At 33.7% G+C, this 269,220-nt stretch overlaps 27 protein-coding genes across 63 annotated transcripts; 16 read left to right on the top strand and 11 right to left on the bottom strand.

Moving 5' to 3' along the window:
* Positions 1-893: 893 nt before the first annotated feature.
* Smox (Smad on X) lies at positions 894-27,825 on the top strand. Of its 2 annotated transcripts, XM_072895635.1 has the most exons (7): positions 894-1,300; positions 21,463-21,671; positions 23,751-23,959; positions 24,084-24,307; positions 24,642-24,955; positions 25,357-25,673; positions 25,777-27,825. In XM_072895635.1, exons 1-6 carry the CDS (start codon positions 1,098-1,100, stop codon positions 25,623-25,625), a joined length of 1,428 nt encoding a protein of 475 aa, XP_072751736.1. In that variant the 5' UTR covers positions 894-1,097; the 3' UTR covers positions 25,626-25,673; positions 25,777-27,825. The 2 variants fall into 2 exon arrangements, with proteins under 2 accessions (XP_072751736.1, XP_072751735.1); XM_072895634.1 differs by having other exon boundaries at positions 895-1,300; positions 25,357-27,825.
* An 11,349-nt stretch (positions 27,826-39,174) lies between these two features.
* Positions 39,175-46,581, top strand: Pfrx (6-phosphofructo-2-kinase/fructose-2,6-biphosphatase). Of its 3 annotated transcripts, none has more exons than XM_072895638.1 (7): positions 39,175-39,471; positions 41,091-41,518; positions 42,581-42,952; positions 43,211-43,312; positions 43,387-43,621; positions 44,078-44,205; positions 45,870-46,581. In XM_072895638.1, the coding sequence occupies exons 1-7, from the start codon at positions 39,393-39,395 to the stop codon at positions 45,906-45,908; spliced, it is 1,383 nt and encodes a 460-aa protein (XP_072751739.1). In that variant the 5' UTR covers positions 39,175-39,392; the 3' UTR covers positions 45,909-46,581. The 3 variants fall into 3 exon arrangements, with proteins under 3 accessions (XP_072751739.1, XP_072751740.1, XP_072751737.1); XM_072895639.1 differs by lacking the exon at positions 45,870-46,581 and adding an exon at positions 44,454-44,772; XM_072895636.1 differs by having other exon boundaries at positions 39,176-39,471; positions 45,423-46,581.
* Positions 46,582-47,270: 689 nt separating this feature from the next.
* Gas41 (YEATS domain-containing protein 4 Gas41) lies at positions 47,271-48,685 on the top strand. The gene is made up of 4 exons (XM_072895642.1): positions 47,271-47,457; positions 47,569-47,850; positions 47,942-48,122; positions 48,204-48,685. Exons 1-4 carry the CDS (start codon positions 47,410-47,412, stop codon positions 48,374-48,376), a joined length of 684 nt encoding a protein of 227 aa, XP_072751743.1. The 5' UTR covers positions 47,271-47,409; the 3' UTR covers positions 48,377-48,685.
* A 646-nt stretch (positions 48,686-49,331) lies between these two features.
* LOC140667565 (solute carrier family 25 member 35) lies at positions 49,332-52,956 on the top strand. Its single transcript, XM_072895640.1, has 5 exons — positions 49,332-49,836; positions 50,760-51,141; positions 51,637-51,855; positions 52,126-52,240; positions 52,754-52,956. The coding sequence occupies exons 1-5, from the start codon at positions 49,805-49,807 to the stop codon at positions 52,954-52,956; spliced, it is 951 nt and encodes a 316-aa protein (XP_072751741.1). The 5' UTR covers positions 49,332-49,804.
* LOC140667560 (solute carrier family 2, facilitated glucose transporter member 4) lies at positions 51,506-61,496 on the bottom strand. Of its 5 annotated transcripts, none has more exons than XM_072895629.1 (8): positions 61,379-61,496; positions 58,262-58,332; positions 55,900-56,031; positions 55,539-55,812; positions 55,073-55,363; positions 54,511-54,917; positions 53,933-54,204; positions 51,506-53,631 (listed from the first exon to the last, which is right to left on the bottom strand). In XM_072895629.1, exons 1-8 carry the CDS (start codon positions 61,404-61,406, stop codon positions 53,529-53,531), a joined length of 1,578 nt encoding a protein of 525 aa, XP_072751730.1. In that variant the 5' UTR covers positions 61,407-61,496; the 3' UTR covers positions 51,506-53,528. The 5 variants fall into 5 exon arrangements, with proteins under 5 accessions (XP_072751730.1, XP_072751731.1, XP_072751733.1 ...); XM_072895630.1 differs by lacking the exon at positions 61,379-61,496 and adding an exon at positions 58,508-59,198; XM_072895632.1 differs by lacking the exon at positions 61,379-61,496 and adding an exon at positions 56,756-56,893.
* A 2,706-nt stretch (positions 61,497-64,202) lies between these two features.
* LOC140667554 (probable chitinase 10) lies at positions 64,203-85,947 on the bottom strand. 6 transcript variants are annotated; one of them, XM_072895618.1, is made up of 29 exons: positions 85,805-85,938; positions 84,415-84,722; positions 84,137-84,302; positions 83,079-83,483; positions 81,264-81,370; positions 80,860-81,156; positions 79,473-80,057; positions 78,017-78,342; positions 77,303-77,559; positions 77,173-77,211; positions 76,375-77,018; positions 76,112-76,297; positions 75,255-75,405; positions 74,780-75,160; positions 74,114-74,604; positions 73,811-74,039; positions 73,403-73,591; positions 72,681-73,143; positions 72,219-72,451; positions 71,050-71,429; positions 70,061-70,798; positions 68,407-69,948; positions 68,146-68,331; positions 67,718-68,006; positions 67,070-67,437; positions 65,979-66,431; positions 64,859-65,344; positions 64,647-64,772; positions 64,203-64,364 (listed from the first exon to the last, which is right to left on the bottom strand). In XM_072895618.1, exons 8-29 carry the CDS (start codon positions 78,334-78,336, stop codon positions 64,203-64,205), a joined length of 8,313 nt encoding a protein of 2,770 aa, XP_072751719.1. In that variant the 5' UTR covers positions 78,337-78,342; positions 79,473-80,057; positions 80,860-81,156; positions 81,264-81,370; positions 83,079-83,483; positions 84,137-84,302; positions 84,415-84,722; positions 85,805-85,938. The 6 variants fall into 6 exon arrangements, with proteins under 6 accessions (XP_072751719.1, XP_072751722.1, XP_072751723.1 ...); XM_072895621.1 differs by having other exon boundaries at positions 80,860-81,370; positions 85,810-85,947; XM_072895622.1 differs by having other exon boundaries at positions 79,743-80,057; positions 80,860-81,370.
* Pdf (Pigment-dispersing factor) lies at positions 85,848-86,346 on the top strand. Its single transcript, XM_072895645.1, has 2 exons — positions 85,848-85,973; positions 86,214-86,346. The coding sequence occupies exons 1-2, from the start codon at positions 85,851-85,853 to the stop codon at positions 86,337-86,339; spliced, it is 249 nt and encodes an 82-aa protein (XP_072751746.1). The 5' UTR covers positions 85,848-85,850; the 3' UTR covers positions 86,340-86,346.
* An 884-nt stretch (positions 86,347-87,230) lies between these two features.
* Pitslre (cyclin dependent kinase 11B pitslre) lies at positions 87,231-92,100 on the bottom strand. Of its 2 annotated transcripts, none has more exons than XM_072896236.1 (7): positions 91,786-92,100; positions 90,209-90,583; positions 89,061-90,064; positions 88,607-88,933; positions 88,077-88,341; positions 87,689-87,919; positions 87,231-87,600 (listed from the first exon to the last, which is right to left on the bottom strand). In XM_072896236.1, the coding sequence occupies exons 1-7, from the start codon at positions 91,866-91,868 to the stop codon at positions 87,306-87,308; spliced, it is 2,580 nt and encodes an 859-aa protein (XP_072752337.1). In that variant the 5' UTR covers positions 91,869-92,100; the 3' UTR covers positions 87,231-87,305. The 2 variants fall into 2 exon arrangements, with proteins under 2 accessions (XP_072752337.1, XP_072752338.1); XM_072896237.1 differs by lacking the exon at positions 91,786-92,100 and adding an exon at positions 90,855-91,033.
* Positions 92,101-92,995: 895 nt separating this feature from the next.
* Positions 92,996-94,038, top strand: LOC140667696 (uncharacterized). 2 transcript variants are annotated; one of them, XM_072895849.1, is made up of 3 exons: positions 92,996-93,296; positions 93,373-93,499; positions 93,623-94,038. In XM_072895849.1, the coding sequence occupies exons 1-3, from the start codon at positions 93,189-93,191 to the stop codon at positions 93,892-93,894; spliced, it is 507 nt and encodes a 168-aa protein (XP_072751950.1). In that variant the 5' UTR covers positions 92,996-93,188; the 3' UTR covers positions 93,895-94,038. The 2 variants fall into 2 exon arrangements, with proteins under 2 accessions (XP_072751950.1, XP_072751949.1); XM_072895848.1 differs by having other exon boundaries at positions 92,998-93,296; positions 93,620-94,029.
* Positions 94,039-95,839: 1,801 nt separating this feature from the next.
* Ube4b (Ubiquitination factor E4B) lies at positions 95,840-102,251 on the bottom strand. Of its 2 annotated transcripts, none has more exons than XM_072895287.1 (8): positions 101,906-102,251; positions 100,501-100,794; positions 99,941-100,366; positions 98,294-99,657; positions 98,053-98,200; positions 97,292-97,978; positions 96,796-97,117; positions 95,840-96,466 (listed from the first exon to the last, which is right to left on the bottom strand). In XM_072895287.1, exons 1-8 carry the CDS (start codon positions 101,927-101,929, stop codon positions 96,402-96,404), a joined length of 3,330 nt encoding a protein of 1,109 aa, XP_072751388.1. In that variant the 5' UTR covers positions 101,930-102,251; the 3' UTR covers positions 95,840-96,401. The 2 variants fall into 2 exon arrangements, with proteins under 2 accessions (XP_072751388.1, XP_072751390.1); XM_072895289.1 differs by lacking the exon at positions 101,906-102,251 and adding an exon at positions 101,052-101,424.
* A 1,001-nt stretch (positions 102,252-103,252) lies between these two features.
* Positions 103,253-105,628, top strand: LOC140667397 (cytidine deaminase). Its single transcript, XM_072895290.1, has 2 exons — positions 103,253-103,595; positions 105,216-105,628. Exons 1-2 carry the CDS (start codon positions 103,559-103,561, stop codon positions 105,626-105,628), a joined length of 450 nt encoding a protein of 149 aa, XP_072751391.1. The 5' UTR covers positions 103,253-103,558.
* On the bottom strand, positions 105,527-114,997 carry Tor (serine/threonine-protein kinase Tor). 2 transcript variants are annotated; one of them, XM_072895285.1, is made up of 8 exons: positions 114,602-114,997; positions 108,197-114,498; positions 107,926-108,068; positions 107,707-107,847; positions 107,001-107,631; positions 106,470-106,650; positions 106,172-106,226; positions 105,527-105,668 (listed from the first exon to the last, which is right to left on the bottom strand). In XM_072895285.1, the coding sequence occupies exons 2-7, from the start codon at positions 114,453-114,455 to the stop codon at positions 106,211-106,213; spliced, it is 7,371 nt and encodes a 2,456-aa protein (XP_072751386.1). In that variant the 5' UTR covers positions 114,456-114,498; positions 114,602-114,997; the 3' UTR covers positions 105,527-105,668; positions 106,172-106,210. The 2 variants fall into 2 exon arrangements, with proteins under 2 accessions (XP_072751386.1, XP_072751387.1); XM_072895286.1 differs by having other exon boundaries at positions 107,007-107,631.
* Positions 114,998-115,749: 752 nt separating this feature from the next.
* Positions 115,750-118,015, top strand: Unc-119 (unc-119 lipid binding chaperone). 2 transcript variants are annotated; one of them, XM_072896239.1, is made up of 4 exons: positions 115,750-116,178; positions 116,282-116,422; positions 116,815-117,114; positions 117,226-118,015. In XM_072896239.1, exons 1-4 carry the CDS (start codon positions 116,034-116,036, stop codon positions 117,351-117,353), a joined length of 714 nt encoding a protein of 237 aa, XP_072752340.1. In that variant the 5' UTR covers positions 115,750-116,033; the 3' UTR covers positions 117,354-118,015. The 2 variants fall into 2 exon arrangements, with proteins under 2 accessions (XP_072752340.1, XP_072752341.1); XM_072896240.1 differs by having other exon boundaries at positions 115,752-116,178; positions 116,309-116,422.
* A 37-nt stretch (positions 118,016-118,052) lies between these two features.
* On the bottom strand, positions 118,053-119,530 carry LOC140667898 (sn-1-specific diacylglycerol lipase ABHD11). Its single transcript, XM_072896238.1, has 4 exons — positions 119,152-119,530; positions 118,889-119,051; positions 118,441-118,806; positions 118,053-118,370 (listed from the first exon to the last, which is right to left on the bottom strand). The coding sequence occupies exons 1-4, from the start codon at positions 119,268-119,270 to the stop codon at positions 118,053-118,055; spliced, it is 966 nt and encodes a 321-aa protein (XP_072752339.1). The 5' UTR covers positions 119,271-119,530.
* A 1,049-nt stretch (positions 119,531-120,579) lies between these two features.
* On the top strand, positions 120,580-122,127 carry LOC140667573 (transmembrane emp24 domain-containing protein 2). Its single transcript, XM_072895646.1, has 3 exons — positions 120,580-120,837; positions 121,265-121,611; positions 121,683-122,127. The coding sequence occupies exons 1-3, from the start codon at positions 120,711-120,713 to the stop codon at positions 121,830-121,832; spliced, it is 624 nt and encodes a 207-aa protein (XP_072751747.1). The 5' UTR covers positions 120,580-120,710; the 3' UTR covers positions 121,833-122,127.
* Positions 122,128-125,851: 3,724 nt separating this feature from the next.
* Positions 125,852-146,217, top strand: LOC140667815 (protein Wnt-5b). Of its 2 annotated transcripts, XM_072896080.1 has the most exons (9): positions 125,852-127,210; positions 137,047-137,136; positions 138,031-138,134; positions 142,508-142,773; positions 142,882-143,062; positions 143,835-143,946; positions 144,107-144,209; positions 144,426-144,593; positions 144,728-146,217. In XM_072896080.1, the coding sequence occupies exons 2-9, from the start codon at positions 137,134-137,136 to the stop codon at positions 144,913-144,915; spliced, it is 1,125 nt and encodes a 374-aa protein (XP_072752181.1). In that variant the 5' UTR covers positions 125,852-127,210; positions 137,047-137,133; the 3' UTR covers positions 144,916-146,217. The 2 variants fall into 2 exon arrangements, with proteins under 2 accessions (XP_072752181.1, XP_072752182.1); XM_072896081.1 differs by lacking the exon at positions 137,047-137,136.
* Positions 146,218-146,389: 172 nt separating this feature from the next.
* Positions 146,390-147,456, bottom strand: Mrpl18 (mitochondrial ribosomal protein L18). Its single transcript, XM_072896082.1, has 3 exons — positions 147,093-147,456; positions 146,871-146,984; positions 146,390-146,722 (listed from the first exon to the last, which is right to left on the bottom strand). The coding sequence occupies exons 1-3, from the start codon at positions 147,293-147,295 to the stop codon at positions 146,491-146,493; spliced, it is 549 nt and encodes a 182-aa protein (XP_072752183.1). The 5' UTR covers positions 147,296-147,456; the 3' UTR covers positions 146,390-146,490.
* A 667-nt stretch (positions 147,457-148,123) lies between these two features.
* Positions 148,124-151,021, top strand: LOC140667813 (PHD finger protein 12). The gene is made up of 5 exons (XM_072896076.1): positions 148,124-148,519; positions 148,678-148,877; positions 149,000-149,274; positions 149,391-150,412; positions 150,540-151,021. Exons 1-5 carry the CDS (start codon positions 148,472-148,474, stop codon positions 150,921-150,923), a joined length of 1,929 nt encoding a protein of 642 aa, XP_072752177.1. The 5' UTR covers positions 148,124-148,471; the 3' UTR covers positions 150,924-151,021.
* On the bottom strand, positions 150,625-153,394 carry LOC140667814 (GPN-loop GTPase 3). 2 transcript variants are annotated; one of them, XM_072896079.1, is made up of 5 exons: positions 152,965-153,394; positions 152,375-152,550; positions 152,080-152,282; positions 151,811-152,004; positions 150,625-151,737 (listed from the first exon to the last, which is right to left on the bottom strand). In XM_072896079.1, exons 3-5 carry the CDS (start codon positions 152,122-152,124, stop codon positions 151,155-151,157), a joined length of 822 nt encoding a protein of 273 aa, XP_072752180.1. In that variant the 5' UTR covers positions 152,125-152,282; positions 152,375-152,550; positions 152,965-153,394; the 3' UTR covers positions 150,625-151,154. The 2 variants fall into 2 exon arrangements, with proteins under 2 accessions (XP_072752180.1, XP_072752179.1); XM_072896078.1 differs by lacking the exon at positions 152,965-153,394 and having other exon boundaries at positions 152,375-152,654.
* Positions 153,395-154,858: 1,464 nt separating this feature from the next.
* LOC140668011 (uncharacterized) lies at positions 154,859-157,396 on the bottom strand. 2 transcript variants are annotated; one of them, XM_072896523.1, is made up of 5 exons: positions 157,361-157,396; positions 156,729-156,978; positions 156,547-156,650; positions 156,092-156,429; positions 154,859-155,990 (listed from the first exon to the last, which is right to left on the bottom strand). In XM_072896523.1, the coding sequence occupies exons 2-5, from the start codon at positions 156,906-156,908 to the stop codon at positions 155,548-155,550; spliced, it is 1,065 nt and encodes a 354-aa protein (XP_072752624.1). In that variant the 5' UTR covers positions 156,909-156,978; positions 157,361-157,396; the 3' UTR covers positions 154,859-155,547. The 2 variants fall into 2 exon arrangements, with proteins under 2 accessions (XP_072752624.1, XP_072752623.1); XM_072896522.1 differs by lacking the exon at positions 157,361-157,396 and adding an exon at positions 157,199-157,354 and having other exon boundaries at positions 154,860-155,990.
* Positions 157,397-160,469: 3,073 nt separating this feature from the next.
* LOC140667584 (uncharacterized) lies at positions 160,470-170,286 on the top strand. Its single transcript, XM_072895667.1, is given in 8 exon segments — positions 160,470-160,739; positions 162,448-162,538; positions 164,512-164,715; positions 164,806-164,947; positions 165,722-165,921; positions 166,629-166,781; positions 167,568-167,844; positions 167,846-170,286. Coding segments are annotated over 8 exon segments (2,181 nt in total). The 5' UTR covers positions 160,470-160,705; the 3' UTR covers positions 168,926-170,286.
* Positions 170,287-174,237: 3,951 nt separating this feature from the next.
* LOC140667585 (U11/U12 small nuclear ribonucleoprotein 35 kDa protein) lies at positions 174,238-175,327 on the top strand. Its single transcript, XM_072895668.1, has 4 exons — positions 174,238-174,319; positions 174,603-174,821; positions 174,908-175,121; positions 175,192-175,327. Exons 1-4 carry the CDS (start codon positions 174,317-174,319, stop codon positions 175,296-175,298), a joined length of 543 nt encoding a protein of 180 aa, XP_072751769.1. The 5' UTR covers positions 174,238-174,316; the 3' UTR covers positions 175,299-175,327.
* Positions 175,328-177,466: 2,139 nt separating this feature from the next.
* Tpnt (troponin T, skeletal muscle) lies at positions 177,467-194,225 on the top strand. 11 transcript variants are annotated; one of them, XM_072896275.1, is made up of 16 exons: positions 177,467-177,686; positions 178,949-179,201; positions 179,896-179,941; positions 181,103-181,126; positions 181,848-181,868; positions 183,860-183,877; positions 186,905-186,935; positions 188,286-188,390; positions 188,484-188,580; positions 188,662-188,698; positions 189,112-189,217; positions 189,296-189,514; positions 190,329-190,421; positions 190,510-190,590; positions 190,867-190,945; positions 193,092-194,225. In XM_072896275.1, exons 3-16 carry the CDS (start codon positions 179,916-179,918, stop codon positions 193,340-193,342), a joined length of 1,188 nt encoding a protein of 395 aa, XP_072752376.1. In that variant the 5' UTR covers positions 177,467-177,686; positions 178,949-179,201; positions 179,896-179,915; the 3' UTR covers positions 193,343-194,225. The 11 variants fall into 11 exon arrangements, with proteins under 11 accessions (XP_072752376.1, XP_072752377.1, XP_072752382.1 ...); XM_072896276.1 differs by lacking the exons at positions 178,949-179,201; positions 190,867-190,945 and adding an exon at positions 191,643-191,721; XM_072896274.1 differs by lacking the exon at positions 178,949-179,201 and having other exon boundaries at positions 177,468-177,686.
* A 5,568-nt stretch (positions 194,226-199,793) lies between these two features.
* Positions 199,794-219,799, top strand: Rdga (retinal degeneration A). 4 transcript variants are annotated; one of them, XM_072896262.1, is made up of 12 exons: positions 199,794-201,482; positions 202,344-202,448; positions 209,092-209,248; positions 210,009-210,694; positions 210,832-211,226; positions 211,526-211,908; positions 212,808-213,123; positions 213,823-214,012; positions 214,094-214,429; positions 214,813-215,085; positions 215,538-215,701; positions 216,594-219,799. In XM_072896262.1, the coding sequence occupies exons 1-12, from the start codon at positions 201,262-201,264 to the stop codon at positions 216,641-216,643; spliced, it is 3,276 nt and encodes a 1,091-aa protein (XP_072752363.1). In that variant the 5' UTR covers positions 199,794-201,261; the 3' UTR covers positions 216,644-219,799. The 4 variants fall into 4 exon arrangements, with proteins under 4 accessions (XP_072752363.1, XP_072752362.1, XP_072752361.1 ...); XM_072896259.1 differs by lacking the exons at positions 199,794-201,482; positions 202,344-202,448 and adding an exon at positions 202,483-206,739; XM_072896261.1 differs by lacking the exons at positions 199,794-201,482; positions 202,344-202,448; positions 215,538-215,701; positions 216,594-219,799 and adding an exon at positions 202,479-206,739 and having other exon boundaries at positions 214,094-214,341; positions 214,813-214,971.
* Positions 219,800-220,340: 541 nt separating this feature from the next.
* On the bottom strand, positions 220,341-252,870 carry Btv (dynein cytoplasmic heavy chain beethoven). Its single transcript, XM_072896257.1, has 46 exons — positions 252,477-252,870; positions 251,807-252,135; positions 250,451-250,613; positions 248,741-248,922; positions 248,558-248,670; positions 248,210-248,446; positions 247,755-247,975; positions 247,107-247,505; positions 246,779-247,020; positions 245,150-245,473; positions 244,999-245,065; positions 244,426-244,762; positions 242,767-243,118; positions 242,235-242,577; positions 241,872-242,034; positions 241,575-241,794; positions 239,882-240,008; positions 239,188-239,793; positions 238,752-238,998; positions 237,878-238,385; positions 237,192-237,584; positions 236,922-237,101; positions 235,642-236,007; positions 235,417-235,535; positions 235,015-235,325; positions 234,309-234,457; positions 233,850-234,128; positions 232,692-232,921; positions 232,484-232,612; positions 232,154-232,402; positions 230,955-231,382; positions 230,722-230,856; positions 230,418-230,647; positions 230,084-230,293; positions 229,592-229,880; positions 228,874-229,383; positions 227,792-228,048; positions 227,504-227,698; positions 227,187-227,415; positions 226,913-227,066; positions 225,315-225,531; positions 224,736-225,166; positions 223,361-223,654; positions 223,022-223,266; positions 222,585-222,879; positions 220,341-222,357 (listed from the first exon to the last, which is right to left on the bottom strand). Exons 1-46 carry the CDS (start codon positions 252,714-252,716, stop codon positions 222,071-222,073), a joined length of 12,231 nt encoding a protein of 4,076 aa, XP_072752358.1. The 5' UTR covers positions 252,717-252,870; the 3' UTR covers positions 220,341-222,070.
* A 1,245-nt stretch (positions 252,871-254,115) lies between these two features.
* LOC140667914 (transmembrane reductase CYB561D2) lies at positions 254,116-258,970 on the top strand. Its single transcript, XM_072896286.1, has 3 exons — positions 254,116-254,333; positions 257,169-257,360; positions 257,681-258,970. Exons 2-3 carry the CDS (start codon positions 257,202-257,204, stop codon positions 258,200-258,202), a joined length of 681 nt encoding a protein of 226 aa, XP_072752387.1. The 5' UTR covers positions 254,116-254,333; positions 257,169-257,201; the 3' UTR covers positions 258,203-258,970.
* A 3,178-nt stretch (positions 258,971-262,148) lies between these two features.
* On the bottom strand, positions 262,149-268,094 carry LOC140667912 (sodium- and chloride-dependent glycine transporter 1). Of its 4 annotated transcripts, none has more exons than XM_072896272.1 (11): positions 267,994-268,094; positions 266,840-266,961; positions 265,814-266,063; positions 265,569-265,727; positions 264,748-264,955; positions 264,285-264,456; positions 263,839-264,195; positions 263,160-263,369; positions 262,698-263,039; positions 262,382-262,616; positions 262,149-262,306 (listed from the first exon to the last, which is right to left on the bottom strand). In XM_072896272.1, exons 2-11 carry the CDS (start codon positions 266,882-266,884, stop codon positions 262,149-262,151), a joined length of 2,136 nt encoding a protein of 711 aa, XP_072752373.1. In that variant the 5' UTR covers positions 266,885-266,961; positions 267,994-268,094. The 4 variants fall into 4 exon arrangements, with proteins under 4 accessions (XP_072752373.1, XP_072752371.1, XP_072752374.1 ...); XM_072896270.1 differs by lacking the exon at positions 267,994-268,094 and adding an exon at positions 267,632-267,986; XM_072896273.1 differs by lacking the exon at positions 267,994-268,094 and adding an exon at positions 267,019-267,037.
* Positions 268,095-269,220: the final 1,126 nt, after the last annotated feature.

Here is a 269,220-nt window from a genome sequence, read left to right as displayed (position 1 = left end):
GTAACCCATGGACAGACTCTATAATATATATTATAATGTATATTATATTGTATATATATCTGAAAATATTCGATATAAATATGTCATCAAGATCTGTATCTACAAGAATTCTAGTTTTAAGAAATGTGTAGCCAATCAGCTTGCAGCTTTTATAGAAAAGCTGCAATTTTATCTATAAGCTCTCTTATAATTATCATATTATAATTATATCATAATTATAGATAATATAATGTATTAGAGCTCTTTTTCATAAGAACAAAAGATTGATTGGCTACCGCATCGCTTTTTGCCGTGGGGCAAGTATTTCCGCGTTCTGAGAAGCCCTTATATATAATAATATATATATATAATATATAATTATATTATATAATATATATATAATATAAAATTATATATAATTATATATATATTATATATATATAATATATATATAATATAATATTATATTATCTCTAATTATAGTATAATTATAATATAATAATTATAAGTCCATATAGAGATGTAACCAATAAAATTGCAGCTTTTCCATAAAAGCTGCAAGCTGATTGGCTACACATTTCTTAAAACTAGAATTCTCGTGGATACAAGCCTTAAGGCACATTTAAAACAAAAAAATATCCAAATTCTGATTGGTCGAATTTGAATCTTCAATGCACAGTCCGCTACGACCGCGAGATACGCATGTCTAAAGACTTTGAATTTCGTGGGCATCGCGACGAAGATGGCCGATCTCGAACGAGTCTTGCCGAACTGCGTGCCGAGGGCGCACTATGGCGGCCGTGGCAAAATATTCGCCGTCTGCGTGAAACAGAGAGAGAGAGAGAGAGAGAGAGAAAGAGAAAGAGAAAGAGAAAGAGAAAGAGAGAGAGAGAGACAGAGAGAGAGAGAGAGTGATCCCGTAGCCGCGAGCCGCGAGTCGCGATCGGTATTCGGCGTGATTCGGCGCGGTCGCCAGTCCGTAAGACACCGTCTCCGGGAGCCGCGGAAAGGGAAAGACGGAACCGGGTCGTCGCGACGATATTAACGATACGAATTCGTCCGCGTTTCCGCGACAACAGCGGCCCCGATGCGGGTCGCGCGCGCTCGTCTCAGGGCAAATGATGACTTCGATGTTGCCCAGCTTTAACCCGCCTATCGTCAAGCGGCTGCTGGGCTGGAAGAAGGCCGAGAGCGAGGACAAATGGAGCGAGAAGGCCGTTAAGAGCCTGGTGAAGAAGCTGAAGAAATCGGCAGGCCTCGAGGAGCTCGAGAAGGCCATCACTACGCAAAGTTGCAACACCAAGTGCATCACTATACCAAGGTATGTGCCTACGCATAAATACACACACCTGACGAATCTCTATGAAATCGTAATCCGGTACGCGTGTATGTATGTACATATGTATATATATATATATGTGTGTGTGTGTGTGCGTGTTGGTTTGTGTGTTGGTTTGTGCTCGCGCGCGACAGCATGGCGCGACATTTTGTGCATTTCTCGAGAGAAAAGTGTACATACGAGGGGCCTAAAATCTAAAAGAGAGAAAAAGAGAGACAGCGAGAGAAGAAAGCTCGTGCGCGCGCGCGCCGTCCGTGTGTGCGTGCATCGCCCCGCATCTGTATACAGATGCACGTTCATCGTGCGTATGACGTTCCTCTTTCACCGTCGCGCCGAGAGCCGAGAGACGGCACTTGTCCGTTCTTATTAGAGAGAGATCTCGCCGTAACCTGTGCGAGCCAGGAATTCACATACATATATATATATATATATATACATATATATATATTATATATATATGTATATATATATATATATTCACGCGTTTGCTATTGAGATGATAAGCGGCTCGCCTGTCACTTGCTCGCCGCGAGAGGCGAGAGTACGTGACGCGCACGTGAGAGGAGTGTATGCGTCTCTTACATATATGTGTATATATATATATATATATATATTCCTTCCCTATATGTATCGCGGTTACAATGGGACAGATGCGCGTGAGACAACGTCACGTTTAGAACCTGGTGTCGGGGCGATAACGCGGGCACAGGTAAACACTACCGCTTGTAGACACGTGTAGAGAGTACAGAGCACGCGGATAAAGGAGATTTATGAGTTCTGTTCTCGTGAGTACACGGAAAGATACGGAGAATACAAATTCGGGAACGTTTTCAATCTACTCGGAGATTTCCAATTAATTTCCATAAATTTACCATTCATAAATGGAGCACAAATTCTAATTTTACTTTTAATTTCGATGTTGTATTCCGTAAAATACATTCAATTTGCCCTCTATTCATAATAATAATAATAATAATAATAATAATTTGTTCATTGTGTAAAAGACAATATTTCACAATAGTGCGTTTACAATAGATCTAGCACACTGATAAAATGTTCAATCTCAATAACAATAGCAATAATAATTTAATAACAATTTAATATAATGATAAAATATGCATGTTTTATATTTTATACATTTAAGAAGATATGTCATGAAAAAATTTAAGAAATTGAAATCTTACATCAATATGTCAATACGATCATTGTGTATATATGTACGTGCTTGCTGATAATCTCGATAAGGATTCGTTCTATTCAATTCGATAAAGAATCGTTCCAAGCAAGAAGCGACGATGACGCAAATGCGAGATCTCCTTAGTTCGTATTCAAAGGAACTCCAAATGCGTTCGTTGCTGCGTAAGCGGAAGAGCATTTATCAATCGCGAAATGTATAATCGCGTAGACGAGAATCGCGAAGTATAACACGAGGTATGTTTTCTTTTCCTCGTTCTCTGAAAATATTTTCGTAAAGTTGGAATAATAACGCGCGCCGAGTAATCTTAATTCACGATGAATAACTTTTAACGAACTCGATTGGATTTGCGCTCTTTCCCAGGATTCGATTAATATTATCCTTCATTAGTGCATTTGATTAGAAAACTCCAAAAACTACTGAAAAGCCGATAGATATTAAATTTTTGTTTTAATTTGGTTTTTTTCCAAATAATTTCTTATTTAAATGTATAAAATAATTATTATAAGTAATGATATTTTTTACTAGAAATTCTCTAGCTATTGAAAAGGCGATAGTTATTAATTTTTTTTTTTTTTTTTTTTTTTTTTTTTCAAATTATTTCTTATTTAAATGTTTAAAATAATTATTATAAGTAATAATTTTTTTTATTAGATATTCTCTGATATATGTTCGTATTTATTTGTCAAGCTTTTCCTACGCGAATGGGGAGAGAGATACTGTCCTGTGAAAGTAAGTGGGCGGTATATTGTTCGGAATGACGGAGCATGTAAATGATCAAGCTCTTCAACGTGCTTTTCCCAGTTCGTTTCACGTCACGGGATAAATAGCAATTAATTCACGTAACAGCCGTTTTAATTCCGCCAGGCCTCGTGTTACAGACGAACGAACATACGTGTGTTTCTTTTTTCTCGCAGCTTTTCGGCAAAAGAAATTATTAATAAAATAGACACATATTAACAAAAAAAAAAAAAAAGAAGAATTATTCACGAAATATTTTGTCACCTAAATCAACAATTAATAACCATCGATATTATCTCACAGTTGTAAAACACTTTTATTATGAATAAAATTTTATATTTAGTAAAAATAATTCTTTTAATAAAAAAAAAAAAAAAAAATGAAAAGTAAGTTTTGACGTAAATAAAATCAATGAAAAGTTTAGTAAATCTAGTTAATATTAATTTGAAATTCTTGGAAAAATAATAATTAAGCTAATAACTGTAACTTTTTTACATCGTGGACATGGATTTTAATTAATTAAAGAGAGTTATGAAACTGCCATATAGAGTAAAACGATGGACAGTTGAAATAAAAAAGATGGGTATCCAGGTGTAAAATGACCTGCAGCTTCTAACTGATCATGGAGTATGAAAAAAGGGAATCGTCACGAACTCAATTATCGAGATAAAGATCTTGATTAGTAGTGAACTTCGTTATTTTTTTACATTTGCGTGAAACAATGCATAAAAAAAAAGACAAGGAGAGATAATCATAATGATAGCGACAAGATATTTGACCGTGATCTTTTATCTCGTGAGGTACATTTCTTTGCAAATTGCGCCTTCTAAATATTCTCTAATAATGCGATTAAGGCTTTTATTAATTTCTAATCGATAAATTACAGAATATATTTTTTTATTTTATACGCGTAAGGGAATTATTTTAAGTTTAAATCAAATAAATATATCGGAGGAATCATATGTGCGTTCCAAAATTAAATGTGGCTTATCGTTTATCTCTGCGGGATATATTGTAAAATATGTCATGCACAGGGAATACAAAAAGCATAATAATACAAAATTAATATTGTATCTCACAGTAGTATTTAATTGTTGCAATTATACTTTGTATTATTTCTGATTACATATGAAATATTCACTGGTATATCCTGAGATTTAACGTTAAATTCATATAATTACGAAACGTGAATAATTACGAGCTTATGCCATTATAATTGTTGCTATTATATTGACGATTATAAAATATAATTTAATTTTCATTTACATTGATATGAAATCTCTATTACAAAAGATATCATTAAAAATTGATTTTGGTTGAAAAAATAATGTACATTTTACAACACATATATCGCTTCTAATCCTATCTAATCAAGATCCGAGGTTGAAAGAGCATCTATTTGAATTGTAATATAATCATTATTATTACAGAGTGCATATATCGCTAATATAAATAGAATTTCCTTGTTCTTCGATTATCTTTATGCGCATTGCATATAAATTACTACAGCAATGACACATCTATTCAAATAATTGTAACTGTGAATACATTAGATTATCGATACATTATGCCTTATTATAAATAAGGCATCTGTTCTGTCATGTCCTTACGTGAGCAAGCGTACAAAATAATTTAGATGTACTTAATTGCAAAAGCCAGAATGCTTGCTTCTTCTTTGATATTTCTAATCCTCGGATACACGAAAAAAAATGTCCTTCGAGAAAATTTATGATTATTTATTTAATACAAAGGCTCATAAAAAATTAAAGATAATAAACGGTGCGATACCAAGATGCGTGAATGAGCCAAATATGTACAATTTAAATTATATTCGAGTTATTTAATACAAAGTCAGTAAAGAATACAGTAAATTATTATTTATTTATTTATTTTATGATAGATTATTTATTTATTTTACGATATTTTCAATATCTATATGATCAAGATATTTCATTCTAGCTACTTGTAAGTCTCGATTTATCTTACAAGAGTAAATTTGAATTTACGATACGATTCATTTCTCAACTAGACATTTTTAAGCAATTTTCGTTGGTCGGAGGGTGACGTCCGGAAATTATAATACAGGCGATTATCCAGGCTCGTTTCCCTTGAAGGATCCTATATACATATATCGGAATGATGTATCACGTGGCGCTCCGCTCGCGCGCCGCGTATATATACCGTATATCTATACAGCCGAAGCCATTATACGGGAATCGATTGCGGCGTGCGTACCGTATGACAACTTTATTAATAGTAGTAGTCCTGCCCTGCCGTGTGGCGCGATGACGAGCCTCTCCTCGACCAAGGATATCCGGTAGCGGGAGAGGGGAAGCCGCGAGAAAGGCGCGAGTAGAGTATCCTTCTCGCCGAGGGCCGAGTCGCGCGGGAACGCGCGAGCGGAACGCGCGCGTTTTCGTCTGTCAGTTTCGGGCCGAGGATTTCGATCGCGAAGGACGAACGTGCGCGAAAAAGATTCGACGTACGAGAAAGAGAGAGAGAGGAAAAAAACAGATCCTCTCGCCCGCGAGGATCTTACGTGACATGTGACACGTGACACATCTTCGATGACGTCCCGTGAAAATGTTACGCTCGCGTAGATCGAAACGGGACGAGGGAGAGAAGAAGTGAAGTGTCAAATGAGGCGATCGAGTGATTTCGCAGCAATTTGCTCGCAGCCAACGGCGAGGTGTCATATGCACGTGCGTGAGTTGAAGTTTTATACGTTATTAGGTGTTAAGGGGATCCAAAAGTCTTCTATATTATCGACCAAAATTTAACCTAACATGACAATATATTTGCTTAATATAAAGTTTTGCAATTTATACACACAAAATAAGATAGGTTTCTGCTAGGAATTGCATGAAGGAATATTTGTCAACTTTTAAAAATGACGTCTGACGTGAGTTTGTGTTTCAATCTCTCGCACACTCCAAGATGCACGAGAGGAATTTTTTACAGATTTTGAAAATCTTTTTTACTAGGCTTCTAAAGCCATTTCCAAAAGTTTACTAATATTCTGCTATGTTATTCCAAACGCGGACGCTATATCTCTTGCACGAACATATCGTACAACTTTTTATATTAAATAAATATTGTTACGACGTAACTGTCATCTTTTAATTTTTTATCATTTTTATATGAATTTATTAGTCTCCCCCCCCCCGTGTTGTTTTTATAAGTACTTTAATTGTGGAGAAGGATTTATCAATCCTTGTAGCCAAAAGAGAGATTTTCAAAATCTGTAATTCGCGTTTTGTCGGTAATTTTGGATCCCCTTAAAGAGAGGCGAATTCTTCGAGTGCCAAGTCGAATCTATTAGGGCCGCAACGGTCTCGAGTTTGTAGATAAAATTCTTCTGTTTTCTTTGCGCGATTATTATATAGTTACTTTGTAACCATGTATTTGCGCGTCTATCGATCGCGCTCTTATTATGTTTTTTTTTCTTTTGCACGGTGTAAAAATATATATATACGTAACAGTGTATTTATTTCCTGTGGGAAAATTTTACGTTTTTTTTTTTTTTTTTTTTTACAACACTGGGTCATACAATGAGTTTAATAAAATAAACAATAAAATAATAGATAATAAATATGGAAATAATAAATATCTATTACTAGAGTACGTTTTGGTGAAACGTTGAGATAGCTTCAGGAGATAGGATTATAGTCTGTAGTCTATAGGAAGAAATGACTAACCACAGTTGGCTTATTTAGACTCTTGATGCAACTCGCAGAGACTTATTATTATTGTTAGAACCGCTATAAGCAATTTTCATTCTTTCGATCATTAACTCTTAACATATTTTTTCTCATACATTTTGCCAATCTCTTCATTACATCACATCAAGAAATGTTACTAAATCTCAGATTTCAATATATTCTCATCGATGTTTTTTTTCTCAAGACTTTGATCCTCAATTAATATCTGTCATTTCAAAAACCGTATACATTTCTTTTTTCATTATTTATATTTAATATCATGATTCGTGAAAACAATTTCAGTATAAAGTAGAAACGATTGATCGCGTTTGTGTTTTCAGGATAAATAGAAATAGATAGAAGGGCATTGAATCTCTTGTTATCTATGTGATTGATATGCGACGGCGCGAATTTAAAGCGGCACCAATTATTCGATACCCGCGACAATAGGATGGGGATCCATAAGGAAATGGAATTTCGTGTGCGATTGCATTGTGTGCGCGTATGTGATGTGTATTATACGCACGTTCTACCTTTCTAATGGGTCTCGTCCCATCGGACATACGTCCGGCGCGGCGCGGCGCTGACATGGGGCACGTGCGAGCGGAGCGCGCGTGCAGATAATGCGCCAAGTGCGTCAGCACGTCCCACGGATTTCGATATATTTGACTACCTGCACGTTGCAACAGCCTACGACACCGGCAGGTATTCTTCTCGGTTCAAACGTGCATGCTGCATTTCATCCTTGTTGCACTTTGCGAATTTATACACTCCATATTGATGCATAACGAGACGGAGCAATTGTTTGCATCTCTATTATAACACGTTGACCGCGTGAATTTTTAAGGGGATCCAAAATTACCGACAGAACACGAATTATAGATAAATCCTTCCCCACAATTAAATTACTTATAAAAACAACACGCGGAGGCTAATAATTTCATAGAAAAATGATAAAAAATTAAAAGATGACAGTTACGTCGTAACAATATTTATGTAATATAAAAAGTTGTACGGTATGTTCGTGCAAGAGATATAGCGTCCGCGTTTGGAATAATATAACAGAATATTAGTAATATTTTGAAAGTGACTTTAGAAGCCTAGTAAAAAAGATTTTCAAAATCTGTAAAAAATTCTTCTCGTGCATCTTGGAGTGTGCGAGAGATTGAAACACAAACTCACGTCAGACGTCATTTTTAAAAGTTGACAAATATTCCTTCATGCAATTCCTAGCAGAAACCTATCTTATTTTGTGTGTATAAATTGCAAAACTTATATTAATTAAATAAATTGTCACGTTAGGTTAAATTTTGGTTGATAATATAAAACAGCTTTTGGATCCCCTTAAGAGAGATAAAAAAGTCTCAAGTACACAGAAAAAAGTAAGTGTCAAATCAAAACTTATATAGGTACTCATATGAACGGGTTCATTGTTTCATATATACGCAACAATTTATAATCTCCTTGGAAGAATTTTTTAAAAATCTTAAATTTCAACAATATTATAATTTTATTTCAATACTACCATTGTCATTTCAAGAATAAAATAATTATTTTAACTGTAAAGAAATTATAATCTTAGATTTGAACATGTGTTATTTTCTATCCAACATTTTTTCCTCTACATTCAAGAAAATTATTCTTAAATAATAAGAATATATTTTTCTTGCTTGAACTATATAAAACGTCTTTATCCAAGCAAATTTTCTTTTGTTTAACGCGATATAATCTCATTTCAAGATTTCCATTTTGAAACTAAAGATATTGTCAAAGTAAGGATCCTTTTTTTCTGTGTATACACATATATGAATTAATAAGGATTAAAATAATTATATAAGTATTATAATGTAATATATATTATATAAATATAATTATATATTTATATAATATAATTACATAATATAAAATGCAAAATTATCTGAAGCGTAATTAACATTCTTTTAAATATTTCTAAGATGGCTTTAAGAAGATTGTGAAAATAAATCCTTCAATTGAAATAGAAATTAAAATATACTAAAGATTTTAAATTAAAATACAATATTAGATACTTATGTAATCTTTTAGAAATATATGTGTATTTTTTTAACATCATATCTTCTATAAAAATTATGTCTTGTTTTTTCGTTTTTTTTCTCATTTTCTTGTTGCCTCCAGTAAAAATTATGGAATTTTTTTAAAAATTTGATCTCAATTTCCCCAGAGTGTAAAACTGTACGTCAAATGAGATTCACGTATGTTATGTACTTGTGAGCACGCGCTTCTCTCGCAAAATCAACAAATGCAGCAGAGCACCGCAAATGTTTCGCTATCTCGAGGAAATTAAACTTTGTTCTACTTTCCGAATATGTTATGCACGTTATATTGTCTACTTAATAACACGCGTTATACACATATGCGAAATGCGCACAACGTCGATGTGCAGAGCATTATCGTATTTATTGTGTTCTCGTGTATGTACTTAGTGCATGAATGACGCGCAGGAGACGCTACGTTAATTTAATACCCGTTAGAAGGTAAATTAAGTCTTCTCCTCGCCCTGTCTCATATCCACGACATTATCCCCGAGATACGTCTCTAAATCGATTTCGATGTAATTGATAAAATTTCTTTTCTTTGAGCAATTTTAAAGTTTCTGATAAAAATATGTGTGATAAGCTCTCCTTAAACTTAAATTAAATTGGTAAAATGGCAATTATATAAGAGCAAATAATCTTCAATACATTTAATTAAATTATTAACATAGTCATTTAATGAAACGTTTGCGCATATATTTCATTTTATGATTTTGTCATATTTCCGTTAGATTTAAATACATTCTTGAGTTTTCTTATATAATTCATTAAATGACTATGTTAATAATTTAATTAAATGTATTGAAGATTATTTGTTCCTATACATTGTCATTTTACCAATTTAGTTTTTGATAAAGTTTCTGAAATAAGATCCACGTTGTATTTCTACACAGAAAAAAAGTAAGTGTCAAATCAAAATTTATTTATTCATATGAACGTGTTCATTGTTTCATATATACGCAACAATTTATAATAATCTTTTTACAAGAATTTAAAAATCTTAAATTTCAACGATGTTATAATCTTATTTCAATACTACAATTGTCGTTTCAAGAATAAAATAATTAATTTAACTCTGAGAAAATTATAATCCTCGATTTGAACATGTGTTATTTTCTATCCAACATTTTTTCCTCTCTATTCAAGCAAATTAATTCTTAAATAACAAGAATATATTTTTTTCGGTTGAACTATATAAAATGTTTTCGTGCAAGCAAATTTTTTTGTTTAACGCGATATAATCTCAAGATTTCAAGATTTCCATTTTGAAACTAAAGATATTGTCAAAGTAAGAATATTCTTTTTTCTCTGTGTACATACAATCAATTAATAAAACATTCAAATCTGTTTAATTGTTCATTGTATATTATTTGAGTGTCGTAAACTTAAAAAAATAGAAATAAAATACCGTATTAAACATATTATACTATTAGTAATTGTATGTAAAATTTATAGTCCGTCAGCATTATAGTTTTGTTTCACAGAAAAAAAAGTAAGTGTCAAATCAAAACTTATATACTCATATGAACGCGTTCATTGTTTCATATATACGCAACAATTTATAATAATCTTTTTACAAGAATTTAAAAATCTTAAATTTCAACGACGTTATAATCTTATTTCGATACTACAATTGTCATTTTAAGAATAAAATAATGATTTTAAATTTAAGAAAATTATAATCCTCGATTTGAACATGTGTTAGTTCCTATCCAACATTTTTTCCTCTCCATTCAAAAAAATTAATTTTTAAATAACAAGAATATATTTTTTTTCGGTTGAATCATATAAAATGTCTTAATTCAAGCAAATTTTTGTGTTTAACGCGATATAATCTCATTTTAAGATTTCTATTTTGAAACTAAAGATATTGTCAAAGTAAGAATTTCGTGCCACAAAATTGCGCGAAAAAGCATGGATTGTAAAATACATTTGTAAAAGACATCTTTTTTTTATTGTAGCTCTCATCTATTCTTGGATACGGTTCGAGATGAAATTATAGACATTTCTTAAGGTAGTATTTTCAAATTTTAGCATACTAGATATGGCTGTCTGATTCTCTCGCGTTGACATTGAACACGATTTTCACATTATCCGAATAAAACTTGGAATATCCGGTCGCTTGCATCCAATGCTGAAAGCACGCGTCGAAAATATCGATCTATATATCAGCGTCGGATGTCAAAGATGAATGAGAGATTCTGCGATGCATTCTTCAATTATATACAGTAAACGTTACTTCGACTAACAATAAATCCGCAAAAGTGGGACGCATGGAATTTCACGTTATTTAAATTTTTTCTTTATTTATAATTTATGTATAATAATTGACGAATTTACCTCTTCAATATTAAAATATTAAAATTTATTCAATATTAAAGTTTCATCCAGTCCAGCGTGTGGCTTAAAAAGAAATTAAAAAAAATATTATTGACGTACATTTCATATGTCGCAAAAAAATCTCGCAATTGAATTGGCTAATCGAGAAAGAAAAAGTGCACCTTGATTTATCTCTCGATTATATGTGTCAATGCTAAACTTTTTCTTTTATTTGACGCAAAAAGAGAAGTCGGCGAGAGACTAGGTAGAGCCGTTCGTTTGACTATTCTCGCATCTGTCGCAAAGTGAAATCTTATAGAAATAAATTGAAACATCTCCCTCCTTCCCCGACCTCTTCTTCAGACACTTTGCAAGTCGTCGTAGTGAGCCAAGTTTCAATCGACGGCGGATTTATCCGGTTTGTCACCCGAGCGGCTCTTCTTGCTCGTCTTAGATTCGCGACTCTTACTCGCTCTTATGGCATATAATTCCGTCTTTTACGTCACGACGACGCAGAAGCGATTTACGCGGACAATACAGAACGGGATACTCTATTGTCTTTCATTGTATCCGCACGTCACGTTTGTCACTTACATTTTTGAACACGTGTACAAACAATTTAACGAGGGAAGTATTAATATTTCTTAAATATATTTATTTTTTTTATAAGCAAAACTATCCAATATAACAAATCAATTTTCCCTAATATTAAATATGCATTTAGACATACAAAAATTAAATATATATATTTTTTAAATATCAGTTTAAATGTGTGTAAAAAATAGTTAAATTTTTAACGAATCGTTTTACAGCGTTAAAATTCGATTCGCTTAGTTTCTACGATACTCGAGGCTGGTCGATTGACGCAAGACAATTGACGCGAATAATAATTCGCGGGGAAAATTAATGGCACACCGATTTCGTCGAGTATATGGCATTTCGCCTGGTAGGAAGAGAAGGGTGTGATTTACAAAGGAGAGATAGAAATTACGTAAAGATCGTATCCTATTGTGCACAGTTGGTCGCGGTCGTGCTGTAATAACGGTATAAAACGCCCGCCACGTACGTAATAGCATTAGTGATTGTTAATGCATTATCCGTGTTAAAAGTTTATTTCGCACTTCGTTCACACTATGACTGATTATCACGATTAGTCTCACGTTCGTTTAATTTCAGTGAAAGGAATCGAGCACGCAGATAAATCGAATCGAACTGTCGGAACAAAAAAGAAATTGAATTTTAGAGATGAAATATTTTGCGGAAGAAAATAAAGGAATATAATTTCATTTTATTTCTTACATGGATTATATTTGGTATTATTTTTTGACAGAAAACAATTTTACTTACGCACTATATTGTGTAAACTTGTTCGCAAAAATTAAGCATATATTTTAAAAGTTTCATAATACTTTGCAATATGATAAAAAAGTAAGAAAGAAAAAAGAAGAAAAAGTACAATATAAAATAAACTTTATTTACATGTTATTAGATTTGTAAATGTAAAAAATTTATTTGCATGTGTTAGAAGGATATATGTATATACACATACACAAAAAAAAGAAAGAATATTCTTACTTTGACAATATCTTTAGTTTCAAAATGAAAATCTTGAAATGAGATTATATTGCGTTAAATAAAGAAAATTTGCTTGAATTAAGACATTTTATATAATTCAACCGAAAAACGCGTTTTTTCTATGAAAGAAAGGTATAATGCTGACGGACTATAAATTTTACGTACAATTACTAATAGTATAATATGTTTAATACGGTATTTTATTTCTATTTTTTTAAGATTACGACACTCAAATAACATACAATGAACAATTAAACAGATTTGAATGTTTTATTAATTGATTGTATGTACACAGAAAAAAATAATATTCTTACTTTGACAATATCTTTAGTTTCAAAATGAAAATCTTAAAATGAGATTATATTGCGTTAAATAAAGAAAATTTGCTTGAATTAAGACATTTTATATAATTCAACCGAAAAAAATATATTCTTGTTATTTAAAAATTAATTTTCTTGAATAGAGAGGAAAAAATGTTGGATAGAAAATAACACATGTCCAAATTTAAGATTATAATTTTCTTAAATTTAAAATCATTATTTTATTCTTGAAGCGACAATTGTAGTATTGAAATAAGATTATAATATTGTTGAAATTGAAGATTTTTAAATTCTTCCAAGAAGATTATAAATTGTTGCATATATGTGAAACAATAAACGCGTTTATATGAGTATACAAGTTTTGATTTGACACTTACTTTTTTCCGTGTATACAGAAAATATATCTTAAAATAATACATGTTTAGAACTTTTTAAAACTCTTTATTACAACGTCTCTTTCTTTTTATCTCTTTTAATTTCTTGAATACAAAATAATTGATTTCATGATATATGTATATGGCTTGAAGGTAAAAAGACAAATGTCCTATATCTGAACTACACGACATTTCCTTCCTTCTATTCGCGTGCCACAGAACGTTACATTGGTTGTTTTAAACTCAAGGTTGCATCGGTATATAGCCGTTTATTAAACGTAATGTCGGCAAACAATGCGCGGAAAAAAACCATGAACAAAGTTAAAAATGTTTTGCGTTACATCCTGACGGTAGAAATGAGTCTCTTTGAATTCGAGATAATGAATACGCCGAATTTTATTACGCATTGTAAATACAATAGTGTACTTTTTATTTTTTTCGTTTAATTACATATCGTAACGATAAATGAACGTTAACAATGAATCTCTGGAAATTGGAGGAAGAGGCGGACTGATCTGTTTTGCGTTTCAATTTTTCGGTATCTTTTGCATTCTCGATATTTTTTTTATTACCTATATAAAATTCGCGCACATCGAAAGTTATTTGGGAATTGAAAAGCAATACGGACGATTTTTATTAACGACAAAAAACGTTTTTCCTCGAACATTTTCCATTTGTAACTGTTCGCTATAATAGTTTCGGCCGATGGCGGAAAATAAATGAAAGAAATACAAAAACAAAACTTTTTCATTAGTCCCTCTTTGCAATATATATATACATGGTGTCCGGTAATAATCGCTCCACCTCTCTAGGACTGATAGAGCAAGTCAAACTGAACATAAAAGTCCTCTACCATTTTGCGATTTGCGCAATAATTATTAAAATATTAATTAAAAACGCTCAGCGTGTGAGCGCACGCTGTATATAGCACTCAGCATATGCTGAGCGTTTTTAATTAATATTTTAATTATTGCGAAAATCGCAAAATGATAGAGGACTTTTATGTTCAGTTTGACCTGCTCTATCTGCCCTTGAGCTATGGGGCGGTGGCGACCGGACACCCTGTATATATTATATATATATGTATGTATAATTGAGGCGCGTGTCAATATTTCATCGTGTGAAAGAAGCTATCTTTTTTCGGATGAATGCAACGGTTCGATTATATTCCGAGATATCGCTTTAATGAAGATACATACAGGTGTATCTTGTAGAATTCTGAGAAAGCGGGAAATAAAATTTTATTTATCGAGAATGGAATATATTAGACTATTATCAGGTTGTTGAAATAATAATTCCTCTACTTTGTTTGTTCTTTATTTCATTCAATTTTATTTAACAATAAAACGCTTGATACAGACAATTTAATAATAAATCTTGACGGTATTTTTAGTTATATTCACCATGAGAATGTGCATTTTAAAAATTTAAAAGTAACACTCAAGTAATTGATGTTTTCATGAATATGTAATCGTCACTTACAATTTCTAATAAAGCGTGAAAAGTACAAGAAACCGAGAAATTTACAGGAAAGTAGATATCGATTGAAATGACAATTGTAGTATGGAAATAAGATAATAATATTGTTGAAATTTAAGATTTTTAAATTCTTCCAAGATGATTATAAATTGTTGTGTATATATATGAAACAATGAACGCGTTTATATGAGTATATAAATTTTGATTTGACACTTATTTTTTTCTATGAAAGAAAGGTATGCCAACGGACTATAAATTTTACGTACAGTTACTAATAGTATAATATGTTTAATACGGTATTTTATTTTTATTTTTTTAAGTTTACGACACTCAAATAACATACAATGAACAATTAAACATATTTGAATGTTTTGTTAATTGATTGTATATACACAGAAAAAAGAATATTCTTACTTTGACAATATCTTTAGTTTCGAAATGGAAATCTTGAAATGAGATTATATCGCGTTAAACAAAGAAAATTTGCTTGGATGAAAACGTTTTATATAGTTCAAGCAAGAAAAATATATTCTTATTATATAAGAATAATTTTCTTGAATCGGGAGGAAAAAATGTTGGATAGAAAATAACACATGTTCAAATCGAGGATTATAATTTTTTAAAAATTAAAATAATTATTTTATTCTTGAAATTTTTTAAAAATTAAAATAATTATTTTATTCTTGAAACGACAATTATAGTATGGAAATTAGATTATAATATTGTTGAAATTGAAGATTTTTAAATTCTTCCAAGATGATTATAAATTGTTGCATATATATGAAACAATGAGAGAGAACATTGAAAAAAAAAGTAAGTGTCAAATCAAAATTTATATATTCATATGAACGCGTTCATATGAGTATATAAATTTTGATTTGACACTTTTTTTTATGTAGTACGATATAATACTAATTATAAGCGAGACGAGATAATAATTGTAGATTTAAATTGTCGGGCATTTTTTCGATCGGAAAACTCTCTTTACATGGCGTTTATAATGCGTAATAGAGAATAGAGACTATCGCACAGCCAGTAGCAACGGACCGATAAGAGAAGCAGAGGAAGAAAGAGGTCTTAGAAAAAAAGACTGAATCGATAAGACAAGCCACGTAACGTAATCGGCCCCGATAAGTTATATCTCCTCGAGGTCGCGAAGCGAGGAATTATACTATTTCGTTAGTTACAAGGGGAATATGCAAAACGTCTTTGTCAATTTTCATATTAAATATCGTTTTTAGCTCTGCCTTTTCGAAACGGTAGACAAATCGAGCGGATAAAAGTAAAGTTACGGATAATTTCTAAATGTCCATTACGTGTCTATGAAAATAAATGAAAATAAGAGGTGAAATAAAAATATCCAAATGGCTTTAATTTATATATTAAAATAGATGGATTTATTTCGGACGATCTCCGGTTATATGTTTGCGTGCAAAACTCATTCGGTAGCGACCTTTCGATCTCGTTATACGCGAAATATACGTGTATTTGGCGAACTTTTCTCTTGTGTTAACTGATGAGCTTCCGAAAAGCGGGATGAAAATAATCAAAGAGCGACGATAGTCTCCCATTTCATTCCACAGATCTGCTCGCGCGATCAATGTGCGAATGCGCCAAGTACATGTTGATAATTTTGTAATCGTTGCGGCGATGATGACCGAGAGTCTTGAGCGACCTGATAATTGATTCTTCAAATTTTCACGAGGCCGAGAAAATCGTTTTGCTATTTTTTGCTTTGCGTGAAAACGATCGAGCGAATGAAACTATCTTGATATATCTATTTACAATTTGTACGATCGCTAAATCGGTTTATCGCGTGTGCGGATAATGTAAGCTTGCATTTTTTATTTAATGGAAATTCATCATCATCTATTTATTTATTTATGAAAAACGAAAATCCATTATATAAAAGAGAAAAAAAAAAGAAAGACTGGTATATTAAAATATAGCACAGGAACATAAAAAGAAAATACAAATAAATGTAAAAAATAAAAGTAAATTAAATAACTTAAATACAAGTACAAATAAAAATTAGCAGCAATAAAATTAGTATCACGATTCTCGTGCATGATAACGAGCTTTGACAAGAGAAAAGCCTCTTGTATATTTTATTGTATGATAAAAATAGTAAGTGTGTATGCGAAAGAATACAAAAAATAAATATATAGAATTATATAAAAATACTTGGAAAGAAAGATTGATCGGTAATGATTGTGATTAAACTGATTAGTTGCAACGCGAAACTTGATGGTGAAGAAATTGTGATGCCAAACGACGCGCAATTACATCATCGAATGGATAGTTTAATACTAAGAATTCTTTTTATTCACCAATTCTTTTTATCTTTCTTAACCTTTAATTGCTTTTATCGCGTCACTCCATCTCTGTTGTTTCTTTCAGCCTTTTATTCGCCTGATATATCTTAACAAATAAAATATAGCTATGGAATGAAAAATTTTCGTCTTTGCTCTCTCGCAATATTTTTTTCCTTGTTCATAATTGTTAGAGTTTTTTTTTAATTGTCTTTCATATCTATATTTAATCTTAATTTTTATCTATATTTAAAAACTGGAAATTATACATATACATATACATATATGCGTAAACATGAGATGATCTTGTAAATATACATGTAATTTACATTTTCTAAATACGAGATTTAGAGAGAAAAATCAACTCTTTAATTACATTAATAGCCGCGATTATTATTTATCTTATCTCATGGACTATAATAAAATCTATATAGTCTATCTTGGCTTTATTATTTAGAATTAAAGAGAGCTAATTTTATTTATTTATTTATAATAGAATCCTCATGGAAGGTATCTCGCGTTTTGTTCTACGATCTTTTGTTTTACGATTAGACAGATAAGATATTGATAAAGAGAGACTGTCATATAAATCTCTCCCTAAATTATTATATAAGAAAGTGCAGTGTCATGCGGGGACGATAATTGAGAGTGTAACGCGAAATGAATGAGCGGCAAAGGGAGAGAGAGAGAAAGATGCGACAGGGAACGAACGATCGAGAGGTGACGCACACATAGACACACATATAGAAAACGAGATGAGCTCAAGGCTGTCGTGTATTATGCATCGACGGAAATGTTACACATCTAATGTTATCATAAATTTCATAAGCGCAATCTCAGCTGTGTTTTTTTACTTCTAGTGATCTTGGGGAGAGAAAACCGGATATATACAGAAAATTTCTCAACTCGTGTGATTATTTGGAATATAATTTCACTTTTTTTCATACACATGACACAAGCTGGAAATTATATATAGGGTAAACTCGGGTAAGATGGCCGTAGTTTTTTAAAATAAAAAGCAAAAAACATACTTTTATTTTTGTTATTTTTTAATAGTGTTTGACATATTATATCTTCACTGAAGCTTAGATTGCGTAATATTATTGAAATTAAAAGGCAAATATTTAATAGAAATTTTATATTATCAAAATAGTACAACATAAGCATTAGCCATCTTACCCAACTTTTAAGGAAAAGATGACCATAATGTTTATAGAAAAATAGTGAAAACGAAAAAAAAAATTATAGGTTGTATAACAATTTATCTTTATAATATGTCTAACGTCGATTACGATAGCTTAACTGTAATTTATTCGACGTTAAAACAGTTTTTAGGGGACAAATGAAAAACTTTGCAGATAATCAAAAGTAAAAATGTGATGTAAGACTCACAATATCGTTATTTCGAACAATGCATGCACATAAATTACTGTAAATATCGATTATCTTTGATAATGACCATAAAAGCGCATCATGTTACGATTATTAAAAAAATTACAGCCTGTGGCCATCATAGTTTATTCTAACTATGAAAAAAACAAATATTACGATTAGCGAAAATTGAGATTCGATTAGAGGTGAAACGATCCCATAGAAAAAAAAAATAAGTGTTAAATAAAAATTTATATACTCACATGAAGGTGTTTGTTGATACGCAACAATTTATAATCTTCTTAGAAGAAATTGAAAATGTTAAATTTTAACAATATTATATAGTTTTATTTCAATAATATAATTGTCATGTCAAGAATAAAATAATTATTTTAACTCTGAGAAAATTATAATCCTCGATTTGAACATGTGTTATTTTCTATCCAACATTTTTTCCTCTCCATTCAAGAAAATTATTCTTAAATACACAATAACAAGAATATATATTTTTCTTGGTTAAACTATATAAAATGTCTTTATTCAAATAAATTTTCTTTGTTTAAGGAAGTACAATCTTCATTTCAAGATTTCCATTTCGAAACTAAGGATATTCTCAAAATAAGAATTTTCTTTTCTTCTGCCGTATATTTTCATTCTTGTCGAACTGAAAATATTTATACAAAGATATCTCGTTAGGAATATTATCGATATTTCTTCTATCTTTATTCTCGATAATCCAGGCAATAACGGAATAAAAGAACACGTGTAGTTTGGCGCCAGCGAGTAATTCGCGATCCGGAAGTAACAATTTTTGCAGCGTTATCCCCCGAGGCCCCATAATGAAGTCGCAAGCGCGTTAAAGCTGTAATTACGTGAACGTAATTATGACGCAGCGCGATAGTCTCTCTTTCCGGAGAAAAGTTGCGTTGCTCCTTAGTTGTTGGAATTTCGCAAACAGAATGAGTGCAAGAATTAAATACCGTTTAATTCCACACGGTGGTGCGGAAGAGAATATCAACGATTATCCGTTCCACAAATATGTATACGGTCTTCATCCAGCTTGTCATTAATTTTATATGGCTTAAAAGATCTCGGAATCTCTTGCTCTATGATTCGCATAATAATAGTTTATTCTATTTTTATTAAATTCATTTAATTTTTGAATAAGTTAAAATATACCTTTCAAGTCTCTTATCAATAGGGAGTTTGCATGATTTTGAAAACCAATTGCACTTTATAATTTATATATAGTTTTAAATGTAATTATTTTTTTCATAATTTCTTAATGCAAATTAAGCGAGAAAATCAATAATAAAAATTACATTATTTGAAATTGTCGAATACGATCCGGAAACGACCTAATTTTCTTATAAATAAATTTATAATAATATATATTTAAATTACATATATGTATAAAAAAAATGTATTTTTTTTTTAATGCAAACTCCCTATTAAATCTGTCAAATGTTCTCTCTCTCTCTCTCTTTTTTTTTTTTTTTTTACGTTCTTACAGACGCTAGAAGAAGGACATACGCGTCCTCGTCTGAATGCACGACATTTCCTTTCTTGTCACACGAATTACAGAACACGAATAAGAACATTGATTATTGTGTGGTTGTAAGGCATTGATGTATTCGACGTACACCAGAATCGACTCGTACGTCCGCCGGATAATATTGACAAGCTGAATAGACTATTACAGTCGACTATGTGGTATATATACACGTCGTCTGTTTTGTCTGCGCGCTTTACAGCAGCGAAATATGCTGTACGTAATCTCGCGAAATTTCTCGGCCCTACCGACGGAAAGGCTTTACGCAGCGAATTCCAGCAGGATTCTTTTTCTTCGCAGACACTTCCGGTGTGTAGTTGCACGACATGACGAAATAGAAAGAGAGCCGGATTTTAGCACACACCCACACACCGAAAAATTTATCTCTCAAGCTTGAAGATTTACATCATTTAATAAAACGTGAATTATATACGGGGTGAGGAAAAAGTATGGAAACCCTGAAAAATCTCGGAGAATATAAGTTTTACAGTAAAATGTTTCCAACAAAAGTTGTATGGTTTCAAATTATAAATTTTTCGATTATATTAATATATTAATACTTTTTAGCACGTAATAATAATCATAAAGAAAATACATGGTGATTTCTTTTAAAAAAAATCGAAAGATTAATATTTTACGAGATATTTCGTACTTGATGTCAAAATATTGGAACGTTCAAGCTTCATAACTCGAAAAGTACTTAATCAAAAAATATTAAACTATAGTATCTTGGAAAGCTCTCGAGGTAAACTACAAGAATGTACAATCAAAAATAGAGTGTCCCATTTAAGAAATTAATTCAAGGTCAAACCAATGGCATCATCTTATAGCCCTTTCGAGACCATACAACTTTTGTTGGAAACATTTTTCTGTAAAACTTAATATTTTCCGAAATTTTTCAGGGTTTCCATACTTTTTCCTCACCCTGTATAAATTTGTTAAGAAAATTTAAGAATTTATATTTCATGTTTACTGATGTTTTGAAGTAAGAAGATCACTTTCAAAAAAAATCACATGTAACACGTGATTTGATTTTTGGAGTCCGAATATTTTGTCCTCGCCTTGTTTTGACAAAGTTTTTTCAAAAATTGCAGAAGTAATATATGTGACTTTCATCTGTAAATTGTTTACAGGCCTAGCCCGGGCGGTGTCGGCGACAACGGCGTTCAAGGTGTTCGCGGCAAGGGTCTCCCACACGTGATTTACTGTCGACTCTGGCGTTGGCCGGACTTGCAATCGCACCACGAACTGAGGGCGATCGAGCACTGCGAGTACGCCTTCACCCAGAAACGCGACGAGGTCTGCGTGAACCCTTATCATTATCAACGAATACAAACGCCAGGTGTGTAAAGACAGATATATATATATATATATATATATATATAAAAACATGTAGTATACGGGGGAGAGAGAGAGTCAGATATTTAAAGACAAATAGAAGCAATATATAATAAGAGATATAAGGTGGAATGGAGGCACAAATTGTCAAATATTTGAGGAAGAAAATTATAGATAGGTATATGTATGATGATGAGATGAGAGCTCTGGTAAAGATAAGGCGCGGAAATTTGGAAGAATATAATTAATATTGATTAGGTGATGAGAGTAAAGTTTGTAAATTTTGTAACATACGATGGGATAATATAGAACATTATGTGAACGGAATGTGTAGAGGCGAAGGAATTGTTCAAAGAATTAGCTGAAGATAATGACGATAGAATAGCAAGCGTATTTAGTGATGAATTGGATGGGAAGAAAAATAAAATATTAAAAAAGGTATGGAAAGAGAGAAGGACGGTGACACGGAGATTGTGAGTGAGACTGTGATTACTCTATGAATGAGATTAAATTAGATTATTTATTTATTTATTATATATAGCTATCTAATTATTTAATTATTTATTGTTTGGACAGAGGTAGGAGGTATGTGATGTTTGTTTGTAAATAAATGTAAGTATGGATGGATGAATGAGTAAGAATGTCTTTTGTAAATCAAGTCCCCTTTCTGGCTTCTATGCTTGAAGAGTAAATAAATGTATATATACAGAAAAAAAGTAAGTGTCAAATCAAAATTTATATACTCAAATGAACGCGTTCATTGTTTCCTATATACGCAACAATTTATAATCTTCTTGGAAGAATTTAAAAATCTTCAATTTCAACAATATTATAATCTTATTTCAATACTACAATTGTCGTTTCAAGAATAAAATAATTATTTTAACTCTGAGAAAATTATAATCCTCGATTTGAACATGTGTTATTTTCTATCCAACATTTTTTCCTCTCCATTCAAGAAAATTATTCTTAAATAACAAGAATATATTTTTCTCGGTTGAACTATATAAAATGTCTTCATCCAAGCAAATTTACTTTGTTTAACGCGATATAATCTCATTTCAAGATTTACATTTTGAAACTAAAGATATTGTCAAAGAAAGGATTTTTTTTTCGTGTATGTATACATATATACATACATATATTTATATATAGAAAGTTTCATCATGTATCATAGTAAACATTGCTCTCTTATACTCTAACATTTAATCTTTTTGTTACACGTCCGATAAATTTAGTCGCGCGAGAAACAATGTTATTACTAACAGGGTGTCTATTTTCTGGAAAAAACTTGGAATTCTCATCTTTTGTATCTAGAAAAATCATAAAATTCTCATGAGATTTTATTGGGTCTCAGACGGAATTTTTTAAACAATTCTCTCGGTAATTTCGCTATAATATTAATATTATAAAAAATCAGCGCGCCAAATAAATTACGGGTTTAAAATATCCTGTAAATATATATTATAAATGTATTATAAATATAGATCAATCTCTATTTACATATTCAGTATCTTAATAAAATTGAATGTGCGGTACATATTTTTTATCGTAATTTTTAATAATAAAAAATGAAAACGTTATGCGAATGAAAAATGTTTATCTTGCAAAAGCCATTTAGTTTTTTCAAAATTCATTTTTAAATCTATAGCGCTTGAAATTCAGTAACTATGTTTTTCTTTCGCATAAGTAAAACACATGAGAAACGCATAAAAAAATGTTGCACCAAAAAATCGTTCAAATATTTTCTTTATCTGTAATTTTGAAGGAAAATATCTGAAAAATCAGAGAATTTTTTTTACGATTTAAGTGGACACCCTGTATACTTATATTTATACCGAAGGTGAAATTTATACACTGATTTGTCTTTGTAAGAGATAAGTGACGATTATCGCTATATTACTCGGCTTGCTTGAATAATATCCTTTCTTTGTCTCTTTCTTTCTCTTCCCTCTCTCTCTCTCTCTCTTTCTATTTCCGTTCCTCTTTCCCTAGAAAGGGCTGTTAATCGGCCGTTACAATCATAAGCATAGCGAGGTTGGTAGAATCGCGTGACTTTATCGTGGTGCACGAAACTTTGCAGTTTTGCCGGCCATTCTCGTGCCGCGGCACAATCTAGGCAGCGACGAGAACACCGTCCTCTACAACACCTCCCTCGAGGAGCTGAGCGTCAGCGTGCCGGAGAACACGAGCTTCCACGCGACGTTAAATCATCAGCATAATCAACAGCAGAGCATACCGCAGTCCCCGCAACAGCAACAGCAACCAAATAATCCGTACCAAGGAATGCAGGTGAGTAGCTGGAGGAATTGTTTTTCTACGAATTAAATGTCAGACATTCGCGGTCCGAAGAGAATGATCTCTACTATAAATTCTGATAAATGACAATGTCACTGTGAATTATTTATGTTCACAGAGTATGCAGGCGACGAGTCCGGCGAGTGTCGGAAGTCTGGGAAGCGTGCAGGGTTCGCCCCATCCCGCCCCGGGTTCCATGGATCCACCGGCAGATACACCGCCGCCGGGCTATATCAGCGAAGATGGTGATAATATGGACCACAACGATAACATGTCTCTGTCACGCCTGTCGCCCAGTCCCGTGGACGCGCAGCCGGTTATGTATTGTGAGCCCGCGTTTTGGTGAGTGCCAGGGATGATTAATGAACAGCATTGCGTATCGCACCTTTCTTCGGACACAGAAACGGCGAAAGAATAACACCCTGCTATAAAATACGCGGGACAATATTAATGATAAAGATAAAAAAAAAAAAAAAAAAAAAAAAAACAAAGAGGATTCTTTTATAAATTGGATTGATATCGATTCAAGATAATTGCGGATAAGGTAAGAAAATATCAAGGAAGAGGAAATGGAAATTCATTTCCATTCATCATTTTTTTTTCTTTTTTCTTCCTAGTCTTCTTTCACGCCACATTTGCTGCTCATAATACTTCCTTCTTACCGTTCTTCCGTCAGGTGTTCAATTAGTTACTACGAGCTGAATACGAGAGTGGGCGAAACGTTTCATGCGTCGCAGCCGAGTATAACGGTGGACGGCTTCACCGACCCGAGCAACTCGGAGCGCTTCTGCCTCGGCTTGTTATCCAATGTGAATCGTAACACGGTGGTCGAGCAGACCAGGCGACACATCGGTAAAGGCGTCAGGCTCTACTACATCGGCGGCGAGGTGTTCGCCGAATGTTTATCCGATTCGAGTATCTTTGTGCAGAGTCCAAATTGCAATCAACGTTACGGCTGGCATCCGGCCACCGTTTGCAAAATACCACCAGGTAAATGAAGAAATCTTACTTTCGACTCGTGTGCTGGTTTTTTTTTTTTTTTATAGATATACTCCTTCTAAGGTACACACATTTTTTCCTTATTTTCTTTATTGTTGAAGATAATTTTTTTATAATTGTATCGAGTCTTTTTCGGTTTTGTTATCTATGTATTCTACTTTATTAAAAGATGGCTGAAAATTAATGAATCAAAAAATGCCTCTATTTTCTTTTCGTCATCTCCAAGTATATTTTTCAATCCCTCTTGGATGCAAATTAAAAATCAAATTTCTTTATAATATCCTGGTGTTCCAACGAAAATAACCGTATAAAGCAGTAATAATTACTCTTTATTTATTTGCCAGATTGTTCTCGGAACAACATTTAAATTTATTTTATCTATTCGCTCCCAGGATGTAATTTGAAGATCTTCAACAACCAGGAATTCGCGGCGTTGCTATCGCAGTCGGTGTCACAGGGCTTCGAGGCAGTGTACCAGCTGACGCGTATGTGCACGATCCGGATGAGCTTCGTGAAGGGCTGGGGTGCGGAATATCGCCGGCAGACGGTTACCTCGACCCCTTGTTGGATCGAGTTGCATTTAAACGGGCCGCTCCAGTGGCTCGATAGGGTACTCACGCAGATGGGCTCGCCTCGTTTACCCTGCTCCTCGATGTCCTAAGTCTTTGCATCCTCCTCATTTGTTTGGTTGTTTGTGATGGAAGAACACGTGAGAATATCATCTTTTGTGCGCTGTCGTCGTCGCCTTCGTCGATCGACTTGTCCCTTTGTCATGTACAAGTTTAAAATACGTGAAAATTTAATTTGTTCAGATTTCCTCGAACAAACACTGCACAGTGACGCATACGAGAAGAAAAAAAGGCATATACGATCTTGCCTATTCGAAGAAGCTAGCAGTTAGCAATTGGAAAAAAAGAAACGTTCGGGCACAACGATACCAAGTTTTCCGCGTCGTAGCGGTGGCTTTCTCTCAAATGTCGTGCAATTGAGTAACAACGGGGCGACCACGGCGTAAACGCGCAAATAAAAGATTGAAGAAATTGAAAAGCGACGATTCGTTTGCGCGCGACAGTATAAATATCATAGTAAATATATTGAAGCTTGTGTTTTACCACACGTAACAGACGTGCGCATATACACACACAGACACAGACACACACACACACATACCCACACACATACACGGTTTGTTGTGATCGAAAAGAGAGGAAATACGGAGACGTGAGGACGCGAAGAGACGCGGATCTTTGCCTCGACTCACTTATATCGCGCGCATGTGCACCGCAATTGGCGTACAAGATATATCCAGGGTGATCATAATCCGAGTTTAGTCGATTCGTATATAAGTAATAAAAAAAAAAAAAAACGAGAGTGATATTTATATATATAAATATATGTATATATGTACCGCGCTAATACAGAGCTCAGTCTTTTACATATTTTTATTGCTTATTAAAGCAGACACAACTATTACAGTCGTTGTATTACAGTATACGTCAGATCTTTACGAGATATAATATACATTAATATATTATGTATGTGCGATGTGTGTGTGTGTGTGTGTGTGGGTGTGGGTGTATGTCAAAATTTCACTAGCTCGTGCCAGTGACGTCTACTTGAATATTTTATAATATATTCAAATGTACACCCAAGTCATACGCGCGCGCGCGCACACACACACACACACACATACGCGCACACACGCAACACACACACACACACCATACACACATGTATATATATGTCTCATTTCATATTTGTTATGGAAGATCACGATAGTATATACCGGTAAGAATGGTTAAAATTCGTAGCGTTATCGCATAAGATTTTCCAGTGGCAACGTAACATATGTGTGTTTATAAATTTGACATATATATATCAATGATATATATTTTTTCTAGTGAATTACAAATGTATTCTATACGATTCAATCTCGAATGTATATTTAAAATGCGATTGGTTATGAAATTTTAGCACATTAAGTACATTCATTCGATTGTTATGTATGTTTTCTTTAATGACGAACGTAAACGTTTTAAAAAAAAATGCAAGATTTATATGCATGAAGAAACTTTTAATATATATTATTTAATATATTTAATTTATGTTGTATTTTTTTATATATATATATATATATATATATATATATACTCTCTTTTACATTTCTTTTCTGGACTCGAGAAATAAATTTTGCTTTCTTTAACGATAAAGGTAATTGTGTATCTAAATTGTTGAAAATACAGTAGGACTTCTCTAAGTTGGCCATCCATCTTTGTTATTTCTAACTGTACTCTTTCTACATGTATTTTTGTCAACATTAATATTGTGCGTCTTTATATTATAATAAGCAAAATCCATGACACGCATAGCCTCATTTAATTACATGCTTAAAATACAAGCGATTGGGCAGTTTTGTACATGATAGAAGTATCTTATAACTTTTTTTTCAGGAATTTTTGCTCAGCCCAGTCTCATGCTATGTTCATATCAAGTTATGAGAGTTCTACTGTACTGTATAAATTTGTCTTCTTATATTCTTTTTATCACTTCCAACAAAGTGAAATATTCGCAACATCTCTCATGTAAAGCTTATCCTTACATTGGTTTTATTATTGTGAACAAAAATCTACCATTTATGTATTTGTTTTAGATATTCTTATATTGAAAGATTTTCAATTCTCTTATATTGTAGTTGTCGATAGAACCTTCTATAAATTATCCTCACAGATACAGATATTTCGCCTTTTAAGATATAAATATTTTTGGGATAAAAGCTCGAGTTTTCAAATCTTCTTTTACGTCTGTCTTCTCATACTCCTATTGATGGATTCCCAGTGTTTCAAAAAAAAAAAAAAAATAAAGCACAGCTTCAGGAAGAAAAAAGGAAAATCTACGAAAGGAATTGACGACTAAATCAGCTAAACACAACCATGAAATTCTGTGTCATCCTGTGAAAAAATTCTGGAGGTGCTCTTGAAAATATGAAACCTATCAAAGAAACTGGAGTATGGAATGGCGAGTTGTTATATTTCAACAAATGGAACAAGAACCAAAAAAAGGCTAGGATAATAATAATATGTAATAATTTAAAGGTGATATCAACCATTAAAAATTAACTTTCAATAATGGTGCACATCTAGTGAAATTAATGCATTATTGTGACACAGGAATATCTTATGCGAAATACGTACGAGTTTTCTTATCAGCTATTAATCGATCATAATCTTTGATAAGAAATATAAAGCGTATAGCGATAAATCCTTAAATTGTCATGAGATAGAAATGTTTAAACAAACATTAAAAAAAAATTGTTTATATACAGCGTCGTTTATGTTTACTGCCGCGCTTCTTCTACATATATCAATATATTTATTGCGATTCTATTTACTGTATACTAATTATTTCAAATATTTCTATACTCTCACATTGATTTGAATTAAAATCGAAAGATTAAGCGTTGATTAAATGGAGCAATTTATAATAGAACAAGTAATTATTTATTTTAATTAATTGCTACTCTCCATTTAATAGTTAACTTGAATCTATAAAATAAAATTTAGATTATCGTGTTAATTTTGTCAAATTTTTACATTATAGCTTCCTATTTAATCAAAGATCTCAGTTATCCCGTTCGACTCCCGTATCTCTTTTATGGTAAATTTTAACTCGAGATTTTTTGTATGAATGTCATTTTACATGTAAGAAGCGATTCTTTTTTTTAGTCACAAAATGTGAATTCTGCGTCGCGAATTACCTTGTTTGCGAGTCATCATACTATGTGAATAATAATGCGAATATGTGTTGATGATCCTAGATATATTGCTGAAGTGACGACGACGATGCGTAAATTTATCCGTCGATCAAATCTTTCGGCGCGAGTGGGTGAAGAACGAGATAAATGTTAAAAAATAATTGCATTACGTTACCTATTGACGCCAGGGCTGGACGTAATATTTTAAACAAATACATGATATTTCGAATGCAAATAACTTTAACAATCATGTTAAATATCAGAGTGTATGAGATATTTATATTATGCTGAGTAACGAGATCACATGCACCTTCTAGTGTATTAAAAATACAGGATACGAAATACCAACAAGGTATTTTGTATCAAAGATATTCATGTCATTTGCATGTAGCATCGAGCTGTCCAGTCCTGCGCTCCAACAAGAATTTATATATATACACGAGAGGAAGAAAGGCGATTATGACTTGTAGTGAGATAAAAGAGGAGAATTGAAGGAAAGAAAAAGCATATACAGAATAAGTGAGAGAAAGAGAGAAAAAGAGGAAGAATGAAAGAGAAGAAAGAAGTAAGAGATGAGTGATTACCTAAATTGTATCGCGTACTTTGTAGTTTAATTCTTTAAATAAGCGTGCTGGGCTTTCACAGAACATCTTTCAATATTGCGAAATTAACATTTTATTAGATTGATAGCGCGAAAAATAATTATTAAAAATAGAATCAAAGTTTATTTTCTTACAATTTTATTCTCGCGTATGATCGATTTACTCCACCGTTTATAAATATTCGCTTGCTTATAGAATTTATAATCTCTTTAGATATTTCTATTGTAGGACCCTCAAGATTAATCAGTTGTTTTTATTTGTGTTGATCCGTCTATTTTATAGTAAAGAAAAAAAATAAAAATTGTTAATCTTTCGGAAAGGACGAAAAAAAATATTGATAGGCGAATATTAATGAGCGCTAATGTATTTTTTATACGAGAAAACAGCGATAGAAAGTGCACATCCGTGAAAGCCCATTACATATATCTCAATCGTTGGGCAGCTCGAATCATACCGATGCCTGATTGCGATATCCAACGTTATTTACTTTTTTATTAACGCGAAAAAATTAACATACACAGTCTCCTTCCTTGCGCTATCATTCGACGAGCCTTAGCCGGCTTCGACCTTGTGACACATATAAAGAACACTACGGAATTGATGTCACGTTTGTAACTGTCAATAGCTGACTTGACAGATACTTACCTCCTCGCACATATAGACTGCCATTAGAATATTGTTAAGAGAATAATTACAGATTTAGGAAAGCCGAGAAAGACTCGCTTATCCTTTCCCTACGACTGCTGTTCTATTCGATTATTCAGATATTCGACGGAACACGATTCCCGTGCTAAAGCGACCATATTATTCGATATTATCGCATTATAATCCCGCAATTTGTAATATCGCATCAATGTACTCAGGATGACTCGAAACTATTTATCCAATCACTTTTCATCCACGAAAATTCCTTTCTTCGTGCTTCTAAAATCTGAAAGGTGGCTTGTGATTAAGGAATACAATCTCGGACTGCATCTTCGATCTCGAGATTTCGGGATGTAAAATCATTTTCCGGGATCCCGGATTTACGTCGGGATTAAAAAAATTGTTATTAAAAATTTTTTTTTGTTTAAAATTTAGATGTCATTTATATCAGATTTTTCATATTATATAATAAAATTAAACACGTTTCTCTAAACTTTAGAAACTTAAATTAATCTTTGAAACAAAAACAAACTTAGAAATAAAAAATATGATTATATATAAATAGTTTTTATAACTGTTGTTAAACTAGCAATTATTACTTACATATATATTAATATTATTCAAGTTTCTTTTATAAATTATATAATTCATATAATTATATAACAAAACTAAACATTTGCATTTGTATCTTAAACTTTGGAAATTTAAATCTTTGAAACAAAAATAATCTTAAAAATAAAAAAATTTGCTTACGTTAATAATTAGTTCTCATAATTGCTAGTATTATATATAACTATTACTTATATATTATTTAGATTTTTGAAAATAAGATCGCAAAAATAGAAGAGCATCTAAAGTTAAGGATCTATGAATGAAAATTCTACAAATATTTATATGCGAAATATATTTAAAGAATTTTATTGCTAGTTTAGTTACGTTAGTGAAAATTATTCTAAATTCACAACTTGTAATTAGTGAAAATTGTTTTAAATTTATAAAAAAATATTTTAAATAGATGATTCTTAAAAATCCCGAAATTCCAGAATTAGTAGTTTACAATCCCGAGATGGTCGGAACTAGAAAAAATAGCCGGGATCCCGAGATTGTATTCCTTACTTGTGGTAAAAGTTGAATACACCCTGAGTATGTTTATAACATATCAATTACCTTCGCGCAATATTACAGATGGCAAGCGATCATTATGCAATTATATCGTTCGTTACATGAAGACCGTTTGAAAGAAAGATAACTGTGATAGAGAGCTGCGTCCAGTTTCCAAGAAGGAGTTATATACGCACGCTTGCGTTTATTCTTTTGATCTAACAATTCATATAATGATGATAAGAAGAAAGAGATACAACACAAAAGCATAATATCTCGAGAGAAACTTTTGTGTAGAGATTTATCTTTCGGTTAATCTATCAAGATAAGGGTGATTCGTTGCCAAAGGTATATCTCGTTTAAAAATAAAAAAAAACTTTTATACTGCTTTTGCTTGCGGAAGATAACGAACAGAATTGGTGAATAATCGAACTTTCTTGAGAAATTAAATTTTCAAATTCTAGTCCTTTCCTCCACCCCCCAAAAAGGTGCATCATCGCGAATAGAAACAGAGATATTTTAATAAATCCCCCATGGATATTTAATCTTTTTTTTTTTTGTTCGTTTTTCTATATATCTTTCGCAGGATCAATTATTCGAAAATGTATAACATTGTGGATCTACTTGATGCGCATACAAAGTTTCGAATCGAGCGGCCCGACGATCACGGGTTTTTAATTCTATATAAACATATATATATATATATATATATATATATATATATATATATATACATATAAATATATATATATAAAAACTACTTATATATATTTCGTGTGTGTGTATGAACAGTCGCGTCCGTGTCGTGAAAATGAATCAGGCGTGGAAAATTTTGTGTGACAAAAATATAAAAAGAGGAAATAATCCTATATTGTATTAGAGTTTCTTTTTCGATTTTTTTTTCTTTTTTTTTGCGACATGGACGTGACTTTTTATGAAAAACGAAAGAACGAGAGAGAAAGAGAAAATAAACAAGACGTTATAAAGAAATGGAATATCGAGCCTGAGACTGTATAATAATTATAAATAAATGTACACGTTAAGAGACCAAGAGAGAGACAGAGAGAGAGAAAGAGAGAGAGAGAGAGAGAGAAAGAGAGAGAGAAAGAAAGAGAGAGAAAGAGAGAGAGAAATTCCCAAATATTTTTTTTTTATATTATTTACATTATATTAATAACGCTGTCGTTGTATGATGTTACACATATGGTTTTGTTTTACTCTTATATGTATAATATCTTACATTTCTCCTTTTCTCTGCAAAGTGTAAACATAAATTTTGTATTTAAAGATAAGTCTTGGCTAATTTAATCAACGTTTTATTAAAAAAACAATGATTATTCTTACAAATGCTCTGAGATGGCACATAATATGATTATACAAATATAAATTTATATAACAATATACATGCATGTAATTCTGTAGTAATTATAGCACGGTAAGATTGTTACATGAAATCAAAAATAATATCAATCGGGATAATAAGAAGTTTTATTAGAATTTTTTAATTCATAAACATGCAGAAGTGTAAGAAAAAGAAGAAACAAACATTTTAAATTACTTTTTAGATAGTTGTGTGAAAATCTATGAACACAGTAATACGTGAGTAGTCTATAATATTTTGTTTTAAATTGCAATAATACTTCAGTGCGATTTGACAGTGATAACAAGAGGATAAGTATCAATGTTCGATCGATGAATTAAGTTGCAACTCGAGTCTATCTAATAACATTAAACCTTTAATCAATTAATACAAGCTAGTACGGATAGATGAATGTCTGTTCCATGAAATTCTTTGGATCGAGCTTGTTTGCCAACTCTCCGAGAACTTTCAATTAATCGGGATTGAATTCTAAAATTTTTTCAATATTATGAACGGTTGTAGATAAGCAATCTTATAAATGAAAAATAAAATTTATATAAATTAATAAAATATGGTTTAAATCAATTATCCATGCTTAATGGTGATCGACAAAAATCACGTTAAATAACGTTACATTTTTCGGCATAATTTTTTCTTGAATGGGTCCATTCGATATTATAATAAACGAAAGATCACGTACGATATACCACAAAACGAGGTACCATTGCATCAACAAATGCATCATCGTGCATCGAAAGGAACTATTTTCGAAAATGACTGACATAAACTAGAATGTATCGTGATGCAAAGTAACGCAATTTTCTGATATATCGGTTAGATTAGGAAAGTTCTCCCGAATTCAGAAAAGATTCATGTTTTTTTTTACAAAACTACATCGTCTCGTAAAAGCGACATTATTTACTCGCAAGACTAGAATATTGTCTCTTCCGTATGACGTGATGAATTACCCCCTAAAGGCTTGCACTTGATGCAAGCATCGGGCAGCTGCGCGCACGTGTACGTTACGCTTATCGTTCAAATTCGACGCACTTTCCGATAAAATCTCTGTCGCATTTACCATGTGCCTGTACCAAGTGCTGAGTTCAATATAACTAAAACGCGCAGTCTTGTACGCGTCTCTGTGAATTGAGGACATGATGATCTTTTTAAATTCGATTCTTGCGAGAGTCTGTCATTCACGTTTTAAGAGAAGACCGTGTCGCGAAATTTTTACAGACCTACAGTTTGCCCGACGTAGGTACATACATATATACATCCATCAAAAATTCAAGACCTCATATGTACGATTTCTCTCGTTTTACACGCAGAGGAATCGATTCGACGTACATTGTGTTGCTAATTTTAGAACGCTATCGTCTGTGATAAAGGGAGCTATATATTTTGTAATTGATAAACTTTGTTTTAAGTTGACCGTTGATTTTGATTCAGTCATCGGTGAATTATGATTACAATCGCAATTTTTAGCAGAGTCTTCGCAAACGGCGCTGGTGCGTCGATTGCATCTGCTTCAAGGAAAACATACTCAGAGACAGTCCAATGGTCGCGAGGAAGATTGCGGATGTCGCTGTGCCGCGATCAAAGCTTTTAGCCTTGTACAATGCTGGACCCGCCTGGAAACAAGAAACGTTTCATCAAAATATATTTTTTTTACGAGATATATATATATATATAATTTTTTTTAATAATATAATAATATACATATTTACAGGGATGGGTAAGTTACTTTTAAAAAGTAACGAGTTACCGCTACAGTTACAGAAAAAAATAGTAAGTCCGTTTTCACTTTGTTACAAAAAAAAAAAAAAAAGTAAGTGTAACGGTAACGGCGTTACTTCTCAATCCTGCATATTTATTTATACATACATATATACAATATATAAAATAAGATCACAAAATAAAACGAAAGTACGAAAAAAATGGTATAATAAAATAATATAATATAAAAAAATGTATCATAATATTATATAAAATTACATTCTATTATATAAAATAATATACTAATGTAAAAAATATAAATATAAAAAATATATATATATATATTGTATATACTATATATAATATATACTTTTTATTATACTACTAAAATTCTTATTATAAGGACTGCGTTCCGACTATTAAAATTTTTAATTTTTTAAGAAGTTTGCTAGAAATTTTAAAGAAAACTTTCCTATTTATAATATAGATGGTATTAAATTGATGTTAATTAATCCGAATTAACAAGTCTTACTTGGTTCAATGACAAGCGGAAAGCGTACAGCATGGAATAGGTCGGATGCATCTCGTTGATATAACTTTGTTTGTATATCCTAAAATAACAGATATTCATTCATTAATCCATTTGATTTTTCAGTAAATCATTCAAGAAATACTCCGCAATTTTATTAGAAATACTTGAAAATCAAGCTTCAGCCTAGATTTAATTTTTTTTTACGAAAATGAAAAATAAATTTCATGAAACACGCGCTACTTCTTCCTTGCCAACGTGCCACGTGGAAAAGCGCATTTAATTCAGTTTAATTGCGTAGAGATTTCGAATGATGCATATTACAACGAATACATAGGAAGTATATGACAAAGCAACGAGCGCAATATACATAAGAGCGAACGAAAAAATCTTTCGCGTAAAACATACTTTTATCAGCAACAAATTTATGACGCCGAAATACTCGTCTGAATGATAATGAAATATTTTGCAAATAAAGATGCTCGTGACATATATATTTTTGGATATAGCAATTTCTATGTACAATTTTAAATGTTATGTTGTATATTTATTATTTATATTAAGACAAAACTGATTATTTTATATCAATAATAGATATAAAAGAATAGTATCTTAAAATTATCTGATTAAAATCATTTCCTTTTAAATTTTTTAATTTTAATGATTTATTAAAAATAGGAGCTCATATATGATGTACTAAAAATTTGATAAAAATTTGATAACAACTGTTGCGAATATATGTACATTAAAATCAAATAAGTTATTATCTTATGAATATCTAAATTTATGTGTGAAATCAAAGGCATATAAAGATTAAAATGATACGTAAGACGACTAAGATGGTTTTTCCAGAATATTAACGAAAGAAGAGTATTCACTCTTACAATTACTTTTGTGTCTAAAAAAAATATTTTCTCGCGTCATAAGAGATATAAAAATTCAATTGAACTATTGAACTAGATTAATCGATCATTTGCTCCTTGTTTTTTTATTTGATATCATGTGTCAATGATTAATAAGTTGTTTAATAGTTCTTGCAAATAACGCGGAAAAAAATTATTTGCGACTGCTAAATTATTTTATAAAGACTTTAACAAGTGCGTTTTGGCGCCTTCTCAAATATACAATCCGTGTATTGTTCAGAATACCTCGCAAATTGGTCTTCTCATTCTTAAAACGACAACACGAAAGCGATATACGATTCGAAAGATATATAATAATCCCTCTCGCGAAGAACGTTATCAATATTAAACCGTTGTTAATTACGCATATATTCACTGATGTATCGTAAAGGATATTTAAAGTCACCCAAGAGTTTAATCACTGTATTCCGCAATAATAAGAATGATATGGCTATATTTAAACCCATATTTGATAGAGAGTTGCAAGAAGCGCGAAAGCGCTTTCTAGATATACTGAAGGCTTAAATTAGATTCATCCAATTCACCTTATTGTTAGACAAGATGGAATTCACATGTTATGCAATAATCGCCCGTTGATCAGAATCAAAATATTGATGAATCGGCGTAATTCTATCAGCTGTTCGTTATCACTCCAACACGCGGTCCTGTCATTCATTTATTATTCCCGAAACGAATGCGGGAAAAATATTATCATCTACGACGCAATCCACGTGTTGAATCGCGAAGGAGACGCGAAGGTTAAATAACGCGACGAATACACTGTATTTCTATTCTGTATAATATTTCGGAAGTTTGGCATCGAGCCTTCATTATAGACACCGTATCTATTTCCGATAAGTTTAACAGATCTTTTTACTAAGGCACGTTTAAAACGAACACTTAAGAAAAATTAAGTACTTTAGAAGAAATAAGCCTCCCAGAAATATAAGCGTACCAAAAACTGTAATTATTCTGATAACTAAATTTAAAATCAATAAAAACGAGAAGAAAGAACGATATTTCCCGCGATAAAGGTTTTTTTTTTTTTTTTTTTTTCAATGGACACGATTCCAATCATTGCAGAGCCCCATGGTGTAAAAAATACAAGGTGAAACATTGCGCATATCGTGGGCGGAGCCTAAATTTTTAATCAATCCCACACTGCCCCACAGATCAAAAAATTAGTATTAGATATTGAATTATGCTTTGGGGCCTCTAAATTGGTTGATTTCCCCCTTTTACTTTTTAGACTTGGACGATCCACCGGAATGTTTCACCCGAGGGGTGTCACTGAGGTAATTTTTGTACATGGGCTAGGTAATTCAGCGGCAATCCCAGCAAAATTCTGGGTAATCCAAGGTTATTTTTGGTAAATCTAAATAATTTTTAGCGTTAAAATAATTAAAGTAAAATTTCTTTTTCAAAATTTATTTTTAATTTGAGATACTATTAGGTAATCTTAAGTAATCCGACGTATAATTTAAGGGTAATCCGTCGTATCAAAGGGTAATTTTTGTACATTATAACTATTAGTGACCAACCCCTCGGTTTCACCTTGTCTTACAACATGGTGAGACCTGCACTGGAAAATTCGAGAATTAAATTTTAAATTAAAAAAAAAAAAAAAAAGAAGAGTATTGTACAATACTAATTGCCAAAAGAAAAAGATATCACTTCTGCAAAAAAAGACGGAACATAAACGCACGCATTTAATAGCAACTCTACCTCGCGTAACATAACCTATACGACTGCAAAGATAGGACATGTGGACCTTCATAAAGATTACATCGAATCGTTTTCGCATCTTTTTTCCGTGAAATTATTAATCTTAATTATTGATTCAACACCATTTTCTCATATCGGTACAATTGAAAATCCTTTTCTGCACTGCCTGCAGGAATAAAAACATGAAGGAATAAACTGTTCCTTCTTTTTTCGCGAATAGATTTTTCGCTAAATAAAAAGCGCGAATAGCACTCATTACATAATGCGATTACGTGACAAAGGGCGACTTGATTAAGTATATATATATATGTTCGTGTGTGTATATCTGTCATTGTGTTAATATTTAATTTATAATTAATATTTAGTACGTACATATTAAATGTATATTTTAACCTTCACTAATAAGAGATATATATAAATTTACCGATATATCTACACACGTGATCTTATTTGAAAAAATATTCATTAAAATAAAAGGAGAAATGTAAGAGAATAATTTTAATCGTCCTTTACGTTCAAGTGTACTTTTTATGTTGTGTGTGTATCGATATTATTACCTATTAGATTGCCGGTATTGCGTTGCTGAATTAAACAACTTATCCCCTCGTCACAATATTTTAACTTAATATGCAAAGAATACTATATATTTAATAACACGTTCCGCGAGTAATTAATTTTCCGACACGAGTTCTAGAACGGCATATTCCACTCACCTATCCTACCCGCCTCGAGAGCAGTCGACGAAGAGATGCAAAACGGAAATGCAGACTAGAAATCACTGAGCTCTATGCTCCATGACACACTGGAGCGAGCCTCAAGGAGTGGGGGTGTCCTATCAGCCGAAAAGGACAGATATATAATGGTGGGCTAGTTTTCCTTGTCGCAGCGATTCGCTGATTGGTTAGAATTATTATTATATCTTAGCTAAAAAGAGACAGAGATCCAACCGCCGACGTCACTAAAAGTGCGTTGTAAAATGTTTGTGGAACGTGCCGATTGGCTATTAAATTATCATTTCCCTAAGGTCTCTAGAATCTCTAGAAATCTTCTAACCAATCGTACACGTTCCATAAACTTTGTTGTATCATATGAACATAATCTTGTCTACAAGAAACTCCCTAGCCGTCAGCCAATCGGCGTATCCGATGACTATAGGTGACATCACTAGAGAGTACATTTTCTTATTGGATGCGTCAGAATGTCATAACTGGACTTTGCAATAGCACGGTGTCAATTTTTTATCGCGAAAGAAGATTTCAAAGCGGATAATTAGCCAATCGATCGATTATCTTTGTCATTTTCAAGAGAGAGAGATACCAGCAAAGTAAATAGAAAATAAAAGTTTGTCAATCGCGATTTATTTTCGATTTCTAAATCTTCTACATTTTTCTGTAATAATAGGACGCGTCCAGAGAGACGCTATCCATCTTTGTTGCTCATTAAAAATTGAACAAAGATAGAACGATGCTGTTAGCGCCAATAGCGTCTCCTCGAACGCGCCCGTAGTAAGTAAACGGAGTAAGCAAATCCTAACTAGAAAAAAATTCAAAAAAGATGACATTTCGAATAATGATGACAGGTCATCTTGTACACTTTACAAATTCAAATCCAAAATCATTAAGATAATATATCTCTTGGTCGCGACCTGGACTTGGACTCTGGAATCATCGCGACGACTACCTAGCATCGTCGACCGCTGTCGATGAATGACTGTTGCGAATCTGGAAATGTGAGTCGCGCGCGCGCAATAGCCCAGTATGACAGCTCCGATTATCGCGGACTTCACCCCAGCCCAGCCAGACGTCTGTCACCTTCCCCCCCCCCGCCCCTCTGCGCCGCCGCGCGCCTCTCGCTCTCCTCCGACAGATAGTGACGTATAACCGCGAGGGCGACGGCGGCGGGTGTCTCGCCACCGTGATCTCGAGCTTACGTCGTTCGTGCTCGTTCCTCGTCGGCCAGTACGTCGACACGGTCCGTGCGATTCGCGCATGGACGCACGTGAATCTCTAGCGTTCATCGTTCTTTCCTTCTCTCTTTCTCTCTCTTTTTTTCCCCTGATCGACGGCTACATCAATCGTGCGGAGTATCCCGCCTAGGATGACCGATTCCGAGATCGAGATGCATTACACGCCACCGACGTCGGACACCATTCAGACGAAGCCGTTCCCGATTCGAGGTAATATATTTTCAGTCTTTGGTGCGAATCCCAATTATGTACCCCTTTTCTTCCCCGCCCCCCCCCTCGCGCTCCCTCTGTCCTTCTCTCCCGCACTCGTGTGATCAAACACGTGCGACGAACGTGAGTTCGTGGTTGCGTTTCGGAGGAAGTTCAAGGTCTTGGATCGCGCGGTCAATGTACCGGGTGTCTTCTCCCTGACACCCGATTATTAAATGCACCTTCGCCGATCCCGTCGGCCAAAAGTTCCGGACAGGAAGCGCATGTCCGGCCCCTTCGCGCCTGCTGCTAATTAAACGCGAATCTTGGAAGCATCTTTTATTATTACGCTAAAGACAGTTTATTACATCTCTGATACTACGATGGTCTTATTATTGTTTACCTGTTATTTTTATTATATTATCGCGAGTAGGAAAATTTAAAGTTCAAGGATCAATCTATTCGTTTTCTCATCGGAATCCGTTCCTCTAAAATTATTCTCTTTCCTCTTTTTCTTTCTTCAATGTCTCGATGTATAATATTTACCTTCGAAATAATAAAATATTTATATAAACGGAGGGAAAAAATAAAAAACGAAAGAGGTAACATTAAATTATTTGCTTAGTTGCTGTCCTTCCGGAGGAAAAGTTTGAATCGGTCGCGAAGAAAACAGATTTGACACGCGCACGTAATAATTATCTCCGTTTGTTCCATCAGCCTTCAATAGTCGTTTAATAAAGAAAAAATCTTATTTTATTTCCGAGTATGACAGAGAGCCAAGCGCCGTTTCTTTTTGCTATTATAATATGCATGACGATAAATCATTTGATACGGACAGTGCATTTATACATATATATTATCGCGTTCAAGGAAATAAGAATTAACTAAATTCCAAAAGAGATAACATGTCAAACTCATTCAGCTAAATTGTTTTGTGGAAAAAAAAAAAAAAAATGAATATCCGATCAAGGAACAATGTCGTTAAAACGATGTTTTCCGAGTTGATAAGATTATGATTGTTCAAACACGAGAATTATTATCACTCTAGTCCGTTTTCGAGATCATAAAAAAGTACGGAAATATAAAACTCCGGATGCATCGCTGACTTGGATTCTTTCGATATGATTATTTATCAGTAGGTTTTACCATATATGATATTTTTTTTTTCAAGTAATAATTATTACAATATTTTTAGGTAAAAAAATAATTTGAACGAAGTACAACACTTGAGGCGAATCCTGGAATAATCTTATCATTATTATCGAAATGTATCTCAGCGTTAAATTTTCTTCGGCTAAAAAAAACACAGGATTGAAATAAATAAAAATAGCGGTGAAACATTATGCTCACGTCTCAAGTGCATGATTTATCGTGCAAAAGGTGTGAGATTTAACAAAAAATGGTTCTTCAAGTTTCGCTTGTTAGGATCTGATTAGATTCAGTTTCGTAAAAGACAGTTTTATAAAACCATTACACATTTATGCCATATTATTACCATTTTATAGCACGATGTATATATATATATATATATATAACGTCTGATAATTATTATAATTATTAATTAATAATTTATAATTATAAAATAATAGACATTGATTAATAGCGGACGTGTCTTGAATATTTCATTTTCCTTTTTGCAGGTGAACGTGCGAATTTTGTGAACAAGCCTCACGTGATCGCGATGGTCGGTCTGCCAGCTCGTGGCAAGACTTATATATCCAAGAAATTGTGCCGATACCTCAACTGGATCGGCATCAACACGAAGGTTTTTAATCTCGGAGAATACAGACGACACGCCACCACGGCCTATCAATGCCACGAGTTTTTCCGTCCCGATAATATAAAAGCCATGGCGATACGGACGCAGTGCGCGAAGGATGCTCTGAACGATGTCTGCCAGTGGTTGGAGAGCGGCGACGGTGAAGTGGCCGTTTTCGACGCCACCAACTCCACGGTTGAAAGACGCCAGCTCATACGCGATATCGTTGTCCATAAAATGGGCTTCAAGCTCTTCTTCGTCGAGTCAGTATGTAATGACCCGGAGATCGTCGAGCAGAACATTATGGAAGTATGTGTTTCAAAGATAACAGGGCTCGTACTCTTTCCCCTATCACCCTCTCCCCTTTTTGCCTCTAAAATCTATGATTTTCCTCTATTTCCTCTATAATTAACATGATCGGCATATTTGTCTTAAGAATCTGAATCGATGCAAACAATATTGAAAGATTCAGCTAAATCTATTACCAGCAAAATAGTTTTTCAAGTATTGATGTCGAGTCTAGAAAATCTCAGAAGTAAAGAAAAAGAACAAAGAATTAAAGTTGAGAAATTGAGAGAAAAAGTACAAAAAAGAAAATCTCAACTTATTGAGAAGTAAATAAAAGGCTTAAGATCTAAAAATAATTAAAGAATAAGTAATAAAAAGTAATTACTTTTAAAACGTGCCTCTACTTAATGCTAATACAATATAATATATGCCAAAGATAAAAAAAATAATTATAAAAAAATAAATTTATGTTTATCATATGTATTGAGTAATCATCTTTTAAATTACTTAATTAGTTATTTTATAAATATATAATTTTTTGCTTTTCGTTTATTTTTCTTGTCTCGTCTTCTTATTAAATAAATGTAATTTGAATAGAGAGAGCAAGCAGTGTACGTATAATTCTGTGATATGTAAAATGTAGCATTTCTAAGTACATATCTATTGCATTGTATATCATCAAAGTAAAGAATCATATTTTTATCAGTTTTATAAACAGTTATGTAAAACGTTAAAACGTTAACAAATCTAATATAGATTTTATTAAAGTTGCATAACTAAAATTCTGTTGTTTATTCCCAATAATAAATACTATTTCTAAAATAATACATCAATTTTATTATTTTAAAGTTCTTTGATTTATATATATGTGTGACTTTTTCATCAATTAAATCAATTTCCCTTTTTTTCATCAAAAAATTTCTCTTTTCCTCTATAATAAAAAAAATAGGGAGTACGAGCCCTGAGATAGCGGCGATTGACCGTTAATATTCCTCTTTGGGTTTTCAAATTACCAACATAAACAATTGATGATAAATGTAAACATCGCGTGTATATATCACACTTTTTCTATTGTATATTCAGGTGAAGGTCAGCAGTCCGGATTACGCGAATATGAAGAAGGAGGATGTGCTCGCGGATTTTATGCTGAGAATCGAGCACTACCAGGAGCGGTATCAGCCGTTGGACGAGGAGCGCGAGACCGACCTGTCATTCATGAAAATATACAACACTGGCGAGAAGGTGCTGGTCCATAAGCACGAAGGCCATATACAAAGTAGAATAGTTTACTATCTTATGAACATTCATATTGTGCCACGCACGATTTACTTGACCAGGCACGGTGAGAGCCTGATGAACCTCGAGGGCAGGATAGGCGGCGATTCGGACTTGACCGAGCGGGGACACGAATATGGCAAGGCACTGGGAGAGTACATCTGCAGTCAGAATATACAGGTAACTTGTTTGCAAACTTTTCAAAATATATTTCTTTTTAATTTACTACTATTATATTTTGTGTAAATAATATATTCTATAGCCATATTCCCTTTGTCATGCAAAAGTTTGTACTCTGACTTTTTCTTTTATATAATTTTTTTCAACAATACAAAGATAAATCACTTAGGAAAATTACAATTTGTTACATAAGCAATATATCTTTTACGATCAAGTATATGCATTATTCAAGTGTTTTGCTCGTGTGTTTGCATATAGGGTTTAAGAGTTTGGACTAGCTGGCTAAAGAGGACCATTCAGACTGCGGCTGATGTAGAGGCACCGCAAGAAAGGTGGAAAGCTCTCAACGAGATTGATGCTGTAAGTTAAAGCGCATCGAATAAATTAGCTCTAATCAATTTCTTATCTTTATGCATTTCCGCGAATCATCTCAGGGTATTTGCGAGGAAATGACTTACGAAGAAATCGCCGACAAGTATCCGACCGATTTTGCTGCCAGAGATCAAAACAAGTTTTCGTATCGCTATCCGAGGGGGGAGAGTTACGAGGATCTAGTTGCACGGCTGGAGCCTGTGATAATGGAACTGGAACGCCAGGGTAATGTTTTGGTTGTAAGTCATCAAGCTGTTCTACGATGTTTGCTCGCTTATTTCCTGGACAAAAGCGCAGGTCAGTATTATCTGGTGAGATATCTTGTGAAATTTGATCTTCTGATCAATACAAAGTTTATCCATACAAAGAAAACGATCCAGTATAATCGCCGATGCTCGTGTGATTCATAAATACTTGCTTCCGAGAATGTATTAAAATATCATTAACGTGGCATGCAACTTTTGACCTTCGTATTGAAACGTGTCGAGAAAATAAATGATAAACACTCGTGCATGCAAGAGCGGATTATAATGACGTAATGATTCGTGCTATCGTGTCGTCAAGCAGCTTGTCCTCGATCGCAAAATCTTGTTATCGGCGTTATGCGATTTCTCTTTCTAATACGAGACATTGACATTGATTCGCGCGAGAAACCTATGCGTTATAAATGTAAAATGTCTCCAATATTTTTTTTTCTTCTAAGGAAGGCTACTTTGTAAAACTGGTTATCAAGTTATTTTGCTTCGATTTCAGACGAGTTACCATATTTGGAAGTACCATTGCATACCATCATGAAATTAACACCGGTCGCTTATGGTTGTAAGGTGGAAAACATTCGGCTACCGATAGAAGCTGTAGACACTCATCGACCGAAACCAAAGGTAGAAATAATTATAATAAAATTGTAATAATTGTACCTTTCTCTCGCTTACTGAAAGAGATAGCGAAAGTAATAAATATACCTTCTCCTGTTTGCTTGCTAATCTCTCTCTTTCTCTCTCTCTCTCTCTCTCTCTCTCTCTCTCTCTCTCTCTCTCTCTCTCTCTCTCTCTCTCTCTTTCTCTCTGACACCCTATTTATCATATAATATTTTAATTCGTATGCGTTGCTTATGTTTTAATGTTTCCAGAATACCTGATACCGTTAGCTGTAATGGAAAAATGGACCATTTTCTTATGTTTAATCTAAACTTCATCTTAGAATCATCTATATTCGTCTAAATCGCTTTCACGAATTAAAAATCCACCGCATGCATTTTTTAATATAGAGAATCTAATTGTAAGACAAACATATTACACTCGTGTGCCTTATATTTTAAATTTTACATATTATATGAAACTATATTGTGCAAATTGTGCAATGTACTTTCTTTTTTAAATTGTAAAACATATTGTTTGTAATCACATGTTTTATAGGAAGTTGTTAATATATATTTCTAATTATCTATATATGCTATTTTTTTTAAAAAGAGCATAAACATCGATATTGTTAAATTATTGTAAAATCATTGGTACTAACATTATATGTATTAAACTTGTTCGTTCACAGCAATACAACAATAATTATTTAATTTGTACTTATCATTATGTAATAATTCCAGAATTATGCAGAGACTTAAATATACAATTTCAATTGAAAGCAAATTGTAATTACACATGATAAAATTAAACAATACATTCCTAAAATATTTTATCTTATAAGAGAGCTTATATAAGCAGATAAAATATCTTAAGAATGTTATTTAGTTTCATTATCTGCAATTTGCTCGTTTTTGTTTATAAAAAGAACAGTTTAAAATTATAGTTGTAAGAAACGTGCAATATTTTTAAATATACTTGCGCGAAAAATATTACATAATATAATGATATCACATCAAAAGATTATTTATTAAGGATTAAAGTTCAAAGCTGTAACACCAGTGTGATTCTAATTATTTTAGCTTACTAATAAAATCTTGCGATAAAGTTATACATTATACAGCGTGTGTATCTACGGTAGAATATCCTTTTCTGTGCCATGCATAGGTCATTTTCTCTTCTATATAGTACATTATATTGATAAACGCTAAACTGCCCGTTGTAAAACTTTTAATTTTCAGATCCCAGGATATCTAGAGGAACGATTCCGAGGGAAGGGAAAAGTACTATGCACGTGATAACGACAAGCTTTTGTGTAAGCACAAAAAAGGCGCAGCTATTTCCTATCTATCATCTACGTTGATATACCGGGACGTTGAAGCTGAAGCAGAACATAGATTCCGGCAGTTGGCTGCCACCTACCCTTTCGCGTACATCAAAAATCAGCGCGTACATCCAAAATCCTTTCTTCCTATATATGTGTCAGACTATCAACCTAGAGAGACGAGACACATTTAATCAACACAACTGACAATTGTATCTTCTTATGAGAAATGTTTAGACACAGATGGAAGATTCTGTGCGACGATACGAGTTCTGTGGAAAAAGAAAAAAGGAGAGAGAGAGAGAGAGAGAAAGTACGCGTGTATTTTGTGATTTTTATATTTTTTGATTGGCGCGTGTTTTAGGTAAAAGTAGCGAGACTACGTAATGTGATATCGAAGTAATCGTCGATGAAGAGTTTGACGTAATTATATACATTTGTAAACGTGCATCCCTCTTAAGTGATATTAGTTCAAATATTGAATTTTTTCTCAACTGTTTATTATTAGCATACAATCGTAACTCGTATGCGTACTTTGATCTTGCTTTGAAGTATTTGCCTCTTGCTGGAAGCGTATCGACGAGACAATATACATATTTCGTGTATATAAACACATACGAAATATGCTTCCGAGACATGATATCGTACTCTTGCGTTCGGTAAATATTTCAAAGCACTTGTTCGCGAATTTGAAACTAAAAAAAAAAATATGTTTTTATATGTATATAATATATTGTTTGAAACATGATTATTTCTTTAGAATTATTTTTGGATCAATCGAATAATCCATAGAACGATTCGAGCCAAATATCGTAAAACTGTGACGTTGATAATAATACTCGATTATTATTAAAAAAAACCATCAAGATATAGTACAATACGATTATAGATTGTGCGATAATACACTTCCAAATAAGCTACCGAATACGTACAATTCTCAGTCTGTTTTATCTAATATATATCTATACGTCGCAATCTCTCATATATTAAATAGCTGAATTATCAATTTCGATTACACCGATACATGTATCTTTCGATCGATGAGGAACTTATAATAAACAATACAATTTTATGAATTCATCTCTACTGATTTAAAACGACCTACTTGACAGATTATATTGTTTAGTTTATTAATTTTATCTCTATTTTTATATAAAAGTATATAAAGAGAATACATATATATATATATATATATATATATATATATATATAAAGTATATAAAAAGAATGTATATAGAGAATTATAAGAGAATTTTCACATAAATTTTACATAAGAATTTTTTTTATATTTAAATATATATTTTTATATCAAATATCTTAGCTTTGCCCAAGTTATAGTAAGAACATTTATGTAAAAAAAATAGTTTTACTACATATATGGTATATAAAGAGAATTTTTATACAATAAATTTAATATAAGATTTTTTATATTTAAATATATATTTTTATATTAGTATATATAAAATTATATATTTTATATATATAAAAAGAATTCTTTTCACAAAATTTCAAACATTTTTTTCTATACAAATGCTCTTACCATAACTTGGGGGGGGCAAAGATAAGATGTTTGATGATAAAATAAAAAAAAAATGTCAAACATTTTATACAATTTCAATTTTTTCCCTCGCAAAAGAATTTATTACATTTTCAAAGCGAATAGAGCGATTTTCTCTTCTCTCTCTGTTGATTTCTAGTAGTTTCGTCGTCCGTCAGATAGCGCTCAGGAATTTGAGGAAATAAAGTCACTATATTTAGTGACTTTATCAGGAAACAGTAAACATGTGTGCGAGAGAGAGAGCTTGAAGATACTCGAGAGAGAGTGTTATGCTGTTTGAATTGACTTTAAAAAGTATTAACTTTTAATATCTCAGAAATATGATTTCGAGTTTATCACGAGAATAATGGCGTCTACAAACGAATTCGGTCCGGATTCTGGCGGTAGAGTAAAGGTAAAATGTCACGCTTGAATGTTTCGGCGACATAACCTAAAACTATATTTTGGCGCTAAAAATGACAAATTAATTTGACATTATTTTATATCATTAGTTATTTTTCAACAGGGAGTTACGATTGTCAAGCCGATAGTTTACGGCAATGTGGCACGTTATTTTGACAAAAAGAGGGAGGAGGATGGTCATACGCATCAGTGGACTGTGTATGTCAAGCCGTATCACAATGAGGATATGTCCTCTTATGTGAAAAAGGTGCATTTTAAACTCCACGAGAGTTACAATAATCCTAATCGAATTGTTACCAAGCCGCCGTTTGAATTAACAGAAACTGGCTGGGGAGAATTCGAGATAGTCATTAAAATCTACTTTCACGATCCAAATGAACGTCCTGTAAGTGAAGAGTTTGCCGCATGATTAGAAAAATGTACTTTATAGACTTTATTATTATTTTATTGATTAAATGAAAATGTTATAATTTTAGGTAACAATGTATCATGTGCTAAAGTTATTCCAATCAACACCTGAGATACAATTAGGGAAAGAAAGTCTAGTTTCTGAATTTTACGAGGAAATAGTCTTTCAAGATCCAACAGCGTTGATGCAACATTTATTAAATTCCAGTAGACCAATAACTCTTGGTGTTTGGCGGCATAATACAGACTGTTAGTATAATTAATAGTACACACATTCTTTTCAATGATTTTTAATTATAATTTAATAAATTTCGGTATTTACTATTACAGTTGAAGCAAAGAAAGAATCTACAATGAAAGATATTCTGGAGGCACGCAACAAAATAAGAGTAGAAGTAATAGATCTCAAAGAAAAATTGACATTGGCAAAAGAAACTATTGCAAAATTCAAGGAAGAGATTGCAAAGATTTCTAAAGCTGGTGGAAGTTTATCTGTTACATAATAATAATGTTTTAAAATTAAAATCAAGTAAGATATAAATTTACATTGGTTATTCCAAAGAATGCGGAAATACTTTTTTTTCACATTTGTATAAAATGTATATAACTTTTAGTTATAATTGTAAATTTAATTCTAATTCAACTATAATTACATTTGTAAAGTTACATACAAATTTTAGAATCGTGAAAAACAATCCACTGACCATGACAAAATTTCAAGTCTAAAATTTGCATAATTCACAAATAAATTCAATTCAATATATTCTGATTCATGTTATATTAAAATATGCAATACAAGTTTTTCTTCAAAATATACCTATATCATTAATAAATTTAAAAAAAATAAAATTATTTATACATAATTTTTATCATTTTTTGCTCAATAAACATAAGTATGAAATAAACTTGAGAGCGAAAGAGAAATTTATTGTGACCTGATCTATTCTTATAATCAACAAATAGAAAGAGATAGTTTTATTCAATTATTTAGATATTATTAGAATATAGATTTATCTTGATATATACAGCCATTGACAAAATTATTAGATACCCTTAAATTTTCCGTATTTCTTATTTTGTAAATACTAAAAAGATTAAAAAATTGTAAAAAACTAGTAGTTCATGGAACTTGACTTAAATTTTTTGAGAGAAATTTTTTGACCGAGTTGCAGAGTGCAAAAATACAATAAAATTTTAAGAAACCAAACAATGTTCTTTTTTAAAGCACAGAACAAGGAAAATATAAAAATTTTTTAATGTCTGATAACGTATTAAAGTTGTTATCGGTAATTTATCGATACTGGGCGAAAAATTATCGCAAACGAAAAATTAAAAAAAAATTTTAAAGCTTGAAATTTCAGCTTTAAAGTGCTATCGATATAGTTTTTAAAAATTTTTTAATCTTTTTAGTACTTAGAAAATAAAAAATACGAAAAATTTAAGGGTGCCTAATAATTTTGTCAATCTAGCTTTACATACAGAGAAGCTCGATTTATATTAATTTTTTTCCTAATTTTACTTTTTGAATTACTCGTGTGTATATTTTTTGAGATAAAATACATAATGTAGTCAGAGATATGGATGATTTCTGTCTGCTTAGGTCAAAAATGATGAAATTTTGTATGGAAAATATTTTTCTGAAGACTGATAACCACGGCTTCTTCCTTAGTCCGAGCTGATAAAAATGTATGATAAACGTGATAGTAGTCATCGTCACGTGCACGCAAGTCATGTGGAATATGATGTAAAATTCTGTGGAATTAGTACATAGTTGATAGTTGTGACTTGATCTCGACACTCGGCACACGAGTTTGCGACACCGGCGCCGCGTCCGATATATGTGAATCGTAAATTGTGTTGACGGAATCGTGTTGCGTGGTGACACAGCGTAACACCAGAAAAACTGGATACTTATCCACTCTTTCCGAGAAATGAGCACCACGTCCAGCAGCGATAAAAAACCGTAAGTTTCGTTGGATCGTCGTGATTTTTTTCGATTCGTTTCTGTCCTCTCAACTCGACCCGCTTTGTTGTCCAACTTGTCGGTCACCGGTGATACACAATTATTACATAATAATCGAAACTGTGGCAGCGAGGTTGGACTTTATTTTGTCCAATCGGTGTTAATTAAAATTCTAGAAGAAAATTAAAACTGGCCAGTTATTTCGATGCGACTATGTAAAGTTGTGTACTGAGCTTATTTTAGCTTATTCTTTCTTCGATTTAGAGCTTAGAGCCAGTTTCCAAAATAGAAAGTCCAAAGATCGATATTAAAATCTTTTATTTTTAATTTATTTATTTTTGAGTTTTTATCTTTTTTTTTTATAATTTAAAGACCATTTATTTAATTTTGAAACTTATATAATATATGTGTCAACGGAATAGACGATATATAATTGTATTTATATCCGATGATTTCTGAGAACACGAGAATGTGTGAATTGAGGTCAAAAGAAGAAAAGATTACAATGCGCGCGAAATCAAGCAAAAATGAAGAAATTAAAAATATTGATCTATTCTGTATAAAATAATTTTTTTTTCTTTTTATAAAAATAATAATTATATATAGAAATAAAAAATAAATATAAATTATAAATAATATAATTATATAATTATGAAAAGTTACATGAAAATTATATAAAATTATATGAAAATTAAAAAAATTAAGTAAAGAAATTTTTTGACATTTCTTATACATTAGTACAACTATTTTCATTAATTAGTAGAAATAGAGATAAAATGATTATTAAATTGTGACTTATCTTAAAAATTATCATTTCTCAGACAGCACATGTCCCTAAAAGATTACTTAAAGATATCTGATGGTCTTTTAGCCTTCTGTGCTGTATGGGTTGATTCTATTACATATTTCTTTTTATCTGTCAGGCCGGGCGTGGAATACGTGATTGGCGGCTTGGCAGCTGCAGGCGCCGGCTTCTTCACGAATCCCGTGGACGTTGTGAAGGTGCGACTGCAATTGCAGGGTGAACTGGAAGCGCGCGGCTCGTACAAGAAGATATACAAAAACACCCTGCACGCGGCGTATCTCATAGTCAAGCATGAGGGTCTGTTTGCCCTGCAGGCCGGACTCGTGCCCGCCCTCGGTTTCCAAGTGGTGCTCAACGGTATTCGTTTGGGCATGTACAAATCCGCACAGAGGTACGGGTTGATCGTCGACGATCAAGGCAACACCAATGTCCTGCGGACCGTCCTGGTGACCGGCCTCGCCGGTTGCGTTGGCGCCGCGGCTGGCAGTCCATTTTACTTGGTAATTCCACTAAAACTACAACGCGCTTTTGAATTATTTTTTTCTCATGGAAACCAATACATAATTTGTCCAAGATAAAATTAATATTAATACATTCGCCTCGATATTGTTTCTCGCCTACATTTCTTTAAGGCGGTATATCTATTTCTTGGTAAAATACACCAAGTAAAATATGTACCCTGTGCATAATTCAATTTTCGCGGTAAGAATTCTAAAGAATTTTACGCATTAACGTATCTGTGTATGGCTCTCATTGCCAAGTTGATAGTTACGTGTTTGTTAATACATAAAGTGTGAACAATTAAAAAATAAAAGCTAAGAAAAGTATAGTAGTCGCAGAGAAGTGTGTCGATAAATACATATCTTGGGACCAAAATTGATTTAATAAAAATATATAGAGCTATAAGTACTTTTGTGCTTAAAAAATGTAGTTAATAAGGACGCCGAACGCCATAAGTTTGTACATATTACAAGTACATCGTGTAACTATTCTAGGTCAAGACGCAGTTACAATCGCAATCCGCAACATCCATTGCCGTGGGCTATCAGCACAGTTACTCGGGATCATGGGACGCTTTTAAGTCTTTGTGGGTGGAAGGCGGCGTCGCAGGCCTATATCGAGGATGGCACGCTGGATTGCCGCGCCTGTTCGTCGGCTCGGCAACGCAGTTGACTACCTTCGGATTGGCGTCCGATTGGTTACGCTCTCTAGATGTAAGAAACATTTGATATCGAGTCTTATTATTAAATACTCTCCTCCTCACACTGAAGGGGAAAAAAATTTCCTTTGTTTGCTCGCGTAACAACTTTGACGAGCAACTAAAGGAAACGAAACGATCGCACAAAAGGTCCCCCCATAATAATAATAATAATTTAAATTTCACTAATAAAAAAAATATTTAAAAAGTATTCTAATTTTGGGCACCTAGAATAGTTCCCCAGTGTGAGTCTTCAAGGCAATGGAGCGTTTTTAATTTCTCTCAGATATTTCCAGACCGTCCTATATTGTTGACCTTCTTCGCCTCCGCGATTGGAGGCAGTTGCGTAGCCGTTGCCATGCAGCCGTTCGATGTCCTGGCGACACGGTTGTATAATCAACGTGAGTATGCTGTGCGAGAATGTTTACGCGTTAAAACTGTGCTATATTACCAAAGGCCACGGTTGTTAAATACTATATCAATGAACGATGCGCAAAATGTTAAGTTTGTACAAACGCTTGTCGAATTACATATTCGTTCGTAAGGAACGTAAAAATCTCTATTCGCAGATCTTAACCGGTAATAAAATTCTCTTTTGCGCTGGCAACCAGAAGACGCATCCGCATTCGTACACTATAACGATAACATTAACTTGGTATGCGCGACTATAAATATAATGCAGTATGTGTACGCGTACCTACCTATAAATACGATCTTACATCTGACTTACTATAAATATGCCGCAGTCGTAAAGCTTTTAGAATTTTAATGTAAAAGATTTGATTAAAGAGAGAGCTAGAGAGAAAATGCTTAAAACTTGAAGAATTTGAAAGTGTATCGTTAAATTTTTTAATAGCCTCACAAAACACCTTTGATAGTATATATTTTAAAGATTAATTGTTTGTCAAATACAGAGACAGACCCAACCGGAAAAGGTGCCTTGTATAAAGGACTCGGAGACGCGCTCGTCAAAATATTTCGCACGGAGGGTTTAACCGGCCTATACAAAGGAACGTTCCCAACGTGGATGAGGATAGCGCCGCATACGGTTCTATGCTTGGTGTTTTACGAAAAACTGGATCAATTGTACGATAAGTTTAGAATACGAATCGACTGACAATGAGCGGTAGTGTACTTTGAAAAAAATAAATTATATATGTATATGTAAACTATGTAGATACAGAAGAAATAAGAATTTTGTAAATTTTCCGAGAACAATGAATATTAAATATTCCAGATCTATTGGGATAAATCGATGTCATATATCGGCAGTGATTCTTTTTAATATTGTGATTGCAATATTAAATTTATAATTATAGACACGTGTACGTGTTGAGATAAATTGTATAAATGTAAAAATCTTAGCCGCGTATTCTAATCGTCTCATTACGTGTGTAAGATATTATTCTACGCCATTATTTTCAATTCGCAGAATAATGAATATATATAAATAGTCGTACGTATAAAATTCGTTTGCAAAACACATACTTGGCTCTTGCTCAAATAAGTTATATATACTCTCGCATCCGGAAGAATTGTTTACTGATTGTTTGACGTGCGATTGAATGAAAATAATGCGCGAATACCATTTGTATCGTAATAATGACTCGATTCCGTTAAAAAGCCGTATAAAAAGTACCTAACCGTTACGTAAAAATACTTAAGTTACGTGTTAATCACACGTTAGAGCTATGGTAGATCCAGCATGGCATTCGGTCTCGACTTAAAACCTCGAGTCATGGCTGCCGCTATATCCGTTGTACTTCGACCTCGTGTTTCGGGCAAATAGACTCTGTAAAAAATTTTTTTATTTATACTTTGAGTGTTTTAAAATTTTTTCCTTATTATTTATGGTTTTGCAAATTTAAAATAAAAATTTTAAAAAATTTATTGATATTTTATTAATGTTTTAATTATTAATTCTTTAAATAAAATATATTACAAAAGTATATTTTTTATTTAATTTTTAATTTTGCTTTAACATTAAAAAAGTAACGAACAGGTACTTTTTAAGTAACGAATAACAGTAACTAGTTACTTTTTAAAAGTAACTTTCCCATCCCTATATAATTACGTGTACCGTAACTACATACCGATTGATTTGTACTAAAATCAATGTGGATCCGGCGAAGATTAGGAAAACACACGGGCCGATCGCAGCTTGTAGCGAGGGAAATAGCATTCCGACGATGAAATTTCCTCCCCAATTGGACACGCTACCTAACGACATAGCGGCAGGTCTAGGACCAACGTCGAATAGTTCGGAACCGATGAAATATGGTATCGGGCCGAGACCGATACCGTAGAATACAACGTAGGCGAGTACCGCGACGGTACAAAGTCCTGGCATGAACGGAGTTGTATGCTGTAAAAAGACGAGTCAATTTTTAAGACATTTTATCCTATATCATGTTGAAATTTCACATTACTTTAAATTATTTTAAATTACCACTTGTATATTATTAAAAAATTCCAATATGTAATTATGAAATTTTTATATTTTATATATATTATTAACTTAATATAAAAATTTATTAAAAATATTTATTATTTATTAAAAAACTATAATATATAATTATAAGAAATTTTTATATTTTTTATATCTATTATTAACTCAATAATACATAATAAAATAATACATAATAAAACTAATTTATTCATATATACTTACAATTAATAGAATAAAGATGCATAGAGCTATTAGGCATCCCACGCACAAGTAACAGCTCAGAAACAATACTTTCCTTCTACTGAATAACGACATTATCGGCACAGAGATAATTGCCATGAGAACGTTGGCGACGCCAGTGCCTAGAGTCGCGTATTGAGCACCGGTAATTCCGAGACCAGCTCCCAGAAATATCGAATTCGAATAATAAAAAACTGCATTAATGCCGGACAGTTGCTGGCCAGATTGCGTTAGGCACACTAGGAATAACGGCAGTCTCACAGTAGGCTCTTGCAATACGCGCCGGATACTCCATCTCTCGGTTGTCGATCTCATAGCCAGTTCTTGTTGCAAATTGATAATCTCGTTTTGCAAGAGCATTATATCCATATTGCGTAAACGACAGAGTGCTAAAAGAAATTGAACTTTAGAAAACTCAAAGTCAAATATAAATATAGTGGAGTGATTACAAATTCAAGAGAACTCTTGTGTAAAAGTCAAAATCCTTGCATACAATATACATACTTGGGCGATTGTTATTTTTAAAAGATATATATATATATACCTTTGAGAGCTTTCCCCTGTTCTCCCTTGATTATGTACAAATACTTTGGACTTTCCGGCAAAACGATAGTTACGAACAACGCAACAACACATAACGGTGAGAAAGCCGCTAACATGATGTGCCACGATTCCGGAGTGCCCAGGACTGTCTCTAGTCCTGCGATTTGACCTATCAACACGCCACAGGTGATGCCTAATTGGCATAAAACTCCGACAGCACCCCGTAATTTTAAAGGCGCTATTTCCGTCATATACATCGGAAGCAAGGCAGTGGCTAGACCGCCAGAAAGTCCTACAAACAATTCGAAAAACTATTAAATCTTGAACATTTAAAAATCAAATTGAAAGAATAAAGATTTTTACATTTGCCCTTATATTTTTTCAATTCAATCTTAAATATTGTATTAATTAGCCCAATTAAAAAAAAAAAAAAAAGAAAAAAAACATTAAATGATATCTCGACTTACCAACAAACACTCGAGCAAGCAGGAAAAGTTCGACCGAGTTCAAGTCTCGTACAAGCAAGAAGAGAATAGCTCCTACAATTCCACAGATATTACCCACACTCAAAGCACCTTTCCGTCCGAACCGATCACTTAACCAGCTAGCGATTAAAGATCCAGATACACCACCGATTAGGAAGACGGATACTATGGTGGACCAGAGTATCTGCAGCTCGTGGCTGGACAATTGTACATTAAATCTTTCCCTGATGCTATCATTGCAGAAGGATTTCATAAGCTAAAAGCCAAAAATATTAGTATTATAAATAGTTTTCAATGATATTTTGCGTTTGATGGAATTGAAGAAAATTGAAAAGTTACAAACATCAGCAGGATTGTTCATAACACCTATGTTATATCCTGCTGGTAATGCTGATCCCAGACAGCAAGTGGCACCACCCAGTACCAGCAGCGGGGTCCAACCTCTTGGATCGGCATCACTCACATTGTTATTTTCCTATGAAAGAAATTATATAGATTAACATCTACTTTATATTAGAAAAGTGTCCATTTCTAACGTATCGCTTTTAAGTGAAAGGTGAATGGTTCATTACGCATAATAATATTTATTCTGCGTAACAAAAGCAATATAACTCAAAGAATTTTTTACTAATTTTTACAAATAGTCAATTAATGTAATTAATGAATCTAATGATTCTCTATACTTAACAATATAATCAAATAACAAATAATTAAATTAATTAGATTAACAACAATACATGAGTTATATCAATATAATCTGCAGGTAAACATAACTTGCAGCATCTGTTGGTACAAGTTTTAACATGGCGATGAAGAGCTGAATTCTGACAATTTCATATCATGGTCCAATTACACAGTGGAATCTTCAAATATTCGCTTTATATAAGAATCGATAAAAATTGTTTGTAATACAGAATGTAGTCATGTAGTTTGACATTTATCAATGTAAAGCAAATATTAGGATTGTTTAATAAACATTGCAACTATTAGAATCGTTTAATGAATATTGCATTTTCTTTATTAATTTTTTACAGAATAAAATTGAGTAATATAAAGAAAAGCAATTGCGCGACAATTTCCAATTTGCGTAAAACTTTTACTTGTATCAAATAACGAATATATTTAATATTTTTATAAATGACAAAGAGGCTTCACCAATCTCTTAAAAAATTATGATATGAAAAAACAGAAGACCATACCACTCATATAATTAAGCATCGTAAGCAATATGAAGTGTGTTGCACCCTCGTAGACCAATCAGTGATAACATGGGAAAGCCAGGACGGAATGATGGAACAAAATTCAATAAAACCACACACCGTCGACATACCTGTAAACTGTTCAGATAGCCAACCATGCATTATTATGAATTTATCATAGAAAATACAGTTATACTCTCAGGTTGTTTATCTTAAAGACAACTAGAACACACTTGTACACATGTATTCACATATACCACACTAAAAAATACTCCTTTTTTTCAATTGAAAATTAAATGGACTATATATAATATTCATATTTGCAATGTGTATGTATATATGTATCAGGTCTGTAGGTATATGATACACAAAGTATCTCTGATTCCAATAATACTCGTACAAATATACATAGACATTTTTTGAGTTTGCAGGATATATTTTATTATTAAAAAACATGCATTGAAATTGATATCATGGATGTTATATTAGCAAAGCACTCTCTTATTAGCAATATTTTAATATTTTAATCTCAGCATTTTCTTAAAATAATATTTCATTTATATATATCTCTAAATGTCTGTTATTTTATCATACACTTTAAGATTCTATTATTGAAAGAAGATACAGATAGTATATCTCAATAATTTAGTAAATTTCTTATATATAACGGCTCACAGCAATAAGAATTTATTAAATGTTTTTAAACAGATCAAAGCAATAAATTTTAAAATAATAATTTTTTTATAAGATAATAATTTTCTAGTGAAGGAATATATAATTTTATTAATGTATTACAATATTGTATAATATATAATGAAAAATATGTAATTGTGAGTGAGAGAAAAAATATTTTTACCAAGATTATAATATTAAATTAAAAATTACTTTTTTAAATACATAAAAAAATTAACAAACCACATATTTTTAATGACAGAATTGCGAGTGATTAAAAGGCAGACAATTATATTCAAAAAGATGAAAATGATATGATAGAATAATTAAGTTATGTGTTATTTTTTTGTGATAACCAAATCAGGCTTAAATAGAATAAATAATTGTTAATATATATTATTAATGCTATTATTCAAATAGGTTTATATTTTATATTTTCTTATATGTTTATATTATATATATTTTTTTCTAATTTAATTGCTGACAATAATTTGATTTTATATAATTATATAATATAAAAAAAATTATATATATATTATATAAACCTCTTTATTGCTACAAATTCTTAATATATAAAGTTTATAATTTAAAGAAATATTTCCTTTTCATATATTTTGTATTCTTACTACTCATTGTGAATGTTTACATATAGACAGTGAGATAATTATTTCAATATATAGATTAATTAGCATTTTAATTGAAAAAATAGGAAAAAATATTAATAGAAATAAAGGACATATCTTTTTGAATAAGATCCAAAAATAACTGTAGTAACGACACTCCAAGAACAAAATTAAAATGCATTCTAAAGAACGAGGCGAGGGAAGGACTTACGGATTTCCGCGATTCTTCAGTCAATGATTTCACCTTTGAAACGTCAATGCACAGCGCGGAAACATCAGTTTCTGCAAGTGTAAGGAACGTGTGAAATTTCGGTTGTGTGAATCAATGAAGTTTCGTAATTTTTCTCTTTTCCCTCTCGAGAGAAAGACACCCGGATGTGTACTTTCATCTTCAGAACATATAAAACACGATAAAAATGTGAAATATAAATACGACCAAAAAAAAGATTTTTTTTACCTATCATGTCTGAAATCCGGGATGTGCAGTGCGAGTGAAATTAAATGCAGCGTGTTGACGTTGACAAACTTCTCACGCATGGTGAATGCGATATCATCAATAAATGGAGCTTTTCAACTAGGAAACGCAGGTAGATACAACGTCACGCAATTGGCTGTCGAGAAATAGAGAAATTTTACAGTCCTGAAAATGTTTCTATTTGACAGCCAATCATGTGACAGTGTGACTATACCCATGTGCGTTCTCTCTAACTGGGAAGTTGCCTATCTTGTTCGCTTGTAAGTCTATGGTTTGCAAACTTCGAGACAATTTGACGCACGACGCACGAGTCAAGAGTTTCGCAAGCATAATTTCGCGATGCATTCGCCTAGTTTGAATACGTATAGGTATATATCTTTTTATTTTATGTAATTCTTCTTTAGCGTGTCTTACAAATATGATTAAAAAGAAGTAAAATAAAAAAATGCAAACTTTTTTTTCATCTGTCATTTCTCGCGTATCTTTCGAAATACAATTTTATGACATTTATTAATATTCTATTTTTCTTTCGATTGTGTAAATAAATTGTTACGGTCAATGCACTTTCGATATAATTAAAATGGAATTATAATCGGAATTGAATAGTAGAAATTGTAAATATGAGTTGAAATCGACAATATATATAATATCCCAGTTAGCAAAAATTATTTTGACGTCAAAAGACTACTTTTGACGTCAAAATAACTATTTTTGTTACCTGGGATATTATATAATTTCCTATAAAAGGAATTTACTAAATGCAAACGTTGTGTTTTTTTTTTTTTTTTTTTTTTTTATTTTTTTATTTTTTTTTTTTTTTTTTTTTTATAGATTTCTGTCATGACTTTTTTTTTTTTTCTTCGACTTTCAAGTACGCTCGACGTCAGGATGTGTCAGTGTCTTAACACAAATTTAGATCATGATGTAATAGATTTGTTAGATGAGATTTGGACGCATGCCAAGTATGAAAAATATACGCGCTCTGATATACGTGCATTAATGTTATGTCATATGTCAAGCATTGACACGCCGAGCGTATGCTGTCATATGTATACATATACAAATCATTACCGGACGCCCTCTATATACTTGTCTTACTTTAACGCGGAATTTTTAGTGCAGTTTAAAGAAATTTATTTAATTTTGATAAAAGAGACAAAATATTGTATCACAGCAAAAATAATCACTTTAATGTCAAAATGACTATTTTTGGTAACTGGAATGATATGAAATAGTTTTTCTTGGACACTCTATATATATATATATATATATATATATATGTTAAACGTTACATTTTCATGCATACATTTGAATATTTATGCATCAGCGTGTGACTTTTGTGGCTTTGTAGAATTCGTTAATAATTGTAATGTTAATTTATAAAAAAAAACATAACATAAAAGAATGTTGAAATTTATTTACAATTCCAGTTACTTTTTATCATAATTCCATTTCTTAGGTACATTTTCTAGATATTATTTCTTTTTCTTTCTGCTTGCAAAATCTGAATATCTCTTTTATTGTAAATAAAGGAAAAGCATAAAAAAGTAATAAAAAGATGCAAATAAAATCGAACAGGTCTCGTTACTTTGAGCATAAATAAAAACTATCGACGTGGTTACTTTACATGTAACTTTAGCTTTCCGTTTCATTTATGAAATCATTATCTTTCTGTATAACTTTGTCTGTCTCATTTCTTTCTTATTCCTAACAGATACATTCATTTCATCCTAGGAATGTGGATTGTGATGACAAATGGTGAACACAAAAGAGAAAGAGGAAGTATAATGACTAATCAGGAGTTTGCTCTTTGGATCATGTATGTAACTCGTCTGTTTTTGTATAATATTATATACATCTCGCTGTTGCAAAAATACTGGACTAGATGAAACTAGATTCGCGAGCACGGCACAGAAATTTAAGAAACCAAACAAAACTATGGAGAAGGATACTTATTTTTGGTTACATGCATATGCATAATTCGCGTTGATATACAATATTGATAAACTGATATCAGCACGGGCGTGACGAACGTTTTTATGCATTCAAAATTTTTTTATGTGAAAGATTGTAACATGTGTAGCATTAATCCTTGAACGGACGCGCGTAAAAATAGTAACGAAGTTTATGGTTCACTGGTAAAATGAAAGTATATATATATATATATATATATATATATAAACATACTTATACATCCTTTCGTAGATGACATTTTACTTCCAATTGTATCGTCATATTTATCTTTTAAGATATACATATTTTTAAAAATATAGTATTACTCATTCTCTTTCTCATCAAAATATATATATATATATATATATTTTTTTTTTTTAGATCGTTAATGTAATTTAATTTCTCGTTTAAATAGATAGTTGCTTTCTTCACACTTTACCATTATCGCTGCATCATCACAAGCAGCGAGGATGGCATTTGCTAAACCGCTAAGTATGCTTTAAATAGACTTGAACAAAAATTTATTGAAATTCAATTTCAATTCTCTCGAATAAAAAAATCTTATAATAATTTATTATTTAGTATAATAAATTTATATAAAGATTATTATTAAAAATATTAGAAAATCTGAACATCTTTTAGTGGTATATATTAGAATTCCGTTTTTGATCGGTGCCACAGACTACAGATGCATCGAATAAAATAAATTGGAGAAATTTTTAATTTTAAAATAGTCAATATATACATATATGTAAAATTCTCAACAAGATCTTTTATAATTTGTAATTTTTTACATGTGTTTTGTAAAAAAATTCTTGAAATTTCTGGTTTTTTCCCCATACGATTCTCTATTCAATTCCTGTTTTTTGTCTCTTATTTCTGACGTAGTCGTATACGTACCTTGATTTTCGTCCATCGAGTCTTTCATCGTCCAGCACGTAAACAAGTTACTGCAATCGCGGCTTTCGAACACCAACCAGCATCGACGCGGACTCTGATCCGACTAACGGCTATGCATTCCTTTCTGTGTCTTTTTATTATCTCAGCAGTTGCCGATGTTGTCACAGTTGTGTGTATCGGTTGATGATAGCAGTAGACAGTCAATATACCTGCCTCGTGTGATTTAAACACGAATTTATTGATTGATAGCATGTGTGCACTATTTTGCATCTTCGAATCTAATTCAGTAATAGGCACGCGTCGAAACTGAATCAAATGTGTAATTAATACTCGATAAAGAATTATTATTATTATTATACAGAATTATTATTATTATACAGTTCGGTAAAGATTGAATCAACGCTCGTGAAAAAGTAGAGCGCATTAAACTGAACACAAAAGTCCTTTACCGTTTTGCGATTTTCGTAATAATTATTAAAAAATTAATTAAAAAATATCGACTAATTCGTATTAGCACGTGGCGAGAAATGTCAACCCGCTGTCACGTGGTTGCTAGTCGCACGCATAATAATCGTGTAACAGTGCACAGAAAAAAAGTATATGTCAAATCAAAAGTTATATACATACTCATATGAACGCGTTCATTGTTTCATATATACGCAACAATTTATAATCTTCTTAGAATTTAAAAATATTAAATTCAACAATATTATAATCTTATTTCAATACTACAATTGTTATTTCAAGAATAAAATAATTATTTTAACTCTAAAAAATTATAATCCCCGATTTGAACATGTGTTATTTTCTATTCAATATTTCTTCCTCTCCATTCAAGAAAATTATTCTTCAATAACAAAAATATTTTTTCTGGTTGAACTATATAAAATGTCTTTATTCAAGCCAATTTTCTTTATTTAATGCAATATAATCTCATTTCAAGATTTTGAAACTAAAGATATTGTCAAAGTAAGAATATTCTTTTTTTCTGTGTGGGCTGTCTATTCTCGTTGTGTTCCTAGCGACCACGTGCCAGCGGACTGTCTTTTCGCAGAGCGTTAATATATTGGCGCGAATTGGTCGATATTTTTTAATTAATTTAGCAATAATTATTGCGAAAATCGCAAAATGGTAAAGGACTTTCCAGTTCAGTTTAATTCGCTCTACCTGTTCACGAACGTTGATTTCATTTCTTTACCGGACACCCTGTATAAAAGCAAGTGTGTCTTTACTATCGCATCGCGCAGCACAATCCAAGATTCGAGGTCATCGATAATGATAGTGCAAGAGTGAATGAACACCTTACATGTAATTATTAAAATTATATAATAATGTATACATTTAACGTATTTTGTGTGTCGCGACACACCCAGCTTAATTATACGTGTCCGTCTCTGTTTTTTTATATTCATCGATGATAATCTATACATTTACTAATTAAAATATTTCGTTAACTTTTCTGTTTTTAACTATATAAAAAGAGACTGATTAAAATTAGCTTGATCTTGGGAATAATATATTAAAGACGGCTTTCATCGTACGCTCGAGATAATTAATAGCAGCAATATTTAGATTTGTCATAAATCAGTCATAAATATTCATGGAAAACGTCTACACGTAGAAAGGCTCGATTGTATGAAAATATATAATAGTGCTTGGAAATGATCGCAGATATTTTTTAATGTCTTTTAATATTGCAATAAATGTTACAAGTTTTCGTACGATAAGCAATGTTTAATTCCATTCATTCAAAGGACTTTGGTTCAACTTTAAATTCGCGATCGCGTCGATACGAATTTGCTCAACTGTTAGCCTTTTATTAAATTCGTTTTATTTCGTGTGATCTAGAATTTTAAAACCACTTTATACAGCTATTTTATTTCATTTTTCGCATCAAGACTCAAGTGAATATGTATACGCAATATCATGATGTTATCAGTGATATGTTTACATAATATCGCGATGTGCTTATAAACAACAACCGTGTGTAATTTATTGTCCTCTTTCAGTCATTTCACTTTTTAATTCTCTAATTTTGGAAGAAAAAATCTTGATACAATCCTAATTACAAAATACTTATACTAGAACGAGAATATTTAATCTTCGCAGGTGACATGAAAAAATACATATGCCAGAAGAAAAGGTAATCTTCAATGCATATGTCCTTCTCTTTCTTTGTTTACGAAGCATCTTTCATTCACGTCATCCGGAAGAGTGTTGCAAATGCATTATTAAGCATACACATATGTCTTACAACGCATTAGTATAATGTATGATACGTAACATCTTATCTATTGTGAAGATTTTTAATTTTATGATTTGTTTTTTTTTATCCGTGTAATAGAAAATAAAATAAAACGTAAAAATGAATATCTAACGTATTATTAGTATATCACTTTTACTCTTTTAGGCGACACTCGAAATGATTTTTTCCGATCGTCCACTACTTGAAAAAGTGTTTGCTACAATGGACAATGTTTATACGGTTTGAGCAATTTGTGTCACTTGATGACGCATTTAATTGACCTTTTATTCGGTAGTATTCAGATAAATATTCGTAATTATCACAAGTACCACTTGACGTAAGAACAGCTGTTCTATATACGCCACTTTTTAAACTGAAATCAAAACCAGTTGAAATCATAGCGCACATTCATAGATTTGTGACAGTAAATATTTTGATTAGAATTCGTGATACGTACAGTAGAGATAAAAAAATCATGTAATATTACCAAATAAAAGGTCAAGCTCATGGACGGAAACTGCGAAACAACGCATTCTTTGATATTTACGTTATCGCCTTTATCGCACCGTAATATGCAGCTCAAGTGCAATCGGTCGCGTGACTGGGTTGCCTTCTTCCGAGTTTACGATTCAAGGTCGTCAACAACGGATATTTTCCGCATCCGCATAAGTCCTTGAAGTCGTCTAAATCGATGGACCAGATCATACCACCGCCGAGATTCAATTCCTTTATTAACTCGACCTAAGATATAAAGTATGTTTTTTTATTTAACAATAATTTTTATATTATATAAATTATATTATATAGTATATAAACGTTATTAAACTTATAAATATCACTTAAGAACACGCATCAAAGAAATTGAATTATTACATGTTTTTATATAAAGTTGCAAAAACACAAATTGGATTTTTATTCTATGATTATTGTCATAAATTTGCGACTGTGCTCTTTTTATCATTAAATATGTGCTTTTTTGTAAAATATGTAATGCGATCGCATTTATCTGTTACACACACATACCTTTCTCGCTACGTTGGATACGTCATCGTAACTGACCCATTGATCGCGTTTCGATGCGTAGGGTCCCACACGCTCTTCCGGATCTTTCGTCACGGACCAGCCATCGTTTCTCACGTTATCGCATATCTGCGTGTCAATGTCAAAGAATGAGATATAAAATTTACAATTAAAACAAATTAGAAAGTTTTTTACAACATACTGTTATTTCTTACCTCGTAAAAAGCCAGAAAACCAGCCGATTTCGTGAACTTGCCGGGTTCTCCGGGTCCGGAGACTTTCGCGTGAAAGCCTGGTGGTACAATAGTGTAGTTTTGCGATATCACGGGCAGAGTGAAGCTCGATCCGTAAGCAGGTATACCCATGATAATCTTGTTGGCCGGTACGCCTTTGTTGAGCCAGTATCTCACAGAAAAGTTTGCGTTTAGGAATCCCGTATGATCGCTAGGATGATGATAGAGCGGTGCAACATGACCAGTCTCGCGTTCATAGGCGTTATGATAGTCGTATGTCATTACGCCGATCCAGTCCACGTATTGTACCAAGGATGGGATCTCGACATAAGCGTTATCGATGACGGTCTTGCTCGCTGAGACTGCGATGGATAACAGGAGTCCTTTAGATCTAAAAGTTTCGTTGAATTTGCGAAGCAACTGATAAAAGTTGTAACTATCGCGCTGAGGACCGCGATTACAGTCGGCCTGTGAAAACAAATTTTACACATATATTAAATTACTTTTTTTGCTCAATATTTTTTCAATTAAAATTATACAATGTATTTTCTAATTTTTTGTTAAATATATTTAATTTATTTATATTTATTTATTTTACATATATTTTTTTATATTAGAAGAATATTGTTAGGGTGCAGTTATATATTTTTCGTCTAATCTTATCTTTGTGTATTTTTAATTTAGTAATTTGAAAAATTCAAGATTTTTAAGTTATATTAGTGAATTCTCTCAATTAGTTCGATATCCAGTTACGCAAAGATAATTTTTACTCAAAGGGCACTAATCAAAATGTTAAGTTGCTTAACAAAGGAAAAAAAAACGGTCAAAATTTCTCCCAAAGTAATTGCAATTTTTAGTTATGCGGAGTTAAGAGTAGATTATTTACGTAAAATTAGAATTATGAGCAAGCCACGATTACTAATCGTGGGCCCCAAAATGGGTTGTAACCATGTTCTTTTTTTTCCCAGAGCAGATATTCGATTTGAGTGAGAGTGCGATAATCGTGATCGCGCATAATCTTGATCATTTTAATCATATTCGTACATTTCATGTAATCAACGAGATTGTAAAACGTACTGAGAAAACATATGTTTTGATTTACCTGCGGGCATACTGGAAATTCCCAATCGAAAGCCAAACCATCGAAACCGTGTTTCTGAACAAATTGCGCGGCATGTTGCGTAAACTGTCTAATCGTTGTCGAATCGGCCAACCTGCTGTACTTGTCCTTCGAATCGTTCCACCCTCCTAAACCAAGTAGTATTTTAACGCCATTTCTTTTTCTAATTTCTGCTGCCTTAGCGAGGAACTGTCTGTAATCGTCAGTAGAATCCTCGATTTTTATTGTAAATATCGACGTATCTCTTCTATTTTCCAACTCCCGAATGTTTAGGGTAGCGAAGGCGTAGACGATATGCGTGCATAGTTCTCCGTCGATATCCTCCGGCAAGAATTTGCCAAAACTTATCCGTCTCGAAGACCAAGAAGTGTAATAGCAAATCACCTTCTTATCATTCGCGTTCTCGACGAGTGTTAGTCTCGGCAATACGCTGACCTATGAAATGCAAAAAGTAAAAATAAATATATTTTAGATTAGTTCATTTCGTTAAAACTATATAAATACTTTGCAAATGGCCTATATGAGCAATAAACTTTATGGAACATTTGTGATAAAAATGATATTATGTCATTAATCTTACATAAGTATAGGATGTTTCAATTGACATGTCTCCTCAGAGTCACATTAAAAAATTAAAACCTTACATATGTAATGTCTAACTTAAACTAATCAATTGCTTGTCACAAGACGCCTTCGTCTTTTTACATCTTGTATGCACATCACGTTCTTTTCATCACCATTTTGGTTTTTGTTGTTAATAATATATCGCCTAGTTAGTTTGACTTAATTTCATTGTCATCAAAAATTGAAAATTAAAAATGATATTCTATTAATTGTCCATAACACTGCTAAAGAGATACATGTCAGTGTTTGAAAAGTTAAAACGTCCTATATTTAGGTAAAATTGTTAATAAAATATATGTCACTCATGACAATAATCTATTCAAGTTTATTGCTCGTATAGACTTTCCGCAGAGTATTTATATAGGAAAAAATAAAACGTTACGCGATTAATCGTTTAAAATTTTATTAAAACAGCTAGTTCTCTCGTTATTCTCTTTCGTGGTACGTACTTTACGTTGAGTCTGAGTGCACTTGGTATTCTCCGGCCAATCACATCGATTTTCATTCCAGTAGAGTCCAGTTGGACAAGTTTGTTCCGAGATCTTGCCAAAGTTGCACAAGTAATACTTAGTGCAATCGCTCTTGTGCGGTAAGAACAAAAGTCCTCCGCAATCAATCGGCGGTGGTGTACTCGCTTCGATCTCAATGGTGTCGTCTGTATTTGATTCCATCGTTGTCGTTATCACTGTCGTTGTTGTAATTGATGGTGGTGTGTAAGTTGGTTTCGGTGACGTTGTAGATTCGTATATCGGATGTTCAGTAACAGTTGTAGACTCGATGTCGGTCTCATCAATATCGATTATGATTGCTTCTGTACCTAAATCAAAAAAGCATTTGAAAATATTATGAAAAAAATATATATTATCTATAAATTAAAAAAATATTAATTAATATTTATAAAAGAGAAATATTGATTAACATTTATATATATATATATATATATATATATATATATATATATATATATTCTTTTTTAAAAATTATATATTAATTAATTTTATTTAATAATCCAATTTAAATTATTTTCTCTCCGTATATACATCAATTATAAATTAATCAATTTTTTAAAAAATATATCCTTTTTAAAAAATTTTTACCTTTCGTGATAGGACACAGCGGGCCCTCCGGGTAGTTTCTCAGTACTCGATTCATTGTTCTCAGTAGCGGACTAGGTTCGCAACCGCATTTGTTCTTAAAATCATCCAAGTCTAAGGCCCAAACCATCCCGCCGCCGAGACCAAGTTTCTTAATGAATTCTGCCTTTAGTTTAATTTGTTGAGCGTCATCGAAGCTCACCCACTGATCGTTCTTGTAAGCATAGGGGCCGATTCTTCTCTCTTTGTCTTGAACAACCGTCCATCCTTTTCTCAATGTTCTTTCGCATATCTGTTGTAATTAGAATAAAGAATAGATATTCATTAATTGTCGAGATAAATATTAATATTTTTTTTTATATGTAATTATTTGAAATTTATTTCGATATATTTTTATTTAACTTTCATTTTATAGTTTCATGAAAAATGACCTCGTAATATGCCAAGAAACCTCTTGCTCTCGTTGCTTCTCCAGCCTCACCACCACCGTAGGTTGGCGCATTTAATCCGTGCACATTTCTTTCCGCCAATGAAAACGATTGTCCGTATAACGGAGCACCCATGATTATTTTTTGCGGGTCCGCACCCTTCTCTATCCAATAATGGATCGAAAAATTCTAGACAAGAAAATGAAGGGTTCTGAATAATTATCTACAATTCTTATAATCATTAATACTTCGAGTAAAACTTACAGCATTAAATGTGGGTTGCCAGTCCTTTGGAAGACGGTACAACGGTGCCACGTGACCGGTCTTCTTGTCCCATTGGCCATGGAAATCATACGTCATCACAGATATCCAGTCTAAATATTTTGACAAAACGGGAACATCATATCCCGCATCGATTACCATTTTACTCGGTGAAACGGCCGCGGAGAGAAGCAACCCCCTCGGTTTGAACTCGTCGCTCAGTTCTTTTACCAGCTGACTGAAGCCTTCTTTATCGGACTTTGGACCTTTCGTGCACTCCACTTGCCAGCAAACTGGGTATTCCCAATCGAGATCGAGGCCTTCAAAATCATATTTTTCGATAAAGTGCAAAGCTTGTGCAATGAACTTCTGCCTAGCATTAGGCGAGTTTACAAGTTTGCTGTATTTATCGCCGGCTGAATCGTTCCAGCCACCCAACGCCATTAACACCTTTATACCCTTCGACTTGAATGCCGCTACCTTTTCGTAAAATTTATTATCTATGTCGGCCCAAGGATCATGGGACTTGATCGTCAAGCTGCTCCCATCGAGGACGACGAATCCGTAAAGCACGTGAGTGCAGAGATCAGGATCTATGTCTTCTGGCACGAATCTGCCGCCCTCCTGCCGATACCAGGCCCAATTTGTGAAATAGCAAATTACTTTGAATTCGTTTCTAGGAGTCTCGTGCGTAACACGATCCACCGACAAAGTCGGTCGTATCGTTTGCGTAGGAGTGATGGTGACTGTCGTTGTTGTCGTCGTCGTCGTTGTTGTTGTTGGCTCTTGATTTTCGGGCAATGCGTTCGTGTCATGGTTTCGCGGTGGTGCCAACACTTGTTGAATCACGTGCAACAATGGATGAGGTCCGTTACCGCATCGTCCGCGGAAATCGTCCAAATCTAAGGCCCACACCATACCACCGCCCAGGTTCATGTCGCGCACGAATTGCGCCTTTCGTCGAATCATTTCCGGATCATCGAAACTGACCCACTGGCTGCCCTTGTAGGCATACGGACCCATTCTGTATTCTTGATCCTGCACTACTGTCCAGCCGCGGTTGCGCACGCGATCGCAGATCTCGTAATACGATAGAAAACCGGCAGCTCTGGTGAATTCACCTGCATTTCCGGCACTAGCCGGGGAATTCAGTCCAGTTCCCGCTCTCGGATCATTAATTGTAAAGGACTGCCCGTACAACGGCATGCCCATGACGATACTCTTGGATGGCGCGCCCTTCGAAATCCAGTAATTGATCGAATAATTAACGTTAAAGTAAAAGTAGTCGTCGTCTGGATGATAATACATAGGTGCCACGTGACCAGTTTTTTTATCCCACTGTCCATGGTAGTCATATGCCATGACGGCAATCCAATCTAGATACCTGGCCAACGCCGGTACATCGTAGCCTTTGTCGATTACCTTCTTGCTCGGCGAGACTGCTGCCGAGAGCAACAGTCCTTTCGGTTTAAACTTTGCGCTCAATTCCTGCAATAGGGTTGCAAACCTTTCCTTGTCCGAATCCGGGCCCTTATTACAATCCACCTGTATCATAATTAGAAAGAATTATACAAGTGACGGTTGTAAATTTTATTTTGCATATTATATAAAAATTATACAATTTATAAAACTTTATACTTAATAAAAATTAATTTACCTGCCAGCAAACCGGATACTCCCAATCCAAGTCTAATCCATCAAAGCCGTATTTCTCGATGAATTGAAGAGCGTGATCGATAAACTTTTTTCTGGCAGACGAACTGTGTATCAATCGACTGTACTTGTCACCAGCTGAATCGTTCCAGCCGCCCAGTGCGAGAAGTACTTTAAGGCCCCGTTTTTTGTACGCCACTACTCGCTCATAGAAACGATTATCGTAATCCGCCCAGGAGTCGTGCGCTTTAATCACCAGCTCGGAATAATCCAGCACGGCGAAACCGTACACGATGTGTGTGCACAAGGTATGATCTATGTGTTCCGGAAGGTAACGGCCGATCCCGCGACGGTACCACGCCCAATTTGTAAAATAGCACACCACCTTGAAGTCACCGGACAGCGATGATACCTTTTCAGGATCTATAATTGCGGAGGGCAAGGTCGATGTAGGTTGACTCGTGGTTGACGTAATAGGTGTCTGTTCCGTAGCCGGTTGCGTGACCGGTTTTTGTGAAATCGGTGGTTGAGCTGGTAAATTCGTCGTCGATATTGTCACTTGCGTGGTGACTTCCTTGTCGTCGTTCGTACACTTGGCTCGGGCTGGCCAATCGCAGATACGGGTCTCTTTGTTGAAGTGTAAACCCGGCGCGCAGTTAAACATTTCATGACGACCCCAAAGACATGCCTGGTACCTTTTACAGTCACCCGGTACGCTACTGTAGCTGCCAGGGATGCAGGTCTAAAGTAATCGCAATAATAATATCTCAATATCAATATCAATTATCTCATTGTCATGTGATAAACAGAGATCGTAGAGATGAAATGATGAATGAGCCGGATATACCAAGAAAAAGATATGACACCAGACTAAAAACATTTATATTAACATCTAAGCGATTACTGATGTTTATTGATGTTTAGCAAGCATTTATTATTTTTTTTTAATTTAGCTTATCAATGATGATTAATTATTATAATCTTTATACTTACGGTAGGAACGCTATCCTTTCCCACCAGCAGAGCATTCTTGTGAGGTAAGGGCTCGACACATGGATTTTTGAAGGCCCAATCACACATGTTCTTCTCAGTGTTCCAGTTTAAGCCTGGGCCACATTGCCGTGAGACGAGGTCGCCGTTTACACAGACTAAAAAGCTCGTGCACGAATTCGGATAAGGATAATATTGTCCGTGTTGACATGGTTTTGACGGTTTTTGGGTCGATGTTACGATAACAATAGGTCTTGATGTGGTGAATCTTGTGGTCGGTGCCTTCTTCGTCGATGTGCTTTTAACGGTGGTTGTGAAGGAAGGTCTTCTGGTTGAACTCAAAGAAGGACGTCGACTTGTCGAGATTTGGGCGTTTGTCGAAGCTGAAAAAAGATATAAAAATTTGTGAAAAAAAAGAAATTATGCATACTATATATTATAATTGCAATATAATCAATCAAATCGGCACCTGGACGAGAGATTTTATATACTCCCTGCGCGATACAGTTTAAAAGGAAGAGAATCAATATTATATAAATACGTTGAAATAGAAAAGCCATGGTTTTCACGGATGATAGCGACGAACAAAGCGCTAACAAGCAAGTCGACGCTGTTTATACCCTTACCGATGCATCGGGCATCTTCGCTTCTCTTCAGCGGATAGTAAAGACGGAGGATGCGAGAGTGCCTCCTTGGCCGGAGGCGACAAGACAGCTACAAGAAGATACGCATACGCAAAGATATTTGCATGTGTTCGATTCACAAACAGGTTTGCGTTTATGTCTATTCACATGCTCGGTTATCGAATTATATACCGAAAGAAGAAAAAAAAAGAACAGTTAGCATTTTATTTTTAAGAAATATACAAATGTGTATGTATGTTTTTGCGATAATCATTTTCTCATTTATATCATCAACCTGCAAATGTGGCTTTTTTCAATCGATCGTATGCGATCGTGCACCAAAGTGCATATCATCATATCGATTATTGCTCGCATCGTTGTCTCGCTAAGTTATTTCAAGCCGTTTAACTGTAAAGCGTTTTCTCTGGTGACTGAGAAGAAAAAGGACGAAAAGAGAGAAAATTAAAAATATTTAAAGAAAGAGGAAAAGAGGAAACGAAATATTCAGCAAACGAATATTCGTAATGAGAATCTGCCAAGTAGTCTTACCAGTTTCTGTTTGACATTTCGCTGCCGATGGCCAATCGCAAAGATGTCGTTTCGCATCCCAGTGCAATCCCGGGGCGCACTGCTCGCGCCTTAACTCGCCGCGAACGCATCTGTAATAATTGCTACAGCTCGCGGGATCGCTGTAGTATTCGCCATCGGTGCAATTCGTTCCTGGGATGGTGGTAATTGATTCCTGCGTTGTGATAGTTGTTGTAGGCCGTGTAGTAGGTGCTCTGTTAAAATTATTTTTTTCAATATCAAGTAAGAACTTAAGCGCAATTAAAATGATGACACTACATACAAGTATCGAAATTTTTCCAGTGTACAAAAAAAGTTAAGCATTTTGATTTATTTCGAGCTTTCTTTTTTTTTTAATTACTCGAAGAAATAAAAAGGAAGAGAGTAAAATTTAAACAATTATCTAAAAAATATGGACCTTTTGCTCCAAGATCATTTCTTTACCTCGATGTAGTCCACGACCAGCTCGTAGTGCTACTAGGTGTACTCGGTTCTTGCGTCGAACTAGGCTCTGTTGTTTCTTCCGGGATCTTGCTAGATGGTTTCTGGCTGGTCCAAGTCCAGGTAGGCCACGTAGTTCTGGTCGTCTGTTTGGTCGTGGTGCTACTAGATGTACTAGGTTCCTGCGTCGAACTAGGCTCTATTGTTTCTTCCGGGATCTTACTAGATGGTTTCTGGCTGGTCCAGGTCCAGGTGGGCCATGTAGTTTTGGTCGCCTGTTGAGTCGTGGTGCTCGGTTTCTCCGTCCAGGAAGGCCATGTTGTGCTTGACGTGCTAGACGTCATCGGCGAAGTGGAATGTGGATTACCGTTCGCAGCATCACTGTGGGTGGTCAGTGTCGGTGCTTGCGGTGTCACCGGTTGCGGTGGACGTTGGCAGTCTTCCGAAAGGGGCGTCGACAAGCGATCTGTATCAATCAGAGTAGTAGTAACATTAGAATTTATTGAAAATATGTGATATTTAAACATGAAATTAAATAACAAAAAATTATACATATTATAAATATTAATAAATAGAAAATAGAAAATATGCAATGTAAAAAAAAAAATTTAATATAGGAAGTAAATATAAACAGAATTTTTAATATAGAAAAGAATTTATAATATATGAAGTATATAATAACGTAACAGCAATCGTAATAACAAAATGATTATTTTTGTACGAACCTAGCGCACGATTAATCGCTTTTAATAGAGGATACGACTCCGAGCAGCAACGGTTTTGAAAATCGTCTAGGTCGACAGTCCACATTGTAGCTCCACCATAACCATTACCTGTTATGTATTTACCCTTAGCGTAGACACTCTCTCGATCTTCGTAACCTATCCACTGATCCTCGAACTGAGCACTTGGCCCTGAATAGCATAATATATTTATGAATTATTGATTCTTTATATTTGTAATGTAAAGGCTGTAGCTGGATAAGCATACAAAAAGTGCCCCCGATGAGTTTTTAAATAATATTTGGCCTGTTATTTTTATATATATAAAAAGAAATTTTTGTATGCTTATCCGGCTATAGCCTTTTATCAATATAATATTATATTCAAAATAAAAATCAACCAGGTACTCACCGGGTTTTGTTTTCCAACCATGTCGCTTGATCCTATCGCAAATTTCATAATAAGCCAACATTCCAGGTTGTTTGGTGAATTCTCCCGGTTTACCGGGACCAGTCGTGGGCTCACCTAGACCAGCTTGGCTCGCCGTAGAAAGTCGATAAGATTGACCGTACAATGGAATACCGACTAGAAGTTTAGATTTTTCAGCACCGAGCCTAACGAGGTAACTCATGGTAAAATTCTGTAATATTTTCGAATATATTATATTCAGCGATTTACAATGTGTATTTTTGCACGAATAAAATTAAAACGTACGACATTATAATAAGGATTATTATCTCCAGGTGAGCCGAACAAGGGCGCTATGTGACCCGATGTGGATTCCCAGGCACCGTGGTAGTCGTATGTCATGATTGACATAAAGTCTACGGCCCGCGAGATCTCGCGAACCTCATACGCTTTGTCGATGACTTCCTTGTAGCCCGATAAAGCGACAGCTAAGAGAAGAGGTGGTTCCTGTTTATTGAATTCCTCTCTCAGTTCTTGTATCAATTTAGTAAAGTTGGGCTTGTCGGAGTCCGGACCCTTTTTGCAATCGCTCTGCCAGCACTTTGGGTAGCACCATTCGAGCGATAACCCATCAAAGTTGTGCTCGTTCAAATAGTTCACTGCAGCTGCGACAAAATTACGACGAGCGGCACCGTTGCTAATTAATCGAGAATATTTATCGCCGGAACTGTCTGTCCACCCGCCCAGAGCTAGTAGTATTCTCGAGCCTTTGGTAGAAGTCACTCGTTGATACAGATCTGGAACGAATTATTCGGATAATTCACCTGTCTTTATTAAAATATATTTCAAGTTGAAGATGTTTGAAATAATTCCATAATTTGTAAAATTTACTTGAGACAAAAAGTTGTATCTAAAACGAATCTCACAAATTGACGATTTTAATTTATATTTTGGATCAGGTAAATCACTCACTATTTTCAATGTCGGCCCAAGGATCGAATGACTGCATCAACAAGGTTTCAGGATTCAATCCGGCAAAAGCGTAGACGATGTCGGTGCAGAGCTGTGAATCCAGATTTTCCGGTACGAATTTGCCATCTTCTTTACGGTATAATGCCCAGGAAGTTACATAACAAACTACTCGTGGTCCTATTTGCTGCAGTAGCAACATCTTTTTCTGCTCCGACGATACTCTTGATGAAAAGTCTCGATTAATGATTCGATTGAAGACATTAAACTTACAGATATTTTTCCCGTAGAATTTTGGAGATCTCTCTGGAGTAATCATCAAACAACGTTCCTCGAGCAAATCAAAGTACTGGTTGTGTCCGCAATGACCATGATGCAACCGTCCTGGGAAAAAAAGACATTAACACCGAGTGTTTCTTGATTCTTGACGAAAATGCGATTTTTACGATTTTGAATTAACACAGAAAGCAATATATACCTTTGATGCAAGAGTAAAATCTAGAACAATCTTCTGGATCCACTCCCAAGAGCTGATACTCAAACGGACATTTTTCTGCCAGCGTATCTTTATAATATCCTAAGGATTCTACAGCCGTGTTTAGCATCGGCCAAGGATTCCCACAAATACCCTGCGAAATTAATTTATAACATCTATACATATCTATTAAATAAAACTAATGTACCTTAAAGACATGACATGAGTAAGTAAAAAACCATCAAATTATTGATTCATTACTATAAAAGCCTATTAAATTGTGCGATAAAGATACATTTACACGTCTACATCGACACGTATCATTATTTACACATTATAAAACATATATAGACATTATCATATCTTGATTTAACGCATAAATCACAAAACTATTTCTATATCGCGTTAAGAAAATACGCGTCTCGTGGAAAATAAATCACGTACGTCACGTTGCGTAATAAATGCGTCATTAAAAAATATAATCCACTCAACGGTAGGTCTAAAGCAGCGAAGAAGAATAATAAAATAAAACGTATAAAATAACATAACGGCAAAATAACATAACTAAATAATTAATAGTAAAAAAAAATATAACGCCGAACTAATAATATAATTAGCACAATAAAATATATGAAAGAGTAAAATCTTATATAATATTATCAAGTAAAATCCTATATTATATTATAAATTATAATTATATGAATAAAATCTTATATTATTATTATAAATTATTCCCTTTTAGTCTTTTAATTTTAATTCTTTCTGATATCGTGCGATATATCAAAATTTATACAAACTTGTAACAGAATAATATTAAAAATTTGAATAAAAAGAAAAAAAAATAATTTATCGTTAATTACCTGAAAATCGTCTAGATCCAGCGACCATAATGCAACCCCGCCAAGTCCCGTTGCCCGGACATACGCTATTTTGACTTTAACCGATACAGGATCGTCATAACCGATCCATTGATCGCCGCGCTTCACGTACGGCCCTTCTTCATCTCTGCCGGAAATCCACAATCCTCTCTCCAATTTATCACATACCTATAATAGAATAATTTTTTTTTCTCAATTTTTACATACAAATATCTTTGTTAAATTTATTAATGACAATATTTTACCTCGTAATAAGCTAATTTTCCATCTTGTCGTTTAGTATAATCACCCTCTCTGCCGGGTCCCAGAATTGGCGCTCCGGCATCGGTGAGATTGTCGTATTTCAGGGTGTATCCCTGACCGAAGATTGGCAAAGCGAGAACAATCTTTGATCTCTGTTCGACACTTACTTGTTTGATCCATTCGCTTATGTTTTGCGCGACAAAACTTAAAAGACCCGGATGAAGGGCGATTTTCTCCATTATTTCATTTTTCATTTCGCAAATTAAACTATCGTCTTGACAAAATGGCATATCCCGCCAGCTTCTCAATGTTACTAAATCAACGATCGACACGAGCTCTGGATCCACAGGATCTTCTGGTCTCAACGCCACCGCCAAAGTATATCCTTTCCTAGTCAATAGAGCTCCGATTACTTTCAGCATATTCTTGAAGCTTTGCCAATCCTCGGCAGCAGCCGGCCAGTCGAGCTCGATGCCATCGAAGGGATATTCCTCGAGAAATTCGAGAATAGACTTTTGCCGGAATATAGTTGTGTTGGAGAAGTATTGGATGAATAAACCGTCGTGTAGGTTCATATTTGTGATTGATATGAGCACACGCAGCGTTGGGTCCCGTGAACGAAGTCTTAAAATAGCGTTATAACCATCTACAATAATGTAAAATAATCAAATTTAGTAAAGAAATTTAATATCAAATAATAAAAAGATAATAATTTGTCATTATTATCTCTAATAATGTTTGTATATTTTGAATAGCTATTTCTGTTTTTTTTTTCAATAAAAATTACATAGTATTTTTACCTCGATCATATGGATCTCTAAGGATGATATTTTCCCTGTCTGTAAATAATAAAAAGTAAAAAATGAATAATTATGATGATAAAAATATCTTCAAATAAAATATATCTATATCTATGAGAATATTATTTACCCAAAATAGCCGCATCGTATATCAGATGGGTACATTTGTTATCTGGCACATTCTCTGGAAATAAAGAGAATGGTTCCGTTCTATGAACAGCTCTGGAATTGAAGCGGCAGACAATTTTAGGGTCGAAATTTTGCGTTCTTCGCAGGATCGGCGGTGCAACAGGTTCGAGCCAAATCGACTCGTGATCCACATCGACACTGAGAAAAGGTGCTTCGCGATGTTCCACTGCATCTCTCAAAGGTAATCTTCCGCTCTCGCTAAATATATTGGTGAAATTAAGATACGTTTTCTCTATTATACATATATTAACAAATATTCGAGTTAGGTAAAAGCAAATCAAATAAGCAAAGAAAAGTCAAATGCAACTATCAATAAAGTTTTTAGACCTCATTAATTTCAAGTTTTTCTCAACCCTTGGATGTGCATACATCTTCTAATAAAATTTATAGAAGTTCCAGGAAAAATTCAATAAAAAGATGATTTTAACAAATTTAAATTTAGAATATCGTTAAAAGATATTTTTTGAAATTTTTCTAAAAACTATTTAAAAGAGAGAAAAGATTTAATCAACGATATTAAAAAAAATATTACAAAAAAAAAATAAATAAATTAAAATTCCAATATAAAATTGAAGATTAAAACTGACATGTACAAAAATTACAACTGCATAAAAAAGAATGTGGAAAAAAAAATATTAAATTCCTTAATATTTACCTTTCAAAGTCATCTCGAAATTTGTGACTCGATTCAGCGTAAAGCACATTGGCTGGCAACGATTCGACTGCATCGCGCAGAGGATATCTGTGCGAGCCAAACTCGTTATAATCTAAATAATTTGACAAGCGACCGAACGTAGAAGTCGGCGACCTCTCAACAGCGTCTCTTTGGAATGAGTGGATGGACCCATGTTGTTGCGGATGCTGTTGATTCCGTGGTGGTGTAAAAGGCAAGATTTCTTCAATTGGCACTCGTCGTTTTGAAGGGATAGCTGACGATAAGCCCACCAGCGTCAAGAGGGTAATCCAAACCACCATGGCTGGCTGGAATGACAAATATAAGTACTGATATTTTTCTCTCTTCCTCTCTCTCTGTCTGTCTCTTTGAGAAAATGCTTACAGAGAATTCCCTTTGCGATCTCGAAACCCCGCTATTTTTACATGAATTTAAATGACATAGGTTTAAATAGAAAGGATTCAAGTTAAGATATGGAAGAGTAGTACGTTTCAGAATGCATTTTATGTCAAAGTACATACATCAGTTTATTTACTATGTTTTCAAGATATTTCGATCGTCTCGTTCGTTCCGAGACAAGTACAAGGAATCGAAAAAAAGATAGCCTTGAAGGGGACTTCTTACTCGTTCGTATTGCCTTATTACTCTTCCTACTCGCACGCATATCTTATTTATTGTGATTTCCATCAATATCATTTATGCGATATGCAAATTCAATAGTAAAACTATCAATTTTATTTATTAGAATTTTGAACAAAGTTTGAAACAAATGCAATATTTTTTTATGTAAGAGAGTTATATAATTTTAATTATGTTTATATATTTTTAATTTTGTAGGCTAAAATATTTGTTATTATTATTGTTGTTTGAGAGAGAATAGTTTTTTTAGAAACTTAATTTTTAACATTCATATAGTAATTTTCTGTATCGGATTTTCTATCAGGAATTTATGTTAATTTAGAAAAGTTTAAAAAAAAAAGTATAATAAATTCAAAATTTTTTATACCATGTTTAGTCTGAATTATTTGAGGATAAAGACGAACTTGATGGCACGTATTATTTTTTCACCGATGTATGTACGTACACTTATTAGAAATGCGAACGTCGTAGAAGGATGAGACCGTACGGTACGAACGATTCGCGATGTATTGTGCGAGGTTTGCACTACACTTAACAAATATCAGCTATCAACGTAAATCTTTTCTTAATAAACTTATTTTAAAAGATTGTCTTAAACTCTATTCCATAGATTAAATAATTAAACAATTAATTCCACAGATTAAGTATATAACATGTTATGTTTATAAAGCTATATATTGGAAGAAACGCTTTTTTTTTTTTAATTTGAATAATACATGACAAGAATTTATTAAATATCAGATAAAAGAAATAAATGATGCATAGTTTGTAATATTTTAATGTTAAAAAAAAAACGGACCTTCCTGATTCCTTCTACTTTTTGTTGCGTTGCACCGATGCGTGTATCAAGGGTTAAACTGTCACTATGAGACTAAACTGGATGAAAACACCTGTTAACGGCGCCCGATCTGACCGCACTGATCGAGCAAGGGCTCTCTTTAGGTCTTCTCCAGGTGCGTGCTCCTTGGACACCGCGATGAATTTTAAAAGACCACCACCACCGATGGAGCGGCCAACGGGGAGGGCCAACAATCTGGTATTCCGGATGCGTGAGGACGCATATATATACCTACTCCTCCATTCCAGGGGGAGGGGGTCCTCGTGATCCAACATTCTGCCTACTAAGGTCCCCCGCTCTGCGACGACCTTGACCACAAGAAGAGTACGACTTCGTTCACGAACACGCCCTGGACTTGGCCCAAGTCGAAATCTCTCTTCGACTTTGAGTCATTACGATCGCTCATCCTACCCTCTTGACGATCGTTTGCGATATAATGGGATGTACATGGGAGCTCTCGAGGGTGTCGCTTAATAATATTCTGAATTAAAACGCCATCGATTATGACCATCTTATCACTGAATATGTATTATCCATGGATTACATCTGAAAACAACACATACATATGTACATATATGTGTTACAGAAATATATGTAAATTAATACACACAAAAAATGCCGTACGATTAAATAATCGTTCTATAACAAACTTTTAACAGCTTAAATTTTAGGCTATTGAATTTAGATACTATCATCATTATATATGGTCCATAATGTATTGATAATTAATTTAATTTATACAATCGGAACAACCCATATCAAGGAGCCTCTCTTACATGTTTGCAGATAAAAAAATATATTGTCCCATAATTGCGTATAAAAATGAGTATTCATTATACCTGAGACATCAAAACGGCGCATCAAAATTCGACGCGTGACGCGAAAAATGACGGATGACAGAAAACAGCTGATAATGACAGAAGTTGCAACAGGAGGAAAGAAAGAAATGAATACGGTCGATCGAGAATTTACGTCCTTGATGGTCGACGAAACGGATCATTAGCAATCTATCGCGTACTAACTATACGTTATTGTCGTCCGCAACGTATAGTTAAACCGAATCTGCGGGTCGTCCGTTTAAACGATTTACGAACCGATCAATTGATTGCACACATACGATAATATTTCTCTCTGAATCTCTATAATTAATAATTTACCCACACGCGAGACAGTGGTAGACACGCGAGGTTTAAGAAAAGGGTTCAAGGGAAAACTGCGTGATATGAACCAGCACCAAAGCATCGTACGATTCCTCATTTACAAATATTACAGCTAGTAAATAAAAGAACGTGGGGAGTAGGGATAGAGAAGATACGGTTAGTTTCCTGCTGGAGAATTTTATACTCACAATAATGGTACAAGTCTGCACAAATCGGACGAGTCTTCGGAAACTTCCAAAAATAAGACACCCTATCTTAGGGAGTGGCAAGAATTCGCCTTGAACTTAGGAGAGGTCGATCTCTATCGGCCGTTTACTTTGTCTTCTCTAAAAAAAAAAAGGATCGAAAATGCATCTTTGGTGAAAGGGACAGGTCCTAGGACAGCCTTTTTAATAATAACGTCGACTGCAAGATCGTTATATCTTTACTCTGCATCCTCGTCGCTACATCACGTACGTTCCAGTATAGCAGATGTTAGGATGTAGCTATAATTCATAAAAAAATATAAATTAATAAATTTATCAATTTTTAGTTAGCTGAAACACAAATAGCACAAGTACTTATCTTTCCAATACACATGAAATCAACATACTTTTTTTACTACATCACAGTCGTCAAATTAAAAGTTAATTTTACGATACCTAATTTGATTCTAATAAACAATCATTTTTCTTTATCAGACTTGAAATACTTAAACACCTGTAACAAAAAAATTATTAATTAATAAACAATAAACAATATTTAATTTTAATTTTTCATTTGACAAATTTAAAACAAGTACGTTTTATGGGACTAATTAAAAATTAATCGAAATTTTATTCGTATATTTTTGAGTAAGTTCAAGAATCATTGACATTTTTAAAACGTAATATAAAAGACAGAAAACAGCGAAAATCTAACAAGTATCTTCGGCCAAATAGTACCGTTGCAAGTTGTAAATACAAGTGTGAAGGTAAGCAGCCTGATCGATCCAACACTCGCAGAACGTTTAAAGTAGCGTTCAGCGGGAGAACAAAGATCTCGCCCGAGAGTTAGACGGGTATTCAAATTCGAGCATAGCGGTTCCCGAAGCCGGTTAATTGCATTACCGAATACCTCACGCCCGAATGTTTAAAGCAGATTCAACGCTCGGTTCTCGACGCGTTTAAGTCTCGTCTCTGAAGTGCGATTAATAAGTCCAAGATTATAAGCAAGAGATACATGGCGCTTAAATATTGCGTCGAGTTCAATGCCATCTCGTATAGAGGCGGAATAATGTTAATTTCGCAGAGATATAAATTTTATGCGTCACAGGCCCACGCGAAAAGGGGAAAAAAAATAGAAAAAAAAAAGAAAAATAAATCGAAACCCGTAATCGCTATAGACCATTAATGGACCTTTACCGCGGGCGATCGGTGCAGAGCCGATTGTGAGTTGGGATGCAAATGAGTTCCCTGTTTTCTGCCTCTTTCTTTCTTAAGCTTTTTAATTCAAATATCTGTAATAATAGCTGTAATAGCGCATATCATGTTAAATACTACACTGATAAATCAACGGTAAATTATTTGTTGATAAGCAATCTCGAGGTTCCTTCCTCCTTTCGATACAAATTTATGGCCATTCCATAAAATGGTTATTTCATTTTTTTTTTAAATCATTATTTATAAATGTGGACTTTATATAAGTAATTATTACTTTAATTAATGTAAAATAAAAAGTGGTTGTTTCTTTCATCGCATTAATAATGTATATTTATAAATACTGTGCCCGAGAATTTACATCTGTAGATTTGTTTTTTTCCTAATAGAAAACAATAGAACGGATTACGCAGTGCTGTTATTTATCGTCATAAATTTGAGATTGAAAGATATTATAACACGCTAACGCGTTTTTGTTAATTAGTCCATTATAGCCATTAGTGAATCCTATAGGATAGGTATTTCGTAATTTTTTTGCAAATTGTTACACGGAAACGCTATTAATACGTAAAAGATAGATTGATTCTCCAACAAATTTCTCACGATAATAGAGGTCACGAGACACTTTCTCTTTTTTTGAAACTGAATACACCATAGGATCGTTGTATTTATATATACGTTGTCTCCGAATGACATGATAATTCTTTAAACGGCTTCTGGAGACGAATATAAATCAAACAGGTTGATGAAGATGAGCAATCACGGCAAATGTAAAACGTCGCGTTAATCATCGAAAAAGAAAAAAATTGGAAAAGCACTCAGGCATTACAAAACAGGTAATGCGATCTGGCATAATTAGCTAATTTATGGTAATAAGATTACGAAAATTAAAAATATCTGACACGCTGTTAATTTCCTTCAATTAATCGGAGGCTTATTTCACATAACGATCGAGAGTCATCGTCAGTCATCGTACGTGAACTTTAAAAAATTTTTTTAAATATAATTACATCTATTTTTTTCTTTTCTACGCCTCATCCGTAACTGATTGACTTCTCACCAGAAGATTCCGCATAACATAAATCGTAATCGATGGTGAATTAATTCCAAAAAACGATTTCTTTATATCAATCATTTTCAGACTTCTCATTATGGAGAGAGAAAATGCCACAAAGGTGTCGTAGATCGCTAATTTTTTCATGTCTTGATCGACACTCCTGTCGATGAAGGGTCTTAAGACAGAATCAAGGCCATGCTACCGGTCCCAGGCTACTTTTATGGTTGCCGGTTAGTGACCTCCGTGCCCATCCCAGGGAACAGTCGGAGATTTAGGCATCGCTGGTCCGTCCCTCTTCCTCCTTGCTCTACCATTCGCTTTGCTCTCTTTTCTATTTCTTTTTCTTCTTCTTTGATTTCTTCATGAAACGAAAGAAAATAACATACGTTAATTTAGTTTGTATGCATTAATTTGTTTTGATTTCCCGTATTCAAAATACCCTGAACAAAAAGAAATGCTTTTATATTTACTAGATGCATTATTTATCATTTATCAAATTCATCAAACTGTATGCGCGATTAAAAAAATGTATGATTATTATTATGCATTATTGTATACATATATTTTATATATAATAAATTATAGAAAATAGAGAAAAAAATCAACGAATCAATATATACATTTTTATGATGCTTAATTATGATAGCAAACAGTACTTTTGAGGAATTTGTGTTTTCATTTTTAACGTGAATCTTTTACCATAACATATACATATCTTTCGACAGGTTTTGCCTCCCCTCCCTCCCTCAATAGCTAAGAGATTTATTTCTCTTTTCGTTTTCTCGAAGGATGACAATGTGTCGCGACTCACGATTCACCCGTCCGTTGACACATGTCGCGCGCTTGTTCTGCGAATGAGTAATACAGACAGCCGGATGATTTATATATATATATAATCTTTGCGAGTATCTTGAAAAAGGACGGGCGATCGAGAGCGAGAACCGCGCAACCTTCGCAAAGTCGGGTCTCCTCGCGCGAAAAGCATCTCGCGAGATTAAATACGATACTGACCCTGACGAGACTCGCATTCATAACGAGTACAACGAGACAGGTGCTTGTAATGCTCGTAGCTTTTCCTTAATGATAGTTATCTTCTTGATAAACCAAGAGTTTTGCGAGAAATAAGCCGAATTAACATATCAGCACAAGGGTCTTTTGAATCTCGTTGCTTAATAAACTAGTTAAAATATAGGATATATTATTGTAATTAATATTTAAAAATATAAGAAAATATAAGAAATATATATATACTTTAAAAAAATTCGTATAAATTCCGTGTGATACTTTACCATATATTCCTTTAGCTTTAGAGAATCAAACGCAAGATTCGGAGAATGTTTTCGTGGCGGAGAATTTTTTTACATAATTTAATAACTGAAACGAAGCAACCTTTCCAAACAATTTCTATTATTCCGATATTTTCTTCCTCCGACAGGAGAAATGACATCTGTCGTTTGCACATCTATTGTCAACCTACACTTTATCCGTCAAGAACAGAGTTTGGCGAAGGGCGGTTGATATAAAAGAAGCGTCTTCGAGTTGTGAATGTACATCGTGTTTGCATCGTGATCGTATATCTAGCTAGCACAGTCGATAGCTGTAACAGATTAGCGATAATTGTAAGTAATCGAGAAAATTAAATTATGCGAGATCAGAGAAAATCAAAACGCATGCGATGTTAAATGATAAATTTCCTGCTATTATTCTTTTCATTACAACCATATACATTTCTTTTTTTTTCTGTTGCACAGTTATTAAATATTATTAATATGTGTGTCAATAACTTCCATCAAATAAACTAATAATTATTAAATTTGTTCACAATATATAAAATTGTATTGTATTCTACAATTTAATGACTGTGTATGTGTTAAAAATGTGTTCTTAATATGGAGAATATTTTAAAATAAAAATTACCAATATATAATTTTTTTGTAATTGCATGAATTATACTAACAAATATATTTTTTCAATATAAACTATATAAAAATGAAAAATAATTTTAACCAAAATATGTTGAAAATAACAGTTAATTATGGACAAACAATTTAATATAATATTAAGGATTTATAATGATGATGGATGTGTCTTGATTGTATATTTAATATACAATAAGTTTTGATGCTACACTTTTTAATTTAAAGAATATGGACACATAACATTAAAAAATGTGTGTTTTGATCTATATAATTATTATATATAATGTTTAAATAATATTCCTTTGTAAAATAATACTTATATAATTTATATTATTGACTAATATATTTGTTAGTGTAATTGTAATATTGGAACATTATTTAAATATTATATATAATTATTAATTGTATATAATATTTAAATATTCCTTTGTAAAATAATATTTATATAATTTATATTATTGAATAAATATTTGTTAGTATAATTCATGCAATTACAAAAAAATTATATATTGGTAATTTTTATTTTAAAATATTCTCCATATTAAATTATTAATTTATAATATTAATATTAATATATTAATTATTAAATATTTTGAAACAACAAATGCATGTTAATGTTAATAAACAAGTAAGTGCAAAATTTATAATTTTTATAGTAATAAACTTTTAATATTCTTTAAATTTCAATTTTACAATAAAATTAAAAAGTAAATATATTTTTCATATAATTTGTAAAATTATAACTGTAAAATTTTCTCACTGTACATATTAGGTGTTTTGTCCTTTTGTTGAGACAGCGTCTATCAATGGCTAATTACACCGTCGCTATTGCTATTATCATCGGAATTATTTGTGGACAAGCATTGAGCATGGTCGAGGATGCCGATAGAAATCTTCTAGGAATGAACCTTCCCTACGGTAGAGGATTGGTAAGTGTCTGCTCGAATCGAGCCGAAATGCAAATTAAAAAATATCTAACGCGCTTGGCTCAATATAAGAAATAACTAATATTCATCGAGTGTTTCGTAAGAACAGAATTAATTTATATCGAGCTAAAAAAAATATTATTTTAAACAGTAATATAGTTTTCGAAATTAATCAAATAATAATATGTCGTTTACCAAGCGAGAATTCACATACGGGTTACAATGTCCGATATTTTGTTTCAGGATAGCGAATTGCAGCTGGCCAGATTAATGTTGATGACTCCACGATTCTGTCATCCTAAACGCAATTCCGAGCTTATAAATTCGCTGTTGGGTCTACCAAAAAATATGCACAATGCCGGGAAATGAAAGTAGATATGATATTCTCTGATAAAAAGATAACGCGCAAGGCTTATTCGTTATAAAATTTGCAAGATTAGAACACAGCAGTGAAAAAAAAAATATTGTCAAAGATTTCAATAATATTTTAAATATGTATATTATGTAAAAAAAAAGAAAAACACGTACCGTTCAAAATGTGAATCAAGATATTAATAAATGTAAAAATATATATCTCTCTACTTTATCTCTCCCTTATATAATTGTATTAGAATTTGCAAGACGCATATAACACACGCCATTAGTTTTTTTTTATGCCATATATTATTTATGGATGAGACTTTTATCAGATCTAGAGACCCTCAGTCAATAGCGTTTTCGATTAAAGCAGGTTTAATCGCTCCTAGGAGCTAAATGACGTCATTGCATCGTCTCTGCCAATAAAAGGTTTGAATTTATAGTAAAATAGTGATTAATTTATCCAGAGGGTTAGGTTAAAAATTTCTCTCTAATGTCTCTCTAATTGTCTCTAACTAATATATACACTCTACGTATAGAGTGCATTGTTCTTATTGCTCTTTAATGCAAGGGCTTAATCACATCTATATAATTTAAAGCATTCAAAATAAACTATATTGTAACATTATATTTCATTAAAAAAAAATATATATATATATAATATTCAAAGTACAAATTATAAATATTAATCATACCAAGATGTACCTATCATCTTGATTCTAATCAATAACTTACATTCATAGAATAATAATATGCACAAAATCTCATACAAATGAAATAATGTATTCCTTTATATATACACACATACATGTTTAAAAAAAATTTTTCTTCTACAATAGATATAAAATATATGAAATAAAAAAGTATTCCTGCATTAAATATAAAAAAAAAAAACACGACATACATATTTCATATAAATTTATTATTTAGAAAAAATTCATTCTTACAGTGCTTGAGAAAAAAAATTGTGTATCCTAATTAGAACTTTAAATGAAAACCACCTCCGACGGGCGGTGCTCTGCCACCCTCTATTAAACCCATGTGAAAACCAGAGTTGCTTAATTCGGCGTCGTCACCGTCACCCAATTGTTTATATTCTCTGCCGCCACTCGGTGGTTTCGGAGATGCGTTTGTGGTTCTAGTTCCTTGTTCCGATTTTGCGGGCCATGTGGGAAACATTTGCGGATCGATTGGTAAAGGTGCTTCAGTGAAATATCCATGATTCAAAGCATCCTCGGCGGTTATGCGTTGACGAGGATCATATGTTAGAAACCTAAAAAAAAAAAAAAAATAATTTTAATAATGAAATTTGTTTAAATTCAACGCTCATATTATTATTTAATATAGAACTAGTAACTTACTTGTTCAATAATTCAACACCTAAATCAGACAATGATAAACTGAATCTTTGTCTGAGATTATTTACAGGATAATGTGAGAACGGTATTTTTTGAACCATAGGTAATTTAACATATCCTGGCCAAATTCTTTCGCTGGGTGTACCCAGCTCCTTAAATATCTTGTTCAATTGATCGATATCTGATTTTCCAGGAAATAGTGGTTCCATTCTTAGAAGCTCGGCGAAAATACATCTAAGAAAATAATATTGTAGTATTTTAGTTTACATACATATATTTTATTATATATTGGCAAAAATTATATAATTATATTTATACATTTAATAATATTGTAATTTTATCTAATTTCTATTTTTAAAAAGAATATTTCAAATTAAATGTCTGTACTTACCCTACAGACCACATATCTATTGGCGTACTGTATTCTCTATCACTCAACAATAATTCGGGAGCTCTATACCAAAGCGTTACAACAATTGGCGTGTATTGCCTTAAAGGAGAACCGTATTCTCGAGCTAAGCCAAAGTCACCTACTTTTAAAATGCCTCTGTGACTTAACAGTAAATTGGATGTTTTTAAATCGCGATGTAATATCCAATTATCATGTAAATGGGCAACTGCGCGTAACAATTGCTGCATAAGACATTTAACTTCTCCTGCAAAAGATCAAAACATTCATTTTTTAATGTTATGCTATTTTATAAATTAAAAAGTGTAGTATTAAAACTTAAATATGCAATCAAGACACATCCAATCCATCATCATTATAAATCCTTAATATTGTATTAAATTATTTCTCCATAATTAAATGTTATTTTCAACATATTTTGGTTAAAATTATTTTTCATTTTTTGACTTGCATTGTTATTTTACATACAATTTTTTTCAATTAGTCTCTTATATGTGTTGAAATATACTCACCAGGTATAAAAACTTGCTTTTTTTGTTTCATGGTTTCCATGAGAGATTTTAAATCGTGTTCCACGTAATCCATAACGATGAATATCTTATCCATATTGCTACCAACAACTATTTCTCGAACGGTGACAATATTGGGATGTTGCGCCTTCAACAAGGTGTTGATCTCCCTCAGACTTGTAATTGGAAAGCCTTCTTTTTCTTTTTCCATCTTCAATCGTTTCAACGCGACTATCTCCTCTGTGCGCTTATCGCGTGCTCTATATACAACTCCGTATGTACCTTCTTCGATTCGATTTAAACATTGAAATTCCTCGACGCTTCTACAACCTAGAAAGTAAAAAAAATTTGTAATAATTACTTGTATTAATAAATAATTACTTTGCCTTTTATTCCTAAAATTTTTGAATTAATATTAATTTATATATATATTTATAGCATATTATCTGTGTTATACCTTGAATGGCTGGTAAATAATGCGGTAACTCTGGTTCTTCTTCTTTCTTTTCTTCCTCTTCCGTATTTTTTACAGGATTGTTAGAATCGACGTGACCAGGAGAATCTCCGTCCGAATGATCGGATTTGGCTAATCGATCAACGGAAAGAGGACTCGGGTTGTTGTAATCCGAACCATCATTGGAATCACCACCGGTATTTTTATTCGATTCATTAGATTCATCATCATCGTCGCTGCTCGTTTCCGAGCTATCGGATGAATGACGATCCAAAGACCTGTCACGCAAGCTTCGTTCTCCTTCCGACGAGTGTCTGGACTCGGCTGATTTTGAATGCATGCCTTCAGAATGAGCAGGACTGGGGCTTTCATCTGACAGCTCCACTATGGAAGGATCTGGATTGTTGTCTGGACTCAACGGGCGTTTTTCACCTCTTTTCATTCTTCTCGCCTCCAACTCTAGTCTAGAAACCTCTTTCCTTCTGGCCATTTCTCTGTCAGCTTCCAACAATCTCTCCTTTCGGAGTTCTTGTTCCGTCATTTCTTTTGGATCTTTAATCTGTATTGGAATCTCAGTTTGCACTTCCATTTCGTTAACCTCGTCTGCGATTTCCATCGTTTCCCGCAGCTGTTTTTCTCTGTGTTCCTTTTCGCGTTCCATTTTCTCTTGATCTCTTTCACGAACTCTATCATGCTTGTGAGATCTCTTGCGGCGTTTTTCGCTCCTTTCGGGTCGCTCCATCAGTTCGTTTTCCGAAAACTGATCGTCCACGATCACTCGGATGTGTCTCTGCTCCTCCATTCGAATCTCGCGGCGTTCTCTACCATCGTCCATGATACGCATTTCACGACGTTCCCGAATCTCTTCCATTCGTATGTCTCGACGATCGCGCGAGTCACGCATTTCTCGCGTATCCTCTAATCGCATTTCGCGACGAGACGATTCCATTTTATAATCGCGAGTATCACGTGGATCCTCCCGTCTTTCTCTTCTCTTATCTAATAACCTAGAAAATTGATATTTTCGTTTAAATAAGTTTTTCAGAAAAAAGTATATATATATATATATATAAAATTATTCTCAATGTTTTTGCCTTTATAAAAAATAATGAAAAAGTGAACAAAAGTGCATAGATACAAAATGTAATTACCTTTCTCTCAAGTCTTCTAAAACACGATCTCCTGTACTTCTCTCTTTACGATCATGCCTAGATGATTCTCTGTCCCTAGAATGAGTTTCCATTCTATCTAAACGATCCATTCTCTCGCGACTTCTCTTTGAAGTCTCCAGGCGCTCAGTTCTTTCCATAGGCTCTCCGACATGCCTACGATGTCTGTGTTTGTCCCTGTGCCTGTCCTCGCGTTCGTGCTGGCGCGATTTGCGTTCCTTATCATCTCTACGACTTCTTCTGTCGCTGTGTTTCTCTCTTCGACGAGACGAACTTGATTTATGATGGCGAACAACTGCCTGCGGTGGCTTAATATCCAACGAGTCAGCGGTATCACCACCTTCTTCTTCCGAAAAACTGAAAATGTAAAAGCAAGTCGTTAGAATAAATAAATAAATAGTATTATTAATTTAAAAAATTATAGATAAACTTACTTGTAGAAATATTAATATTTTACAAGGTATGTGTGTAAATGTACATGCAGTATCAATTAGTGTTAAAGCTTTTAAAATAGAGAATAAGGATGATCTTATCTTATCTGACGATCTTAAGTAAATACATCAATCATTAAATTATTTAAAGTGTAATGTATAAACGCTGATAGGTTATTTTTACAGAATTTAAATACCTAAAAATTCTGGGCAGCATCCTTCGTCATTCTGATTTCGAGACGCAACATAATCTTATAGTATGATAAAAAAAATCTACTCTTTTTCCAAACACCGTATTAATGATATTAATGAAAAGTTTCCGACATGGACTCAACCATTTGCACAAATGTATACACGAAATCTGTATTACCGATAAATTCGTCGCAAAAAATAAAGAATGCGTAATGAGTGCGTTCGGGGAGACGCTATTAGCGCTAACAGCGTCGTTCTATCTTTGTTCAACTTTTAATGAGTAACAAAGATAGAATGACACTGTGATAGCGTAACTTTGAAAAAAAAAAAAAGCTCGTTGCCTGCTACTTTGCAGCTAAGTAAATTTCATTCAGTTATTATTTTGTCAACAAAAATGTACAGATCTTTTATGCAACTGTCATGAGAATAATAAAATAAATGTTTTATTGTAAATTAATCTTGTTACCGATAATATTTACATTGCGAGCGGTTATTGGTGCAGCCATGTTGTTAAATGTATGGATTCGCGCATGCGCAATAAAATTGTATTCCAGATCAGATGGCTGAGAACCGCTTCGATCAAGCTCCGATTAATTCGCTTTTCTTTTCCCGAATTAATAAGAATTTGGTCGAAGTGACCTTGACTTTTGAAATTGGAACTGAATGACTCGATTTATGATGTAGTATTTATTTATGAACTAATTACGAAACTGAAATTACGCCACGTTGCGCAAACGTGAATACGCATGCGTTTTGAATATTATTTAAAATTTTAAACATTTGAAAAATAGCTTTACGTGATTTGGACAGAGTACAACACACATTGCGAAGATTAAAATTGTACTGACAAATTGCACTATAAAATTATAAATCGTTTCCACAGACCTAACCTCAAATGACAAATGAAATATATGCATGTTCGACATGTATAAATACCTGTAATCACCCATATCTTTCGACGGACTTTTCTTGATTTCTCCGTCCTCGCTCTGGTTATCGATATCCATATCCTCGGACATATACCTCTTCACGAGAAGCTAAACAATTCTAACCTGCATTTTGTGAAACACACACGTCCACGAGGACTGAATGCATTTTCATTTTTCACCAACTGCGTTCCGGCTAAATGGTAGACGACAATCTTAATTATCAACAGACTTGCGAAAATATACGAAATGCAAGGAGTATAAAGTATACTTTTCACTTGTGTATACTAACACCCGACGCGCACACTCGACTCGGCACGTTCCATCTAACCTTACCCAATTATAGAGAAAAGTGTAAACGCGCATGCGCGCAAGGCGCACAGTGTAGCCGGCTTTCTTTTCGCGCATGCGCGGCGTACGCTATTATCACGTACATAATATATTTGATATATTTTTTTACTTTAACTATATAAGTATGGACTGTTAGCAGGCTGCATATCCTATAGTAAAATCAAGTGAATATAGTGTTCCCATTTGCGTTCGGGGAGACACTATTTAGCGCTATTAAACTTCTATCTTTATTTAACTTTGAGTATATAACAAAGATAGAACGATGCTCTTCGCACTAATAGCGTCTCCTCGAACGCGGCCTTAGTGGTCAGTCGCATTTTGCGCGCGAAATACAAATCATCGTCAGCTACATTTTTTCAAATTCTTTTACATTATTTAATATTATTTATATTATTTATTATTATGCTATTATTTTACAAATTCTTTTTATTCTTTTTCAAATTCTTTAATTCAAAGCTATATATATATATATGTACACATTACATAATATAAATAATGATTATATAAACTCATTATTATTATTATTAATAATGTTTATATTAATTATTAACTTTTGTGATATGATTGAAACGGCTATAACTGTTATATAGTATTAATTAATTTAAAAGCTACATTAAACTTCAAAATAATGTATATTTATGTATATTAAATTTTATATTACGTATTTGAAAAAGCTTCGCGTCTCATTTTTTTCATAGTTTTTATAACGAGTGCTATTACACTCTTTCAATAACAATAAATTGGCATTTTTTTGGCAAAATCCTGCGAGAGAGACGGAATATATACAAGAGAGAAAGAAATAGATAAAAAGAGAAGAAAGTATACTCTATTTCACTCTAACCTATAGAAATTAGTCAAGATTTGACGAACCAATCAAAAGTGGCTCTCTCTTGGCCAGACTTTTATTACAGGGTCTCTAGTTTCTCTCTGCTTATATCATTTTAGGCCAAGAAACTTAGAATTTGTTTCGTACATTTACTTCATTTATTGTATTGAGATTCGAGTGGTTTTTTTTTTTTTTTTTTTTTTATACACATTGATATACACGCGCATTTATAAACAATGAATAGTTCTGACAATGATGGCGATGAAGTTTTGCGATGTCCTTACAACAAATATCACTTTGCGTCCAGATCTAGATTTCAACGGCACCTTGTAAAATGCGAAAAAGTAATTTTTTTTATGAATTACACGAATTGTTTTCTATGCGTAGAAACGTATATTAATTACGCGAAAATTTTTATAGAATTACCCGCCAGATTATAAGGTCATCTGCCCGTACAATGCAACACATCGCTTTAGCAAAAGTGAGATCGAAGAACATATCAATACATGCCCAGCGAGGAGCACTGTTGAAGCAAGTTATATTCAACGTAAGTATGCTCGAAATTTTACTATAGAATATTTATAACGTTTATTATAAAGATCATGTATGTAAATTTGTTCAATGAAAAAATGCCGGCCACTAATATAATTAATTGAACATTATACAGCAGTAAGTACCGATAATGTGACAAAATTATCGGAACGATACAAATCTACAAGTGAAATTGATAATGATGTATCTTGGAAAAGTCAAGAAGAAGCGAGACTGAAAGTTCCTTTAAACTCCAAATTAACAGGTCAAATCAATGGATCTATTAAAGGAAATATGGAGTCATTTGGTGGCATAATGAATATTGGACAAAATAGTTTAACACGTCACAATGAATACTTCAGCGATGAATCAATTGGACAAGACAGAATGTTTAGCAATGCTGATTATTAGAGATTCACAAGATGAGAGAAGGAAAAAAATAAATTATACTTTTTTAAAAATATGATATATATAAACATAGGAAAAATGTAATGTAGACATACAAAGTGATACTCTTGGAAGAGATAAAATAATTAATAAAATTACTTTTTATATATTTTACAATAAAATGAGAATAAAACCTTTCAAACTATAACACTATCTTCGTTGTATGTTTCATAAATAACTTTTCTACAACATTAATGAATTTTCTTTTGTGTTTTACCCAAATACTTTTTTTTCTCGCATAAATTTTGTTTATTTTTATACTTTACATCAATCCTAGTATTTACAGATGTATTATATTTCAAGTAAATTTTTTCCATGAACAAATTATATATTACATATTAGTTCTATATATATATGTATATATATATATATATATATATATATATATATATATATATATATATGTATATATATATATATATATATGTATGTATATATATATATATATGTATATATATGTATATATATATATATATATATATATATATATATATATGTATATATATATATATATATATATATATATGTATATATATATATAGATATCAAATGTCAATCAGAGTGGACAAATTTATTTTTGAATCTATATATACAAATAAGTATATTTTTTATTTTATGCATACCTTATTATTAAACATATTAAACATATTAAACTGCCCCATTTTTATTTTTTAATTTAATTATTTCACAAAGTGTACCGAAAAGATTCTGTATAATATAATTTTGAGAATATATGACCTTCCTAAATTTCATATTTAGTCTTTTGTCTTCTATAAAAAGATGTATTGCACAAAAGAATATAACAAATATGTAACTGTTATCGAATACATAATCGCTTCTTTAAATACAATTATTTAGAAAATTTAGGACATTAAATAATTTGATAAAACCAATTTTCAAAAAAAATTATGTTCAATTTTTATGTATTGATACCTATTTGATATGGGGATGGCATTGTTAATTACCACAATGTATACATGAAATGTGAAATATACAATAAAATTTATATTTACAATGAATAACCAAACATGTTCACGATATCAAAGAATGTGTGGCACTATATTAAATCAAAAAATTTGTATCATTAAAATAAATGACATTGAATAAATGCAACTATTTCTAAAAAAAAACTGTGTAACTCATAAACCAAAATATGTATCAAAACCTTTTCAATCATCAGTACACGTTTTTATAGATTTAGAGTTTTATGCAGTGCGCGATTTTGAAATATATTCTTTAAATATATTGTAATTTCTTTGGAATGTTATACACATTCATATCTGTACAAGATACACAAAATAATGATCAATTAGAGAATGATATATACAAAGATTATGAAATGTAGAGAGAATTTTGAAATTTTAACCATATAATAAAAAAAGATATATGTGTGTATGTACTTCAAAGTATATAATAGCTTGATCTATGGAACAACCGAGTAAAATAAAAAATGTGTGTGTATATATTATTTTGTATGATATTTTTGTGTATAATAAAACAGCTAGGCCATAGAATTACATAATGAAAATGCTCTTGTGTCCTATTATATGTATATTCAAAATAAGATAATATATTCGGTATATTAAAAGCAACCAGTTTAACTGAAAATGTGTTCACTCTAATATAGACTTGCTATAACATTTATCTGTAAGACGTTATACATCTTTACGATGTTAAGGTAAAAGAAATTGGTAACATCTGTACTATTATATATGACTGTAGCTTGAGATGTAACTATTTTCACATATCTTTAACGAAAGAATGCAAACTACAATTTTTTAAACCGTCAATTGTTAAATAATTTACCATACTTATTTCATTTCTTTGTTTTAAAGATCAACAAATGATTTAATGTATAGTATCTTCAAGTAGCAGTACTAGTGTTGTGTATGAAATAATGAATTACAAAATTTATATATGCATAGAGATTTTACGTCAATGTCGTTTTATTTTTAAATATCGAGTTTATGGAAGTATATAGAGTAGTTATTTATATTATTAGTTTATATACTATTTTATAATATATTTCATAATAATTATTTTCGCGCGGAATATTCTCTCGAAATATCTTACCCGCCACATACATCAAAGGACGTAAAAAGTAAAGAAGCTTCTATGAGTAATGTAATTTTGGATCCTGGACACATAGCCAGCAGTACTATTTACAAGTTTCTAAAGTATGTTTGGAGCAATATTGGCAGTTCGCTTAGCTGCAGTCTGTTAATATTTTGTTGTATAAAAACTTGTAAATTTATTGAGCGCAATTGTTGCACAAAATAGCGAGATCATTGCACTATATCGTCAACTGCACTGGATCGATACATTTGTCGTGCAATCGATACATTTATATACAATAAAATGTATCGTGCAACATTGACAATTATATTGGATTAATGCTTATCTCTTTCTTTCTTTTGCTTTTCTTCTCTATTTTTTTTTTATATGCATAATCCTCGTCATATTAGCACCGTTTATATATTTGTTGATTTTTTCTTTTGTTGCTTCCACATTGATATCCTTTCTTTTAAATCAAGCACTGCAATTTCGCAAAAATATAATTATCAATTTGAGATATAGTTTTTCTACATGGATTAAAACTTTTAATAGTTTATAGTGCATATTTTAAAATTGGCATAAAATATTTAAAAAATATCAATATGAGAGACTTTAAAGGAGAGACTTTACAAACTATATTATCTATAACACTAAATAACATTAAATATCTTTTTAATATATGTACATGTGAAAATGCATTCTTATGAAATGTTATAAATATTTAGATAAAAAAAAAAAAAAAAAAAAAAAAAAAAGATTTTATGAGAAAAGAGAAAAATATAAACAGTGCATTACAGTTACAGTACTTACTTGGAGTGAGCATATCTTCGCTAAGTGGCTGCCGACTGAAAGGATCCGTGGCACTGTTGAGTAAATGTCTAATGATAACTGCTTTGTCCATAACAATACCAGACGGTAGTTTGACTGGATCCTCCATAAGAGTATCCATTAATGGATCCCGAAATTCCTCAGGAGCATCGCCGTAATCCGCGTCGCGCGCGCGATTGTCTCTTGCGATTACCGCCGCACGTTCAGCGAGGGCTATGAACCTCTCAATTTCCGTCGTGGTTTTGATGGCGGATCTCTCTAATCTGCTCGCAGCGTCGGTGAATAACTCCTTACAAAAGGAACGCTGCAAATACAAATTTTTTATACATATATACTTGTATACTTAAATATATATATATATATATATATATATATATATATATATATATATATATATACATATATATATATATATATACATTTATTTATATACTTATGTGGGTCATATATATATATATATTATAAAAGACACACTCACTTCGTCACTGGCTAAAGCAGCCGCGAAATTATCACAGTCAAGATGCAGATATATATCAACCAACTGGCTGAGTAACGTTCTCGGTTGCCAGCCGTATTTTTGCGGTTTTCTCACTCTTAAATTTTTACACTTAGGTCCGCATAATTGTTGCAAATTGAAATTCAGCATGGCACACAATCGTCCGACTAATTCCGGTCGTAGAAACGGTTCCTTAATGTCGACTGTCAAATAGTGAAACATGGCAACTGTTTCCTTGGCTAATGTAAGATAGGATCTGGCTTGTCTCTCGTCCGCCGCCAACTGTCGTGTTCTCGACTGTTGTTGCTCTTGCGAAAGAGCGCTCCACGCGCTAGTGTCCGACATGAGTTCCTGCACCTCGTGTATGCGCTTCAGAGATTCCAGGCTCTCGTCGAGTAGGAAGGTGGTGTCGTTCATCAGCATGTTGATAAATTTAACGAATTGCTTGCCGTTATTGCTCTCATTGACGATAGACGCTCGATGCACTGGACTATCCCACATCGATTTTAAGATCAGACTTATGTGATAACGTATTGAAAACTTGTCGTAAAATTCGGAACTAGAGCCAGTAGTTTCAACGTCGGTATAAAACTTCATGAGATACGACGCCAGAAATGTCTTGGAGATAGGATGTGCCATGACTTTATCATGAAGAGTTTCCGTTCTTCCCTGTGTAGGTTAAATATAAGAATGTCAGTTCAATATAAAATACAGGGGACTTCGTTTCACACATGCAAATTTACCTGAACACTAGGATTTATCACAAAGAGGACTTCGATGATTTTTGCAATTAAATACGGATTTCGTATACAATGTGGCGTACATACGACGACGAGTAGCCAAGTGATAAGCGAGTTATCCATATTATTTGCTACTACTCCAGGGCAGAATCTACAAGTAAAAATGCAGAAAGTATAATTATTTTAAATATTAATAACTAGATAAGTATTGTGCGAATAATTGTGAAACTTGATAAAAACTTACTGAAGTGTGAATAACAAGAATTCCGCTATATCTTCCACGTACCATTCCGGTAGTGCGGTGAATTTGCACGTAACTTCCTGAGGCAACGGAAGTTCGGGAAGAGGATTGCCCGGAGTAGTCTGCGTCAGAAGACTCAGCAAAACCTCGGCGACCGATATATAAAAGTGTAAGCATCTTCTCAAAAAGATGGGATCTATCAGACCCGCATCCGCACACGATTTAGATTTAACCAGTCGCTTCAACTGTTGTTTCCATTGTTTGATCAAGTCTTTGTTATGCTCAGCAAAAGGACTATCTTTCCATTGGGGTTCTGTGGCTTGCAGTTCATCAAGCATTTTTTGTAAATCCCGTAAGGCCCGCAATTTTCTCTGATATTTTTGCAGCGCCGGCAACAACGCGATGTGATGACAATGCAGCGTGAGGAACCAACATTGTGTCGGAAACTTTGGATCCGTCCACTTATGTGTGCTCTCCAAGTGTTTCTGCCATTCCACGACCTCTTGCGAAGTGAGTTTTAGTCTTGTGTCGTTCTTTATCTGGACGAAACTGAAGGGATGAAATGGATACAACGAATCTACAGTATCCAGCTTGATTTTCACAGAGAGCATTTGCAAAACCGACAGTAGATTCAACATAAATCCATCCCCGGCCAAGGAGAACTCCTCCGTCTGTATTTGGGCGCGTTTCTCATTGCAGCGCAGTAATGCTGCCAAGTACGTCAGGGTGGTATCGCGACAGTTGCTATTTGCGAGTATCGCGTGGAACATCTTGTGCAACGACGTTCTGGTACTTTCCAACTCTTGCTGAAGTGTAAGATTCACCGATTTGTCCGTAACAGGATTCCCGCTGAAAAATTTTTCCGCCACTTTCGGTTGCTCCTCGGCAAATACCGATACCGAGAGGAACGGTCCCAGGAACGAGGTCTTAGTGAGTTCTCTACCTGCTGCTGTTGTCATAAGATTAGGTAAGAATTGAACTTGATTCGTGATCAGACGGCAAATCGGACGTATATTGCCGCTTGGTCCACAGCGAATCTCTATTAATTCGTCCAGCGCCTCGATCGGCCTTCTATGCGTATTTCCGACCAAACTCGCCTGCTGCATCGCGAGATACAGGCCTTGCAAAACTGGAGTGAATATTTTATTAAATGTGCTCGAATTCGTGTGTGTTCTAGCCACGAGTTCGTGTAGATAACCCCGCGGTAAGCTCTGCGATAATATTGGATAGAGAAGATAAATGGTGCACATAGGTATAACAGCAGTTTGGCAAATGCCAACCAACCCTTGTAGAACGAGGCTGGAATACTGAACACATTGCGCTCTTAAAATCGTCAGGACATCGGAAAGAGGAGGTACACTGGATCGCTGTAAAATATATATAAATAAGAATTAATTTAATTATTTTCTAATTTTTAATATGTTTTTTTTAGTATACAGGGTGTCCGGTAATTACCGCCCCACCTCTCTAGAACAGATAGAGCAGGTCAAACTGAACATAAAAGTCCTCTACCATTTTGCGATTTGCGCAATAATTAAACTATTAAGAGGACTTTTATGTTCAGTTTGACCTGTTCTATCTGCCCTAGAGAGGTAGGGTGGTAATTACCGGACACCCTGTATGTGCATGTGTATGTGTGTGTATATATACCTTTGGATGATTTCTTTCTTCAATTGCAATTCTTGAATAACAATCTAATAAATAAGTTAAACTTTTCGGTTGTAATGATTTGTCGCTTATGGGTAATGGTATGGCTGGTAATTGATAAGACGGAAGAGCCACCACAGGACTTAACAGAGGACTCGCTTGGCTATTCGGGCTGTCCTCGCGGTCGGACGACATGTCTACCGTGATATCTTTCAAAGGATCTTCGCCTCTCGAGAACATGCACAAAACCTCCATCAAGGCCTGATTGATTATATCGCTAAAATCCAGCTGTTCCTGCGTTTGCGTGTACGCTGCCGTTTGCGGCAAAAATATACTTCCCTCTATAGGGCTTTTCCACGATATGCACAAGACACGTGATATGACAACATGTATATGATCCATTGTAACTTCTATGCTAGAACTTGTTGTCTGAAATAAAATATAACAAAAAATAGATGAGAAATACAGATAATAAATTACACTTATTGTATAAAAAAAAGAAAGAAAAAAAAAAAGTTTTTTACCTTTTTATATTTTCCTCTTTCTAACACAAGAGTACTTACACGTGATCTTGGTATTGAATCTTTCCTATCCGATTCCTCAACCTCCATAGTTTCAATTCCAGAATCAACATCTAGTCCAGAAGTATTACACTGCTTATCGCTGTTTTCTTCAACTTCCATTGGCATCTCAGCGCGCTGTAATTGTTGCTGAATAGAGGGAGATATCATTGGTTCTGCAAATGCTTTCGATGGACCTGGAGTACTTGGAGAAATTGGCGCAGTAGTATTAGATGAACTGGCAGCTGCATTATTAGTGTTTAAGCCCGCTAAACGGGCTAATCGCCTCTTTCTCATCTGGAACAAAGTAAAACAAAGAACTTAGCATCCTTTTTAGAACTCTGCCAGAAGATGCTTGGAACAATGAAAAAGCCCAGTCACTCATTGGAGGTCTTTGTTATTGAGTTATTTTTATCCATTGGTATGTAGCAGCTTGTGACAAAGATATGTAGTCTGTATTATATTTTAAATATAACAATTTAAAACTCTTTGTTTTCTCAGTTGAATATTATTATTAGAAATATAAATTTCGAAAAATAAAAATTACAACATACTTGCCGGTACAAACTATAAGTTTATTACTTTCACAAATATGTATATATATGACAATATATGACAAAGAACATAATACATGACAAATAAGATGAATGGAAAAAAGCAAAGTGATTGTAAAGAAAAGTGAAATTAGTTATTGTGAAATCGGTACGTTTTCGAAATATGTAAATACATTGTTGGACGCTCTGTGCACACAAAGTTTCCTTTATTAAAATGTAAAAGATTGATTTATATCATATACGTCCATTATATAATTAGTTTCCTTATGTGCGCGTGTAAGCCATTTTATTTACAATCGACGCGAAAAACATTTTTTTTTTTTTTTTTTTTTTACGAGAAATAATTTCGAGAAAAAAATCCTTTAAAAAAAAAAACAAGAACGATGAGCTTGTTCTTTTCGACGTTATGCTACTCTCGTCGCATTTAAAATAGAAAAAAAAATTTTATATCCAAGATTTCGCAGAGATAGAAAGAGCGAGCGCGCGCGAGAGAGAGAGAGAGAGAGAGAGAGAGAGAAAAAAAAGAGACAGAGAGAGCGAGAGAGAAGATGAAGAAAAATTGCAGACATAGTTATGAAAAGACTCGATCTCTTTGGTATGACAACAAATCGAAGGTCTGTCTTGTAACACACGAGTGTTACACTCTGCACTTGAAAATGGGACAAATATATATATATATTCAAGCATTGGAGGGAAAAAGGAGGAAGGTGAGGCGACGAGGTATAATCGACCACGCAGCTGTAAAACGTATAGATTTCGTTCGGTAAAGGTAATCGGCGCGCGAAAAAGAAAGAAAGAAAAAAAAACCCAGCGCACGAGCCTTTTTTTCTTTTTTTTTTTTATACAACACTCACCTCTTCCTGGCTCAGCTCGCTCATGGCGATCGCTTTATCCCGTCCGTCGTTCTGTCAAGAAACTCTTCTCGGCTCGGTCAAGACACCTCGGGATCCACGAGGAGGAGGGACTCGTCGCACTCGTCGCGCTCGTCGCGTGCAAAAAAAAAAATATGGACCCTGTGCCCCCCGTCGCGCGCGACACAACACTCGCGGCCGAGATGTGTCAGAAATTTGGACAGTCACTCCACATCTGTTTGCGTTTGGACGTGAATGCAGTGGTCTGACGCCGAGTCACGGCCAGTCGTTCGCTGCGTCGTCGACTCTTCAAAACAGCTGAGCAACCAACAAGCGCGTCGCCACGCGCTCTCTATTTCCCTCCGTCTCTCTCCATCCGTCCCCCTCCCTTTCTCCCGCCCCCCCTCTCTCCCTCTCTCTCCCTCTCTTCGTATATCGTATCGATGGAAGCGAGTTAAACCCATTTTAGATGACCTATAATTCGAGACAGAATTTGCGGACAAATTCTGTATATAATTTCGTGTGCACGAATTAAATACTGTGTAATATATAAATATACAGCCATTGACAAATTTATTAGGCGTCTTTAAATTTTCCGTATTTCTTAGTGTATATATAAATACTAAAAGGATTGCTATAAAATGTTTTTTTAATTTTTCGCCTAGTGTCGATAAAATATATGTTTGAAAAATAGAAAGATTTGGTTTCAAAATTATATGTATCTCGGTGGAAAAAAAATTATAGGAAAGTTTAAAAAAAAGGACTTTTGTAGGCAAAATGTTTGTAGTTTATGGAACTGGACTTCAATTTTTCGAGAGAAATTTTTTTACCGAGTTGCAGAATAAAATTTTAAGAAACCCAACAATGTTCTTTTTTAAAGCACAGAACAAGGAAAATACAAAAATTTTTTAATGTACTGATAACGCATTAAAGTTGCTATCGGTAATTTAATAAACTTGTCAATGGCTGTATTTTAGATCCATTTTATTATCCATATCTCTCGCGAAATTTGCAATCTCATATTCTACTATGTATATTTTGGTATATTTTATACACGATAAAAACAAACAGTGATAAATCAATTTCAGAATAATCTAGATAATTTGGTATATGTAACAAATTGCAAAATGTGTAATATTGAAAACAAATTGAATACTTGTACAAGAATTAACAATTATTTTTATATAAAAATGTTCTCTTCTTCGCGTATTATTTCACCGAAGTAGTAATTTGTAAGTATTTATAAAATGTTTATTAAAATGTTTACCTCTTTCGTTGACAATGATAATTTGAATTTTCCCGCGATTTACGTATCGATATATTATTCCTCTCGATTGTCCCGAAGTGATGTACGATATTTTTTTAAATATAATACTCGTCAACAAGTGCAATAAACAAGATATTTGACAAGTAGTAAGATTGAAATAAATAATCACGCTTATCGCTGAATTATATTACGTAAATATTAGATTTGAAACTTTTCGCTCGACTCTTTTGCAAGATTAGAGGGTAGGGTTATGTCAGATTAGATTAGGTTAGAGCGAGTTGGTAGCCAACTAGTACACGCTGGAAGCCGGCTCCTTGCTAGACGTTACCGTCGTCGAGGACGTCATCGAGCGTATCTGACATTATAGTCACTAGTGGATTCCTGTCAGGATGAACATCGGGAAAGTAGTGGATTTCTCGACGCTTGGTAAACGCTTATTGCTTCTGCACCAGCTGTCAAAGTGCGCTTTCCCTATTTCATCTTTACTTTTATATCTTTGTCATCCTCGTATGCATATCTCAATTCGATAAATCTCAACACGTAAACATCGTCATCTATGCTTTACATTCCGCACCGTTTTATTTTTTATTGCCGCATCTGTTTCTTTTATCGCACATATGTCTCAACACGTTGAGTGTCTTTAATTTCTGATAATTGGTAAAAAATCTAATTTAATATTGCATGCTTAATAATATATAATTTATTATAATAACTTGATAATTTATTTAATTTTTATATCATATGTACTCGCGTTATTTTACTTAAATTCTCTATTGTATGATATATATGTATATATAAAACTTGTTTGTCTAGAATTGCGTCATGTATGCAAATTACATATGAATTATTGAAAGAGTAAGATATGTTACTATTATATATTTAACATGTTAAGAATGTCAATAAAGTCGGATTTATATAGAAACTAATGAAACACTTGTAAACATTAGATCCTAAAATATCAAAAAATTTCAAAACATTATTTAGAAATATTTGCCAATTTTTTATAATTATATACTTTTACATTCTCATTACAAGTTATCATCTATCAATAACCGTGTTCAAAAATAAAATTAATGTTTTCCAACTATATAATATGTATATTGATTGTATGTACATCAAAGTTTATTATTTTGAAAAACCTTGAATCTAATTATATCAGCCAAGTGATAAGAAGATGTATCATGTAATTTCATTTAATAGCAAATTAAGATACGATTCTATCAGTACATTGTAATCATATAAACACATTTAATTGGACTGTGAACATATGTATTTGATAACACAATTACCACAAACACCAAAACGCAAAGATATGAGCTAATAGTATTGGTTGTATAATATCTGGTAATATTATTGTATTCATAAAAACAAAAATACATATATATATATATATATATATATATATATATAACTATAAAAAATATATATACATATATATCTTTATCTATATTTTCACATTCTCTTATCTTACAATATTTTACAATTGTGACTATTACTGTTAAACTGAAAAGTTTTCAAATTAATAGATACGTTGGTGATACGTTTTTAATCGAGTTGTGGAAAGATTTCTTTTTTTAAACAAACATAGGTTTTTTATAGCATTGAAAATATTATCTTTAGAATATGCACGAGCAATTGTTTTTCTTTGACAATCAAAATTTCGCGCGAAATTGTTAATCAAATTGGCGAGCAACAAAGCACGAGATAATCATGTTAATCATATATGTATATAGTTGTTTCCTTATTAAATTATATTAATGGAAAAGTTTTAAAAGTCTCTCTGCGAAAAAAAAAAACAAATCTTTGCAATCTCTATAAAGAAATTTAAAGATTATAAAATTTATTTAAAAAAAAAAAAAAACATTTTTAAACTTTTTCTTTTTTTATGCTATAAAATTATGTATTATACATATCATATACACAGACATCAACGCGCATGATTTCATATTGCGATTGATATATACTAAAATTAATTATAATTATCTCTCTGGATTTGCATTAATAATCCATCCAAAGTCATTTCATTTAGCAAACGTATATTTACAGACGCGGATACTCAAGAACTGATAAAGGAGAGCGCAGCAGTGCGAGAGAAATCATATTCGCCGTACAGCAAATTCAAAGTCGGTGCCGCGATACGATGCGCTGATGGCAGCATATCCCGGGGCTGCAACGTGGAGAATGCAGCATTCCCCGCGAGCGTGTGCGCCGAGACCACGGCGATCGTACGAGCCGTTTCGGATGGAAAGAAAAAATTCACGGCATTGGCAGTGGTCGCTGATGAAGAGAAGGCCACGTTCACCACTCCGTGTGGAAAATGCAGACAGGTCATTTCTGAATTCAGCGATAATATGCCCGTATACTTGACGAAAAGCGATATGAAACTAGTCCTAGAGACTAGAACGAACGAACTGTTCCCGCTTCCACCGTTCCACGCAAGTGATACGGAGACTTCGTAAGCCATCTCTTTTCGGAGATAACATTGGATCACTGTAAAGGCTATGATAAAATGCGTTAAATTTTTCCAACACTTTTTGTTCATTCGAATATTTTTTTTATCTACAATTTATATTGTAATCTTTGTTATATGATTTGTATATATGATTAAATGTTGAATTTTATTTCGATGAAATTAATCGATGCCGAAATATTATTTACAATGACATAATATTTGTCGATTGTTTAAAATGTGATATATTATAATGTGTAAAACAATGAAACTAAAATACTATTACTAAAAGTTTAAAAAGAAAAATGATACGAGATAAGATTATCATTAACGTTAACCAAAGTTTCTAACGTACATGATACGCTAATATGCTAATGTATTTGCTATACCTGATTATTATTTTATTATATATATATATATATATATATATATATATATATATATATATATATATATAAATCATAATATATATGTACATATATCCTATATGATTATTATTAAATTAAATCTAATTTTGTTAAAGTTATAAATACAAAAACGTATAATTGCTTACGTATGAGACATCATCTTGACTAGAGGCTTTATCTCGCTTTTACCAAAATGGACACCTGTAACAATATGTAATATTAAGATCTTTATATATGTCCACATTTTTTATATAACTTATATTCAACTCTCTTTATATAAAAACAGACAAAGTCTGAGCAAATTATAAAATATATATAATTATTATATATAATACTAAAAACAAAATGCATAATAAATCGTTGTAAATAATAATAAATATAAATGATTAAACATAGACACGTGTTCTTTTCATAATTTATATATAGCTAAAAATAATTACATACCATCCAATGTAACATTGACAAAGGTTTTCGTTATTTGTAGCCTGTTGAATTAGTAGATCGACTTGTCGTCGAACGCTGAGACTTTCCTCGTGTGAAAAATCACGTCCTGTTAATTTGTCTCTGACTCTGGTTATAATCGCCAAGGCTTTCTTATTCAATGCTTCTGGTTGATTATTATCAGCTGCAAACATTGAAAGCAGAGCTTGTACACATATGCTTATAATTAGGAAAGGCTGACGTGTATGATGATTCTATTACAATTAATTTAAATTGCAGCACTTGGATTTTTAAATTAATTATAATCAAAACGATTTTTATACTTGTATGTACGCATTTTTTTTTTTTTTTTTTTTTTTTTTGTTAATGTTTTAAATTTGAGATAAACTTTTTTTATTAACATCTTTATTTATTATTTATAAAAGTATATGAATACTAAATATTCACGTATAGATTTAGACTCAATTGATCAACTTAATGACTTTATCATCTGACACAATGCTAAGTTAATAAGAGTTAAAAAAGTACGTTTACCTTTACCTCCATTTTCAATGCTACACGGTACACCCTTCTTTGGTAATGTGGCAGTAAGAGAATCGAGCATATCGCCCTGTTCTTGGCTACTGCTAGTGCTCATACTCTGGGCGTCCGATCGTTTACCTTTGGGCACTGCATTGTCCATTAATCTCCAATTGAGGAGAGGATCGTACACGAACGCTTCCAGGACTGCCATTAGACTGTCCTTGTTCCGATGCAATACAGACATCACGGATTCACAGGTTCTTCTATACGTTCCCTCGATGCCGGTCACTTCCATCGCGTTGATCAGCATTCGCGTCAAACGGAACGGTATCTTCTCCGGGAACTTCTCGCGCGTCATCGCCACCTCGAAACAATCCCCGAAGTCGATGTGTAATATCTTACCGCTAAGACGATCCAACATTAGATTAGAAGGATGACGATCGCCGAGACCAAGTATGTATCCCACCATAGACATCACGGCTAAAGAGCGTGTATAATTTGTCCTGCGATCGAACCATATCTCGCTCGATGGTGACTTTAGCCATAAAAGACGGGCCAAGTCATCTCCATGTGTATGTTCGAGCGCGTGTTCAAACACCTCGACTTTTTGCATGAGCATGAGATGATCGTAATCAGGTGCCATCTAGAAATATATATAAAAGTTATAGTACAAATATATAAATTATATATAAATTTTAGAAAAATTTATCACACTTACTCGTAACATAATCCTGTGTTCGATATTGAGTAGTATCTTTTTCTTCTCCCTATAATCTCTAATAAGAGTGTGAAGCGTATCACAATACGGTACCCAACCGATTAAGCCACTGTTTGTGGATAATGGAATCACAGCGTATCTCTAAATATAAAATCCGATTGATAAATAAATTTGTACAATTCTCAACACACATTTATACACTTATTTACACTAACTTACCTGAATAGTAAGATTTCTTCGGAAAGTATCCGGATCGTGCAACAAGAGAGTATTAACTAGACCAAATAACTGCATCACCCTTTCATCTTGTCGTAGATCCTCGTGACCTTTCAATAGGAACATGTAATCCTTACCGTTGCTACCTAAAAATATTTATACATTAAAAAGTAAATTAATATTTTAGATTCCTCCAATTAAAAAAGAAAAAAAAAATATATATATATATATATTTTCTTTTTCTGTTATAATTTAATTTTAAATTGTAACCAACCTTTAATGCATAGTTTCCGTGGTCTCTGTTTGCTGGTTATCACTTGCATAGAACTATGAATACTAGCTATTCTCACTATAGGTTGACCAGGACTGTAACTTCCCGGTACGGCCAACTCCAAGTCTCGACATAGAAGCAATTTCGGGCTAACGTATTGCAATTCTAAACTGGTCAATTGCGGCAGTTGTCGAGATATCCTCCGAAACACATGATAATATAAATCCCAAGCTTGATTCAAATCTCGAACGTTTCGTGACGCTTTATACCTATGACACCATTCTTGCGCTTCCATCAAGTCCCTTCCATAAGCTTGATTGAAAGAAGTCTCTTTTAAAGTTTGCGGCCCCCTTTCGAGCATGGCGTGTAACGGCTCCAGGGTGTCGAACATGCCTCTAACATTTCTCTCGCCAAAATACAATCTACTGGCCTCCTCCAAACCTTCGTGCCATAGTTCGTGCCATAAAATTGCGACCCTGATAAGCTCGTCGCTCGCCATCATGGCTTGCTGGACCAACGTTGGGCTGTGCTCGCACATGCTTTTGAGAATTTTATTAGCCGCGGTCTTTCTTGCATGACTGGCGCTCTTCGAGGCTACCGTTAACGGATAAACCAGAGCCTGAGGATGCGTTTTTCCTATGTCTATAAGAAGATGGTGTATACAACGGCCAACTAGCGCCCTAGGAGTGTCGATCCTGGCTATAAGTTGTGGGATCACTTGCAGCCAGGTGTTTATTTCTATCAATCTTATACCTTCGACGACGGCGTCGTACACTTCCGGCCATTGGCCATAATCGAACCAGAGCGTCAGCAGACGGAGAGTATCTTGCAGGGAATTTCCATCCGACAAATTGATGGATCTGAAAAATCCTTCCACAGCGGGTACAGTAAACTGAGATATATATTGCGAAAGATTATTGCGCGTTCCGTTCCCGGGTACAGCTGCTTCTGTGGGCGCGGAATCGTTGCCCTGTTGATGCTTGTAGAACAGTACAGTTTCGTAATTAGTATAGGCGAACGCGTGCCACGCTTTGTACCACGTAGGATCGTGTTCCGTCGCTGCGGCGTAATAAGATAATACCGCGGGAATAGAGCGCTCGTTTATCCCCTGCAAGGCTTCCAGCCACTCGCCGAGCTTGAGATAGCATCTGGCGAGCACTCTCTTTTTGCTCTCGTGTTGCTTCTCGTCGTCCTGATTCGTCGTTACTGCCGCTGTTGTCGGATGCAAATAAGTCTGCACGAATCGCTGCAACTGACCGTAAGCTTCTTCACGTTTATTCGCGACCCACAGGTGCTTGCAGTAAGCAAAAGTCACTTGGGGATGAGTGGTCGGTAAGGGTTGATCCGGAGTCAAAGACGGATCCGTGCCCATTAACATCACCAATGTTTTGTGACACAACATCAAGCTGCCGCTTTTTCGGCAGAGACTGGCGTACTTGAGCCACGTGTACATGTCATCCTGCGGCGAGACTACCAACGTATGCACCTGTATGATCTTCTGCCAGTCTTCCACTATTTTCTGTCCGCCTTGAAGTCTCTCCCACCACATGGCCTTGATAGCTGTTCTCCGTTCGGGTACTAACTTGAACTGTATCACCTCCTCCAACTCTGCCAATTTTTGTACCTCCACCATGGCATTGTACGCTCGTTGATAGCTCTCGCCAGCCATCGCGGTCAGCTCAGTGTCCAACAGATCTCTCGCGCTGTCGATGAGTTGATGCGCGACGTTGTATTGTTCGTCGTGGATCGCCAGTACTGCTCTGTAAAATGCTCCGTCTTGAGAGTCCTTTGGTATCAGCGAGACATACTTTTGCATACTTTCCCACTGACCCAAACCCCATGCCGCGGCTGCCGCCATCCTCGACATTCTTTGCTTGATGTCGTCGCATTGATTTGACGACCATTGTTTCGTAGCGATCTCATGTAGTTGGCCCCACTCGCCGAGAGCCTCTAGACAACGCATCTCGCCCAGGATAGATTCCACATCCGTAGAATTGCTCTCCAAACGTTCCTGGTACAATTGCAGCGCCTTGTCCCAGTTGTGAAGCTTCTCGTACCAACGTATCTGTACTTTAAGATCCTGTTGATTATGCTGATTCATTACATACTCCAACAAACCTTCGGCCGCCTCTTTCTGTTGAAGCTTATTATTGATGGAGATGAGAGACTCGAATACGTTACTGCTTCTACTTTTGTGAAACTCGTCTTCTTTATAGTGCAACGCTTTAGCGTACGCGCGACAATGCATCGCCGTGTCCCCGAGAATCTTGTTATCCAAAGGCAACGGGCCTTTGTCGCAGTGCTCCATAAATTCAGCCAGGTTCAAGATGGTCTGCGTCACTTCGGTGGGTAGATCGGGAACCATTAACGCTTGATGCAGAGTCTGTATAAGTTCTGTCCTGTAATTTTCGTTTAATTCAGTCCAACATGAGACAAAAGCCGCGTTGAATAGATCTCGCGGTAACACGGCGTACGTTTGCGCCAATGCCCAACAAGATCTCAGAGCTGGAGACGGGGACTCTTTGAGCAGACCAATGGAAAAACACCGCAACCACTCGAGCCAATCATCCTTGGACACTCGTCGCGTTGCCGTCCATGCTTTCTGCAAGTTAGAGGCTGACACGTGCAATTTCTTAATCGTGGTCGTCTCCGAAGGTGTCAAGGACAGCTCACGATTCTTATTGCGCGAGTGTCGCATCCTCATTAGCAAGAAATCTTCACCGTCCGTCGCGGTCGTGTCGGTAAGAATTTTGTCTACTAGAACGTCATATCGGGAATTGACAATCTTGTGCTTCGTCATGACTTTTTGCACTAACACGATGAAAATTTGATACTTTTTGCCCAATTGCATTACGACGGCGCAGAGCGTGTCCATAGCCGTGTTCCTCAGCTCCGGACATTGATCCAACGTACGTACTAAAGTGTGAACAATTCGTGACGCGAAGTCTGTGAAATCCAGCGTATCTGCCAAGAGATCGACCGTCTCGAGCGCAACTTTATTTACGGCTATCGGGCAATCGTTTGCGTAAAACAACTTTACAATTGGCGGTAGAACGAGATGCAGATAATTGTCCAGATTGTTTCCGAATGTTTGTAGTGCCAGAAGCAACTTGACTGTTACCGCGCGATCTTTGCTGGTGTCGTGTGTCAGTACTCTTAGTATCGGAGGCATTAGTTGTGGTAGGTAGATCTTGAATTCCGCTCCCAAGGCCACTGCGATCTGCTCAACCAAAAGTATCAACGTAGTCTGCAACGGACTGTTCACGGTCCAGAATTCTTTGATCAAAGTGAATATATCATCCAAGTAATTTCGTATATGTTGCTTGACGATGGCAATGAGAACGGCCAATTGTTGAAACAGGAATTCTCGAAAATTTATATCTGCCGTATGCACGACGTTCAGGAAGCTCGGCATCACCTGCGAAATGTACGGCACGCATTTTATCCCAAGACTTTTGAATATAAAGGTCACCGCTTGTACCACCATAGTGTGATGCTGGGATAAGGTCGGTTCACGAATAATTCGCATGAGGGTCGTAATAGCGATCGCTGGATAAAACTCCTCCAACGTGGACGGCGACATATTCACCAACATCTCGCTGGTAGTCAAGTCCTGAGTATTCTCCACGTCGCTCTTGGTGTCCGCCATCGAACTAAGCGTGTCTAACTGGCAGTCAATCTGTCCAAGGTTCATCTTGTGTTTGTACGGATCCAATGCACCTAACAGTCCAAGTACTCGGATGGTCTCTCTCCTGATAATTGGTTGTTGCTCGGTCTTGAGGAAATTGATAAGAACGTCCAGCAAGGTTGGATATTGCATGTATGGTTTTACTACGTGACCGGTACTACCGACCAACTGACCGAACACCCACAATGCCACACCTCTTTTCTCGGGCGAGCTAGCATCTACTAACATTTCTAGCAATATCGACGAGAGTTCGGGCATCCATTGTTGCATTTCGGCACCGTTGACTTCCGCAAGATCACCGATCGCACGCAAGACAGCTAATATTACTCCGGGATTCGGATCGGATTCTTTTAATTTTGGTACGAGAACTTTCAGGATCGGTTCCATATATGGTCGAACGAGTCTCGGCGCGGTGACGACTAGGTGATCCAACATACGGGCGGCCTGTTCTTTATTACGACCCATTCCCGAGTGTTCCAATTCCGTGAGAAATTGCACCAAAGTCTTCCTCAACGACGGCATAACATAAGCGGGATTTAATGTGCTAAGTCGTCCGACGGTACGAACTGCTAATTCCCTTATCTCGAACATCTCGTCGTTCATAGCGATAAATAGCGCGGATAAATTCTCCGCTTGTGCCAATTGAACATCAAAGGAATCGTCCAACGATGCCAATACCCATAGTCGAACATCGGGATCCGTATCGGTTATTCCTACGACTAACAATTTACCAAGAACAGTTGAAACGGTGGTGATTACCGTAGGACCAGATTGATTCAGCGTCAATCTCAATAATCTTGAACACGTTTTCACAGCCTCCAATCGGACCTCTGCCTGTTCCGATGTTAAAAAGTGATCCGCGCATCTTTTTACGAATTGTAACAGCGGATTATTATCAAAGTTAAATGTGCCTAGAGTCTTTAATGCGAGTACCGTTGACGAGACGTCATCCGCTGCGGAATTAGGACTTGTCACCGTCCACGGCGCTCCAGGATGTCTCAATGGCTTTTGCATCAAAACCTGAGATAACATTCGCAAGAGACCTTGAGATATATCTACTTGCAGAGACGGGATGCTGTGCGCCAGTTCTCTGAGTGCCGTAGTTAAAATTGGGCTCAATCCAGTTTGGAACATGGGCTCTAACAGATCCCTAACGTCGGAAGCTATGACTTGTTTAACAGCGTGACCAAGCAAAGTGATGCAAACAAATACCGCGGGTTCTAAGGAGATACGTTTCTTGCTTGGCGTTTCCTTAGACGGGAGTAGACTTTTGATCACTTCCATAATCTTTGGTAAGTAGGGATTTATCGCGTCCTCTACCGCTACAGCTATAAAACCAATTGACGTGAAAGCGGCATAGCGATCCTTTTCGCGACTGCGCAAGATCAACAGAAGATACGCCAACGACTCTTTCAGATGATCTTTTATAAATTTCTCTTTGTTAAATGCGGCAAGCCTCGGCAATAACATCATAAGGGCATGTTGAATGTGCGGATTTCTCGATATCTTTTGATTCATAATGTCGTTGTACATATCATCCAATCTTTCTTGCATTAAACATCGGCAAACAGTTGATTCGTGCGCTGGATATAAGGTGTGTTGAGACGTGGAAGCGTTCTGCGAGGACCTAGCCCACTTGGATACTATTGTTGTCTTCAAGCGTGGCATCAAAGAAAGAATATCATTTTCATTTTGCGTAGAACCATTTAGTCTCTCCATTAAAGCCTCGTAATTCCTTTCCCACTGTACATTACTACATCTCAGCAGCTCATTTAACACCAATAACGAGCCATGTATCCTATCGTCCCTGTTAATGCCCCTCTCCTTCGTATGGACCTCTTCGAATCCGTCGACTACTTCGTCGTAGCATTGTTTATACCATTGAGACTTGTGCATTTGTTTCGCAGTTTCCCTCTGAGCGGTGACTACCAGTGCTGCTCTCAAAGCTTCCACAGCGCCCTCCCGTATAACTGGTTTAGGATCATGTATAGCGTTAAATATCAATTCGAAAAACGGTGTAACTTGTTGAAAAAAGTATGTTGGCACAGAGACAGCGAGTTCTCTCAGCACAAGCACGGCGGCGTGTCTTCTACCATCGTGTCTGTCTGCGCCAAGCCATTCGAAGGCACGTTTCACCTCAAACTCCACGTACTCGGCTGTGTAAGTGCCCGAAACAAGGGCTAATTTCCCAACAGTCTTCGCAGCTAATTGCATAACACCTACATCGTTGGAAGGTATCAAGTTCCTAAGGTAATTGGCAAATCGTACCGTTCGTGTGTTAAAATTACCTACGTCTGCTCCTATAAGGCAAACTATGGCTAATATACCACCCTTCTTCTCATTTATATCAGAGGCAGATACCATTTCAAATATGTGATGATTAAATTCATCCATAAAAGCTGTAATCTCTTCCTGCGATGCTTCTCGCAACTCTCTCTTGACGTACAGGCACAAGTCGCGCGCCGCTTTGTTACGTGCCTCCTCATTCCTTGACTTGAGTCGTTGAACAAATTGTTGCATTAATATACTCGACATTGTTTTATTATTGGATGTATAAATCAAGGTGTAAAACATAAGACTTTTGATTTCATTAGATCTCTCTCGCTTATCTGGAACCCTAAAAAAACAGAATTTCATTATTCGATACCCCGTTTATTAACAAAATGAAAAGTTGAATTCAACAAAAGAATTATGTCTTAATTTCTTCTGCTACTACTTACTTGATATTATATAAACTTTTTGTTGTTGCACAGCATTGTCACTCGCAATGCAAATTTATTCTTCATTTTCTCCAATTAAAAAAAGTTTTATAACACACCTTTATCCACACGTACATAACTAATGGAATTTTATATAAACATGTGTAATGTGTGTTTGTGTGTTGTGTGTTTGTTGTGTGTGTGTGTGATATCTCTAATCTCTTTATTCCAAGAGACACAGTTCGTGTCTCTTATTTTTCATACTGTATTTCTTAATTTTCATTTTTTATAACAAACAAGACAGTAACACGTCTTCGTATCAAATTAGACATTTCTTTTTTATTAAATTTTCATGTCACGATTAAACGCGATACAATCATATTACACTAAACTGATGTGTATAACGGCAACCACTAGTATGAGTAGCGTCTTAGATCATAGATAATAAACTATAGATATAATACATAAAGGATTAGATTGTTTAGTGTACTTTTCCGCAAGACTATTGGCTCCGCTAAAATCACTAGAATTTAAAGTACCGCAATTAGGGGAAAAATAGCCGCCATTTTGACTCCACGTTACGCGGCCATTTCAATTGTACGAATATATTTTAACTCAATTTTTTTTTTTTAATAAGAGAAAATAAAACTATAAATTATATAAATAAGTATTTTATTTATGCCTTGTATTTGTTGCAGACATTTTCATTGTAATATTTCTACCGCTATAACTTGCTTGTTTTATATCATTGCTTTGTTTTTTTTTAATGAAAAATGAATTCTTGTAATAACAAAGTTTTTAATAAGTTTGTAACCAATATTATGACACGGAAAAATAAAACATACAGAATATTCTTGTAAAAACATATTTATTAAAATTAATAGCTTTTAATGTATTCAAAAGTTGATTTCATTTTTTCATTTTGTCTTAATTGGTCAAATTTTAATCTTCTATCTTTTAATCTTCAATCTTTTTAATGCGTAGTCTGATACGGACTTTATGGTTTGCGGTACTTTATAATCTAGTGACTTTATTCCGCATGACTATTGGCTCCGCCATTTTTGAAAATCACTAGCAGGATCTCAGCGCCATCTATCGGGCGTATAAAATGTTGACGGCATTATTTTCCAGCCGAAACGCGCTTCTATAAATTTCCTCATCACGGGATGTTTGCACCTTGGAAACGTTCGCAAACGCGAGACACCAACTGACAACCAACACAAATGACATATGTACATGACGGGCGATTTGCGTAAAATGATAAATCGTACAGTGATTGTCACGACAAACGTGCTGGCGGCGACTCGGTACTCGGTAAACTTATAATAAACTCACGATATTTGCCAGTGGACATCGCTAACGATCATAACAATCGCGATTAACGTTTCGGCCGTCGTTTTAATCGAATGTCACACTTGATTCTTTTATACATGTTTGGTCCCGTGAATAAATTATGAGCGTGGACAGTGAAAACAAGTCGAACGAGGCGATTGCGTATACCTCGTCAACGGTTGATCAAAAGAATGCCGTCGACGAAAATGTCGAGGATGGCCCGGTGACTCCAGAAATGGTGCTACGATTACCTACTATTACAGATAGTATGACCCGATTTGTTTCCGTTCAATTAACAATACTGTTACTTGTACTTACAAATCTCACATGTATAACGAATTATTTTCACACATATATATATATATATATATATATATATATATACACTGTTTCCAGAGTATCTCTGCTCTCCAGAAGCCAACATCTATGATATAGACTTTACAAGATTTCAAATTAGAGATTTGGAAACTGGTGCTGTATTATTTGAGATAACAAAGCCTCCTGCTGGCGGTATGTATATATAATTTAGACATCAAGTTTATAATTAGTTTTTATATTTATACAATATAATAAATACATTATTAATGCTTTAAATAAATAAATAAATATATATATATATATATATATATATATATATATATATATATTATAACATAATTTAATATTTTTTTTCTTTAAAAATTGTTAAAAATTTACTTTGTAAAAGACTACAATATTATGATTGTTCATATTAATTTAAAATATATAGATTCAAAATTATACAATATGTACAGTAATAAACTAAAACATGTATAATGTATAAGGAAATATAGATTATACAATTTTGATTGTGATTAATTATCAAAATTTAAATGTTAATCGCACATACAAAATAATTATCTTTAATTTTTTATATTATTTAGAATGCGATGTCCATCAAGAGCCAGAGCCAGATTGTGAAGAACTCGGATCTGAGGATACAAACACGGGACGTTTTGTGCGATATCAATTTACACCGCAATTTCTCAAATTAAAGACAGTCGGAGCAACAATCGAGTTTCTCGTAGGGCCTAAGCCGATTAATAATTTTCGGATGATAGAACGGCACTTTTTCCGAGATAGATTGCTAAAGACCTTTGATTTTCAATTTGGGTTTTGCATACCAAACAGCAAAAATACATGCGAACACATTTACGAGTTTCCAACATTGCCTGCGGATCTAGGTGAGTTACTTAAAAAATATTTCTACTCAACAATGATGTACTCTTACACCTGTACAAGCAACAAATCTCATCTTTCATATCAACGATATAAATAATATGTATTTTTTTCAGTTTCTGAAATGATTGCAAATCCATTTGAAACGCGATCTGACTCGTTTTATTTCGTCGACAATCAGCTTGTGATGCACAATAAAGCCGACTATGCGTATAATGGCGGACACACGCACGACGTATTGTAGTGTGCGATTTGTTGATTAATACTCTTGCAAGTGATATATATAAATACATGTTACAGCGAAAACAATGACGATTAAGACTGCACGTTTGGGCTAGTGTTTGACATTTCGTCACTTTCGGCACGAAAACGAGCTTAGAATTTCGCGAATTTAATGGCAATTAAGTCTGAATACGCGAATGTTGTTGCAATAGGAATGCTTTAATTTAAAGCTACATTTCATTTGTTGATAAATATAGTTCCTATTTTTTTTCTTTTAACAAAATATTTATTTATAAATTATTAATGAGGTAAAGTACTTATTTTTATAGGATGTTGTACTAATGTTTTTTTCTTATGCGATTTAGTAACAAACCTCATTATTCAAGTACATGTAACACATTGATATATGGCCTTTGAATGTAACTATATCTTACTTCATTAGTTCTGCTCTCTAATTTTTTAAATAACACCTATAAGATTCTCACGATAATACGTCCGATGGAGGAAAAACTGAAAGAAATTGATGAAAACGATGCTTTTTGACGCTTAATGAAGCTTTCGAGCACAGTCGCATAATATGAAATTTCTTTCACTTTTACACTACGTATTGTTTGAATATTTTTACACAATCTGCAATGTTATGGAATTCATCTGAAATACATGTATATATTTACAAAGGATAATTTACAATTGTTTTTTTTTTTACATATATTAGCGAGCATCACGAGACTGGGTGGTTTATAAAATTCGTTAAAAGATCGACGAATTCGATAGGCTTGTCTGCGTGAACCCAATGATTTGCTCCAGCTATGTAATGAAATTCAGCCAAGGGGAATAGCTTTTTGATCGCGTTGTGATCTTCCACTTGAATATAGTCACTGTTAGCACCGCCTATGAATAACGTCGGATTCGCATAAATCTTTGAATCTACCTTGGGAAATACAGCTATTTGAGTCGAGAATGCTTGCTCCAATACTGGTAAATTCACTCGCCATTTGTATTTTCCTGAATCCACTTCTATCAAGTTTGCTATTAGGAACTGCAGAGAAATAAACTACAAATATAGCGTTCTCATTCTAAATATAAAACGAAAGGCAAGAAAATATTACCTGACGCAATGCGCTAGATTTAATAGATTTTTCAAGCTGTTGGTCTACTATTTTACGTGCTTTCGATAAGGTAGGACTTCCATCTGCTGTTACTAAATCCATCGCCTCAAAGATTTTCTTTATCTGCAAGAGACTAGGGCTAGTTCTTATGGGAGACATATCGACAACTGCTAATTTCTCTACGTGTTGTGGAAAATTTAAAGCGGTATACATCATGGCCGAGCCACCCATACTGTGGCCAACTAGAACCGCTCTTTCAAAGCCTAGATCATTTAAAAGCTGGATCACATCTTCTGCCATGTCTTTGTACGACATGTTTGACGAATGCGGAGAATCACCATGATTTCTGGCGTCTACTACTATGACCTATATATATATATATATATTGTTAATTTTGATTTAATTTTAATTTATAAATGTTAATTCATAAATTACTAGAATGAAATACCTTGCGTTTGGTTTTTCGATGAATTGATTTTGATAGTGTGTTCCAGTTGCTTTTTGAGCCAAAGAGACCGTGCATTATTATAATGGGATACTCTTTATTTGGATTTCGCTTATTTTCCTTTATCGATTCGTAAGAAGTATAAGAAAGTTTTACCGGAGCAGTCCTGAAGAGAAAACAAAAAAACTAGGTTAAGACTAAATAAAAGATGAAATACGCAAACAAGATTAAATCAATGTAAAAAAATGTATTCAACGAATACCTACGATAAAAGGTTATTACGCAAACATTGGGAACAGGAAGAATGTAAGTTTTTAACCGAACGAGACAAGTCGGTAGCAAGTTTTCTCCACATAAAAAATACCGGTAAATTTTGGCCCATCATTATTAATTTTTAAACGATGGTAGTGTTACAGTAAAACCATTTGTCTCATGTATTTATCTAATAATTATAGAGGCCTCTAACTGCATAATTATTACTATTTTTTTAAAATTTTATTAGCCATAAAAGCCAAACCAACTCCTTCGCGAGTTGTCGCAAAATATAGCTTATAAAAAAAACATGGCAATTTTTTTTGCTTGGTTACGTGTATGTACAAATATATATATATGTATATATACACAAGGAAGGGTTCCAGAACCAACTGACGCCCACCACGACCCCTGTCCGCCATCTTGTATCCTTATTGGTGACAAAGTATAACCGGGAAATTTAAACCAAGATTAAAATTAGTTTTAACGTTGAAAAAAAAAATGAACTTATAATAATATAATAATATTACACATTACATATATTACATAAAACAAGATCTTATCTTATATTTTTTTCACATTCTCTTAACATAGTACTGCTCAGTACGGATAAATCACGTGACTCATCAATGGCCAATCAAATTCTGTTTGACCTTGGCGATTCTCTGATTATTGATTATAGGTCCCTAGTCCCGTTAAGCCCGTATCAGACTACGCATTATAGATTGAGATTGAAGATTAAAGATTGAAATTTGACCAATCAGGACAAAGAAATTTTAGTTCCTTTTGTTCTGATTAGTCAAACCCTAATTTTTAATCTTCAATCTTCAATTGCAATGCATAGTCTGATACGGGCTTTAGAGAGCCTCTTCCCTGTTTCAAACAAAGAATATCGTGTCCGTAAATTAGAGGGAAACACATATAGCAGTGGTTGGATCTCTGTCTCTCTTTAGCTAAGATCTAATAATTCTAACCAATTAGTAAATCGCTGAGACAAAGAAAACTAGCCCACCATTATATATCTGTCCTTTTCGGCTGATAGGACATCTCTCCCCGGGAGCGTCCCGTTTGATCACGTCACGATTGACCACAGCCACTTATATCGACCGATGCCTAGGGTCATCAGCAACGATTAACCAATCAGAGAGCCTCATTTTAAACTGGCCAATTGGCGACGTGGTCAATAGACTCCTACCCACATCCCCACTTCTTGAAGGCTCGCTCCAGATAAAGTCACTAGATTATATCTAGTGACTTTATGTTATAGAGCTCAGTGGCGCTAGAGTTCCTTTAGTAATTATTAATTAATTCTTCTAGTTACTAGAGCAACTCTAAGTGGCGCTACCAGATCCCGTTCTAGTTCAATGATACTATCTATGCCTATATACACATATATTAGTACCATTAGTACATCATGCTTCATGATACAGTTCATGGTGAATTGCATACGTGGCGCTGTGGTAGATGGTAGCAACATGCCGCTGTGAAGTGGCAAATGGCAAATGATTGAGAAGTGTGGACGAAAAGAGCATATGTCACTTTAATGACTGTATAATAGTATCGGATAAAAAAAATGAAGTGGGTTATCCTATGTGTATTCCTAATCATCTTTATTGTTAACGCGCGTTGTTATTTTATTACCGTGGACGCGCACGCCGAAGAATGTTTCTTTGATAAGGTTGAATTTGGTACCAAGATGGGTTAGTTTCTATACTTCGTTTCTCTCTGGTTTTCCTTTTTTTTTTTTTTACAAAAATTTAAGCGAGCATTTTGGTGACAAATATTATTTAAATTAATCTTGCCCTTATCGAGCACTGATAATTTCGACTCTGCTGTATATGTTTATTTCTATGCATGTATTTAATTTTATTTATCTATAATGTATAGGTATTGATTCTTTTGGCAATAATGAATTTTTATTAAATAATAAAATTTATCTGTGAGTTATACTTGTTGATGTAATACATTTTTACTTTATGCTTTTCTAATTATATACCAAAACAAATTGAATATTTATAATTAATGATAATATATCGATGCTTTTATTTTATATATATATATATATATATATATATATATATATATATATATATATATATATATTTTTGTTTTTTTCAATATTTTCAGGTCTTACATTTGAGATAGCAGAGGGTGGATTCTTAGATATAGATGTAAAAATAGTTGGTCCCGATGGTAGAATGATTTATCAAGGTGAGCGAGAGAGCAGTGGAAAATATACATTTGCCGCGCACACTGCAGGTGTTTATACCTATTGCTTTAGTAATCAAAAGAGTACAATGACTCCAAAAGTAGTGATGTTCAATATGGATATCGATGAAAATCGAAAGCAGAATGATGAAAATGCTGTTGGGGAAGGTCAGGAAGGAGATAGCAATCATGGAAAGTTAGATGACATGATTAAAGATTTGAGCACCAGTTTATGGGGTGTAAAGAATGAGCAAGAGTATATGCAGGTATTTGAACGGAGTAATGATAATTTATATATACGAGCGATAAGAATATTCATGAGACGTTGCTATTTCAGGTTCGCGACCGTAATCACAGAGCGATCAACGAAAGTACAAACTTTCGAGTTGTAGTGTGGGCATTTTTCGAAGCCATGGTATTGGTATGCGTAACAGTAGGGCAAATCTTTTATTTGAAACGATTTTTTGAGGTGCGAAGAATTGTGTAATTTAGTTTACTTAATAATCACTTCGTGAATCAATTGTACATTTTTCTATGTAATTAAATTATATCTCATTACAATAAGTCATTTTTGTAGTGAAAAAGTTATCCATTCTGTTAAAGTTAACTCTCTGAACTGTATATCACTAGTGTAATAAGTAAAGATATTTCTTATACCTATCTATATAAAATTTATATTAAAGCATTTATAATTAAAAAAGAAATAATGCGCGATTGTAAACATTTCTGTATTGACGAATAGAGAAACAAATATCTGTAATAAAAAATCATACGTACTCATCTTTTTACTAGTCAATGTTACATTTAACTAATATTCGAGTCTCTCCTATTTAATTTTATATTGATAAATGGTTGCTTCTTTCTTCGTGCAAAATCAATGTTTTGTTATATTTTACCTGTTTGATTAATAAAAAGTATCTGACATGCGATAATAGAAAAAACTCTCGGGAAAGACGACTTGTTCTAAATGAAAGAGAAATGTACAAGAAAGACACGATAACGATCGGCTCGAGAGTCTAACATTTTTCTGGGTGGGTGACGTTTCGATGCGTAAAAAAAAAGTCTTCGATTAATGTTACCCCGTTAAGCGGTGATCGAGAAAAAGGGAACAGAATCTATTACAATTAAGGTGATCGATCGCGCGCGTGTCCCTTTGATTAGGGACGGTAAGAGGGATATAGATTAATCGGCGACGATTATCGTATCACAAAGATAACGCACTTAATGAGTATCGTGACAAAATATCAAAGTAACGATAAAGACATTTGCGGCATTTTCTATAAAAAAAAAAAAAGCTGCTAATTAGAGCGCCTTTCCCTCAAGAGAATTTAATAAAGGATATTCTTGAAATTTATTAATAAATAATTATATATAAATTTATAATAAGCGAAAATTTAGATTTTTGCTAATCCCAAAAATTAATAAAAATAACGTACGACTTATTGGCGGACGTTTCACTAAAATAGAAAAGTATGTAAACAAAAAGTCTTAATAAAAGATGTAAATTTTTTAACAAACAAAAGAATAAAATTTACATTTAAATAATACAAGAATATTTTTTTTTTAAATTTTTAATAAAAATATATTTTTTTAAAGTTCCTATTATTATTGTAAAATATATAATTCATATATCAAACTGCATTGTTGAAGATTAAAAAAAGTCGACTACAATGAAGGCAAAGAAATTTTAGTTTCTTCGTTTTGATCAGTCAATTCCAATTTTTAATCTTCAAACTTCAAATTTCAAGGACGCATAAAATTCATAGCCCATCTGATACGAGAGCTTTTTATGACGGAAAAAAATATCGATTATCGATTTATGTTGACACATGCGTTCAGGGATGATCAATGGGAGAAAATTGCGTGATTCGCGCCGGAAGATAGCGTGCGCGCGCGCGAAAGAAAATTTCCGGTTGTTACAAGTTGGTAAAAGCGCAGAGCGCAGCCTGTTAATTAACGAGGCCGATCGCGCGCGTAACGGTATAATTAAAGGGACGAAGGAATCAAAGCGCGCCGAGATGAATAAACCGTATCTCTTCATCGTGGCTGACTCTAACGAGCAAGGGATTATAAATGTTGCATGTTTATCGTCAGCGCGTAAAATGCCGATTACAAAGGGCTCCATACGCCGGGCATTTAGCACTAATCGTTCCCGGTCCCTTGATTTCTATCGTGCATAATAATCGAACGCGATCCTCGGACGATAAAACGGGATGGCCGCATTTAGCGTTCGACGTGAGAGAAAAGAAGAAAGAGGGGGGACAAAACATGTCAAGGGTTTGTATTCTTGCCGCACGTTTTAACGCGTTTCAGATTATTATCAAGTACGATTTTTTTGTATTAGATTATTCCCCCGAATGTGTGTTTCTGTTCACTCTCACATATAAGTGTGCAGAGAGAGAGAGAGAGAGAGAGAGAGAGAGAGAGAGAGAGAGAGAGAGAGAGAGAGAGAGAGAGAGAGAGAGAGAGAGAGAGAGAGAGAGAGAGAGAGAGAGAGAGAGAGAGAGAGAGAGAGAGAGAGAGAGAGAGAGAGAGCGTGAGAGCGTGAAAGAAATACTGATAAAAAATAAGAGTGAATAAAATTCGAACGTATGCGATCATCCTATGTATTTATTTGGTTGAATGCCAAATAAAAATAATAATAATAAAATCAGTAATAAGGATAAATAGATATGTTTGTAAATATAGTTTGTAAAGATTTGTTATAAATAAGAAATCTCACGATCAAGTCCCAGGTTATAGAGGAAATTCATGTTGGGGCCCTGAGATATAAAGAATTGTGAATATCAAAATTATACACAAAATTATTTTATAATAATTTAAGATATTATAAAAAATTAAATGACTTTTTAGTTAAAAAAATAGTAATACTTGGGCGATTTATAATAATGATTTAAGAATTACGATATTATGACGTTTGTTTACAACATCATTAAGACGTTTAAAATTAGACATTATTTGGTCACGTAACGTCATTGAACCAAAAATGACCAGTTTTCGACATGTCAAAATGACACGTGCTTGCTATCTGATGCGTATGTATTTATATGGTTGAATGCAATGCCAAAGAAAAATAACAATAATAAAATCAGTATAAGATAAATAAGAGTATAAAGATAAATAAGATATGTTTCAAAATAAGTTTTTCAAAATTCAAGGATAACAATTTTATGTTAATCTTATATATACATTATATACTATACGATTAATTTTAGCTAGTTTATATCGAGAAAATAAGAATGAAATTTTTTTTCATAAACGTTATCCTGTCTCTTTTGTACGTGTATAATTTTTAAAAATTTTTTATCGTTAACTCATATATTTTTATTACTGCGACACAGTGAAGAGAGTCAAGCCAGAGGACTGAAACGTTTGATTTTGATTTATGCATTGTAGATTTAATTAACAGTTAATATATTTAAAATAAGTCGTTAGCTTTGTAAGCCCGCAATTAATTGTTTGTTCATTAATAGATTCGATTTATGCACTGCAGGTTAACTAACGGATAACACATTTAAAATAAATTATTTACCTCTGTAAGCCCTTGATTACTAGTTTTTATTAATAACCCGCTTAGATCGAAGCCTATATATCTATTCTGTTTTTTATTTTTTAATTTATATATTTTTTATTTTAAAATTTAATTGTATCAGAGAATTATATATCTAATAAAAACTTTGAATATTATCCCCAACAGCACACATATTTGACAGATATATTTCTAATAAGAGACCCATATAGAATAATGTTAAAATATGTTTGAAACATCTTTTCTGAATATGTGTGCTGGTAGGGATCCTTGGACATATATATTATCTTTGCGCTACATTAATTTTGATTGATCTTTGCAGGGAAATAGGATTTTGAAGTATCCCTTCTCGAGCGGTAGTCTCGTTACACTAACGGCGAACTCGAAGGATACGAAGGATTAATTGGCGGGTCCGATCGCGCGCGCTGCTACCCTTCGCTCTGCCTCCCCCTTTTTCTTCTCGCAGTGATCCCTTCGAAGGGGTTGCACGCCACGCCGGATACCGCGGGCCCGGCTAGCGGCAGGAGAAGAAAAAAGAAACGCAGAGGAGGAATGAAAGAAAGGAGTTGCTAATTGACACGGACGATTGCACGTAACGGTATAATTAGAGAAAAGAATACGAAGAGCCCGGGCCGATGCACCGATGAAACCAATGAACCAGCCACCGCGCGGTTAGAAGGAAAGGAGAGAGAAGAAAATAGCACGAGCGGAGCAACGGAAGAGAGACGAACGGAAAGGCAGAAAAGCAGCAGGGGAGAGAAGCAGCCGGCGGCTTTCGTGCGACCATCGAGGGGTTCCCTCTCCAGAGAAAAAGCCGCAGGTAAGAGAGAGAGAGAGAGAGAGAGAGAGAGAGAGAGAGAGAGAGAGAGAGAGGGGGAGAAGGAGAGTAGGAGTACGTAAAGAGCAGAGGGAGCAAGAGAGAGAATGATGGAACGAGGGGAGAGGGGAGAGGGGGAGTGAAAAGAGAGGGACCATGGGCTCGTGGACCCTGCCGCCGTTCATTCTGTACCAACACGCCGCGCTGATCGGTTTCGCAGCGTTGCCGGTAACCCCCCGTAATACCACGAGGAACGTTCGTTCTCCAAGGAGATCCCTTTTCCCGGAGGAAAGAAGCTGCCACTCGTATAGTGTCATTAAACCCCAATCTCCTCGACCTCCTCTTTTCGCCGTGGGATACGACAAGGATGCCGCAGGACGAGACTCGGAAAGTGCCCCGGTGAAAGGTGCAGGTGGGAGTTTTGTCATTTCTTTTTTCCCTCGAGAGCCCGATCTCGTTGGGACTTCTTCATCCAGACCCCAGACCTCTTCATCCGAATGTCTAACGAAGAACCGTAACTGCTACTGCGATCTTCGACCGGCGATATCCGATTATTGTGAGAAGCATAGTCGTTGGTTGGTTCTCTCCAAAGAGAATCGCGTGATTGTTTGGTAAAGGTGATAGGCCAGTCTTAAAAGCAATCATTGTCAAGAATTGCCGTTTGAGATTTCCAAGAAATTCGGCATTTATCGAATCATTGAAATGCCGACAAACTTTGACGCGAAAGTGAGTGCTCGAGGGACCAACAAATGACGTATGTCGATGGTTTGCATTTATCTCGGACGTTTGATCGAGAGGACAGATCTGCGAACGGAGCAAGAACAGTCTTGCAGGCATCGTTGTTCTTTCGCGACCAATGAAATATAAATGCAACCAAGCGCAACACGTAACGTGACGCATTGAAGATTGCACGCGAAGCTTGATCTCGGCGATTGGACGGATTGCACGAATAAGTCTCTCGATCCTTGGAGATTGCGAATTAACGGCGGCACGGTTCTTTCAGCCTCGGCTCCAGCAGCGGTGGAAATTATTCCGTCAAGATCGCAATCGCAGCTCGCAGCTCGCAGCTCGCAGCTCGCCCAGGCGATCAGGTTTCGCTCCGCGCGTTTCTCTCCATCGGAGAAAGATCTCGCCGAGTGCTGGATCTTGGGCCGAGAGTGAACTCGCACGCTCGGATCCAGGAGATAGGGCGGACTAATTATGCAAGTCGATGGATCTTATGGGCCGCAAAATGAGACGTGAAACGGCGGGTCGGGCCACGCGAAGAGAAGGAAGAGGAAGCATTATTTTTTCGCCCACGGGAACCGCTCCGCTCGCGGAAAGGACGAGGACTTGTCGCGGGGATTTCCGATGAAAAGAAAAAAACCCCCAAAGCCAGAATAATCCATTTGCATTTCGGTATCATCGAGCGGGAAGACGATAAGCCAGCGCACCGCGGGATCATCCCGCCGAGCCGAACCCAACCGAACCGAGACGCAATTATCTTCGATACTTAACGACCACGGCTCGTTCCGTTCCGGTGAGTAATTATTCAATTAAACGGCAACTTGCCGAGGGTCACTATGACATTTAGAATAATTGACCGGTCGTCGTGACGATCGAGCGCGTCGTTTTACGCTTTCTCATTACCGATTTATTTCTTTCATTTCGAAAATTATCAATACACTCTTCAATTTTACACGATTACTTCAAATCCTTTCAATAGTAGGTATCTGGAAATTATTTTTACATTTTTTAACCGTCGCATTATCTTTCATAATTGTACTGGATAATATGCGTATAATACTTTCAATAATAATAGCGCAACATAAATCTATTTAGAGAATCTACGACACAAAACTCTCAGAAAAAGGCTAAATATCAGGATAAAAATAAATACTCGATCGCCTAGATACCCATATAGCACAAAAAGATTGTATACACGGTGCAACAATCTTTCACCGCAATATTGCGATATTGCAAATTCACTGCGATATGTTGCTGCATCATTGTTGTGGAATTGCAACAACGTTAAAATGTCCGCCTTTAGGAAGATTGCAACGAAATATTATAGCAATATTGTAATGTTATGAATTTGCAATAATGCATTGTTACTGCAATCGTCGACTAATGTTGCATATTACAATTTTTGTTTCTGATAAATATCAGAAGCATATGGACACATGAAATACAAAAAAGTTGAACTTAAATGTTTGTAACAATTTTTTTATCTAAAAAATATTATATTATAAATTTACATAAAATTATATATATGAAATTTATTATATGTAAATTTATAATATAATATTTCTTAGATAAATATTATTACAAACATTTATTTTAAGTTCAACTTTTTCATATTTTACATGTTTCCTATACGTTTTACGCTAAAAAAAAAAATATAATTATAAAATTTTAATTTTGAAATTTTTCCGAAATATTTATGTTACGTTGCAACAATTGTGCTGATATTTTGTGAATTTATATCTCTGCAATGCTTTTGTAATGTTTCATTGCAATTTTCAATATTGCGACGTTGCTGCAATGTAATTGCAATGATCTGTGCTGCATGGATATTATTTGGAAATAATTTTTACATTTTTTAACCGTCATTAATACATTTAATAATAATAGCGCAACATAAATCTATTTAGAGAATCTACGACACAAAAGTCTGAAAAATTATTGATAGAATTATTTTTGTATAAATTATTAAAATTTTGTAAAATATACAATTACGCGAAAATAATTACGAGAAAAAGGCTAAATATCAGGATAAAAATAAATACGCGATCGGTAGATAATAATTAATTTGGGAAGCTAATTAAAATGCGACTTTATGATCGTCCATTCGGACGATTATTTCTTACAACTAGTTTCTATTTTATTGCGAATTTAGCGCGCGACGACGATCTCCCCGTGTGTAACGCGGATTGTAACGAGGTCTCCTCGTCGAGGAAACGATGTTCGCGCAATGAATTGAAACGCGCACGCGGAATCGCGCGCGTACACAAGTAGTCTGTCAAGCGTTGTAACAGGATCTCGTTAGCGGCCAGTCGATATATAAGCGATGATGGTGTACAGTGGCGGTCTGGTGCTTGATAAAACCGACCGTCGAGATAAACGTTTCATCGGCGCGATCGCTCGCCAACCGAGCCGCAATCGGATCGTGACCCGGACGCGACTTTAAGGAAAGGATCGTTTCACTTTCCATCCCGTTCGCGAATTTAAGGTTTCTAGATTTCTAGTCACAAGTCGTGTGTAAAATAACTCTTAGGGGTATCATTTTTTTCTCTCCTTCTCGGTCCCCCGAGTGCTTGAAAAAAATCATTCCCATCTGACGCCCGCCCTCGACAAGAACATGTCACTCATCGATGACACACGTGACAGTGAAAGATGAATTGGCCTTTGAGTGTCTAACGTGTATTTTGTAACATTATCGAATAGCAATTAATATAAGTTTTTAAAAAGGTATTTTTATACCCAGTAAACGCTGGATATTCCTGAAATATTCCAAAAGTTCTGCATATCCTGGAATAGTAGAGAAATGTTCAAATAATTGTGAAATATTCAGAATATATTCTATCAACATTGCCTGTATGTTTAATAAGGAACATTTAGTGTAAATTTTCATGTATGTGGAACATAAAAAAATTGAATAAAATAGTATACAAAATGATAAAAAATCAAAACATTATGTACTTATTTCAATATTCTCTGTACATTCTTTAAATATTCCGGAATGTTTTCGAATAATCTTGGAATGTTCATTTTGGATTTTAGGAATATTTTATAAATATTTCAGGAATATCTACACAGAAAAAAAGTAAGTGTCAAATCCAAACTTATATACTCATATGAACGCGTTCATTGTTTCACATATACGCAACAATTTATAATCTTTTTATTGTTAGAAGAATTTAAAAATCTCAAATTCCAACAATATTATAATCTTATTTATCAATACTACAATTGTCGTTTCAAGAATAAAATAATTATTATTTTAACTCTAACAAAAATTATAATCTTCGATTTGAACATGTGTTATTTTATCTACCCAATATGTTTTCCTCTCTGTTCAAGGAAATTATTCTTAAATAACAAGAATATATTTTTCTCGGTTGAACTATATATAAAATGTCTTCCAAGCAAATTTTCTTTATTTAACGCAATATAATCTCATCATTTCGAGGTTTACATTTTGAAACTACCCTAACAGCACACATGTTCAAAAGATGTTCATAAGAGATTCACAGGATATTAAAATATGTTTTAACATTCTATGGATCTCCCATAAACATCTTTTGAACATGTGTGCTGATAGGGTAAAGCTATTGTCAAAGTAAGAATATTCTTTTTTTCTGTAGGCTTTAGGTTTACTGGATATATATGTGTGTGTATATATATATATATATATGTATGTGTGTACATCGTCATTGCATATCGTAAGAGTCTGCAGAGTCGACTCGAGATGCCGAACCGTGCCGAGGCGAGGATTTCCGCCTGATAGTCGCTGAACCGGCAATGATTTACCGATGTCTCGGCAGATTAATAGGCAGCAGCCCCCTTTTAACGGCTCGCCGCGACTCGCCCGTAGCTCATCCCGCAAATGACCATTCCGTTATGCCTCGACTTTGCTCCACTTCGCGACCGTCACGAACAATAGGCGCGCTTCGGCAAGCGTCATTGGTCACTTTTCTATAGAACTTGGAAATTATTTTCCACGATATTTTCGTCGCAAGAAAAATGATCGTAAGAGCCATCCATTCGGTGGCATATCGCATTAACATATCGTAAGGTTAATAATCGCCAAGGTTTGTACTTTGAACACATTATGATATGATTCTTTTAGATAACAAAGTCTCTGCTCCATGGAAAAATATAATAGAAAGCTCGGAACTCTCAGATATTTTTTTTCTTTTTTTTACAAAAATCAGAGAATTCTTATAGATTTTTATTATACAGCCAGCACGCAAAAAAATATTTTTGCTAATATAGATAGATTTCTAGATGTCTCAATTCAAATTTATCGCTATTTTTTGTACCTGTTGGAATATTGTTTGTCACGTATAAAATTTATAGCAGCAATATTCTAGCAATATCTTTAGAAAATTTAGATCCCATTGCCAAATATTAATCACAAATATAATTGTCCTTGACAAGATAGACACTATAGAAAAATGTTTTGTCTAAATTACACTAATAGGACGGATATAAATTCTGTCTTTGTCATTTAAATTGATTAAGTGTAAAATATATGCAGTATCACAGTATTTGTTAATAATTTATCTGTTTCAGTTAATTTTTAGCACCTAGAAAATTTTTGTTCAAGTTGCAACATCATTTTTTTGAGTGAAGGAATTGTTTAAAAAACTTCTTCTTGATAATCTCTATTTATATATTGGATTCCTTAAAAAATATTGAATAAAAATATACAGAGTATATTTTTATATAAAACTTTTAGCGATAAAAATATAAACTACTCAGTTTTTTGCAAATCTAGCACTTGAAACTTAAATGATTTTTCTTTTATAAGTAAAAAGCATTAGAAAACGCATACAATAAAAAATTTCTTTTAGAAAATTGCAGAAAAAAATCCTTAAAATATTCTCTTCACCTGCAAGTTTAAATTTAAAAATATGTGAAAGATTAAAACATTTTTTTCCAAAGATTTAAATAAGACACTCTAGATGAGAGAATTGGGGCGCGTGATTTGTAAAACTGCCGCAGAAGCAGTTGATATTTCCAGTTTATCGAAAAGCTAAGATGATTGAACGCGACGCGACGTGGGAAAACTCGGGAGAAACTCAATCTCGTCGTCTCGAGATTGTTGTGTTTAATGACGCAGCCCGGTCGTTATCGAATGAATAATATCGCATCGTTGATCGCCACCGTTGCTCGGCGCCTTTTAAACGACGCGAAAAGAATCTAAAGCGTTTTAAAACCGTCGCGTTTTACGATTCGCGCCGTCCATTTAGAGCCAACGAGACGCGCGGAAATATTCGCATTCGGACGAGATATTTTACGCGATGCATCATCGACCATTTAATTTTGCATACGAGTCCGTACGACGACGAGCAATGAACTGGCTCCGAAGAAAGGTGTAATCATCGAGGATCATTTCTTTGCGTTTAGGGATGATGCGTGGGATAATGATGGCTCACAATCCGGGCTTTGCCACGATCGACAATGCGGTCGGGTGTTGTTCCATTATCTTAAATCGGAGCAGTCGCTCCATTATCCAACGATTATCGTTTGATGGCGCGAACGAAAAAGGACTCGACGCCGGAGACATTTCGCATTTTTATTCCCGCAGAATGTTTCTAGTTAATCTGTTGCCGACAATTTTTTTATTTTTTTTTTTTTTTTTTATTTTATTCCATTTTGTCATCGAGCATAATCATGTGTCAAATGATCACCCCAGGTAGCAAGCACACGACATTTTCACGTCAAAATATATTATGGTCAGTTCGAACCAAACGTGATGTAATGACAGACTACGGTCACAGACCGATGACGACACTTCGACACGTGATTTTATGACCATTTTAGACCTATTAGTGACGTTTTAATGACATTTGATCCTGAATCTTTTCCTCTAGAGTGAATTCGTGAAAAATGAAAAATTCATTCACAAATATTGAATTCGTTAATGAAATTTGTCACTTTTCACGAGCTTCACGCGAGAGGAAAAGATTTATGATCAAATGTCACGATCAAGTCCCAGGTTATAGAGGAAATTCATGTTAGAAAATAATTTAAGATATTATAAAAAATTAAATGAGTTTTTAATTAAAAAATAGTAATACTTGGGCGATTTATAACAATGACTTAAAAATCACGATATTATAACGGTTTTTACAACATTATTAAGACGTTTTAAATTAGACATTATTTGGTCACGTGACGTCATTGAACCAGAAATCGACCATGTGCTCGCTACCTGGGACTATACATAATAAATTTAAAAAAAGTTAAATTTTGTCTTAATAATATAGCCACACGGTAAAAAACATTTTGTATTTTTGTTGAAATTTTCTTGCGTAGAAATTTTTGTGTTAAATTTTTAACATACTCTTATGTTAATATATAACATCCCAGGTAGCAAGCCACGACATTTTGACGTCAAAATATGGTCAGTTCGAACCAAATATGACGTGATGTAATGACGTAAAAATTACTGAAAAATGACGGACTAATGTCACAGACTGACGATATTTCAAGACGTTAAAAAGACGTGACTTCATAACCATTTTAAACCTATTAGTGACGTTTTAATGACATATTTGATCATGAATCTTTTCCTCTAGTGTGAACTCGTGCAAAAGTGAAAAATTCATTCACAAATATTGAATTTGTTAATGAAACTTTTTACTTTTCACGAGTTCACGCTAGAGGAAGAGATTCATGATCAAATGTCACGATCAAGTCCCAGGTTATAGAAGAAATTCATATTAGGGTCCTGAGATATAGAGAATTGTGAATATCAAAATTATACACAAAATTGTTTGAATAATTTAAGATATTATAAAAAATTAAATGAGTTTTTAGTTAAAATATAGTAATACTTAGGCAATTTATAATAATGACATAAGAATCATGATATTATGACGTTCTTTTACAACATCATTAAGACGTTTTAAATTAGACATTATTTGGTCACGTGACGTCATTGAACCAGAAATGACCAGTTTTTGACATCAAAATGACACGTGCTTGCTACCTGGGATACTGTTGTTATGTTATTTTTAACTTTTTCTACATTGAGTTAATATTCACCGTTTCTAAGAGTTAAAAAAACACAATTAACAAATAACTCTTACTCTAATTCACATTTTTGTGTTAATTTATTTACATATTATTTGTGTTATTTGTTTACATATTTGCCTTCCGTTAAATTAACATTAAAATTAGAGTGGATAAATTGGCACACGAGATACGTGTTAAATTTAACACAAAATTTTTGGAATTTTGATATAAATTCCTACATATCCTACATATTTAACTAAAATTATGTTGTAATATATTCATTCAAAATCTTTGCTTACATTTATATCTTTTAATTTCGATGCAAACACAGAAATGATCAAATTAACGATATACATATATCGTATAACGTTTAAAGTTGATAAGCTCATAAGACGCGTCATGACTATCGTTATATTTGTAATAACAATCCTCTCGAGGAGGTATAAGACGTCGTTTCTCTGATACTTCCCAATTAAAAGTCAGTTCTCCCGGGATAAATTAGCGCGGCTGTATGTTAATAAGGTATCTTTACGAAAGCGTCATAAAAGTTATGAGTTACGATTGGATGGAGAGTATATACCGGATAGTATCCTACGCATGTGTAGTGAGTATAATCAACGATTACAATGTCCGACGAAACGGCTTTTGTATTCCTTTTACGTTCTTGTAAAAAAAAAGAGGCTCTCTCTCTCTCTCTCTCTCTTGACGTACGTAATTACTCTTCAGCGTCGTTGCAATCTTTTTGAGAACTCTCCACTCATCTCGGTCGCTTTCGCTCGTTTAATCGACCGAGATTTTAACAGATATATTTTACATGACGCCACACTTTTGGAAAAAATATATATATTACATTATTTCAACAAAACAAATATCTGAAATCCTAAATATCCTAAAATAATAATAATAATAATAATAATAATAAAAAAGGACCTTACACTTTACATAAAACCTCCCTTTCGTCGCTAATACTTATACCGCTGAAGGAGAGAACGGTTTCTCCAGCAGTTTGCATTTGTAAAGTTAACTGGTTTTTCTTCTTGGTTCTCCGCTGGATTGTTCTAGTATAAGTCGTATCCTCGTGCAGGTTGTATTGACAATCGTCGACCGGTCCCACTGTACTCGCGTAACCCCCGTGCTTCCCCGCGGGTTCCAGAGGTTCTCTCGGAGATCTTCCATCTTCTCTTCCTCTGCCTCTTCGTCTCCCTTCTTCCTCCATTCTGCCAGAGATCCCTTCCTTCTCTCCCTCCCCTCCCCCTCCCCCTCCTTCCCTCTTGCCGCTCTCTCGTGGCCTCGCAGGCTCTCGTTTTCTTCTGCGTACGTGTATCTCGAGTGTGTATACCATCCTTAGCTTCCAGCTTCGTTAAGAGGGCTCGAGCCGTCGTCTTGGCGCTCTTGGTGAAAATCTAGAGCCGATTGCCTCTTCGGGGGATCGTTTGACACGACTCTCTCCCCTTGTCTTATCCAGTAAATACAATTAACTAGCTGGGTCTATCTGGGTCTACCTGCATCAACGATTCTTTCGCTTCCCTCGGCCTGCATTTCCCATTCGGCCATTTCCGTTCTAAGATTGCCATTTGCATCGCTAATCGGGGGCGTCTGGTCGCATAAATTTGTTGATAAAAGTGCGAGTCTACAACTTTATAAGTTCATTTGAAACGCGACTGCCCATATACTTACGCGCGTTACCATCGGCATTTTACGATTCGGCAGCCAATGTGTTGCCGGCTCCCGGTCTCAGAGATTATGCAAGCGAATACCCGAGTAGCAAAGTGCATCGTTAGGCATGTGCACCTAATATCAAATCCTTCTCCTTCTTATTGCGCTCATTAGAACTGAGCGCGTGTAGTCATATGAAATGGGCGATTAGCTCATTTCGTAACAAACACACGCGGATGCTTATTGCACCCTATACGTCGCTTGCTCATGTCTCGTTGAGCGCGAGCCTTTAGTGCGAGAATACTTAATTTATGAACGCTGATAATTCGCGGCCGGTCCACGGTTAGATTCCACGCGGGGATATGCCAAAGTGCGCCGTTTACATTCCCACCATCATCACAAATGCATTTTATACGCCGGCTAATATCGCCGACCTGCAGATCGCGTGGGCTAGATAGACGGCGATGTACTTTATATACACGTGTATGTACACGTGTGTGTATACCAGTTCCGCGCGGGGCAGGGACGTGTATAGCTACCGTGTTATGCTACGAGTTTTAGCTTATGAATACAGGAAATCTCTCTATCGCTTCTCTTCTCTTTTCTTCTCTTTTCCTCTCATATATATTCAAGATTATCAAAGAGGATTTTGATCGTCTTGAAATACTTTTTAAATGCACAGAGTTTGATCAAATATTTTTTCGAAAAAATTCGAGAGCTAATCCTTTAGGTTGATTTCTTGAAGAAAAGGTCATGTAGAGAAATCCTAAAAAAAAGGCGTTACTTTTCGAGAGAGTTAAAGTTTTGCAAAGCAGGACCTTTGGCCTCCTTCGGTCCCCCGGAATTAAATCCCTTGCATTTTTTCTCTGTTTCCTCAAATCCTTATTTTATATATTATTTAATAAATCGTACAGTTGCGTCATACAAAATAATCCGTAATACATCTGATATTTTTGAGAAGAACAGATTCATGTATCATAATTAGGGTAAACTCGGGTAAGATGGCCATAGTTTTTTAAAATGCAAAAAATATTTATACATACTTTTCTTTTTGTTACTTTTTAATAATGTTTGACATATTATCTTCACTGAAGCTTAAATTACGTAATATTATCGAAATTAAAAGGAAAATATTTAATAGAAATTTTATATTATCAAAATAGTACAACATAAGCATTGGCCATCTTATCCAACTTTTAAGGAAAAGATGGCCATAATATTTATAAAAAAAGTAGTGAAAACGAAAATAAAAATTATAGGTCATATAACCATTTACATTATAATATGTCTAACGTCGATTACAATAGCGCTTAACTGTTATTTATTCGACGTTATAACAGTTTTTGGTGGACAAATGAAAAACTTTGCAGGTAATCCAAAGTAAAAATATGATACAAGATTCGCAATATCGTTATTTCGAACAATGTATACGCATAAACTACTGTAAATATCTTTGATAAAAATTATCTTTGACTAAAAAAGTGCATGTAGCGATTATTGAAAAAATTACAGCCTATGACCATCATACCCTAGTTAATCCGAGAGGTGATCATTTCCAACAATTTCTATAATTATTGTATGTTTAATTTAGTTTTCAATATTTTTTAAAATCTTCAACATTCTGCGACTCGAAAACTATGCTTTAGGATATTGATATATATATATATATATATATATATATATATATATATATATATGAATTTTTTTTTTCAAGAAAATACTCAGAAAATCATTTCTCGAAATTTTATTTTACAAACACTCTGTGTCTCAAACGTATTAATTGTTAAATTAAAGCGTTTTAAAGTAACGTCGTTGGTCGAGACCGTTATTTTAAAGAGAAAACTCAAGTTTACATTCGATCATTATTTACAATACACAGTTGTAACTTGACGTGTCACTTGATGTTGACGAAAATAAAGGAAAGTAAAGGCGTATCTTATTAGTTCTGCTCATCGGGCTCGCACGTTTCAGCTACGTCACTGTTGCCGTGTGGGTAGCAGAGCCAGCATCGCCACGGGCTGACCTCGGAACGGAAAGACACCCGAGTCCAGGACGATTATGGTACATTGGTTCGACATTACACCTTGCGAGCGCCTGGACGCGGCACTCTAACTCTGCCTTCTCACGTTGCACAAACTGTTGATACAAGTCGCAGAGTCGAGTTACGATTCGACAAAATCTATCACTTAGCCCGTGTCACGCTCTTGTACCTTTTAATCTTTCCAATACGCGCCCTATCTGCACGCCAAGGGGATCTAGACGAGAGTTCTCTCTTTCCTCTCTCGTCGAGATGTCTTTGCGTACATTATTGAGTCTGATAAAATCACGGCTACAAATTATCTCCTCCGGCCTAAATCATCAAACGTACTATCAATGAGCGGATAGTAATCGATCCGATTGCAGACGCAGACTCCTCTCTCATCATGCTTTAAATCTCAAAATTAGAGCGCGACAGATATTGATACAGCCTCACACGTGTTTTTTCAATTAAATTTTCGAAACTTTTATGTAAATATTATTTTTTTTTTTTTCTATTCAAACATTCCGTCAATTATATCTTATTCTCTGTGATATTAAAAGCTGTAAAATTGTAATTTATTTAATTATTATCTCGTCGAGTTTCGCACGTTATTAAGACGCGCGCGTTACAGATATTTCGAATTTTCGAGTCTCGCGAGCAAAATAATCACAAATTGCGGCCAAGTCGAGACGTTTAATTAAAAAGTGATTTGGTCCCGTGCCGTCGTGAATTTCAGCGGCCGTGATGCATCGATTTAGCCTTGATTTCACCGTCGCACCGTCATCACCGTTTCCTTTTTGCTGTCGCTAAACCCGATTTATCGCGGTAATACAGCGGTCTTTCCTAATGAAGCAATTAATACGCGCGCTCATGCCATTAAGACGCTTTGCGAATGCATGTAACAAAATTGTAACATTTCTTTTCGATGTTTGCAGGAGAAAAAGATGACGATACGCGGTAATGGTCTACTCGTGATACCGCGATCACTGTTGATCGCCGTCGTCGCGGTCGCCGCTTCCACAGTACCAGGGACCTGGATGTGAGTATCTCTTTCTCGTTGACGATTTTTTCTTTCTTCAATCGGGCGATCGCGCACGTTAAAGAGATGTTAACCGGTCTCATCCGGGTATTTATAGTTAGACGGGACGCGATTATTTTTTTTCATTAGGCTCGCGCGACTCTTAAAATAAGCCGACGTCGAAGGACAAGGGGTGCCCTACATATCGTCGATCAAAGGATAAACTAACGGCTGTGGGGTGGCTATCGTTCTTACGGTGAAAGCTCCATTATCCCAACGTGGTTTCACTGAACTTTCGATTATCCACGTTATTACATTGTAATTTCCAATATCAGCTTAAATAATTGAGATTTTCTTGCGTACGGAGACGTGAGATATAATATTAAAATAAGGGAATAAATCAATTTTATATATAACAAATTAATTTACTGAATTATCAAACAAATAGTTTACTTTGATAAGAATTTTCACTTTTAATTGTTATTAAAAAATGTTTATCAAAAAAAAATGATAATCTCGAATCCAGGTAGCAAGCACATGTCATTTTGACGTCGAAAACTTGTCACTTCTGGTTCAATGACGTCACGTGACCAAATAATGTCTAATTTTAAACGTCTTAATGATGTTGTAAACAAACGTCATAATATCGTGATTCTTAAGTCATTATTATAAATCGCTCCAAGTATTACAATTTTTTAACTAAAAACTCATTTAATTTTGTATTATATCTTAAATTATTTTCACTAACACGAATTTCCTCTATAACCTGGGACTTGATCGTGACATTTGATTATGAATCTTTTCGTCTAGCGTGAACTCGTGAAAAGTAAAAAGTTTCATTAACAAATTCAATATTTGTGAAAAAATTTTTTATTTTTTACGAGTTCACGCTAGAGGAAAAATTTCACAATCAAATGTCATTAAAACGTCACTAATAGGTCTAAAATGGTCATAAAGTCACGTCTTGAAATGTCGTCATCGGTCTGTGAGATTCGTCATTTTTACGTCATTACATCACGTCATATTTGGTTCGAACTGACGATATTTGACGTGAAAAATGTCGTGCGCTCGCTACCTGGGCTGTGTTTGAATTCGTCTTCGTTAATAAAAAAAATGTTCAATCATATACCTGTGGATTCGCGATCTCCTCACAAAACGTTATTCGCGCGTAGCATCGATCAAGCAACCGGCATAATTAAATCAATACGTAACAAAGGGACGTGAATCGAGAGCACGCGATTTTTCACGCGCTTCCTAATTTACGAGCCTTTGTGCCGAGTATGGGCACAATATTCGTGGGAATCTTTGATGCCGTCGAAAATCTCACCGCGAACTTGTTCCCCACATCGTTTGTACCCTACCTCACTCGGAGTGTGTCTAATCTTTGAATTGCCATTCTTGCCCCTGTGTTCTACCCCGCGTGAGCATGACCAATCACCGAATGGTCCCGGACGCCCGCGCTCCTTTGTCAGCTGGCCGGGTCGCTCCAGACTTTCTTCGCGTCAAATTTACCTCTCTATTCTTTTCCGCATCTCTCGCGAGAAAATCCTCGTCTGCTCTCTTTCATCGGAATGCACTTAAATAAAAATCACGCGTTATATTATGTCCAATGGATTTCAATAATCGTATATTGGCATAGCTCTTTTTATCGGGGCGCATTTAATATATTTACGTCACTCAATTAATTGTGTGTCTCGTTTCCTTTGATATTACTCGGCTTCGTCTTTTATATACGATCACTTCCATTGCGTGTCGTCGCCGATTGTCTCGGGACATATATATATATGCATACATGTAACATGTATACATGTATATGAACGCGTACTGTTAGGCGTGTAGCTACAATCTCTTAGGAGACGCGGGACATTATTTTTCGGACCTGCGGCCCACGACGATGGTGCCCCGCGCGAACCCCGTGCGTGGGCCGTACCCCGTCGAAATATTATCCTTCTTTCTCCCCCTCTCGTCCTCCAGGTTCGCGATTGTCCGCGCCATTGTTTTAGGGGAGTGTAAAGCCAATGATATATCGCCGCTGGAACGTGTTCCAGAATATTAATGTCGTCTATTACGTACTCTCCCTAGACGCTCGCGCGGTATTTTACGACTCTTCGCTCGATCACGCTAATACTTGGAGGCAGGTTTACGATACCTTGATGGAACGGGCTTTTTCCAATATTCACGAGATTAACATTTTTTTCCCCCTAAATTATATATCTCGATTGATATTTTCTCGATGAAACTTTCACTCAGTTTTCACGCAAAATTAATGCCCTAACACATCCACGTGCAACTAAATGAATTTTGATTATACCACCCTCCAGAAATTTCCAAGTAACGCACGCGCTATTGATACATCTCATGCGTCACGTCACCGACAACCCCGCCAAGTATTCACCTGAGTCACGCTTGGACAGGTCCTCCGAGCTGTACCGAGTCGTCGTACAGGTTGTCGCAGCTTATACCGCGTAAAATCGTGGCCGGACCAATGCGACTAACAATAAGAAAGACCATCGTTGGTTCTGACGCTATAGAAGGCTGGATATAATAGAAAATTCCTCAAATCGCACGCATCAAACTTGGCCTATCCAAGATTTTTATAATGTCAACGCAATGTTTAATTTTATACAAGGATAAATTTCTTTTATATCCAAAGTATCCTATATTTTTTTCGTCCTTTCCAATATCATGAAACTGACTATGTGCAACCCAGGTAGCGAGCACACGACATTTTCACGTCAAAAAATGGTCAGGTCGAACCAAATATGATGTAAAAATGACGGACTACGGTGGTCACATACCGATGACGACATTTCAAGACGTGACTTTATGACCACTTTAGACCTATTAGTGACGTTTTAATGACATTTGATCATAAAATTTTTCCTCTAGCGTGAACTCGTAAAAAATAAAAAATTTATTCACAAATATTGAATTTGTTAATGAAACTTTTTACTTTTCACGAGTTCACGCTAGAGGAAAAGATTCATAATCAAATGTCACGATCAAGTCCCAGGTTATAGAGGAAATTCGTGTTAGAAAATAATTTAAGATATAATAAAAAATTAAATGACTTTTTAGTTAAAAAATAGTCATATTTGGGCGATTTGTAATAATGACTTAAAAATCACGATATATTATGACGTTTGTTTACAACATCATTAAGACGTTTGAAATTAGACATTATTTGGTCACGTGACGTCATTGAACCAGAAGTTGCAGTTTTCGACGTCAAAATGACGTGTGCTTGCTACCTGAGAAAATAATTAAATCTTATATATATATATATATATATATATATATATATATATATATAATAATAATAGTTTATTCTTCAAGCATACAAGCCAAGAAGAAGGGGACTTGGTTTACAAGAAGTCTAATCATCCATCCATCCACACTTTCTTTCACTCACAGTCAAATATCTTATACCTCCCTTATCTATCCATATAATAAATAAAAAAATAACTAGATATATAATCTAATTTATAGAGTGAATCACAATCTTCTTATCACCGTCCTTTTCTCTTTCTTAACTCTTTTTCTTTCCATATCTTTTTTAATATTTTACCTTTCTTTTCATCCAATTCATCACTAAATATTCTTGCATCACTATCTTCACCCAACTCTTTCAACTATTCATTCGCCTCTACACATTCCGTCACATAATGTTCTGTATTATCCCATCCTATGTTACAAAATTTACAAATTTTACTCTCATCTAATTAAATCATATATATATATATATATATATATATATATATATATATATATATATAAGATATATAGATGTACGAATTATATAAAATTAATCGGATGCGCTGATGATTTTACGTGGAATTTTTTCTCAATGATTCCCTCGCAGGAATAAATAGCGATGGAGAGACGCTATATTGAAACCTACGCTCGCGACGACCACCCGTTTCGAATTACAGATTGGGCCCTTCCCCGTCATCCCACCCCGTCGGCCTCGGCTTCTGTCTTTGACGGTACCGTTCCATCATCTCGCTCGGTTGACTCACAAATGCCGCCATTAAGGAGGAGATCCAAGGGCTGCTCCGCGCCCACGAACGCGGGTCCGCACCGAATTTGTATAATCGGCGTAACAAATCTCTAGGAGTTAGGGATGCCCACGTTATGTATGACGGCGTTAGCGAGCGGTCGAAACGAAATATCCGTGCTTATGCAATCGATACAATTCTCGAGCACTTTGTTTAGAAAACCATAATCAGGATGTGAGAGCAATGTCAGTATTTTTTCTGAAAAAAAAAAAAAAAAAAAAAAAAAAAATAAACGTAAATCAATGTTTTTTTTTAATATATATATGATATATGTTTTAGATAATATATGATAAGTATAAAATTATTCTGACGATTCTATTTTGTATAATTTGATAGAAACCTGGGTCTACGACACTTCCCACAATTGGAGGCGGCGCAGTCGATGGAGGCGTTCGACGCGAGTGCTTCCGAGATTTGTAGCAGTTTGAAGGGACTGTCTCAGGGTCAGGGAAAACTTTGCCAACTGTCCGTGGATCACATGTCCAGCGTGACCAAGGGCGCGAAAGACGGCGTCGCGGAGTGTCAGCATCAGTTTAAAGACAGAAGATGGAACTGTTCCACCGTCCACGACGAGAGTGTGTTCGGTCCGATGCTGAGAATAGGTCTGATTCGATTATTCCTTCGGAAATTATAGTCAGCGTCTAAAGTATATGTTTCTTAAATTGAATACGTCGAGCACGCATAAATATTTTGCATTTGTCCGTTTGCAGCGAGCAGAGAAACTGCGTTTGTTCACGCCATCACTGCTGCCGGGGTAGTTTACGCCATCAGTCGTTCCTGCCGAGATGGTCACCTGTCATCGTGCGGCTGTTCCAGAAGTAGCAGGCCCAGGGATCTAAATCGCGATTGGATCTGGGGTGGATGCGGAGATAATCTCGAGTATGGCTATAAGTAAGTGCGATGTATTCGATATAATAATCTCAGGCAGCAAGCACATGTCATTTTGACGTCGTAAATTGGTCACTTCTGTTTCAATGACGTCACGTGACCAAATCATGTCTAATTAAACGTCTTTTTTTGTGACGTCTTAATGATGTTGTAAAAAAACGTCCTAATATCCGTGATTCTTAAGTCATTGTTATAAATCGCCCAAGTATTACTATTTTTTAACTAAAAAATCATTTAATTTTTTTATAATATCTTAAATTATTTTCTAACATGAATTTCCTCTATAACCTGGGACTTGATCGTGACATTTGATCATGAATATTTTCCTCTCGCGTGAACTCGTAAAAAGTTTCATTAGCGACGTCAATGTTTGTGAATGAATTTTTCATTTTTTACGAGTGATCAAATGTCATTAAAACACGTCACTAATAGATCTAAAATGGTCATAAAGTCACGTCTTTTTAACGTCTTGAAATATCGTCATCGGTCTGTGACATTTGTCATTTTCACATCATTACACACGTCATATTTGGTTCAAACTGACCATATTTTGATTGCCTCCGCGTCAAAATGTCATGTGCTTGCTGCCTGGGATGATTTACCGATAGATAAGGGTCAAACGTAATATCTGTAATAATTATAAATGATTATCTAAAGATATAATAAATTATTTTCATTATATTATTTATTTTATTTTTGTTTTAATTCACTTTTAACTTTTTTGCGGAAAACTTGGGTATATTATTATTAAAAGTAAACGACGAATGTATTTCAGATTCACGCAAGCATTCGTTGACGTGCGAGAGCGCGAACGCAGTTTCAAAAGAGGCAGTCGGGAACAAGGCAGAAGCTTGATGAATCTACATAATAATGAGGCCGGTCGCAGGGTAAAGTTCGTTCTTTTCTTAGCCTACACGTGTAAGAAATGTCTTTTAAATGTCGCATCGTTAAACGGGCGAAGGCGCTCTTATCGATTTTTCACAATTCAACACGAATTCGCTCAACTAAAGCCGTATTACGAAACTATAATACGTCGTTCATCCGCAGGCCGTCATCAAAAGGTCCAAGGTGACATGTAAATGTCACGGCGTTTCCGGAAGCTGCAGTCTGATTACTTGCTGGCAGCAGCTCGCATCGTTTCGCGAAATCGGTAGGTCTCGAGATGCGTGCGATTAACGCTTTTTATATCATCATCTACAGCGGTATCTTTTGTGATCGCAAAAATATATATTTAAAAGGTCATATATTCAAAATAATGTCATGCATTTATCGCGCACATTTCAAATAAAATTATTTAGTACGTTTTTTTTTTTTTTTTCTTTTTTTTTGCATAAATATATGTAGTTATAATTTTTGACATTTTCAGGCGATTTTCTACTAGATAAGTATGACGGTGCGACTGAAGTCAAGGTCAATCGGCGGGGTCGCTTGTCGATGCGCGATCCGAGATTTTCCGTGCCTACTGCCAATGACCTGGTCTATCTGGACGACTCGCCAAACTATTGCCTTCCGAATGATACTTTAGGATCGTTAGGTAACTCTATTTCTTTTTTTCCGGTGGATGTTGTATCTTTTATTAAATTTCCTTCGACCCGAGAAGTGTTTTTAAAGATTATTTTTTTTTTCTTTTTTGGTTGTCGCTCTTTTTATAAAAAATTTTTATAATAGGCACACAGGGCAGGGAATGCAACAGAACTTCCTCCGGCATGGATGGTTGTAATCTTCTTTGCTGCGGCAGAGGATACAATACACAGAAGTCGACCATCAGGGACAGATGCGAATGCAAATTTCACTGGTGTTGCTTTGTCGAATGCAAGACTTGCGTGAAAAGTATCGATGTTCACACTTGCAAGTAGAGCGCTACTATTTATTTTATTTTATTTTATTTTATTTTATTTTATTTTATTTTATTTTTTTCGTTTTTAAGAGACCCCTTTTTGACTTATCTTCGCAATATCGAAGATATATATACGTGTAATTAACAATGTCATTCTTGATAACAGTGGCATTATTATTGTGTTTTGCAGTCAATGAATTTTTGTATGATAATATTACTTTCTTTAAACATAATATTGTACTTTCCTCTCTCTCTCTCTCTCTCTCTTTCTCTCTCTTTATATATATTTCTTTTTTTTTTATAAATGTGTCTGGATGTCTATGCAATATTATTACTACAATTAATTTTCGACAAATCAAAAAGCAAATTTTATATCGAAATATTGGTTTATTTATATTCTATTATTTGTCTCATTGTTGTAATTGCGGCCTATACAAAAACTTGAGCAAATATTAAAGTGCTTGACTTTTAATTGTATTTTCGTAAGAATTGAATGCAAAAAATTTAATTTAAATTGTATTTAGTCTTTTATATTGCGTTAAATTAATTATTATCGCATACAATTAAGTAAACAATTTTAGATGTACATAATTTAACGACAGTCGCATCGAAACGTATCTCTCATATTGCTTTATTATGTCTCTTTTTAATGTGGATGAATATTTTTATTAACGATTCATTTTTACGTCCCGCAACATGGATAAATTTCTTTGTAATTTTATCACTTTAGAAAGTAGTTAGAAATTATTTAAAGTGTTTATTACGTTTTTATTTATTTCTGAACAAGCAATCTAATTTAATATTCTGCAAAATAATGCGTATGAGTAACGTGTATTTTGCGGATTTTGATGTGGATACTTAAGAAAAATACTATAAATAGAATCATGTCTTAATATAGAATATTTCGTTATTATAAATGTCGGTAGCGAGAAAAATATTCCAGACATACAGCTCAAAAAGAAAAATCCAAAATTATTTTTCTAGCTAACATATACAGAGTGACATGGGAATAGCTCTGATGATTATATATGTGCTATATAATCATATAATAGCACATTTTCTATATGTTATATACTATACATATATATATATGTATGTATATATATATATCAAACAATATACGTGTGTCATCAAAATATTTATCAAATTTACATTCAGTCTCATGATAAATCTATTAAATTCTCAGAATTGTTTCTGTATCAACCTGTATATGTACATCTAACTTAAATTTTCTATTGTATAGTCATTATGATAAGTAATATAATAACATTCCACATATAATATATAACATTCCATTTATATTATAAATATTGTACTATTATGACGGAATGTGTACTTGCTTTGAACAATGACATGACACTTCGAAGTCAAATATATTTCTAATAGATTAAATGTTTATTTAACAGTGATATAATTATTTATTTTTATCTCTTATAATGAGATATTGTAGTGTACAAAACTTGACATTTTACAGTTATTTAGATGCTACAATATACATACAGATCGCACCAAGATCAATTTTATTTGTCTCTCACAAAGTGCACATTTTGTTTCTTGTACTTATTTACATTATTGTATACAAAAAAGATGGTACCTATTCATGGATTTCCCATGGTTTTTCTGGTCGATATCTGTCCCAAGAATTTGGATACTTATATACTGGTGGTTCAGTCAAGCAAATTCCATTTTCCGTTAACTGTGTGATTAATAATTTACATTTTTCTCCAGTTAGTTTATTGTCAACTTTCATTTCGCAAATCCCAGCCTCCAAACAACGCTGAGCTAACACGCGTCCCACATTAATATAAGCCGAACCATCGATACCCCTGAAAACATTCATATTATGTAACTAATTAATTGATCAATGTAACTGACTGAGAATAATAATAATAATAATAATAATAATAATAATAATAATAATAATAATAATATAATAATACAACAGACGATCTAAATCCAAGTAAATCTCTCTACCGATATAAATGCTTCTTCAATGCCCATTCCATGCTGGAGGCTGTAACGACCGGTCCGTTTTTAAAGTGATGGACTTCTGCAGTAATGTAACGAGGTTTCTTAATCACATATAGTCTACAAATCAAATGACATAAAAGGGATTAAAATTAACTGAATTAACAATCATATTAGACAGAATATATATTTCAAATTGTAGCAGGAGAGTCGACAAGCTTGTCTTACTTGTGCCAATACTTGCGCCCGGGTACTTCAAGGTGATATCCCTCGGGTTTCCTCGCTATCCTCAGCCGCTCTAAATTTCGTGGATTTCGGTTTACAACCTCCGTGCATGTCTCGAGCGATTCCACATTATTATGCATTTCTTTGCGCGATTCTACGCGAAATAATGCGCGTGCAATGCTTGCACGTACATTCGCCGCATACATATTGTTGTCGTTCGTATCGATAGAGAAAATAATTTATATTTTACAATTTTAGAATTCTTGTCGCTGCACAAACGTCACGATTGCACACACTCGAACTATATTCTAACCAATCCTAACTGGAACGCGCACTGCGCACGTGGCCGCCATTGTCGTCTAGTCTAGACCATAGAGATATTATATGTAGAGGAGGCAAGGCCTATGCTTGCCCGTAAGTGGATGCGATAGAGAAATAGAAAGAGAACGCTGCATTGGGCCCCTGCTGTCCTTGTCTATCGCGCATGCGCAAGCTGATACAAGTGCCCCTCTCCTTTGCTCATAGAATATATATATATATATTTTTTTTTATATATACAGGGTGTCCGGTAATTACCGCCCCATCTCTCTAGGGCAGATAGAGCAGGTCAAACTGAACATAAAAGTCCTCTACCATTTTGCGATTTGTGCAATAATTATTAAACTATATACATATATATATATATATATTTAATATAAATATTTTTCAAATCTGAATAATCGACAACGTTTTAATTTGTCATTTTTTAATGCGTATTAAAAGACTTTTATATTTATAAATATTAATATATATATATATATATTTTTTAAGTAACATAGAACCTAACTTTACATAAATTATATACGTTGGAAAAAGAGAACTATACCCTTATTATGTTGCTCTCTCTTTCTAGACTGGTCACGTGACCCAAGAACAATAGGTGCGCTCATTCCAGTTAGGATATAGTTCAATGATTGCACATGGACCATAGCCAATGGCCATTGATATGCAGCTCATTTTCCGCGCATGCGCAGTGAACTCGGTGTCAATAAAGTATCTATTAGGGAGAGGGAGAAGCGAGAGAAGCTTCCATTCTCATAAAGATAAAGCAAAAAGATTTTGTGTTACATCGTCTGATGATATGTGAAACACAAGTGCAATGATTTTAACAAAAAATAGATAATAAATAATTTACATCTTTTGACCAACAATTATGATGCATAAAGATCTATGCGTAGATAGAATTTAACCTTAAGAGATCGCTATAAACGTTACACGTTTGCCATATTTATGAGTTTGGTGGTATAGATTTAGAGAGAGTGTAGATATTTTAATTTTTAATTGATACAAGCTGAGGAAATAATCTCTCTGATTACTTGCAAAGTACTCGGTACATATTTCAAATGAGTACCGTCGAGTATGGTTTCCCGACGATTGGCGGTTTAATGCCGGTAAGCAAAGGAAAAATGAATCTACGAATCAGTATGATATGGAGCTTTCTGTAAAAGATGGAGAGAAAATATGCACAGTTTGATTTCACAGTCTATTCAGCCTCTTCTATTTCTGAAAAAGATCATTCCTTTTAAATTTGATTTTTTCTTTCCATTAGCAAATACAGGCCCTCATAGCACCACCAGTGTCCGAAGATTCTAAAGCGGCTAAAACAAAAAAAGAAAAGGAAGAAAAGAAGCACCCCTACTTTAAGAGACGAGGTCGTGGTCACAATCGTGATTTCTGTGACGCTTGTCGAGATGGGGGAGAGCTCATTTGTTGCGATAAGTGTCCAGCCTCCTACCATTTACAATGCCAGTAAGTATGATTGTGATACGACTATTCTCACCTGTTTTAGTTGATTTAGTAACATTTATCATAAAGTATTGCATCTTTTTTTTTTATAGAAAACACAATTTAATATTTTTACCATTTTTTAGCTATCCCGCAGTGGACCCTACAGATATTCCTAATGGAGAATGGTTGTGCTATGCTTGCCGTTGTGCTTCTAAAAGAGAACTTTTGGATAGCAAAGGAAATGAAAAAAAGAAAAAATCTGCACTGGAAGTGTTAGCACTGGCAGCTTCTTTAGTAAATCCAAGAGAGTTTGAGTTACCCAAAGAGTTACAATTGCCTATAATGTTTCCTGGAAGCAATAAAATGGATTATGTATCTGGCAGGAGAGGTAAACAGTTTAGTTCGTCGTACAATAATGGTAAGTAGATTAAGATTGTTATTTTTCTGTTTTTTTTTTTTTTTTTTTTTTTGTAAGAAAGATCTCAATTGTTATATAATTGTTTTAGATTAATCAATATATAATATTTTTTTCAGTTGGAAAAAGTCACTGTTTGGATAGCAATTTAATGGTTCCACTACCAGCTCGTCTATGTTTTGAATGTGGACGTAGTTGCAGGAAGGCTCCGCTAATCGCATGTGATTATTGTCCCTTATACTTTCATCAGGATTGTTTAGATCCTCCACTGACTGCCTTGCCTATTGGTAGATGGATGTGTCCCAATCATCCAAATCATTTCATAGATCAGAATTTGTTAACTTCTTGCAGAGTGACAGAACGCATAAAGCTCTGGGACAAATATGCCAATCAGCCAGTAGACCAGCATGCAATAAAACTGGACTTTTTACGTAAAGCGCGTACTGTCAATCCGTTATTTCGCACAAAAGTGAGACTAGAAGGTCGTCCAAGAATAAAAGTTCCTTGTAGTGTAAAGTTCCATTATGAGAATCCGCCGCAATTAGATCCTATACAATTTCCTCAAGACAGTCTAATATGGCCTGTAAAAAATACTATAGACAGAGATGAGCAGTATAGAGATTCTGAAAAAGCAGACAATAGCAATGATAATTGTATAGAAAGTGAAAAAATTGAAGAGACTATCAAAGTAAAAGAAGAAAAAGAGGGAGATAATATAATCACGGATAAAGGATGTAATCAACAGGAAGTTTTAGATGCAAACGCACATCCGAATATAATAGATAGTAAGAATGCGACAGACAATTCCAAGGAATGTAATAATATTGAATTTCATGCAAGATATTGTGGTTATAATATTAAAGAAGGTATCCAGTTGTTAGAAAGACCGATATTGGAAGCATTAGCGCAACAGAGATTAGAGCAGATATTGAATCCAGATGGCAAGAGTTATGAAACAATAAATTGTCATAGAAGAGCAAGAGCCGTATTATTTTCTTTAAGCCCTAAGCCTAATCCACCAGTTTTCATAACTCATAGAACATTTGTTATTGGCAATGGCCCTAACTGTGACTTAGTTTTATCCAATTATGGTAATTGTGGATTTACATCCTCTAAACATGCAATTATATTTTTCGATGAGGTAAGAGAAAACATACTTTTTTTAAATGCATTATTTCAGATCAGATTAAAAGAGCGCAGAGCAGTTTTTTTTTAAACAAAAATGACATAAAAGATATACAGTTTTGTCATTAATTTCTTTGTTGCAGGCAACTAAGCATTATGAATTACTCAATTACAGTGAATATGGAACAATGGTGGACAATGTACTGTATTCTTGTGACTATACTAACAGTTTAGAAGAACAAATAAAAGAGGAAAAAACTAATAAAATAACAAGTGTCACTAAGGAAGAAGAAACCTCGGAAATAATAAAGACAATTCTACACAAGAAGGAAACAACATGTTTGCAAGAACATGCTCACAAGAATGACAAAATCTCGTGTAAATGCGATACAAAACGTGATACAAGAGCCATCGAGCATTTAGAGGAGGGATGGGAGGGAAGTGCGATTATCTCGCACGGCTCGACCATTACTTTTGGTTGCCTCATGTTTGTATTCAATACATTGAATTTGTATGTAGATAGATAAAATATATATATATATTCCTAAAATGTAAATATTTTCTATTGTACAAATCATTTTATAAATAAATCACAAAGTAAATTATAAAAGAGTACACAAACGAAGCATAGTGTTTACAACATATATTTTTCCAATTTCTTTTGTTTAATAATCTAAATATATGACATATATTCTCGATATATATAGAATTATGTATGTACAGAATTATATAAAATCTAAAATTTCTCTTCTAACTTTTTAAGAGTCATTCACTTCATTATCTGGCTCATCAAAGTCTGTAACTTTCACATCTGTATCTTCACCATATTGTATAGTGTTATCAATTATTAGTTTAATATCTGCAATACTTTCTTCATCCTTAATATTTAATGGCAAGAAACGCACTAAGCTATAATCTGTTATGATTCTACCAATGCTTTCCGTAAGACTGCAATACCTATCATTCCATGGATCGTCTTTGGCATCTGATAATAAACTGTGTGGATCAGGCTCTATATAGTTGTCCAATCTTTTCTGCGCGCTTTTTGACAGCAGATCCATTTTACTAAGAATATTAACATGTGGAATTTCTAAATTTATCATTGCACTAAGGGCCGCCAGAGTGCCAGATAAAAATTTTGGTACATCAATCATGAACTGGACATCCATCAGAAATACTCCGCATATACGAAAATTAAGATTTTGCAGCATGGTTATCAGCTGTCGCATCACAGTCATGTGAGTATATAATTCAATTTGTCCTGGACAGTCAAATATTATATAATCCTCATCTGTATCACCTAATTCCTCTGCCAGCCAGGTTGCATTTTCAACTAAATATCTATAAAAGAAACAATTTTCTTATATAAAGTTATAATTAAATAATTGATCGATTCAAGAGAAATATGACTTACTCCATGCAGAATACAAGCCCACCATTGGGTCCAAAATTAAATTCATCTTCCATGGCGTCATCCAACTGAATTAATTCTCTTATATCTGCCAAGGGCTTGTAATCAAAATACTCTGCTGCAGGATCTAAATTTACAACGTCTACTGTTTTCTTAGAGTCAATGGAATGTTGTTGCATGATTGTGCAATAGGTAGACTGTTAAAAATCAAATAAATGTTAATAGTTGCACATATATATATTACTATTTAAATTTGATAGGCGATAGATTACCTTGCCGCAACCGGCCGGTCCCATTACTAATTGAGCGTATCTCATTTTTTAACAAGAAACGCTGAACGCACGTAAATAAATAGAAAAGTTTCTAATTTCGTAATATATCTGAGAAACACGTGTTTTTACGAAAATTGTTTAGTTCGTAAAAATAAAAATTTTATAGAAAATTATTTGCTCTCTCGCGTATAAAATATATGCAACTGCAATGTATGTAAACAAATCCACGTTAGTATCAACTCAACCGTTACAGATTACAGCCACATGGCTACGACTACGACGCAAAAATACATACATATTGTAAAGAGAGAAGTCTGAGAGAGAGGCTACAGTGTCATTTTTCGTACAATGCTTTTTCCACGTTGTACACTAGCGCCATATATATCCATTTTATGACAGCTTGAAACTATATGGTCACTTTCGATGATGATAAAATAGTTACAGACATGAATCAATTGGTTTATGTCCGTGCTACATCCACAAGATCAAGAATACGCGGTTTATAATATAAAACCGTATCATATATATGTAATAGAATAATTTTTTTTAAATATAATGTACAAGATATTTTCAATAAATATTGTTTCTTCTATTTTATTATTCTTGGAAAAAATATAAATGCAAAAATATCACTTTTATCAAAAACAATATTATAAATTATATGTATAATATATAATTTTAATTTTATTACAATTTTATATATATTAAAAATCAATGTGTTATATTTATTATTATTCCTATATTGAATTTATACAAATATTAAATTTATGTGCATGTATTATGTGTGTTCGCACACATTATCATAATTTTTACGATTGAAATGGAATAAAAAATTATCCGAATTATGTCGTGTTTATTACAGTTATTTATTAATAAGATGTTTACATTTATAGAGATAGGGAAAAATTTTCGATGTGAGTCGCCGCGTAGGAGCGAAAATGATATAGTTACGATGAAAGAGAGAATAATATTTATTTAATGTAATATGAATGTAAATTTTTATATCATAGATTTAGTAAACGTATATTTATGCGCAGTAAATCTCTCTACATATTTTTTAATATTAATTTAATATAATATACGTCTAAAACGATTCAACAATGCTATGTTATTATTTTATTTACGTATTTTGGAATCGTTTTTAGACGTATTTTAACACGTTATAAGATTTATCGTAATATTATCGCGTAATATTATCGCGAGAAACGTTGACGACGCACTCGACCTCGAGGTGATCGAACACGAACGCGAAACGCACGTGCCGACGCCGGCGCCGGAGTAAAAGCACGTGCGCACACTGACAGTACGCCCGCCCGACTGGTAGTGAATGACTCTCGCGGCTGTCATGGATCACTTACGCAGCGCTCTCCCACTTCGCAACGCGTGACGTCAAGAAGAAGGTATGCGAATAATAAGCATGTTTTTCTTTCTTTTCTCTCTCTCTCTCTCTCTCTCTCTCTCTCTCTCTCTCTCTCTCTCGCGCTAAACAATAACAAATACGCACTGTACTATGTGATAAAATTTGACACGTTAAAATATTACATCAAAAAGTGATTGTAAAATACATGTAAAATTCTTTAATTAAAATGATATTATTATTCGATATACTTAATATGCGTATGCCTATAATATGCCTGTATTTATATAAATATACTTATATAATATGCGTATGCCTATAGTAGAAAGTTTTATTTTGCATAAATAATCATTAAAATTATTGACATAATTTTCATTACAATGTATTTATTATAATGAATATAATAAAGAAATAAAATCGTTGTACACCTGTTATGCGGCAAGTTGTAAGATTGCTTTGATTAAAGCACTTTATACAATTGTATTTCGTAATCGCGTTTCATATATGCGCGGAAATGTATCGAATAATAATATCATTTTAATTAAAGAATTTTACATGTATTTTACAATCACTTTTTGATGTAATATTTTAACGTGTCAAATTTTATCACATAGTACAGTGCGTATTTGTTATTGTTTAGCGCGAGAGAGAGAGAGAGAGAGAGAAAGAGAGAAAAACATGCTTATTATTCGCATACCTTCTTCTTGACGTCACGCGTTGCGGAGTGAGAGAGCGCTGCGTAAGTGATCCATGACAGCCGCAAGAGTCATTCACTACCAGTCGGGCGGGCGTACTGTCAGTGTGCGCACGTGTTTTTACTCCGGCGCCGGCACGTGCGTCTCGCGTCCGATCATCTCGAGGTCGAGTGCGCCGTCAACGTTTCTCGCGATAATATTACGCGATAATATTACGATAAATCTTATAACGTGTTAAAATACGTCTAAAAACGATTCCAAAATACGTAAATAAAATAATAACGTAGCATTGTTGAATCGTTTTAGACGTATATTATATTAAATTAATATTAAAAAATATGTAGAGAGATTTACTGCGCATAAATATACGTTTACTAAATCTATGATATAAAAATTTACATTCATATTACATTAAATAAATATTATTTTCTCTTTCATCGTAACTATATCGTTCTCGCTCCTACGCGGCGATTCCAACATCGAAAATTTTTCCCTATCTCTATAAATGTAAACATCTTATTAATAATTTATATAACTATAACAATATAATTTACATGAATTGAAAAATATTGAAAAATAAATTATGAGTTTTTATAAGATTTTTATACAATTTTTAATTGTAATCAAAATTATAATTATATATTTATTAAAAATTATTCATTGAAATGAGAGAAAATTATCCGAATTGTATCATATTTAGTGTCATATATTTTAATCGCAAAAATTTCATTAATCCATTTTCAATTTCGGTAAAATGGAAAATATAAAAGTTTAATTTTCTTCGATAAGATGATATATATGTGAAAGATTATAGATAAACGAGAAGATTTTTAACTCGGAACATTATCTACCAATCACAAGTGCATAATCCTAGTCTATATTCGAAGAGAATCGAACAAGATCTACCTTTAGGTCGGATTTACAATAGATGTAGTAAGCCTTAAGCTGTGAGGAATTGACCAATTACAATTGAATATGAGAAGAATAATGGAATGTGATTGGCTAATTTCTTACGGCTTAAGACCTATTTACATCTATTGTAGATCCAGCTTAAAATTTCCTTTTGCTCTATCGACAGCTAATGCTCCATCTATGTATTTTATATATCTATGGCAATAGTACAGAAATTCAAATTTCGAAGAAAATAACTGGAGAATATAATAAAAATAATTCGATGTTTGTATCCTGAAAATTTAATTTGTCGCGCAAATTATTTATTGTTTTATTATCTTAAAATGATTTTAATAGTGACTTTATATTTATAGTACATTTTACATTAATCTATTAATATTGTCTAATTTTGTACTATGAAATATTATTAAATCTATATTGAGTCAGTATAAAATAAATCAATATCAAATACAAATCAAATGTCTACTGTTAATGTAATTACGATATGGGCAAAAACAAATTTTCCTAGATGTTTTCACTATGATCATTGTTATCATTTGTTATAATTGTATCTCGTTCCATCACCATCTTTTCTAAACTATAAGGCAAATTTACTCCGATTAATCCAGATAGCACACTCTTCTTTGGTATACCAGCATCTTTTCTCTTTTTCTGCTCTACTTTATGTAATCTCTTTTTTTTTTCCTTCTTAGGTCCATGACGACGTTGAATATGTTCTATCAATTTCTTTTTTGTCGTAAGACCCGCAGAACATGTGTCACAGTAAAATTTTTCTCCAAGATGCTTAATTCTTATATGTTGCTCCAAATTGAACTTGAATAAATAAGTCTTATCACAATTGTCATGTGAGCATGATAAAATCAATCTGTTTTCAGAATGTATTCTGGAGTGTATTCTTAATCTAGATTTATTTAAAAAGACCTTGTCGCAACTGTTGCATTTATAATCTGAAACAAAAGTTAATATATAAAGATTTTTGTGTTAAAATTCATTACATTTTGCTAAATTATATATTTAATTTATATCTCTGTAATATTGTTTCTCGTACTTGTTACATGTTCAGCTTTTCTATGTGCACATAAAAGTAGCCATTTATCAAACACCTCCGAACATTCGTGCACTGGACATGGATAACGTTTGGGATCTTTTTCATGTGCCTTTCCGTGCCGTTTAAATCTATTAATATTTGTGAAACTTTTGGCACACTTATCACACTTATAAATCACAGGTCCAAAATGTACAGTTAGATGTTCAGTTAACTGATGCTTCTTATTGAAACTTTCACCGCATTCTTTGCAGCAATTTTTTTTATCCTTGCTATGCATCTTCTTATAATGACGTTTCAAATTGTGAAGATTACTGATTGACATTGAACATTCTGGACATCTAAATTTAACAGAAAGCCATATTAAGCGTCATTTAAGGAATAAAATATAAATGCATTTTATTAAGAATAACATATAAGTTGAATCGTAATACAAGTTGATATATTGATGTACGTACTGATATACTTTCTTCATGGCATTATGTGTTTCCAAGTGTCTTTTCAAATGACTAGAATTGGTATATGATTTTGTACACTCTGGATGATCACATTTATAAGGTCTCTGTTAAGTAAAAAAACCAGTCGTAAAATATTACCTTTGTACAGTTAATTATTCTGATTTAATATCTATAATCGGTACCTCTCCAGTATGAGATCGTATGTGTCTTTGCAATCTAGAAGGTCGCAAGAATACAGCATGACATTCGGCATAAGTACATTTGTACTTCTTCTTGTCCTGTTTGTTTTCGATGGAAATATCCTGTTTATCCTGAAGATCAGACGCAACACTATCGCTATCCTGATCTCCTGTGTAACCCATTTTAATGTTGTTTGAGCATTCTTTTAAATAGCGATCTTTATTTTGAAACAATTTAAATAAGACGTATAATCTGTAACATAATCATGTGCAGATATAAGTTAAAATTCCAAAAAATTATTTAAAAATTTTTTTAATTGAAAAAAAACTGCTTTAATAATCAAATACAATAAACCAGTCAATTTTGTTAACTTGCATAAAAAATGATAGAATAATTTCAAGCATATGTATTTAAACTTATTCCATGCTTAAGGTTATCTCAAATAATTATATAAAAAAATTCACTTTCTTACATAATCCTGACGAAGTCTGATTTACATATATATATTATATATATATATTAGTATATAAAACAAGAGAATGTAATAATAAAAATTCTTATTATATTTATTTAATAAAAATCATTGACAAAAAAAAAAAGGAAAAATGCGGGGATGATATAAGGTTAGACGTACTCGGATGAACTACTATACTACGAACCACGTGGTATTCTTACTAATGAATCAGTTTGCGCATGCGTACTTTATTTATGAGTTAATTCCATTGCGTAAAGAATGGTGAATTCTAAAAATTAAGATAGAATGAACGCGTTAGAAGAATATTATGTTTAATAAAATTACTAGCATATTCTTTATTAAATAAATTAAGGTGAAATTTATTAATTAGAAAAAATGCTTTCTATTAGTCTCTTTTTATTTTAATTATTATGTTTTAATTTTCTTTTACTCTTACAATACGCATGTGTAATAAAAAACTTAAAAATAATTTGATTTAATTTATTAATTATTTTATTGATTTAATAAATTAATTTAATTTACCATCGATCTATCTTTTATTATTTCACTTCATTTATTCTAGTCCATTTCAAGGCAACAGCCCAGGTATAGCAAGCACACGACATTTTTGATGTCAAAATATGGTCAGTTCGAGAGGAAAAGATTCATGATAAAATGTCACGATCAAGTCCTAGATTATAGAAAAAAATTCGTGTTAGGCCTTTGAGATATAGAGAATTGTGACATCAAAATTATACAAAAAATTGTTTTAATAATTTAAGATGTTATAAAAAATTAAATGACTTTTTAGTGAAAAAATAATAATACTTGGGCGATTTATAATAATGACTTAAGAATCACGATATTATGACGTTTTTTTACAACATCATTAAGACGTCGCAAAAAAGACGTTTTAAATTAGACATTATTTGGTCACGTCATTGAATCAGAAATGACCGGTTTTCGATGTCAAAATGACATGTGCTTGCTACCTGGGAGATCTATCTAATATTTATAATCCGTATCCTGGCAAGCAGGACCAGAGTAAGATTAGTAGCATACATTTTTAATATGCGTGAGGCATAAACATAATTAAATAAGCGTGCACAAAAAATATGCTTTTCTGCTTTTATATTCAGACTTCAACTTTAGAGATTAGTGAGTTTACTTGATCCTAACAGATATCTATTTTTGCGTGATATGTAAGCCACGTACGATGCATGTACATACATTTTGGTGTGTTAAAGCTAATTGGAATGCTACATGCGCTTGCTGGAATTCAGGTTGCTAAAGAGCACGATTGTAATTGGGCCAAGCATGTGTGCCTTGCGTGTCTTGTTAATGTTTTGTAAAAGAACATTTTCCTTAATATTTATCAGATACGAACGATCAAATTGTGAAATTGTATGGAAAATTTTCCTACATGCTTCATCTGTCATGATAACATGTTTATCGAGTTTATTCTCATTTCGACGTCACAAAAATTAAATTAGAGTATTGTCGTAACTGATGCATGTTGTTTATTATAAGATTTTTTTTCTATTTCTTCTATTTAACTTTCACAAAATATATATTACACAGTACAAAATAAAATGTTAATTTTAACATTTTTTGCACGTCCCAGAAAGTCCACTCTAAATTTTAAGTTAAAACAACTTCTTTATTGTGTGTTACTTATTGACAAATTGGAAATGTTAAGTAATTGACACAACACTTATTTACATTTATTTTTGTTATTGTAACTTTAAGTGTGATGTAAAAATAACATACAAATTAATTAAAAACTATATGAAAGAGCTATATTTTAACTTTGCTTAGAACGTTAAATTGATTTTGAAACACGTGGATTGTTCGAAATGATTGTTAATGATGTGATAAAAGCACTCAAATAATATTCCATTTCTAACAAAATATTAAGTTATAAAGTTGACATAAATGTAATATATGAAAGTGCTATAAAAATAATAACATATCGACTGTATGCTAATTTTACATCGAAGTAGTAATCGAAACGTAATAACACAAGAAAATTTTAACATATGAACGCACAATTTTTTACTGTGTATAGACTTTCAAAAAATTAGATATTACTCTAAAAATATACTCTAGATTATATTCGACAAATAAAATTTATATAATAAAATCTGAAATCGAACTATCAGGGTGTTTTATTGCAATCAAATAAAATTGTGCGTTCGCTGATAATTAATAAAAAGAGATAATTTTCTGATTGAAACAACTGTTGGTATGATATATATATATATATATATATATAAAGTTAAAATATTATTAGATTGTACAGATTAATAATAAATGATAGGCGATTGCGTTGTATTTCGAGCGTATCCTATAGACATTAAAGTTAAAAATCAAATTAAATTTCGCTGTATAAAAAATTTATTTGTTGCAATTGTGTATTTTCTCAAGATGCGACACGCGACTCTCGACGTACATCCCAGGTAACAAGCACATGTCATTTTGACGTCGAAAACTGGTCATTTCCGGTTCAATGACGTCTAATTTAAAACGTCTTTTTTGCGACGTCTTAATAATGTTGTAAACAAACTTCATAATATCACGATTCTTAAGTCATTATTACAAATCGCCCAAGTATTACTATTTTTTAACTAAAAACTCGTTTAATTTTTTATAACATCTTAAATTATTAAAGCAATTTTGTGTATAATTTTGATATTCACAATTCTCTATATCTCAGGGCCCTAACATGAATTTCCTCTATAACCTGGGACTTGATCGTGACATTTGATCATGAATCTTTTCCTCTAGCGTGAACTCGTGAAAAGTGAAAAGTTTCATTAACAAATTCAATATTTGTGAATGAATTTTTCATTTTTTTCACGAATTCACGCTAGAGGAAAAGATTCATGATCAAATGTCATTAAAACGTCACTAATAGGTCTAAAATGATCATAAAATCACGTCTTGAAATGTCGTCATCGGTGTGTGACATTTTTACGTCATATTTAGTTCGAACTAATCATATTTTAACGTCAAAATGTCACGTGTGCTTGCTACCTGGGATGTTTCTATTAAATATTGATAATTATATCTTCACATAAGTTTTCTCGACAGCTGAGATTTGAGGATCATTGCATATGTTACAATGGAGAGAATAATGGGTATATCGCGGGCAACAAGAGAGAGAGAGAGAGAGAGAGAGCCAGCTATTTTACCCCACCATCTCGAGATTGTCGAGAACCACGTGATCAACCAGGAGAACCCGCGGCGTGTCTGCCGAAAATCTAAATCCGTCCCAGCCGGGGAAGAAGAGAAGAGACACCCGTTTCTCGGCCCGTGTGACACGAGAGCCGCGCCGAGGATAGTCCATAATCGCCCGTGAATCGGGATAGATCGCGATCGAGAAGGCAAGCGCGAGTGCGAGAGATCCGCGCCCCGAAATTCCCTTCGCGATCCTTCCTCGCGGAGGGAGATCACCGCTTCTTTTCTTTTCTGCTCCCCCGGAAAGCAGGCGGCGACGATTGGTCGCGAGGTCGCTCGAGGAACATGATCCGCGTGGACGAGTCGGATCCAGTGGGAGGTAAGGGAATGAGGAAACGATGAGACGAAATTTCCGTCGCAAAAAGACTTGGAGGACTTAATGCCGGTGAAGAAACAGGCGGCAAGTGCGTTTTGTACGGAGAAGCGCGACCGAGGGTGCGCGCACTAAAGTAGAATGGCGCGAATCATTCAGCCAGCGATAATCTCATTAACATATACAGGGTGTCTGGTAATTACCGTCCCACCTCTCTAGGGCAGATAGGACAGGTCAAACTGAACATAAAAAAAGTCCTCTATCATTTTGCGATTTGCGCAATAATGATTAAACTGTTAATTAAAAAAGCTCAGCATATGCTGAGTGCTATATACGGCGCGCGCTCATACGCTCTGCGTTTTTAATTAATATTTTAATAATTATTGCGCAAATCGCAAAATGGTAGAGGACTTTTATGTTCAGTTTGACCTGCTCTATCTGCCCTAGAGAGGTGGGGCGGTAATTAGCGGACACCCTGTATGTACGCGCGTTCCGTTCATTAATCGTGGCGTTGATGATCATGTCGCTGTCACGGTTTATGGACTGCTGCCCGATTCAAATCGATACATTCAATGTTCAATTCTGGTAACATAGATTAATGCATACGGGGATCACACGGCATCTCCGTTGCCTCGGATAAACACACAGGAGCTATTTTCGCGTGTTTTTAACATGGAAATTTGGGAAATTAATTTCTTCGAAATTATATTAAGCATCTTTAATTAATTTCTACAAAGAATCAGGGAAGGATAGGTGTCAAAACAGCACGTGCGATATTTAAAAATATATAACATTGAAAAAAAATGATCTTGTAACTTGACAAAATTTGGACAAAAATTTTCTAGGTGTAAAAAATTAACCGAAACAGATAAATTATTAGCAAATACTGTGATATACTGCATATATTTTGCATTTAATCAATTTGATTCCTATCTTTAAGGTCTATTGTCAAGGACAATTATATTTGTGATTAATATTTGGCAATGGGATCTAAATTTTCTAGAGAGGTATCCCAGATCCCAGGTAGAACATGAAACTCATAATGACATCATTATGACGTCACCTAAAAGTCATTTTAGAAAAATCATAATGATATTATTTGATACACTTTTGGCAATGTTTTGGTGACTTATTTTTGATATTATAATATCATTTTTTATATATATTACGCAATTACTTGTTTATTTAATTCTTCATGTATATTTTAATTATATTTAACCAACATAATCTTTTTAAAATTATATATGCGATTATTAAACTTAAAAATTTATGATTCTTTTTGTCATCTTTAACTTATTTTTTAATCATTTTTGTTTAGGTAACTTTTAAGTGATAAATAAAATTATGATGACGTCATAATGATATTATCATGAGTTTCATGTTCTACCTGGGATTGCTAGAATATCGCTGCTATAAATTCTATACGTGGCAAACAATATTCCAACAGATAGAAAAGGTAGCGATAAATTTGAATTGAGACATCTAGAAATCTCTCTACATTAGCAAAATCTTTTTTTGAGTGAAAGAAATGATAAAAAAAATTGATAAAAAGAGGAGATATTAAATCGCACGACTTATTGAAATAAAAGTTGGCGCCAAAAGTGCGGAAGAAAATGAGCTGGATATTTCTAAAATTCACGTGATTCCGCGCCTTTTTACCACCCTTCCACCCCTTCTTAATGTATACGATTGTTGTACTTGAGATTGTTTTCAGAGATCGAGCCGAGCTTTCCCTATCGAGATGTGACGATACGTCGAGGAGTCGAGTTCAAGGATGATTATGACATCCAGGCGGAGCTCGGGAGGTGAGTGATTAAATTGGTCGATCAACGGATGAATATAGACGTCGATGCGTCGTGCCAACGACGTGTCGATCACGCGCGATCACCTCAAATTAATCTCTCGATGTGATCGATAGTCCTTGAGATTCTTGCCTCTAGAATTTACTGCAAGTTGATCTGGAAAATCGTCTAGAAAAATAGTTTACTATTCAGAATATAAATTTACCTTGGGATCAAAATATATTTATTAATGATCGAGCCGGTGGATCAAATGGTGAGATTTAAATCAAACATTTGACTTATATAATGTCAAAGCGCTCTCTCATTCAATATTCGAATTTAATACATTACATTAGATGAAAATATTTAAGTCTGGCCGGTTTCCACATACGAGATAGTAACGGAATACCGTTTCACGAAAGTCGCGTGTGTCGCTGTCATATAGTACGCACTCTCATATACAACAGGTGCACGTCTGTGGAATGCAGTGCGAATTGATAAGGAATGGCACGCATGGTTTTATTCTCGTAAGAGCGATCAAGAACCTACCGTGTACCTATAAATAATTCGTTTCTCTCCACTCATCCGAGTCATGGTATTATACGTATGTCAAATCGGACGGACGTTGTACCTCGATGCTCTTGACACCGGTGAACTCGGCCGACTCGCCGGCGTTGGAATGTTATTTGACAATGAAACAATTCTCTACCTTTTACGTCCCGTACACACAGATCTATAAATAATATAAATTGTGATTACTTTAGAAAATAAAATCAGAAAAATTTATTTTCCCATGAAATCGCGAAATATGAGTTTTCAAATTTTCTTCGGGAATTACTTTTTCTTTCTTTCTATTTTTAAAGATATCATATCTCACATGTTTAGAGCAGGGACAGGAAAGTCACTTATTATCAAAAGTAACTATTTGTTACTTTTTTTAATGTTAAAACAAGATTAAAAATTAAATAAAAAATATACTCTTTTGTAATATATTTTATTACAAGAATTAATAATTAAAATATTAATAAAATGTCAATACATTTTTTTAAATTTTTTATTTTAAATTTGTAAAACCATAAATAATAAGGAAAAAATTTTTAAACACTCAAAGTATAAATAAAAAAATTTTAGTTTGCATTGAATTATTATACGCGACGTATTTTTTGTATTTTCATAATTTTGTTTAAAACCTTTAATATAATAATTTTAAATTTATAATATGAATATCTGTTGATAATTGAAGATTGAATATACGAAAATAGAAAATATAATATGTCATAAATAGGAAATAGATTCTAGATATAAAAGGCAACTGTTAAATTCGTTACCGTTACTAAAAAAATGTAACTACGTTACCGCTACAGTTACAAAAAAAAAAAAAAAAAAAAAAAAATATTAACGCCGTTATCACTTTGTTACCAAAAAAAAAAGTAACTGTAACGGTAACAGCGTTACAATAAGTAACGCGTTACTTCCCAACCTTAGAGATTAAATGTCAAACTTGCGAAATATTAAAGATTTAATGAAGTAATAATCGAGGAACGAATCTGCGACAAAAATTCAATTACTCTGCGACTTTGAAAAAAAGCAAGTCTTAATCAATAAGTTTCCAAGTATGTATTAATAATTAATATATATATATATATATAAAATGAGACAAATTCCTTCGATATTCGTTGAGTTTGATACGCGCTAACTCAATGATTCACATGCTGACTTGGCTTCATGACAAGTATGTTGTATTCTACCACCCTCTTAGCCAGGGACGTCAGGGATATACAAGCGACTTTGGCAGGTGTTTATCATTTTTTACGAGCAACTTCCTGCTATTCAAGGATTCTGCGTTCTAAAAATTATAACACGAACCTTACGTCGAGATTTACCAATCTTTTTAAAAGCTTTAAGAATACGTAATACTTACAAAATACTTATAAATAAAAAAATCTTTGGACGCTTTCGAGTGACCTGTTTTTTTGTTTCTTTCGTTCGTATTTTAGGGGAAAATTCGGCATCGTTTATCGATGCAAGGAAAGATTGAGCGGCTTGATGCTGGCTGCAAAAGTGGTGAACGTTGCGAAGAAGGAGGACAGACGAGCAGTGCAGAGGGAAGTGGAGATCATGCGGCGCCTACAGCATCCAAGATTGATTCAACTGTACGACGCCATTGATACGGGGAAACAGATACATGTTATTCTAGAATTGTACGTTTCTCGGGCGTAAAGATTAGGTGAAAGAGAGGTGCGTGATTTTTCTGTACTTTTATTGATTACTGAAAGTTTTCATTATCGAAGGATCGACGGCGGCGAGCTCTTTGAAAGAGTGATAGACGATGATTTCATACTCACGGAACGCAGCTGCGCCGTTTTTATGCGTCAAATATGCGAGGGAATGGAATTTATGCACAGCCAGAAAATCTTGCATCTCGATTTAAAAGTAAGTTATTAGTAAGAAATTGTGCGTCCATAATATATAGCGTTAAAATTTTCTTGCCTTACCCCACGTCTCGATTATTACTACTTTAATGTCAAATTAACATACGGTTGATACACGTTATTATTTTTATTTTAACATTTTCGTGTGTTATATTTATATGTCGACTTTACAACTTAACACTTTGCGTATGTCTTTTAGAAGTAGAATATCATTTTCAGTGCTTTTAATACATCATTAACAATCATTTCAAACAATCAACATGTTTCAAGAATCAATTTAACATTCTGAGAAAAGTTGAAATAAATCTTCGAGTATCTAATCATGAACCTTAAAATGTTCTATCAACATTTCTTACATGTCGTTGTAACTACTCTTTCATCTAGTTTTTAATTAATTTTTATGTCATTTTTACATCACACTTTTAAAGTCACAATAACAAAAATAAATGTAAAGTTTTGTGTTTTTTTTAATTACTTAACTAGTTATTTCTAACTTGTCAATAAGTAACACACAATAACGGAGTTATTTTAACTTAAAATTTAGAGTGGACTTTGTGGGACGTGCAAAAAATGTCAAAATTAACATTTTTTATTTTTTACTGCGTATACAAAGATTCATACCTGACACACAGTTGTATTGTTTGTAAAAATATTTCCATTAATTTTTTTCTTTCGCATATGTAATTATTTATGCTATATCTATCAATTTTATCAAAGAATCTCCCTTCTTTACAATTAACCATTATTTGAAATTTATACTTTTGTTATTATACAGCCTGAGAACATCCTGTGCCTGACGAAGGAAGGTAATAGAATTAAAATCATAGATTTCGGTTTAGCGAGAGAATACGATCCAAATAAAAAGTTGCAAGTGTTATTCGGTACACCCGAATTCGTTGCTCCGGAAGTCGTAAACTTCGATCACATTGGATTCGGTACCGACATGTGGAGTATAGGTGTTATTTGTTACGTCTTGTAAGTATGGGTCATATTATCATGCGCACCCAGGTAGCAAGCACATGACATTTTCACGTCGAAATATGCTCAGGTCGAACCAAATATGACGTGATGTAATGACGTAAAAATGACGGACTACGGTCACAGACCGATGACGACATTTCGAGACGTGACTTTATGACCATTTTAGACCTGTTAGTGACGTGTTTTAATGACATTTGATCACTCAAATAAAAAATGAAAAATTCATTCACAAATATTGACGTCGCTAATGAAACTTTTCACGAGTTCACGCTAGAGGAAAAGATTCTTCATGATTAAATGTCACGATCAAGTCCCAGATTATAGAGGAACGTCATGTTAGGGCCCTGAGATATAGAGAATTGTGAATATCAAAATTATACAAAAAATTGTTTTAATAATTTAAAATGTTATAAAAAATTAAATGAGTTTTTAGTTAAAAAATCGTAATACTTGGGCGATTTGTAATAATGACTTAAATTCTCACGAAATTATCACGTTTTTTTTACAACATCATTAAGACGTTTTAAATTAGACATTATTTGGTCACGTGACGTCATTGAACGCCAGAAACGACCAGTTTTCCACACGTCAAAGTGACATGTGCTCGCTACCTGGGGCATATTATAATTACAGTAGGAAAGTTTCCATCTAAGAATCGGAGGTGAATTCTGAAAATGTAGGAAATATTGTATACATTGTAGGTTGTCTGGTTTATCACCGTTTATGGGTGACACGGATATAGAAACAATGGCCAACGTCACTATCGCGAAATATGATTTTGATCATGAAGCCTTTGCCGAGATTTCCGAGGATGCGAAAGATTTCATTAAATGCCTTCTGGTGAAAGACAAGGAGTAAGTATGTTCTCGCGATGTGCATAAAATTATATATATATATATATATATATTTTTTTTTTTTTTCCTCTTTCCTTTTCATATTTCCATCTCATGTGGCTGCGAAAAATTGCTATTGTGAAAATAAATTTCTTCACGCTACGCTGCTTAACGAGCCTTTTTCATTCATTGTGAGGGTGTGTGGTATGGTTCATAAGCAATTTATGTTTATCATGGCTAATCTTGGCTTTCATTATTATCTGATTGCAAAGCTACTTTTGGATCAACACGTGTAATTAATATCGGTAAATATGACTTTAGCGGTCGCTAAAGAAAAGATAGAAAAGTGATTCTATTTTATAATTAAACGTATGAAATACAATCGCATTCCTGACCCAACTCTAGCAGAAAGTATGTTGTTCCGGTGTTATATAGCTGCTATTATTTCACTGGCATTGCATTCGACAACGACTTTATTGCCTCGAGAGCGCCGAAAATGTCAAACGGCGAAGTTAACATCGACATATAACGTTCCACTCGTCGATTAGCTAATTTCTCGAGAATTTTGCACTTGGACACATACACATACATATATATATATATATATACAGACACACACACCCACATTAGACACATGATATACGAACGTGGCCATTTTCATTGGACATTTTTCGCATCGCATTGCTCGTCCTAACTGTTCGCTCTTGGACCGCGGAACATGTGTCTGTACGCGTGAAGCGTCAAGGGAAATGTACTATCGAACCTAGAGCACGACCCTCCTCACGACGAGCCTTTCGAATCTTTCAGAAAGCGAATGACGGCGGCGCAATGTCGGGAGCACCGCTGGTTGGCGAGAAAAATGAATAAGACCAGGAGCGAGAAGGAAGTTGCGGGATTGGCGGCGGCCAAACGGGTGGCTTTTATCGAAAATCGTCCTATCGTAGGTGTGGTCCGTGGTGAGAGCGGCGGAGAAGAGCTGGACGTGACGAAGGACAATCTCAGGCTATTTGTCGAGCGTTGGCGAGAACATCCGGACAGTCCGTACACGATCGATTCCTATCACTCGGCGTTGCCAAGAAATTCGCGATCTCTCGACCACGACGAATTCCGTCTCCCTACGTGGTCACAGTCCCTCTCCCTGCGACAGTCTCCGCAGCAGCAGCACGCAATCGGAAAAGGTGGAGCCCATCAGAGACAATTGTTGCACTCGTCTGTTGTCGGTGCCGAGTTTCAGCCTGTCTTTGGAAAGAAGAGCTTCCGAAGGTACAGCCGCGCGAAACCGTCGCGATCCTGCCAGCCAGATCGCCCTGGCTGAGGAGATTATCAAACTTTCCGAACACTTGCGTTTAGTCGCCATGGGTTCGTGCGCAAACGAGGACGATAACGGACGTGTAAGGGAGGTGCAGGCTTGCAAGAAGCCCGACGTCGCAAATAATCGTGATGCGCACTCGAAGAGCAACGTAACGATGACGGTGTCTGGTAACTCTGGCAACGATAAAGAGACTAACGAGATCACGGAAAAATTATCCACCATCACTCGACAACGAAAGCTCAACGGGACGACCTTTCACAGTAGCAGCCGTAGCTTCGACAAACAGGACGTCGCCACGAATGCTGAAAATGTCTATGTAGCTCTGAGGAGAACTAGTATCAGCGATGGTGAGATGTCCGAGAGACACAAACGGGAGCAAAAGTATCCCTTCGAACGAACGACCATCAGCAAAGCGGTCGAGGAGAAGTTTAGCGGGAAATCGATTGGCAGAAAAATATCTTTCCACGCGTCTTCCATCAACAACGATGACAAGGAGATGGACTTGTCGCCTCCATGGCGAAGATCACGCGTGAAGCGATCCTTCGGCGAGACTAGTAGGGACGTACCAAGGATATCGAATTTGCGGGATCTACATAAGAATCTCAACCTCGACGAGCCTGGGAGCGCCAAAGACCTGCTGTTACATCTGTTGGGTGAATGGGAGGATGTCACCGCGACGCCCTGCAGCGGCGGCGGCGGCGTCGGCAGGAAGTCCGTGAGTCTGGATTGGTGTACGGCCGACAAGGTCGCCAGGAAGACGATGAATTCGTTGGCCGAGTACTTTCAGTCGAAGCAGCAAAAAGCCAAATCTCCCGATGTCACGTCGTCTATGTCGCCGTCGATATACCGTTGAGCGTTGTACCTGTCCGAGTTTCGTCTTTTATAAATATCGCATCATTTTCTTTTCTCTTGGGTCGTAAACCTTGTTTCCGAGCTGCTAAAATAGTTTGGCACTCGAAATTAAATTAAACATAAACATATAATATGATGCCTGGGGCAACAATAATATAGCTGAAAGTAAACGAATCTCAAACAATTGAGAGACTCGACATCCAGGTAGCAAGCACACGACATTTTCACGTCAAAATATCCCGTCAGTTGGAACCAAATATGATGACGTGATGTAATGACGTAAAAATGACGGACTAACGTCACAGACCGATCACGATAATTTCAACAGACGTGTTAAAAAACCGTGACCATTTTAGACCTATTAGTGACGTATTTTAATGACATTTGATCATGAATCTTTTCCTCTAGTCTAAACTCGTAAAAAATGAAAAATTCATTTACAAATATTTCGAATTCGTTAATGAAACTTTTCACCTTTCACGAGCTCACGCTAGAGGAAAAGATTCATAATCAAATGTCACGATCAAGTCCCAGTATTTTTTATAGAAAAAATTCGTGTTAGATCCTCGAGATATAGAGAATTGTGAATATCAAAATTATACACAAAATTGCTTTAATAATTTAAGATGTTATAAAAAATTAAATGACTTTTTAATTAAAAAATAGTAATACTTGGGCGATTAATAATAATTACTTAAGAATCACGACATTATGACGTCGCAAAAAAGACGTTTTAAATTAGACATGATTTGGTCACGCGATGTCATCATTGAACCAGAAATGACCAGTTTTCGACGTCAAAATGACATGTGCTTGCTACCTGGGTAAGGAATCAATTTTTGAAATTTCACAGTTAATTTTACAATTATTGAATTTTTATATTCCTTTCGATTTCTATTTATCTTAATTTTAAACAACAATTGCGGAAATTTACATAAGTAAAGTTTATATTGCGATTAAATAAAGATAGCATAGAAAAATATCGATAAATTTTATACACAATTTATTTAAAAAGATTAGGTGTTTAATTTGACAAATTCTTTTCTTTTTAACTCACTATAATGTATTTATTCTTGAAAAATATCAAGTAATAGTTTGACGAAAACAAGCATGTTTTGTTAATTTTTGTTTAAATAAATAAATTTTTAAGACTCCTTGTGTATGATGTATGTAAGTGCGTATGTGTGCGTGTCACTGATATATTACATGTATTGAATTATGATATCTGACGCACAAGGAATCAAACGCGAGTCGTGAAATACGAGAAAACTAATTTTATTTCAATATATTTTATAAGAACAAAATTTTTACACGATTCCCTGTTTTTGTTATCATAATTCAATACGGCTGAACAAACGAAAGCTTTATGAAGATTGCGAAGAAATACAAGAAGAGAGAGAGAGAGAGAGAGAGAGAGAGATTTTTAAATGTATTAAAAATAATGATGTGCGAATAATATAAAGCAGAGAAACATTCGACTTTACACTTTAGTCTTGCTTTCAACGCTAAGTTTATGCATCATAATTTAAATCTCTTGGACTCGCATCTCTCTCTATTTCTCGCAAATTTGTTTACACGATCGAGCAACGAAATAAACTTTTGTATTTTATTTTGTGACATTTTATGTTATGAAACTTTAATATGCATATAAAACATCGTGAAACATCGACTGCAAGACTCTCTTTTTTATTTAAATGTATTCGAGTACGCTTTTAGAAACAGATACGGCCTTATGGATTCATACGTCAAACGGAAAGTTTAATATGTGTCACTAATATAGATAATATATATGAATGCGCTTACGAGTTGGCAACATTGAAAAGCTCATATAAATCGTTAATAAAATCTATAATCGGTTAAAATTTGTAATCGGTATTTAAAAAAAAAAAAAAAAATAAAACATGTAAGAGTTTCTATTATGCACCATCGGCACACCCTCAAATCGATATTTTTACGCATCGATATAAGCTCTTTATATTTTTCATCGAAATGCTTACAAAACGATTCGATTTCCTGCAAACTAATAATCTATCATGATGCTTCTAACAATATAAAAGTAGCGCAACAGCTTCTCTTATCAAATCTGAATTTTAACATTTATTTTCTAGAAGCAAAAAATTTTCAAGCATTCAAGTACCGAATTTTATACATTATCTTGTTATTATATAATTAATAGCACTATGCATCCGTATATTGTAATAATGTTAATTAATACGAGAATTATATATGTATATAGTATAAATTAAATTTAGATTTTTTACCAAGTATGATACACTAAATTCGCGTGAGAGTTGAAGTAACACAATATCTGCGCACATATCTTTGTGTCAATTTGTTATGTTGATATATACTTTATATTTAATATAAATCACGATATACAAACACATCGTAGAAAAATTATTGATTTTTATCTGCATACTTTATCCGAAAAAATTCCCAAATGAAATGTAACGAATATATAAATCGAGAAATTGACTAGTTTTCTTTTTTCTTACACCGTAGGAATAGACCGTCCGCGGAAAAGCTTATAGAGCATCGTTGGCTGGCAGCCGCTCTGGAGAATCCAATTCAGAAACATCGATTGAAGCGATATGTCATTAAGAAACGCTGGGTTAAGGCTGTTAATACTATTTTGGCATTAAAACGAATGGGCGCGCGTCTAGACTTCGACTTGATTTAGTATCGGTAACAATCGATCGTCATTACTTGATAATAACGTTTGTACGCATGGTATATTATTTCGTGTATAATATATGTTTTTTTCACGTATGTTATCTCGGATTTTCAATGGAGAATCGATAACGGGGCTAAAAAAGAAAATGAGCGACATGTTTATTCCATAAAAGCAATGATAGATGTATATGTATGTTTGTAAGCGTGATTCTGACGTAATATGTCATCTCTTTTAATTGAAAAAGAGAAGAATAACGATATACATAGTGTGCAGATATATATATATATATATATATATATATATACATATACAGAGTTGGCAAGTAACGCGTTATTTATATCCAGATAGCAAGCACATGTCATTTTGACGTCGAAAACTGGTCATTTCTGATTCAATGACATCACGTGACCAAATAAAATGTCTAATTAAAAAACGTCTTTTTTGCGACGTCTTAATAATATTGTAAAAAAACGTCATAATATCGTGATTCTTAGTCGTAAGTCATTATTACAAATCGCCCAAGTATTACTATTTTTTTTAACTAAAAAGTCATTTAATTTTTTATAATATCTTAAATTATTAAAACAATTTTGTTTATAATTTTGATATTCACAATTCTCTATACCTCAGGGTCCCAACATGAATTTCCTCTATAACCTTGGGACTTGATCGTGACATTTGATCATGAATCTTTTCCTCTAGCGTGAGCTCGTGAAAAGTGAAAAGTTTCATTAACGACGTCAATATTTGTGAATAAATTTTTCATTTTTTACGAGTTTACGCTAAAGGAATAGATTTATAATCAAATGTCATTAAAACGTCACTAATATAGGTCTAAAATGGTGATAAAGTCACGTCTTTCTAACGTCTTGAAATGTCGTCATCTGTAACATTTTTCCGTCATTTTTACGTCATTACATCACATCATATTTGGTTCAAACTGACCGCATATTTTGACGTCAAATTATTGTGTGCTTGCAACCTGGGTAACGTCATTACTTTTTTTGGTAACTATAACGATAACGCTGTTACAAATTTTTGTTTGTAATAAAAAAAGTAATTTTATTACATTCTTCCATAACGAGTAACAAAATTAACAGTTACATTTATCGTTATTTTCCAGACAGCACGTATCTTGAAAAAATGTTTAAAACACAACTTATTGTCTTTTAAATATCTTTAAGATGTCTTTTCACTTTTCTGTGCAGTCTGGGATTTTTTTCAAATATACTTGAATATATTATATTTTTTTCGAATATAATTTTCAAATAAAAAAACATAGATATTTTTCGTTTCATGCATATGCGCACATTTTATATTTTATTTTTATAGTACATGTAACATATACTGTAGACATATATGCTGCACATATGCGCTAATTGGAACTTTGAGATTGATAAAAGTGTTGAAATACAATATCACATAAAAATTAGTGGAATCTCTTTCTAGTATCTTTCTACTTTGTAAAAAAAAAAAAAAAAACATTTAAGTAGACAAATAATTTAATGATTAGTCAAGAATTTTATATTATAAAAATTATCGTATCGTGTTGGAATTTTAAAATAAAAAAATTAAAGAGACGTGAAGAAAGCGATTTTGACTATATTTACAAATCTATTAAAAGTAAACTAACAATAAGAAAATTAACTTATTTACGTTTACAGAATCTAAAAGTGTTTAAGAAAGCTTGTTTACACTTTTTTTCAAAAGTTTCTCTTATTTAAAATAATGTATTATTATCAAAATTATTACACACTTTCTATCAATAGCGATATCACTATTACAAAATTATATCATTTTGATTACTTTAATGTAAAATAATGTTGAAAAATTTTGAGTGTTTAGTGTAAAAATTTAATCTTGTATTAAAAAAATTTTTATGTAAAGTTTTGTATTGAAAAAAAGTAACGAAAATTGTAATGATTCGTTATTTTTTAAAATTAGTAACGAGTAACAGTAACAATCAGTTACATTTCGAAAAAAAGAACGGTAACTATAACGATGAATTACTTTTATAAAGTAAGTTTCCCAACTCTGTATATAATATATATATATATATATATATATATATATATATATATATACTACACAATATAATGCGCTCGATGATTTTATTAAATGAAAACTTATGAGTATTCCACATAGTTATTAATTAACTTGTTAGCCAGACAAATTTTGCAATATTTTGAATTTTTTGCAATTATATTTTACTAATACAATTTATTGAGATTTATTCGAAAAAAAAAATTACACACGAATAATATTATATGTATGTAGATTTTATATGTATCTTTTGGAATTCGCATCTTGTGTTTGATGTCATAATTTTTATTTAATAAACAATAATAAATTATATATTTGAATAATAAATGAAATTCCCTAAGATTTATTAATTATTATTTCTCTTTCTTGGAGATTTTTGCGACAACTATATATTGAAAATGTTAAAGAATTATTTTTTAAAAATACAATAATATATAGACACAGAGTATACAAAAACCACCGACGAGGCTGCCATTGTCGGTACATGCATCAAACGAGTGATTTTATCGGTAAATGGTAAAAAAAATTGAACTAGGTAATTTTATATTATTAAATGCAGGTGGCAGTGATAAACGAAAAAAAACTGCGAGATTGCCATTCTCAGGTTTTCCGTCAGCTGTCAAAGATGCAATCTATTTCGTTACATATATTTTTGATTTTCTAAATATACTTAATATGGTGAGTGTTTCTTTTTCATCAATTAAGACAATAAAATTCTGAATAAATTTACCGCGACTGGTATCAATGTTAATATTTAATCTCATGTGTATACATAAGAATTTAGCGATGGAAATATTTCTAGGTTATATACAATATATATAATTCTCTATAACATTTAAATTATTTAATCGTATTTAATAATTCATATTAAAAAAAATTCATTTCAAATTATCAATAAAAAAATAATAATTTTATGATTTATTCTAAAATAATTTTTTGTGCGATTGATCACATGTTTTAGGATGAAGGTGCGTTGCAGAATTGGAGCCCTTATGCTAAAGACTATGATCCTTTAAAGGCAGGTAGTATTGATGGAACAGATACGGAGCCCCATGACAAAGCTATTAGTAGAGCCTTATCGATGCGTTATGAGCCACCACATAATTTAGAGTCTAAACCAGAAAGAACTATATTTGTCGCTAGATTTGGTTCTAATGTCACTAAATATGATCTAAAAGAGGTAATATATTTATTAAGTATATATTTAATAGTTTTATTATGCATTAAATTTTATACAGATGTATAATTATATTTATTTTTGTCTAGTTTTTTAGCAAATATGGAGATGTTATTTCTGCAAAAGTCATACTAGATGTAGTGACTGGGCTCTCGCAAGGGTATGGATTTGTGGAAATGAAAAGCGAAGATGAAGCTAGAAGGGTGTTGAGACGAGCTGCAGATGCAATGTTAAAAGGATATAAAATATTTATGGATTATGAATGTGGTCGTATTATGAAGGGATGGAAGCCAAGAAGACTCGGTAATCAGCAAGATGTATAATATATGTATATAACGGCATATAGCAAGTTTTAATTATTCAATATTTCTAGGAGGTGGTTTTGGTGGCAAAAAAGAGTCGGGGCAATTGAGATTCGGAGGAAGAGATAGACCATTTAAACGGCCGATTGTACCGAATATTTTAAAGTCAAAGAAATAAATAGTTTTTGATATTTTTTTGCTATATAATTTCCGCTCATTATTTCTATCTTTTTATCTATTTTATGTTTAAAATATGAAACATTTATATATGTAAATGTAAAATATTCAATACACTTTTTCTTCATTCGAGGTAGCATATATTTCAATATACTTATGCGATACACTTAGGGAATACAATCCCGGACTGCATCTTTGATCCCGAGATTTCGGGATGTGTAAAATAATTTTCCGGGATCTCGGGATTAAAAAAATTTTTATTAAAAAAAATATTTTTTTGTTTAAAATTTAGGTATGTCATTTATATCAAATTTTTAATATTATATAATAAAATTAAACACGTTTCTCTGAACTTTAGAAACTTAAATTAATGTTTGAAACAAAAACAAACTTAGAAATAAAAAATATGGTTATATATAAATAGTTTTTATAATTGTTGTTAAACTAGCAATTATTACTTGCATATATATTAATATTGTTCAAGGTTCTTTTATAAATTATATAATTTATATAATTATATAACAAAACTAAACATTTGCGTTTGTATCTTAAACTTTAGAAATTTAAGTCTTTGAAACAAAAATAATCTTAAAAATAAAATTTGCTTACGTTAATAATTAGTTGTCATAATTGCTAGTAACTATTACTTATATATTATTTAGATTTTTGAAAATAAGAACGCAAAAATAGAAGAGCATCTAAAGTTAAGGATCTATGAATGAAAGGTCTACAAATATTTATATGTGAAATATATTTAAACAATTTTATTTATAGTTTAATTACGTCAGTAAAAATTATTCTAAATTCACAACTTATAATTAAAAGTGAAAATTGTTTTAAATTCATAAGAAAATATTTTAAATAGATGATTCTTAAAAATCCCGAAATTCCGGAATTAGTAGTTTACAATCCGGGGATGATCGGAACTAAAAAAATAGCCGAGATCCCGAAATCCCGGGATTGTATTCCTTAGCATACAATCTATACTCTTTCTACTTGAACGTGACAAATATTGATAAGACATTCTGCGACATGTTTATAGTTGATATAACTTTCGCGGAAGAATTGTCAAATTGACATGTGTATCTGAGCGTGCGATTTCGCGTTATATCTTCGAGAGATGATCTCAAACTCAAAGCAATACGCTACGGAATCGTATTCGCGGGCAACTTTATACCGCATCGTCGTCGTCTCTCACACACGTCTCTCTCCATATAAGGAGACACCGCTCCGATTCGACAGTATGCATAATTCCGAGCTTAAATTTCTAGCGCAGCCACGACGGTGTTGATAACGTAGACGTAGCTGTTTCCGCCCGCGATTTAAGCAATATTCATCGCGCCCTTCACCCTTCAAGGTCTCGGAGACAGTCGATCCACATTTGTTCACCGCGTCTCCTATTTCGTCGCTCGAAACGAGATTGTCTCAGTTTCCTCAATGGTTGTTTTTTTTTTTTTTTTTTTTTTGTAATACATTATTCTTTTATCTCTGAAAATACAAAATGAGGATAGACAGTTGATACTTTTTGGAATTATGTTGCCGCTAATTTATAAGAATATCTTTTGTACATCTATGCAATTGTATTAAAATATTTTTTATCAGATTAAACAACTGCTTTCAATTTAGCTTTTTATCTCGTTGCTCGTTTAAGAAGAAAAAAAAAAAAAAAAAAAAAAATAGTGTGTAATTATACTCTGCAAGTTTCATCTGCGTTATAAAAATTTGTACATTAATTGGCACGTGTATGAATGGAAAGGTCTGAAATTCAGGTCTCACGAAAATTGAAGATACATATACATGATATCATAGAGAATTGAAGAGGAAAATTCTCTGGGCGATTTGGGCGTATATTAGGGATCGTATCGCTAGTTTCTCATTGTCAATAGTGATATGAAAAGTGGGGGCGTGCATCGTCACAGGCCTACTTTTGGAGCAATCGTCGGACGACGAACGACGACGAGGAGGAGATACTCGCGTGGCGAGTAGAAGCGCGAAATATATGTATTTGCAGCGGCGGTAGAAGAGACGAAAATAGCATCAGCTCAGGATCGTATCGCTCTCGGTAGCCGGTGGATATCTCTGCTCTATTAATAAATCTTTAGAGAGGGATGAGAGGGACTCTCTCCCAACCGGAGAGCGCGGCGGGCACGTTGCCCGGAACTCTGCTCGCGAGAGCTCCAGAGCCGCGGCTTCTTCGACCTCCCAGAGCCGCTCAGGCTGTCGCGGATTCCACATTCCACCGGGACAAGCTCCTCTCCTGTGCGTGTCTCTCTATCTTTCGCTATCTCTCATCCGGCTAGTCACCCTCTTGTGAAAAACCATCTACACACGCATACGAATACATCGCACACGTGCGTTCACGCACTCGCATTGACACCATCCCCCGAGTGTAAGTTTCACTTTTCTCATTTTGTGTGCTCCTTCATTTTCTATTTCTCTTCTTCTCTTCTATCCATCTTAGCGTGCCGTTCTTCAAGGTACTTGGGCGTCATTCTTCTTCCGGAGAAGACGTTCTTACCTTCGTAATATAAATATATTGTATATATATATATATATATATATCGTGTTTCCGCGGTGTGGATTGCTGTGAATGTGAAATCGACGAATAATCATATCGTTAACGCGAGAGACGGATTGCCACGGAAATCCTCGTTCCAACAAGGCTCAGTTTTACGAGGCGAACAGGCAGATACTTTATTAAACTTGCGAGAGTCACGTGATTCGCTTCCAAGAGGATTAATCGAAAGAGGAGAGACTACGTGAAATTATTTCATCTCTCTACAAATATTTCCTTTATTTTTCTGTATAAGAAGGGGTTTCGAGTGCCGAGTTTGCAAAACGAAAAGTGAGCGTTATTTTTCTTATCGCGAAGCCTTAGCCAGTGAAAATCTGGTGAATATGTTAACAAGTGTCTGCTCGTAGCGCGATTTTGTCTACTTGCCAGTAGAGATAGTCGATATCGTTTGTCCCGAAGCGATATTAGTGGACAATTTTTTATTTTCAGTGATAAATCGAACGTGCAAGTGAATGCTTATAAAATTGCTTAATATAAAAAAAAAAATTGTATATATATATATATATATATATATATATATAATATGTGTGTGTATTAAAATATTTATAAACTTTAATATCTTTGAAATTTTTGAATTTTCAATCTCGTAAGATTTACTTTCTCTTTTCGAAAATTAGATCGCACGAGTGATTTTTCTATATTAATTTTTAACATCGCACACACTTTTTATTATCAAAGTTTCAAACTTCTTCATCAAAGAAAGACCTCGTTTTATAAAATTGCGAAAGTTGTACTACCGATGATTCGAGATAAGGAGCAAGTTTTTTTTTCTTTCCATTTTAATTGAACTAGCAGAACTAACTTTTGTATTTTAATTTCAATTTACAATTTTTATAATTACAATTAAATTAAAAACTGCGAAATTATTAATATCAAATATTACAATATTAACAAGCGCCAGGTATAGCGTCATAGGAATGCAACTCCAATGTCATTTGAATAACGTCTTGTAGACGTTTTTTTTTTTTTTTTTTTTTTTTTTACGACTTGCTTAAAGCATTTTTCGATCTAGTGTTACAACAAATGCTGCAGTTTGACGAAGCGCGAAATTTCGGCTTTCGGTGAATTTTTGGTAGAAACTCGCGAGAAAAACGGGACGAAACCGGAGAGAAACGGAAAGGAGAAGACGGAACGTGCTCGAGCGACCATGTTATATATCTAAAATTAGAACGACGACGAAGAAGAAGAAGAAGAAGAAGAAGAAGAAGAAGAAGTAGAAGAAGGGGACGGCTCCTTATAGAGCTTGCGACGCCGAGCTTGCGGCCAGGGTTAGCAAACTGGCATTTTCTCTTTCTCGCCTCCAAGTATCGGATTACTTTGGAAACGTCGGTGCGTGCCATTCAGCTTCCACTTTTTTTCTCATTTCCCTTTCCACACGCAACATTTGTCCCGCGCGAGCATTTTTGTACATTCGAGTCTATACCTGCTCCCCTCCCCCCTCCCTCGACGTTCCTTCCCTTTCTAGGTTTATTTTTTTTTTTTTTTTTTTTTTTTTTTTCTCTAGGTTTATCTGATTTCTTTCCATCCCTTCTGTCATTCCTGTCCCTGTTCCACGTCTTTCTTAAATTTATCGTGCCGCTGGCAAGTGTAAGTAAAATCGCAAAAATCAATCGTGACGCCTCCATAAAATTGAGCCTAATAATACTAGCTTATGCTGGTGGATGTTATAAAAGTTGTAATGTTCGCGATGATATCGTCAAAGAGTTCGCCGTTCTATTTTCATCAAGATTTCACACGAGGACGTGAAAGGAATCTGACAGTGTTACAATATTCGCTCCGAATTACATAATGACGTTTTTTTCCTCTACAAGGATTGTGCAATGTGCTACAAAAAATATGTGATCAATTATAAATATATATATATATATATATATATATATATATATATATATAATTTAACAAAAATACAGAGTATAAGAAGGAACGTCGTTCGCGTTTAATAACATTGCTAAAATGGCAAAAAATTTCTTGCCATTGATTTTATAAATTATGAATAACGAATGTCTCGTTTTTTGTCTTGCAGCTCCTTAAATAGCCGTCAACATGTCTGACGACGAGGACCAATACTCGTAAGTATATAACTGACGATTAACTTATCAATCATTTTTAAACCCAATTGTAAATTATAATCTATATTATTCATATTTATATATTTTCGAGGCACAATTATTTTGAGAAATTGATACAAGGCCAATTTTAGAAAATATATTATAAATTCCCACAAACAATTTCATGCGTTTACAAATCGACGTAGGATATTTCTTTAGACTTTAGGACTTTATATTTGTATATGTAATATTTTGGAGAAATGGACTTGCATAAAATTTTCGAATCAACTATGAGAAAAAAAAATCACTGAAATAATACCCCTGATATGAGATATCGCTACTCTCCGAGAATATCGTAAATCAAAATGCGAAAAGAGAAGAGTGTCAAGATGGGTCAGACGATGATTTCCAGATTATGGAGTGTCAGATCTTTGCCAAGGTCAACGATAGACATGATCGTCATCATGCTCGTTGATCGTTGTCATGTTATATAAAAATCATATCAAATCGATATTCTTCCACGTAAGACTGAACAATAGTACCTGTGGCTTCGTGTTCGTCTTCCAATCTGCTGTTCCGCACTTTTGTCCAGCTGTGCTGTCTCAATATCCGTCGTCTCTTCGTGCGTTATGTCCCGATTGCACCTACGCTCAAATCCCTCAATAGATATTTACGCAACGATCAGATATCAAGTTTGCTTTTAATTATATTACTTTAATTATATTATTTATTTTTTTTTTTTTATAATATTTTACCATTTCGAACAATTTCTAAAACAACTTCCCGCTGATAAAAAAGTTACTTGGGGATTCATTATTTATTTTTCTCGTAAAATATCTTGGCATTTTTTAAATATCCACTTCTAAATCGCGAAATAAGAACTAAATATAAGAACTATAATTATATTTGCGTTTATCATGACGAAAACAGCACACTCGGGCAAATTTGTTGCTAAATTTTCATCCTCGCGGAAATTAGTTTGCGTAAAAGAAAAAAAAAAAAAAAAAAAAAAAAAAGAATGAGAGCTTCAAGCAACCCCTTTATAGGCCTTTAAACCTCTAACTGTCCCTAAAGCAATTCCCGAGAGAGACCCCGTTTGTTACAAACATTTAAACTTAAACGATCACTTTTACTGTTTTTGCCCCCGACTAACTAGACTCTTTTCCGTTTTCTGTTTTGCAGCAGCGAGGAGGAAGTCGAAGAAGTGTAAGTGTCCCTTGTTCACGTTAAACATTTCCCATTTGTTGCACCTGATATTTTTCTAACGATCGATTGTTTCACTTTCTCATTTCAGGAAGTAAGTGTCGGAGGCTTATAACGAATATTATAGCTACTGCAAAGGCGCGTCGCGTACGTTAAGAATTTATTTCGATCTTTTGCTGGTTGCTGCGAATTTGTCGAAAAATCGAGTTTGTTTATGTTAATGAATTCAATATTTTATTGACATGAGACAAGAGTTATATTTAGACACTCTTGAATAGCTGCGTAGTGCGAATTTTTTTTTTTTTTTTCTCTTTTTTCTTTTTTTTTAGACACTATTACAGTGAGGCGCAAATCTCTGTCGCGAAAAATTGAATTAAATTAAAATTACCTGCGCAACAAACACAGGAAAAGTCAATAGCGAGAAAAGCACGATGAAAAGTAATTGCTTCTTGCAAAGTTTCATTTGCGATCGTTACACACATAGCAGATTTCTCTTTATGACTGTGATTTACGAACTCCGCCTTCTTTTTATTTATTCACTCCCTGTCTCTCTGTCTGTGTGTATCTCCACATACAACACACAAAACCAACCAACCAACCAATCAACCAACCAACCAACCAACCAACCAACCAATCAATCAATCAAACCAACCACCATCACTCGTCATCGACCGATCGGCTAATCGGCCCGCGCGGTACGATACAAAAAATGTCAAAATCGAAGGCAGCCGGAGAAGAAGACCGAGTAAGTGTTTTACACACGACAAATATTAAACGTCGCTCTTTTTTTCTTTTTTTTCGGCCAACATCAATGATGTACGCACTGTCGTTTCCTTTTTTTTTTTCTCGTCTGATTTTGTCTAATCGCTGTCTTGTCTTGTTGTTTCGATGTAGTCTTTTTAATTGTTATTCGTCCGTTATCTGTTTTACACTCTATTTATTTTGTTTTCTTCATCTCTTACACGCGTTGTGCCGCCGCAGTCGTTGATTTTTTTTTTTTTTTTTTTTTTGCATAAAATTTTTTGTAGCAATATACTTGTGCTGGCTCTTTCTCTCTCTCTCTCTCTCTCTCTCTCTCTCTTTCTCTCTCTCTCTCTCTCTTTCTCTTCTCTTCTCTCTTCTATCTTTTCTTCTATGTCCATTTTTCTTCTTTATTCTTCTTCCACCAAACAGTGGATACAGTGGCAAAAGTGGATAAAAAAAGTATTTACATATTTTTGTAACCTTATCATTTTTACGATAATTTTACTCACGAAAGAAAAATATTGCTACAAAGTGCTTCAATTCAAGGATATTATATAATATTCGTAGTGATACACGGATGTATCCCAGCTAGCAAGCACGTGTCATTTTGACGTCGAAATTTGGTCATTTCTGGTTCAATGACGTCACGTGACCAAATAATGTCTAATTTAAAACGTCTTTTTTGTGACATTTTAAAGTTGTACAAAAACGTCATAATATCGTGATTTTTAAGTCATATATATACGTGTTCCTTTGCTTGAGCGCTACGCGCTCAAACTAACTCGTATTCAAGTTTTCATAAAATGTAGATATAAAGCCTACAAAGAACAAGTATTATCAAATATGAAATTTAAAATATGTTTTTTTTGTCGGTTTAATTTCTGATAAATTTACAAGAGATTCAAAGCATGAAATAGATTATTCGCAACAAATCGGATAAATTAGAAATAGTTTGTTTTATTGCCTATTTGAAGCACAAAATTTCTTCGAAATTTCTAACTTAAATACATATATAATTTATTAAATTATTAAATTATGATCAATCTAAATGGAATTACAAAGCATTTCAATATAACTAATTGATTGAATTTAAAGTTGAAATCGTCATTACATCACGTCATATTTGGTTCGAACTGACTATATTTTGACGTGAAAATGTCGTGTCCTTGCTACCTGGGATCTTCTTTTTCTTCGTGAACTTATGTTGTAAAAAATTCATGTCAATATATCTATCCTTGCTTTTCAATTTTTGGAAAAATATATTTTGTCGCCGGTGGATTTTCAGCATTTGTCTTGTGTAGCTGTTGCGTCGATGGTTAAACGAAAAAAAAAAAAAAAAAAAAAAATAAATAAAAAATAAAACAAACAACGCTATCGCGCTTTTCTATGTAATAATATATAATACATACAAATGATATACGCAAACATGCATAAAACTTATGACAATATGATACACATGTGGAAACACTGTCTACACGGAAACATTTTGACACATGTTACCCTAAACGCAGTTGCAAGAGTATACCCATTTCTTTTGACCCGCATTTGATTTCTCCTTCGCCTATCTTTGCTCCCTTGTCGTGTCTGTCATTATATATCTGTCGCCTAATCAGCTCTGTTGTTCGGCAACTGGGCAACGAAACAAGCAACGTTTTTTGCAAAGCTATGTACGAGATCCCCGTTGAAGGAAAGTAACGATGAGCCGCTTAATTGTGAAAGTAAGATGATTATAATACACCGATCACGCTTGCAATAAATACTGAAACGACAAATCTCGTGCAAATCGATCATCGTTCGTGATAATCGAGCGATTCGAATTTATTTTGCGCAGCAAAAAAAAAAAGAAAAAAAAAAGTAATAATAATGGGAGGCGCAAGTTGATGGAGACGAGCGATACCGATTATAATTTACGTGCAGCTTTGTGCAGTCCTACGTAAACGACGATCAATCATACGACCTTATTAATAAATATGTACTTTCTTTTTTTTATAGGGGTAGGGCGTCCCAAAAGTAAGTTGAATATATCGAGGTGTTTATACGTCAATAATATACCCCCTTCCCTGTTTCTTCGGCCGCTCTCTTACATCACCCCTGAGTCGGTTTTCCCGGCGTCGATTAAACTTCACTTTCGTTTAATTTCCACGTCTCTCAGAGACAGTTCTTTTATTTTTTTATTTACTTACAATGTGATAATCAGATAAAAGGATGAGCGAAAGATAAAACATTGCTATTCGATTTTAAAGAGGCAAACATGTAAAGCTTCGTCGAAATCGAATGTTTAAATATTTGGCTTTTCCTTTATCCAATTTATCGTACAGATATAAATCTAACTTAAACGTAAATATATAATCAAGGAAAATATGTTTGCAACGATAAAATGAACTTTTTGCCTGCTTCTTGATAGAAAAAGGCAAAACGTCACGAGAGATTTTAATTAAAATCAACTGACGTCGATGAAACCGGCAGCCAGACCCTCAAATTTGCATTACGACAGGAATGAGATCATAGAAAAACACTTTGATGCTTGCTTGCCAATTTCTATCTATATCACGATGAAGATCCTGTTTACAGAGACAGAATAGATAGCGCGATCATTGGCCTGCGGTGACGACGAATAATGGCATATTCTCCGTGAAGCATCATGTCAGTTCGCGAATGTCAGGACGTTGGTAAATATTCCACGGTGATTGCACAACAGCAACGATGCCCGCGACGATACTTGAGCCGTTTGGTAGTTTGCCAGGCATTTCATAAATATATGCACAATAACGTAACACGGTTTATTCTAAGACCGACGTCTGCTCAAAATGTATGCCTCACGCCAACGTGATCTTTCTTAATAGTATGCTCCTTTAATGCATAATGCAACATTTGCAATATTGTAACCAGAGATATATAACCAGAGATGTGCAAAATGGCTGTCGAAATTTATTTCAAATAGAAAATGCAAAATAGCTGCAACATTTCCATTTAAAAATGCAAAACACAAAATAATTTTTAAACATCCATTTAAAGTGGGAAATGAAAAATAGACATTTTTTAAATGGGTTCTTTTTTTTTTTTAATATTTATATTCTTATATTTATTTATATTTAAATTCTTATTCTTATTATCTATTAGATTACATTAGATCTTACGTACTATCCGTTCTTATTTTTTACGTGAAATTAGTATTTTAACTGTATTTTAGCATCATTGCATGAATTATACACACAATGACTAGATTACTATATAAATATTTAATCTAGGATTTATTTTATACAACGAACAAGTGCGATGCAATGTTACATAAATATCCATTTATTGATATTTACAACTAATATTGTCGATATATCTCGATGAATTTTTGAATTTGCAAAAGAAATTTATTTGAAGTAGAAAATGGATAATGAAAATGAATATTGAAATGGAAATGTAAAATGACTTTTGAAAACATGTATTTTAAATGCAAAATACAAAATAGACACTTTACATTTCCATTTTAAATGCAATTTATTTCAAATAATACACGTCTCTGCATATAATGCTTAATCTTCCAAACAACGCATTTTTTTTATTTCTTTCGCCGTCAAAATAAAATTATATATAATTATAAATGATATGTAAGAATTATAGTTACATTTCGCTATATCTAATCAGTTCTAAAATATTCATATTTATTATTAGGGTATTAAATTAAAGTTGATATATAAATTACTGCGTAGTTACAATGTTTTCGAGTTGCCTCGTGAATTTACGACACTTTAAATATAAATAAATCAATTTTTCGATCGAAAAAAAAAAAATGGTCGCAAAATCGTGTTACCTTACATTTTACATTGTGCAATAAATGAAAACTACGTTGAAGCGTAATTTGCGCGAGTTTATTTACAACGTTTTGGATCTCAATCCTGTCAGTGATATCTAATCAATCGTTGTCAGTGTTCGATGCCCCCCCCCCTCTCTTTTCCCCCTCGTGTTACTTTATATCTCTTTCGCACCCTCGCGTGTTTTACACGTTTTGTCTCTCTGATTAATAACGAATTAACGAGTTGTATATAATCACGTCTTGTTCGAGTTACGTCAAAGTGGTGTCGTGCCCTTATACTTCAAGGCTCAGTTGTTGTACGATTTTTCTCATTAATTATATTGACTTTACGCCACAATTGATCGATTTGCAAGCAGTAATAGCCATGTGCCCGCAAACCTCATTAATAAATGATTTCTTATATCCCGCGATGATATATATATATATATATATATATCTTTTACTTTATATATATAAACTGCTTAAAAATTGCAACTGCAAATTTCAACGAAACGCTTTGATCCAAATGGGAGAGGGAAGAAAAAAAAATCCAATCGCAATATCTTCCTATATTTCACGGTTCTTTTTTCGACGACTTATTTTTCGGAACAGAAGTCCACGTTTCCTGTTGAATTTTGATCAACTGATTTCCGGCTGGGAAATCCAATAAAACGTTAAATTTTTCGAAAACAATTTTGTCATTTTCAGATTTTGAAATACGCTTGTTTATGTGTAACTCATCCAAGATAGTCATGGGTTCCCTCGCTACTCTCATTAATGCCTTCACCCGATTCGCTGCGGTGCGCACTTTGGTTTCTTCTTTCTTTACATGCTTGCACATTATATTTGCCTATTTGCCATTTTCCTCCCTTCTTTCATCCTCTTTCACATTTTTTCTTTTTCTTTCTTTCTTTCTTTCTCACTTACTCTTTCTCTCACGTCGACTCTGCCTCCTCCACTTTATCCTCCATTCTGTCTTTTTCTCTGACTTTCTGTTTATCCGTCCGTGTATCTATCTGTCTGTACTGTTCCGCCCATGTGTTGTCTGTGTGTGTATACGTGCGACGAGCGGCATTGAATAATATGCACTAAGGGAGAGAATGGATGGAGTAGTAATGTGTAAAGTAATGGAGATGGACGTGAGAATCGCGTATGGAGTTCTGGGGGATCTCGCGAGATCTTCCAAAGAGCGAATTCAATCGTCATTTAAAGAGAGTTACTTTTGTTTTCGCTCCGGCCAACTTCTTCAGGGAATCTGGCGAGAGTATCGAGTTTATGAAGGTGAGCATTCATATTTCGTATAAACGTATATACCCCCCCAGGTAGCGAGTCGAAAACTGCTCGCTTCTGCTTCAATGACGTCACGTGACCAAATAATGTCTAATTTCAAACGTCTTAATGATGTTGTAAACAAACGTCATAATATCGTGATTCTTAAGTCATTGTTATAAATCGCTCAAGTATTACTATTTTTTAACTAAAAATTTATTTAATTTTTTATAACATCTTTAATTATTATTAAAACAATTTTGCGTATAATTTTGATATTCACAATTCTCTATACCTCAGGGCCCTAACGTGAATTTTCTCTATAACCTGGGACTTGATCGTGACATTTGGATCATGAATCTTTTCCTCTAGCGTGAGCTCGTGAAAAATGAAAAATTTCATTAACGACGTCAATATTTGTGAATGAATTTTTCATTTTTTACGAGTTGACGCTAGAAGAAAAGATTCATGATCAAATGTCATTAAAACTAATAGATATAAAATGGTGATGAAGTCACGTCTTTTTACCGTCTTGAAATGTCATCATCGGTCTGTGACCGTAGTCATTTTTACGTCATTACATCACGTCATATTTGGTTCGACCTGACCATATTTTGACGTCGAAAACTGGTCGTTTCTGGTTCTTAAGTCATTATTATAAATCGCTCAAGTATTACTATTTTTTAACTAAAAACTCATTTAATTTTTTATAACATCTTTAATTATTATTAAAACAATTTTGCGTATAATTTTGATATTCACAATTCTCTATACCTCAGGGCCCTAACGTGAATTTTCTCTATAACCTGGGACTTGATCGTGACATTTGGATCATGAATCTTTTCCTCTAGCGTGAGCTCGTGAAAAATGAAAAATTTCATTAACGACGTCAATATTTGTGAATGAATTTTTCATTTTTTACGAGTTGACGCTAGAAGAAAAGATTCATGATCAAATGTCATTAAAACTAATAGATATAAAATGGTGATGAAGTCACGTCTTTTTAGCGTCTTGAAATGTCATCATCGGTCTGTGACATAGTCCGTCATTTTTATGTCATTACATTATATTTGATTCGAACTGATCATATTTTGACGTCAAAATATCGTGCGCTTGCTACCTGGGACAGGCTACGTCGAGTAGTGCCCAACCTTCTATGCGTTCTCTTTTCGTGATTAAATTATTTATGACAATTTATTCAAACATACTCTGAATGCTTCAGTACTTTATTACATGATAAATAAATAATTGTATCGTATCGAAATATCCCTCTTTTATCGTTTGCATATGTTGGACGCTAACACGATCGTTAAACCAAATGCAAATTGTGACACGTGACAGTAATTTTCATGAAAAATTCAGAGGCAAGAACAGAAAAGAAGCGACCTTGACGAACAGCTCAAAGAATATATAGCAGAATGGCGAAAACAGAGAGCCAAGGAAGAGGAGGAGTTGAAAAGATTAAAGGTACAATCTTCACCTTATACATTTCCTTATCTTTCCCCTTTTCACATATTTATTTAACACTTCATTTAAAGATTACATGCCTATTGCGTTTAGGAAAAACAAGCCAAGCGCAAGGTCACTCGCGCGGACGAGGAGAAGAGATTGGCGCAGAAAAAGAAGGAAGAGGAGGAACGTCGCCAACGTGAAATCGGTAAATAAAATGCAATTTTTTTTTTCCTTCCTTCCCTTAAACGTATCTAAATATTTAATTGAGCTATCTGAAATTTTTTAGAGGAGAAGAAACAACGCGACATTGAGGAGAAGAGAAGGTAAATGTTTCATTCTCGAATGTATCTGACTTGATTAAATGTACAAGATGTCTTAGATAACAAACATAAAAACTATAATAAAATTTTCTGGAAGTATACTTTTATAGAAAAATGTTATAACATTGGATGTAAGAATTAAGTAGATGAATCTAATTTGTTAGCAAAACGTAAATTATTTTTTTCATTATACAGAGTCTATATTTGGTTTTATTTTCCTATTAATCTAGTGATATTAAATTTGTGAAATTATTACAAATCAATATAAAATTAATAAAATTGATTGCATTTACATTTAATCTAACTACTTGGAATAAAATAGGAGATGAATGTTTAATATATTTTTTAAAATTATATTCTCACTAAATTTTGAGTTTTCATATGTATGTTTGATCTCATTTGCTATATTTTATTAGGCGCCTGGAGGAATCGGAAAAGAAGCGACAGGCTATGATGCAAGCGATGAAAGACCAAAGCAAAGCTAAGGGTCCAAACTTTACCATCACCAAGAAGGATTTGGCGGTGGGTGCAATTGAGTACTTCTTTAAATTATCTCCAACAGATTGAAATTACAAATTCTTGGTATGCAAATGTGCGCAGGGTAATCTTACATCGGCGCAAGTTGAGCGTAACAAGACGAAGGAGCAGCTCGAGGAGGAGAAGAAAATCTCCCTCAGCATCCGTATCAAACCGTTGGAGATCGAAGGTCTGTCCATTGACAAGCTCCGTACTAAGGCTACCGAATTGTGGGAGAGCATAGTCAAACTTGAAACCGAAAAGTACGATCTGGAGGAGCGGCAAAAGCGTCAGGATTACGATGTGAGTTTTGACAATCAATTTATACGGTCGTAAAAACATTTATTTTACTCTTGTTTAAACAAGATGAGTTCATTAAATTCTGAGAAAAATTTTAGCCAACATTATTTTTTAAAGATAAATGCCTCACTTATTGTGGGATTTTTATATAATTTTAATTTTGTGTTTAAAGAGATGTAAATTTGCTGGAAGTATATTTTTATAAAAGAATGTTATAATATTGGATGTAAAGATTTAAGTACATGAATCTAATTTGTTAGCAATGTAGAGTATTTTTTCGTTATATTGAGCTTATATTTGGTTTTATTTTCCTAATAATCTAGTGGTATTAAATTTGTAAAATTATTACAAATCAATAAAATTAATAAAATTGATTACATTTACATTTAATCTAACTATTTGGAATAAAATAGGAGATAAATGTTTAATATATTTTTAAAAATTATATTTTCACTAAATTTTGAGTTTTACTCTTGTTTAAACAAGATAGGTTCGTCAAAAATCTGAAAAAAATTTCAGCAAACATTATTTTCTAAAGATAAATGCCTCTATTATTATGAGATTTTTATGTAATTTTAATTTTGTGTTTAAAGAGAAGTAAATTTAACCGTATAAAAAATTGTGTAAAAATGTATTTTTATTTATATACATATAATATTTTTATATATTATAGTTTAATTATAAGAAAGAAAGAGAGGAAATGAAATATACATTGGCCGTTTCCGCTTGGAAAATAAGTTGCTCAGACAAGAGTTTAATTATAGTTTGTGTTGTTTTCGTGCTACATTGATAAATCGATATTGCCCTTTTATCGTAGCTTAAAGAGCTGAAGGAACGTCAGAAGCAACAACTGAGGCACAAAGCCTTGAAGAAGGGTCTCGATCCCGAGGCTTTAACTGGCAAATATCCTGTACGTAACTTTTATTATCATGTACAAGAAAAAAAAAAAAAAAAAAAAAAAAAAAACAAACCTTCATTAATCGTCGCCTTTTTCACAGCCGAAGATCCAAGTTGCCTCAAAATACGAACGTCGTGTCGATACCAGGTCCTACGACGATAAGAAGAAACTCTTCGAAGGTGTAAGTATATTTTTTTTTTACTCTCCGATATATTAAACAGACAGAATTTTTCATTTCACGACTTTATTTCACTTTTATACGAGCCGATCTTTACCAAATATAAAAGACATTGCCACATACACATATAAATGTATTATACTTAAAAGTATAAGAAAATTCTTTTGCCGTTGCACATACAATATAAAATAAAAATAGCCTAGCAAATGTGATAGAAATACAAATTGAAATAGAAATAAAAATAGTGAGACTAGTGAGCATATGTGGATTGAATCACAGGGCTATGACACGCTCTTAGCGGAGACCAGCGAGAAAGTATGGAAACAGAGATCGGAACAATTTATGAAGCGAACCAAAAGTGAGTCCAACCGTGATCTCTCTGTCACTGTATCACCCACCTTTGCTTGTCTTGTTGATTGCATTTCCCAGAATCTCATAAACGATTATGTTTGTAATTGCAAAGTTTCTTTTCTTGTTCCACATTGACTAAACGGTCGAGGTGGCCACCAGCCAAGTTACTGTTGTGTTCGTGTTGTTTCAATGGTGTACGTAAAAGCACGATATACCGTATTTGTGCTCACACCGATAGCGATTTTTTACGTGCACCGCCAGCATGAGAGAGATGCGACAGCAGAGAGTTACCAATCACGAAAATAATCACATTGTAATAACGTTGTCGCCGTCTGTGAATTTATTCACTTTACAAAGATGTGATATGTCTTATTATCTTGGAGATATTCCCTCTCGATAAGAGAAGATTTTTTTTTTTTTTTTTTTTTTTTTTTGTGCTCCTTATTTACGCGCGAGATCTAAAAATTCATCTTCGAGCGTTAGCAGCGAGCGTCGAAGATCGTGATCCGTTGGAGGATAATTTCACGAGACTTTGTAACATTGATTTTCTCAAATCGTGATCCCTCAGCCCTAAAACTTCGTCATGGAGAGATCTTTACGATCCAGGAAAAACGACAGTACGGAGCAAGGGTTTCCCCAGAGAAAAGTTTCCCCGATGTGTGAAAATAACTCCTAGCATGCCATTCTGTCCGTTGATGTTTCAGGGTCTCAACGAGCAGCAAAAGGAGTTCGTAGAGAAACAATGGGCCGAACAGAAGGAACAGTTCTTAGGTCGCCAGAAGAGTACGTATAATCTCCGCTTTCGAGGCTTCCAGTCGACAATTTAGAATTTTCAAAGTCTTTCCAGTATACCTCGAAGCGCCGAGATATCTATATGCGTATGATGCGTATACAGGGTTGGCAAGTAAGGAGTTACTTGTAACGTCCTTACCGTTACAGTTACTTTTTTCGTAAAAAGTAACTTTCTTACATTCTTCCATAACGAAATTAACAGTTGCCTTTAACGTTACTTTCCAGACAGCACGTATCTTGGAAAAATGCTTAAAACACAACTTATTGTCTTTTAAATAATCCTTAAGATGTCTTTTCACCTTTCTGTGCAGTCTGGGATTTTTTATCAAATATATTTGAATATATTAGATTTTTTTCGAATATAATTTTCAAATAAAAACCATAGATTTTTTTTCGTTTCATGCATATGCGCGCATTTTATACGGTACATGTAACATAAGATACGTGTGCGTGAAATGCAAGATTTGTAGACTGATAAGAATATTGAAACGCGGTATCACATAGAAACTGCTGCCGTCTCTTTCTAGTATCTTTCTACTTTGTAAAAAAAAAACATTTAAGTAGACAAATAATTTAATGATTAGTCAAGAATTTTATATTATGAAAATTATCGTATCCTGTTGGAATTTTAAAATAAAAAAAATTAAAGAAACGCGAAGAAAAAGCGATTTTAACCATATTTACAAATTTATTGAGAGTAAACTAACGATAAGAAAATTATTTCATTTACATTTACAGAATCTAAAAGTGTTTAAGAAAGCTTCTTTACATTTTTTTTTTCAAAAATTCTCTTATTTAAAATAATTTATTATTATCAAAATTATCACATCCTTTATATCAATAGCTTTATATCACTATTACAAAATTATATCATTTTGATTACTTTAATGTAAAATAATGTTGAAAAATTTTGAGTGTTTAGTGTAAAAATTTCATCTTGTATTATTAAAAAAATTTTTATTTAAAGTTTATATTGTATAGAAAAAATGTGACGGAAATTGTAACGATTCGTTACTTTTTAAAAATAGTAACGGTAACGAGTTACTTTTATAAAGTAACTTTCCCAACTCTGTGCGTATATATATATTTTTTTTTAATAAATATAATTAACTTGATTGTTTTTAGATCTCCAATTATCCAAAAAATTCAATTTGGCATTTATTTATACTTACATTCCGCTTTAAAATATATTTTAATTTTATATTTTCTAGAATCGTTTCTCTGTAGGGTTTAAAATATTTTTCACACGTAAGCATCTAATGTGTGGTTGCGTACTTTAATGAAACTCTCCATAAATTTAACATTCTTCTCCTAATCGCGTTATACGAAAAATTAATTCTGTCACTTTCCGTGGATAATAGCGAAGTTACCTAAATGGTTCGGCGAGCGACCGGGCAAAAAGCCTGGTGATCCCGAGTCACCCGAAGGCGAGGAGGACGTGAAGGTTGCCGTGGACGACGACCTTGAGGAGCCGCAGTTTGAAGAAGAAGAGGAAGAAGAGGCGGGCGAGAAGGAAGAAGCCGAAGAGGAAGAGGAAGAGGAAGAGGAGGAGGAGGAAGAGGAAGAAGAAGAGGAAGAAGAGGAAGAAGAGGAAGAGGAAGAAGAGGAATAAAACTTTGGATCGCTTTGGAACGCGTTTACAAATATTAAAAAAGTATATTTTGAAAATTTTCAAAATTTTCAAAATTTTCATCGCGCAATCTCACGTTAACATTTCTTCGAACCATCGATTGTAGTCAGTGGCGACAGTAAAAACGCCTATGTATGACGTCTTCCATCTACTTTCGAAAACGCTCGTTTCCATCCTTACGTTACTACGTTACAACAAATTTATTTTCAACGTTCAAACAATACTTTCTAAACGAGACGAATGTGACGGATGTTATCCTTGTAGTAAATTTCACCACTCTATACTATCGTTACTATCGCTGTCACTTTTACCACTATGACTACCACCACCCCACCACTACTACTACTATTCTATTACTACTTCTATTGTAATTGTTAATATTGCTACTACATTACTTCTATTACTATTACTATTATTATTACTATTATTATATTGTACAAACACAAAAATACCCACAAATTATTGAAATAAAGCGGTTTATCATATAAAATCTGTCGCAAAAATGCAAAATTTCGCCCACAAATGTATATATATATAATGTCTTATCTTGACCATTTTAATCATTCTTCTTCGATATTGAAAAGACATAACAAAAGTACTGACATCATTGTTTTCGTCCACCTTTCGAAACACTCTCAGTATATTATGAATCATTCTCAGTATATTATGCCATACGTTGTTTTCGCGATAGGTCTTATCGTTAAATTGATGCATCGCCCTTGAGTTGCGGAAGCACAACGCCGACTCGCTTGCGGTGTCGGTTAAAACAGATGTAACAATACTTTAGCAATGTTGTAATGAATATTAATATTATGTAATTATCATGGGATTACGGAATATTCGAATATAATTTTATTGCATGGAATTTTTAGCAAGACCTATCTGTCAAAAATATACTTGGCCTTCTTATCGTACGTATATAAATGTTAATAGATTGATACTAAAGTAGCATGAAGAACACACTTAAATAGTAACAGTATCACATATGTGATAATGATTCCTACATCTATGCTATATTGTTTTGAACTGACAAATTTAATTTTGACACGATAAAAAAAATTTTGACAATATATTCACATATAATTATTTGACAATACTTGTGTAGCGATAATTTTGACAGCAATTTAAAACTTTTAGATTAAAAAAAAAAAAAAAAAGTTTAAAGTTTATCTAAAATTTCCGTGAAAAGTTGAGTTTAAAGTGTAAACGCAATATGATTCATTAAATTATTTTCGAAATAAAAGGCGCGCGTTAAAACGTCGGAGTCGGTTAAAAACATTACTCGATTAAATGTAGGAATAATTTCTGGAAAATAGCCTAGCGATACGCAAAAGAGCTAGAATACGGTGCCAGAAAAAAATAATGGTATTAATAAATAGATTTTATATAAATAGATTTTCGAGCGGAAACTCGTTGCCCGATGATTGCAAAGTGCAAAATCGTGTCGCGAGTTGACAGGAACGGACACAAGACGATCCGTCGTCATTAGAATTGCAGGCAAGTCCGCGGATGAGAACAATGGTACGGTGGCACGGGAACGGAACGAGGCGAGTGACGTGATTAGCGATAGACTCGATCTGTCCGTTCTGTCAGCGATTAATTATTCTCTCGTCCGAGAGACGTAAACCCCACTTGAGTTGGGCGGAGAAATTAACTAGCACACCCTAAGAAATTCACAGGATATTAAAATATGTTTCAACATCCCTCACGGAAAAAATACTCAAATTTTAAGTGTTTATACTCAATTTTAAGTTTATACTGAAAATTGAGTGTGTACAGCCAATGACTAAATGTTACACTCAAATTTTAGCGTAAACACAAAAGTTTATTTTCAATACTTGAGTATGACACTCGATAGACGAGTGTAAACCCTAAACCATTGAGTATTATTTTCAAGATTGAGATAAATAATTATTTTCGTAAGAACATTATTCAACTTTATTTTTATTTAACGAACGCTTCTATTTAATGTATATACAGGGTGTCCGATAATAATCGCCCCACCTCTCTAGGGCAGATGGAGCAGGTCAAACTGAACATAAAAGTTCTCTACCATTTTGCGATCTTCATAATAATTATCGAGAAATTAATCAACAAAGATTAACAAATCCGGGCGAGTACAAGCGCGTGGCGAGAAGGCCCATCCTACTGTTACGCGGTTGCTAGGCGCTCATTGGATGATAGGAGGAGCGATCTACGACTGGCAATGGATTTGTATGAGTAGCGCGCCTCGATAATTATTACAAAGATCGCAAAACGGTAGAGGACTTTTTTGTTCAGTTTGACCTGCTCCATCTGCCCTAGAGAGGTGGGGCGATTATTACTGGACACCCTGTATATGATACATTTTAATATTTTTATTTAATGGTCACAACAAACAATTAGTTCATTGCATCAACAAAAATGTTCATTGATAGGGTATTAGTTAGTTTCATTTGTGACCATTAAAGAATAGCTTAAACTAAGATTTTCTTTAGAGTAGAGACTTGGTTCTACAGTTCATTCATTGAACTGCGTATTCAATTTATTGTTACCCTACTCTTGAGTGTTATTCTCAACTTGAGAGTTAATATGAGTGTCACGCTTAGTGTTATTTTCAGGGTGTTTTTTTCCATAAGTGATTCTATGGATCTCCTCTAAACATCTTTTGAACATGTGTGTGCTGATGTGAGGGCACGTGGTATCGAAGAAATGTCTCTTGTAAACGAATAAATGGCAATTTGCATCTGTAAATAGAGGAAAAGAGGAAATGGATCGATTAATACTGTATGACATGTATTTTTGAGCGTCGCGTCGGCTCTGAATTTCCAACCTAATCGACTCGTCTTAAAGTTCAATTCCAAGTTTAGATCCGTCGCCCCCGCGAAGCGCCAGTAGATAAACACGAGAGATTTTAATCAGGTGAAATCGTTCAAGTGGTGCCGATAGTCGCTCGAGTCCATCGCTAACACTGACGTATCGCTATTTCCCTCCGGCTTGGCCCGTCCTCTTCCTTCATCTGACGACTGGTTGTCGTTCTCCCTCTTCTCTCCGTCCAAGTTACACTTGGTCGCGAGCCTCTAGCCGTCTCGGACGCAACTATTTATAATGGTAAGCCGCCGAGTCTGTGTATTCGCGATTTCGATCCTCCTCGTCTGGAGAAACGGTCTACCCTAAGTGTGCGAGAATCATGTGTGTAATATCGCCGAAAATCGTCCGTCTAGACTCGTCGATATCGATTCTGGAAATTCCACTCGCGCAAATCGACGAAATAACGAGGCGGTTGACTTTCGACTGAACATCGCGTTTCGCGAAATACGTTAATGAAGAATTGATGAGAGTTACCGCTAAGTATCCATGTGTAACAGGTACTAAATGTAGTGGACTAATAGACCATGAAAGAATTTTCCTTCAGGCTGTACAACGGTCTTTCGAAATCCCGTTCGCTTGCGATCGATCGAAATAATCGACCCGAGTGTTCTGTCTAATGTTTCACGTTTCTTCAGATTCTGGCAAAGAACATCAAACGAGAATAAGTTATTACGTCAAGTACCGGTATATGTAGTGCTGTTGATTATTTGTCCGAATAGGAATATATTAGGAATAGATTTCATCCAGTTTACCCAAGTTATTGCAGTTGCTGAGCGGATTAATCATGGATCTAAATAATAAAGTTTCAAACACTCAAGTATATCGATAAAATAAGTAATCTCCATTTTGAAAATCTCTCGGTCTTGATCGTTAAAATAATAGCGCCGGAGTCGAACCGGACTTATGCTAAAATGCAAGCGCGAGTTGACGCGAGTGGTTGGTACTGGAGCTCGCTCACCTGAGTTGCTGTCAAACACGTGTCTGTTTCGCGACATGCAAATGTTCGTAACCAACGGTCGCGTTTTCGCGAGAACGTATCGCTCCCTGTGTGCTCGTTGAATCATGTAGCGATGGAGAAAAACGATCGCCATCCTATCTCCGATGTGACCATGACGAAGGCAGGGGCAGCAAGCGGAGAGAAACACGTGCTGACTACGACACGGCTCGCTGTCGCTCCAAGAGCGCTGCTTTTTCAATGAGGTAAGCAACAATCGACCTCTTCCGCCGCGCCGATATAACGGTTCGGAAATCGATATATCTCGATCGAATCCAACCCGCTTGCACCCGAGGCACGATAAAACGTACATAAAAAGAGAATTGTAAAGTCGGATTGAGATATGCAAAAAAAAACAGACCTGGCCTCATCGATTTTTATTAGTGAAATATAGCTAAAAACCTATATAGGTAAAAAAACAAATCATGACAACAATAACAATGAAACGACCAGAGTTGGAGAAACTTTATAAAGTTACCGTTTTTTTTTTTTTTTTTTTCTATACAATACAAACTTTACATAAAAATTTTTTTAACACGAGATGAAATTTTTACACGAAAGGCTCAAAATTTTTCAACATTATTTAACATTAAAGTAATCAAAATGATAGAATTTTTGGACAGTGATGTCGCTGATTGATATAAAGGGTGTAATAAATTATTTTATTAAATAAGAGAAACTTTTGAAAAAAGAAGTGTAAACAAGCTTTCTTAAACACTTTTAGATTCTGTAAATGTAAATGAAATAATTTTCTTATCGTTAGTTTACTTTCAATAGATTTGTAAATATGGTTAACAAATCGCTTTCTTCGCGTCTCTTTAATTTTTTTTTTATTTTAAAATTCTAACACGAAACAATAATTTTTTTCACAACATCGAATTCTTGACTAATTGTTGAATTATTTGTCTACTTAAATGATTTTTTACAAAGTAGAAAGAGATGCCAGCAGTTTTTCTATGTGATACTGCGTTTCAATACTCTTATCAATCTCTAAGTATTCAAGTATATTTGAAAGAAATCCCAGACTGCACAGAAAGGTGAAAAGACATCTTAAAGATATAATTAAAAGACAATAAGTTGTGTTTTAAGCATTTTTTCTAAAATATGTCCTATCTGAAAAATAACGATAAAAATAACTGTTAACTAATGTGTGTTATATAATGTGTGTTGAGAAATGCTATATACATATATAATAAATGTATAAAATATAATATAAAAATTCACATGTGACATTTACGTCATTATTTTTGTCGTACGCATGCTACGTGTGATTTAGACATACAAGCATATATTGTAGATAAGCTATAATACCATTACGGCATTATAGAAAATAGACTTGTGACTTGCGAGTCTTCGGAAGCCATAATAATATCGACAAGATCCCAAGTTGTTTTGCACAAGTCAGTCATGAAGGGTCGAATGACAGAATCGCAAGAATTATTACGAATCGAATAATGTTTCTCTATCGCTCGTGTCACTCTGCTGTCGAAAACTATGTTGAAAACATTTCTTGCTGATTTTTCCGATTTCTGAATTTTCGTAACTCGAGTTTATTTAATCTGCGTTACTGCAACTGAAAACGTAAGATATGACGGAGGAGAGTGAGCAAAAGGCAGAGAAATACGAAGAGGACGATACGATCGAAGAAGGGTGAGAATAAAAAATATTTCGTGATGCAATACATATATTATTATATACGCAAAGACTCTTTATTTCGACGCAAAAATATTCCCAACAAAATTTTATGTTAACACATATCGTCCGGAAGAGAAAGAAATTACAATTTACTATTTTAATATAATCTTTAACACCGCGATTATATTCCTCCTCTATAGTTGTTTTCGTAGCTATATAAATAATGTATTTCTCTGAAAATACTTTTTTATTAATTTAAAGGTGATGAACAATGTTTCTTCTCAGGAACTTTAAACAATGTATTACTAGCATGTTTTAAATATATTGCTTGTTTTTGCTGCAGTTTGAAGAAAATCGCAAAAATTCAATCTCTCATTGTCAGTTGATTGGCACCGAATAAATTTTCCGCTTCAAGGTTCCTTACACATGTAAACACTCGATCTTATCCTTTACATTCTTTTCTTTATTTACATTATTGCTTTCTCCTACGAGTTCTTAATCAGTTTTTAGTCAGTTGTACCGGAACAATGTCTAGCTGCAATTAATGCGGTCATTTTGAACTAGTGATGGACGATTTTTTAGAAAGAATCGATTTTGAATAAAAGTAACTGAGATCGATTTTTACTAAAAAAATCGGAGCAAAAGAATCGATTTCCTAAAAATCGATCTAAAAAATCAAAAGTACAAAAACTAAAAAGTCATGATTTTTTGTAAAATGGATTATATTTGCATAACTATAGTAAATTATGTTTTACTTTAAAATAATTTGATTTATAAAATTATTTGACATTAGTTTCGAAGACACTTAAAAATATTTTAAAACATTTTTTTTTTTTTTTTTTTTAAATATATTTATTCAATTTTCCATTCGTGCGCAGATTGAAAAACGCCACTTCTGGCACCACTAAACGTACGTATATCAAATCAACAGATCGAAATTCGATTTTCTACAAAAAGAATCGAACAGAAAAGAATTGAAAAATCGATTAAAAAAAATCGATTTTTTGAGGAGAAAGATTGATTTTTTAAAAATCAAATCGCCTATCACTGTTTTGAACAATGTCTGCATTAAAGATAGATGATAACATGAATAAAGTGTAAATAAATAAGTAAAAGGTCGAAAACTTATTTTTGTTTATTTTTAGCGATTTTCTCCAAAATGAAGCAAAAACGAGCAAATCTCTAAGGGACTTTTTTGTTTAGTTTCTCGGTCCCCTACGCGCTCGCCAAGTTTTGCCGTTTAAATTGGGGACACCCTGTATGTAAAAGGCACGGGAACAAGTGTAGAAAGTATAGCTCGGTAAAAAACGGGTTTTTTTTCGGCAATTTAAAGATACTCCTGCTGTAATATTTCGTTGCAGCAAGTTTTTCGTGAACGAGAAACCGGTTGGTTAAACGGACTCGCTGCATCGGTACAGTGCCGTTCATTAGTACTGATTCAGACGATATTTTTTGTCAAAGAAATAATTATCTGTTGATCAATATTAAATGCAAGAATAAAGTTTAACGATTTAATTTACATACAATCACCGTGCGATCATACGATTTCTCACGATTTCGACTTCAATTCGCAGTTAATATGTAAATTCATACGAGTGTAGTACAGACACCCGATGTGACGTGAACGAAACTATAGTTTTCGCTCTGTCATTGCTGTAGAAGGACAAACATGGCAAAGAGACGAAAGAGACGAGACTTGTAATAAGTTGTCTCACAATCTGCCTTGGGATTGTTTCATCGCAGACACATATTTTTAATTATGTATGTAATTCAGTAATTATGTAATTTCCGTGTGTATATGTAACTGAATTTATTCAAAAACGTCACAGTGAAGTGTAATAGATTGAGAACTTGAATAAATATTTGAAGAAAACGACAACTCGTGGAACAAAACTAAGTGTAAAACAAGGAAATATTTATTTAACATTTAATATCGAGAGAAAGTAAAATTAATAGCCATGGCGATAAAAAGAAATTGAGTGAAAATCATTTTCGTGTGATCGTATAATATTCTAATCAATTTTAGCAATATATTATAAATTAGTCTGTCAATTTTTGGGGGAAAAATTTCGAGAGATTTATTAACAGAATTTTTTAACACGTGCACCTCGCCGTCAACATTATACACCGTGTCAAATTGACAGCTTAATGCTCTTGTTTAAGTGTGTCCTCGATGAAAGCCTTGAATAAATAAATATTTCCGTAACGCGGTTCAATTAGAAATTAACTACAATTATTATTAGCAATCGTTGAGTGCGCGTGTGATTCGATCAAAAACGAGAATAATACGAGTGACATATGAATGACAATTGGTAACAGGCTACGAGGAAACGTAGGAGGCATACTTATTGCTGGAAAAATGATAAACAGGTGTTATTACGTGAGAGTGACATAATTCGCGCAGTTGCGAAAGCGAGTACGTATGTATGTACATACATACATACAAGAGTGCAACCGGTACAGAAATCGTTTGCTGCAATTGTTTCCGCGGTTTTTTTTTTCTCATGCCAGTCGTGCATCGACGCACATACTTGAAGGAAATCAACGAGAGATGAGTGTCGATTGGCTAAAGTGCTTGAAATGTTGCTTGAAATCGGAATCGGCGAATAAATCGACTGAGGAAATAATTGCGATAAAATTTACGTGAGTTTTGAATTTATTTTCTCTGTTAATTGACGTCGAATTTCGACAATAATTTCGTTTCTGCGCATAAATAATGTGGCGTATAATGTTATTATTAATTTGTGCGATTTTGTGAAATCTTGTCTTGTTAAATTTGTAAATATTAAATAAATTATTTATTTCATAAGATTTCAAGTTTCTTTACGTAATTAAAATTAATCACATTTCTTAACCATGATTAAATTCGTAATAATTCGTAATATATGATTATAGTGGCTTATTATAAAACGTTAAAAATTATTAAAAGCCGTATCTTTCGAAGATATTCAATTTTATTTATTACAATCTACTTTTTTTAGTATTTAGAAAATTAAAGAGAGATTGATTTATACTTTTATTGCATACGAAATGATTCTTCCTAATGGAGCGTGTACCGCATTTTATTCGAAAATTTCCTTTTGACACTTTGATAGGCTTTATTATTCATAAAGCTCCAATATTTTGATTTTGATTGGAGTTGCTCCAACAATTCCACTACAACTCGACTGCACAGTCTTTGTTCGAATCTGTGTGTACGAGCTCTATTATTTTACCACTACCATCTACTTTACTATGTTACGAGCACATTTACGCAATTACCTACAGATAATATGCCAAAGAGACTCGCAACTCGAATTAATAACAATAAATTATCGGCAAAAACTTGACAAATTCTTTTAAACCGAGTTGTCGATCTTTAAATCGATCGACTCATCTGATCGATTCTCTCTAGAGAGGAAACGCGCGGGACGAAGGTGAGACGGAGAAGGCTAAAGATATAGACATTACGCTCTTCATGCTGATCGTATACCACCATCTGGGCTTTTGTCGTGTGCATTGTAGGTTGCTCGAGTTGGCTCCGAAGCTAGGACACCGGGTGCATTTCGCGGAGGGCACGAACTTAAGATGCCGCGAAGACCCTCCGATATCGTCCGATTCGGAAGAAAGGTCAGCAAACTACGGACTTGAAGAACGATTATCTCGTTTTCAAGAGATTTTTTGAAAATCAAACTTTTTTTCTTTAACGAAAAGAGCAAATTTTTCTTTCACTTTTTTAATTTTACTCAATTTATATAGAAGAGCATTTTTTTTCTTCTCAATAATAATGTTGTCTAATTGTAAATTGGACTGTTGTTAGCAACGATATATTTTTTTTATTTGCAACCTACATCGCACTTTTGTGGTATTAAAAAGTTGAGAGGCTATCAAAATTTTATTGCCAAACAATTATGATTGCAATTCCCACAAGTCCTTCGTCTCGCGAGAAACTTTCCAGGTAGCAAGCACGTGACATTTTGACGTCGAAATATGATCAATTCGAACCAAATATGACCGTGATGTAATGACGTAAAAATGACGGAAAATGTCACGGAGACCGATGACGACATTTCAAGACTTTTCGGTAAAAAGACGTGACTTTATCAACATTTTATATCTATTAGTTTTAATGACATTTGATCAGGAATCTTTTTCTCTAGCGTAAACTTGTGAAAAATAAAAAATTTATTTTTTCACAAATATTGAATTTGTTAATGAAACTTTTCACTTTTCACGAGCTCACGCTAGAGGAAAAGATTCATGATCAAAATGTCACGATCAGAGTCCCAGGTTATAGAGAAAGTTCACGGTTAGGGCCCTGAGGTATTGACAGAATTGTGAATATCAAAATTATACGCAAAATTGTTTTAATAATAATTAAAAGATGTTATAAAAAATTAAAAGAGTTTTTAGTTCAAAAATAGTAATACTTGAGCGATTTGTAACAATGACTTAAAAATCACGATATTATGACATTTGTTTACAACATCATTAAGACGTTTGAAATTAGACATTATTTGGTGACGTGACGTCATTGAAGCAGAAACTATCAGTTTTCAACGTCAAAATGACATGTACTTGCTACCTGGGTTATTGTTAGTTTTTAAAGCATTCTAAGGATAATGTTTGAAGGATGGAGTTAACAAGGGGCTAAGAAAGATGAAGAATATGTCGAAGAGGGTTCAACAGAAGGGTCTAACGAGACAAGTGATAGTACACATTCTGTCGCGTTAATAATAAAAACTAATGGTCAGATAACGACATCTTTGGCATTTGGAAATAAATATAATTATACTGATAATAAAAATCTCTCGATCTCAACGATCGAATTTTGTTGGTAAAAAACTAGGATATATCGAAATATTGAGATAATATGAACCGATTATTTTATTGGATAATTCTCGGTATCACGTTGCTCGTCTATTTTTCGCCGTACAAACTACAATTCCTGGACGTATGCTTATTATTATCGCGCGCATGATCGTGACACTCGGTAAGAGGTGATCCGCCGTTCCGGAAGGCGCATGAGCAAGGGCAGGGAGAAGGAGGTAGACGTACAACCCCCGGTGCGCTTCTCACCCCTTTCAACATCGGTCATCGACGAGCCCTGGCCGTTAGTCCGACCGGCAATCTCGCCACGTCGTGTCGCCTCGTCAAGGATCAGCTCGCGACACGCGACGTAGATCTCGGGTCGAGAGATTTCGAGAGGCTCTGGATGCGAAGCCTGCGAAAGGTTTTCACGCGTGAGCGAGGGACGAAGAGGATGGCGATGAATTGGTCCCTCGCACGACCAGGCTTTTGGCATCTCGCGTATTACTATCTCGCTATATTACAGGTGCTTCTGTAATGGCCCTGATGTTTGTAAAGATATCTCGTTTGCAAGAGACAGAGAGGCAGAGAGAGAAAAAGACGGTTGTTGAGGACGAGGTTGAGTGGTGATGCGCGCGAGTTTCTCGGTGAAATGTGTTGTATCATTGATCAAACGTATGGATCGACCGACGTGGCGAAGGTCGCTCTCCACTTATATCGAGCCTCTTTAGCGGAATATTCCTTTTATAAAACCTACCTCAATCGGCGATACAATTTAGCCATTTCTTTTCGAAATCTCGACATATCTTTAGCATCGTCCTGGAAAAATGCACAAAGCCTTTCCCTTCACCTTCGTTACAATCGTCGATATCTTTAAGGAGGAGCATTTGATGACGTCGCGAGCTCCGAACCTCGAAGATACTGACGAACTGGAATAATTGAACGTAACGCGACATCGAACGTAAAGTGACACGAGGATCGATCGATCTGCTTGCGAAATCGGGGAGACTCTCGACGTTGTTTCGTGCCGTCTCATAGTGGTACTCGTCATCACCTATCAACGATTATCGACGACACAATCTCTATCACGTCTATCATCGTGAAAATAAATTCCGGTGCTGAAAAACTCGATCGATGATGCTAGTCTCACTCGAGAGGTGAGAGCCGTGCCGTGAGGGCGGTAGTGAGGAGAGGAAAGGAGAAAGGGATAGAGAGAAAGAGAGAAAGAGAGAAAGAGAGAAAAAGAGAGTGATTGAGTGTTGAAGCATCGAGCGTGGGTGTAAAAGTGCAAAGACACAGAAAGAGAGAACGAGAACAATGATGGGATAAAAGTTTATCCACCTCGTCATAATCAATTTGCTGGTATTGCCGGTATATGTACGACCTTTCGTTCGCAGGCCTCTGGTCGACGCACTTGATATTTCCACGAGCTCACTACAACTATATAATAAGCTAGCCTACCATATAACGGACCAATCCAAACCAGTCTATAATAAGCGATGTGATGATTTTCAAATAATCTCTCTGATGTACGAAAACACGAAAATACCTCTTTCCGAATTTAACGACCATCTCTTATATAATTTCTGATATATCGCCTTTCCAATTGTAACGATCATCATTCCAATCATCATTTGAACAATTTGAAAGAATTTTCAAAAAGCCTAGTATCTCGTGTAATTACATTGGCGGCAAAGATACTTAGGATGGGCTGCAAATCGGCAGCTAAGTTTAATCTGGATAAAGAGACGGTCGCGTCGTCGTCGTCGTCGTCGTCGTCGTCATCGTCGTCGTCGTCGTCGTCGTCGTCGTCGTCATCATTATTCTTTCTAAAGACTTGCAAGAAGACTATTGAAGAAGAGGGAGAGGAGCGTGGCGGCAATCGCGAGTCCGATCTGGACGAGGGGGAGGAAGGGGAAGAGGGTAACAAGGCGACCGATCGAGTGGTCGAATCGTTTGAAAGATCGTTTCCGTTAAAAGACAATAGCGGAATGTGCAAGAACGCGGACAACAGCGTGGCCAGGTAGCTATCAGGCTAGAGGATGCAGAGATTGCGCTCAACTTTCAAGAGGTCGCGCACTCCCACGGGAGCGGAAATGAAGTCTCAATCTAGCCTCGAGGTGCCCAAGCAAATCAGGTCGGCCTCCTTCGACGAGATACAATTGCAAGCGAAGCGGCAAGACGATCGTACAAACTCCTCATCGTCCTCTACGTGTTCCTCCGCGAGATCCCAGGAGTCGACTCGCGGCAGGAGGGGCTCGTCTACTCTCAAAGTACCGCAGCTGCAAACCGGCCAACGATCCAAAAGCTTTGACGCGTATTCCGCGAGTCCTGGATCCTTCCCTAGTCAGTATTTACTGCCCAGCGGAATCGAACGAGCGGAAACCCCGATTATCCAAGTCTCCGGATGTTATCATTGTGCCTGCGTGGAGGAGTACAGGAGCCTCTGGCTGGCCGAGGACTTTTCTAGAGAGGAGACCGAGGCCGAGGAGCTCCACGAGGCTGACAGCAGCGCTTCGGATCTCTCGGAGAACGAGTCGGAGGATCACGAGGACGAGTCTAAGAGAGAAGGTAGCCCGGAAATCAGAGTTATCCTAACGCCCGACGACCAACCGACCGAGGCGCGATGTGTCTCGCCTATAGTCGAGATTGTCCCCGAATCAGATTCCGAGGTGAAGGTGGAATTTTCCGAGCTCAGGCAGCGCAGGCGATCGCTCGCCTCGCCCAAGCTCGCCAGGCAGGAGGCTCTCACCACCTTTCCCCTCGAATCACCCCTGCCGACGGAGACAACGACGATCAGAACGACATCGAGCGTAGGGCTCGAGGCGGACGACGACGACGACGACGACGACGAGAACGACATCGAGCCGGACAAGTCGAAACTCGTTGTGCGCGACATATTTCTTACCGTGCCAGAGTTGAAGCGGGATCGCGCCGCCTCCGTGGACTCGTGTTTCAATAACAATAAAAATGCAGGTGCCAGCGATGCGGACTCGTTGGCGGTGCCGCAGCAGAGTATCAGGTCGAAGAGCGTCGACATTGTCTTGCCGACGGACGTTCGCACCAGGTATACGGCGCTCCTGCCCGGAAAGGATTCGCGACTTCCGATAGGGTGGGTACGTCTGATTAGATGGACGCAGCCTCCTCTTCTAAACCGCACGCGATGCCGTCCAATATCGTTTTAATCTTAATTACACGCATTTATCTTTTCTTCCTTCCTTTTCATCTTCATTTATAGACGAGTTTTACAATCTACATTTCACATTTGTCATTTATTCGCAAATGTATTCTCTCTCGTCCATCCATACCTATCTTTCTCATCTTTTAATCATTTTATTAATTTATTAATATATGAGTTGAAGTTTTTCAAATAATTTTATTTCTACTTTTCTTTTCGCATCTTTATAATAAAATCATGATGACTAAATTTAATCATATTCTTCTTGTTAAAATAGGTGATAAAAATAGAATAGAATATTAAAGCAACTTAATTTGATATCAATTTCGTTTTTCCAACAGAATGATGAATATATGATACAACGATTTACATTATACATATTACGAGATTGTGCGTGCTAAAGTAAGCATAGATGTGAAAGTAACTTGATAATAAAATTAAATTCCTAATTTTATGAATTACAAAAATAATAGCTATCTTATATCTCTACCTTCTTTTTTTATTAATTTTCTTTTTATTTGTTATTCATATATATAATTTTAAATTTATTGTATAATCTTTTTAATTGCGTTTTAATTTCCATTTCTAGACGAGTTTTAGAATCTAGATTTCATTTATCGTTTATTCGAAAATGTATGCGTAAATCATCCAAGAAGGATCTTGGCTGTTTTCTTTCGTCATCCATACCTATCTTTCTCATCTTTTAATCATTTTATTAATTTATTAATATATGAGTTGAAGTTTTTCAAATAATTTTATTTCTACTTTTCTTTTCGCATCTTTATAATAAAATCATGATGACTAAATTTAATCATATTCTTCTTGTTAAAATAGGTGATAAAAATAGAATAGAATATTAAAGCAACTTAATTTGATATCAATTTCGTTTTTCCAACAGAATGATGAATATATGATACAACGATTTACATTATACATATTACGAGATTGTGCGTGCTAAAGTATGCATAGATGTGAAAGTAACTTGATAATAAAATTAAATTCCTAATTTTATGAATTACAAAAATAATAGCTATCTTATATCTCTACCTTCTTTTTTTATTAATTTTCTTTTTATTTGTTATTCATATATATATATATATATATATATATATATATATATATATATATATATATATATTAATTTTAAATTTGTTGTATAATTTTTATATAATTAATTGTAATAAAATATACAATTTTTAATTTCAATATAACTAAAAAAAAACTTAAATTTTTTTCTATATAACAATTTTTAATACCTTGCAGATTTTTTTATGAATTCTCGAATAGATCTGAACGGATCTAACACATTTTCTACATCTTAAATTATATAAATATTCTCTTTTACTTCTTAATTTTTTATTATACGCAATTTTGAAATTAATTGTATAATAGTATAAGATAATGCTGCCATGATTTCTGTCGTGATTAATCTCTTTCCTCTATTTATGATTCCACTTAAAAAGAGAGTGCTACATTACATAAATTATTACTAAGAGCATTTCCATAACTAGGACAGTAATATCTCTGAAAACCCATGTGCGTTTATGTAGTAAAAGAGAACACGTCCATTATTGTTAATGATAAATGACAAAAATTGAAATATTTAAGAGAAGAATATTAAAATATTTATATTATATATCGATCGGCAGAATATAAGTGGATGGGAAAATATTGCGCGCACGTTTTTCATGCGCCATATGATTATCACCATATATTCTTTAGCTCATTATTTACGAGCGACAGGATATTTTACATCAAAGAAAATCACTCAAAGCGACTGTAGTCATTTTTGATATTAGAATTTCGAGTATTTTTCTTTGCTACAGTGCAAAACTAAATTTGACCATGCAAAATAGCTTGAATCTTTGATAACATTTTTTATGTACTTTTCATTTTTTTTTTTCCCCCCCCCCTCTTCTGCTTGTCAAACCTTCGAGCACGAAGAATAATTATTTAATTTTATATATATACAAGAGTGTGTCACGTGTTCGCCCTTTAACTTTATATCATATTTCTATAGATAAGTAAAATTTTATAATTAAATACAAATTTCTACCAAGATATTTTATAACAATCTACAGTATCATCGCACTGTTTTACGTTGAATATCGTTTGAATTATTACATCTAAATATAATACAAGCGTGTAAAATGAAAAACATGAAATTATCTCTCTTTCTTCGTTATATAATTTTTCAATAATTAAAATAATTTTAAATATATATTTTGCTGACGCAAGAAACTTAAATTATCTGCAACAAGTTCTATGAATATTTGATGATTCTAGAGGGAGAGAAGAGGGTGGAGAAGACAGAGAAGGGGGCTCGAGTGGTCAACGTGAGCCTCGGTCTACACCAGATTGGGGTCTAAATGCGTTTAACGGGGACCATCTTTGGGTACCAACAGCTACATCCGGTGACTTTTGTTATGTCAACGACTGTTCCGTAAGTCTTAAGGATACACAAAAAAAGAATCGTGTCATCATATCAATTGGATGTAGATCGCAAAGGTTATCGTACATGAACTTTGCATGAGTAATTAAAATAGTAAGATAATTAACACTAGAGTTGTTTTATTATTATTGTTATTTAATATAAAAATTATCTTAATTAATGTTTTAGTTACTAGTTGTCTTGTAAATTTGCATACCCTATAATATCTGTAATGTACTAGTGCAATTGAATTAAATTTGTTAATACTTTTAAAAACAAACGCATGTTTTGATCACTCAAAAAAATGATGTTGCAACTTGAACAAAAATTTTCCAGGTGTAAAAAAATTAACTGAAACAGATAAATTATTATATTATACAACATGTGTTAAATACTGCATATATTTTGCACTTGATCAATTTAAATGACAGAGACAGAATTTATATCCGTAGCATTAGTGTAATTTAGACGGAAAATTTGTCCGCGATGCCTATCTTTAAGGCCTATTGTCAAGGACAATTATATTTGTGATTAATATTTGGCAATGAGATTTAAATTTTCTAGAGGTATTGCTGCTAGAATATTGCTGCTATAAATTTTATACGGGATAAACAATATTCCAACAGATAGAAAAAGTAGCGATAAATTTGAATTGAGACATCTAGAAATCTGTCTGCACGTTAGGAAAATATTTTTTTTCAGTGATTGGAGATTTTAATTAACCGATTTGATAGATATATTTTTCTTGTTTTTTTCTTTTTTTTTTTTTCAGAAACACGGACCCCGGTTGAAGTGTCCTGCTTGCCGTGTGGTGGCTCATGCCTGCTGCGTCGCGAGTTTAGAATTCGCCTGCAAGCCAAGCTTTCGCGATGTGGGCGTTCGTCAGTATCGCGAACAAACGACAACCCATCATCACTGGGTTCATCGACGATATCAAAAGGGTAAATGCGCCAATTGCGGCAAATCTTTCCAATCGAAGCTTAGCTTCAGCTCGAGGGAGATCGTGGCGGTGAGTTGCAGCTGGTGCAAGACCGCTTATCACAACAAGGAAGCGTGTTTCAACGTTCACAAAATAGGTGAGAATTGCGAATTGGGCACTCACGCGTCAATCATAGTGCCGCCATCATGGATCGTAAAACTACCGCGAAAGGGAAGCTTTAAGAGCAGCCTGAGAAGATCGCACAGGAAGAAAAAGTCTAGCGGCGGCAGCGGATCTTCTAAACGCCGAAGAAGCAAGGAGAAGGAAAAGGAGGAAAGGGAAAAGGAAAAGGAAAAGGAAAAAGATCAAGGGGAGCTGTGGATCGTTAAACCCATTCCCACGGCTACGGTAAAGCCCGTTCTGGTCTTCATTAATCCGAAATCCGGCGGTAACCAGGGCGCGAAATTGCTGCAAAAGTTTCAATGGTTGCTCAATCCGAGACAAGTTTTCGATTTGACGCAGGGTGGTCCGAAAATGGGGTGAGTAAAATAATTTTACGTATAAAATTGTCGCAATAAAATGCGTGGAAATAACTGGAAAGTTGACTGGAGATTGAAAGGAGATGAGAGACGAATGAAGGAAGAAGGATTGTCGATTGAGAAAATTATTCTTTCAGATTGGAGCTCTTCAAGAAAGTTCCCAACTTGCGCGTTTTGGCTTGCGGAGGTGACGGTACGGTCGGTTGGGTTCTATCGATCCTCGATCAGATCGGTGCGTATCCAGCGCCGGCGGTCGGGGTACTTCCTCTCGGCACCGGAAATGATCTGGCGAGAGCGCTAGGATGGGGAGGAGGTTACAAGGATGAACCGATTGGCAAGATTTTGACAAGTATAGGTGACAGCGAGACCGCTCTACTTGACAGGTGGCAATTGAAGGTTGAGAGAAACTGCGACGCCAAGAACGACGACGATGGCGGCAAGGGCAAGGAGAATTTGCCTCTTAACGTTGTTAACAATTACTTCTCTCTCGGCGTGGATGCTCACATTGCTCTCGAGTTTCACGAAGCCCGAGGTGAGAAGCACGAATTTTATCATTTTTACTCTCATCATATCGAACGATAAGCCGATGGTGGAATTGAAATTTTAATTCGAAAGAAATAATCGTGTTGATTGACGTTACAATTATATTTTTTTAATTAGGAAATTAATTAGTTGTGTAAACGTTGATTTTAAAAATTCCTTTTTCTCTATAATATATTTATTATATTTGGTAGAAAAAATAAAAAAAAAAAAAAAAAAAAAAAAAAAAAACAAAATAGGTTGTACTTTATAGAAGTTTGTTTGTGATAAATTCGCTGCGATGGTTTGTAGAGGCCCATCCGGAGAAGTTTAACTCTAGAATGCGGAACAAATTGTTCTACGGACAGATGGGTTGTAAAGATTTATTGCTCACAAAATGGAAAGACCTCTCAGATTTTGTAACATTGGAATGCGACGGTCAGAACATGACGCCCAAGTTGAAGGAACATCGAGTTCATGCTATATTATTTTTGAATATCGCCTCTTACGGCGGTGGAACACATCCGTGGAGTGCGAGTAGCGGCACCAGGGAACCCGCCATGGACGACGGTTTGATCGAGGTAGTCGGCTTGACCACGTACCAGCTGCCTCTTTTACAAGCACGCGGACATGGCACTTGTATAGTACAATGTAGCACAGCCAAGCTGGTTACAACCAAGACTATACCGATGCAGGCAAGAATCATTTTTTACTTTTTAATTATCGCATACAAATTTGTCTTGGCATTATTTTGATAGCGGTTTAACGATTGACATACGTTTGTGTATACATCCTAGAATTATCTCTCTATTATTATTTACAGGGTAGTAAGGGAAAAAGTAGTGGAAAAACCTGAAAAATCTCGGAAAATGTAAGTTTTACAGAAAAATGTTTCCAACAAAAGTTGTATGGTACTTCAAAAGGGCTGTAAGATGATACCATTCGAGAGCTTTCCAAAACGCTATAGTTAAATATTTTTTTTATTAAGTACTTTTCGAGTTACGAGGCTTGAAAGTTCCAATCGTTTGACATCAACGACAAAATATCTCGTAAAATATTAATTTTTCGATTATCTTATTTTAATACTTTTTAGCACATAATAATAATCATAAAGAAAATATGTGGTCGTTTCATTAAAAAAAAAAAAAAAAAAATCGAAAATTCTCGAGGTAAACTACAAGAATATACAATAAAAAGTAGGGTGTCCCATTTAAGAAATTGATGGTGACTTTCAAACGATTATCTATCCAAGATCAAACCAATCATCTTCTAGTTCTTTCGAAACCATATAACATATTGTTGGAAATATTTTTCTGTAAAACTTATATTTTCCAAGATTTTTCAGGTTTTTCCATACTTTTTCCTCACCCTCTATACATGTAGTTTTTCTTATTTAAAATCAATTAATTTTGTTTGTTTAATTACAAAGTCGTTTTCTTTTAAAATTCAAGCTTATTTATTTTCTCTAATCATGAAGTAGTAAAATTGACTTGAGAATAAAAATCTGAGATGATTAATACATTTATTTTTATAATTTATTCTAATAATATCTTATATATCTTTATATATATATATATATTTAATAATATTGTAGGTTGACGGCGAAGCCTGTCGCCTTCTACCATCTATCATAACTTTAAATGTGTTGAATAAAGCTACAATGTTAACGAAAAGAAGAAACGCAGGCAAACCTAATCAGAATATCGCGAGATTAGACAGGCTAAAATTGCCCGTGATGAAGATAAAAATGTCAGATTACGAAACGTATTATCACGACAAGGAGAGATTAAAAAAAGTGGCAGAATTGTGGTTACCGGAACCGCTTGATCTCGATGCTACCACCGATCTGGAGACTCTGAGAAAGCTCTTGGCGAAAGATTATAATGTGGATTCTTGTTGTTTTCTCGATTGTAAGTGTGCTTTACAAGAATTACATGCAATTTATTAGTTGGGGCCCCAGGTAGGGAGCACATGTAATTTTGACGTCAAAAACTGGTCATTTTTGGTTCAATGACGTCACGTGATCAAATAATGGTCTAATTTAAAACGTCTTAATGCTGTTGTAAACAAACGTCATAATATCGTGATTCTTAAGTCATTGTTACAAATCGCTCAAGTATTATTATTTTTGAACTAAAAAAACTCTTTTAATTTTTTATAACATCTTTAATTATTATTAAAACAATTTTGCGTATAATTTTCGATATTCACAATTCTTTATTTCTCAGGGCCCTAACGTGAATTTCCTCTATAACCTGGGACTCGATCGTGACATTTTGATCACGAATCTTTTCCTCTAGCGTGAGCTCGTGAAAAGTGAAAAGTTTCATTAACGAACTCAATTTTTGTGAATGTCAATCAAATGTCATTAAAACGTCACTAATAGGTGTAAAATGGTGATAAAGGCACGTCTTTTTAATATCTTGAAATGTCGTCGTCGGTCTGTGACCGTAGTCCGTCATTTTTACGTCATTACATCACGTGATATTTGGTTCGAACTGACCATATTTTGACGTGAAAATGTCATGTGCTTGCTACCTGGGTTGCAAGTTATAATGTAATCATCATTCACAAAAATACGTAAAATGTCTGATTTTTTTTTGCTCTAGCGTGCACTACGGAAAGATTCTTCAGAATCGACCGCGGCCAGGAACAGTTACATTACGTGACGGATGTCGCTGTGGATGTTGTCTACGTTCTGGATGAAGATACCGTTCAACAACAACACGAGGGCCAAACTAGGTCGAGCCAAATTATCGCTAGTCAAGAAATGGGAAGTGCGCGGCTCCACTTGCCAAGGTATGTGAACTGATGACTTTTTCGTACAAAACTTAAAAATTATATTCCTTCTCTGAAGCGTATGATATGAATATGATATAGCGGTGAACATCTAAAGGAGATGCCAGCCGTGACAGAGGAGCGAAGGACTTCGAATGTATCTAAAGACGTCCAGAAACAAAGACGAACCTCCTTCGTTGAACAAGCCAGACTGGTCGGGAGTATATCTTTCGATAAAGAGCCCGATGATGAAAATGCCGCGGTCAAACCAAAGAATCCAGCGAGTCGAAACTCATTGGATGTGCCATCGCCGAACGAGGAAAACATCGAGGCCAATTCTTTTATAAATCGTGAGTCTCTCAAGCAAAACTCTCGTGACGTAATTGCTCATACAGATCAATCGCAGCAACATCAAGACCGACCTCTCACTTTTATCAGGTAAGAATGTTGCACGCGGACGTTGTTTTAGTATACATTGATTAATTATCTAAATAACTGAGGCGACCGACAAAAATATTTATATGACGTCAAATAAAGTTTGAAAGATGATAAAACTTTAAAGCTCGTGGGAAGAGCTGAAAATCATCGACGGCTTTCAACTAAATAACGTAAAGCTTTATTCCGCACAAATGCCTCTTAGAAGACGTAAAAGGTGTACACCCCTTCAGAACTCGAGCCGATATATTAAAGTTGTTCGGCTCCATTCGCTTTAATTATTTTTACTTGGCAAATATAAATTTTCATTTTATATATAATATATTATAAAAATAATTTAACGTGAGAGAGGAAGCTTTAATAAAGAGCTCGGTTTGAATTTGCAGCCCTCGCGATAGACTGTTCAGTCTAAGCTCGGGAGTTCACACATTCAGCGCGGAATTGCTTGAGAAAAACTGCGACGACGTATTAAGAGCGGCGAAAATTGGCGATCTTTCGGCTTTGAAGCAACTTCATCAAAAGGGATACTCGCTTTTAACGATCGACGAAACTGGCCAAACGGCACTTCATTTAGCGTCAAAGCATGGTCACAAGGACATTGTCAGATATCTCATTGCCTGTGCCCCACCGGCAATTTTAAACATGATTGATAATGACAAGTAAGTTATATACGAATTTAAACTTTTCACGCGTCTGTGAAAAATTTGACATTTCATCTGCGAAATTGGATGTTGCGAAATTTCTCGCAAATCTTTCTCGTTCTTTTTCAAAAATGATCTTGCAACTTTGACAAAAATTTTCTAGGTGCAAAAAATTAATTGAAACGGATCAATTATTATATTATATAAATACTGCATATACAATATTTTACACTTAATCAATTTAAATGACAGAGATGGAATTTATATCTGTATTATTAGTGTAATTTAGACAGACAATTTTTCTGCGATGCCCAGGTCTTTAAGGCCCGTTGTCAAGGACAATTATATTTGTGATATAATATTCCAGCAGATACAAAAAGTAGCGATATAGCGTTGTATTCTAATTCAATTTAATACAGTTTTATTTCAAGAAAGAGAGATAATTTAATTAATTATTTTAATTATTTTAGAGGGCAAACCGCTTTACATAAAGCAGCTCAGACCAAACGTCGTTCTATTTGCTGTATGCTCGTAGCCGGCGGAGCATCTTTGATGGTGAAAGATCGACACGGCAATACGCCGCATCAACTCGCTCTGATAGCGGAAGATCTTGATTTAGCAGCGTATTTAGAAAGTAAATATAATTGCAAAAATATATTTTTTATTTTTACTTCAATCGCAAAGATTTTATCCTGCTTTCTTTTTTTTTTTTTTTTATATAACAATTAATTTATCTAGCAAAAGTATTTTAAAGAAAAATTTGCTTCGCGATCGCTTGTTAGCATTTTATAAAAAGACTAAAATTCTTAACCAGATTGTGAAATATTTCAAATCCAACCACGATTTAAGAATATGGCCGCACTTTATAAAAACGTCTAGGCATTTTATAAAAAGATGGATTTTTTAATCTGCCTACGACATATGTATATATTTTAAATATGATTGATAATGACAAGTTATGACGAAATTAAACTTTTCACGCGTCTGTAAAAAATTTGAATTTTAATCCGCGAAATTTCTCGCAAATCTTTCTCATTCTTTTTTTCATATTCTGTATAGTTCTATTCTAATCCAATCCCAGGTAGAATATGAAACTCATAATGATATCATTATGACGTCATCATGATTTTATTTATCACTTAAAAGTTACCTAAAAAAAAAATGACAAAAAGAATCGTAAATTTTTAAGTTCAATAATCGGATATATAATTTTAAAAAGATTACGTTGGTTAGATTAAATATAATTAAAATACACATGAATAATTAAATAAACAAGTAATTGCGTAATATATATAAAAAATGATATTATAATATCAAAAATAAGTCACCAAAACATTGCCAAAAGTATATCAAATGAGATCATTATGATTTTTCTAAAATGACTTTTAGGTGACGTCATAATGATGTCATTATGAGTTTCATGTTCTACCTGGGATTTAATACAGTTTTTCATTTCAAGAAAGAGAGATAATTTAATTAATTATTGTGTTGTGTTATGTGCATAACAATGTTTTATATTTCACCAGGTCAAAAACACTTTCAATTGGCGACGGATGAGATGGAGAGCGATCTCTGACCTCCAGCATTGATCGCCACGGCTTGAACCGTCCTGAACTGAAATGCTACGAAAGAGGTACAACAACAGATCGATCTATTGTCGATAATTTAATGACGTCTTTGCGGCATATTTTTTTCGACGACGTAAATCGCTCGTGATAATATTTTCATTCGACGTATGCGACGTCGATGATTACGTGTTTGCCAAATGTCGTATTTTTCTTGTCGATACTTCGAAATTACTCTTACTAGGACACAATTATCACATAATTATATATACACACACACACACACATACACACACACACACACACACACACACGCACACATATATATACATATATATACGTAACTATGTAGCTGTTCTCGATAATAAATCCTTATTTTTCTCACTCGTATACTTGCCCGAGAGGACTTGTAGCTTTACTCGCGTTCTTGTACTCGGCAAGTGGACCATAATCGGCCAGGGAGCAGCCCGAGATTACTTCTAAGACTTAGCAAATCTATTTTTTTTTTTTCGTACGACATTTAATGTCTCCCCTGGTCCAAAATGAGACAGTCAATTTTGTATGTGTATACATATATACATATACACATATACATTTACGAAAAATGTTGTGACGTTAGGACAGAAAATATCTCTTGTATATGAAAAAAGAAAAAAATGTGTCCAGTCACACGTTTGCGTACGCAAAAATGGCAAAAGATTATTTATAGAGGCCAATCCGATTGTAAAAATCTGTGCCAATTTAACCGAGTCTTTTGATGGAACATTAATGACGATGCCAAACAAAGATTAGCTGTCTCATGTTGGACGTATGTGCAAGAAAAAAAAAAAAAAAAAAAAAAAAAAATTGATAGTCTCCACTCGAAATAGGTGCTACGAAGCGGATCGATAATCTGTTAGCTTTAACAAAATTGAGGGAAAATTAGAAGATATAATTTTAGAGAAAGAGGAGTAAGAAAACGAAAGGAACATTCTACAAACGATACCAAAATGTAAAAAGGGATCAACGTACGAACACCAATTAGTTGTTAGAGATGCAGTCTGTCGCTATTAACGTACTATTACTATATAATAATTATTTTTTTGTCGAATTGATATAATATGTACATATGTGTAGAATTTTTGAGGCGCTTATCGCTTATGGATTCGCGCATATTCTAAAAAAGGACGCCGTTTCGAAGTCAATATCGATCGTGCACGCAACGATTTCTTTCTTTCACATGTCTTAATCGGGCCCTTTTACTTATCAATATACTTCTGTGATCTCCTCTTGAATCCTAGTTTATATTCTAGTTTATATATCTTATGGAACATGTATCGAGCGTGAATATGTTATCATTGTATCCTCCGTCTTTATCTCTCTCTCTCTCTCTCTCTCTCTCTCTTTCTCTCTCTCTTTTCTCTGTTATTAAATATTGTACATATACTAATGCTCAAAAGTTGGAATCATCTCTTTTTTGAGGTAAAATTTACTTTAATTTATTATAATTGTTTGTTGTTTTTTTTTTTTTTTTTTTTTTTTTTTTTAATAAAAAAACTTGCCGGAAAAGATAATAAAAAATAAAGAGTATAATCTGGAATATTTCTAAAAAAATTGAGCTGTATATTAATTTTAAACACACATACATACAATAATATGCTAAAAATAATTATTACAAATATCCAGTTCAATTTTGATCGAAATGAAAAAATATATAGCATATACCAAAACTATTGAGTGTTAGTATTTCGACGGTCGTGCACTGTAAAAAATCGACTTCACTTTCGTGAAAGAGAAGAAGCGCGATTTATTTAGGATATACCCCGCTTATCTTTACCGCTCCTTTGGAGTACTTGAAAAGAAATGCCTTTCTCGATCCGTACCTGTTATACCATCGTCGACGATAATTGTCAAATAAAAAGAGAATTTAAAAAGCGAGAGAATATATATATATATATATATATATATATATATATATATATATATAAAATTGTTGTAGGATCGTTGTAGAGCGTACAAGAGAATATTTTGCGCACGTGTGTGATCGGGTATATATATATATATATATATATATATATATATATATATATATATATATGTGTATATATATATATCGTACATATGTATTGGTATAAAGAATGAAAGAATAGTGTTAGTTTTATATTATACCCGATAACACGCAACGGCATTGAAGCCGGTTTTAATCTTGCAGAGTTTAATTTTCGATGCCAAATGTACAGAAAAAGAATGATTGTGCTTGCATCGTTGATGCGATTGAGAATAAACATCATTCCAGGGATGGGAAGGTTACTTTTAAAAAGTAACTAGTTACCATTATTACTCGTTACCGAGTCAAAATAGTAACTAGTTATCGTTATCGTTACTTAAAGAATAACTATTCGTTACTTTTTTCAATGTTAAAACAAGATTAAAAATTCAATATAAAATATACTTTTGTAATATATTTTATTTGAAAAATTAATAATTAAAGTATTAGTAAAATATCAATAAATTTTTTAAATTTGTAAAATCATAAAAATAATAAGGAAAAAATTTTAAAACAAAGTATAAATAAAAAAATTTGGCTTTGCATTAAATTTAAAAATATAGTCAAATACACGATATATTTTTTGTATTCTCATAATTTGGCTTAAAAACCTTTAATATAATAATTTTAAATTTATATTATGAATCTCTGTTGATAATTGAAGATTGAATGTACGAAAATGGAAAATATAATATGTCATAAATAGGAAAAAAAAAAGTAACTGTAACGGTAAGAGGCGTTGCAAGTAACGCGTTACTTCCCAACCCTGCATCATTCTCGTTCGAACGATTCTCGCAGCGAACAGGAAATTTTCACTCGTCAAGATTGTACCGGTTTCAATAATCGGCTCCGGAAAATAGCATTAGGCCCGAGATTTAAAGGAAAAAAAAAAAAAAAAAAAAAAAAAAGGGAAGTTAATAGAATTTATCAGATATATGTATAGCGACGCCTTTCACGGCGGTGAGGACGCTGGCTCAGCTCGCAAATCTCTGTTTAAGTTTTAGAGCAATAAATTTACGACAATCACGCAACATTTCGGCATAAGCCAGCGCTCGCACCGCCCTGTTATATTTCTCTCCCGTCCATTTCCTCCTATTCTGTTTCCTTTCTCTTATTCGCAATTATCTCTATCGGTTCTTGTCTTGTATAAAAAAAACACCGTGTGCACGAGCATTATTTTATTTTCCCGATACGAGCGCTCATATACTTAACGCGGATGTGTATGTACATACGCAAGGCTTCGAAAATCAAACCGAGAGAACTCGTACTGTTCAAGGTGAATTATCGAGTTACGCAAAGCGTAAATTATATTTCGAGGCTTTATATAAAATGAAAATAGTAATTTATATAGATTAAATATAAATAATATTTTTTTATATAATTTAAAAATTATGTGTGCTTTTATTTTCCTTTTCTTTCTCTTTCTCTCTTTATTTCATTTCACGCAATATAATCTCTCTTCGAGTTTTTAATATTACTGTAATAATAAAAATATTATTTTTATATATATATAACTTTTTAAATAATATTTAATATTTAATTGAACTTGCGAGTTCTCCCGCCGCTCGTGTATCTATCCAAACGACGGTTTTTTCCGTCCGTAATGAAAACAATCACTCGCTAAGAAAACTGTTCGTGTACACGGAATCTAAATCCTTAACGTTCTATTCTCTCTTTGCCTCTTATAAAAAATTTACAAGTCGGATAGATAATAATTTATTGATATTATAACAGAATCTTGATATTCCATGTTCGTGATTTCAAAGTTTGTTGTACTTGATTGTACTGGACGACAAAGCATATGAGAAAAACCAACTACAGTCTTTCATGTTTCTAAGTCGCAAACAATTTTTTTAATAATTTTAAATTTTTGAAATGTATTATTATTTTTTTCTTTTAAATCTTTAAAATTGCTTTATTTCGAGAAAATTAATTTGAATTATATTTATTATATAAAAGAAACGGATAATATATAATGTATATAAAATAAGTAAATATATTTTGTTATACATCTGAACTATATGTTTTACATATGTAATGCGTAACACAATTCTAGGGATATGTTTTATCATTAATATAAGTCATAGTAGTACGAAATTTCAATGTAAGAAAGTCTCAATGTCGTCCAGTTTTATTGAAAAAAAAATATGAAATATGAACTAATATAGATTGGAAATATATTATATGAATTTCTTAGCACTTTTAGGAATTACTCTAGAGAGAGTTCACCGAGAAAAGAAATCTGTCCATTCGCCTGTTCGTTCTTCCATTAAACATTGTACTAACGTTCCTAGATATTTCTAAAAAAAAAAATAGACAATTTTAGTTGTTAATATATATAAGTTAGTTTTACTTGTTAATAAGTTTCCAATATAAGATAAAATAATAGCTTTTATTTTTTACAGAATAGAAATTAAACTACAGCTTTATGTAAACATCGATACATTTCTTAGTACTTTATGCATTTTATGCAGTACGAAAAACATCGTGATATTGGACCAACTATAACGATCATTTTATTTTATTAAAACGAATGATATTGCTGTGTATTATCTGTAATTTTAAATCTATTAAACAAAACAATTAAAGTTGCCCAACTATTTTTGAAATATCCCAACAATAGCGATACGAAATAAGATTGTGTCAGTCGAGGAATCTATGAATGAAACTTGATGCCGTAGGGGGATGACACCCTGTATAACATTACCTTGCAACAAATTCCCGACATATCTCTATGTATTTTTAATAATAATAAGCATATTAAAATTGTTCAATCCAATAATGTTTTCGATGTTATTGGCATGTGATATGTATTTTCCTACCTTGTATCTTTTTCTTTGATCAAGAACGCAAAGTTATATCTACCAAGTTTATTGATTTAAATTATATTTGATAAAATATATAATAAATAAATAAACAAATAAATAAATAATTTAAAATTATTAAAACTTTATACAGATTATAGAAGCCTACTTTTGTCGTCGAATTAATACTTTTCCTACTTTTCATACAAAATGATTCGTGATCGTTGCACGAAAAATTACACGCTGATTGTAATTACCTTAATCTCTAAAATTTATATATCCTTGAACACAAAAAAAAAAAAAAAAAAAAAACCCGATTTTTTTATCTTATATGTGTGATAATAAGTAAAACAAAAATTAACACTTTTTTTATAATACATCTCTCTACTTAAAATTAAACTTTTCTCTATTTATTTACAGTACTAATAGTACTAATAGTTAAAGCTATACTTGACTTGCATTTTCAATCATTTATGAATTATAGGAACAATTAATTTCTCGACAAAATTTTTATGTCAGATTTGAATTAGAAATTGACTTTAACGTTTCATGCGTCGGTATCATTGGATATCTATGGATTTATCATTCCAAATGATTACTAAAATTACTTATCTCAGATATAGAATGACGCCACGACGAAACCACGCATCGCGATCTTCCCTTAGGCATGTGACTGGTAATGAACAGATTAAAGCCTCTCGTTCAACACTTGTGTAAACCGGTATGTTTAGATAATCTTGCCGATATGTATCCTCGAGATTATTAGAGTTATCGTCGTCAGATTTATCTTGCGAAGATTCTTTTGGCATAAACGCCACTTGACATGTCGGGGCGACCGCGACTGCTGGCGAATTCACGTCCAGGTCCTTCAAGACTCCTTTCTCGATCGAAGCTCCTATAATATAATACGTCATTTAAAATTATTTTGTATATGTATATATACATGTGTGTAATTTATAATAATATTTTCAGACTTGAATGCCATCTTGTGCGGCAATTTTAAAAAATTCTCCAACGTATTCATAATTATGCAAACATGATTTTTATAAAACAAAATCAATTCTTCCATTTAATTAATAAGTCTTTGTTACCAAAATATTTTGAATAATTAATCCAATTTACCCGATATAATTAAACCTTCGAGCTGGAGCGACACTTTCCATTCCTTGTTTGTACGACTCTCGGTCCAATTGGCTTGGAGATGAAGTACTTCCAATGGATAACCGAGTTCTCGTGCGGTATGTTGTTTTAGTGCAGTTAAAAGAGCACGTGGTCGGGACAATTGGGACAAATCCACCCGACGAGGTACATTGACTGCCGAGGATTTTAACGTCTCGTACTTTGACAAAAGCGCCTTTGCAAATTGAATGGCATTCTTCGGGCCTGATCGCCATTCCATAAACCAGTGCTCTGGAGTCTTTGATTAGAATATAAGAAAGTAATATATAATTATATTTATTATAAATAAGAAAAAAAATTATTTTTGAACGAAAGAAAAAAATAATTATTATTCTGTATACAACTTATATTATAAATAGAAAACAGAGTCCTTGTCCCACCTCATTATCCTCGAAAGATGACATGTCCATGTCCGCTCGTACAATATTCAACAACTTTCTTGTAAGATCAATTTCGTCTATGAAAAAGTCCTGCAAAGGGTTTCTTTTCTGTTCGCTCGTGTCGTCGCATGTGAATGTCAAGGAACATTGTCGATCCATAACTTCTTTTAGATCCTGTTGAACTTTTGATTTGTCTAATTTATTGCTGTTTCCTTCACCGTTGTTGAAAGGCTTCACTAAGATAGCTAAAAGTTATTTAAAGTACATGTCAGCTGACATTAAAAGACTCGGACGATTTTAATTAAAAAAGAAATGCTAATATATTTGGAAAAATTGTACTTTTGAGATACGTCAGGGCTTTCTCCGCAGCAGATCTTTCCCAAGCCCTGTGAGCATTAGCAGGGAGGCCGAAATATTCTTTTGGCGGATCAGTATCGTTCAAACTCTCGAGTGATTTTATTGGATCGCCATCGGTTATCTTTAACACGTCTCCCAGCTTCCGGTGACCATCGAAAATATCTCTGGACCACGTCTCGCGTATCATCGAGCGCAAAGCTCTTGCATCGTAGTCATCTTGAAGTCGACCACCATAAATCGCAACGTCGAGTAAACCTCTGCCAATTTGCCAGTCTCCTTTTTTCGCAAATATTATACGTATATATAATATATAATATATATAGCAGGATGTTATAATAATCAGAGTTGGGAAAGTTACTTTATAAAAAGCAACTTGTTATCGTTACAATTTTCGTTACTTTTTTTCCATACAGTACGAACTATACATAAAAATTTTTTTAATACAAGATGAAATTTTTACACTAAACACTCAAAATTTTTCAACATTATTTTACATTAAAGTAATCAAAATGATATAATTTTTTGACAGTGATATAGCTATTGATATAAAGGGTGTAATAATTTTGATAATAATAAATTATTTTAAATAAGAGAAACTTTTGAAAAAAAAATGTAAACAAGCTTTCTTAAACACTTTTACATTCTGTAAAAATGTAAAAATGAAATAATTTTCTTATCGTTTTTCTTAGTTTACTTTTTAATAGATTTGTAAATATGGTTAAAATCGCTTTCTTCGCGTCTCTTTAATTTTTTTTATTTTAAAATTCCAACACGATACGATAATTTTCATAACATTGAATTCCTGACTAATCATTGAATTATTTATTACACTTGAATGTTTTTTTTTTTTTTTTTACAAAGTAGACAGATACTAGAAAGAGATGCCAGCAGTTTCTATGTGATCTGCGTTTCAATACTGCATATGTGCACACGTATCTTATGTTACATGTACCGTATAAAATGCGCTCATATGCATGAAACAAAAAATAATCTATGGTTTTTATTTGAAAATTATATTGAAAAGATATTTAATATATTCAAGTATATTTGAAAAAAATCCCAGACCGCACAAAGAGGTAAAAAGACATCTTAAAGATATTTAAAAGACAATAAGTTGTGTTTTAAGCATTTTTTCAAGATACGTGCTGTCTGGAAAGTAACGTTAAAGGTAACTGTTAATTTCGTTATGGAAGAATGTAACAAAGTTACTTTTTCCGTTACAAACAAAATTTGTTACCGAAAAAACGGTAACGACGTTACAAGTAACGCGTTACTTCCCAACCATTATTAATAACGTACATGTATTTATGTTTATACACATATATTGTCGGGAGAAGCGATAAGAGAAGTTCTGTACCTTGTTGCGATTGTTTTTCCTTTGCCATTTCTTTGATCACTAATTCATAGGCTGCCTCGAGATCCGATTCGTTCCATTCGTATGATCTAATCCAGCCCTGAGGAACGAAATTTCGTCGCTCTTGGAGAGTAGCGTGTAACCAGGAGAGCATTAATACGGGGGCTGCGATTTCATCGTTACGTTGCGATTGCCAAAGCTGCTGAAGCGACTTTCTCATGTTCCTCTTTACGCCTTCGGGAGGCTCGTATGCCAGTTTCAGACAAAGTCCCGCTAAACCCGGATAGAAACCGGAGCACTCCTCGGTGGTTAGCCAGATTCTTGTGGAAGGATTTTTGTTTGCGGTACACATGGGTGAACGTAACAGACTTTCCAATCGCGGTAACCAATTTAGAGCGAGCTGTAAGTTGCTCAGCAATATCCAGCTACCTTTTCTGCGAAATAATGACACAAATAAAGATTTAAAAAAGATACGTTAGTGATATTTTAAGTGAGATTTTTTTTCTTCTTGTTTCGATTTTTCAATAATTAATTTTTCTTAAATTCTAGCAAAGTACATGGCGATGCTTTATAAAATTTTACCTGCACGCGGCTTCTAATGCCGATTCGGCTTGAGTAACGTGTCCTTGACCCAGGGAAACCTCAGTAAATCCGGCAGAAGCATATTTCGCAGCGAGCACACTGAGCTCGGGACCAGGGTCAGTCCCCGGTGATAAAAGTAATAGCACAGGATATGATCTTTCTTTTTCTTGAGCGATTGTATTTAATGTCCATACAGGTGGAGCTAAATCCTTTACACCTTTCAAAATAATTGGCAAATTCAAAAAAATCGCAAAGAAAATTTATTATAAAATATAAAAGTGGAACGTATAAAGACGTAATAACCGAGAATTTGCCTAAATATCTGCACGATAGAATAAAAGAGAGAGACAGATGCTTAATAGCTAGGTTCAGGTGTGGAAACGAATAAAAAAAAAGTCAGCATGAGAGTTGTAAAATATGTGAGAAAGAAGAAGAGAGCTTAGAGCATGTAATAAGGAGATGTCAGGCGACAAGAAGTGTCAGTTGGAATATACAGTTGGAGAGCTGCTAAATGAGGATGGTAGAGGAATAGAGGTGATGAGAAGAATAGAGAGAGAAAGAAAAAATAGGAAAGAAGAAGGTTAAAGGAAAGTAAAGTGGGAAGAGTTAAATTCAGAAATTCAGTTGGGACTGTGCATTTTGTTTTTGATCTTGATTTTAACTTTGGACTTAAAAATTTTTAAATTTCAAATTTTGAAGTTTTGATTTTAAATTTTAAGTAAGTTAATTTAATTTAATTTGAAGGCTTGGATTTTCGAATTTTTGAGTTTAATGTTTTGAAGTTCAAAGATGTGAATTTTTGGCTTTTCCAATTTGCATTTTGCATTTTGGAATTTTGATTTTAAATTGAGAATTCGAATTTTAATTTTAATTTTAAATGTAATATTAATATTAATTTTAAGTTTAATTTAAGTTTAATTGTAATTTTTTATTTTAATTTGGATTTTGATTTTAACTTAAAATTCTGGATAAAAATAAATGGACAGGTTTCTTTTTTCAAGGAATTAGGGATTATATAGTTTATGTGTGTATATGTTTGTGTATATATAGATATGTATATTTATATTTATATATATATTATATATATATATATATATATATATATATATATATATATATATATATTATATTTTCTATATTTTTATGGAGTTATTTAGTTCATTTCAGTTTAGTTTATTTTATTTTATGGAATATATTGTTGGATTATATTTGATAGAATTAGTAAACGTACTCATATATGGTTTATAGAATTCAAGATATGAAATGGTTATATGTAAATACGTAAAATATGTAAGCTGGAAGCCATCCCAAGCCGAAAGACAAGAATTAAGAATAAATAAATAATAATGAAAATATAAAATGTAAAAGTACAATATATCAAATAAAATCTTTCATAAATAAATAATGATTTATTGCACAAAGACAATTACAATTACGTTCATCCGTAAAGTAAAAACAAAGAGAATTTTTTTTTATATTGTACTCAAAATTGTCCAAATAATCCAATTTTATATTTGTTTTGCTTAAATTCATCAAATTATCATTCAAATATTAAAAACTTTAAAATTTAATTAATGTTAAACTAACAAGACACTTACCTAATTGTTTCGCAGCAAATTTGGAAAGAGCGGTATGTAAATAATCAGGCCGAAGCGCTTTCACGACTAAAACTTTCTGCAAAGCGTTAAGTTCGCCATCCGCATAAATATTAGAAATATCCTTCAGCCAGGAAGATTTGATCTTGACAGCGACCTTTATAAAAAAAGGATAATATAATGGCAAATATCAGATCAAAATTTCTGATTTTTCCAAAATTATTGCAAAAATAATATATTATTAGATGAAAATTATATTCTATATTTCTAAATTTACGTCGGGTAGAGAAGATCCTAAGGCTTGCACAGCCTCACGTCGTTCGTCCGGTATCCATTCGGGTAATTCAAAATCCGAATTATCGTTATTGATTGCACCGTTATCGAGCAAAAGATTTCTCTCGACATCCGGTACTGGATTTAACGACAGTGCCATGTGCAAGGCTAGAGGAAGTCTGTGCTTCCTGTAGATTGCTTTCGCGCAATGATGGAACGTCAATATGATTAGTCTAAAAGATGACAATTATTATAGAACAATTAATTAATTAATTATACAACAGTTTTATATAAAAATCATGGGGATAAATATGTACATACCGTTTCTCGACTCGATTCTGCGATTCCCTTTTTTCTCTCTCTTGACCTGCGCTGTCATCCCGTACTGCTTTCAAGCAGATGTCCGTATAAACTTCCGTGGAAACGATATATAAAGAGCTGAGAAATGTCAATCCTTTAATAGTGTCGTACACCTTGGCGGCAAATTGCGCGTACTTTTCGTGATCTTTTGCCCGTCTAAAGAAAGAAACAAGAGTGAAAAATATCATCTTTTATACTGAAATCAATATCAATGTTCGTAGTCTAATTTTAATCAAGTTATCAAAGTACCTTGAAACTTCATTTAAGCTTTGTCTGCTTTCCTCGAGGGCGACCGCTATTTCTTTCGCCTTGGATTGCGTCGCCTCTAGCGTAGACAAGAGTCCTCCTTCTTCTTGAGATTCTTGCAAAAGATCTTGGCCCCTGGCTGTAGCCAATTGACTCAATACATCCAGCCTGGCCGCATCTCGTTCTCCTGACAATTTTTCCTCCCTTTCCAAAGCTTCTCTTCTTTGCACCTCAAGCTCCGGTGTTTCGTTTAATAAAAGCTTACAAAGGTATAATATTGATTATCGTTTGAATAAAAATCAAAGCGCCAATTCAAAATTATTGTATTGGCCTATCTATTTTCAGGGGTGGGAAGTAACGCGTTACTATTTTCTTTCTGTAACTATAACGGTAACGTAGTTAGATTTTTTTTAGTAGCGACAACGAATTTAACAGTTACTTTTTATATTATGGAATCTATTTATGACATATTACATTTTTTATTTTCGTATATTCAATCTTCAATTATCAACAGGTATTCATATTATAAATTTAAAATTATTATATTAAAGGTTTTAAACCAAATTATGAGAATACAACAAATATATCGCGTATTTGACTATAGTTATAAATTTAATGCAAACTAAAATTTTCTCATTCATACTTTGAGTGACTTTGAAAATTTTTTCTTTATTATTTATTTATGATTTTACAAATTTAAAATAAAAAATTTTATTGATATTTAATTAATATTTTAATTATTAATTTTTTAATAAAATATAATACAAAAGTATATTTTTTATTGAATTTTTAATCTTGTTTTAACATTAAAAAAGTAATGAAAAAAATAAGGAATAGTTAGATTTTAAGTAACGATAACGATAACTAGTTTCATTTGATAATTAGTAACGAATAAAGGTAACTAGTTACTATTTTGACTTGGTTTTACAAAATTTAAAATAAAAAATTTTAAAAAATGTATTAATATTTTAATTATTAATTTTTTTAGTAAAATACAATACAAAAGTATATTTTTTATTTAATTTTTATAATCTTGTTTTAACATTAAAAAAGTAACTTTCTCATCCCTCTCTATTTTCGCATACCTTTTCAACGAATCTCTCCGCCAGGCTTTTCATACCAGTGCCAAGTGTGATCTCGCACAACACAGCATCGGCTTCCTTCGGAATATCTTCCAATCTGTCTTTTCTCGTGGCTAGGAAGAGCTGGAAGCCCTGCTGAGCCGACAAGACGCGATCGCCCAATCTAAGTGGCCTTCGGCGAAGAACGGGCAACAATATTGAGGGAAACTCGACCAATTCCTCGACCAGGAGAGGTTTTCCGAAACGCACAGCAAGTTCGAGAGCCGTGAAAAATTTGGAATTTTCAGGCTGAGTGACTTCGAGTCTGGAGCCAATGTTACGTTTGATCCAGGATACAGCTACTCCCGAAGGATCGAGGAAAATAGGCACCAATGGTCCTTTCAACACACGAGAGGCTGCGACCAAGCTACTCGTATCTGCTGGTAAATCCTGTGCTCTCCATAACAATCTCTCACGTTCGGTTGCTACGAATGTGATTGCTGATTTCTCCCAATTACTATCTCTCGCGGGATTCTGCACAGATTATTAAATTATAATTTTCAAGAGTCTATTATTAAACATTTTTATAAGCAATCGTTAATTAACTCCTTGCGCGTAAAAATTCAACGTGCACTAATTTTCAAGATAATTATGTAAGTATGTATACGATATTTCTTTTTTTTTTTTTTTTTTTTTTTTTTTGCACCGATTAGATACAAGCGAAAATTTAAATTAATTGGACCTGATATACGAGTAGAGCCGCCGCATTAGCCGCTTCGACATCCAGTTTTTCCTTTCTAGCGGTCAGTTCCTGCAGTTGAGTTTGCCAGTCACGATGTTCTGTATCGAGTTTCTGCAAGAGAGCTCGAGCCGTCGAGAGACTGGCTTCGGTGGATTCTGTCCGTAATTGCAGTTCAGCTGCGCCCCTCGTGTGCTCGGCCAGCTCTTTTTGAAGCTGTGCCACACGACTTTCCACCGTGTTTAATCCTGTTGCCAATTTTCCCAATTGCGCCTCAGCCTCTGCCAGTCGTCTTGAATAATACAAGAGATCACGTTACGAATCTAAATGATTGAAATTATTTAATCAACCAGAAGGGAAGATTAAATTGTAAAAAAAAAAAATACAACTACAAGACACAGAGAAAGTAGTAACGAGAAGGTAAATATCGAAAAAAAAAAAAAATAAAAAAATATTTTCATTTAAAAATTAAAGCAAGATTTTCTCGTCTCGTACTCGGCCAATTGTCGTTGTTCTCGTTCCAGTGGAGCAACTTGCTCCAATATCTGACCATATTGAAGATTAGCGAGAACCCAAGCGGCCAGTGGAGCCGCCGCCACCGATGCTCTCTTTGCTGTTTTCTCCTCGAAGCTCTCCGGACGTTCCTTTATTAGTTTAGCGACCGCTTCTAAACTGGAGGGCGTACTGCGTCTCGCGTCCCAATTTCTGTGCGTTACGAAGAAAAGGAAGAAACAACATTACCCCCGTTAAATGTGGTAACCATGAGGTAGACACAGAGAACTAAGTAGATTTAAATTGGATCGATTTTCGAAAGATTTAAATCGCTCACCTGATTTCATCTTTGATACCCCGCTTTGCGAGAAAAGTCTTCATGCTGTTCCAGGACGTGTCCTTTATGCCCATTAGACGAAGAACACCCTCGAGTACGTCCCTCACTGGCGCCGGTGGTGCTCTCAATGAACGAACTTCGGCTAAGGCGTCGGCACTTATACCGGCCACTGCCTGAGCAGCTTGTGCCACCAGAGGCTCGACTTTTCCCAATTCCTTCTCTATATCCGCCTAAATGTAAAGAAAAGATGAGGAAAAACATCACACGCGGATGTGGAGCCTATTTTCGAATGCGCTTTCAATACCTTACGCAACGCAAGCTCAGCACTCTCGCGTTCCGTGTTGGCCTTCAAGTTTGTCATCTCTCCTCTTTGAGTAGTCGCGCCTCTCATCGTAGCAGTGATTTGCTCGAGAGCAGCGTTGGCTCTTCCTTTTTCCACCTTGAGTTCCCAATAATGCGTGTTTTTTTATTATTTTTTTTTTTTTACATTATTATAAAATAAAATATGCATTAGTCAAGATTAAGTTATGTATGAACCTCAAGTTCCTGGCGCTGTCTGGATACTTCGTCTTCCAACTTGGCTATCTGTTCGCCGGCCTCCCTTAGCTTTCCGATACCGGCTTCAAGAGATTGGAGCTTCTCCTCTACCTCCTTGCTCCACGTGTCGCGGAGATGTCTCCAGGTGTGCACTAGAGCGAGAAATCTCGCCGGCGCTCTCTGATGGCGGGGTGCCTGTAGATGAGCGCCGATCATGACCTTTGCGCCGCTCGGTAGCTCCTCGAGTTCGTCCAGCTGTAAAGTGCCCTCCTGGATGGCAAATTTAATTAGCGAGCTCTCGCGAGACCACCATTCGCCGAGACTAGATCCGAGCAGCGCGCAATGTCGGAGACCCAAGTGTAATAATAGCGACGATTCAATTTCTTCCGAATCTAGGATTATCGCTATCCGCAGATATTTTCGCAGACCTACGAAATATTATCAATCGTTGAACACCATGGGAAATAAATTATTTCAGGGTTGGGAAGTAATGCCGTTACCGTTACCGTTACTATTTTTTTTTCTCTGTAACTGTAACGGTAACGTAGTTGCATTTTTTTAGTAACGGTGACGAATTTAACAGTTACTTTTATCGGTACTTTTTATATACGAAACCTATTTATGACATATTAAGTATATTTTCCATTTTCGTATATTCAATCTTCAATTATCAACAGATATTTATATTATAAATTTAAAATTATTATATTAAAGATTTTAAACCAAATTATGAAAATACAAAAAATATATCGTATATTTGACTATATTTATAAATTTAATGCAAACCAAAATTTTTTTATTAATACTTTGAGTGTTTTAAAATTTTTTTCCTTATTATTTATGGTTTTACAAATTTAAAAAAATGTATTGATATTTTATTAATATTTTAATTATTAATTTTTTTAATAAAATATATTACAAAAGTATATTTTTTACTTAAGTTTTAATCTTGTTTTAACATTAAAAAAGTAAGGAATAGTTAGATTTTAAGTAACGAATAACGGTAACTAGTTACTTTTTAAAAGTAACTTTCCCATCCCTGGAAATAATGTATAATATACGGATAATGCAATGTTAAAAAACGAGAATGTTTAAAAAGTAAAATTATGAATTTTTAAAGAGGAAAAAATAATATATTGCTGTATATTTTTTTTTCTTCGGATAATTTTTTGAAATATATATATTTAAAAAAAACGTACGATGATATAAATAGTGCTCTAATGTTCCTTGAAAGTCTTCTCGCCGGGCCAGATCGGCTAGAGGTGCGACTAGCGAGTCAAGCTCTTCCGTTGTGAAGAGCCCTGGAATTTCGCTTCTGGATACCATAGCGCTTATTAGGATGGCTAAGGTTTCTTCCCTGGCGTGGCATTCCTCCAACAAGAGCAAAGTCGGCTGACTCTCGATACCGGCAGCTTGCACGGCGCTCTTTATCGCCGCTTTACCGCGTTCTGCAAGTATAAATATGACAAAGTTACGAGTGTAAAGATATAGATACTATGCTTTTTTTGCATAAGTTTTAATTTATTTACCAGGTCCTGAATCGATCAATCGAAGAGAAGAGAAGGTCGCGACTAGTTTGACAGCTGACCGCCTGCCCGCTCCCGGTCGTCCAACGAGTATCATACCGCGAAAATCACACCCTACAGCCCAACTCAATTCTATCATTTAAAACATTTGACATTATTATTACGTGAAATAAGAGTCCTTTAAAACCTGATTTAATTAGATTTAATTTACCAGCTATAGTTTCCAAAAGGTAGGATGAAATCGGTGCCTGCACCGGTTGACCTTCTCTGTCGCATCTGGCTGCTGCATTGATTACCTCTTCTCGCCATTGTTCTTCGCTCAAAGGATAAAGCCCTGAGTTTGCACTTTTCCACACGTATACATCACTGTTAAACTCTTTTACCTCGGAGTCTTTTGAAATTAATAAATGTTCCCACCGTGTCAACGCCTCGGGCGTTAATCTAGACAAATAAATATAATAAAGTTGAAATTAATTTGCAGAAAAAACAAATTATGAATAAAACACTTTAATAAATCTATTATATTGATAAAACTTTAACTTTTTTTTATCTCTTACAAATTATATATATATTTAAATATAATATTATTTATTCTTAATCCTTGCCTTTCGGCTTAGAATGGCTGCCAACTTACATATTTTACATATAACTTACATGTTTTACATTTCATATCTTGAATTCTATAAACCATATATGAATACGCTTACTAATTATACCAAATATAATGCAAAATATATTTCATAGAATAAAATAAATTAAGTGAAATGACCTAAATAACTCCATAAAAATATAGAAAATATAATAAATATAATATATATATATATATATATATATATATATACATATAAATAAACATCTAAATATAAATATAAATATCTATATATACAAACATATACATACATAACTATATAATCTATAATTCCCTGAAAAAAAACCTGTCCATCTCTTTTTTACTCAGAATTTTAAGTTAAAATCAAAATCAAAATTACAATTAAATTTAAATTAAACTTAAAATTAAAATTAAAATTAATATCACATTTAAAATTAAAATTAAAATTCGAATACTCAATTCAAAATCAAAATTCCAAATTCTAAATTCCAAAATGCAAAATGCAAATTCGAAAAGCCAAAAATTCGCAACTTTAAAGTTCAACATTCCCGCTGCAGACTTTCAAGATTCAAACTTCAAAACATTAAATTCAAAAATTTGAAAATCCAACTCTTTAAATTAAATTAAATTAACTTACTTAAAATTTTAAATTCAAATTTTCAAAATTTAAAAGTTGAAAAATTTATAATATTGTTAATAATGTAATAAATATTTTATCATATTATTATTTATTAATATATTATAATTTTACGGAAATACCTCGCGCAAAATAATCGTTTTCCAATGTCCAACAAATAACGAGTGATATCCGCTTCGATTTCGGGCATTGGATAATACTTTAAGCGACTCGCCCACGAAACGATATCTTTAAGAGTCCAGTTGAGAAAAGATTTCTGAGTAGACGCAAATCGAAAAGCATCCAAGATATTAGGTTTTATTCGAGCGATCCAAGATTCTGCCATAACATAATCTATCTGCTTTAATGAGGTTCTCAAATGAAGTTCCAGAATGGCTGCGACATCTTTTTGGCTGGGATATCTAATTGATAGATTAATAAATATTTTTTAAATATACGAATTAAAAAAAGAGAAAGATTTTAAAAATTTTTTAAAATAAATTTCCTTTTCTTCTATTTCTTTTTAAATTAAGTTATAATTTATGTAATAATAAATTATTTAAAATCAATATACCTACTTTTTATATGAGAAAATTACTTACTCCAGATAGTAAGTTGCAAATAAGGCTTCGAGTCTCGGATGCAATCGTGTAGATTCATCGGCAGTGCATATGATCGTTAAGGATATTTTGGAAAATTCGAGATCTTCCTCGAGGAATCCTTCCTCTTGAAGCAATTCTCTCACCAATTCCTACAAATATATAATTCATTTTTTATTGAGTTGTAATTCTTTTCCTTAACTTTAACTTTCTCTTATATAAATTACTATTTAAAAAAAATTCACATTATTTACAAATTTAAGATTTATATTAAATTAAGAATACACTTTAAAACAATACTTTATTTTATATATTATACGTGATGTTAAAGAACTGTTATTTATTACAAACGACTATATAAATATTTTTTAAATATACGAATTAAAAAAAAGAGAAAGATAGAAATTTTTTAAAATAAATTTCTTTTTCTTCTATTTTTTTTTTTTTTTTCAAATTAAGTTATAAATCACGTAATAATAAATTATTTAAAATCTTTGAGAGATTCTAGGAGTTTACAAATTTTTAAATTATTTTATATTTAACTTTACGCACAAAGAAGTATAGATTTCTTTCAATTTATTTTAATTTACGTACTTTTTAAAGAACTGTTATTATTTATTAGAAACGACTATGTAATTCAAGATTTATTTGATTAGATTGATTTATAATTTTATTAGATTGAAAATGAAGAGATTCTGGATTATGGTACCTGTAAATTTTTGGCGGCGAGATGCATATCTTCCAAGATAAGAAGCACTCGAGATCCACTTCTCGGCTTGTACATTCTACCCTGCGACGAGGAATCCAGACGCAAGCAAGCTTTTTTCAAACGAGTCACAAAGTCCTCAGAACCGTAGAGCGAAGAGCCTCTCACCACGACCGTCGTATCGTGATTTTTCATTTTCGACAACGCAACATCGATTAAAGTTTTTTTACCACAAGCTTCGGGTCCACGAATCATAAGTGGATGACCGTCTTCTATCCACGGCAAAATACCTGCTAATCCTTTTCTGATGCGATCTATGTTGAAAATATGAAAAAATATAATGTACATTCTTTCCTAAAAGTTTTACTCTTAAAATCTTAATGGATGAATTTAAGATATAATGACCTGAAATCAAGACAGGCCCATAATCAGTGTCGATAGATTCGTAAGCGTCGCTAAAAGGTACGAGTCGATCGGTTTCGCGATCGTAGAGAACGGTACTTGGCTTTTGCGGATCGGGACACCTGAAGGATATTTTTACAAGTGAAGTGACAGCTCAGCTGACTTGTTAGTCCGTTGCTTCGAGAATTTGACAAAAATTAGAGTTGGCAAATTTTTCGAATCACTCACCAGCCATCGGTCAACCCGTAAATGAATTTCGCTAAATTGTCTCTGGATTGTACATCATTCACTTGGCCGCATAATGAAAGCAGAAGAGCTTGAGTAGTCTGACTGAATGTCTGAGCTTTACGGAGATGACACAACGCAGCGGTCATCAGACCGGACGCAGACGAGTCTCCGATATTTATTTTCAGAGTCTCGTCGATGGACGAGCATAAATGGGCATTCGCCATCTCCGCAGCTATTGACGAGAGTCGCTCTAAACGCCATGGCGCCAGGAGGGATGTCGATTTTGTAAATCCAAGATGCAAAACGCCCAATCGCGAAACCGTAGCCGGACTGGCATCGGCGAGCTTGTGGGTCTCGAAGATAAACCTGTTTTTACAAACACGTACATGACAAGTACAATAAGCGAGTATATAATTGAACGTAGAATCAGGGATGGGAAAGTTACTATTAAAAAGTAACTAAGTATTGTAATTATCGTTATCGTTATCGTTACTTTTTTCCTGACTTTTTTAATGTTAAAACAAGATTAAAAATTCAATAAAAATATATACTTTTGTAACATATTTTATTAAAAAAATTCATAATTAAAGTTTTAATAAAATATCAATAAATTTTTTAAATTTGTAAAACCATAAAAATAATAAGGAAAAAATTTTTAAATATTCAAAGTATAAATAAAAAAATTTTGGTTTGCATTAAATTTAAAAATATATATAGTCAAATACACGATATATTTTTTGTATTTTCATAATTTGGTTTAAAACCTTTAATATAATAATTTTAAATTTATAATATGAAATGTCTGTTGATAATTGAAGATTGAATATACGAAAATGGAAAATATAACATGTCATAAATAGGTTCCATATATAAAAAGTAACTGTTAAATTCGTTACCGTTACTAAAAAAATGTAACCACGTTACAGTTACAGAAAAAAAATAGTAACACAGCTATCACTTTGTTACCAAAAAAAAAAAAAAAAAAAAAAAAAAAAAAAAAAAGTAATTGTAACGACGTTACAAGTACTCCCCATAAACCCTGTATAGAATTTATAATTATTTATAGAATATATTATTATTTATTATAATTTATTATCATTAAATGTAACGTAATGTCATTTATATTATTTATTATTTATTATCAAGCACTTAGTATATTAGTAAGCAATTTATCAAGCTTAAACATTTGATATTTGACGGTGAATCTTATCACATTTAATTATTATCCAACATAAAATAATTAATACAATTATTCGATTAATGTTAAGTCATATTTGTACCTTGTACCACTGCCGAGTTTAACTCCTATTCCATTAGGCAACGTTAATAATCGATTATCGTCAAGGGCTGAATTTAGCGCCTCCGCCCATTCGGGTTCCACATCGCCGTTGAAGATGATCCAGGTCGCGGAATTTCCAGCGGACGTTACCGCACTCGATAAAACACCCTCTTTCCATTCTCTGTACAAAATAACGTATAATTTTTTTCGGCCATTTAATTGGTCGATTATATTCAAAGCTGATAAAGTATTTTTCTCTACTATATTTTACCTCGTCCGCGGATTTACGTGTCCCAATAATATGCTCTTGGGTATCGCGCCAGGATAAACGACGATCTGTTGCACGGGTTCGCCAATCTTCGCCATTGCCTCGGCTAAGCACGTTCTGATTGACGTTTTTCCGCTACCTGGTGGACCAACTATGACAACGCCGGTTCTACTTTTTAACAGATCGTTCAGTTGAACGCATCTGTTGGCGATCTCTTTCGTCAATCCTCGAGTCTCACAAATCTTCAACAACGCGACGATTAAATTTTCGCTTTCTGCAGAAACGGGTAAAGAAGAATTAGTCTTGGGAAAGAGATCGTCCAACAATGCCAGGAACTTTGTCGTATCTGTTTGCGTCAGCTTTGGAAGAGTCGACGCCCTAATCGAGATGAGAAGCCTGTTAAAAATAGAAAAGACAGTTTTCTTTAACAAATCAACATAATTTTATCAATAATATAAATATTATCATTGATCCTTAATCTTTCGATTACGATTTTTCAACAAGCTGGTGAAAAGTTTCAAGTGCTAGAACATCAGGCGGTGATAGTGTACGTACGTCAATATGACATAAATATTAAAAATTAATTGATCAAAGATCAAGAGATTAATCTTTCTCATGTTTATATTTAATAAAAATATCACAATTTTTTTTCTAATCTCACGTATTTGAAAAAAGTTTTAAACATATACCTGGTGGTCTCATCTACACCGGCAATCGGATATAAAGCATCGAGCACGGATTTCAGTGCCCTGAGTCCCCAATCGTAATGCGATTGCTCCGATAGCATAGTCCCGGCAATTTCAAGAGCCTCTACAAGTCGTTTGCCGAGAGTAGTGGCTTCTAAGAAACCGGCGCACTCCAGCAGAGTTCTGACAATGTCCAACTTGTCCGGATGCGCCATGCTGATAGGTCTGAAGAGTCGCGCCAATGAATCGGGCAGTTTGCGCCTGCCACCATACTCACTTCCGGCTGGATTCATCGTAATAAAGATGCAGCAGTGAGGATCCAACGTGATCTTTTGATCGCCCAACAGAATCTCGGGAGAACCGTTTCGAAGCGCCTCTTGAAGCGGCCTCACCAACATCGCTACCGCGCTTAGTGTATCCTCTTCGAGACGATTGAACTCATCGAAACAGCCCCAGGCACCCGCTTGTGCCAGACCTCCCAAGATACGCTTCATGCTGCCAGTATCCATTCCTACAGGTCAGATATTACGACAATTCGGTATATTTCTATCAGGGATGGGAAAGTTACTTTTGAAAAGTAACTAGTTATCCTTATCGTTACCAAAAAAAAAAAAAAAAAAAAGTAACTGTAACGGTAACGACGTTACAAGTAACGCGTTACTTCCCAACCCTGATTTCTACCACATGTCAAAATGTTTTTAAGACGTAGAATTTTTTCATCAGTGATTAAACGACCCAATCACAACTATTCCTCCGAAGAATGGCATGACTGTGATTGGTTAGTCTTAGAACTACGGATGTTATTAAACCCGATTAAGGGTGACGTGTAAACGTCGTCACTGACGTCAACGATAAAAATCAAAGAGAAGCTGTTTACCTTCATCGCAATTGAAAACGAGCACCAGTCTACCCAAGACGGACGCTAACGCTTTCACACTCTCAGTCTTTCCGGTTCCAGCTGGACCAGTCGGACTTCCGCCTAATCCAAGCTTCATAGCTTGCATGAGGGCCAAGAAACATTTCTCTGTCAAGGGAGTTCTCACCAAGCCGATAGACACCCCTTGGTACTCGAAGCGATAGGGTAACTCTGCACCGGCACATCGCACCACATACGCACCTTGATTCTTTAAAACATACGAGATTATGAGCGATAATTATTAAATATTATATGGAATGCTCTTTATCTGGAAATATAATTGGCGGGAAAAATTTAGATGATTATTCTTGAATTTAATATAAAATATAACATATCGCTCTATCGCGTATGATTCTCATTATCAAGACATTATCCATGTGATAATAGAGAGACTCACCTTTCTGTAACTCCTCAATTGTTTGTACCACATCCAGTCGGCGTTCTCGCCGGTTGCTACAATTCTCGACAATGTCCTGGCCACTTGTAGATGATGAACGGTATCCAACAGAAGGCCACGTGCTTTCAGCGCGGTCAATTTGTCACCGGCGTCCTCCAATCCTCTGTATCTCGCTCTCTGCGTTTCCAAAAATTCAACAAGCTTCTGCAAAGCCGCGCGACCCTCTTTCAAGGCGCGTTCGCAACGCTCGGTAAATTCTATTCTCTCGGAAAGCAGCAAAATCTGCGTAGGATAAACGGATGGATCAGGCATCGAGTCGTTCAAACACTTCTCTAAACTTTGAGAGAGAGCCTTTTTCATTCCATTCTCGAGATTATTCAGCCATCGTGGTAGAGGTTCAGTGAGATCGATAGCCTCTGATAATTTTAACATTTCTCCCTCGGGCGAGACAATCGCCGTTAACGTATTGTTTTCCTTCACTACTGAACCCACGCCGTGATACAACTTTGGCAAATGAGCTTCCAAACCTCGTCCGCTGCCTGATACAAGCTCCAAAAGATCCTCGTCGCTGAGAAAATATAATCTCGGATACGCTGCACGTTTTTCCTGTTTCATTTCAAAATTTTACGTCGTATTATAACATAAATGATATATAAAAAAGAGAAAAAAATATTATTTTTTCATCGAATTTTACCTCTAAAAATTCATCCAGACTCTTTTGACATCGATCTAGCAGGTCTTTCAAATTTATTAAAGCTGGTAGAGAAAGTCGTCTCAAGGACGGTACTCGGGGATCTCGAGATACCTCTCCCATAAGATATCTGAAAGTTTATAAAGATACAAATTAATATCTAATATATTGTATATATTATTTATATTTATTACTCTTCAAGCATACAAGCCAGGAAGGGGACTTGGTTTACAAAAAAAAAAACCTATATATTCATCCGTCCATCATACTTACATTCTTTTACAAACAAATATCACCTACCTTCTACCTCTGTTCAAACGATATATACAATTAATTAATACTTAAATTATAATAATTAAGTAGCTAGAATAAATATATAAATAATCTAATCTAATCTCATTTCTAAAGTAATCACACAGTCACATTTACAATCTCCTAGTCACCGTCCTTTTCTTTTCTTAATTCTTTTTCTTTTTCTTAATTCTTTTTCCATACCTTTTTCAAAATTTTACCTTTCCTCCCATCCAATTCATCACTAAATATTCTTGCTAATTAATATCTAATATATAAATATCAGTGTTGGGAGGTAACGCATTAGGTTTTAAAACCCGTAACGTCGTTACGTTTTTCTAGTAACTATAATGGTAAGGCTGTTACAAATTTTTGTTTGTAATGAAAAAAGGAACTTTGTTACATTTTTCGATAACGAGTAACGAACGTAGTAGTTTTAGCGTTACTTTCTAGACAGCACATGTCTTTAAAAGACAACTTGAAGACGTCTTATTGTCTTTTAAATATCTTTAAAATGTCTATTGACCTTTCTGTGCAGTCTGAAATTTTTTTCAAATATACTTGAATATACTATACATTTTTCAAATAAAGAAACATAGATATTTTTTGTTTCATGCATATGCGCGCATTTTATATAGTACATGTAACATATACTGTAGACATACATGTCTGCACATATGCGCTAATTGGAACTTTGAGATTGATAAAAGTGTTGAAATGCAATATCGCATAGAAATTACTGGAATATCTTTCTAGTATTTTTCTACTTTGTAAAAAAATTATTAAATTTATATTATTAAATATTTAAGTAGGCAGATAATTTAATGATTAGTCAAGAATTTGACATTATGAAAATTATCGTATTGTGTTGGAATTTTAAAATAAAAAAAATTAAAGAGACGTGAAGAAAGCGATTTTGACTATATTTACCAATCTATTGAAAGTACTAAGAACTAACAATAAGAAAATTATTTCATTTACATTTACAGAATCTAAGTGTTTAAGAAAGCTTGTCTACAATTTTGTTCAAAAAGTTTCTCTTATTTAAAATAATTTATTATCAAAATTATTACATACTTTATATCAATAGCGATATCACTATCAAAATTATATCATTTTGATTACTTTAATGTAAAATAATGTTTAAAAATTTATACTGTTTAGCGTAAATTTTTTATTTAATTTCATTCTTGTATTAAATGATTTGATGTTGTATTAAAAAAATTTGCATGCAAAGATTGCATTGTATGTACAAAAAAAGTAACGAAAATTGTAACGATTAGTTACTTTTTGGAAAAAAAGAACGGTAACGAGTTAGTTTTATAAATTAGCTTTTCCAACTCTGATAAATATAATATACAGACAAGATAGGAGAAAATGATTATAAATGGAAATTATTATAAACCTAAATTCTTTATCAGCCCTCGACCATCTTCCGGAGTCACTTGGGGCCGCTCCACTTCCATACACCGGATCCAGGTAAATCCATTTTCTCTGGACAGTGCTGAGAACCTTAATTCTTTCCTCGAGCTCTGACAGAGCCGTTTCGCAGTGTGCAACTCTGGATGCGAATCTCTCGTGTCCCGATGTGCCTTTTGCTCCTTCCAGTAGGAGTCTCAATTCCTCTGTTTTAAGAATTCGATTTGAAGTAAAATGAGACAACGTCGTATAATCAACAATCGATGTAAATAAGCGTAGGTACCTATTTTTGCTAACAGACTGCCGTAATCTCCGACTAGTAGAATCGTCATGTTTTTGCTGTCGGTCGATTCTTGCAACGGAAGTGACGCCGTGTTTTCCCAAATCTCCAGATCCATTAACGCTTGTCGAATTCCGCTCTCTGCGACTGCTCGTTTCGTTATTTCCTGAAAATGAAGAAAAAAAAAAAAACATCATAATTCATGCGACAAAAATTTGAGAGAATTAATTATGGTTTGGAAATATGTATATAATATAAATAATACAATAAATTGATTGGTACTTGTAATATTCAAAATTCAATATTTTCTGATATTGCAATTAGACAATAACATATTTCCATTAAATTAACATTACAAGTTCTCACCTTCACTTGATTCTCATTATCTTTCAGCGCCTTTGAACAAGCAAGCAAATCACCTAAAGTGATGTCTCGTGGATTTTCGACCTTCAAGCCTAGCACAGGAATTAATTCGGTCCAGTGCTCGTTGGCAATCTCGTCTCCCCGAAGCAGCTGGATTGACTCGATCGTAGATCTGACTTCATTAATCTTTTTACCAACGAAGGTGTCGATCTCCAAATTGTCCTGCAAGCGAATCTTATTCTCCCAAGAATCGAGCCAATCGTGGAGTCTTGGTAATCTTCTCCTGGCCACAGCCCACTCTTCGGTTGCTTGATTCTTCAGTTCCTCCAAAAACTCAGATTGAAACCTGTTTATTATATTTAACGTGCCATCTTAATTTATTTAGTTGATTATTATATTAGAAAGGAATGATTAAAAAATTATCCTTTTAATACAATAAATTAAAAAAAAAATAAATAATAATTTTCTGAACTTTACAAGTGTATTGTTATCAATTTTGAATAATCTTTTATTGTAAAATAAAAGATTATTCAACCTGTAATTTGACTCCTCGACCTCCAATTCACGTTCAAATTGCGATAAATTAATCTCATCGTCTTCCAGAACACTTTCGAAATCGAGAGCTATTCTTTTGCAATCCGCTTTCAAAGAATCCATTTGGGCATTTAAATTTAGCCAACGTTCCTTCATCGACATAAGCCAATCGAGGGTGAGATTTTCCGATCTTGTGGACCACTTAGCCTGCCATCTCTCTCTTTCGTCTCTCAATGCTATCGCTTTATGGCGAAGATTAACTTTAGCATCTTCCAGTAGACGCGCCATAACAGCCTTATGCTTTTCCAAACGATCCCCCAGCTCTTGCCAAGCAGCGTGAGCGGCATTAACGCCTGTAAATGTCAAAAAAAAAAAAAAAAAAAAAAAAACAAGATTTATGTCTCAATTTATGTCTCGATTTAGGGTAAAGGTGCCAATTATGAGAGACTTTTTTTTAAAAGCTTATATTTTCTTTAATTGTAATTTTTAACTCAAAAACTTTATGTGGTTTTATAGCTGGTACATTCAAGTTTTACCACTAAAAAGCATTAATAGCTCAAATGTGTATTTTATTTGCTACAATGATTTTTCTTGGGCTTGAAGAATTCGTTTGTTTTGAAAAAGATATCCTAATATGAGATAATTAGGTTTTCTAATATGAGACGGTCTTATATTAGGAGATTAAATGCAGAAAAACACAATTAAAAACCGTATCATTAATTTTTATTACATAAATGTAACATTACAGGTACTTTCTATTATTAATTAAATGATTAAGTGATATAGAGAACTACAGAACAGAAAACAAAAGCTTTACTTTTTGGTACCAAAAAAAAAAATTATAAAATATTTTTAGGATATTTTTTATATCTTGTGTATATCTATAAAAGTCTATGAAATTAAAATAACATATCATAGAGATTCAAATAAAAATTTATCTTTCTAATAAAGAGCGCACAAAAATATATTGCAATATTAACGTTTTTAATATATATTTCAAAAGACCAACAAAAAATAAGTCTTGCTTTTGGCATAAAAAAATTATATCTTTCAAATATTTTTTACATCATGCGTCTATAAAATTAGAATAACATATCTTAGAGATTTAAATAATAATTTATCATCCCAACAAAGAGCACACAAAAAAGGTATTAATAATTAACGTTTTAAATATTTCAAAATAAAAAATAGAAAAAAATAGAAATTTACATTTTTGATAATTCATTATCTTACTTGTGGGAGAAAAGTCGGGAGAAAATATGAGGTATCTCATATTAGAAACTATATAAATCATATATATATATATATATATATATATATGATAAAGTTGCGCGTACAAGAATCCAAAGTAATGATCAAACAAACACCGAGATATAATTGTTGCATTTGACGTTAATAATATAATAAAAATGAATATCAAGCTATTGCTATATTAAATTATGTTGTTTACATCTCTTGCCACAGTTATCTATTATCAACATGAAATAGTAACATTTATAAAGAAAAGTGATTGCGTTTGTAAAATAATTGGAGTATCTCATATTAGGAACCTCTCTCATAATAGGCTACCCCCTTTTCTCTATTTATAAAGGATCAATAAAGGATCAATTTCCATAAAATAGAAAAAAATGTCATCAAAGTATGATTTGGAAAAGTTTACCCTCGAGCTTCTCGCTGGTCCACGCGGCCATAACTTTGGCGAGAACAGCGACGACTTCCATTTCTTTAGCGATACCTGCCGATTGTTGCTCGATACGCGAATGGGCTTCGTGAGCTAATCCGACTTCCTCTATATCGCGCGGTCTACGTTCGAGTTCCTTGGACGCGAAGGACAGGAAATCGACGATAGCCATTAAACGCGAGGATGCTTCCACCCTTAAGTCGGAACACAGACGTTCCCAATAATGACGAGATGCAGTCTCCAAATCGTTCCTCGTTGTCGCCGTGTCGATGCATATGCACGAAATTTTAACGTCGCAGCCTCTTAATTTTCCAACCTGCGTCAGCGAAAATTTACCGTAACATATACGATATTGTTTAATCGAACATTTAACCAACATCAATTATAAAGTGCAAGTATTTAATAAAGATAAAGTGGAAAAAGCTCTTAAACATTTTAAACAAGTAAAATAGCAAGAGACACTTATCAGCCAAAAATATTAAAATAAAAAATGCCCTGATTTCTAATATTGTTGTTTTTTTTTAAACCCCTTGAAATATCTATAAAATTTACCTCTTGAGCCCATTGCTTGGCCTCTTTGAACGCTTTCGCCCATTCTTGAGGAGGTTTTCCTTTCAGTCTACCAATAAATAGATAAAATAAAATAATATATAATATATGCTGAAATCAGTATTGCGATAGATTATTTGAAAATTTAGCTTACCGTTCGCCAATATCGATATTGGCTGGCGTTGCTAGACTTAGCCATTTCATCCTGTACAATTCGAGCGTAGCCAGAGCAATTTCTACTTGCTTGTAAACGCCGCTAAAGAGATACGCGTTTTTCGCCACCAAATCGCCAAAGTGTGCATCTGCGACGTCTCCGACGCCCCGAAAGTTCATCGGAATGGAAAGTGATCGACGTATACCGGAATATAACTTTGCGCGAATGTCTTCGAGCGGCGGTCTCCATTGTAAGAGTCCGTCCCGGAAAATCAGCTCTACTCGGATCTCGGACAGTTTCTTCGACAAGGATGGTAAAGCATTTCTGAACGCAAAATGGACAATATATTTTTTATAAAAGCATCCCATTATTCAATTATATATATTAAATCAATATTTAATTATATATTAAAATAAATAATTGATTAATTCAATAAAAATTAAATGTATTATTATACTTTATAAATAAATAAATATCAGGGTTGGGAAGTAACGCGTTACCTGTAACGTCGTTACCGTTGCAGTTACTTTTCTTCGGAAAAAGTAACTTTGTTACATTCTTTGATAACGAGTAATGAAATTAGTTATCTTTATCGTTACTTTCCAGACAGCATATCTTGAAAAAAATGCTTAAAACACAACTTATTGTCTTTTAAGTATCTTTAAGATGTCTTTTCATCTTTCTGTGCAGTCTGGGATTTTTTTCAAATATACTTAAATATTGAAAAATTTTTCAACATTATTTTACATTAAAGTAATCAAAATGATATAATTTTTTGACAGCTGATATAGCTATTGATATAAAGGGTGTAATAATTTTCATAATAATAAATTATTTTAAATAAGAGAAATTTTTGAAAAAAAATGTAAACAAGTTTTCTTTTAAACACTTTTAGATTTACATTTACTATACTTTTTTCGAATATAATTTTCAAATAAAAAACATTGATTTTTTTTTTTTGTTTCTTGCATATGCGCGCATTTTATACGGTACATGTAACGTGCACATATGTATGCGTGAAATGCAACTAAAAATTGATAAGAGTATTGAAACGCGGTATTACATAGAAACTGCTGGCATCTCTTTCTAGTATCTATCTATAGTCGATAATTCGATGATATGAAAATTATCGTATCGTGTTAGAATTTTAAAATAAAAAAAAATTAGAAACGCGAAGAAAGCGATTTTCACCACATTTATCAATCTATTGAAAGTAAACTAACGATAGAAGAAAATTATTTCATTTACATTTAGAGAATCTAAAAATGTTTAAGAAAGCTTGTTTACATTTTTTTTCAAAAATTTCTCTTATTTAAAATAATTTATTATTACCAAAATTATTACACCCTTTATATCAATAGCTATATAGCACTGTCAAAAAATTATATCATTTTGATTACTTTAATGTAAAATAATGTTGAAAAATTTTAAGTGTTTTAGTGTAAAAATTTCATCTTGTATTAAAAAAATTTTTATATTTTAAATGTAAAGTTTGTATTGTATAGAAAAAAAGTAACAAAAAAATTGTAACGATTCGTTACTTTTTGAGTGATTTTTATCAATTAATCAACTCTGATAAATATATATATGCAAAATTTGATTATAATCAGAATCTTGTACAAATTATACCTGTATGCTACGCCCAGGGCTTTTAAGAGTTGCCGATCCCAATGCAGTTTCCAAGCTTTCGCATTCCCATATTCCGAATCCACCGCGTCAACGATCGCTCTCATATTTATCAACGTCTCCTTCCATATATTCTGATTTCCGACAAGATGGACAGCATCGCCCTTCAGCAAGTTTGACACGTAATCTCGCAACGTGGAATGTTTCGAAATCAATTCTGAGTTTTGTCGAGCAAACTTTACCACCTGCGTGATCGACATTTTTTTCGATTATATTATTATACTAGCTTTATTTTGTTATCATATCTCTAAACGACAATGCAAATTCTCACCAACTCTTTCAATCGAGCGGTGTATACATCGACCAGATGGGGGTCAGACCAAACGACACCCGATTGTTCCTGAACAGCACGAGCTAATTCGAGAGCCACCGTCAACATGAGAGGTCTTTGAGAGGGCATCATTCGATCGCCGATCGTGTTATGAAAGGTGGCGACCTGTTGAAGTGCTCTAGCTCGTCCGGCTAAAGACCCGGCTCTGTCTACCAGTTCTCTAATCTCTCTCGGTAGCTCGACGCCTTCGCCGGACAACGCCCTGGCCTCTCTGATCAGAGTCATCAATCGAGGATCATAGGTCACTCGCATCAAACTGGTACCGGTAAGTTCTACCACAGGCGAATCGGTGCCTAAGGTTAATTCCTTCCTAGCTATCTCGTTCTTCGTGTTGTTCACCTGAACGAAAAAATGTTGAAAATTTTAGTAATATAATATAAATGTCGGATATAATAAAAAAATTTGTCTAATTTTACAAATATATTGCTCTTACTCGCCAATTTTTTAAATGAATTTTTTAAACAAGTAACTTAAATATATATATATTCGAAATATTAATTTTTTAAATCTTTCAAGAGCTTATATTAAATTCTAAAATATATATAATTTTTAAAATCGTATCCGAATAAATACGTAATTAAAGATTACCCATGACTCGACTAAATCCCGTCTTTTTTCTTCGACTTCTTTCAGCGCGCTCGACAATCGCGTCGCCACTTCTTCATAGCCTGGCAGATCAGCGAGCAATTCCTTCCCTAATTTATCCAGACTCTCTAATCGTACTTCCGCAGATCTAGCGGCTTGAACCTCTTGTAATACTCGAGGAACATCCAGAAGATTTTCCGTATCGGGACCAGCCAAACGATTTTCTACAATTTCGTGTTTCGAAGAAACCATATAATGATTGATGAAGGTAAGTCTTGAATTTATGTAAATTAAATAATTTTTAAATGTACATTTATATTTCAATATAGTAAGATAAAATCAATAATTAATGATATCTGCGTAAAAAAATGCACACAAATTTTTCTTACGTTTTGTGTTAATTTTTTTTCGTCGCTTTTTGACATTATACATATTTAACATTTTAATGCTTATTTTACCGATTAAATCAGGATATGCCGCGAGTAGAGACTCTCGTTCCGCTCGTAATGCTCTCTTAAGTCCTTCCCTCTTCAATAACTCGCTATACTTTCCAAATTCGGCTACCAAAGCACTCGGAGTATCAGCGTCAGCAATGTGATCTTTTAGTTTTTGAGCAACCCGTTCCTCTGCTGGCACCAGACCCTCTTCGATCTTACGTCTCAGTCGATCCCATTCGTCGTCCCAATGTTCATCGTCTAGTGCAGATCAAGGATTTGCTGAATTTTACTTTCTAATTAATTATTTCACTTATATGTTATTAATTGTAATATCGAGTAATTCGTGAGAGAAATTATAAAGAGAAATACCTCTCGTCTCGTCGAACGTCTGGAGCAATTTCTCGATACCGAGTCCAGATCTTTCGCTCGAGGTCAAAAGTCTGCTCAATTGGCGATGCTGTGCACGCAAGTCGGACATTTGCCTGAAGAAATTCATTGTCGCTATATCTGGTATTTTTTCCGAGTCTATTCATAAGCATTTTATCGCTTTACCTGAGGCTTTTGCCGAGCTTCGAGCATTTTCCGGGTACAAAGATCGCCCCTCGCCAAGGATGAAGCGAATAATGCGGCCAGAAAAGTTCTGTCAATTTCTGCGTGACGTTTACCCACTTTTCGCACACCGTCGCTCCGAGTGCGATTATTTCGTCCTTTGCACGAGTCTCAGTTATGTCGACCTATCCAGCGATACTTTGTAAGTCAAGTTTTATTATACGTATTACATGAGCGAGCGATATCGTTTAATAGCGTTTTTGAAAATTGAACGATTACAGAAGCTTATTTAATTCTCTTGCTTCAAGTTTTATTTATCGAGAGAAAAATTCCCTTTCTTTCTCGAGTTATTTTTAAAAAATTACATAGACATTTTTAACCCTCAAACTGAACACGCAAGTCTTTCGTATCCGTGCCATTTTTAATCCATTGTTTTAAAAAAATATTTACAAAATCTCGAGATTGGAAACTTATCCAAAAAAAAAGTTTGTGTCAAAAGGGACTTTTAACTGAAAGGACAATTTAAACAGGTCATTCAGTGCAAAGTGTTGGCGAGGGTGAATAAATAAATTTTTTTTTTAAATATTGTTTTTTTTTTGCTGTTAATCGTTTTTTATAAAAATAAGTTATAAATCTATTGTGTTCATTTATTTTCATGCTAAAAGTATCTTTTGTTAATAATATCGAGCAACAAACAGGGGTTGTATGTATTAATCAATTTTTATACTGTAGATTGTAATGTAAATTACACTTTGTTTTCACTTTTCTTTCAAATAAATTACCTGAAGATTAAAAAAAAATTTTTTCCTCAGAGAAAAGACATTTTTTTTATACCTGAAAATTACCCATTTTTCATCATTCAAATAATTATATTTTTTAAAGCCGTGGACATATAATTTTTTTTTTCGTAAACTTTGAACTTTGAACTTTGAAAATTCCTGTAAGCCTTTTTGTTCAAAATTATTTTTTCAAATTTTTATTAATTTTTATATAATTTATGTTTCCAAATCTTGATCCAACAAATAACAAAAATATTTTTTCTTTAACTCTGTTACATAAATTTTTAGTTTATACTTAAAAGAAGATGTATATAAATTTTTTTAGAATTTTTTTAAGTAACTTTAGACTACAAAAATTAACTCGGACTTTAGTTACCCACGTGTTCAGGATTACGGTGCCAGAAAAAAACGTGTTCAGTTTGAAGGTTAATATAAAAATTTCTAAGAATTTATGAATAAGTCTGTTTCAAGATTTCTCGATTATTCACTCAAAAAAATATTTTGCTAATTTAGATAGATTTCTAGATGTCTCAATTCAAATTTATCGCTACTTTTTCTATCTGTTGGAATATTGTTTGTCACGTACAAAAATTTATAGCAGTCTACATAGCAATATCTCTAGAAAATTTAGATCTCATCGCCAAATATTAATCACAAATATAATTGTCCTTGACAAGATAGACACTACAGAAAAATGTTCTGTCTAAATTATACACTAATAGGACGGATATAAATTCTGTCTCTGTCATTTAAATTGATCAAGTGCAAAATATAATGCAATATCACACTGTATTTGCTAATAATTTATCTGTTTCGGTTAATTTTTTACGCCTAGAAAATTTTTGTTCAAGTTGCAACATCATTTTTTCGAGTGTCGTTGGACAGTTATTAATATAAACAATATATGATTGAAAAGATAATTAAATCGACGTACCGCATTGAGATAATTCTGTGTTAAATGTACTATTTCGTTTCCAATTACATCGAGAAACGATTTCATTCGGTCCTCAGTATAAGCTGGCCCGCTTAATTTCCATAAATCATCTACGAATACTGAAATGGCTTCGCAAGCCTCTTCTACAGCGATTAATCCATCTCTATATTCAACATAAAAAATTATGTAGTACTGTAAAGACATTTAAATAAAATAACAAAGAAACTTTAGTTAACAATCTTGAGTGTATTAAAAATTTTTTTTCTTCATTTTACAAATTTCACATTTATATAAATGATCTTTTGTTGATGGAATTTTACTATCAACATCGACTGTATATTTTCTAGCTTTTTAATGTAGGTAAATATCTCGTTTAGCTTTTTATTTCGTATTTCATATATATCGAATTGTTTAAAAAGTCATTGCGTTTCTTCGCAACGATGGATGGCTTTAATTGTAATTTAGTTGTATTATTGTTACATTCATGAGCCAATGCGCGTTTAATAGCTGACACTTTTAGCTTCCATAAAAAAAATGTGCGCGAATCGATGAATAATTATTCTTTCTACAGCCAATTCTTTTCGCCAAGTTTTACTTTATTATTTCGGAAAAAGAAAGAACGTAGCGCAGGCTTGTGAAAAGTTGCGTAAAACTTATGGTGACAAAGCCCTAAAAGAACGCCAGTGTCAATATTGGTTTGCTGATTTTTGTCCTGGTGATTACAGTGTGAAAGATGCACCTCGTTCAGGTCGACCATCGGAGGTTGATGATGAGAAAATAAAGGCATCAATTGAAGTTGATAGACGTTCTATCGTTCGTGAGCTCGCTGAAGGACTAAAAGTATCGATTGGAAGCGTTCACCTTCATTTGAAACAACTTGGTCATGCAAAATGGCAGAGAAGTGGTTAGGTCTTCCATCACGATAACGCTCGACCACGCATAAGTTTGATGACTCGCGAAAAATTGTTGGAGCTTGAGTGGGGGGGAGGGGGGATGCGCTGCCTCAATCACCATACTCGCCAGACCTTGCACCATCAAACTGCCATTTGTTCCGGTCGTTGCAAAACTCCTTGAGTGGAAGAACGTTCGCTTCAGATGACGCTACCGAAAGGCACTTGGATCAATTTTTGGATAATAAAGATAAAGAGTTTTTTGACAATGGAATCATGAGGCTTGCCGAAAGATGACAAAAGATCATCGAAGAAAAAGGGCGATACGTCATTGATTAATGTCAGTTCTTAGCATATAAAATAAACGGTCTTGAAGATCACGGGGGGGGGGGGAAAAAAAACGCAACGACTTTTTGAGCAACCCAATAATCCCAAGATATGCGGGAAGGAAGGAAATTAAATGCACCTCGACACCGCGGCGCTTTCAAGCTCAACCTTGACGTTCTTCACGCATTTGGCGGCTTCCTCGCAAGTGGTTCTCTCGTGCGACCGTTTCACCTCATCTCGCCTCCGTCGCCAAAACTCTTCTTCCTCCGCGACGGTGGTGGAGAATCCGGAGCTGAGCAGCTTCTCTTCGAGCTTCTTCAGACACGACGCGCTTAAGCCCGACGATCGGAGAGTCGGTGCCCAAACTTGACGAAGACCTTCGATCAACACCGATCCGTCTCCGCAGCCGGTGGAGGCCACTTGGACCACGTCGTGAAAGTTTTGTTCCGTAATCACCGCCGCTGTCATCTATAAGTATTTTTGCACCATCAGCCATCTAAATGGCGTGCCTGGCTAAATTGTATTTCGTTTCTTTAGCTTTCTAGAAAATACTTTCTATTATCAAGGAATAATCATGCTCGTCAGCGGGTCCAATATGACAGTGATTAAAGATCAAACGAAGAGAAACGTACGAATCAACGGTTGCAATGTATGTATCAAAAGCAAATGAAAATGTTTCTCGTCAATAACAGTTTCTTTTCTACTTTTTACATTTACTTTTTCATCTACTTGTCGATATATATATATATATATATATATATATATATATATATATATATCCTTTCTGTAGTAGAAACTCTATCAAGTACCTTAAAGAAGACCAGAGTGTTGACAGTGCCGGTGCCCAATTCGGTGGTCAATTTTAAACGAACTTGCTTCTGATCCGCGTCGGTCGGCCTGGCGCACAGAATTCTACACGAGGACTGCTCCAAGAAACGATCGAGGATCTCTTGATCTTCCACATCTTGCTCGTCGTGTTCCACGGACGCGCCGAAAAAATATCCTGCCGTGGAGACGATAAAGTACTTACGTTTATCGACAACCACCATTTTCGATCTCGCTTTAAATACCCTTTTTTTTACAACATGCGACGTCACGAGTGGTCTCGGTGATTTCGTGAAAGAGCAACGTGACCGGGCTCACCAGGAGGTGCCGCCGGGTCGTCACGACGACCGGCCATCAACACACAACAGCTGTAGCTATCGTTACATGCATCGCTGCACGTGCGCAAATGCGCGTGACGCCGCTCCAATCTGTCAGATTGCTTTCTATCTAATCGCACTGTAAAAGTAAACCAATTTTAACCTTATAAATATATATATATATATATATATATGTGTTGTATAATATAATTTTATGTATAGATAATATAATAAAAGAACGATATTTACGTGGTATTAGAAATATTTTCAAATATTATGCGTATCAAAATTTCAATTTAAAGATACTGGAATGAAAAAAAAAAAAATTGATAATTATAATCGAGTGATCGATTGCAGGAGGTTGCATCTAAAATTACAAAAAAATATAAAGTTAAAAAGAAGAAAAAAAGAAAATAAAGTTGAAAAACTAAATAAAAAAAATTAAAGAGAAAAGTTAACTGACATTATTATTATTCAAACGTATTAATTCTCAACAAATTAACGTGTTGATATATTTATCACAGTTAAACGCAGAATCAACAAATTCAACTCGTTCTCTATGTCATGTGAAAAAAGGCATAATTAATAATCTTATCTGACAGCTGATATTTATGACGTCTTAAGAAAGATGCCATGTGACGATAGAATTGACTTGCTTATTTTTATATGAATAGATAAACTACATTAAAATAAACAACATCTTCAAGGGCAGTATATCATGAAAAAAAAGAAGAAATCATTCAGTTGTCAACAAAATGTTGAATACGATGTGACAAATGGAATAATATTTTCTCGGCAGAAAATAAATAACGCGTAGATTCTCTCTGCGAAAGACAAGATAATTCACAGCTGTGGGAGAAAAATCAGGGATACACGTCAGATGCATTGAGAAGTTAAAGCGCTTCCTACATTAGTACTCTCCCTCGGTTTCTTTGGCTGCATTATGCACGAGATGCCTTGTAAATTTATGGAGCGTGCATACTTGCGCCTTACGAGCGCTTACGCGATCGCAACGTACGCGTGTGTTGCGTGCCTGCTCGCACCAAGGCCGCAATATCGGAGCACCTTTTTCTCGGACCCTCGGCAAACCCAAATCTCCCTTCTACAAATCCACCTTCCCTCTCGTTCCCAAATTTTTACGCAAAAAATAATGAAGCGAGGAATTTTTTTTCTTTTTTTTTTTTTTTTTAGCAATAAAGCAGACGAAGGAGGGTTATCTTGCTCTCTGACGGAAAGCGGCCCCCGTGCATTGCAATATTGTAAGGCCGATACTGCCAGCTGTGTGTTTCCTCATCGGCCACCGACGCGACGCCACGATAATGAGAGATCCACGGATCCACAACCTAGATCGCCATATTCCAGACGCTCAGTCGCATCGCGTACACGCGCGTGTCAGCCCGATTCGTTGTTGATCACGCTGACAAAACGTTCGAAAGTGCATTTCTATTTGGGCCTTTTTTTCCAACTACATTTTCTCTTTAAGAAGAAGCGACAATTTTATGCGCCAGTCAAACGGTGTTCGCGGTGAGTTAAAGAGATACACACGTTGGCAAACCGACTTTCGCAAATAGAAATTGTCTAAGAGTGTGTTTTATATAAAGAATCAAAAATTATGGTGAATAATAATGTTTTATATTTTATTAAACTGTTTTCTTAGAGGAAAAAAAGAAAAGTAAAAAGTACCACCTAATCATAATCGTTTGAGATATTTCAAACGCTTCTGATTATTTTAATGTCGTAGTTTTCAAGTTGCAAGTAATAGTCCATTAGTTGAGAAAAATGCAAATAGTAATAAACTCTTTTCCTTATTGTTAGTATTACGTGTATAAACTTATTAACAAAGTTAATCAGTTATTTAATTATTTGCAAATATTTAAATTTAATATTAAAAGCAAAAAACTAAAAAAGAAACATTTTGCAAACTCAGTTTTTATTAAAAAAGAAACACTACCTCGAATAAAAAATACCTATTATACTATATTTAATAAAATATCTATAATCGAAACGTATATTAATACTTTATATGTGTCAGATATTTTGTTGGTAAATGCCGCGTAAAATAAAATAATCGTCAAGAACAGATTATATCTTGCATAATTGGAAAGTGTTTAAAATTATGTCACTTGAATTGTTTATCGTTTTTTAATGAGATAATGTATATATTACAAAAATTGGAAATTACACATTAATTGTATACATTTTATATTAGAAAGTGTGTATCAATAATGTAATATTACTATTGTCTGTTTATATTTATGAACTTTCTTATTTTGAAAACACCGTCTTAAAGGTAGAACATTTGACACATACATAAACAAATTAAATAAATAGCTGTATAAATAAGAGAAATTTATAATAACCGCACAATTTAGTGTATTAACTGAAATACAATTAAAAATTTTATTTTATGTTGTTTAAAATAAAAATTGCACTTTTATTGAAAAATTTATTTATCTTTTTATATATATATATATATATATATATATATATATATATATATATATTAATTCTCTTTATTATAAGAAAGATATGATTCCTCGATATTATGTAATAAATAATAAACGATATAATAAATAACAACACAAAAAGGGTTAGTTATATAAGCTTGTATAATAAAACAAAACAAATAGTTTTCTTTATTTGATATTTCTACAGAAAAAATATTCTAGAAAATTGTAAATAATTTATTATTAATTTTATGACGACTGTCCTTTTTTTCTTTAATTCTCTCGTTAAGCCCAAAAAATATTTTTTATTTAAAGAAACTTACTAATATTTTTAATATTGAAAAAATTCTCTCTCTCTCTCTCTCTCTCTCTCTCTCTCTCTCTTTCTCTCAATATACATCTCTATTTTATATTATACATAATTATTCTTAAATTTATATATTTTGAGTAATTTCTTTTAATATTTCAATATATATATATATATATATATATGAAAATGTTTTAATAATATTAAATACTAAATACTCTGATTCATTTTTCTGGATTATTATTCACTCTTTTTTTCATTAATATGTTTCCTTTCATTAATAAATATATCATTAATTTTGTAAACAAACATATTAGACTGATAAAAGAATTATTTCTTCACTTAAAACAATGTGCGTGGACAATTTAAAGAACATCCTCTGAGAAAAAATAGTTTTACAGATGGTGATAAATTCTTTTTTTCGGATTATCTTTAATTTTAATATTTGTGCAGCTGTCGGAATGCAGGGACAAATGCATTCTATACTCCAATGATCAACAACAGACCGAGCATTTTTGTATCATTACTCAACACACGCTTCTCTTATCGATATTTATCAGATCGTTATGACAAAATGAATTCTCCCCAGAACTTGGATTTTATCGCTTAACTAATGCCATGATCTTATACTTAATAGATGCCGATTGTTTAACTCATGGTGTATTTTTATCTAGAAAACAACACATTGATCTTTATAAGTATAAAACTCTTTCCATTAGATTAACGTGTGTATTACATCGTGCCAGGGAATTATATTTCTTATCAGATTATATGTCTTATATCGTAATGTATATAAAATATCGCAATAAAATTACTTTCTGAATTAATTTAAAATTCCAAGATTATAAGAGGGATCCTTTTTTTATTCTAATAAAATTGTGATTTGGTTATCTCGAAATTAATAAATTTTGAATATATTTGAAAGAGAGAGATAGAGAGAGAGAGAACGATCACGTTTATGCTGGTGTGAATACGTATGTATAATTAAGTTTTATTTACGTTTGATTTAATTGAACTGTCGCGTATATATGTGTGTATACGCATGCGTGCGTATACATAAAATTCAAATTTAGTCAGATAAACTAAGATGACAAGAATAGAGAAGATAAATGTGTCTGTTTAAAACGCGAGAAATCATGCCGTACAATTAAGGATGAATCATGCATCACGCATTCAAAGGCTTGTAATAATTGCGAGAATTACGTAAAAAGATGCTTGCACAGCGTCCATAGAACTTTACGTTTATAGACAGTAGATAGATGGATTTCTTCCGAATCCTAGCGATTCTTTCAGAGTTTTTTGCAACCTATTATACAGAATAAAACATTTAGACAAACTATAGTATCGTAAAATATCAATTTAAAAAATAGATTGCAGTCTTATTATTAAATAGGAGAAAAAAATTGAGAGAAAGTTTGTGATAATTTACAAAATTTCAAACAACATATTTTACGACAATCTATTATTTACGACATTTATATATTCACCTTATATTATTTATATTATATTGTAAAATTTAATTTTAGCTTTCCTCTATGTTTATTGAAATATTTATAGACGGAGATGCACTTTTATATTTCTTAAGAGATTTCCTTTATTTTTCAGGTGTCAAAAAAACTTGATCGTTTGCTCCTCGACATGAGTACTGAGAGTAACAAAGGATCTCCGAGCGTCATTACGCTCGGTTTTTCGATATTGACACATTTTTTACTCGTGGCTCCTGTAATATATATCCTGGTACTTGCTTTCGGACACTACAGTTTTTTTTCTTGGCATCCGATTTGCATGTCTGTTGGAGTAAGTATCAATGTAGAATACAAATATAAAAGAAGTAATAAGAAGATTTGACAGTTTCAGGACAGAGTGTGTTAATGTTTTATGATTACACACAGTATGCAAAACCAATTCGATAAAATTTAAGTTAATAATATATTTCGAACATATATAAGTTTAAAAAGTTGTAAAAAAAATATCATAATCAAATTAAAACTGATGTGTGTTAAAATGATGGGAAAAATAGTAACGTTCTCTACTAAGCAATGTAACTTTAAATCTTCTCGTTGCAAACTTTTATTACGATTTAATAATTTTCGACCTTTCCTTATCTTGTGGCAAAGGTCGGTCTTCTCATCACAGAAGCTGTCTTCAGCGTCTCCGGTGAGGCGTACATCTCTTCGAAGCTACCCAGGCGTAACCGAGTGACGATACACTGGGTTCTACACACGATAGGTCTAACTATAATTGGCATCGGTTTCATCATTATTATCGTCAACAAAATCAATCATAATAAATCGCATTTCGTCACCACTCACTCACAATTAGGCTTGGTGACGATTATACTGTCCGTTTTGACAGCCGCTTTCGGAATCCTGGCCAACAACACGGTATGGATATATCCGCGCGTAAGACCGATCCTCGTCAAGGTTGCTCATGCCTGCGGTGGCATCGGCATACTTGTTCTTTTACTGGCGACTCTCATCAATGGCACCTACTCCCATTGGTGGCCTGGCACCGTCACGGGAAGAGACCTCGTCTTCGCGTCATTATTTTTCGCGGGTGTCCTGATACTCGTGAAACCGATACTTGCCACTTTCTCCAGGTGCAGAGTCGTATTTGGACCACCCTCGAGCGACACGTAAACGACAAGAGTCCGATCGCGCCTCAAGAGACAAATCAAGGGCGAGAAGCCGTCGTCCCGAGAAGCAAGATACCCTCCATCCAATTATATCGAAAAATTAATGATTATTAAAGTTGGGCGTCTTGTTCTCGACTTGTAATCCTCGTAAAGTACTCAATGGAATAATGAGAAGCCAAAGATCATAGAGCTAATCTTGTTGAACTAATTGTTGAATGTTACGTCTTACCGATCCCATGGGCAAATGTTGTTCATTGATATAAACAGGGATGGGGAAGTTACCGTTTTTAAAAAGTAATTGTAGTTATCGTTATCGTTACTTAAAATGTAACTAATCTATTCGTTACTTTTTTAATGTTAAAATAAGATGAACAATTAAATAAAAAATATACTCTTGTAATATATTTTATTAAAAAAAATTAATAATTAAAGTATTAATAAAATATCAATAAATTTTTTTTAATTTATAAAACCATAAATAATAAGGAAAAAATTTTTAAATACTCAAAGTATAAATAAAAAAATTTAGGTTTGCATTAAATTTATAAATATAGTCAAATATACGATATATTTTTTGTATTTTCATAATTTGGTTTAAAACCTTTAATATAATCATTTTAAATTTATAATACAAATATCTTGATAATTGAAGATTGAATACACGAAAATGGAAAATATAATATGTCATAAATAGGTTCTATATAAATAAAAAGTAACGATAAAAATAACTGTTAAATTCGTTACCGTTACTAAAAAAAAAAAAAAAATGTAACTACGTTACCGCTACAGTTAAAAGAACAGAAAGAAAAATAGTAACGCAGTTATCATTTGTTACTAAAAAAAAAAAGTAATTATAACGGCAACGGCGTTACAAGTAACGCGTTACTTCTCAACCCTGGATATAAATACCGACGAAGAAAAAAATATCACATTCTATCTCTCAGCGAAATCAACTATAGCGAAAGAGATCCGATAGCGCATCATTGGCACCACCTGTATAACAATACTTTATTGATTACACACGCATCATACATTTATCTCACACATTACAAATTTATGCATACATAAGCCTGTATGTATATTTGTGAGTGTGCTATACATATTTTTACAATACAGTGTACATATATATAATAACACAACGTATTTATTTTCATATGTATACGATTCATATCTTTATATTTTCATATCTTTATATATATATATATATATATATATATATATATATATATTTTAATTCACATATTAACACATAATAAATTTCTGAATTATTAATAATTTTCGTCTAGAAAGTTCAGTTTCTTTGCCCCTCTCTTCTCTTTTACTTCCATAAGATTATCCAACAATATTTATATATTGTTAACAAACACAACCTCGCTTGTACATTTATTCAAGGCATTATTGTATCTTGATTTTATGCTACTTTTAGTTTAACTGTTTTACATTAAAACATCAGTATATATATATATATATATATATATATCGTTTCTACAATAAAATTATTTGCTTACAGAAAATATTTATCTTAAAGATAATCGTGTGAATCAGCCATTCAAAGAATTGCGCGTTTTCTTTGCGCAAATTCATCCTCGAATATAGTAATCTTGAGTAGAAGCTCATTTTTTTCTATTTGTTTTTCTACTATAAAAAAAGAAACTTTTCTCAAAAAAAGAAAAGCTCCTTTTTCATGCTTTTATTATTATATATCAGGACACATGTTTTGTACTGTTCGCTCTACTGATTGCTCGTAATGAACACAAATAAAACGGTAACATCATGCGATAATAACAATTTTTTTCAAATATTTGACGCAAAAGAGAAATCTGTCTTTTCTTTTATTTACTTCAATCTAATTATATTTCTATTTTGTAAAATTATATAATAATTGAAGAAAAATCTTATGATATGAATTTTATTTTTAGTGTCTTTTCTTTTTTAGATTTGCAATAATTTTTCAAAATAACTCGATTAAATTAAATAGCGTTATTATTGTATTATCGCCGTGTTACTGTTCACAATGCGTCATTGCTCTTCTTAATTCTACTTATTATTACAGCAGTCAACCATTTTGACTTGGCCGGTATGAGATAACCGATGACTAACATTAATAAATTATCATTACTTTTTGCACGGCGAGCTATATATTTTTAGTTTATCATTAGTAGAAGGCCGCGCCATACATCAGGTAACTTTCGTGTACAGTCTAGAAACATTAATATTATTAAACATTTATCTAGTTTAATGGGAGATTGGTTCAAGGAGAGAAGCAATCTAACGGCACTTATAGTATTATATAGTATTATATAACATATCGAATTATACTTTCTCGAAATGCAGCTCATCAAAACGCATTCTTTTTCCATACTTTCATGTTTGTACAAACTTGTACGTATAATTTAAAGTTACATTTAAAACTCACAATTATTTAATATTGCAATTGAACGTGTATTCATATTAATTATTATAATTTAAAGACTATATTTCAGCTTTGGTATGGGAATTACTTAAATGTACTTTTACTTTCGTCACTGAGTCTCTAAAATCTTTAAGTCTCTAATTTTGTAACAGTTTTGATTTTAGTTATAGAAATAAGGAGAGATTTCATTTTTTATTTATCCATCATTTTAGCAAAAAAAGGTATTTTAAAAAGATAATTATTAGTTTAAACACCGATCTCTGCCAAAGAGAACATCATGTCGCAAAAATTAGTCTGAATAAGATGAATAATTGATCCACATATCGATATCCAATTATATCCATATATGCAAATTTATTTAGAACCAAGGTTACTCTTTTTATTTTTAAATTTTTTAACTCATTCGGAATCGATTTTCTCTTAAAAAAAATTGTCTTAAGGCATCAGTAGTTGTTTTTTTTTTTTTAATTAATAGTGAGATAGTTGAGGTATACAATTTTTTGCTAGTTTATTATTTAATATTGTTCGAAAAATATTTCGCATTTAAATAAAGAATATCTTTCTTCTCCGCTAATTGCGCCAATACTCGTCAATAAACTAATATTAGCTGCAATTTGCTAATTATATCTCTTTCAATTTTTTTTATTTACGTCTCCATTTGTCATCATCTTTTACTGCATATCCAAAATATCTATTTATAATCTATTCCCTGAAAACTTTTGCACATTAAAAAAGTACGTATCAATAGATATTGAAGACTTTCGACAATACATTTACTGTAAAATATTAGAATACGTTAAATTTTCTCCTAGATTTTATCTTCACGCACTGCTTGCTTCTATCTTTATTAATTTCATCTCTCTATTTGTTAAATGTATCGTAAATTCATTTTTATGCATAATAAGTTACACATATAACTCTTCTCTATTTCATTGCAAAATTAAAATAATCAACAATCTTTGCAAATAAATATTTATCTATATATTATGAAATGAATCATTGTGATATTCTATATTATACTTCAATGATATATCAATATCGTATCTTTTTTAATCTCTTTTAATCATTAACTAATTTTATATAGATTCTTGCTTTTTGGCCATTAAACTTTTTAATATTTATTTTTTATTTAAGTCTCATTGCCATCTATCATTGCCAAGAAATTACTTTTGATTAGTAAAAAGTATTGCATTTATCATCGCAAAAAAATGTATTATGCAATCTTAATTTATATAAAGAAAGATAATTTGTAGAATATATGTTTAATAAAAATCATAAGAATTAAATCCAATAAAAGTTAAATCACTTTTGATAGAATAATTTACGAAAAACTAAAATTAAAGATATATTTTTTGATAAATAGAATTAAATAGTACAATAAAATAACTCATATCATTGATAATCGTGATTGATATTGCCAACATTGTGAAACTACGTCCAGTTCGATTAGATTAGACTTACCAGACATATTAGATACGCGCTGTATCTTTGACATATTTTAAGAGTTTGTTATTGCACGTAGAATAATCGTGCCATATCATACCTGCTGCGAAGTAATTAGATCGGTTTTACTAGAATTTTTAAGAATCGATGGTCCAGGAAGTTTCTGAGTGGTAGCGGACGGTTGTACCATCATCGGTTGACCATTCACCAAAATAATCGTATCTCGTACCGAATCATATGTTCCCGGGGGTCCTTGAAGTCAAGAATATAAATATTATAATTTAGTGACCACGATCATTGACATTTGAAACGATGAAGAATCATTACCTGAGGAAGGCGTACGGGCCAAAGTTTTGCAAGATGTGAAAGAATTTCGCGATGCCGGACCCCAGTTGGATGTTGGTTGTAACAATATTTTGACGCAATCCCATACATTTTTATTCTTACTCTTTCCTCTCTTTGATTTTTCGTAAGACTCGCTATTATCGAGCTCATCGTCATCCTCGTCGTCTTCGTCGTCGTCATCGTAAGCTGATTGCACACGTTGTTTTTTCAGCTGACCCTAAATTATCATCTCTCATATAGAATATTCCTCATCATGCTGTACTATGTTTAAATAAAAAAACATCATCTTGCAACTTACTATAGCTAAACTGGCAATTACTAAAACGGGAAACATGCTGATAACCCAGCCTAATACATCCGCCCATTCCGGATAAATGTAAGTTCCATATTTGACCGGTTCGTATTTTACCCAATTAAAGCAGAGGATGAAGAATAGTACGGCAGGTGTGATAACTTTCCACATCCATGTCCAGAAAAATCTCCATAAACGACCTCGAGGCCCGATCATCTGTTGAACGTCGTCCAGAAAGCGATCCGCTCCGTATACCCATGCCACGAGGATGCATTCGCTTATAGCGATCAACAAAACGGACCAATTGGCAGCGTACTTGTCCATTAATTGCAGCCAGTACATGCCAGCCTATGAGAAGAAAAAATGTAAGTCGTTTCAATAGTATGTGCCAAAAAAAAAAAAAAAAAAAGCCTAGAACAATTTCTCTTATTCTTTATTTCAAAAACAAAAGCTGAATAAAAGGCTCACATTGGTGGTGAAAATAACGCCACCGGCGTAGCCGGTTACTGCGGCCCCTAAAACCACCCAAATCTTATAATTTCTCAATGCTGGAATGCCATCGAGTATCGCCGTAGTAACAGTTTCCATGAGAGCGAATTGCGAATCGAGGCCCAGAGTGAGCAGCATGATGAAGAATAGTAATGACCAAACAGGCGCAACCGGCAGACGAGCCACAACCTAGAACAGTCATCACAGATAAAGACTTTTTCATGATTTTGCAACATATATATTCCGATATTACTAGCACACCAATATATAAATTGATGAAAATATCATACATCTCATTCAATTTAATATTTTTTACTCACGAGTCCCCAGGTAGCACAAGCACATGTCATCTTCATTTTTTACGAGTTCACGCTAGAGAAAAAGATTCATGATCAAATGTCATTCAAACGTCACTAATAGGTCTAGAATGGTGATAGATTCACGTTTTTCTAACGTCTTGAAATTATCGTCATCGGTCTGTAACATTAGTCTGTCATTTTTACGTCACATTTAGTTCAAACTTATCATATTTTGACATCAAAATGTCGTGTGCTTGCTGCCTGGATGACTACCATATAGATGAAAGATCAGAATATACAGTAATAGCTTCTATACTTAATTGAGTCGATAATTAATTAAATATATAATTAATAATTACCTCTGGATAAACAATGAACGCCAAACCAGCGCCTTCATCTACCACTGAGGCCACTGGTACGTCGAGCTCATGAGCAAGGAAACCGATCACCGAGAATATGACCAGGCCGGCGAAAAAGGAAGTCCCGATGTTGCTAATCGCCACAATCAGAGAATCTTTGTAACAGTTGTTGGTAAACTTATTGTACGAACTTAAAGTGATCAGACCTCCCCAGGCTGGACTCAAAGCGAAAAAGATCTGTACCGCGGCATCTCCCCACACTTTGGCAGACATTAATCTTCGCCAATCGGGAGTCAGATAAAAAAGTATCCCTTCGTTAGCGCCAGGGAGTAAAATACCACGAACAAAAAGAATGACCTGCGAAGAAATATATATTTTTTTGTTTTATTAAAAAAAAAAAAAAAAAATAAAATAAAATAAAATTCCCATTAATTATACATACATACCAGCACGACGTATGGGAAAAGAGCGGTAAAATATACGACTTTGCCTGAGCTTTGAACGCCTTTGCTCAAGCAAAGAAACACGATAATCCACGCCAAGAAAAGACTAGCCGCCATGAACGGTCGAATCGATCCAGTTTCCTCAATCCCACTACTAATTCCCAATACATGATTTCTAGAGGCATGAAAACAATTTTCTCTTCGTACATCTGTTATTTCTCATTTGATATTGCAAATTATTTAATGTTTTAAATTTAAATTTTGTTATTATTATATAAAAAAAACTGGCACAATTTACAAGAGATAAAATATATGTAAAAGATTAATCACATCACAAAATAAAAAATAAGACTATATTATGCAGATTTAGATTGAAGAATTAATAATAAGAAACACCGGGATTAAATAAATCAAATAAAACGCCTAGAAAAATCTGTGTAACAGCTTATGTAATGTATGTCATTACTGAAAATATTCCTCGGCCGGCGGTCTTTTGATTGCATTAGTTACATTCGTGATAAGCACACCCATCGCAGTCATTTGAGTTGAATTAAGACATTTTCCTTTGAAATATGAAGCGTTTTGAGAGATACAAGCCTCAGCAGCATCTGGCATAAAACAATCCTCGGTACTCCACTCTTTTTCGCATTTGCTCCAAGGCAATTCCCAACCACCTGTGCAAAAAAAAAAAAAAAAAGCAGTCTTTAAAAAAGAGCAATTTATTTTTACGCTTTGCTGCACATATATATTCACTTTCAAACAATAACTTATTGTTTGGCGTGCATAAATGAATGTAAAAGTTTGAAACATACATATTTTAATTTTAATTAAATATTAATAATTTTATTTAAATTTTTATACATATTTTAATTTTAATAAAACAGATGCTTTGACGAATCAGCGCTTCTCTCATCTTTTCATGAAGAAAATTCTTAGCCATTACAAATTTCCAAGAAATTTTCAACTTTATATATCTTTATAATTAAGTTTCAAAATAAAATGTTATTAAAGCAAAGAAATATTAAAGTTTTCTGTACTATCTAGTTACATGTCTTTTAAAATTTATTCAATTTCTTAACAAAATTCTTTTCTTTTAATCGCTTATAACTCTGATATTATTGGCACAAAATAGTACTAAACATTTCCGTAAAAAAAAAATATCAATTTGTATTTATCAAAAAATTTGTTATAATTATGTAGAAAATTTATAGGTGAAATATTATACAAAATTGTATAAAATTACAGTATCGTAAAATTTTCTGTCGTAACATCAGCGTAATTATTTACCAAGAATCGAAGCAAATATGTAATATAACGTCCAGGCGATGATTAAATTATAATAAAGCATGACAACGGAACTAACGAGGACCATTCCGTATCCTAAGCCGCAAAGCAAAGGGCAAAACTGCTTGTAAGCTGCCACGGGTCCGAGGCTGGCATATTGTCCTGTGGAATAGAAAGAAAGAACAATATCGCAATTGCAAATAATCAGCGTGGTCACAAAGTATTCGATATATCATCGTTTCATCCACCTAAAGAAAGTTCCATGAACATAAGAGGCAATCCGGCGATGACGAGCATCACGGTGAACGGTATCAGGAAAGCACCACCGCCATTCGAGTAGCAGAGGTAGGGAAATCTCCAGACATTTCCGAGGCCTACGCTGTATCCCAAAAGAGATAAGAGGAAATCGAATTTCCCTGTCCAAGTCCCACGTTCCGGATGTTCTTCACCGTCCTGCAGGGGCGCTTGACTATTTGCCACTGAGTATTTATCTTCATTCTGTCAACAAATTTACATTATTGATTTTTTATTACATATTTATTAATTCTACTTAAATAATATATCCCAGGTAGCAAGCACACGACATTTTGACTTCAAAATATGATCAGTTCGAACCAAATATGATGTAATGACGTAAAAATGACGGACTATGTCACAGACCGATGACGACATTTCAAGACGTTAAAAAGACGTGACTTTATCATCATTTTAGACCTATTAGTGACGTTTTAATGACATTTGATCATGAATCTTTTTCTCTAGCGTGAGCTCGTGAAAAGTGAAAAGTTTCATTAACCACGTCAATATTTGTGAATAAATTTTTTATTTTTTACGAGTTTACGCTCAAAAGTTACGATCAAGTCCCAGGTTATAGAAAAAATTCATGTTAGGACCCTGAGATATAGAGGAATTGTGAATATCAAAATTATATACCCAAAATTGTTTGAAGATTAATTTAAGATGTTAAAAATTAAATGAGTTTTTAGTTAAAAATATTAATACTTGGGCGATTTATAACAATGACTTAAGAATCACGATATTATGACGTTTTTTTTACAGCATCATTAAGACATCGCAAAAAAGATGTTTCAAATTAGACATAGATTTGGTCACGTGACGTGTCATTGAACCAGAAATGATCAGCTTTCGACGTCAAAATGACATGTGCCTGCTACCTGGGATATTTAAACGCGTGCGCGATACATTCGTATGATATATGTCACATTATATAAGACTCGACAGAGATTGATCAAATTAATGTAAATCTGGCTTACATCCCAGTCCAGATAAGGACGTATTCTCGAGGATGTCTCTTCCATTTTTTACATCAATATGCTCTTCCACTGGCGTATAATATCAATCGTTTCTTCGTTTTCTCATGGCTACCAATTCGGATCTAAAAATTCAGTGTTAATTGTACTAATTAGCTTCACTTGGTGAATGGACGTCTTACGCGTTCATTTCTTCGAATGTTCTGTCTGTAGAAACTCTTTTAGCGGATATTACATTAAATATTCTTCTGCCATTACGTTCATCCAGCAAGGCACAATACAAGACAGAAAACAAGTATTTTTTATTGCGAAAGAACCGTTTACATCTCGATTTTCTATTCATTTTTAGATCGAAATTTATCACATCATTGAATAATAATTATTCGCGTTCTAATTGAGTTATTATCAAATTAGTACCGGAGAAATAGATGATATGCGCTAGCGTATGGCGTAATTAATCTATATTGAAATCTTTTAGACAACTGAATCGAAATAAATATGAATTTAAAAATTACATTAAATTATCTTTTTACATAAGTAATTAAAATATTACATAACGTATATTTGCTTTTTTCTCAATGCAAAGAAATAATTATGAGCTATAATTAAATTTTCAATTAGTACAATACTTTTTTTCTAATTAAGATTTAATAATATAAATAATACACGGAAAAAGAGACAAAATACTTATAAGTACTTAAATTAGGATAATATAAAATATTGATGAGCTAAACATGAATTTATATATCACGATTCGCGTTTTTATCATACAATTTACATATAGGTATCACTTACACCGCGTCCTTTTTAGCAACTAAAATCACACACACTCGTACATCCATTCAAGCGTGCTGGAACACAGACATGTCGCCGGCAAAGTCAGCTGATCATTGACACTATCGATCTACCTATCAGCCTTGACAGAGAATCTTGCCAAGGTCAAACTCGCACTGTCACTAAATGCCAAGGCCGCACCGCAGGTCTATCATCGCTAAGCGAAACGGAAGAGATAAAAGGAAGAAAACAGGAGCCGGAAGATGAGGAGAAGCAAACAGATGTGGAAAATTGATTGAAGGAGCGATCCGTGCCCGGGCAACTCGCCGGCTTATCTGGCTGTCTGCTTATAAGGGAGCTTTTCTATTTGTGATCCTCTTTACCTCTCCACGACCCTGCGTGCTCACTCCCACGTTCCCGCTACCCTCTTCTGCCTCTCTCTCTCTCTCTCTCTCTCTCTCTCTCTCTCTCTCTCTCTCTCTTTCGGGCCCAGACGAGACCTGTCACGAGCCTCAAACTCCACTCAGATCGATCGATATTACTGCTCCTGCGAGCTGTGTTCCGTGAGTCCTAAACCTTGTAGTTATCCTCTCTCTCTCTCTCTCTCTCTCTCTCTCACTTTCTCAGTATTATGGAACATCATCATTCATTCTATTTAAACCAGAGGGTTTAGCTTTAATCAAAGAGATGCACATAAGTGCTCGGTGAGAAGAGATCGATAAAGTTCAAAGGCAAAGAAAAAATCAGTCCACATTTAATATCATTTTTAATACCATTATTTATTTATCGTCAAATACTTGTATATCATCCATAAAATTTGTATATAAATTATAGAGTAACATTACTGATAAGCATTACGAAAGAAAAGATTGGAAAGTTTTTTATGTGAAGCAAGGACTTATGCTTCCAAGTAACTGGTTTATGCGTTGAAAAGTTTCGAAATTTATAAAACTTTAGAGAAGTAGATAATATATGTTATCATAAAGTTATCATATATATGTGTAACATGTGAGCAAAAAATTGTCGTATAAAGAAATCTGTCTATCTTGATTATGCTTAAATTAATTGATTAATCGAGTTAAAAATATATTTAAAAAATTAAAAATCTAGTTAAAAAATTGATTATAATTACTTCCTTTTATAAATTAAAAAAAGAATAGCATTAATTTCATTTATCATTTAATCTTACATAATCGTATGGAATGTTTCTATGTAACTATATATCATATTCCCTTTGACTTCTTGCACGAAATTGTCGATGCATTTCATTAATTTCTGGCGAGTAATTGTCATTTCTATCGTCAATAAAAACTTGGTTTCCTCCACAATGTTCATTTTTCTCATCATCCTTTTCCTCGTCGTCGTCATATTTTACGATTTTATGTATAATTTTTAGAAATGCTGCAGTGACTTGAGGATTGTTGCAATTATATACGCTGAGAGAGAATCTGTTTAGAAAAAAAAAACATAAACTGATTCGTCCGAATAATTATTAAAACAATTACTTATTGATAAAATTTACAGTTGTATTAAAAATATAATTATCTCGTTTATTCTGATGATACTTGTGTTTCTATAAGGAATAATCAATGGATATACCCAGGTAGCAA

Source organism: Anoplolepis gracilipes, chromosome 7 (assembly GCF_047496725.1).
Source record: "Anoplolepis gracilipes chromosome 7, ASM4749672v1, whole genome shotgun sequence".
NCBI classification, from domain to species: Eukaryota; Metazoa; Arthropoda; class Insecta; order Hymenoptera; family Formicidae; genus Anoplolepis; species Anoplolepis gracilipes.
The sequence above is the reverse complement of the archived record's forward strand: the minus strand, read 5'-3'. Positions and strand labels throughout refer to the sequence as shown.

Coding starts and splice junctions, on each gene's coding strand:
- LOC140667914 (XM_072896286.1), top strand. CDS start 257,202: ATGAGTACTGAGAGTAACAAAGGATCTCCGAGCGTCATTACGCTCGGT. Junction 257,361..257,680: donor CGATTTGCATGTCTGTTGGA/GTAAGTATCAAT, acceptor CTTGTGGCAAAG/GTCGGTCTTCTCATCACAGA.
- LOC140667560 (XM_072895629.1), bottom strand. CDS start 61,406: ATGAAAGACTCGATGGACGAAAATCAAG. Junction 54,918..55,072: donor ACAGGGGAAAGCTCTCAAAG/GTATATATATAT, acceptor AATTTCTTTTAG/CACTCTGTCGTTTACGCAAT. Junction 54,205..54,510: donor GCATCTTTATTCTATTAATT/GTAAGTATATAT, acceptor GTCTTTTTACAG/CATACAACTCCGTTCATGCC.
- Tpnt (XM_072896276.1), top strand. CDS start 179,916: ATGTCTGACGACGAGGACCAATACTC. Junction 186,936..188,285: donor AGAGTATCGAGTTTATGAAG/GTGAGCATTCAT, acceptor TGAAAAATTCAG/AGGCAAGAACAGAAAAGAAG. Junction 189,515..190,328: donor AAAAGCGTCAGGATTACGAT/GTGAGTTTTGAC, acceptor CTTTTATCGTAG/CTTAAAGAGCTGAAGGAACG.
- Pdf (XM_072895645.1), top strand. CDS start 85,851: ATGGCTAATTACACCGTCGCTATTGCTATTATCATCGGAATTATTTGT. Junction 85,974..86,213: donor TTCCCTACGGTAGAGGATTG/GTAAGTGTCTGC, acceptor ATTTTGTTTCAG/GATAGCGAATTGCAGCTGGC.
- Rdga (XM_072896259.1), top strand. CDS start 205,670: ATGCAGAGATTGCGCTCAACTTTCAAGAGGTCGCGCACTCCCACGGGA. Junction 213,124..213,822: donor TTCTTGTTGTTTTCTCGATT/GTAAGTGTGCTT, acceptor TTTTTGCTCTAG/CGTGCACTACGGAAAGATTC. Junction 215,086..215,537: donor AACATGATTGATAATGACAA/GTAAGTTATATA, acceptor TAATTATTTTAG/AGGGCAAACCGCTTTACATA.
- Ube4b (XM_072895287.1), bottom strand. CDS start 101,929: ATGAGCGAGCTGAGCCAGGAAGAG. Junction 98,201..98,293: donor TTCTTGTTATTCACACTTCA/GTAAGTTTTTAT, acceptor TTTTACTTGTAG/ATTCTGCCCTGGAGTAGTAG. Junction 97,979..98,052: donor TGATAAATCCTAGTGTTCAG/GTAAATTTGCAT, acceptor TAACCTACACAG/GGAAGAACGGAAACTCTTCA.
- Gas41 (XM_072895642.1), top strand. CDS start 47,410: ATGGCGTCTACAAACGAATTCGGTCCGGATTCTGGCGGTAGAGTAAAG. Junction 47,458..47,568: donor ATTCTGGCGGTAGAGTAAAG/GTAAAATGTCAC, acceptor ATTTTTCAACAG/GGAGTTACGATTGTCAAGCC. Junction 48,123..48,203: donor TTGGCGGCATAATACAGACT/GTTAGTATAATT, acceptor TTACTATTACAG/TTGAAGCAAAGAAAGAATCT.
- Tor (XM_072895285.1), bottom strand. CDS start 114,455: ATGTTTTACACCTTGATTTATACATCCAATAATAAAACAATGTCGAGT. Junction 107,848..107,925: donor GAAGAAATCTTACTATTCAG/GTAAGTTAGTGT, acceptor TTTTATATTTAG/AGATACGCTGTGATTCCATT. Junction 107,632..107,706: donor AACACAGGATTATGTTACGA/GTAAGTGTGATA, acceptor ATATATTTCTAG/ATGGCACCTGATTACGATCA.
- Smox (XM_072895635.1), top strand. CDS start 1,098: ATGATGACTTCGATGTTGCCCAGCTTTAACCCGCCTATCGTCAAGCGG. Junction 23,960..24,083: donor ATCCGTACCAAGGAATGCAG/GTGAGTAGCTGG, acceptor TTATGTTCACAG/AGTATGCAGGCGACGAGTCC. Junction 24,308..24,641: donor TATTGTGAGCCCGCGTTTTG/GTGAGTGCCAGG, acceptor TTCTTCCGTCAG/GTGTTCAATTAGTTACTACG.
- LOC140667814 (XM_072896079.1), bottom strand. CDS start 152,124: ATGAGATACGCTCAATTAGTAATGGGACCGGCCGGTTGCGGCAAG. Junction 152,005..152,079: donor GACCGGCCGGTTGCGGCAAG/GTAATCTATCGC, acceptor GATTTTTAACAG/TCTACCTATTGCACAATCAT. Junction 151,738..151,810: donor GGGCTTGTATTCTGCATGGA/GTAAGTCATATT, acceptor TTTCTTTTATAG/ATATTTAGTTGAAAATGCAA.
- Mrpl18 (XM_072896082.1), bottom strand. CDS start 147,295: ATGTATGCGGCGAATGTACGTGCAAGCATTGCACGCGCATTATTTCGC. Junction 146,985..147,092: donor GGGCGCAAGTATTGGCACAA/GTAAGACAAGCT, acceptor TTTGATTTGTAG/ACTATATGTGATTAAGAAAC. Junction 146,723..146,870: donor TTGAAGAAGCATTTATATCG/GTAGAGAGATTT, acceptor GAATGTTTTCAG/GGGTATCGATGGTTCGGCTT.
- LOC140667585 (XM_072895668.1), top strand. Junction 174,822..174,907: donor CTAAATATGATCTAAAAGAG/GTAATATATTTA, acceptor ATTTTTGTCTAG/TTTTTTAGCAAATATGGAGA. Junction 175,122..175,191: donor ATGGAAGCCAAGAAGACTCG/GTAATCAGCAAG, acceptor CAATATTTCTAG/GAGGTGGTTTTGGTGGCAAA.
- LOC140667898 (XM_072896238.1), bottom strand. CDS start 119,270: ATGATGGGCCAAAATTTACCGGTATTTTTTATGTGGAGAAAACTTGCT. Junction 118,807..118,888: donor ATCGAAAAACCAAACGCAAG/GTATTTCATTCT, acceptor ATATATATATAG/GTCATAGTAGTAGACGCCAG. Junction 118,371..118,440: donor AATCTAGCGCATTGCGTCAG/GTAATATTTTCT, acceptor ATTTCTCTGCAG/TTCCTAATAGCAAACTTGAT.
- LOC140667815 (XM_072896080.1), top strand. Junction 143,063..143,834: donor AATCTCGAGTATGGCTATAA/GTAAGTGCGATG, acceptor AATGTATTTCAG/ATTCACGCAAGCATTCGTTG. Junction 144,210..144,425: donor CGCATCGTTTCGCGAAATCG/GTAGGTCTCGAG, acceptor TGACATTTTCAG/GCGATTTTCTACTAGATAAG.
- LOC140667696 (XM_072895848.1), top strand. CDS start 93,189: ATGAATAGTTCTGACAATGATGGCGATGAAGTTTTGCGATGTCCTTAC. Junction 93,297..93,372: donor ACCTTGTAAAATGCGAAAAA/GTAATTTTTTTT, acceptor AAATTTTTATAG/AATTACCCGCCAGATTATAA. Junction 93,500..93,619: donor TGAAGCAAGTTATATTCAAC/GTAAGTATGCTC, acceptor AACATTATACAG/CAGTAAGTACCGATAATGTG.
- LOC140668011 (XM_072896523.1), bottom strand. CDS start 156,908: ATGGGTTACACAGGAGATCAGGATAGCGATAGTGTTGCGTCTGATCTT. Junction 156,651..156,728: donor TACGATCTCATACTGGAGAG/GTACCGATTATA, acceptor TTTACTTAACAG/AGACCTTATAAATGTGATCA. Junction 155,991..156,091: donor AAAAGCTGAACATGTAACAA/GTACGAGAAACA, acceptor CTTTTGTTTCAG/ATTATAAATGCAACAGTTGC.
- LOC140667565 (XM_072895640.1), top strand. CDS start 49,805: ATGAGCACCACGTCCAGCAGCGATAAAAAACC. Junction 49,837..50,759: donor TCCAGCAGCGATAAAAAACC/GTAAGTTTCGTT, acceptor TTTATCTGTCAG/GCCGGGCGTGGAATACGTGA. Junction 51,856..52,125: donor ATTGGTTACGCTCTCTAGAT/GTAAGAAACATT, acceptor AATTTCTCTCAG/ATATTTCCAGACCGTCCTAT.
- LOC140667554 (XM_072895621.1), bottom strand. CDS start 78,336: ATGGTGGTTTGGATTACCCTCTTGACGCTGGTGGGCTTATCGTCAGCT. Junction 71,430..72,218: donor GAAATGTCAAACAGAAACTG/GTAAGACTACTT, acceptor ATCTTTTTTCAG/CTTCGACAAACGCCCAAATC. Junction 64,773..64,858: donor GTTTTCTGGCTTTTTACGAG/GTAAGAAATAAC, acceptor ATTGACACGCAG/ATATGCGATAACGTGAGAAA.
- Btv (XM_072896257.1), bottom strand. CDS start 252,716: ATGGTGGTTGTCGATAAACGTAAGTACTTTATCGTCTCCACGGCAGGA. Junction 248,923..250,450: donor CACAGAATTATCTCAATGCG/GTACGTCGATTT, acceptor ATCGCTGGATAG/GTCGACATAACTGAGACTCG. Junction 229,384..229,591: donor CGGCTCTACTCGTATATCAG/GTCCAATTAATT, acceptor TAATCTGTGCAG/AATCCCGCGAGAGATAGTAA.
- LOC140667813 (XM_072896076.1), top strand. CDS start 148,472: ATGAGTACCGTCGAGTATGGTTTCCCGACGATTGGCGGTTTAATGCCG. Junction 148,878..148,999: donor TCCTACCATTTACAATGCCA/GTAAGTATGATT, acceptor ACCATTTTTTAG/CTATCCCGCAGTGGACCCTA. Junction 150,413..150,539: donor CAATTATATTTTTCGATGAG/GTAAGAGAAAAC, acceptor TCTTTGTTGCAG/GCAACTAAGCATTATGAATT.
- LOC140667573 (XM_072895646.1), top strand. CDS start 120,711: ATGAAGTGGGTTATCCTATGTGTATTCCTAATCATCTTTATTGTTAAC. Junction 120,838..121,264: donor TGAATTTGGTACCAAGATGG/GTTAGTTTCTAT, acceptor CAATATTTTCAG/GTCTTACATTTGAGATAGCA. Junction 121,612..121,682: donor ATGAGCAAGAGTATATGCAG/GTATTTGAACGG, acceptor TTGCTATTTCAG/GTTCGCGACCGTAATCACAG.
- Unc-119 (XM_072896239.1), top strand. CDS start 116,034: ATGAGCGTGGACAGTGAAAACAAGTCGAACGAGGCGATTGCGTATACC. Junction 116,179..116,281: donor ATTACCTACTATTACAGATA/GTATGACCCGAT, acceptor ATATATATATAT/ATATATATATATATACACTG. Junction 116,423..116,814: donor AACAAAGCCTCCTGCTGGCG/GTATGTATATAT, acceptor TATATTATTTAG/AATGCGATGTCCATCAAGAG.
- LOC140667912 (XM_072896272.1), bottom strand. CDS start 266,884: ATGGAAGAGACATCCTCGAGAATACGTCCTTATCTGGACTGGGAT. Junction 263,040..263,159: donor GCGTTATTTTCACCACCAAT/GTGAGCCTTTTA, acceptor TTCTTCTCATAG/GCTGGCATGTACTGGCTGCA. Junction 262,617..262,697: donor TAATTGCCAGTTTAGCTATA/GTAAGTTGCAAG, acceptor ATGATAATTTAG/GGTCAGCTGAAAAAACAACG.
- LOC140667397 (XM_072895290.1), top strand. CDS start 103,559: ATGAACATCGGGAAAGTAGTGGATTTCTCGACGCTTG. Junction 103,596..105,215: donor AGTGGATTTCTCGACGCTTG/GTAAACGCTTAT, acceptor GTATATTTACAG/ACGCGGATACTCAAGAACTG.
- Pfrx (XM_072895636.1), top strand. CDS start 39,393: ATGACCGATTCCGAGATCGAGATGCATTACACGCCACCGACGTCGGAC. Junction 39,472..41,090: donor GAAGCCGTTCCCGATTCGAG/GTAATATATTTT, acceptor TCCTTTTTGCAG/GTGAACGTGCGAATTTTGTG. Junction 42,953..43,210: donor TCTGCAGTCAGAATATACAG/GTAACTTGTTTG, acceptor GTTTGCATATAG/GGTTTAAGAGTTTGGACTAG.
- Pitslre (XM_072896236.1), bottom strand. CDS start 91,868: ATGTCCGAGGATATGGATATCGATAACCAGAGCGAGGACGGAGAAATC. Junction 90,584..91,785: donor AAAGATATGGGTGATTACAG/GTATTTATACAT, acceptor TTACATTTTCAG/TTTTTCGGAAGAAGAAGGTG. Junction 90,065..90,208: donor TTAGAAGACTTGAGAGAAAG/GTAATTACATTT, acceptor TCAATTTTCTAG/GTTATTAGATAAGAGAAGAG.